This window comes from Homo sapiens, chromosome 1, assembly GCF_000001405.40.
Source record: "Homo sapiens chromosome 1, GRCh38.p14 Primary Assembly".
Classification (NCBI taxonomy): Eukaryota; Metazoa; Chordata; class Mammalia; order Primates; family Hominidae; genus Homo; species Homo sapiens.
The window spans coordinates 188,795,385-189,083,742 of NC_000001.11; the positions used below are offsets into that span (position 1 = coordinate 188,795,385).

The 288,358-nt window shown below is 33.9% G+C and overlaps 1 long non-coding RNA gene and 1 pseudogene across 1 annotated transcript, besides 2 other annotated features; one reads left to right on the top strand and one right to left on the bottom strand.

The window, feature by feature from the left end:
* Positions 39,131 to 39,331: a silencer, noted in NCBI's record as "peak536 fragment used in MPRA reporter construct". NCBI's record gives its function as "represses an SCP1 promoter by STARR-seq MPRAs in K562 erythroleukemia cells {active_cell/tissue: K562}" and the evidence as "EXISTENCE:reporter gene assay evidence [ECO:0000049][PMID:32103011]".
* Positions 47,941 to 48,141: a silencer, noted in NCBI's record as "peak538 fragment used in MPRA reporter construct". NCBI's record gives its function as "represses an SCP1 promoter by STARR-seq MPRAs in K562 erythroleukemia cells {active_cell/tissue: K562}" and the evidence as "EXISTENCE:reporter gene assay evidence [ECO:0000049][PMID:32103011]".
* Positions 110,288 to 242,431, top strand: LINC01035 (long intergenic non-protein coding RNA 1035). The gene is made up of 2 exons (NR_174955.1): positions 110,288 to 110,542; positions 241,334 to 242,431. It is a non-coding gene; the product is annotated as a long intergenic non-protein coding RNA 1035 (long non-coding RNA).
* On the bottom strand, positions 240,577 to 241,060 carry CLPTM1LP1 (CLPTM1L pseudogene 1; annotated as a pseudogene).
* Positions 242,432 to 288,358: the final 45,927 nt, after the last annotated feature.

Sequence of the window (288,358 nt, forward strand, 5' to 3'; positions counted from 1 at the left end):
TAAAATAGATTTACTCATATGCCAAAGTCATCTCCAATATCTCCAATTTTAAAGATTAAAAATGTAACATTACACTAAATAACACTGATACAAGTTTATCACTCTGAATTTAAAGGGCAAATATATATTTTATAATATTCACAAGTTTTTATTATTTATTCTATCAACTCCTTGCATAAATCCTCCATTGCACTATCAAAGAATAGGCCATTTTAATCTTTCTTGCTGTACTTTCTTGCTCATATCCTTGGGCAAAGGATATGAACAGACACTTCTGAAAAGAAGACATTTATGCAGCCAACAAACATGAAAAAAAAGCTCATCATCACTGGTCATTAGAGAAATGCAAATCCAAACCACAATGAGATACCATCTCATGCCAGTTAGAATGGTGATCATTAAAAAGTCAGAAAACAACAGATGCTGGAGAGGATCTGGAGAAATAGGAATGCTTTTACACTGTTGGTGGGAGTATAAATTAGTTCAACCATTGTGGAAGACAGTGTGGTGATTCCTCACATATCTAGAACCAGAAACCTAGTCATTTCTTTATTATTATTATTATATTTTAAGTTTTGGGATACATGTGCAGAAAATGCAGGTTTGTTACATAGGCATACAGGTGCCATGGTGGTTTGCTGCACCCATCAACCCATCATCTACATTAGGTATTTCTCCTAATGCTATCCCTCCCCTAGCCCCCCACCCCCCAACAAGCCACAGTGTATGATATTCCCATTTCTGTATCCATGTGCCCTTATTGTTCAACTCTCACTTATGAGTGAGAACCTGCAGTGTTTGGTTTTCTGTTCCTATTTTAGTTTGCTGAGAATTATGGTTTCCAGCTTTATCCATGTCCCTGCAAAGGACATGAACTCATCCTTCTGTATGGCTGCATAGTATTCCATGGTGTATATGTGCCATATTTTCATTATCCAATCTATCATTGATGGGCATTTGGGTTAGTTCCAAGTCTTTGCTATTGTGAACAGTGCTGCAATACGTGTGCATGTGTCTTTATAGTAGAATGATTTTTAATCCTTTGGGTATATACCCAGTAATGTGATTGCTGGATCAAATTGTTTTTCTGGTTCTAGATATGTGACGAATCACCACACTGTCTTCCACAATGGTTGAACTAATTTACACTCCCACCAACAGTGTAAATGCATTCCTATTTCTCCAGATCCTCTCCAGCATCTGTTGTTTTCTGACTTTTTAATGATCGCCATTCTAACTGGCATGAGATGGTATCTCATTGTGGTTTGGATTTGCATTTCTCTAATGACCAGTGATGATGAGCTTTTTTTTCATACATTTGTTGGCTGCATAAATGTCTTCTTTTCAGAAGTGTCTGTTCATATCCTTTGCCCACTTTTTGATGGGGTTCTTTTTTCTTGTAAATTTGTTTAAATTGTTTGTAGATTCTGGATATCAGCCCATTGTCAGATGGATAAATTGCAAAAATTTTCTCCCATTCCGTAGGTTGCCTGTTCACTCTGATGATAGTTTCTTTTGCTGTGCAGAAGCTCTTTAGTTTAATCAGATTCCATTTGACTACTTTGGCTTTTGTTGCCATTGCTTTTGGTGTTTTAGTCATGAAGTGTTTGTCCATGTCTATGTCCTGAATGGTACTGCCTAGGTTTTCTTCTAGGGTTTTTATAATTTTAGGTCTTACATTTAAGTCTTTAATCCATCTTGGTTGATTTTTGTATAAGTTGTAAGGAAGGGATCTAGTTTCAGCTTTCTGCATATGGCTAGCTAATTTTCCCAGCACCATTTATTAAATAGGGAATCCTTTCCCCATTGCTTGTTTTTGTCAGGTTTGTCAAAGATCAGATGGTTGTAGATGTGTGGCATTATTTCTGAGGCCTCTGTTCTGTTCCATTGGCTTTCATATCTGTTTTTGTACCAGTACCATGCTGTTTTTGTTACTGTAGGCCTTGTAGTATAGTTTGAATTCAGGTAGTGTGATGCCTCCAGCTTTGTTCTTTTTGCTTAGGATTGACTTGGCCATGCTGGCGCTTTTATGGTTCCATGTGAAATTAAAAGTAGTTTTTTCCAATTCTGTGAAGAAAGTAAATGGTAGCTTGATTGGGATAGCATTGAATCTATCAATTACTTTGGGCAGTATGGCCATTTTCATGATAATGATTCTTCCTATCCATGAGCATGGAATATTTTTCCATTTGCTTGTGTCCTCTCTTATTTCCTTGAGCAGTGTTTTGTAGTTCTCCTTGAAGAGGTCCTTCATTTCCCTTGTAAGTTGTATTCCTAGGTATTTACAAGAAAAAACAAAACAAAACAAAACAAAAAAATCAAAAAGTAGGTGAAGGATATGAACTGACATTTCTCAAAATAAGATATTTATGCAGCCAACAAACATATTAAAAAAAGCTCATCATCACTGGTCATTAGAGAATTGCATATCAAAACCACAATGAGATACCATCTCACGCCACTTAGAATGGCAATCATTAAAAAGTCAGGAAACAACAGATGCTGGAGACGATCTGGAGAAATAGGAATGCTTTTACACTGTTGTTGGGAGTGTAAATTAGCTCAAACATTGTGGAAGACAGTGTGGCGATTCCTCACGTATCTAGAACCAGAAAAACCATTTGATCCAGCAATCCCATTACTGGGTATAAACCCAAAGGATTAAAAATCATTCTACCATAAAGACACATGCACATGTATGTTTATTGCAGCACTATTCACAATAGCAAAGACTTGGAACCAACCCAAATGTCCATCAATGATAGACTGGATAAAGAAAATGTGGCACATATACACCACGGAATACTATGCAGCCATACAAAAGGATGAGTTAATGTCCTTTGCAGGGACATGGATGATACTGGAAACCATCATTCTCAGCAAACTAACACAAGAACACAAAACCAAACACCGCATGGTCTTACTCATAAGTGGGAGTTGAACAATGAGAACACATGGACACAGGGAGGGGAATATCATACACTGTGGCTTGTTGGGGGGTGGGGGGCTAGGGGAGGGATAGCATTAGGAGAAATACCTAATGTAGATGATGGGTTGATGGGTGCAGCAAACCACCATGGCAGGTGTATGCCTATGTAACAAACCTGCATGTTCTGCACATGTACGCCAGGACTTAAAGTATAACAATAAAAAATAAATAAGTAAATAAATAATAAATCAAGGTGCAGCAGATTCACAATTGGCAAAAACAACACAAAACAAGTATAAAATGCCAACTAGTTGCATTAATTGAGCATTAAGCACTGTATGCTCCAATTATAACAATTATGACTGTTTACAACATTTACGTACTTTTTACATTTGAGATGTTTGCGAGGAGATAAGCTATTTTCTTAATTCTTTTTGTTTGTTTGCTCATTTGTTGGCAGGTCACGTAACTGCGGGTCTAATTAAACATTTATGTATTTAGTTTACTTTTTTGTGAAATTCCATTCCATAAACAGTCTAAAGTATATCGACTCCTAATCTCTGCTTGTCCATTTTTGCAGGGGATTCTGTTATGCTTCTCCTCTAGTACCTTATATGCCAGGAATCCTTATCTCCAACAGAATAGCAGTGTTGGTTCTTACTGACCACTATGAGGCCCACATTTGATCTCTGGAAGCTGAAGGACAGTATACTCACTGCCTCAAATCCTGGAAGCTTCAGAGGCCGACATGGCCAAATAAAGCAGAAGATTGTTGGTGGTGTCACTCAAATATTAGTTTAAGTCACTTTTTAATTGTTTCCAGATTCCTGTTAAATATTACCCATCTCCAGCTTCACAGTAAACGGGCATTGATGGTCTCCATGCTGGATATCTCCCAGTATGTATATTGTTTTTTTCAAATATATCATCTGCAAGATCTACCCATACAGTCCCATTTGAAACTTCATCTCAGCCTCCCTCTTATTCTTCTTCTGATCAGCAGCAGCTCTTCCTCACGAGTTCAGGCTCAGCACCAATTAAATCCAGAGTTCAATGAGAAGAGTGAATTAGTTTTCCTCAATACCTGTATAATATTTTTCTATTACATGGAAATTCTAAAAGAGAAGTCTGCCTCCAAAACCCCACTAAGGAAGGCAAAGAATCATACAACAATCATACATTTCTTTAATGGTTTTAAAAATATTTTCTGGCCGGGTGCGGTGGCTTACGCTTGTAATGACAGCCCTTTGGGAGGCCGAGGCAGGTGGCTCATCTGAGGTCAGGAGTTCAAGACCAGCCTGGTCAACATGGTGAAACCCCGTCTGTACTAAAAATACAAAAAAATTTAGCTGGGTGTGGTGGCAGATGTCTGTAATTCCAGTTACTTGGGAGGCTGTGGCAGGAGAATCACTTGAACCCCGGAGGCAGAAATTGCAGTGAGCTATCGCGCCACTGCACTCCAGCCTGGGCAATAGAGCAAGACTCTGCCTCAAAAAAAAAAAAAATTCCACATTCTTTTTACTATTTTAAAATACAATATTCTTAATTATGAAATTCTTCTACGACACAGTTATATATTAAATTACTGTTTAACATTATTTTATTAAACTATGTCCCCTCAAAATTGACACTGGGCCTATACTCTCCTATTTTTGGTTCATGGTATGTTAATAGTGGCAAATCTGTGTGGGTCTGCGGCAACCTCAATTCTTGCCTCCTCAGAAGAAAGAATTTGACTAAGGTGCATAGGGCAGGAGAGTCCAAGGCAAGTTTTAGACCAGTAGTGAAAGTTTGCTAAAAATTTTAAAGCAGGAACAAAAGGAAGTATAGTACACTTGTAAGAGGGCCAAGTGGGTGACTTGCGAGATTCAGTGTGCGGCTTGACTTTTGACTTGGGGTTTTGTACACTGGCTCACTTCCAGGGGATTGGGTCTTTTCTGCCCTGATTCTTCCCTTTGGGTGTACTGTTCACATGCACAGTGGCCTGCAAGCACTTGGGAGGGGCGGCATGCCCAGTGTGTTCTCACTTGGGGCATTCTTCCCTTGCCCTTTGAGTGTTCTGTAACAATTATACTGATTACTCCAGGACTCTAGCATGTTCACTCCTCTTTATGCAGTAAGATGATAATTTTTGAAAGATCTTTACTCTTAAATATGGTTATTAAAATAACCTTTAACTGATGCCATATATTACCCTATTCCTGCTTTTAACCTACACTTTTTACTACTTCTAAGTACATCAAGATTTATAGATGCCAGTCATTATCACCATATTTTTTGGCTCCCTGCTGATCAGAAGAAAAATATCCTTATTTTGATATTTTACAGGCTTAACAAGTTATATGTGACATATAATATTTGACATATCCAACCATAAAACCACTATCATAATTGAGATAATGAACAAATTAGTCACCATCAAAAGTCCCTTTGTGCCTCCTTTTAACATTTTTCCTCTCACTCTCTTTGTTACCAGGCAACCACCAATCTGCTTTTTGTCAATGTAGCTTAGATTGAAATTTCTAGAAATTTATATCAGTGAAACCATACAATACATACTTTTTGTACAAATAGAAAAGAAAGATAAGGATAACATCAGATTTTTTTTATGAGAAAGAATGCATGCTATAAAAGAGTGGAATGATATCCTTGATGGAGTGAAAGGAATAGAAATCAAACAAGAATTATTTATACTATGATAATACTTCAAAAAAACAAAGAATAAATAAATAACTTTTCAAATACAAAAAAGCTAAAGAGTTCATTACCAAAGTATCTATATTAAAAAAATTAAAGGGGCCGGGCGTGGTGGCTCACACTTGTAATCCCAGTACTTTGGGAGGCCAAGGCGGGTGGATCACGAGGTCAGGAGATCAAGACCATCCAGGCTAACACGGTGAAAACCTGTCTGTACTAAAAATACAAAAAATTAGCTGGGGGTGGTGGCGGGCGCCTGTACTCCCAGCTACTCGGGAAGGCTGAGGCAGGTGAATGGCTGCCGTGAACCTGGGAGGCGGAGCTTGCAGTGAGCCCAGATAGCGCCACTGCACTCCAGCCTGGGTGATAGAGTGAGACTCTCGTCTAAAAAAAAAAAAAAAAAAAAAAAAATTAAGGAAGTTTTTCAAGCAGAAAGCAAAGAATACCGGATGGAACTCTTGACCTACACAAAAGAATGAGGAAAGCTGGCAAGGGTAACTTACATAACTCTTCTTAAAGGATTTACATAATTTACTCATCAAAAGACTTGGAGGAACCTTAAATGCAATGCATATTGCTAAGTGAAAGAAGATAACTTAAAAAGACTATGTACTGTATGATTCCAGCTATATGATATTCTAGAAAAAGAACCAAAATTATGGAGACAGTAAAAAACACAATGGTTGCCAGGATTCAGTGGAGAAGGAGACAGGCATGGATAAGAGGAACATAAGGGATCTTTAGGGAAGTAAAAATACTCTGTATGATATTCTAATTCTGGATACATATCATTCCGCATTTGTCAAAATCCATGAACTGGTATAACACAAAGAGTGAATCCTAATGTAAAATAGGACTTTAGTTAATAATAATGTAACCATACTAGTTTATGATTGTAAGGAATGTACCATATTAATGGAAGATGTTAATAAGAGGAGAAACTGGGAAGGGGGTGTTGCGGAGGTATTTGAAATACCCCGGCACTTTTCTACTCAATTTTTTTTCTGTAAACTGCTCTAGATTTTATGTTTAGTAAAGCTGCTCTAAAAACAGTGTCTACTAATGTACAAACAGCTAATTTATTTGAAGTAAAATAAGTAGAAATAATTCGTGTTATTATGACTTATATAGAAGTATGTGCCACAAATATTTGGGGAGGAGTAATAAGTATGTACTTTTAAAAGGTGCTTATACTAGTGAAGTTGTAAATTTGTCACTTGAAGTTCAATGGTGTATAAAATAATCCTTAACATAAAAACTAAAACAACCCAACAAACAGTTATAGCTAATAATTCAACAATGGAGATAAAAGGAAATTATAAAAATGCAGAATTTAAAAGAAAATATAAAAAAAGTAGAAAAAATCACACGAGAAAAGTTGAAAATGATCGATCCAAATGTGTTTAATCACATTAAATGTAAATTGTTTAAATATTCTTGCCCCCCAAAAAGACAGAAGTTTTCAAATGAAATAAAACAGCAAGGCCCAAATATTTGCTACCTACAAAACAAAAGGAAAAAAAAAAGAACAAACACAAAAAACTTTAAATACAAATATTCAAATAAAGTAATAGCAAAGAAAGTAAATTATGGAAAAGACCAACCCTGCCAGCCCAATTAAAAGCTTTAGAGTAATTAATATCAAAGAAACTAGATTTCAGAACAAAGAATATTACCAGGAATGCAAACAGTCATTTTACCACAATAAAGGAATAAATTCATAAAAAGTATGTAATAATCCTAAATGTGTATTCACCCAATATCAGAGCTTCAAAACACATATAGCAAAAAATGATAGAACTTGCATAAGAGACAGACAAATTCACAATTATATTACTCTCCCAATAATTGTTAGGAAAAGTAGAGAGAAATTAATAAGAATACCAAAGATGTAGGTAATGGTATTAACCAACTCGGTTAATTGATGTTTATAATGTTCTCCACACAAAACTAGCAAAATAGTTTCTGCTATATTGAAACACTTCTAAATAACAGCCCATGTGTTGAGCCATAAAGTAAGTCTCAAAAGATTTAAAATTATTCTAGCCATGACAAATATGTTTTCTTTATTTCTTTCACACCTCAAGAAATGTAATTTATTTATTTATTTTCTTTCTGAGACAGAGTCTCACTCTGTCACCCAGGATGGGGAGTGCACTGGTGCGATCTTGGCTAACTGCAACCTCTCCTGCCCCTGCTCCCCAGGCTCAAGTGATTTTCCTGCCTTGGCCTCCCCAGTAGCTGGGATTATAGGTGTATATTACCACGCCCAGCTAATTGTTCTATTTTTAGTAGAGACAGGGTTTCACCATGTTGGCCAGGCTGGCCTGAAACTCCTGACCTCAGGTGATCCACCCACCTTGGCCTCCCGAAGTGCTGGGATTATAAGTGTGAGCCACTGGGCCTAGCCAAGAAATTTATTTTATTTTATATATATATATATATATATATATATATATATATATATATATATTTATTATTATACTTTAAGTTCTAGGGTACATGTGCACAACGTGCAGGTTTGTTACGACAAATATGTTTTCTAACCACAATAGAATTAAATAAGAAATCAATATCTTGAAAATTCTCAGAGATGTGACAAACAATTGCCTCATGGTTCAAACAAGAAATCAAAAGGAAAATTAGAAAATATTTTGAACTGAGTGCATATGAAAACACAACTGTCTAGTTTGATTTTTAAAGTTTATTCTCTGAAGACAAATTCTTCTTCAAACCTCATATTCAATTACTCTAAAACATAGGTTTTTCATCACAATATATTTTACATCTTACAGTTCTTTTTCATTCTTGCTTTAAGGTTTGGCTCTTGCTCTGAATTCATGTCCATATATTTTAATTAGCATAGTATTAATAGGTAAGTCAGATACAGATATTTTTCTCACAGAAACTAGGTATATGACATTGTTTTTTAACAATACTAGAAATGCTTAGGCCTTAACTTGCCATATTTAATAAATGATGTTTTACAATCTATACAAGTCCTAAACATTTTTTACAATTATGATATGGCATTATCTATGTATTAGATATAATATTTTGCCTGAGATTTGTGAGTTTGATCATTTGTTTCCCTTACGTTTTGTGATTCTCTGATTATTTATGTAGCATTCCAAATTTGGATTTTTTTTTTCTGATGAGTAGGTCTTAGAATTAAATACTTGTTTATGTGTAAATGTGACTTAGACAGTATCATCTGACATTCTGTTCAGCTGCATGTATAAGTATCCAAATTATAATGACAAATGTCATCAACATTTACAAGTATGTTTTTTCATGGAAAAATACAGAAATAGGCAGTCCAACATATCAGAAGTTTTATCAATCCAGATCTTCTTTATCTCTTCTCTGATATTGGCTATATTAGCTGTATTATCAAAAAATAAAGGGCATGGATAAAAGGAAGCCTGTCAATTAAACATCACAAATTGTGGTTTCTTAGCCATCCAGTCAAAAGAAAGTTTAAATCTCATCACCAACTCACCAAACAATTGAAAATAATAATAAATTACATATTTTCTTCTATTTTGTTTTGCTTTAACTTAGCTTATTGCTAACAAGAACCATAGATTGTGTTAATAAATACAAAGAAAGAATGTAGACCATTAACTGTGTCTGCTGTGAAATTCTAAAAGGGAGCAATCCACTCTCCAAATAAAGGGTCATAGAGATATCACAAAAGAACTATGTCCTGCTCACATACTTATCCTGCTAATTTAGAGGATACATTGACAATTAAAGTAATTCAATGGCTGTCCTCAATTAGGGGAAACACCGTCTTCATTTTCCCATCTGCATTTAAGCCATGATGGATAATTATTACCACTTCATCAAATTAATATCTCTATTCATCTTAAAGGAGAACACCTGAATTATGAGAATATTCTTCTCTGTGGAAACAAAACTAGGGAATCTGGATGAGGTTGGTAAGTCATTGTTTTTTCACTATTTTTTTTTGTTCCAGAAACCAAATAAATGGGTAAATTTACTCATTATGGGAACCAAATAGTAACAATGATCAATTCAATCATGGGAGGTGTCTGTATCAGATTTAGAAAACTATCCATCCCTCCCTTTAATGCCATTGGTTAATTGAGATGCCAACTGAAAAAGAAAGCTTTCTATTTTGCATATAAAATGTTATAAACAAATATTACACTGATGTTAAATAAATTGTAAATATTTCTTAATTTTGAGCATGAATTAAATAGTGGCCATTGCAACAGGGATGATCAAGGCTTTTTTCTTTTCTTTCTTTCTTCCTTTCTTTTTTTTTTTTTTTTTTGAGATGGAGTTTCGCTCTTGTTGCACAGGCTGGAGTGCAATGGTGCAATCTCAGCTCACCGCAACCTCCGCCATCCAGGTTCAAGCAATAATCCTGCCTCAGTCTCCCAAGCAGCTGGGATTACAAGCATGCACCACCATGCCTGGCTAATTTTGTATTTTTAGTAGAGATGAGGTTTCTCCATGTTCGTCAGGTTGGTCTTGAACTCACAACCTCAGGTTATCCGCCCGCCTCAGTCTCCCAAATGGTATTACCGGCGTGAGCCAGATGTGGTGGCACACGCCTGTAATCCCAGCTACTTGGGAGGCTGAGGCAGGAGAATTGCTTGAACCTGGGAGGCGGAGGTTGCAGCGAGCCATGATTGCACCACTGCACCCAGCAATCAAGCCTTTTAAAAATATTATTGTAAAGATTGCATAAAGGCACTTTTTTGTTTGAGTGAAAATAAAACGAAATTTATCAGCAGATAATTGAAATATGTACCATGAAAGGGATTGCTTCCATACAGAAAATAATTATATACACAAAGAACATAACTACGTTTTCATATGATAGTGTATAAATGGATAAAAGCCAAAAAAATAGATTTCATCATAAAAAAGAAATTAAATCTGAGAATAACTTTCCACATCCTTTGAAGAGGGGATGAACACCTCTATTCAGATTTTTACAATTAATGCAATATCTTAGTACTAAGTTTTTGTTCCAGACAAAAGATACCCTTTGAAGAGTAGGTTAAATGTATTTCAGTAATTTTACAATTTTTGCGGAAACTATAGTTTCACAAAAGGAGTGGAAATAGAAATGTGCTTTATAGGGGCCATAATATCATAATGTGAGCTCCTAGCTTAAAATTATGATAGCTTACATAGGCTCTAATACAGCATCTCAGATCACATCAAATAATTTAGCAAAAGCACATTTTAATGTAAAAGGTTGTGAGGATGACATACAAAATGGGGCTCTTTTGGGATCTATATCCTGAATATTAAATGGCCATAATTATAATTATTTATGTAAAGTTATATAAAGAACATATGCATATATTAAACGTAGTACTTTATTTTTACAGAGAGAACGTTTCCCATGACCAAGAGTCTCTAATTAGTGAGTGACAGACATAGAAAAAGTCATACCTGAGACATTTTACTGTCACCAAAAATATACTTGACTTTTTCTTTCTTCACAAACTGTATGAAATCATGTCACCTTATTATTATGTTTCCTGTTCATAGATCTTTTATTATTCTATTAATAGTCAATAAGTCCATCCACTCACAGTCTTAGTTGATCTATGCTGTGTGTAATAGGCCATAACAACTTCTTCTACAGGCTAGCAAATTTTCTAAGTGTTCTTTTGTTTTAAACATTGTGGAGACATCACTTAAATTTTTTTAAAAAATATTTTCTATTATATATATTATATTCTGTCTTCTCATAAAAATTATGCTCTTTCTGGCTCCCTAATTTTGCTATATCTTCCAGGATCTCTACTGATTTTTTCTTTTAAGATTGAGACTAGAGTATTATCAGTTAAATCTACTGGTTTTCCTCTCTTGTAGACTATGATATCTACAAGTAACATATGTGTTGCTTCTTTTACTTTTAGAATTATTAGATGCATCCCTTGAATTTAATCCCTTGTAATCACATTGATCAGGGAACTGTGCTCTACTGGTAACTGTTGTGATGTGGGTGACAATGAAAATTCTAATTCGGTCATGGTAATAAGGCAAACATAGCCAAAGTTTTCTTACTAAGTAGATGCTATCTGTACCTTTTTGGTGTGCAATTTTATCATTAAAACAGTTCATTTTCAGTGATATTTTCTAAGAGTTTGTAGAAAACATAGATGTGGAATATTTCCAGATGCTTTTCTTTTTTAAGCTTAACTTACAAGATTTCTGTAAGTGTCCATCAACAGATGAAAGGATAAGGAAAATGTGGTACATATACTCAATGGAGTACTATTGATCCATAAAAGAGGATGAGATCCAGTCATTTGCAACAACACGGATGGAACTGGAGGTCAAAATATTGAAGGAAATAAGCCAGGCACAAAAAGGCAAACATTGCATGTTCTCACTTATTTGTGGGATCTAAAAATCAAAACAATTGAACTCATGGACATACAGAGTAGAGGGATGATTACCAGAGGCTGAGAAGGGTAGTAGGGGGCAGTCGGGAGGAGGTAGGGATGATTAATGGGTACAAAAAAAAAATAGAAAGAATGAATCAGACCTTCAATTTGATAGCAGAGTAGGGTGACTATAGTCAATAATAACTTAATTGTACATTCTAAAATAACTTAAAGATTGTAATTATTGAGGGTGGGAGGAGGGAGAGGATCAGCATAAATAAATAAATAGGCAGATAAATAAATAAAAAAGGCAAAAAAAGTGTAACTGGATTGTTTGTAACTCAAAGGATAAATGCTTGATGGGATGTGTTTCCCATTGCTCATGATGTGTTTATTTGACTTTGCATGCCTGTATCAAAATATCTCATGTACTCCATAAATATATACAACTACTATGTACCCACAAAAATTTGTTTAAAAAATAAAAACATATAAGGTCTCTCTCGGAGGCCACTGATGGGGTAAATCACATGGAAATTATGTAGTGTTTTTTCTTTTTTTCTTTTTTTTTTTTTTGCTTACTTTCCTTTTTGGTTAAATTATCCTAACATTCTTTGGGTAACCCCTAATAATATTATATTGTATAATATTTTTAGATTCATGAATGGAATTATATATATGTATATATATATATATTTTCATAAATGAACATGTATTAGTCTGTTAAAACTATAGATGCTATAGTTATACTGCTATAAAGAGCTGCCTGAGACTGGGTAACTTATGAAGGAAAGAAGTTTAATTGACTCGCAGTTCCTGTGCTCCCTATAGCTGGGAGGCCTCAAGAAACTTACAATTATGGCAAAAGGGGAAGGGGAAGCAAGCACCTTCTTCACAAGGCATCAGGAGAGAGAGAGAAAGAGAGTAGAGGAAACTACCCCTTTTAAACCATCATATCCTGTGAGAACTCCCTCAGTATTAGAAGAGCATGAGGGAAACCGCCTCCATAATCCAATCACCTCCCACCAGGACCATCCCTCAATACATGGGGATTACAATTCAAGATGAGGTTCGGGTGGGGATACAGATTTAAACCATATCAGAATGGTTAATGATATTGTTGTATTTTACCAACTATAATCTTCTTAGTGTTATAGTACAATAATGTAAAAAATTGAGTAAATTTGTTTTCTATATTATTCTGTTTTTGGAAAACATGTATATAGTCAGGGCTGTTTGTCTCAAGAAAATATGGTAAACTCTGCTGTTTTGGTCACTGGTGCCTAGAATTTGGGGATGTACATTGGTTTTGATTCACATGCACATTTCCTTCTAGTTCACAGTAACTATTTCTAACTATTTCCACGATACCTTGAAAATAATTATTTTTGTTTATTTAATCCACTGGGTCTGAGTTTTCAGATCTTTTTTCTATCTACTGCAATGGTTACAATTATTAATTGTTCCTAAAGTTGTACAAAGAGGATTGGGTTCTCAGACCTAGCTTGTGCCTTTTGGAAGAGAGGTAAGGAGGTAGGAGTAAGGGAGGTAAGAGACATCCATCCTCAATACAAAGAGCAAAGATGTATACCCTCACAAAATATGGACATTTTACAAAAACCTATTTTTATTACTCTGAGACATTTATTGTTTCTATTCACTTGCATTGACTGTTATCTATCTTCTGGCTCCCCCTTCACCAATACTTTGAGAAACCAATGAAGACAACTGAAAGTGGTTGGTTCTTACACATGAGGGAGAATTTTTTATGCATACTCATTATATCCTCATATTGTCCTGGACAGGTAACTCCTTACCCCATCACCACTTTCAGGCAGAAAATGAGAAGTTTGCCTAGCACTGACTAATAAGGCACTAGGCATCAGTGGCATAATCTCTAGTAAGTTCTCAAGTGACACTAAAATTGACAATAGATAACAAAGTGTGGAAACCCACTATTCATGAGCTTTATAATCTAATCAGCTGCATAGAACAAGGGCAAAGTGATCACAATGCACATGAATTGACGTGTTTTATATATTTCTTAAAACAAATACACATATTTGGAAATATTAAAAAGTAAAGACATTAGAGATAAAAATAATCATTTGATAAGGTACTACTCAGAGATGTTAAGTGCTAAGATTTTAAATATACTGGTAAATAAAATTACAGGATGTATCTGACACACATGTATCAACTAAAAAGTCGAATAATATTAATTTATATGATAGTGTATATGCCTACATGTGTATTTACATACGAATACATATATTTATATATACATACTTTTAGGTATTTTTTTTTTCTGTAAGGACTTGTTTTATTCTGTCTCATAATTGTGTGTTAGAACAATGTAATATTTTAAAAATGATGATAATCATGTATGTTACCTTAAAGCAATTGTTTCTAAATAAGTGTTTATTCAATTTCCTGAATTGTCTAATAATACTGTGTTCCCACCCCTCCTTCTCCACGCCAATATGGCACACAGTTATCAGAAGAGAGAACTCTCCTCTTCTGTGGAGTGGGAGGAGAAGTAAGTGGTGCTGATGAGGCTAGCCCTAGATATGGTCTATGTGTGTGGAAACTTCTTGATCTGAAAATTAGTCAAAAAAAAAAAAAAACACACACAGCTCCTGGATTTGTTTATTTATTTATTTATTTATTTTGAAGTTTTTTTCATGTCTCTATCTCCTTCAGTGCCACTCTGAGCTTGGTTATTTCTTGTCTTCTGCTAGCTCTTGTGTTTGTTTGCTGTTGGTTCTCTAGTTATTTTAGTTGTGATGTTAGGGTGTTGATTTGAGATCTTTCTAGCTTTTTGATGTGGGCATTTAGTGCTATAAATTTTCCTCTAAACACTGTCTTAGCTGCATCCCAGAGATTCTGGTACATTGTCTCTTTGTTCTCATTGGTTTCAAATAACTTCCTGATTTTTGCCTTAATTTCATTATTTACCCAGAAGTCATTCAGGAGCACGTTGTTCAATTTCCATGTAGTTGTGTGGTTTTAGCGGGCTTCTTAATCTTGAGTTTTAATTTGATTGCGTTGTGGTCTGAGAGACTGTTTGTTATGATTTCAGTTCTTTTTCATTTGCTGAGGAGTGTTTTCCTTCCAATTATGTGATCAATTTTAGAGTAAGTGCCATGTGACACTGAAAAAAGATGTATATTATGTTGCTTTTGGGTGGACAATTCTGTACACATTTATCAGGCTCACTTGGTCTAGAGCTGAGTTCAAGTCCTGAATATCTTTGTTAGTTTTCTGTCTCAATGATCGTTCTAATACTGACAGTGGGGTATCGAAGTCTCCCACTGTTATTGTCTGGGGTCTAAGTCTCTTTGTAGGTCTTTAAGAACTTGTTTTATGAATCTGGGTCCTCCTGTATTTGATGCATATACATATTTAGAATAGTTATCTCTTCTTGTTTAATTGAACCCTTTAACATTATATAGTGCCCTTCTTTGTCTTTTTTGAGCTTTGTTGGTTTAAAGTCTATTTTGTCAGAAACTGGAATTGCAACCCCTGCTTTTTTCTGCTTTCCATTTGCTTAGTACATTTTCCTCCATCCCTTTATTTTGAGTCTATGTGTGTCTGTGCACATGAGATGTGTGTCTTGAATACAGCACACTGACAGGTCTTGTCTTTGTATCCAGCTTGCCATTCTGTGTCTTTTAATTGGGGCATTTAGTTCATTTAAATGGCCATACTGCCCAAAGTAATTTATAGATTCAATGCTATTCCCATTAAAATACCATTGACATTCTCCACAAAATTAGGTAAAAACTATTTTAAAAATTTACATGGGTCCGGGCATGGTAGCTCACACCTCTAATCCCAACACATTGGGAGGCCAAGGCAGGTGGATCACTTGAGGTCAGGAGTTCAAGACCAGCCTGGCCAACATGGTGAAACCCTGTCTCTACTAAAAATACAAAAAATTAGCCAGATGTGGTGGCACACGCCTGTAATCCCAGCTACTTGTGGGGCTGAGGCAGGAGAATTGCTTGAACCTGGGAGGCGGAGGTTGCAGTGAGCCATGATTGCACCACTGCACTCCAGCCTAGGTGACAGAGCAAGAATCCATCTCAAAAAAAAAAAAAAAAAAAAAAAAGAAAAGAAAGAAAAAGAAATTTACTTGGAACCAAACAGAGCTTGCATAGCCAAGACACTCATACACAAAAAGCAAGCTGGAGGCATCATGTTACCCAACTTCAAACTACACTACAAGGCTAGAGTAACCAAAACCTCAGCATGGTACTGGTACAAAAACAGGCACATAGACCAATGGAACAGAATAGAGAACTCAGAAATAAACTATACGTTTACAACCATCTGATCTTCGACAAACCTGACAAAAACAACCAGTGGGGAAAGGATTCCCTATTTAATAAATGGTGCTGGAAGAACTGGCTAGCCATATGCAGAAAATTGAAACTAGACCCCTTCCTTACACCTTATACAAAATTAACTTAAGATGGATTAAAGACTTAAATGTAAAACCCAAAACTATAAAAACCCTAGAAGAATATCTAGGCAATACCACTTAGGACATACACATGGGCAAAGATTTTATGATGAAATTGTCAAAAGCAATTGCAACAAAAGCAGAAATTGACAAATTGGATCTAATTACACTAAAGAGCTTCTGCACAGCCAATGAAACTGTTATCAGAGCAAGCAGACAACCTACATAATGGGAGAAAAATCTATCCATCTGACAAAGGTGTAATATCCAGAATCTACAGGGAACTTAAGCAAATTTATAAGAAAAAACATTAACCCCATTAAAAAGTGGGCAAAGGATATGAACACACTTCTCAAAAAAAGACATACATGCTGCCAACAAACATGAAACAAAGCTCAACATCACTGATCATTAGAGAAATGCAATTCAAAACCACAATGAGATACCATCTCACACCAGTCAGAATGGCAATTATTAAAAAAGTCAAGAAAGAACAGATGCTGGTGAGGTTGTAGAGAAACAGGAGTGCTTTTACACTATTGATGGGAATGTAAATTAGTTCAACCATTGTGGAAGGCAATGTGGTGATTCCTCAAAGATTTAGAACGGATCCCATGACTGGGTATATATTCGAGGGACTATAAATCATTCTGTTAAAAAATACACACATGTGTATGTTCTTTGCAGCACTATTCACAATAGCAAACACATGGAATCAACCCAAATGCCCATCAATGATAGACTGGATAAAGAACATGTAGTACATATACACTGTGGAACACTATGCAGCCATTAAGAGAAACAAAATCATGTCCTTTGCAGGGACATGGATGAAGCTGGAAGCCATTATCGTCAGCAAACTAAAACAGGAACAGAAAAGCAAACACCGCATGTTCTCTCTTACAAGTGGGAGCTGAACAATGAGAATACATAGACACAGGTAGGGGAACAACACTTACTGGGGCCTGTCAGGGGAGGGCAGCTGGGGGGAAAGCATTAGGGAAAAGAGCTAATGCATGCTGGGCTGAATACCTAGGTGATGCTGAGAGGTGACAGCATGCTGGCAGCCCTTGGAGCCCTCGCTCGCTCTTGGCCCCTCCTCGGCCTCGCCGCCCACTCTGGCCGTGCTTGAGGGGCCCTTCAGCCCGCCGCTGCACTGTGGGAGCCCCTTCCTGGGATGGCCGAGGCTGGAGCTGGCTCCCTTAGCCTGCCGGGAGGCCTGGAGGGAGAGGCACGGGAGGGAAGCAGGGCTGTGCGCCGCGCTTGCGGGCCAGCTAGAGTTCCGGGTGGGCGTGGGCTTGGCGGGCCCGCACTCGGAGCTGCCGGCCGGCCGTCCCGGGCAGTGAGGGGCTTAGCACCCGGGCCAGCAGCTGCGGAGGGTGCACCGGGTCCCCTAGCAGTGCCAGCCCACGGGCGCCTCCCCCATCCCCACCCCCACCCCCGCCCCCACCATGGGCTCCTGCGCCGCAGAGCCTCCCCGGAGGAGCGTGGCCCCCTGCTCCAAGGTGCCCAGTCCCATCGACTGCCCAAGGGCTGAGGAGTGCGGGCGCTGTGGGACTGGCAGGCAGCTCTACCTGCGGCCCCAGTGCGGGATCCACTGGGTGAAGCCAGCTGGGCTCCTAAGTCTAGTGGGGACTTGGAGAACTTTTATGTCTAGCTAAGGGATTGTAAATACACCAATCAGCACTCTGTATCTAGCTCAAGGTTTGTAAACACACCAATCAGCACCCTGTGTCTAGCTCAGGGTTTGTGGATGCACCAGTCGTCACTCTTTATCTAGCTAATCTGGTGGGGACTTGGAGAATCTTTATGTCTGGCTAAGGGATTGTGAATACACCAATTGGCACTCTGCATCTAGCTAAAGGTTTGTAAATGCACCAATCAGCACTCTGTGTCTAGCTCAAAGTTTGTAAATGCACCAATCTGCACTCTGTGTCTAGCTGATCTGGTGGGGACTTGGAGAACCTTTATGTCTAGCTAAGGGATTGTGAATACACCAGTCAGCACTCTGTATCTAGCTCACAGTTTGTAAATGCACCAATCAGCACTCTGTATCTAGCTAATCTAGTGGGGAAGTGGAGAACTTTTGTGTCTAGCTCAGGGATTGTAAATGCACCAATCAGCACCCTGTCAAAACGGATCAATCAGCTCTCTGTAAAACAGACCAGTCGGCTCTCTGTAAAATGGACCAATCAGCAGGATGTGGGTGGGGCCAGATAAGAGAATAAAAGCAGGCTGCCAGAGCCAGCAGTGGCAACCTGCTCCAGTCCCCTTCTAGCTGTGGAAGCTTTGTTCTTTCGCTCTTTGCAGTAAATCTTGTTGCTGCTCACTCTTTGGGTCCACACTGCGTTTATGAGCTGTCATACTCACCGTGAAGGTCTGCAGCTTCACTCCTGAAGCAGCGAGACCACGAACCCACTGGGAGGAACGAACAACTCCAGACCTGCCGCCTTAAGAGCTGTAACACTCACCTCGAAGGTCTGCAGCTTCACTCCTGAGCCAGTGAGACCACGAACTCACCAGAAGGAAGAAACTCCGAACATATCCGAACATCAGAAGGAACAAACTCTGGACACACCGTCTTTAAGAACTGTAACACTCACCGGCAGGGTCTGCGGCTTCATTCTTGAAGTCAGTGAGACCAAAAAACCACCGATTCCAGAGACAATGGGTTGATAGGTGAAGCAAACCATCATAGCACACGTTTACCTATGTAACAAACCTGCACGTCTTGCACATGTACCCAGGAACTTGAAAAAAAAAAAAGGTAAAATAATGAAAACCGTAAAAAAGAAAATTAGTCATTAACATAATGCCTCCTTATGTTCATTTTTTTTTTTAATAGTCTCTCTCCCTGTGCCTGGCTATGACATGAGAAATTCTTAATCTGTTGAAAACCAAAACAACAATGAAGACACAGGGTAGACATCTCAGGCTTTCTCTGCTTAAATGTGTTACATAAAGAGGAAACTAAATTGCTCTCAGAGGTTTGTCTGAACAAAAAGACTCAGTTCTATCCTAGCCCACTAACTCGATACTGTACTCCAAACATGCTCTTTAGGAACCCAAGTGCCATCTGTTAATGTTATTATTTTTATTATCTTATTTCACATATGATAGTACCTTCTGAAAAGTGTTAAAATTTTTGCTTTCTCCACATTTACATTTTTTATCAACTTCAGATGATTTTCTCCATTATGTAGCACACACAGTAAATGCTCATCAGATACTCTTGTTGGAATCTATGTTTTCAAGTCATCTTGCATCTCCGGAAAGTTCATATACGATTGGAATTTTGTTTCCTAATACACTTTGTAGAAGCTTTTGGTAAAATCATTTGAAGTAGGAGTGTTTTGTTTGCTAATATTGGAAAACTTTTTGTTTCCTTAGTGGTTGTAGGATGTTATTTTTATGTATTTTAGCTTCAGGATTGTTGAGATTTCCTATCCTAATATTAGTCATTTTACTTAAAAGACTCATTTAATTGTCACAATGTACAGAATGTCTTCTTAATATTTCTAAGGGATTTATAGCAATGTAATTTTTACCTGTTTTTCATGACTACCATTGAGATTTGCTACCTTTTTCTTTTTTATCACTACCATGAATTATTGAAAACAGTAGAGCTCTTTTCAAAGAACAAACTTTTAGTTTTGTGGACCCTCTCTAGCACATATTTATTTAATGTTTTAATATTTGGCTTTATATTTAATTTCATCCTTATACATTCTTTGGCTTTGTTTTCTGTAATATTTCTCATTTCTGGAACAGATTTTTAACTACATTTTCAGTTTTAAAACTTCAATTGTATGCATCATTTTAAAATATGATCATATCATATGCAAATAAAGGCAGATTTACTTCTGCCTTTCTGTACTCTCTGCCTATTTTCTCCTTTTCTTCTTTCCTTCTTCCTCCCTTTCTTCCTCCCTCTTTCTCTTTTCCTCTTTCTTTCTTTCTTCTTTCCTTCTTTCTCCTTCCTTCCTTTTTTCTTTCTTCTCTTTCTTTCTCTTTCTTTCTCCTTTATCTTTCTCTATTTCTTTCCCTCTCTCTTTCTCTTTCCGTTTCTTTCTCCCCTCCCTCCCTCCCTCCCTTCCTTCTTTCCTTCCTTCCTTCTCTCTTTCTTTCTCCCTCTTTCTTTATTGTACTGCCCAGGTTCTCTAACATAATGGAGACTCGAGGTGGTAAAAATGTACATCTTAGCCTCTTTTCATTTAAAACAAAGTGAAATTTTACCAGAAATATTTTGCATATTTTAAGTATACAATTTGGTAAGTGTGACATATGTAAACACCTGTGAAACCATTCACACAATAAAGATAGTGAACATATCCATTGTCCCCAATAGTTTTCTCATAGCTCTTTGTAATCTCACTCTTCCGAACCCTAACCCCTCTGTCACCCGAACAAACCCCTCTGTCACCTGAACAAACCACTGATCTGCACTCTGTCATTATAACTTAGTTTGTATTTTACAAAATTTTGCATGAATAAAACCACACGGCATGTGTTATTTTATATCTTCCTCTTGTCACTCAATATAGTTATTTTGAGATACATTCCATATTGTGCATCAATAGTTCGATCTTTCTATTTTTTATTTCTGAGTACAATTCCATTTTATGGAAATATGATTGTTTGTTTATCCATGCACTTGTGGTTGAACATATGTTCTCTTTGTAGTTTTTGCCTATTAAAAATAAAGTCAAAACTAGTAATTTAACATGTCTTTGGATCAGCATGTGTTTTCAGTTATCTAGGAATTTAGTGGTAGACAGAAACGTTTTAATGAACTGTCAGACAGTTAAACTGTTCCTTTACATCCTCCACAATACATGACATATGTTATTGGGTATAAAGCTTAGTAGGCATTTGTTAAATGAAGATTAAGTGAAAGAAAGACAGATTGAATAAATGTTAGTGCGTATTAGTCTTCTCAAGCAAGTTTATGTACATATTTATTTATTTACTTTTTACTTTCTTTCTGCAAACGCTATGGTGACTTATCTGGCAAGTTTAGTGTACTGTAGCAGTGGTTTCTGAGCTTGCTCCTCCCTCCCTAAATAGCTTTAAAAAAATTATTCACATGATTATAAATGTCTCTTTTTAAAGGGTCACTGATAAAAGCAAATTCATACGTAAGTGATTGAGTTGAGAATTTCCAAACAAGTCTAATAAATAGAGTAATATACACAAAATCTCAATAGCAATTATAACTGGAGATGGGTAAGAATGGAAAAGAGAGAGGCAATGTTTCATCCAGAACTTGGCATTACAAAAATTGTGTTTAGATATATGTTGAAAGTAGTGCTGTTTCTCCATCCCTGATATTCCCTTCTGTTTAGAGGAAGCTTATTAATAAAAGAGTGAATATTCTGCTTGGTATATTTGGGAGACATAAATTTGGGGTATTCTCAGTTCAGCTTTTCCCTCTTTCTCTTTGAAAATAATGTTCCTTATAGTAAATATTCATTCTGCTTTGCTCCTTCCTATGAGAGGCAGGTTTATTTTGTGAAGTAACCCAGAATTCTAAGACACTTTGATTTTGAATATTCATATCGAGGGTATAGCTATAGGAAATCTAGTAGTGTCAAATTTATCAATATTAAAATTTGATATCTGTGTGGCACATCTGAATGTTCTCTTTCTGTTTTAGTATTATCTACAAGTGGCTTAGGATTGAGGTGGAACGCAAGAATGTCTTATATTGGAACTTTAATATATTCATTTTTTGTTCAAATTTTAGTATAAAAAAGGAAACATTAAGTGAATAAAACAACCTCTTTAGAAGATAAAAATCAACCATTCTGTTAGCTACATATCTGAATAATAGTGAGGTTATCTGGAATCAATTAGACCCCTTTAATTAACAAAACACCAGAACTGTTGATTATCACCTACAAAAACCTGGCTTTCTAATCAGATCTTGATTTAAATTGTAATTGTCTTTAAATATTACTACTTATTTTTCAGAGTTTTTGATCATTCATATATAGTGTAATTATTTCTTCCAGATAAAAGTGTTTCTGTAATACAGTTGTGCTCTTTGATTACAAACTTGATGGAGACTAAACAAAGAAGGAAATGTGGCAGTAGTAAAAATGCAGGGCAAATATATCAGCATGCCAGTTTTACATCTGGCTGATATTATGATGACAACAGATCTGTTAAGGCAAATGCTTTCCTGACAAGCTATTTAATTAGAATTACAATCATCTTCCCAGAAATGATCCTTAAAATAAATTGTCTACTGTAAATGGATGAAAGTAAATAGTTTGCTTCTCCTCAAATCTCCTGAAATAAAAGAGCCAAGACAAAAAGTCTTATAAATACCATAATTTTCAAAACGGAAATGTGGAAGAAGCAGTTAACATTAGATAACATTAAGTGCTACTGTGATCAAATTGTTTTTTCTTATGCCACTTTAAAAAATACTGTTGATAAAGTGATTGTTTCTGTCGCAAGCTGTCATTAGCTGGTGGTTTATTCACAATGCCTCTACATCAGTGAAAAATAAAGGTGCTTAGATTTTTTTAAATTAAATGTAATGTAGCACAATACAAGACTATGTGAGAATTCCTAAATGGTTTCAAATCTAAAAACCTGCATTTGCTATTAGGATAACACTGAAAAACTAATCTCTTTCAGGCCATTTTCTCATCTATAAATTGGAGAAATGTTTTTTCTTCCTAAGGTATTTGTGAGAATCATAAAAATGCAACACCACTTAAAATAATATCTACAATAATATGGAATGCAAATAGAGAAAAATATATTTTAATACACTGTGTTGCATTGCTTTTATTTTTATGGCAAAAATAATTTTACTTGTCTATGGCTTTAGAGTATGTGGGTAAAACTGATTTAATAATACCTATTAAATAAGAATATTTACAAAGTAGAGATTATGAAACTTCAAAATTGATAAGGATGCTATGTGTCATCTTGGCCCAAATTCCCCTATGACTATTATCGTTTTTATACTAAAGACTTTGTCATGAAAAGCAATGGCAAAAAACATACTTACTTTTGCACCAACCTAATATAACTGCCAAGAAAAATCTAATCATCCCTGCCAAAGTTTTTATATATTCACATAAACATATTTTGGAGAATTATATAATTTTAAATAGAAATAAATCTTTTTAATATATTTATCTACACTAGATGTTGTGCACATAATAAAAATTACAAAAATAGGAATGAAAAATTATAAGTGAAAAATAAAGAGATATGTATCGTGATACTCTTTCCCAAATGCTAATGGAACAATTTACAATGGATACTTCACTGTGGTAACTACTAAATGGTTTACATATATTCAACATATTTCTCTGGCCATAATAAGTAAGAGCTAAATTGAGTATAAAACATTAGAGTACTATGAGAATGGATGAAAATTACAATTTAAGTTTGGTTTTTTCCTTTATTATATATAATTTTTTCAAATTTTTACAATGTGCTAAACAAGGAGATGTGTTTAATTGATTCACCCAATATGTGCTATTGAATAGCTGAAAAGCATAATAATATTTTACGTATAGAGGGGTGTTTAAACATCAATTAACAGTGATAAATTTTAAGTGTCTAGTAGGATTTTAAACGTTACATCTCTTAGAATAGCCTCAATGCTCCTCCTGATGACGTTGTCAAGAACTAAATGCTATAAAATACATGAACATCAAAAATACAATTTTCTTTTTTATATTTTAGATTTGTGTGGAAAATTTTATGTGAACAATGTTATTTTTGCTAAAAGATATATTGAAAAAAGTCCTGTATGTGTTACAGATTTATTTACATCATACATTAAATAAAGAACTGAAAAAATCCCCATGAAAAACAAAATGTTATATATAACTATAGTATTAAAGTAATTAAATGATGTAAGTCTACACTATATATAACCTCAAAATTCATAAAATAAATATTTATAAAGAAAAATGACTAATAAAGTATTGTCTTTAAACTTGAAGACATTTTTAAAATTAGCCCTCTTTTTATTATATTATAATGTGAAAACCCAAAGGTTGAATTTCTAGGAATTTATTAATGATATTTTGTTCTGTTTCCCTTGCTGAGGCTTTGATAACTATAATTTAACTAATATTTCTTCTTTTTTACTCTACTCAAGTTTATCTCATCTGTAGCTGTCTCACCATGTAACCAATATTCTATCCAATGGGTGGAAAGAATCCTACTTCTACTGCCATTTTTTGTTCTGTCAGTCACATGAAACAACCACTTAGAGAAAGAAAATCTAGCAGACAAAATCTGATTTAGGAGTAGAGATGGTAATAAGCCAGATGCTGTTGGTCTTTCATCAGTTCATTCTTTTGAAATTTTGTCAATTATAAGCATTCAAACTAGAAAAAGATGGTATTGGAAAGTTGATTAAAAAAACAACAACAACAACCATATAAAGTGCCTGTTTCCACCAGCAAATTCTACCAGGAAAATTTGATACCTTGACTAACTCCTCTGTAAATCAATTTTTTAAAGTCAAAAGATATTTTAAATTGTATTGCTGAAATAGCCATGAAATAGACTATAAAAAGCTAAAATTGGAAGCAAAATAACAATTCTATGAGATAAATCCAACTAGTTTAAAAGCAGGTACATTCTGAACCTTGCTGAAATTTGGTTTATGTTTTAAAAATTGTGCAATGGTCTCAGGATAGTAAGCAAACCTATATACTTCCAAATGGACAATTAATAAGAATAAAAGTGAAATCTATAATAATATAGCAGTATTCAGGAGATAAATTCTAATGAAATAATGTAATTTTGCTAGGAGCAAGTATAAAAATATTTTATATATCAATAGTTTACTTTTTCTATATGTAATATTTAAAGAAAATATCTTCATAAGCAGAAAGAAGGGACCTCTATGAAAGATACAGCTGGCCTCCACTGCCATACATTTTCTAGGTTTTGAAGCTGTAAGAATGAAAACTAAGATTAAAAAAAAAGGTAAAGAGCTATGACAGAAATCTCCAAGGAGTAAAATTATATTCAAGATTTTCAGCACACAGAAGTAAATTGCCAAGGAACTTATCAAAAGATCAAGAGGGTCACGGCCAAGGACAAAAGACAAATCAAAAGTGAACTGAGTTTATTAAATTTGCAATTAACTAAGCATCTTCAAACCTAATCTCTAATTTAATTGAATGATTTAGAATCCCTATCTAGGTGCCAAAGACATACATATATTCACACACACACACACACACACACACACACACACTCACACACCCCATACAGATATTGCCTTTGTCCAAAATAGGCAAGAAGAAAACGAAGAATTAAAACTTATGAAAAAACAGAAAAGACATAAAATGGCACACTTAAACTAAATAATATTAATAATTATGTTAGCTATAAATAGCATATCTACCCTAAGTAAAAGGAAGAGGTTATCAGACTAGCTAAAAATATTTTCTTAAAATCAAGACCCACATATTTATAAAACTGTTTATTAAAATCCAATTTAAATATAAAGACTCAAAAAACTGAAAAGATACACCATGAAAGTTGATATGCTATGTTGTTTAAAATAAGGACCTAAATAAAATAAGAGATTTTATTAATAAAAGAGGGCATTTTGTAATGAGAGTCATGGTAAGTTCATTAAGATGACTAAACTATTTCAAATGTATTTATGAAACAAATAGCAAAGGCAAATTTTATATGAAACACAATTTACACAACCAAAGGAAGAAAAAGTAAAGGTCACAATTACAGTAAGAAATTTTAGCATTCCTTTGTAAGTAACTGATGAAGCAAATTGTAAGACTGTAGAACATTTTGACAATGCTATCAACAAATACATGACCTAGGTTACATTTTTCAAACACTCTAAAAAACAATTCAGGATATACCTTATTTTCATGTGAACACGGAACTTTCACCAAGATAGTCTATATCCTAGTTTATAAAACATATCAAAATAAAATCCAATGGACTGAATACATACATACTTTTTTTTTGCTCAAATGCTATTAAATTAGAAATCAATAGCAAAAAATTAAAATATCCCAAGATATTAAAACTAATGAAGTTTTGAAAGAACCAGTAAATTTTAACTTTGTAAATACAAGTAGTAATTTACAATTTTGAAATAAATGAAATACAAAATAATAGGAAAACGCAACAAGGAAATATTAACTTGTATTCTGAAAATAATAAAATTGGCAATTCCTTAAAAACACTGGAGAGAGAGAGACAGACAGCAGGGAGAGAGAGAGAGAAACACAAATTGTCAATATTAAGGAAAGAAAACATAGTAGAACGTCAAGATCGACTGGGTGAGGAGCTTACCTGTTCAATATGATCATTTAGTGGAAGAAAACTATAAGCAACATCATTTTAAAGTGAGTGAAATTTGACCTGGTGCAGACAGCAAGTCAAAAAGCATTTTTCCCCCCAGGAAATCTACTAAATCTTGGTAAGAACAGCTGCAGTCTATGAAATTTGAGCCAGACAAGCTCTCATTTCCCTCTGCCCAGCTTCCTGTGTTACAGAAGTTCTACTACAAGTGAATGTTACCATGAAAACAGGGGATCTCTTTCCCCCAATCTCAGCCATAGGACTATAATTCCATACTAGGAACTGCAGGCCAACGGTATCTTTCACCCCATCTGCAAGAATTCGTATTGTGGAAGCTGTATTCCTGGAATGCACAGCTAGAAGACTGGCTTCCTTCCCTCACCCAGCTTTCACTGATAAGCCTGATTCTCTAACCCAGGTGTATTGAGCTGAAAATGCTGGGGCTCCAATCACCAACCCTACAGCTCCCTCTTCTATGTATGATAGATGTTCCAGGCTCCGAAGTCAAAGCTGAGATTATGGGGTCTATGGCTCTACCCCTAGTTACTGTCATCACTCCAGGACTAATAGTTGGCCTTACCTTCCCACAGCTATGGCACCGTAGCACAGAGTTTCTGCTCAGGAAGCAGAAAACCAGAGGACTAGTATTTCTATAGCTCAATTGAAGAAGACTGACTTTATCTGGAACCCAGCAGAGAAAAATGCATGCCTTAAGATGTTGAAAAAATAGAGATATTAGTGGTGAGCAGTTAACACTACTGGCTCTGTGAAACATTAATTATCTATACCACTTCTCATTAGCACTTGAAAATCTGTTTTTAGCATTGTCTCAGCTGTGAAACACTAACAAGGACCTGAGAATACAGTTTTTGATGGTCTCCAGAATTGAAATACTTGGGGTACATTAAGACTTCTAAAAAATTCAAAATTTATAACATACAGTATATTCAGCAAATCAGGTTCCAGGACCATTTTCCCTTAATAAATAGGTACTCTCTGAGGAGACAAAGAAGATGTTCAGGAAGTCATACAAGCTAACTGATCTGAAGGCTGAGTACATTAGGCTTAGGGGCACATTTTTCTTTGTATAAAAATATGAATTTTTAAATTAAGTCTTCCTTTTTTTTTTTTTTTGAGACAGGGCCTTGCTCTGCCTTCAGGCTGGAGTACAGCAATGGTATAGTTCACTGCAACCTCAACCTCCTGTAATCAAGCAATCTTTCCCCCCTCAGCCTCTGGAGTAGCTGGGACTATACGTGCATGCCACTCTGCCACACTTGCTTAATTGTTCTTTTTTAAAGTTTTATGTAGAGATGAGGCCCTCACCATATTGCCCAGGCTGGTCTTGAACTTCTTGCCACCAGCCATTCTCCTGCTTTGCCCTCTGAAAGTGCTGGCATTACAGGCATGAGCTACTGCACCCAGACAGGTTTTCCTTTTATTAAATATGCGCTAAGAGCTGGAATACAGTGTCTACTGCAGAACAAGATTTTGAAATTTAGATTAATATTTAAATGAAATTTATTAAGTCTCAGCAAGCTTACATAATATATTTTTAGCTAAACATGGGAGTATTGTATATGCAAGTGATATGTCCATATAAATAGAGAAAAAAATGACTTTTAGATAAAATGTTTTCTAAATTTAAAATATGCTTCAGATAAACTAGCTGAAGTTTTGGAGAAAAGCATATGATAAAGGAAAATGCTTCACTCTACTTAACAGAGAAAACTACGGAAATATTTAATAACAAGTTTCATGTTTCTAATTTCAAAAAATATAAAAGTTTAATTTCTATATAATCTATGCATTATCTGTTATAACCAAGAGAGTGTGGGGTACAGTCTGTATTAATTATACCCACACCCCAATCTATACCTCAGAGCTGAGGGACCACCATTTTATATCTGAGGATGTCCAGTTCTGCAGTGGAGACGTTTGTTTTGTTGTTACTGTTTTTATTTTGTTTTTCAGAAAGTGACACATATAAGTGGTACCCATTATATATGTAAATGTAACCATTTACACTGCCCTTGGTATGGTAAGTGGTTACTGTGGCCCAGGAGATTCAAAAGCTGAGGATATAAAACGTTGATGCAGCAAGCAGAGGACAGGTTTCTTTGCAGTGGAAATGAGCCAAACATTGACAAATAAGCACTTTTAATACTTCAGAATTTTGAACATTAAAGAGACAAGAGCAGGAGTTGAAAACTTTGCAAAATGCAAAGCCCTAAACCTTCATTCTAGAAGTGTGTCAATTATAAGGAATTGAACAATTTCAAACTGGTTAACTGTTCTGCAAATCTGTTGAAGTACTTCCTGGGAATTTCTTTCCTCATCAATGGTAGAGCTATTTCCATAGTGAGTTAGAGTGATACAATTTTAAAATACATGCAGTTGTGAATGTGATTATGCATTGTCTAAATCAAATAAAATATTGAGACACAGAACATGCTTTATAAAACTGGTACAGCATGTGTGGCTTTCATATAGACATATATGTCACAAAGGTTACAACAAATTTTGAAAAAATAGTTGGAAAATATATGTATTTGGGCATTTTGATGGAAGCTTTTTACATAGAAAAAAAAGTACTTTTTCTCTCTATTCCTTAACATAAAAATCAATTTGCAGCAAGCTCACATACTTCAAGGAATAGCAATGATCCCTAAATATTTTAATGGGAATCAGCAGTAAATAAAAATGTTGAATATTATATTCATGAAGACTGGAGAGACTTTGAGCCAAATGAGAAATCATGTTTAATTTAGCACTGGGGTATCAGAATTAAGGGCCAGCTGATAAAATTACCTACATCATTAATCAGATTAAGGAGAATTGTCTGAACATATCAATTAATAGACAGATTATTGAAATAGTTGAGAAAAAAGAAAAAAAAAACCCTGAGAACCTGTTATATGTTGTCTACAAAACCAATGTAAATATAAAGATTTAGGCAGCTTAAAAATGAAGAGATGGAGAGAAACATACCATGTCAACCCTTGGTCACGATTTATAATTCTTTTCATGTGTTGCTCAATTAGATTTGCAGGTATTTTGGAAAGGAATCTTGTGTCCAATTAATAGCACACATTGGTTTGTAATTTTCTTTTTTCTTGTGATGTCTTATCTGGTTTTGGTATCCAGGTAATATTAGTTTAATAGAATGAACTGGAAAATGCTCCCCTCGCTCCTATTTTTCTGACGTTTGTGAAGAATTGATGTAGTTTGTCTTTAAGTACAATTACATGCTGCATAACAATGTTTTTATAATGACAGATCACTGATACAGCCCATGAGATTATAGTGGAGTGGAGGAATTCCTATCACCTAATGACTTTGTAGCTCTCTAACTGTTATAACACAATGATTTTTTTTAATAAATTTAATGTAGCCTAAGCATACAGTGTTTATAAAATCTACAGCAGCATGCAGTCATGTCCAAGGCCTTTACATTCACTTGCTATTTACTTGCTGACTCACCAGAGCAACTTCCAGTTGTGCAAGCTTTATTCATGGTAAGCGCCCTATACAGGTGTTTCATTTTTAATATTTTACTCTTTAATTTTACTCTACCTTTTTAATGTTTAGAAACGCAAATACCTACCTTTGTTTCACAATTGCCTAGAGTAGACTAACACACTGTACAGGTGTGTAGCCCAAGAGCAGTAAGCTATACAACATAGCTTAGGTGTGTAGTAGGCTATACCATTTATGTTGGTATAGATACTCTGAAATGTTTGCAGAACAATGACATTGTCTAGCAATACATTTCTCAAAATGTCTCCTTGTTAAATGATACATGATGATATTTGATAGAATTCTCTAATGAAATCTGGTGCTAAGCTTTGTTGGTATTTTTTGATAACTAATTTAATCTCTTTACTTGTAGGTCTATTCAGGTCATTTACTTCTTCTGTCAGTTCTGGTTGTTTACATATTTTTAAAAATTTGCCCATTTAAGTTGTCTAATTCATTGGAATACAGTTTTCAATAACATTTCTTTATAATCATTTTTATTGCCGTAAGATTAGGAGTAATTTCTCCTTTTTCATATCTGATTTTATTAATGGTGTTTATTATGATATGAATATTTCCATCCCCTCTAAATTCATGTATGAGAAGCTTAATCCCTAATCCAACAGTGTTGGGAGGTGGGACCAAATGTGAACTGTTTAGGTCATGAAAACTCTACCTTGAATGGATTAATGCGGCTATAAAAAAGGATTCCCTCTCTTCCATTCTTTTGCCTTGTGAGGAATACTGTTCCTGCCCTCCAGAAGACTCAGCATTCAAGGTATCATCTTCGAAGTGGAGACCAGGTTTCCACGAGACCACCTATTGGCACTTTGATCTTGGACATCTTCAATATGTCCTGTGAAAAATAAATGTCTGTTCTTTCAAATTACCCAGACTCAGTATTCTGTTATAGCAACACAAAATGGTCTAAGGCAGTGTTCAGAACATATTTTATACTATTTCTGTTCTTTTAAATTTAGAGATTTGCTTTATGTCCTAGCATTTGGTCTGTCCTGGTTAAAATTCTGCCATTTGATGGGGCATTCTATACATGTTATTACATATTTAAATGTTACAAACCCAACAATACATTGTTACAGTTATTATTTTCTGTAATTTTATATTTATTAAAGGATATAATTTAAGAAAGGAACTATACAATGACAGCTGTTGGTATGTTAATCTTATCATTCTGGCTCTTTTCATTTGTTTCTGGAGATTCAAGTTACCATGAGTATTAGATAATTTACCCCAATATAGCTTTGCTCCAATCCAATTTCTGTGTTGTTATTGTGCAATATATTACTTTTCTATATGTTATATGCTTAACAATATATCATATGCATATTATTCTACACAATAATGGCTCTTTAAATCAGTTAAAACAAGAAAAAATCTGCATTTATTTGTCTTCTGCAATTATATAATTACATTTACTGTTTCTTTTTCTTTTCTTGTATGAGTTAAAATTATTTTCCAGAGTCTCTTAATTTCAGCCTGAAGAACAACATTTAGTATTTCCTGTAAAGTCAGCATGCACCAACAGAATCCATTTATTCTTTCAGTTTTTGTTTTTCTGGGAATGTCTTTAATTTATCTTTTTTTTTTTCTTTTAAAGAAGCTTTTTTGAATGCAGAATTCTTTGTTGAGTCTCTTTTTTGACCCCGTTGAACATTTTAAATGTGTTATTCCTCCGCATTGTGTTCTTTGTTTTTGATGAAAGCTAGCTGTTAATCTTCCTTTGTGATTAGTCATTTTACTTATGCTTCTTTCAAGTTTTACTTCTTATCTTTGGCTTTCAGCATTTTTACTGTGATGTGTCTATTTGAGTTTCTTCCTTTCTTTCTCTTCTCTCCTGCTATTCTTATTATGCATGTTGGTACACTTAATGGTGTCCACATTTCTCTGATCATTTGTTCATTTATCTTCATTCTTTTGTGTGTGTGTGTTCCTTAGACTGTATAATCGATATCAATCTATCTTCCAGTTCATGAATTCTTTCTTCTGTCAGTTTAAATCTATTCATGAAGTCCCCAGTAAATTTTCATTCATTATTGTATTTATCAACTTGAGAATTTCTACTTATTCCTTTTTTGAAATTTATCTTTGTTGATCTTCTCAATTTGATAATACATTATAATTATACCTTTCTTTAACTGTGGTTTCTTTTGGCTCTTTGAATGTATTAACAATGGCTACATTGATGTCTTTGTCTTCTAAATTCAATATGCAGTTTCTCTAATAGGCAGTTCTATTGCCTGATGTTTTTATCTGTCATATGGTTCAAACTTTCCTTTTTCTCTTCTTTCTTTATTATTTTTTTGCATGTCTTGTAATTTCTGTTAAAAACTGGATATCTTAGAAAATATATTTTAGCAAATCTGAATATTGCTCTACACCCACTCCCAACCTGGGTCTTCGTATTGTTATCAGCTTGTTCACTTTTTATTGTCTGGCTGGGTTATTTTAGAGAAGTTCATTTTTCCAATGTATTGTGAAGCCTCTGATGTTTTTCCTCAATGGATATAGCTTCATGTGTAACTACAGTTACATTGGGACAACAGTGGTTTCAGGAGGATTATCTTTGATTCTATCCTCTCATTGACCATACCCAGCTGTTACATTCCATTACTTCCTGGCTGATTGTGCTATTGCTTTCCACAATATTCTTAGAGAATAAATTGCTTCACAGATGACTCTAATCAAATTAGAGTTATCTAATAAGAACAGAATCTCACCCATCTCCATGCTATAACTGTATAGATAAATTGTTATTAATATAAATTCTACTGTAAAAATCTCAAATACTATATAATTTACGGAAAGCCCCTCAATATCTGTCAGTCCCCTCATTATCCATAATATTACTTTAATTTCAGGAAAAAACTAATTTATTTTATAATTTCTGTGATATTTTTCTATATTTGCTCAAGTCTGCCATGCTACGCTTTGCATTGTCTAACAAAAATAGAAAACAAGAGAATAGTATTATTGGTCTTAATTTCAATTAAAATTGTCTTGGTTACTGCCTCAGTTTTTGAATTTGCATCTAGCCTATTCCAGGCTAGTAGTATTTAATTGGATACACATATCATTTTACCTATGGAATCAAAACAAAACAAAAACAAACAAAAATGGCAGATGTCTAGGTCATACCCCACACCTGCTGAATATCTATATCATTGTATATTCTTAGAATACACATGATATACTCTTTATATATTATATTTTATGTTCATGGACTGTTACATATATCAAGTTATTTTTCTCTCAGTTATGTTTATTCTTTTATTATAAGATATAACATTCAATTATTACTTTGAGAATAGATTCAATCATTCCTTGTAAATATTTTGTCTAATTATTTTTGAATTTATTTTATTTTATTTATTATTATTATTTAAGTTCTAGGGCACATGTGCACAATGTACAGGTTTGTTACATAGGTATACAATTGCCATTTACATTAGGTATTTCTCCTAACGCTATCCCTCCCCTACCCCCCACCCCCAACAGGCCCCGGTGTGTGATGTTCCCCTCCCTGTGACCATGTGTTCTCATTTTTCAACTCCCACTTATGAGTGAGAACATGTGGTGTTTGGTTTTCTGTCCTTGTGATAGTTTGCTGAGAATGATAGTCTCTAGCTTCATCCATGTCCCTGCAAAGGACATGAACTCATCCTTTTTTATGGCTGCAAAGTATTCCATGGTGTATATGTGCCACATTTTCTTTATTGGATTGATTTTATTATCTCTGTTTACTGTTCCAGGGATGTATCCATATTTTGTTTTTAATTGAATATTTGTAAGTTTCTGCCTTAAAAACCTGGAAAAAGCAAACTGTTTAAAATAAGCAAAATAATGAAAGTACATTATATCAAAAAAATTGCATAAATCAGTGTTTGTTTTTTAAAAAGATAAAAAATGGAAGTCTCTTTCTGGCAGAAAAAAATAAAGTAGAAAAGAATAAATGGAACTATATACCACTAATATCAGAAATGGTAAAGGAGATCTCACTACTGGCATTGCAGAAATTAAAAGATGTGTGAGAAAGTTTAATAAATAGCTAAGCAAATATAAAATATTAGTAGCAATAATAATGAGCAAATTTAAAAATTTAGAGAAAAAGAAATTTCCTAAAGATACAAGTCACCAAAAGTGGTTCTAAAACAAACAGAAAATAAACAAAGGCCTAAGTAAGAAGACTGAATTTGTAATTAAAAAATAAAAATAAAAATAAGCTGAATGCAGTGGCAGATGCCTGAAACCGAACATTTTTGGAGGCTGAGGTGAGAGGATTGCTGAGGCCAGGTGTTTAGAGACCAATCTGGACAACATAGCAAGTCCTGACTCTGCTAAAAGTAAAATTAAGCCAGATGTGATTTCGTGCACCTGTAGCCTTAGCTATTCAGAAAGTGGTGGTGGGAGGATCACTTGAGCCTAAGAGTTCAATGCTGCAGTGAGCTATGATCTTGCCACTGCACCCCAGCCTGGGGGAAAGAATTGAGACCCTTTCTCAAAAACAACAACAACAACAACAACACTTTCCACAAATAAAATCAAAGTCTTAGGTGGTATTATTCATGTTTTATTTCAGCTAGTTATATATACATATATATGTATTTATATATGTGTATATATATGTATGTATATGTGTATATATACATACATATATATACATACAAATTTTTACAAGAACTTTTAGCAAATAGAATACCTCAACTCCTTCTGTGAAACCACTGTTATCCCCAATACCAAAGCCATAAAAAGATACCTCATTTAAAGAAAAAACATTATGACCAATACGTCTCAGTAATACAGATACAAAAAGTCCTTAAAATATTAGCAAAAGATGAATTAGACTAATGTAGAAATACAAAATGTATTAGCATTCAAAATTCATTCAATGTTAAAAAAATTCATTCAATGTTGTATATAATAGTAAAAGACAAAAGAGCAAAAACCGCATGGTTAGTGCTATAGATGCATAAAAAGAATTTGCCAAAATCTAAAAGCCACTGATGATAAAACTTCTCAACAAACTACTATTAAATCGGGTCTTCTTCCACTTGACAAAATGTGTCTACCAAAACATATATCATGCTAAATGATGAAAGACTTATTTATTTTTCCTTAAAATTGGGACTAATTTAAGGTGCCCACTTTTGGCATTTTGTCAGTATAGAAAGTTTTACCTGTGATGTTTGAAGATAAGTTCAAGCACTTAAATTGAAACAAGGAAGAAAAACTATTAGGATTTCCAAACATGATACTCCAAGGAGTTTACAAAAGGAAAAATACCAGAAGGAATAAAATGCTTTAGGAAGGTCACAGGATACTAGATCAATATACATAAGGAAATTGCATTTTATAAACTAAAAACAAAACTCTGAAAAAGGAAATTAAGAGAAAATTTATCATTTATAATAACAGCAAAGAAAACAATAAAATAATATAAATAATAATGAATATTTAGAAATATACTTAGCAAAAATGTGCGGAAGATGTACACTAAAAACATTGTGAGGAAATCGAAGATCTGAATAAATGAAAATGTCAATTCTCCCAAACTGATCTAATTCCAACATATTTCCCATGAAATACCTAGCCTACTTTCTTTTCTAGAAACTTACTTGATGATACTAAAGTTTATAGGGGTAAGCAAAGAACCTACAACAGACAATACAATTTTTTAAAAGAAGAAGAGTGCTAGAGAACTTACATTTCTGTATTGTACAATTTACTATAAACCCATAGCAATCAAGAGTGTGGTATTGATGTCAAGATGTGATAGAATTGAGTCCAGAAATAAATCTTAACATTTATGGTCAATTGAATTTGACAAAGATACAGGATAATTCAACAGATCGAGAATAAGTCTTTATAACAAGTAGTTTTTAGACAACTGAATATCTAAAAGCAAATAAATGAAATAGTAGTTTTAATTCAAACCATGCATGAAAATATCTAAAAATCGATCATAGATTGATGTATAATAGTTAAAACCATAAAATTTCTAAAAGAAAACATTAAGACTTTTTTTAAATTTAGGGCTAGACAAAGATTTTTTAAATATAATACCAAGTGCATTATCTATTTAAAAAAACAGAAAATTGGAGTTTATCAAATTAAAAGTGTTTTCCACTGCAAAAAAGATACCATTAAGAAAATGAAAGGGCAAATTGCAAAATAAGAAAAATTAATTGCGAATTATACCAGATAAAGGATTTGTATCCAGAATTTATAAGGAAGAAGAGCAGATAGGTAAAATCTCAAATAAAATTTGAACACAAATTTGCAAAGACATTTCACTAAAGAAGGTATATTAGTGATAAATAGTCATACGACAAGATGTACAACAATATTATTCATATTTGAAATGTGCATTGAAACCACAATGAAATACTTTACACCTGTTAGAAGGACTATAAGGGGAGAAAAAGCTTTGGCTATCATAGGAAAGCAAAACCAAAAACCTTTTACTGGTGGAAATGCAAAATGGTAGTCATTTTGAAAACGTTTTACAACTATTTAAAAAGTTAAAAAAAAATATGACCCAGTCATTCTACATCTAGCAATCTTAGAAAATAAATTATATATATATTTATATATAGTTTATATTCATAGCATCATTATTTATAAAAGACAAAACATTGAAAGAATAAAATGATTTATGAACTGGTAAATTGATAAATACTATACGGCGTGTACTTGCAGAATACTATTCAGAAATAACAGGAATACACTACTGATATATGCTACAACAGGGATGTGCCTCCAAAGCATTATGCTAAATGAAACACACCAGACTCAACAGATTGAATATTGTATGATTCCATTCATATAAAATGTCCACAAAAGGCAAATTTGTGAAGACAAGAGTTCAGTGGTTGCCTAGGGCTCAGTGTGGGAGTAAGTATTAATTCCAGAAGGGTTCAGGGAACAATTTAGGGGTGATGAGAATATTCTAAAACTGCATTTTGGTGATAGATGCACAAAACTATACATTTACTAAAAATCATATATTAATGTATTTACAATGGGTAAAATGTATGTTATATAAATTATACCTCAATAATGTTGTCAAAAACTTAATTTTGCAATGTTGCAATATGATATAGCTGTAGATTTTATTTCATAAAACAAAATAATCCAAATTAGGAAAGTCACCGCTGGTAATAGTCTAAGTAGTTTTACGAAAAGGGTTTGGTAGTGTGCTTTTTCCATGTTGTTTAAGGTGAATTGAGAGACAGTAGACAAAAGAACTTTCATCCCCAAAATAAAATGTTAACATCACTGATATATTTTACTCTATAGTCTATATTAATGCTCTTTCATGTGTAAAATTTAATAAAACAAAATTTTCTAAGTCAATAGCAAACTTCAAATCCCCATTCTTAAAAGTTTACTTTCATTTAACTTTATTCACTATTTTCAAAATTCCCCAAATGACATTCAACTATAATAAAGTAAACACATATGTTAGCAAAATAATATTTAAACAATAATGTTGCAAGATAGTTGGAAATTTAATCAACATTCTTAAAATCGGATCAATGAATTGTACTTAAATATACTGTCTGATATTTATCTCATCTTGTGCATATGTGTGGCCTGTAACTATTCTATTGGAATAGAAAAATATTATTTATATCCTTATTAAATTAGAAAAGCTCACTGCTTTGGGGAATTCTGTATATATTAGTTTCTGAGCCTACTTGCTATCAATAGGTAGAATCTTCCTCGTTGATTTTTAATATTCATGTATAACTGCTAATCTGAATATTTTCTATCCAAATCAAAAGCATAACTAAGCCAGTTTACTACTTTAGGACTAATTAAGCTTTTCATTAAAAAAAATCGTGAAATTTCTAGATATGGAAGCTTGGACAATATATTATATCTAAGACTCTATTTTCACATCTTTAAAATCAATATTAATTCCTGTTGTGATAAAATAAGACAAAGTTAATATATGTTGCTCAATAACTGGGCATAATTATAATTGCTCAGTAACCAGTAAGCTTTTCTTGCTTTCTTTTTTGTCTGAGAGTTCTAGTTATATCTATTAAAATAACCCAAACTTTTAGAATATATTATTTTAATGATACATATGAGATTGGGTATTATAAAGTAGATGCACTTTTAAATGTGAGGATAGGCAAAATCTGTCCAGGGCACTGCTCTTATGAAAAAGGCAAAGGGAAAGACTCTTTACCCACATAATCAATCGGAAGTGTAGGGAATGGACTCAGGTAAAAATTAATTAATGAGAAAGACACATAAAGTTTTGCAGGACTTAAGAAATACACTATATGACTCTGTGGAAGTTTCATCTGTTATTTTCTGCTATGGCTTGAATGTTTGTGTCCCCTCCAAATTTCAGGCTAAACCTGAATCCCCAATGAAACAGTATTAAAAGATGGGGCCTTTAGGAGGTGATTAGGCCATGAGGGCTCCATCGTCATGAGTGAGATTAGTGGCTTTATAAGAGGGCTAGAGGAGGCCGGGCGCGGTGGCTCACGCCTGTAATCCCAGCACTTTGGGAGGCTGAGGTTGGCGGATCAAGAGGTCAGGAGAACCAGACCATCCTGGCTAACACGGTGAAACTCCATCTTTACTAAAAATACAAAAAAATTAGCTGGGCGTGGTGACGGGCGCCTGTAGTCCCAGCTACTCGGGAGGCTGAGGCAGGAGAATGGCGTGAACTCGGGAGGCAGAGCTTGCAGTGAGCCGAGATCACGCCACTGCACTCCAGCCTGGGCGATAGAGGGAGACTTTGTCTCAAAAAAAAAAAAAAAAAAAAAAAAAGGGCTAGAGGAAACTAGATAGTCCAGTTTCCTTTCCACCTTCTGCCTTGTGAGGATGCAGCAACAAGGTGCCTTTGGAAGCGGAGCCTGGGCCTTCACCAGACACCAAAGCTTCCAGTGCCTTATCTTAGACTTTCAGCCTCCATAAGTATGAGAAAAAAATTTATCTTCTTTGCACATTACCCAATCTCAGATATTTGTTATAGAAGCACAAATGCACTAATATACTCTTTTGCTTAACATGCCTTAAGGAATACTAAAAATTCCATTTATCTATTACTAAGTCCTCAAATGTTTACCAAAAGTGTCCAAAAGCCAACTTTACTTAGTTCAATATAAACTTTGTAAACTACAGTTCTTATCCATTTTAGATCCTTGATCAACTATTTAAATTACATTTAAACAATTCCTTATTTATCTTCAGAATACTCATGGTTATCCAATTTCTCATTTTTTGCTTCCCAAGACCTTTTTGTTTTTTTAACAGAAAACCTTTGGATGAAATTACTAATATGTTTACCACAAAGAGGGTGAAAATTTAATTTCTCAGAGGATGATTCCACTCCATCGACAAAACTCAATATTTATATTTGATTACACCGAATAAACTTTGAGGCTAATCATGACAAAAAGTAGCAGAACACTATGAACAATTCATTTCCCTCAGTCATATGTCTGCCTCTTCATTTCTAACAGATAGCAAGAACAATTAATGCGTTAATGAGACCTAGGCAATTTGGCATTAACTTTATTATTGCTAATGGGAATTATTTTTAATATACTGTATTATGCCATTTTAAATCTTCTGCATCTCTTTTCAAACCCAATTTAATTTTTTAAAGCAACCTAAAATAATAACATATAAGCAGAATTACCTTCATTCTATCCAATATATGTCACACTGCTTGCCTCCAATTGTCTTATTTTTACCGTTTTCCTTAATAAGATGATGATGATAATAAAAATGATAATCCTGGTGATGATGACAGTAATAATTACTAATTATTACTACTAATAAAGTTAATTGCCAAATGTCCTGGCATTTCCTCATGCCAGGAAATGTTTAACTTTGTTAAAATAGTAATTATTATAGTAACTAATTTGATCCTCTAACGCTCTGTGATAAATCCTCTTTTTTTGGATGAGGAAAATCAAGCAAAGCAGTGTTATTACTTGTAAAAGATCACACAGAGCAGAGATTCAGACACAGTTACTCTTGCTTTATATTTACCAATATTAGCAAAGAAATTCTAAAATCCACTCTATAGGTATCAATTTTTATCACCTTGTTATGAAATTGCTACCTGAGACATTCTGTCATCATGCCTTCCCTTAGTTAGATATGACTTCTTCCTTCAAACACCCATAAAATGTTATCTCTTTTGTAACACTTAATATAAAACATTTATGTGTTATTCATGATTTACATTATTATCCCCCTCATAATATTCCTAGCCCTTTAATATATGTACATGCATACATGAAATATATATTAAGTTCCTTTGGGTCAGTAACTATAAAAAGTCCCCTTGGGAGCTTACTCATGATTACAGATTTCAGAGCAATAAACAGCAGATGTGACAAGTAGAAAATTAAAGCAGGCACAGATGCTCCATTGTCTGGGAGTACATCATGGTTTCTAGAGCGGATGGTGATAGAAGAAAGGTTTCGCTCTGTATAGATAGGAAGAAGAAGGCATAGGAAGAGTTAAATATGTGGCTGTCAAGAGAGAAATGTGGGCTCTGTTATTTGCTGTAGGACAACAGACCTTGCAGTAACAAACAGACAAGCTCAGGTTTAACATTAAGGACATTTTTCAGGTAGGAGGACTTAAGTCAGCTGTCATTAGTTCAGAGTTCAGAGTCATTACTTAGAAATATAGTTCAGGTAGAACAAGGTCATGAACAGATTTTAAAAGTAGGAAAATAAATAAGGTATTCTCTTCTATAACTAAAGGACTGACAACAAAACAAGGCCTAAACCCAATTACTAGGATCAGAGTATAAGCAGTGTCCCAGTGTCTTTAAGAATGGCCTAGTATTTATTTTTTTCTTTTTTTAAATTATGCTTTAAGTTTTAGGGTATATGTGCACAACGTGCAGGTTTATTACATATGTATACATGTGCCATGTTGGTGTGCTGCACCTATTAACTCGTCATTTATATTAGGTATATCTCCTAATGCTATCCCTCCCTGCTCCCCCCACCCCACAACAGGCCCCGGTGTGTGATGTTCCCCTTCCTGTGTCCCAGTGTTCTCATTTTTCAATTCCCACCTGTGAGTGAGAACACGCAGTGTTTGTTTTTTTGTCCTTGCGAGAGTTTGCTGAGAATGCTGGTTTCCAGATTCACCCATGTCCCTACAAAGGACATGAACTCATCCTTTTTTATGGCTGCATAGTATTCCATGTGTATATGTGCCACATTTTCTCCATCCAGTCTATCACTGATGGACATTTGGGTTGGTTCCAAGTCTTTGCTATTGTGAATAGTGCCGCAATAAACATACATGTGCATGTGTCTTTGTAATCCTTTGGGTATATACCCAGTAATGGGATGGCTGGGTCAAATGGTATTTCTAGTTCTAGATCCTTGAGGAATTGCCACACTGTCTTCCACAATGGTTGAACTAGTTTACAGTCCCACCAACAGTGTAAAAGTGTTCCTATTTCTCCACATCCTCTCCAGCACCTGTTGTTTCCTGACTTTTTAATGATTGCCATTCTAACTGGTGTGAGATGGCATCTCATTGTGCTTTGGATTTGCATTAAGAATGACCTAGTAATTCAACCTGAGATAGTAACCTAGGATTTCTTAATTCCCTCTGAATGATTCAAGGCAACCTCTGGAACCTAGTAGATGGACTGATCCTAGAGCTCTGAATAAAGTCTCATTTGTTTCCCCATTTCTTGTTTTTGTCAGGTTTGTCAAAGATCAGATGGTTATAGATGTGTGGTATTATTTCTGAAGGCTCTGTTCTGTTCCATTGCTCTATATTTCTGTTTTGGTACCAGTACCATGCTGTTTTGGTTACTGTAGCCTTGTAGTATAGTTTGAAGTCAGGTAGCATGATGCCTCCAGCTTTGTTCTTTTGGCTTAGGATTGACTTGACAATGCGGGCTCTTTTTTGGATCCATATGAACTTTAAAGTAGTTTTTTCCAATTCTGTGAAGAAAGTCATTGGTAGCTTGATGGGTATGGCATTGAATCTATAAATAAATGGTGCTGGGAAAACTGGCTAGCCATATGTAGAAAGCTGAAACTGGATCCCTTCCTTACACCTTATACAAAAATTAATTCAACATGGATTAAAGACTTAAATGTTAGACCTAAAACCATAAAAACCCTAGAAGAAAACCTAGGCAATACCATTCAGGACATAGGCATGGGCAAGCAATTCATGTCTAAAACACCAAAAGCAATGGCAACAAAAGCCATAATTGACAACTGGAATCTAATTAAACTAAAGAGCTTCTGCACAGCAAAAGAAACTACCATCAGAGTGAACAGACAACCTACAGAATGGGAGAAAATTTTTGCTATCTACTCATCCAACAGAAGGCTAATATCCAGAATCTACAAAGAACTCAAACAAATTTACAAGAAATAAACAACCCCATCGACAAGTGGGTGAAGGATATGAACAGACACTTCTCAAAAGAAGACATTTAGGCAGCCAAAAGACACATGAAAAAATGCTCATCATCACTAGCCATCAGAGAAATGCAAATCAAAACCACAATGAGATACCATCTCACACCAGTTAGAATGGCAATCATTAAAAAGTCAGGAAACAACAGGTGCTAGAGAAGATGTGGAGAAATAGGAACACTTTTACCATGTTGGTGGGACTGTAAACTAGTTCAACCATTGTGGAAGACAGTGTGGTGATTACTCAGGGATCTAGAACTAGAAATACCATTTGACCCAGCCATCCCATTACTGGGTATATACCCAAAGGATTATAAATCATGCTTTTATAAAGACACATGCACACGTATGTTTATTGTGGCACTATTCACAACAGCAAAGACTTAGAACCAACCCAAATGTCCATCAGTGATAGACTGGATGAAGAAAATGTGGCACATATACACCATGGAGTACTATGCAGCCATAAAAAAGGATAGTTCGTGTCCTTTGTAGGGATATGGATGAAGCTGGAAACCATCATTCTCAGCAAACTATCAGAAAGACAAAAACCAAACACCGCATGTTCTCACTCATAGGTGGGAATTGAACAATGAGAACACTGGGACACAGGAAGGGGAACATCACACACTGGGGCCTGTTGTGAGGTGGGAGGAGGGGGGAGGCATAGCATTATGAGATATACCTAATGTGAATGACGAGTTAACGGGTGCAGCACACCAACATGGCACATGTATACAAATGTAACAAACCTGCACGTTGTGCACATGTACCCTAGAACTTAAAGTATAATTAAAAAAAAAAAACTTGGAAAAAAAAAAGAAAATCCTTAGGTGAAGTCCCCCAAGATGTCGCTGCCTAAGATCCCAGAGAAAATGCCTGCTTATGTTTATATTGGAAAGGCCTGTACCTATCACCCACAAGACCTTGGAGTGGTAAAAATAAGAGGTTGTTGAATTGTTGCAGAATTTTGTAAAACTTTTTAAATAATTTAAAGACAATATCAGCTGGTTGTAGAAAATATGGCAAAATTAGAAACACTTATTGAAAAAATTATTGTACATTATCAACATTAGAAGATGTAATTGGTTAATTTTCTTCCAGATTAATATATATATATATATATATTTTAAAAAGTCTCAATTGTTAGCACAGTAGAGCTTTGAGGAGTAGAGTTGGTCAGATTACTTCAAACAAATCTTATAAAGTTGTATTAAACATTCATTTCCTTAATACTTTAAAATAGCACCTAGGATAAAGCAGAGATTTTTTTTTTAAGGTTGAATTGCACCAACGTGAATTTAAAAAGTAAATATCACTGAGAATAAACTTGCAATTCCTTTCTAATGTATTTTTTATTTCACATTTTATAAATATGAGCTTGGAGTAAAATACTTTTTGATCTTCATGTCTTATGCTTTTGAACACCTCAATTCTATCTCATCTTGCCCCAAACGTTTCAGTCTCAATTTTTCTCACGTTTGGCCACATGAAATTGACATTAAAGCCAGGGAAACACATCTTGTATCATTTACACTTAGTATTTCTATAATAAGAAATCATACAGGCCGGGCGCGGTGGCTCACGCCTGTAATCCCAGCACTTTGGGAGGCCGAGGCGGGTGGATCACGAGGTCGGGAGGTCGAGACCATCCTGGCTAATATGGTGAAACCCCGTCTCTACTAAAAATACAAAAAAAAAATTAGCCGGGCATGGTGGCGGGTGCCTGTAGTCCCAGCTGCTCGGGAGGTTGAGGCAGGAGAATGGCGTGAACCCGGGAGGCGGAGCTTGCAGTAAGCCGAGATAGCGCCACTGCAGTCCAGCCTGGGCGAAAGAGCGAGACTCCGTCTCAAAAAAAAAAAAAAAAAAAAAAGAAATCATACTAAGTGTAATACTTTTTCTTAAGGTAAGGAAAAAATGTCCATGAATGAAATAATCTTCTTTTACTCTTTCCAATGCACCCAATAAAGTTATTGCAATATCTTTTTTAACAAACAAGCAAGCATATAAGACTATTTATTTCAAATTTTATTTCAATTTTTCTTAGTATTTTAAAATAGTATTGGTCTCACTGACTTCAAGAATGAAGACTTCTTGGTCTCACTGACTTCAAGAATGAAGCCACGGACCCTCGCAGTGAGTGTCACAGCTCTTAAGGTGGCGCGTCTGGAGTTTGTTTCTTCTGATGTTCGGATGTGTTCAGAGTTTCTTCCTTCTGGTGGGTTCACGGTCTCGCTGGCTCAGGAGTGAAGCTGCAGACCTTCGTGGTGAGTGTTACAGCTCTTAAGGTGGCGCGTCTGGAGTTGTTCGTTCCTCCCGGTGGGCTCGTGGCCTCGCTGCCTTCAGGAGTGACGCTGTAGACCTTCGCGGTGAGTGTTAAGCTCATAAAAGCGGTGTGGACCCAAAGAGTGAGCAGTAGCAAGGTTTATTGCAAAGAGTGAAAGAACAAAGCTTACACAGTGTGGAAGGGGACCCGAGCAGGTTGCCACTGCTGGCTCTGGCAGCCTGCTTTTATTCTCTTATCTGGCCCCACCCACATCCTGCTGATTGTTAGAGCCAAGTGCTCTGTTTTGACATGGCGCAGATTGGTGTGTTTACAATCCCTGAGCTAGACACAAAGGTTCTCCACGTCCCCACCAGATTAGCTAGATACAGAGTGTGGGTTGGTGCATTCACAAACCCTGAGCTAGACACAGGGTGGTGATTGGTGTGTTTACAAACCTTGAGCTAGATACAGAGTGCTGATTGGTATATTTACAATCCCTGAGCTAGACATAAAGGTTCTCCAAGGCCCCACCAGAGTAGCTAGATACAGAGTGTCGATTGGTGCATTCACAAACCCTGAGGTAGACACAGGGTGCTGATTGGTGTATTTACAATCCCTGAGCTAGACCTAAAGGTTCTCCATGTCCCCACCAGACTCAGGAGCCCAGCTGGCTTCACCCAGTGGATCCTGCACTGAGGCTGCAGGTGGAGCTGCCTGCCAGTCCCTCGCTGTGCGCGGGCACTCCTCAGCCCTTGGGTGGTCGATGGGACTGGGCGCTTTGGAGCAGGGGGCGGCGCTCATCTGGGAGGCTCGGGCCGCACGGGAGCCCATGGAGTGGGTGGGAGGCTCAGGCATGGCGGGCTGCAGGTCCAGAGCCCTGCCCCGTGGGAAGGCAGCTAAGGCCCGGTGAGAAATCGAGCGCAGCGCCGGTGAGCTGGCACTGCTGGGGGACCCAGTACACCCTCCGCAGCCGCTGGCCGGGTGCTAAGCCCCTCATTGCCGGGGGCCGGCAGGGCCTGCCGGCTGCTCCCAGTGCGGGACCCGCCAAGCCCACGCCCACCCGGAACTCCAGCTGGCCCGCAAGCGCCGCGCACAGCCCCGGTGCCCGCTGGCGCCTCTCCCTCCACACCTCCCTGCAAGCTGAGGGAGCAGGCTCCGGCCTTGGCCAGCCCAGAAAGGGGCTGCCACAGTGCAGCGGTGGACTGAAGGGCTCCTCAAGCGCCGCCAAAGTGGGAGCCCAGGCAGAGGAGGCGCCGAGAGCGAGCGAGGGCTGTGAGGACTGCTAGCACGCTGTCACCTCTCAGTATGCTTTCTCTTGTCTGAAGAATAAATCTTGTGAAAACTGTTACTTTTAAATGTATATTTTAATGATATAAAAATTATAAATTTTGTACTTTTAAATCAAGGGCAACAGTAAAGTGGGTGTAGAAGGAAGGTTAAAATTTTTTATTTTTATTTTTATTTTTAATAGAACACCAAATTAACACAAACAATTATCCATGGGATTAATACAGATTCATCTGTATATCAAACCACCCAAACATACGTACATGAGCATTTTAAATACAGTCATTTGAATAAGAAGCTAAAAATAACTAGTTTTAAGTTACTTTAACAATAAGAAGTAATAATTCTACGTGAACCTATGGACCTTGTTACATTATTCCCTTAGCAATATAATTTTTTTCAAAGTGAATCAAGATGACATATTTTGATAAGAGTTGATTATTTCAATAATTTGATTGGATTCTTTATTATTATTAAAATTCCCAATGATGTTTAAACTTATATTTAAATTGATCGAAAATGTGTATTTAATCTATAGTACACATTCATAAAAACAAACCTAAAAATCGGATCACTTTTGGCTACCTGTTGGCTAGCATAAAATCTGGAAATTTCATTTTATCTACTAAATATGAAACTTTAGGATCGTATAATCTTAGAGCTTACGGGTATCAGGTCTTAGTTTTACTTTTCACAGATCAAATCCATAATATTGAAGTATCAGGAAGGTCGAGAAAATATTTTCAAATCATTAATTACTTGTTGACATGAGGAATTGAAGTAATCATAAATTTGTTATTTAAGAAAGTCCTAAAAATCATTACATATTTTGCTCAATGTGTGAGAAGATGTGAAGCACCCCTTTACCGACATCTAAAACACTGTTCATGAGCCACCATGTAGAAAATCTATTTGTAAATTGTATGGTGGTTGAGTTGCTCTGAAAGTCAGATTTTAAAGAATTTGTGGAGTTTTAGGTTTTGTGGTTTTGATTTAACACTGTTGAAAAAAAGTGGAGTTAAAGCCATACAAGCAGACAAGGGGAGAAGAGCCAGAGAAATGGCATAAATTTGAAGCTTTTTAAATTGAAGGACAAGGGGAATGCTCTGTGTTGAAATGATAAGAAGACAATTTAAGAGCCTGGATATTAACTTCTAAATGTATCTTTCTGTAATTAACCTCCCCCACCATCCCCCCCGCACAGGTATACAATTATTTTATAAAATCTATTAGACTCAGGAAAGTGACAGATGGGTGGTGGTTTGTTGTTGTTTTTATCCAAGAGGCTAAGATAGTCAAGAGGTGTCTGTTTAAGGGCATAAGCTTTGGAATATAACTCCCTGAGTTCAAATTATTTTTTCTCTTACATGAGTTATTTAACCTCCAAAACTCAGTTTCCTCCTCTGCAAAAAGGGAAGAATTGTTATGAAATTAAAATAAGAGATTCCGCATGTAAAGTGGTTCATTATTTTCTAGAACTTGTTTAACACCGGATGAATGCCATTTTAAGTGTAGATTTCTCATGCAGACTCAATGTGGAATGGAACTTAAGTATTACTTACATAGCATGCATATAAACAACAGCAAAGCGTTAGAGGAAATTCAACCTTCACTTTCACTCCCATCTGGTCCTGGAAATTCAGTAAGTTGTTACAAAGGTAGTTGGCATATTTAACAATGTTCAACAAGGTTACCTTCTTTTCCCAAGGGCCAAAGTAAACTCTTCTGATGACTCATTCGCAAATTACTTTTAATATAAGAGAGATTGTTCATCAGGTATACCAATAGAGGATGAAAATATCTATTATAAAAATTAATATTAAATTTTCTGAAAATAGCATTATGATTTACTGATTTGGTAATCATTTTCTATGAAAGATATTGAAAAACTTGAAAAGTAAGATGAATTGTAATAATTTGATTTTACAATATTGATGGTACTGAAAATTAACTGAAGAATTATGATTGGACATTAATAACTGTGGCAGATGCTGTAATGTGCCACTTAATTTCTCCTTCAAAGAAGAATCTGTTGCCTCAGTACAGAGAGGGCTGTTAAAAGTTAGCCTTCAGCTATCAGCTCCTTCAGAAATTGCGTCAGCTGCACAGAGCTGCCTTCCCAACACCACTTCCCTCCGCAGGGTGTCCACATCAAATAATTGATCCACTCAGGAGATTAAAGGCCTGGACATTAAGGCCTGACTTGGGACAACCCTGAAGGGCCCTTTCGGCTCCAGAACTCGTAGTGGGGATGGCCAAAGCTGTCAGTAGGCCTGTATCACAGCTCAGCTTCTTTCTCTAGCCATTCCTGATCCCTTCCCTTCAGTTCCAGTTATGTTAAGCCTGAGAGCCCACCTAAATAAATTTATCCTGAGCTATAAACTCCTCAGTTGGCTTCCTGGGAAACCCAAACTGGAAAAAATAGCAATAGTATTAATAATAATATATTATTATATTTATTGAATGATTGTCATGTGCCATGTATCTTGCTATCTGCTGTGCATTGTCCTTCTAAATCAGTGTCTAGAGAAACCTTAAGTTAAGGTACATACTTTACTTATTTTACAGATGGAAACAAGGAGAATTAGAGAAATTAAGCAATTTGCCTAAAGTGAAACTAACGACTTGGATTAATAGGTAGGTAGTGTGCAATTAGTACAGATCTTCTTGAAGTATCAGTATTGTTTCCAAGTATTACTTTTTAAAACTAGTGAAACTTATTTTCCAAAAGTGTTTTGTTCATTTGTAGACAAAGTATTATATAACACATGTTACAGAATACTTGAATAATTTGGTATAATATCACCAATGGATGTGAACTTTTCAGATGTATATTATTTAAGTATGCAGAATATGATTCTATTCACTCTATGCAAATGTAAATGTACAGTGTTAAGAACATAATAAAAGCATATTTTAAATTTTTTTATAAATATTTTTAGCATGATATATATAACATTTTGTTCAGACCTAGGTTTGTAGTTTTACAAAACAATGTCAATATCTCTTGAAAACTGGCAAACTTCTATGTTAACAATGTTGGTAAATTATGGTTTTAAATGTTTGATATGAATACTCAAGACTTAAAAGTGGTAGATGGATTAGGCCCCGGTACTCCTGAAACTGTCTAATGGAAAAAAAATAAAAAGAATGAAAAAAAGAAAGAAACATAGCCCAAAGTTAATAAGAAAAAGTTATCTGCTTCTTGTGAAAATACAGTATTTCTTTCTCATCTTTTTCTTTCATAAACCGTCAGGATTGCAGTGAGGCTGATAGCAGCTCGTAAGATTGCTATCTTTACTAAGTAGTTCTATAGTAACTTGGGAATAACTTTAAATTTAATGACTACAAATAACGTTCTAAATTGGTTGGTTTGCTGAAAAATAAAATCATGGAGAACAAAGAATAAAACTACTATAATAAAGCACTTCCTGATTATAAAATTGAGCTAAATGGTTTTCTGTGCGGAATAAAAGAGAGTCATTTTCAATTATTCCAAAAATTACCTGATGATAAACTTAATATAAGATGCACTTGTGTTCTATAATTCATTGCTATTTTCAAATAAAAATATTTGAATAAAAGTGCTTTGCAATGATTTATTTCTGATTACTTTCTTAAAAGTGTTACATTTTCCAGTTTAGTATATTTCATTTTAATGCTTTATTACTTATCTATGCTTTCAAATTTATGTAAGTTTCTATTTTGTGTTCTCAAGAAGAATTCGGAGACAGGCTACTGGGAATTCATTTGCCTAAGTACAACCTAAATCCTTTTGAAGAAATTGGTGAGAGATTTCGGTCTGTCAGTCAAGCCTTTAAGGCACAGATATTAAATGGCTTTAAAAGAAGAGACAGATTGAAAACAAAACAAATGCACTAATAACTACTTGGATCCAGAATATTTTAAGAAGGCGTGAAAATTTTTTGGGTAGTATAAAACAAAGCACTGGATTTATGAGTCAAAAGAAAAAAGAAAAGTTAATATTCTTAGTAGGCCACTTTCTCTGGTTAACTTTAGTAAATACTTTCCTTTGTTTATTAATAAAGTATTCTTTATTCTATTTTATTTTATCATTTAGGTTGACTTCCACAATGATGAGGAAACTAATATTTAATTGTCTTAATATTTAATGAGACAATACTTGCTAATTACCAGTCGTAGTAGGTATTTTATATTTTTTAACTTGCTGAATAAGTACAGTTATCTTGACATGGTTATTAGTAGCCTCATCTTAGCTTACTAATGTTCCTCACAGACGATCAGGAACCTAGTTCATAGGTAACCTAGATGGGATTTGAATTTGTGTCTTCCTGACTTCAAAGTTTATTATATTTCCACTGTAGCACACCACACTCATATTTTGAGTTTGTTCTCAAAGTAATAAACAAGATGAAAAAAAAAGCAACTAAAAATTAAATGAGGTTCATAGTCTGGGATCTATAGTTACTGAACTAATCTTGTCACTATTTCATATTCTTTCTTTGAAAATTAATAGGCACACAGTTTGGACTGACTATAGTGACTTTTTTGTTTCCCATGAATTTTCTGAGTGAAAGCCGTAAAATCCAGGTAGCATGAGCTTGCATCGTATGTATATACTACTACATAACCCTAATCTTACACTTTTCTTTGCAAATGACAATATTTCACTAAAAGTGACTTAAAATTATATCGATCATTATGTTGAATTTATGACATGTCTTAATTAATACTAACAACGACTCTAGAAAACCACGAAGGCAAAAATACCAAACAATGACCAAATTCTTTTGATTTGAATGCGTGTGATTAAAAATGAAATTCATGCAGGATTTTTCTTGACCCCTTCATGGGACTTGCAGTGGGGGAGCCCTGTTCACTCAGCCCACAGCGCTCAGCCCCTCGTGTGAGGGAGCACGTGAGTGTGTGAGTGTGGGATATGGTCAGCCCCTTTGGGCACCAGCAGGAACAAGCTCCATTTGCACCCAGCGGCCAGACTAGGCCTGAGTGAATAAGCGCAGGATCTGGCCAACTATTTTAGGTACTGGCAGGAGCAAGGTCTATGCAGGCCCCATGGTGGTGTCCAGGTGGGGGTGTCTGTGACCCTGTTACAATGCTGTCTTAGCTCTGTTGTCCATGGTCAGAAGTGTGTTATCAGCTCAGTTGGCCGCATGCCTAGTCACATGGGGTGGCTGCCCTCTGCCAGCTAGAACAAAGGGCCAGTGTGACAACCTCTTTTTAGGTACCCACCCTTAGTGGATACCAGAGCTCTTGCCTAGCATCCAAGAAAAATGAGGTCACATGGACACTTGAAGGATTGTGGAGGCAGATAATTTTACTTAGCAATGGAAATGGCTGTCAGTGGAGAGAGGAGCTAGAGGGGACCGGAAGGACAGGTCATCTTCCCCTGAAGTCCAGCGGTCTCCAGTCAGCTCTTCCTTGAAGTCAAGCTATCTCTCCGAAGTCAAGCCATCTCTCCTCCTAAGTCCAGCCATCCCTCTAAAGTCAAGTCGCCTCTCTCTCTTCTACTGAGTCTGGGGCACAGGATGGGTTGAGTGGGTGGTTGTAGGTAGTTTTGGAAAAGGCAACATTCTATTGGTAAAAAGACATTATTCAGAAAAAAATGATTGGGAGAGTAGACAAACAGGGATAGAAATTTTCACTTTGGGCCATGGGTTTCAGGCTTTTCTGCATGAAGGTGGGGTAACACAAGGGACCCGCCCCTGTCTGCCTAGAATTTCTGTCTTCTGCCTCTACCAAAATAATCCAATATTATTTTATCCTTGAAACATTTTCTGTCACATATGATTCTACTTAAAGCCTTCTGAAACTAAACTTCCTGGAATATCTTCTCTCTTTTTCCTTTTCTCTGCATTTTTCTGTTTCTCTTCCTCTATTTCCTCTCTCTTTCTCTCTCTCACTCCCTCTGTCTCTAAACATATATTATATAAATATATATATTATATTATATAAATATATATTTATATTATATAAAATAAATATATATTATATAATATAATATATATATTTATATAATATAAATATATTTTATATTATATAATATATATTTATATCATATAAATATACTTATATAAATATATATATTTATATCATATAAAATATAATATATTTATATTATACAAAATATAATATATTGATATTATACAAAATATAATATATTGATATTATACAAAATATAATATATTGATATTATACAAAATATAATATATTGATATACAAAATATAATACATTTATATTATACAAAATATAATATATTGATATTATACAAAATATAATATATATTGATATTATACAAAATATAATATATATTGATATTATACAAAATATAATATATTGATATTATATAAAATATATATTTATACAAAATATAATATATTTATATTATATAAAATATATATTTATACAAAATATATTTATATTATATAAAATATATATTTATACAAATTATATTTATATTATATAAAATATATATTTATATTAGAATATATATAGTGTGTATATATATAAATATTTCAACTTTAACTTCTCCATATACTCATTTACTTTAAAAGTTTGTTTCTTTTGTTAAGAAACAAAACCTAAAACATGAACCAAATAAATTTGTCTTAAGCTTTTACATCTTTTTCATGTAAAAGAAACTCACATGGCACACAAACGTCTTAGAATTACTAATCCAGAAGGAATATCTTTAGAAGTTAAATCTAAATCCTGGGGTATAGAATGCAACTGAATTTTACAATCAAAAGATTTTCCTAAAGCACACACACACACACACACACACACACACACATACACACACAAAGATTAAAATCTGACACCAAAATTCAGGATTTAATAGAGGCTTATTGTCCTAGAGCAAGTTTAATACCAATTATTTGACTTTATTATTATTACTTCAGATGCAAAATGTATTTAAAGGAAACAAGGAAGAAAACAGTAAGACAGGATTCATGTAAACCAACTGTATTTATTTATTTTTAATAATCTTGATAGCACAAGAAACGTAAAAAATACATGGCATAAGAGCATTTTAAAGGTTTTTTATCTCAGAGTAAACAGGCTAAGATTCAAAGTCGCAATCAAAATACAGTGAAATCAATTTGAGATTTTAAAATTAGGCTTCAGGAAACTTTAACACAATATTCTGTGGTAGAAAAAACTAACAAGGTAAAGGGAGATTTGTACTGTTTTTTGAAAATGCATTCATACTTGAAATAGGAGATCTAGTCAGAAAAAAATAATAAATATTTTGGAAGGCAAATCATGTAATTAGAAACTCTCCTATATGTGCCTGAACATTTTCAAAGAGCCCTAGAAAAATAAATGTTACTACTAAAAGCCCAATAATGTCCCTTTACATAATGCCTTCTCCCCCTCAAAATGTTTACATATATCCTTTTATTCTAAGAATTGAGAAGGAACAAATGAAACACCCAGTACATATATATTGCAAACATGCTGCAAAGATACATTGAAACTCAATATTCCTCATCATAAACCTTACACCAGAATTTTAAGGATATGTACTTTCCTTGTGGGGTCATGCTAGTAATACATGAGAGAACTCTCTGATTCTTGTAGTACTTGTCTATTATTAGTTTCTGCTATAATAATTACCACAAACTTAGAGTTTTATATTTAAAAATAAGCAATATGTACAATTTGGGAAGTCAGGAGGTCAAAATAAGTCTCGCTGGTCTACAGCTAAGGTGTCAGCCGGGCTGGTTTATTCCGGAGGCTCCATGGGATAATTTATTTTCTTTCTTTTTTCAGCATCTGGAGCCACCTGCATTCCTTGACTCATGATCATCTTCCTTGTTCAAAGCACATTATTCCAACCACTGCTTCTGTCCTCACATCTCTTTTCTGTGACTGTGACCTGCTTGCCTCCCTGTTATGGGAACCCATATGATTCTGCTCGACCGTCCTTAGTAAAATTATACAGGTAATCTCTCTATTCCAAGGTCCTTAACTTAATCACATCTGCAAAATCTTTTTCTTTTTTTTGCTATGTAAGATAATATATTTGTAGGTTAGAAAAATTAGGGTGTGCTCATCTTTGAGATGACATTCTATCACAATTCTATACATTTATTTTCTAATCTGTCTGAATAGTAATAAAAACTTAGGTGAAGAAAGAATATTATCTAAGGGTACATCACAAATAATTCAAAGTTACTTAAGACAAACTACTAAAATAATCATACAAGGATTTCTGATAGTAACATATTTGTTGTGCAATTAGCATCTATATATATATATATATATATATATTTTTTGACATGGAATTTCACTCTTGTTGCCCAAGCTGGAGTGCAGTGGCATGATCTCCGATCACTGCAACCTCCACCTCCTGGGTTCAAGTGATTCTCCTGCCTCAGCCTCCTTAGTAGCTGGGATTACAGGCACGCACCACCACGCCCAGCTAATTTTTGTATTTTTTTTTAGCAGAGATGGGGTTTCACCATGTTGGCCAGGCTGGTCTTGAACTCCTGACCTCAGATGATCTGCCCGCCTCGGCTTCCCAAAGTGCTGGGATTACAGGCGTGAGCCACTGAGCCCAGCCCCCTAATTTTTTGAAATAGTAATGCTTCTATGTGTTTGACTAGGATATTGAAACTAACTCCATGAAATATAGAAACCAAGTCCTTCATACAATCTAAAAATACCTGTTCAACAATGTCATATCAAGATACACACATAAATATACAAATACACACATACAAGCATATATATATATACACATTACACGAAAAGTTAAGCCATGTTCTATAATTTTATCTCAACAATATGTTATATAACAAGATCCACTGTCTATTATAACCCATCATCTCTTAATTCAGTAGCCAAGCTTATCTTTGCTTCAGAACAATTTCAGTCTTCGTTAAATTAATCAACACATCTTTGTTGAACTATGATTACCATTAAATCTAATGTCACCAAGTGTAATCCAATCCTTATTGCTAAGGGAGAGTCCCTAACATCTTCCTGACAATTAATTAATCACAGTACTGTTTGTTTCTTATAATTCTATCTGCCAATGTAACACTGTGATTCAAGAAATACTATTATGCTGATCTATGAGTGAGAAACTCATGATAATATTATTGAATTTTGTTCATGTCTATGCCAAGAATAGATCTTTAGACACCGCTGTAGTTAAGTAAATACTGACAATGTCATTTTTCATATGTTTTATTAAAAAAAATGGAAAATTTTACAGTTTTAGCCTATTTTTGCAAGAACTACTCTAGACTTCTTTGAAGAATCAAAGCTATTATCAAATTCCAAATTGACTCAGTGGCCAAACTTATGGTCTGCCTGGGGCATTACAAATCACTAAACATGGAAGGCTAAAATGTACTCTAATATTCATGACACTTTTATGTATTTCCTGATTTTGAAATGCTTTAGAAACAAAATTGTGAGTTAACCTTCTCCGTAACATGTTAAAAAATGGACAAGAAATATGTGATTGAATTATTGTCTCAATGCATCTAACAAAAATATTGAACACACAAAAATGAATGGCACTAGCCCACAGTAAAAAATATATATATATACTATAAAAGTTAGAGAAAATGCTTTAGCAAATCGTTATGCTAAATAAAGTGTTCTGACTTAAGTTTTTTTGCAAAGACAAATCCATGGAGACATTTGTAGATTTTGCCGTAGATGCACAATCTCTGACTCCTGAGCCTGAAAATATACTAGGAAAAATCAGCTTGTCAGAACAAATGGAAAATAATTAGCAAAGCCAGGTGGCTGTGTATTGGGACCAGAAACCTCAAGTGGACATAATGAGACAACTCTCTAAATAGAGTCAAACACTGCTGGGAAAACCACTCTGAAATAGCAACTCATGATTCATCTGTAACCAACAACATGCTGAAAACGCTGTAAGGGTAGCACATACACGAGAACTGTATCCTATGGGAAGATACAAGCACCTCTAGATGAATTTTATGTTGCTGCTTCCCACGATAAGGTAAGAAAATACATTAATGAATATATGTTTTTTGTGTTGAAACTTTTGCCTATTTAAAAAGCAGCATACCTGTGCCTTAGCAAACTATGACAATACTTAGATTATACCAATTTACTTATTTAGTGATGAAGAAGTACATTTTCCCACAACAGTTATGTGTAAACAATACAAAAAAACATTGCCTTTTACTCAGGAGACTCATTGTACTTATTATGGCAAATAATATGAATAAGATAAAAAATTAAATGAAACATTAGCATAGAAATTAGTTGAACTAGCAAATAACCTTGAAATCCCATGGGTTAAAGTACTTTTCTTAGCTGTCATGACAGTGCATTCTTATCTTTGAGGGAGTCATAGCTTCAGTCTAAGAACTGATTCTGAATTCAATCCTTTACATTTTTATCTATCTAAATGTTGTGAGGAACTTAAGAAGTATAGTCTTTTCTATCAATAATAAGTACAGGATATTTTGACTCTCCAACTATCTAATTGTCTTCTATGTGACTATGATGTATCCTTAATCACTGCCAGATTGATATTGATATTCAATGTAAATTACCTTATGGTGCTCTCCCAATGAAGTTAAAAAACATTTCCCTTTGGGTGTACACTTAACTACTAACATAAGCCATCCTCAAATCATGATAATTAATAAAATAAAATAATTAATAAAGTACTAATAAAGTATTTTAATTAGAGAACCTCCAAAAGCAGTCATAGATGATCCAATAACAATGGAAAGCAAATAGCTTAATAAAGTAAACAATTTTCACATAAGACCACCAGAAAAATATTTTGTTTAAATATCTGGAAACAGTGATTGTTACTATCTCTTTCCCATACTTTGATTATATTTTTTTCTCTTTACTGATTTACTAAAAAAAATACATTTATGACTGGTTATAATTTTGTGTATTCTGTTACCATTATTAAAATTTCCCATTAATTTTTCCCTATTTTTTTTCCTCCTGAAACTTGTCCAGAATGCCACATCACATTAAATTGTCATGTATCCTTAGGCTGCTTTTGACTATGATAGTTTTTCGGACTTTCCTTGTTTTTGATAACCTTGATAATTTTGAGCAGTACTGGACAAGTAACTGTGAAATGTTCCTCCATATTTCACATCATTATTCAAATAGGAATTTGTCTAATGTTTTTTTTCATTACACTGGAATTATGCATTTTGGAAAAAGAAAATCGTAGTGATAACGTGCTATGTTCATCCTATCTTATCAAGTGTATGTATTATCAACCTGAGTTATCAATGTTGATGTTCATCTTGATCACCTAGGATGAGGTGATGTTTGCCAGGTTTTTTCTACATTAGAGTTACAATTTTTCCACTCTCCATTCGGCAAACTTTGGAAAGAAGTCACTCTATGCAGCCCACACTTACAGAGTGAGGATTTATGCTACATAACCTTAATGCCAGAATATCTACATAAATTATTTAAATTCCAGTGAATAGGACATGTTTTTATTCTCTGTCATTCATTACCTAATGTATTAATTCCTTATATTGTCCTGCAACATGGGTGTTAATTTTAAATTTTAGGTTATGTTCCAAAATAATTTTATTTATTTTATTGTTCAAGTTATTCTAGCTTTGGCCATTGGGTGCTCTTTCAGTTGGCTCCTATTTCCCATTGACCTATCCCTACCATTGTAGTGTTTTCTAAGCACTTCATTACTTTCAGACTTTACAAGTTGCTGTAGGCTAATCTTGTGTGTTTTCTTCTCCAGTTATAATGTCAACCATTTCTCCAATAATTCTTGGCTCCTGTATTGAAATGGTATTGGAAACCAAGATCTGGGTGCTAAGTGTGCTCACTTGGATGACATTGCTTCTAGGCCCACTCAGCTAACACAGCAAGGAAATGTATATGTGTGTACTAACCCATGTCCATGCAGATGTCTATAAATACTTATCCATGTAAACATCTGTGTCTATATTAAGATAAACATGAGTTCACACTGATGTTTATAACTCTAATCAGGTACCACATGAATTATTCTACCTTTCCCTTCTTACTTGTCTCTGATCTCCTACACTAACAGTGGGAAAACTAACTCATACCACCTGCCATCCATTTACTTAAAAGATTGATTTCATACAGGTATAGCATTCATGATTTTCAATCCACAACCCTGTGGGAACAACTGCACTACCTACAGTCAAGTGCTTATGTACAGATTTTGCCTTTAGTCTTACAGATTCCTCTTTTTTTCCAAAATTACTTAGGTCAATAACTTTTCCCTTGTTCCTTTCAGTGAGAATGTTCCCAACATTTGTAATACAGGTGTAATATTTTCTCATATTCTATTTTCTATGTTGAGACCTCACAACATATTAGATGATTTTACAAAATTTGCTTACATTAAGTTTCACTCTTTGTGCTATAAAGTTCTATGTATTCTGACAAATGATGATTGTTATTTATCCATCATTATAATATCACACAGAATAGTGTCAATGTCTTAAATTTGTGTAGTACTTCAGCTTTTCAACCCTACTTTTCCCTGAACCCCAGACAATTTCTGTGTATGGATGAACCATAGTATTTTTTTTAAATCTATGCATCTATGAAAAGATATTTTGGTTGGTTCCAGTTTGGGGCAATTATGAATAGAACAGATATAAAGATTTTCAAGCAAGTTTTTGCGTGAACATAAGTTTTCAAGTCAGTTGAGTAAATACCTAGGGTGTGATTCTTGAATCATATGGTAATACTGTTTAATAAAAGACTTCTAACTTGTATTCTGAAGTGACTGTACCAGCTTGAATTCTCAATAACAATTAATAAGGGTTTTTGTTTCTCCATATATTCTGAACAATTGGTACTGTCAGATGTTTAGATTTTAGCCATTCTAATAGGTGTGTAATAGTACACCATCATTTTTTAGAGTTGCATTTCTCTAATGACAAATAACGTTGAACATTATTTCATATACTTATTTGTTATTTATCTTCTTGCTGAAGTGTCGGTTTATATTTTTACCCATTTTTGTTTTTTTTTTTAATTTTCTATTACATTCAAGGGTAATTGTGCAGGTTTGCTATGTAGGTAAATTTTGTGTCCTGTTTTTTTTAAGTCTCTGATATATTTTGAGATTTTTTGTTGTTGTGAAAGGTGTAAGTTTCATGTTTAAGTTGACTTTTGGGTTTTCTTTTATTTTGTTTTGCATATGAATGTTGAGTTACTCTCGCTTTATTGTGGAAAGTCTCCATTTAATCATCCTTGTGTTTTGGTTGGAAAGCAGTTCATTCAGTTCAACAAATTCTTTTGAACGTAAACAAGCATAAAATAAGTTAGTATATCTTAAAACCACACACATATAAAAAATAGACAACAGCATATAAATACCTATGTAGGTCTAATTATAATGTTTTTTTTTAAAAAGTATGGATTGATGTTCATCACAAATATGCTCCTTTTTGTCTAACATTTTATTCCTTTTATGTCTCTTAAGGTTGAGAATGTAGTTTTCCTGAAAATCTCCAACAAATCTGATGCTTTCGCTGTGAAGTATGTTTCTTAGCAAGTCTGTCTTGCAGCTCCTTCTAGAAAGTGCTTCTTTGTTAAGTGGTCTCCATGTTACTTCTTAGCTAACATTGGGGAAGCTAGGCTGAACTGCTTCACCCTGTTCACTCTGCTAGGTGAACAGCCTTAAATCCTTGAAAGTGGGTATTATTAGGTAATATGAGGGTGCCTTGATGGCTTCGCTGGTGACACAAACATGCATGCACACATACATGGATATATATGTGTGTGTGTATGTGTGTGTGTATATATATATAAAACATAAAAATGATATAGGTGTACGCATATCTATATATACAAATATAGATATATGTATATATACATATATACAGATACATATCTGCACAAATATATAGATATATATACCTCTTTTAGTATTGACAAATACACGCACACATACACACACAAACACACACACACATATATACCTCCATGAACCCCCCACGCCAATCAAGATAGAAAATTTCCGTAACCCCAGAATCTTGTGACAGCTTGCATGCATCCACCCCACTTACCATGGGTAAATATTGATGTGGCTTATGTCCTCATAAATTAGTATTTCCTGTTCTAGAATTTTGCATACACATATTCATACAAGATGTATTTGGTTGGGTCTGGATTCCATTTCTACACACAATGTCTATGAGTTGTGTTGATGCCTTTGCATTTGTCAGCAGTTTGTTCACTTTTATTTGCTATATAAAAAAGTTAGTATGGGCATTTGAGTACATGTCTTTTCCTGACTTATATTTGTATTTCTTTATGCTATTTAAATACATAGGAGTATACTTTCTCATACAAGCATGTGTGCTGAGAACTTTGTAAAAAATTGCTAAACCATTTTGCCGTTTCGTTTTTACTTTTTAAAATTTCCACCTGAAATATATGAGATATTTCCAATTTCTCCACATTCTTGTCAGTAGTTTGATGTCTTAAAAAAATAACTCTTCTTTTTGGTATGAAATGACATCACATTGTGGATTTATCAATATTCCCTTGATTACTAAAACTACTAAAATATTTTAAAGTATTTATTAGCCATGCTTTTTTTTTTGGTGAATGGTTTATTCAACCTGGGTTAACCATTTTCTTCATTTACTTGTCTTCTTTTTGTTGAGATGTGAGAATTCTTGAATAGTGTATCTCTCTCTTACTGTCTCTCAGACACACACATATACCCAAACCCACCTGATTTTTTAAAACAAGTAACACTTCCTGATGTTAACATCTACATGTTGTATGCATATCAGTAACAGCTAAAATATTAATTTTGAAATTTATTACACTTTTGTTTTTGAAAATAGTAACTGCAAATAAACCAAGATGATAATACTCTTTCTAAGGTACTTAAATCTATGGAAGCCTAACAAACTTAAATCTATAGATGTCTATTTATTGAAGAGCACAAAATGGAAAAAGTTACTATTAGTACTAATATGAATAATGCTTGATATACTCATTTCATTCTCTAGAAAATTATTTCAGTGAGAAGATATTAGTTATTTACATTTGCTTTGTTTGACAAAGTGAAGAAAAAATCATTTTGAGGGGAAAAATACGGAGTCTATAGAGTTTCAAAAACAGATATTCTATGCTGTTTATTTTTACACTAATTCCTCAAGTCTTCTAGAAATAATGTTTTTAAAATATGCCATTAATTATTGGTATAAAGGAACACCTATTTTTCTTTTTTGTAATTCATAACCAGCTGTCATCACACAATCAAATTTTGTGGGAGAAGCTCACAGCCGAGCAAGCCAATGTTCATATAATGGATTGATTTGCAAACTGTTTTCCAGCTCAACACTATCCGCAATACACATTATTTCCTACTACTTGTGAACTTCTAGTATTTTGCATTCCTTCGTTGAAAACAGGAAAAGAGAAGGTCATCGTATTATCAACATTCTAGATGTAAGCTAAATAATTACAAGTTAAATAATAAGTTGACCAAATCCAAATTTTCAGGAGCATTGATTAATCATATGCAGTGACATATGATACAAATCATTTGCAAATCACTTTACAAAAAGATTATTAATAAAGTGTTCCTTGATAATAGGAAAGCTTGTTTACAAAAGCCACCTCAGTCTACATCCTTTCCACTAGGAATAATTAAACCTAAATTTTTTTTTGAAATAATTATGTCTTTACATAATTAAGCATTTAAATTAATCATCGTTTAGAGCACTACTAAGAGGTGACAGCTGCTGGCAGCCCTCACTCGCTCTTGGCGCCTCCTAGGCCTCCTCGCCCACTCTGGCCGCACTTGAGAAGCCTTCAGCCTGCAGCTGCACTGTGGGAGTCCCTCTCTGGGCTGGCTGAGGCTGTAGCCGGCTCCCTCTGCTTGCAGGGAGGTGTGGAGGGAGAGGCGCAGGCAGGAACTGGGGCTGCGAGTGCGGCGCAGCGTGGCGCTAGAGGGCCAGCGCGAGCTACGAGTGGGTGTGAGCTACGAGTGGGTGGGGGCTCAGCAGGCCCAGTACTCCGAGCAGCCCGGCGGGTGCCACCGCCCCCAGGCAGTGCGGGGCTTAGCACCCGGGCCAGCAGCTGCAGAGGGTGCACTGGGTCCCCCAGCAGTGTTGGCCCGCCAGTGCTGTGCTCGAATTCTCGCGGGGAGTCAGCTGACTCCCGCAGGGCAGGGCTCAGGACCTGCAGCCCGCCATGCCCGAGCCTCCCCGCAGCGTGGGCTCCTGCGCTGCCCGAGCCTCCCCAACAAGCACTGACCCCTGCTCCCAGGCACCCAGTCCCATCCACCGCCCAAGGGCTGAGGAGTGTGGGCACACCGCTAGGGACTAGCAGGCAGCTCTGCCTATGGCCCCTGCTGTGGGATCCACTAGGCGAAGCCAGCTGGGCTCCTGAGTTGGGTGAGGACTTGGACAACTTTTATGTCTAGCCAGAGGGTTGTATATGCACCAATCAGCACTCTGTGTCTAGCTTGAGGTTTGTGGATGCACCAATCAGCATTCTGTATCTAGCTAATCTGCTGGGGACTTGGAAAACCTTTATGTCTAGCTAAAGGATTGTAAATACACCAATCAGCACTCTGTGTCTAGCTCAAGGTTTGTAAACACACCAATCAGAACCGTGTGTCTAGTTCAAGGTTTGTAAACGCACCAATCAGTGCTCTGTGTCTAGCTCATCTAATGGGGGACTTGGAGAACTTTTGTGTCTAGCTAAAGGATTGTAAATGCACCAATCAGCACTCTGTGTCTAGCTCAAGGTTTGTAAATGCACCATTCAGTGCTCTGTGTCTAGCTAATCTAGTGGGGACTTGGAGAATTTTTGTGTCTAGCTAGAGGATTGTAAATACACCAATCAGCACTCTGTGTCTAGCTCAGGGATTGTAAATGCACCAATCAGCACCCTGTCAAAACGGGTCAGTTAGCTCTCTGTAAAATGGACCAATCAGCAGGATGTGGGTGGGGCCAGCTAAGGGAATAAAAGCAGGCTGCCCCAGCCAGCAGTGGCAACCCGCTTGGGTTCCTTTCCGGATTGTGGAAGCTTTGTTCTTTTGCTTTTTGCAATAAATTTTGCTGGTGCTCACTGTTTGGGTTCACACTGCCTTTATGAGCTGTAACACTCACCGTGAAGTTCTGCAGCTTCACTCCTGAGGCCAGCAAGACCACGAACCCACCAGGAGGAATGAACAACTCCAGATGCGCCGCCTTAAGAGCTGTAACACTGACCGCGAAAGTCTGCAGGTTCACTCCTGAAGCCAGTGAGACCACGAACCCACCAGAAGGAAGAAATTCCAAACATGTCTGACAATCAGAAGGAACAAACTCCAGACACACCATCTTTAAGAACTGTAACACTCACCGCGAGGGTCCACGGCTTCATTCTTGAAGTCAGCAAGACCAAGAACCCACCAATTCCAGACACGCTACCATATAGAGCAATGCATTATAAAATACTTTAGGCTTAAGCAAATAAAAAATATTTATATCAAAGAAAATGAGTTCAAAATGTGTTTAACAATATTTGTATTCTAAATTGTTAATGGCATATTTAAATATTTTCTTTATATAATGAATTAGGAAAACAGTAACGAATAATCACAGTAGATGTAAACGGAACTGTTCTTTGCAAAGTTAAGGTTTTAAAAAGCTTATGTGATGAATATGGGCAAATGAAAATCTATTACAAATAGTCCTATTTGTTTATTATAAATAAACTCTAAAGGTTAATTATTTTTATATGAAGTGTGTGTGTGTGTGTGTGTGTGTGTGTGTGTATGTGTTATGGTCTATTAAGATCAGGAAGCAAAAATTCAAAGTAAAAATGAGAAAGATGTGGGACTTTCTTCATTAAGCTGGGTTTTGAAATATTTTTACCTTTTCCTGAGTTTTGCATTTCTCATTTTCTTATTTCATTGAAAGAATATTTTCCTTTTTTCTTTAAAATAATTTATTGAGATATTGGTATATAAATTGCTGTAAATATTTAATGTATACATTTTGAGGAGTTTGGAGGATGTATCTATCCATGAAACCATCACCACCATCAAGGCTATATACATACGTGTATCACCTTCCAAAATTTTCTCCTCCTCTCTTTATTATTATTATTGCTTTTTCATGACAAGAAAATTTAATATTTCTTCTCTTAACAAAATTTAATACACAAGTTCAGTATTATTATATGTAGGCACTAATATGGTTTGAATGCTTGTCCCCTCCAAATCTCATGTTGAAATTTGATTCTCAGTGTTGGAAGTGGAGCCAAGTGGGAGGTGATAGGACCATGGGAGCATGGGAGCAGTTTTCTCATGAAGAGTTTAGCATGGTACCCTTGCTGGTAAGTGAATTCTCTTTTTTTTTTTTTAAGACGGAGTCTTGCTCTGTCGCCCAGGCTGGAGTGCAGTGGCATGATCTGGGCTCACTGAAAGCTCCACCTCTCGGGTTCATGCCATTCTCCTGCCTCAGCCTCCGAGTAGCTGGGACTACAGGCACCCACCACCATTCTCAGCTAACTTTTTTTTGTATTTTTAGCAGAGATGGGGTTTCACCGTGTTAGCCAGGATGGTCTTGATCTCCTGACCTCGTGATCCACCCACCTCGGCCTCCCAAAATGCTGGGATTACAGGCGTGAGCCACTGTACCCGGCCCCGTGAATTCTCACTGTTACTTCACTCATGATCTGGTTGTTTAATAGAGCCTCGGACCTCCCCGTTCTCTTTTCTGCTTCTTTTCTTGCCATGTAACATACAAGCTCCCACTTAACCTTCTTCCAACATTGACCAAAGAAATTAAAGTACACACACAAATAAATTGAAAGATATCCCGTTCATTAATTGAAAGTGATAATATTGTTAAAATGTCTGTTCTACCTATGAACTGAAAGAAAATATTTGCAAACCATATACCTGATAAAGGGTTAATATTCAAAATAGCCAAGGAACTTATACCACTGAATAACCAAACAAACAATCAAGTTAGGAAAGGGTATAAAGGGCCAGATACAGTGGCTCACACCTGTAATCTCAACAATTTGGGTACAAAGTTTTAGCTATGCAAATTTTGAAGCGTACAAAGTTTCAGCTATGCAAGACAAATACCCTCCAGAGATCTACAGTATTACAAAGTCTGGTTTTGCATTGCTATAAAGAACTACCTGAGACTGGGTAGTTCATAAAGACAAGAGTTTTAATTGACTCACAGTTCTGCAGGCTGTATAGAAAACCTGGTGTTGGCATTTGCTCAGCTTCTGGTGAGGCCTCAGGGAGACTTTCCTCAATTTTTAAGAGTTTTGAGTGTATAGGTTTTTCTCTTCCCTAGTTAACTATATACCCATGAATTTTATTTCTACTCATGGCCATTATTAATGCAATTTTTAAATTTTTTTGTGTAGTTTGTTTGTAGTGTATAAAATAGCAACTCGTTTTTGTATGGTGATTTTGTATTTGGCCAAGTTACTAAATTCAGTTTTTAGTTCTAACAGTATTTCTGCTGAAGTTTTTAAGGTTTTCTACATACAAGGTCATGACATCTGCAAATAGATAATGTTTTTATCTCTTCCTTTCCACTTTGAATGACTTTATTTCCTTTTTCTTTTTGCCTAATTGCTCTGAATAGAAATTCCAGTAGTATGTTAAATAAAAGTGGCAAAAGTGATTATTCTGGTCTTCTTTCTAATTATAGAAGAAATGCTTTCAGCTTTTCACCATTGAGTATGATGTTAGCTGTGAGCTTGATATATATCGCATTTATTATGTTAAAGTACATTCCTTCAATAACTTAGAATTTTTATCATTACAAATGTTAAATTTTGTCAAATAATTTTTCTGCATATAGTGAGATGATTGAGGTTTTCCTTTATTCTGCTAATGTAGTGTACTACATTTATTGATTTGCATATGTTTAACCATCCTTGCATTCCTTGGCTAAATCCAAATTGATCATAGGGTATAATTATTTTAATGCACTACTGAATTCATTTTGCTAGTATTTTGTTGAGAATGTTTGCATCAATATTCATCAGAAATCTTGACCTGTAATTTTATTTTCTTATAATGTCCCTGGCTTTTATATCAGGGACTGGTCTCATAAAATGAGTTTGGAAGTGTTCCTCACTTTTTTGGGGGGAAAAGGTGATTAGAATTGGCATTAATTCTTATTTAAATATTTATATAATTTATCTTTAATTCATCTTAGCCTGAAATAATCTGTATTTTAGAGGTTTTTTTAAATTGCATATTCAATTTCTTTACTTATAAAAGGTCTGTTCTGATTTTCTTTTTCTTTATGGTTCAAACATAGTACATTTTATGTTTCTAGAAGTTATTTTATTTTTTGAGTTCTTAAACTTTTTGGTGCGTAATTGTCCATAGGATTCTTTTATGATCCTTTGTATTTCAGTGATATCAATTTTGACGTCTTCTCTTTCATTTGTAATTTTCTTGATTTGATTCCTGCTCATTAATTTTCTTGACTATTCTAGCTAAAGTTTTGTCAATTTTATCTTTTTAAAAAACACTAATTTTGTTAATTTTTATGTTGTTTTCTGTTATTTACTTCATTAATCTCTCCTCTGTTTATTATTTCCTTTCTTCTCTTAACTGGGGACTCATTTTATTCTCTTATTCTAGTTCCTGTTGATGTGAAGTTAAGTTTTGGAGATCTTTTCATGCTCCTTAATGCAGGAATTTATCATTATAAACTTGTTGGCTGGGCGCTCACGCCTGTGAATACCAGCACTTTGGGAGGCTGAGGCAGGCAGATCACGAGGTCAGGAGATTGAGACCGTACTAGCTAACATGGTGAAACCCCGTCTCTACTAAAAATACAAGAAATTAGCCAGGCGTGGTGGCAGGCTCCTGTAGTCCTAGCTACTCCAGAGACTGAGGCAGGAGAATGGCATGAACCCAGGAGGTGGAGCTCGCCGTGAGCTGAGATTGTGCCACTGCAATCCAGCCTGGGTGACAGAGAGAGACTCCATCTAAAAAAATAAAAATAAAAAAAATTACAAACTTATCTCTTAGAATTACTTTAGCTGCATTTTGTGAGTTTTGATATGTTACATTTTCATTTTAGTTTGTCTCAAGACATAATTTGATTTCTCTTTTAATTTTTTTTGACCAATTGATTGTCCAAAAATGTGTTAATTTCCACATTTGGAATTTTTAAATTTTTCTACTATTATTGAGTTCTAATTTTCTATCTCTGCAATTAGAAAAAAAAAATGCTTGATGTTATTTTAATCTTCTTAAGTTGTTATGTCTTGTTTTGTGACCAAGTATACACTATGCCCCAGAGAATGTTCTTTTTACTCTACATAAGAATGTGGTATACTCTGCTGCATTTAGATAGAACGTTCTGTATGTCTGCTAGGCCCAGTTGGTCTACAGTGTTTTCAAGTGTAATGTCTTTTTATTGATATTCTGTCTGAATAATCTATTGATTATTAGGGTAATGAAGTATCCTACTATTGCTGTATTATTGTCTATTACTCTCTTCATTTCTGTTCATATTTGCTTTATTTATTATTTATTTATTTATTTTTGAGACAGGGTCTTGCTCTATTACCTAGGCTGGAGTGCAGTGCACGATCTAGGCTCACTGCAACCTCCGCCTCCTGGGTTCAAGTGATTCTCATGCCTCAGCCTCCCAAGTAGGTGGGATTACAGGTACATGCCACCACGCTGGCTCATTTTTTTGTAATTTTAGTGGAGATGGGTTTTTACCATGTTGACCAGGCTGGTCTTGAACTCCTGACCTCAAATGACCCATCTGCCTTGGCACCCCAAAATGCTGGGATTACAGGTGTGAGCCTCTGTGCCTGGCCCAATTTGCTTTATTTTTTTGAGTGCTATAATATTGGATGCATATATATTTATAGTTGTTTATACTGTTGATCAATTAACCTCCTTTTTATTTTATAATCTTCCTCATCTCTTCTGATAGTTTTTGACTACAGTCTATTTCATCTTCTGTAAATATAGACCACTCTTCTTTCTTGATTACCATTGGCATGGGATATCTTTTTGATATCCCTTCAATTTCAGCCTATGTCTGTCTTTAAATCTAAATGAGTCTCCTGTAGGGAGTATAGAGACATATCTTATTTTATTATTCATTGAGGCACTTTCTGTTTTCTAACTAATTTATTTCATTTATATTTAAAGTAATTATTGATAGGTAAGAACTTACTATTGTCAATTTACTAAATGTTTTCTAAGTGTTTTGTAAATCATTTGCTCCTTTCTTCCTCCCTTGTGGTCTTTCTTTGTGATTTGATGATTTTCTGTATGCTTTAATTCATTTATCTTTATCTTTTGTGTATATACTTTAAGTTTATGCTTTTTGATTACTATGAGCCTACATAAAATACCTTGTAACAGTCTAATTTAAATTAATAATTTAACTTAATTGCATACAAAAACTCTGCCCTTTTACTTCTCCCTCAACACATTTTACATTATTGATATGACAATTTACATCTTTATTATAGTGTGTATCCATTAACAAATTTTTGTAGTTATACTTACTTTAAATGTTTATCTTTTTATTTTTTATTTATGCTAGAGTTAAAAGTGATTTATGTACTACCATTACAGTATTGCAATATTTTAAATTTGACTACATATGTACCTTTATTAGTGAGTTTGATAAATTAACAATTTTTATATTCTAATTAGATTCCTTTCGTTTCAACTTAAAGGACTTGTAGAATTTCTTGTAAGGATGTCTAGAGGTGATGAATTTCAGTATTTGTTTGTCTGGGAAAGTATCTTTCCTTCATTCTGAAGAACAGTTTTGGATTGTATATTATTCTTTGTTGGCAGCTTTTTTAAATGTTGGCATTTTTAATGTAATGTCTCACTTTCTCCTGACCTACAAGGTTTCTGCTGATAAATCTTCTGATAACATTATGGAGGTTCCCTTTTATGTGATCAGTCTCTTTTGTCTTATGGCTTTTAATATTCTCTGTTTGTATTTGACTTTTGACATATTGATTACAACATGGCTTATAAGCACATTGAACTTTGATTATAACTTGCCTCATAATAACAATGAAAGAAGGTTGAACTTTTTTATGTTCAACATTATATGGAATTCTTTGGGCTTAAGGTATCTGGATGTTTATTTCCCTCTATATTGGTAAATTTTATGTAATTATTTCATTATAAGCGTCTGCCTTTTTCTCTTTCTCTGATGCTACTGAGGTTCCCTTTATGTGTATGTTCGTCTGTTTGATGATGTCCCATAAAGCCTTTAGGTGTTCTTCACTGTTTTTTATTCTTTCTCTTGTTTTTGTTTCTCTGACTGGATAGCTTCAAATAATCTACCTTCAACTTTTTCTGCTTGGTCAAGTCTGCTGTTAAAGGTTTTCCTTGATTTTTTTAAAAAATCAGGCACTCTTATTCTTCAATTCTAAAATTCGTTTTGTTTTTCTTGCTCTATGTTGAACATTTTAATATGTTCATTTCTTTTAAAAATTTTATTTTAATAGATTATCGGTCTTCCTTAGAAGTTCACTGATCCCCTTGAAGACAATTATTTTGAGTTTTTTGTCAGGAAATTTACAAATTTTTCTTTGGCGTCAGACACTGGAGCTTTTTTTTTTTGTCTTTTTTTTAACTTTTACTTAAGTTCAGGGGTACAAGTGCAGGTTTGTTACATAAAGGTAAACGTACCATGGGGGTTTCTTGTACAAGATTATTTAATCTCCCAGGTATTAAGCCTAGTACCCATTAGTTATTTTTCCTAATCCTCTCCGTTCTCCCATCCTCCACACTCCAGAAGGCCCCATGTGTTGTTGCCCTCTATGTGTTCATGTGTTCTCATCATTCAGCTCCCACTTATAAGTAAGAACATGCAATAAACCATGCACTCACTGCTGTCTTTAGAACTGATGAAACAGTCACCATCAGTCTTTACTGACAGGCACAGGTAGAGATTCTGAGGTTCTGTTAGACCTTTTATATGAATTTATCCACTTTACTCTCATATTCTTTTAGCATGAAAATCTTGGGATTGTATCACTGTCTTCTTCCAATCCCACAAAGCTGCACCTGGTGCTGAAAGCCCCCCATTAAGTTTTCCTAGGTTAGTGACCTGAAGTGTTAAAGATTATTTGCCTTATCACAAACCAGCAGAATTGAGCTGACTGTTAAGATCTGTACCAGCTATTGAGATCCACATCCTGTCTACAGAATTACATGAGGGCCTTGCACATAGTTTTGAGTGCCTCGCACATAGTTTTGAGTGCCTCCTTCATGAAAGAGTACGTAAGGTGTTGGGGAATTCTTGCCTGTTGGTTGGGACCTATAGGTGCTTAACCTGCAGGGTTCATGTGTGAGATTCCTGGATTTCACTAGATGGTTAGCAGGATACATAGCATGCCGTTAAGAACCACATGCCATTTGCTGTGCACTCCCACCTCTTTTCCTTGCCCCTAACAACTATCCGCAGATGACTCAGTCATGCATAATCCTTCAGTGTTCACAGTAGGGAGAGACAGAAATGGACCTACTAGGCAGTAGCCCACTAGACTGGGGAAGCTGGGCACCCATTTCTCTTTTACTTTTCCTTATGGTAGAAATTGTAGTCTAAAGGGGCTTATTTCCACACCAAACCTTGTCACCTTTGGTGAGATGTAACGTCATAAAGTGAAACTAGTTTTCTTACTCTTTTCAATATGTCCACTATGAGATTTTATGCTTCACTGGGATTTTGAAACCACTCCTTTAGATTTTAGAGCTCACACATAGGTGTTTTTGTCTGTGAGCAGTTGACAACAACTGTGTTTCTTGGGGGCATGAGGGCTGAAGTCTCCTATTTTGCCATCTTGATGGCATCACTCTCCCTTTATTTTTTAAAGTAGAATTATAATTCCTAGCCTACCTATAATATACACTTTAAATGGTTAAATTTTAAAATTTATTACATTTTATTTCATTTTAAGCTATCTTCATAATATATAGAAGTATTCTTTTAAATTTAAAATCACGTCAAGTTGATGCTTATCCTAATAGTGTCTTTACAAATTATGTTCCTGAAATTTACCATATTTTAGGTGTTGTTTTTCTGGTGTCATTATTTTATCGAGTTGTGACACACAATTTTACATTTACTTTATGTAAAAAATATGAATTTTAGTTGTATTATAATTTTAAACACAACTACATTCTAGATCATTTATGTTTCCTGGTTAAATTCAACAGTTCTTGACTCTGAAAAACCGGATTTTATGGAAATATATAAGGGAACCAGAGGTAGATGAGAATTTGGAGGTTTGGTTTTGAGATTAGGCAGGGAGTTTTGCTGTGTAGGGAACAAGAAATAGAACAGGTGAGTTTGTGAAAATACAATCTGGTCAGGTCAGATCACTTTTACTATGATGAATGACCTACATTTATTACTCATGTCCTGTGTCACATGCATATAATATAAAGTCACGGAGGAGAGAGTCTCTGCTTGTTCAAGCAAGCATAGATTAATACCACTCACCTTTATTGGGAATGCTATAGAGACAGAAAAAAAAAATACTTAGCCCAGAGTTATTTCTCAATAATATTGCATACAGCAGAGTAGAAAATGTAATCCAAAAAGAAATTCACAAATGTGTAGTATACAATGTGAAATGCCACAATTTAAAAAATTATACAATTGAATAAAATTCCATCACATTTACAAATGTGCACAATTCATAGAAAAATAAAATAAATATATTAAAGAATATTAATATATATTAATCATGGCAGTACAAGTGTTAACATATTAATTTTGAGTTAAGATATTAGTTAAATATAGTTTTTTAATAAAAAGAAGGAAATAAGTTAATATTTAGAAGAAAAATAAAATAATATTCTTCTTATATTTATTTGAAGCTGACTCTAAAACTGCAGCCACATTAGCTATATGAAAGCATTCCCTGAATATGAGTTTTAGTTCATATTGCAAGTAGATCAACTGCATGTGTAGAATTACTAGGTCCCTACTGAATAGTACTGTCATGTAGACAAGTGGCAAAATAAAAAGATTATTCTGCTCTATCCAATTTTGATGTTCTTCAATAGGTATAGTCTTCATTATAAAGATAAGATTGGGTTTGATAGATTAAGTGAAGTGGAGAGCTGAAATGTTATCTTGAAAATTTCTATGGAAACTGAATGCTAAATTAGATTAGAAACTAAAACCTAATTTAGAGCAGGAAAAATGGAATTGAAGATCTTTTTCATGTTTATCAGATACTTATAAATATTTTCTCTGCTTGAGGCTATGCTCATTTTTTCTTGATACCCTAACTTAATGGCAACAATATGATAGCAAAAAATGCAATTTTTAAAATGAAGCTTCTTAGCATCCTAGGCTGGTTACAAGCATTTATTGTTTATTGTGTAGAGAGCAATGTACACAGTGTAGGTACTGGCAGTGAATTTTCCAGTAAGGGAAGGTGTATAAGAAATAGATGTAATAATTGTTTCTTCATAATTAAAAGTCAAGTACTAGATTGTTCCTAAACAAAATATTAGATTGTTTTCATCTACTTTTATTTCAATATGACCTAAAGATATATTTGATAGAGTAAGAGACTACTAGGAAAAACACTTTTAGATAATATTGTCGACCTTATAACAGTACATACACTTTTTTATAGAGCCCTTACTGTGTTACAGCACACTATTAAATGATCTGTATTGTGAAGTGTGAGGCTATAAAGTGTAAGTGTGTTTCTGTTAAGGTTTACAGTATGTTAGGGACAAATTGTGCTAATGTGAAAATAAATATAAAAGATTTAAATATACTATCTATTGTATAATCATTTAAAAATCAACACAACACAAATATAAAAGCAACATTTAAAACAACTTCCTTTAATTATATATTATATATTAATTTATAAATTAATATATAATCAATATTTGTTAGAAAAGTTGAACTGTTTAGTCCACTTTTTAAAAAGAAGAAAAATGAATTAGGAAATAATAAATCTTAGGAATGTTTGTAGTTGTCGTTTTATTTAACAAATATATTCAGTTGTTTATAATTTTATTCCAAACTGTGGTGATTGTATGATGGAGAAACTAAAGGCAAATGATAAATGGCTTCAAAGACTCTGCATGGAAAAAAATTGATTTATCTCTCACTGTAAGTAACTTGTAAAAAATATTACAGATATTGTGAATTACACAATTACTATGTTTCTGTATTTTTCATTGGCTTCTACGAACCTGTAGTAAGAAAATTTGAAATAAAAAGGTCTATTGGTTGTCTCCAAAAAACACGGCACCTTTTTTAGAGTATTACAAGTGTTATCTGATTCTACTCCTTCAGGACATTTTTTGAAAATTTAGTTCGTAGATGAGAAGTACCTATTTAGCTTACTTTTCTCTCTTGATTTCCTCTCTCCTCTCTCTCTCTCTCTCTTTTGCTTACTCTCACTCTCTGCCTCTCTCTAGTTTTTCATACAGTTTCTGAAGAATGCCAGAATATCTGTTACTCTCTCTCTATATATATATATGTGTGTGTATATATATATATGTGTGTGTGTGTGTGTGTGTATATATATATTATCTCTTGGATTTAGCAATGAATCTGTAGATAGAACACCAGGGGCATAATCCACTGAATAAATACTGAGAAAATGTGAAATTTGGGGGAAAAATGATCTTGGATTTGATCTCTCTCTCTCTCTCTCTCTCTCTCTATATATATATATATATATATATATATATATATATTCTGTATAACAAATCACCTCAGAAGTTAGTAGCTTAAAATGAGATATATTTATTAGCCCATAATTTCCATGAATCAGGAATTCAGGCAGAAATTAGCTCAGTGTCTCTGGCTCAGGGCTGCTCATGAGGTTGCAGTCAAGCTCTCAGTTGGGACTGTAGTCATCACAAGGGGAAGATCCATTTCCAGTTTCACGGAAAGGGCTGCTGACAGGCCTCAGGATGTTCCTGGCTGCTTGGCAGAGATATCCTTTCTTCGCCATGCTTGTCTTTTTAAAATGCTACCAACAGCATGGCAGCTTGCTTTATCCAGAGGATCAAGGAGAGAATGGTGGGGGTTCAAACAAAAAGGAAGACAGAAACTTTTTAAACCTAATCTCAAAAACAACATTTAATTTTGCCATATTCCTTTCATGTGAGGCAAGTAAAGGTTGCCAAATAGCCCACAGTCAAAGAGAGACAATTTTATAAGGTCATAAATAACAGGAAGCATGGTTCATTGCAAGCCATTTTACAGGTAGCTGACCACACCATGGTAGCAGCAACAATAAAAATTTTGCACTTTTTAAAGTATTATGTCAGACAACATAGTATATTTAGATGAATTTTAATCATAAACATCTTATACCTAAATATACTGGCCCTAAACAAGAGTAGTTTAAATCACAACACATAGATAATAAAAAAAAATAGTAGCTTAGAAGTTAATAAATCATTACGTTGTATTCTCTTCTATGTGAAAAGTGTCTACAAATTACTATTGCTGATAAATGGGCTGGTATCATAGGCCTTAGGTCATTAGCTACTTTTTTCCCGCAAATTTCACATTTATCTCATTATTTATTCAATGGATTATGCCTTTGGTGTTGTATCTACAAACTCATTGCTAAATCCAAGATCATATAAATTTTCCTTGAGATTATCTTCTAGAAATTTTATTATTTTGAAATTTACATTTATGATCGATTTTGATTGAATATTTCAAAAGGTCTAAGGTCTATGTCTATATTCATCATTATTTCTTTGCATGTAGATGTCCAGTGATTCTGGTACCATTTGTTGTAAAAGCTATCTTTTCTCCATCGTATGCCCTTTGTCAAAGATAGGTTGACTATATTTGTACTTGTCTGTCTCTGGGCTCTCTATTCTGTTCCATGCATTTGTTTATTATTTTACCAATATTAACTTCCTTGGTAGCTGTAGTGTTACAGTCAGTGAGTGCGGTATTTTATGTAATAAATATTAACATGTAGAACTCTCTACAAATTATGTAATGATAAAGATAGGCCAACAATTATACATTTATGAAAAGGCTGTCTTCATTATTGTAGTAAATACGTTGAACCACTTGGAGTTGAATTGTGTGGGTCCACTTGTACACAGACTTTTTTTCAATAAATATATTTAAAAATTTTTAAGGGATTTGTAATAACTTGAAAAAACTTACAAACTACATAGCTTAGAAATATCAAAAAAATTAAATTACATATGTCATAATTGCATAAAATATATTTGGATACTAACCTATTTTATTATTTATTATTATAAAATTCAAAAAATCCCTTATGAAAATTAAAAATTTATCAAAATGCAAACACAGAGCATACCTAGCACCATTCACAAGGAAACATAAACAAACATAAAGATGCAGTATTAAATCTTAGCTGCATAAAATTAACTGTAATACATACCGTAATACTATAATAATTTTGAAGCCTGTTGTTGTGGTGGTGATCTCAAGTCTTGCAAATATCCACTTAAAATGTCATGTGCCAGTAATCCTTTCTGTGTTAGCGGTTTGTCTCTCCAGTAAATTGTTTATTACAGCAAAAAGTAATCTCTCATTGTTTTCATCATGTTTAGTGCAATATGTTAAAACCTCAAGTAACACCAGGGGACCCATACAAAATGCCATTAGCAATGCTGGAAGTCCTCCCAAAAAGCAGAGCAATGCCATCACAGTACAATAAAAAATTGAATTGCTTGACATGTACTATAGATTAAGGTCTGCACCTGCAGTTACCCACCATTATAAGATAAATGAATCCAATGTAAGAACCACTATGAAAAAAAGAAATGGGAAATTCATGAGGTTCTCACTGCAGCTATGCCAGCAGACATAAAAGCCTTGCACTTTTGTCAAAATACTCTCTTATCTCATATTGAAAATACAGTTTTTACATGGCTGAAGGGTTAGTATGAGAAAGGAATACCTGAATACTCTAACTGGATTCAAGAAGTGAAGTTATTTTATGGCAGCCTAAAGCAAAAAGAAGCTGAGGCCTCTAAAGCTGTATATTTTAATGCCAGCTAAGGATAGTTTGATGATTTTAGAAATAGATTTGGCTTAAAAATGGCAAGATAACAGGAGAAGCACCTTTTATTAACTTAGCATCCCAGATGTCATTAAGGAAATCATTGAGGAGAAAGAATGTCTGCCTGAACAGGTTTTTTGTTGTTTTTGTTTTTTGTTTTTTGTTTTGCATTTTGTAAGATTTATTAAATTTACAATAAAAAATATTGGATGTATTATTACTCATAAATTAGGTGCTACATATTCTTTTATCAGTAATATTTTCTAGCATACCTCTATATAAAACCCTGGAAACTGCATTTCAAATTAACATCTCAGATACTCTCATGCATACTAAATTTGGAGAACCACTGTTTGAGTCAATGAATGAAAAGATCAGGATCACTTAATTTGGTCTCCAAAGGTTCTTCCTGATTTTTACTGAAAGCAAGATAGAGAACAATTTCTTTCAAATGCAGAGGCCTGTTTTTAAATTTAAAAATTAATTTTAAAATAGTTGCAGAGAGGTATAATTAACATACAAAAAATTGGCACACTTTGGGGTATGCAATTTACTAAGCTTCGACATATGTATACCCCATTGAAACCATCACCACAATCAAGATTGTGAACATATCCATCCCCCCTAAAAGTTTTCCAGTACCCCTTGGTAATTCTTTCCTTCTACCCCTTCTCACATACCCCATACCCAGTAACCACTGATCTCCTTTCTGTCACTCTGTTAGTTTGCAGTTTTTTAGAATTCTTTATAAATGAAATCATACAATATGTGGCTTTTTTGATATGTTTCTTTTTCTCAGCGTAATGATTTTGTGACTCATCCATGTTGCTGAGTGTCTGTGTGGTTCATTCCATTTTTTGATTGAGTAGTATCCCATTTTATGAATATGACACAATTTCTTTCTTTATTTACCTGCTGAGGACATTTGTGTTGTTTACTGTTTTTGCCTATTACAAATAATACTACTCATGATGCAGGGCAGGCAAATCCCAACTCTGGGGCTTAGCCCGGGAAGGTTCTTGATTTGATGAGTTAATGGGTGCAGCACACCAACATGGCACATGTATACATATGTAACAAACCTGCACGTTGTGCACATGTACCCTAGAACTTAAAGTATAATAAAAAAAAAAGTTAAACTCATATCGACCACATGATTCAGCCATTCTACTCCCAGGTATTTACCAAAGAGAAAGGGAAATACATTTCAATATAAAAATTTAAACACAAATGTTCATCGTGAGGTAAGAGGAAGGACTTGACTCAGGAGTTGGGACTTGACTACAGAGATAGGGCTTGGACACTGGACTGAGTTGAGGACTAGCTAAAACACGGAATGAGGCAGAAACAGCTTTCCATTAGACACACCCACCAGTGTGTTATGTCAGTTTACCATTGTCATGGCAATGCCCAGAAGTTACCACCCCCTTCCATGGCAACAATCCAATGGCACAGAAGTTACCACCCATTTTCTAAAAATTGCTGCATAATCCGTCCTTCAACTTGCATGTCATTAAAAGTGGGTATAAATGTGCGTGCAGACCTGCCTCTGGGTTGCTACTCTGGTCACACTGCCTGTGGAGTATCTCTGCTCCACAAGGAGCTGTACTTTTGCCGCTGCCGTACACTGCCATTTCAATACAAGTTGCTGTTTAACACCACTGCCTTGCCCACTCTTGAATTCTTTCCTGGGTGAACAGGTTTTAAATGTAGATGAAAGTGTCCTATTCTGAGGGGGGAAAGTCAAAATGACATTTATTAGAAAAAAAAAAAAAAGAAGTGAGCACTAGGATTTAAGGCAGAAAGGCTAAATCTACAGTTCTGTACAAATACAAATGGCCTTGCACTTTATGGATAAGGACTGCCCTTACCTGTAAAGCTGTTTATCCCTGAGCCTTGAAGAAAAAGATAAACACCAGCTTTCAGTCTTTTGTTTGTACAATAAGAAGGCCTGGAAAATGAAAACCCATTTTCTGGATTGGTTAAACTGATGCTTTGCTCCTGAAATCAGAAAGATTTCTCTTACCTTATCAGTAAGAGGCTACCTTTAAACTGTTGTTTGATTTTGAACAAAGTCCCTGGCCACCAAGATCCTCATGAGTTCAACCCCAAACATGTTGAAGTGGTCTATTGTACTTGCCCCCCACACACCATGTGTCTGATTCAGTTTCTAGATCAGGGGGTTATAAAGACCTTTAGGTCTCATTACACAAATTACACTATGGAAAGGATTGTCAATGTTATGGTAGAGAACCCCTATAGAGAGACCATTTTGAAAGTCTGGAATAATTACACCATTGAAGATGTCATCATTATTATAGAACAAGCTCTGAAAGATATTAAGCCCAAAGCAATAAATTCCTGCGGAGAAAACAGTGTCTAAATGTTGTACGTCACTTTACAGGATTTACAACAAAGCCAGTCAAGGAAATCGTGGAAGATTATGGATTTCTCAAAAACAATGTGAAATAGGACAGTTCCCTGATCTCCCTCACAGGACATATAACAGGGGTGTGGCTAGCCTGTTAGGTTACTGCTGCTGCTCAAACCCCTGAGAGGAGAGGGAGCACACAGACAGACAGGTGCAGGAGCCCAAGCGGGTATGTGTTACAGTGTGCCCTTTTAGCCCTGCCATCCGCAGACAGCTTAAGTGTTAACCAGCTCAATGAACCCTCTGCCTTTTCACAAGGGCAGAGGCCCAGTGTGACAGCTTTCTGTATCCAAGCTCTTGCCTAGTGTCCCAGAAGAATTGGGTCACACAGGGGCTTGACAAATTCAGGGATTTATTAAATGGTAGAATTGGCTCTCAGCAGGATGGATGGGGAGCCGGAAGAGGGGGATGGAGTGGGAAGGTGATCTTCACCTGGAGTTTGGTGGTCCAGCGATCAAAGTCCTTTCTAACCACCTCTCTTAGAATTCAGACATTCCTCCTCTTCTCTCTTTCTCTGCCACCTTGTTTCACCCTTTGTCTGCTTGTCTCATCTCCCTGTCTGCTCATCTGCTTTCGGAGCCTGGGGTTCGGAGTTTGCATGGGTACAGGATAGGGGGCGTGGTAGGCCCGAAGACTGCTTCTGGGGCATGAAACCAGGAATGACTGTCCCCATTTAGGGTCTCGGGTATCCAGGCTTGAGGGTGCGGCCTTTGCCATGGAACCATCCTCTTCTACCTGGTACTCCCATTCTCCTATCCATATCAAATGGGCAGTGAAGGGTTTCAAAATATACATTTTGAAGAAATTCAAGAGCTATTATAAGAGACACTACACTAGAGGAATTAATAGAAAATGACTTGATGTAGATGCCTGCTTTTGAACATGTGCTGGACAGTGATGCTAACGTTTGTATTTTTTGTAGAGAAGGGGCTTTTGCCGTGTTGCCCAGGCTGGTCACGAACTCCTGGAATCAAGCAATCCTCCTGCCTTGGCCCCCCAAACTACTAAGATTACAGGTGTGAGCCACCATGCTCAGCCAGTATATTTAAAATCAGTCACCAAGTTGGATAGTTACTAACTTAATAAAGTAACCATATTATTTATAAAAACTCTAAAATAAAGTAAATTGTATCTAATCAGAATGTTTTAAAATTAATTTTATTTACATATTTAAAAAGACACTTTACTTTGCCTTGCATAATAAGTATTCTTAAATAATGGATGGATGAGAGTTCATGAACTTACATTTACTAAATCATAATTACACATTCAAATTCATGGATTAGTTACCAAAAAAAGCTTTTTATAGTAGAATGTGTTTTATGTAAATTTGGTGGATTTTTTCTATAAATAAGTGATATTATCTTTCACACAAAATAACTTTTTTTATGCTTTGGTGATAGTATATTTTGTTCTACTTATATAGAATGTCATCAGTGACAGTACCAGCAAGATAATGGCATTGAGAACTGTTTGCTACAATAAGAACATAATTCCACCAATGAAAATTCATGATTGAATGAAATGAAAATGGATAGTGCAAGAAACATGTTTAGGCAAAGTACGCTGTTCATGATAGAAATGTAATAGATAATAGAAAACTACCTTTAAACATTTTCTGGTCATTTATTTCATTCATCAGGTGCTTGTCATTGTTCAGAGGACACTGTATGTTGACCACATAAAATCCTCTGAATAAATATTTGGAAAGATTATTATTAAAATCAGTTAGTTTTTAAAACTGTGACGAACTTAGAGACAGGAAGTTAAGTAGGATGAGATAAATAATATACCAGAAATTATATAGCAAATTCAGAGAAAATTAATAATGATAAAAACATTTACCTAGAAGAAAGCTTTTATAAAAGAAATAATCTGTCTAGTAATTCTGTTATGATGCAATTTTGTTATAATAAGTCTTCAATATTTGTGTAGACTATTTTATTTTTCACTTATGCGATGAGAGAAAACCTTGACTCAAACAGTTAAAGGTTCACGGAACCTTTAGTTCAAATCTTCTCTTTGTCTTATTGCCAAACTCTCATTTATGTGACGTACTTGTCCAGAATGTTCAGAATTATGATCCAAAAATATTGACTTTTTAGACTCATAAATTAATCAGATAAAAGTTTAATAAGATTAATTTACGTGGTACACATTTACTGTATTTGTTTAAAAAATAAGAGTGTGTTTGTTGCTGTCTCACCTGTAATCCTCTACCTGATACATAAGCAAAAAAGAGAATTATAAATATGCCAACTATTATTCTGAATTCTGTTTCAATCCCTAACATGGAAACTTATGCAGTGTGGTTGACCAAAAATAATAATGATGATTGTTCAAAGGGAAAATTTAATAATTTTCTTGATATAAAATTAAATATAATTTTTTAGATGTTGACTAACCCAAAGAAAACTATTAGAACTTTGTATTTTTACTTCTAATCCATAGGTTTATTTTCTAAATTATTTTATTTTTTATTATGTTAACCTTTAAACCAGTAAATTCAAATGGCACTAGAGTCATTCATTATAACTAGTCCTTATATTTTTTAAATACTTATAGTAAATTGGGACATCTTGCCTTTAGTTTTCCCTTTTCCTGGTGTTCTATCTACAATATTCAAAATTTTGTAATACTATCATTTTCCATTTCACGGAAGATGAAGTTGAAAAATGGCTTATGATTCCAATTTAGTAAAACAGAAAACACACACACACAGAAGTGGGAAGTAAAATGCTAACATATGCTGCTCTCATCTTATGGGACTAATTTGTATATCAATTTTAATTAATTTTAACTAATTATATATCAATATTAAAAAGCATATTTGTGCCTGCACACACACACACACACACACACACACACACAAAACACACACACATATGTATATGCATATGAATATGTATACTTTCTAGGGCTATGGTTTCCAGGTATAAAAATGGTAATTTAAAAGACTATTTAGTTGACTGTCTAAAACCCAGTGAACTCTGTAGTCTTTTAAATTACCATTTATATATCGCTACTCGCACCACTACTGCATAAGCCAACATTCTATGTGCATCAAATCTCAATCTAGTATGAATGAAATCATGTTAATTAGAATAATACTCCATGCTAGGGGTTTCACCCACCCAACTTATAATTAACGATGGTTGTACAATGACTGAGTTTTCTCTGTTCAAACTTTTTATAGAATGCCATGATGAGAGTATACTTTCTATGGCCTATATTAGCTCAGTTGCCTTCAAAATCCTGACCCTAAGGAAGGAGTCAGGTATTTGTATTGTGATGTGATCCATGAAAACAAGAGAGCAGAAGCAGAAGAACAAAAGACAGAAGAAAGGAAGAAACAGTGAGTTATCAAGCTTTTCATCAGTAGGAGAAAGTAGGTGTCAAGCAAGAGACTCACTGAGAAGCCAGGTTGGATCTTTTCCAACTTTTCTCTCTGAGAAACAAAAATGTTTGTACACTAATGCCTCACCACCATTTTATTAAGTTTTGCTCCACAGGATGTTAAGATAGTTAAAATTTCCAAGTTTGTACATGTATATGAATATGTACATATATTATAGGCTTTCCCTCATGGTGGTGAAAGGGAGTTTTAGAAAATAAAGAGAGAAATATGCTAATCACAGCTAAAGTGAGATGTTGTCAAAATACATCTAGTCACCATAGCGACAAGTAAATAGTTGTCTTGAAAACAGTAGTTGAAGCACAAGAGATGTCCAATACCACTTCAGCTACCATAAAAGACATGGACTTTTATGAGACTGATAAAATAAATTGAATTTTGTAAGACAATTTCAATGAGTGCAGATGGCAATTAATAGTTTGGAAAGGGCGTGATGGTTAACAAAATTTTCACTGGCTTTGTCTGATTATATTATCATTATATTTTGGGAGAGACATATTGATGGTATTAAAATTTTATCATTGATTCAAAAGACAAAAACAGTTGAATGAGTGTTCTAAACTCTGCTGCTATTTAGCACAAAAGCTGCTGTCAGAGTCAAAGTCACAACAACATTGATGGCAAGGGTTTTAATGTGTGACACCTGATTACTTAGAGACTTACTATGCCATAGGATTCATGAATGTACACATAAAAAAGGTGAGGGAGATGGATCAAACTACCTGAAGGTAAACAAATTTTTACCAAGGACTTCTTTATAGTATTTCCTGTATTATAGAAACAAACGTGTTAAGTCCTTCCAGAAGCAAATGAGGAAAGTATCCTTGAAAGAAAACCTTCCAAGCATAACAATGACGTCTCATATTGAAGTAAAATGTATTTTTCGTTTGTTCTGAAAGACTTTATTGTATATAATAGAGAATGTTTTGTTTTAGAAACACTGATTATTCCATTGTGGGATGCAGTATTTTCAAAAGATAAAGGATTAGAAAAAAATATTTAAAGAAACTGAATTTAAATATATATGGTACCATAAAAAAATTCCATGTCATAAAATGCACAGAAAAACAGGGGTGAAATTGCTGTTTGCAGAAATAAAATAGTAGCATTTTATGGATTAGAGGAATTTTATGATGCTGCCTAATGATTTTCTTTGTTTGGCCAGTGTGCAAATGCTGCAGCATCCGTAGTTTTCCAGGTCTAAATTGAGAGTTTGCTCATACACATGGCTTTCCTCCAGTTATTTTATGAACCTCAAGCTTATTAGATTTCATGGTTGAAAATGCAGTTTCCTTAGATTTAAGGTGGCCCACATCACCTCAATGTGGATCATTTCTTTCATATTGTACCTGTATTTAATGACTGTGTCTATAGATCACAAAATAAAGTGGTGACTTGGCAAGTACATATTTTGTCTATTTTATTTATGGCTCAAGAAGGGATCGTGAATGTCTAACTCCACCACAACCAAAGCCACTTAAAGCAAAGGAAACTAAGAACCAGGAAATTTAAAGAGTTTCTGTAAGGTTTCTTTACCGTCTAGTAAATTTATTTTGCCTTATTCCAAGATATATTGAGTAACTGCAAAGCTAAAATTAATGTATGTAAGATGCCAAATCATCTATACTGATAAGATTAAACAAAAATATAAAAGTATATTAATTTCATTTTTAAAAAACAGAAAATTGAGGTGGAAAGAAAATGTGGAATCAGTCACTTTAAAAGTATTATTTCTTAGGTATAAAAACAGAGCTCCAGAATGTGACATGACAGACCTAGGATCACATAGTTCATAGGGAATTATAACCTTAAACTAGTCACGTAAGTTTATTATCCTTTGTATGACAACATAACAGTACGTTTTAGTTTAAAGCCCTGAATTTCTAAATGTTTCTAGTAGCATCTCTGTGATAATTAAACATCTAACTATAAAGTAGAAATAAAGAAATAACTTATTTTATAATAAATCTGTCATTTTTTTCAGAAGGAGAAAATAAGGCAATTATACTTTGATTACAGTAAGAAATCTTTTTAAAGATTATTTTTCAAATAGAAAATTAAGCAGTTGGGTAAGTTAGACATTCTAATAAATATTAACTTTAAAAATATTTTCCACAGTATAAATTATTAAATTTAAAAGTTTTTTATGTAAATTAACAGGATATCAAGTATGTAATGTATTTTAGAATATGGAAGTTGTGCTTTTTAAGCCTGGTGCCCCAAAAATGCACTAGCAATTTTCACAAGGTATAAAGGCGGTGATTTTGCTGTCACTATATTGAAAATCGCTCAACATATCTCTTGTCTTTACTGGAAAAGCACTGTGAAAATCTATACTCTAAGATCCCAAGTTGAGATCCAGACATACAAAAAATAATGTATAGGGAATCATGTCCCAAGCTCTTGCAAAAGAGGAAAATGGGATGATCCAAATAATGACACAGAGGAGAATCGTGGTGCAACAGGAAAAGACATTAATGGAAATAAAAAACAATAATGGCAAGAAGTATGGGAGGAAACTAAGAAGTATGAGTGTTGACATAGTTTATGAATGAGCCAAATCTCTTCAGGTTTATAATTTATGAAACATTTGCGGGCATCACGGGACTAAGAAACAACATTATTTCTAAGTGTAAACACTGGATGCATTTTAAATATTTATCTATCTACCCATCTGATTATTTAGCTATTTATTGTAACAGGGTCTACTCTGTTACTCGGGCTAGAATGCAGTGGCCTGAATATAGCCCACTGCAGCCTAGAACTCCTGGGCTCAAGTGATCCTCCATCTTGGGCTTTCCAAAGTGCTGAGGCTACAGGAGTGAGCTACTGTGCCTGGCCTTACTATTATTTTCAATGATACTCTTTATTTCATTTATCTCTTTCCCGTGTTTTGTCTCTTTTTTTTTCACTTTTTCCTTCTTCTTTGCTCTAGCTCTCCCTTCTTCCTTCCTTTTTTCCTCGTTTTGTTTCTTCCATCATTTCTTTTTTTCTCTTCATTTTGTACATGCTTACTTGAGAAGACCCAGTAAATTTTACCAGTGTAAAGGGCCTATTCAAATAATTTCAAGTCCTATACATTGACAACATTTAATAATGGATATTCACCAAATTCTGAGCGTGACTGTTCTTTGGCATTTTTTTAGGGTTGCCAAATACAATACAGGAAGACTAGTAACATTTGAATGTCAGATACACAAGTCAATTTTTAGTACAAGAATATCTCATGCAATATTAACTTGGTGTTAAATGTTTTGATTTGCTAAGCTGATGACCCTGTTTATTTAGTCTACTAATATCTTATATAAAATAATAACAGTAATAGTAATAATAATTCACATAGTAACTACTTTTTTTGGCCACACACATATGTGTTTTCTGATTTATGTAAGTTAAGAATCTGAGCTTTAAGAGCAGATACTTCTGAATTTTAATCAAATGGGTGATCTGATCAAATCACTTACATCTTTCAGTTCATTTTTCTCATTTCAAAAATAGTAATAACGTTAGTAAAAGCTCCAGAGTCTTATTGTGAAAAATAAATAATATTATATGTAAAGTAACACGGAGACTGTTCTTATTTGTAAGGTTATAATTTCAAAAATGAAATGAAATAAAATAAGATAAAGTTCTTCAATAAAGTATAACAACTTCCCCCCTTGTTATATCCATTAATTTCAAAGTCAGGGATAATAATTAGTTTGTTTATACATGAAGTGCCTTTGTCACTTAAAGAGGAAATTAGGAGTTCACATACTGAGCCTGCAAAATTAGAAATCAGAACTTGGAGAGTTAAGAGATATTTTGAAAATATACTCTAGCAAAACAGAACAATCTGAACTAAGAATAAGCTGGTCATTAAATCCTGTACTGTCAGTCAGACAAAATAGCAAATTTGAAAAAATATTCATAAATACTAATTGTCAAAGATTACAAGTTATTCATCCAGAGTATACTACAAATGAAAGGTTTTATTACAGTCAGATTAGGTAAAGGGATATACTGCAACCTGCTTTCAAGAAACCACAATACAGTCTTGGAGAAAAGAAACCTAAACAATCATTGTAAAACAATGTAGTAAATATGGAGCTATAAATAGCCCAAATTACAAGGAAAATTTTAGTGTAAGTCATGTCTGAGTTTAGATTTTAAAATTAGCAGAAATTAATGGGAATGAAGGAATAAAAAAGACATATTCCAATCATGGGGAGAGCATGAGTAAAGTGTCAATATTATGCACACATGTTACTATAAAGAAATAAATACCCATGATCTAAAATGAGAAGAAGAAATCATCAAGAGATAAGGATAAAGAGTGTAGCATGTCCAAAGCAAATTAATGATGGTATAATGTAATGTTTAAGAGCTCATTAACATTCAAATTTAAAGCATTATTTTGCCACTTGTTTCTGGGAAACTTTCTGCCATTGAAAGCTCCATGAAAAAAAAGGGAAAAGATGTGAATAAAAGGTATGTAAAGCAAGAAGCACTTTGTGCTTTAGGGGTGGGGATAAATGATACTGAACATATTAATGATGGCTTAAGAATCATAGTTTCTTACATTATGAAATTTTCCTGGGATCTCTAGATGGTTATGCAAAACTGATATTTAGACTTAAAATATGAAACTTAAGGACTTGTATTAGAGTTTTCCAGAGAAGCAGAACCAATAGGATACACAGATAGATATATAGTTAGATAAATATATAGAGAGATACATAGATACACAGAGATACATAGACAGATACATAGATAAATATATAGAAAGAGGTTTCTTATGAGAGATTAACTCATATGATTATGGAGACAAAGAAATCCCCAATCTGCCATCTGTAAATGGCAGGACTAAAAAAGCCAGTGTTGTAGTTCCAGTCCAAACCCAAGGGCCTGAGAACCAGGGGAGCCAGTAATGGAAGTTCTGGTCCAAGCCTGAAGACCAAAGGAACAGCAGTACTTATGGTTGATGCCCAAGGGTAGGAGAAAATAGATGTCCAAGATCAAACAAATTAAGAAAGTTCACCTTTCATCTACCTTTTTATTCTATTTGGACCCTTAGTGGATTGGATGATGGCCCCACACATTGCTGAGTACAATCTTCTTTACTCAGTTTATTGGTTCAAATGTTAATCTCTTCCAGAAACACCCTCACGATAACCCAGAAAAAATGTTTTTCAGGCTATCTGAGCATGACAGCCCAGTCAAACTGACATATGATATTAACCATCACAAGTCTGATGTGTTACCTAGCACTTTAATTTGAAGATAAATCAGTACATTGAGTAATTGTTGAAATACATTTCAGTTAAGAACCCATTTATTGCCTTATTCTAGCACAATGTGTAAAGGAGAAAGGATAAATTCAATAGATTGAAAAAGGACCTTTGGAGAACACGTATTTTAAATATTAGGCTAAGCTCTTTCTCTTTCTTTTTTCCTTCTCTTCTCTGCCTTGGAAGTTCCATCTTAAACACACTAAGTGGGGGGGAAAAACATGTAGGCATCTTGGGGAGGAGAGAAGGATCGACAAGGGTGGAGGACAGCTGGAGGCCTGAGAAGAATGTATAAGGTGTTTTCCCTAAGAGGCCTACGCTGGCACAGGGTGTCAGAGCCTGAGCAGTGAGAGAAGTGTTGGAGAGGGATGGTCCAATTGGGAGCAGAGGTGGAGGTGCACTGGAATCCAAGCCCAATCATGAGAAGCATCTCCACAGATGAGTGCCCTTGTTTGTTGCATCAGAGTATAATCAAGCTACAGGGCAAATCGGATGAAGTGGAGAAGCTCAGCATTGAATGTTGGAGTCTAGGTAGCTTGTGGAGAATATTCTTTCAGAGGAGAGTTTTAGAGTGAATGTTTGGAAACGGAGTGAGGTGAGAACACATATTGCAGGATGTCTCAATCCAGATGTACTAGGAAAGGTCTATTAAATAAGGGCACTCTGACACTGACTGTCAGAGTCTAAATGTGGGAAAGGGGACTCTCATGAAGAGAGGCAGCTTAGCAAGGTGTGTCAGAACCCACGCAGGCCAATCAAGGTGTGGTGGTGCTACAAAGGGATCAGGCATCCACATGCAGGAGAAATTGGCTGTGGTGATGGAAGATTAGTGCTATATGGGCAGGGGATTTTAACAAATAATTAAATATCCCAAGAATAATGAGAGCTACATTTCTCACCCTCAGAATAGGAAATTACTATTATGGAAAATAAGTAAGCTAAAGTGAATACTATAGATTTGGATGTGAATTGGAAGTACTGTTGCTAATGCTCATCATTGGTATAAAGAAATGGATGTAAGACCCCTGGAGATGTAAATGTGTATATTTTTGTATTATGTATAAATGTGTATATATTCATACACATGAACTGGTGCCATAAGCATCCAATTCGTAACTTCTAAATATCGTTCTCCAACAAAAGCAACTAGTGCTTCTTGGAGAAATGACTGATTCCAAGGCACAAGGCCTGGAAAGAACAAGAAATTCAGGGTGACCATATAGATAGAGATATAAACATAGATATCCCTCAACATAAGGAAGTTCTAAGAAAATGATGGGTCAAAAGGAAGGTGCTCTCAGTAAGCAAATCTGCGACAATTTGAGAATCCAATAATTTAAAATAGTAGCAAACAGCAAATTGTAACAACGCATTTGTCAAAACTTTCAAGAAAAAAATCCCAGAATTCTACAAATGCCTTCAATATAATAAATATAATCAATTAGTATTATATGGTTGTAGAGATATAGCAATGCTTGACAGTAACTGTATGAAAATATATTTTGTACACAAAAACGTGCAAAATATCATTACAGATTATCATTAACTGTACTTGCAATCAATCTTGAAGATAAGAAATATTAACTTTAAACCCAAATCAAGAGTATTTCTTTCTTTTCAGTGGATCTGTATTATAAAACAATTATTACATTTTGAATTCCAGCAACAAAAATTTGTGGCAATCTGTTTATATAAGTTCCTATGAATTATCTCCAATTCTACATCTGAGTCAACAATTCTTAAACAAATTATTATCTGTCCCTTTAGATAAAAATCTGCATACTTCTGTTTTGAATTAATTACATATTTTGGTAGGTATTGGTCATTTTACAAGATTAAATTTCAAATGTAGCAAATACATATTTCAGATGCTTTTCCTAATCCATAAAGGAAAAAAAGAAAGAAACTCTCAAAAGACACTGGAGTTTAATAGAAATCATTTTCTATCAACATACTGTACTGTAGTAATAATTTATCACTGTAGATATACTTGATCTATTGCAGCATAAGTACCAGTAAAATGATCTTCTAATGAGTATCAATATTTGTGCAGAGATGATGTAGAATGAGGCAGGAGAATAACCAAATGAAGATAGAGTTGCTGCTGCTTGAAATATATGAAGGACTTAAATGAACCAATCAAAATAACTACTGAGCAATCCAGCAATTGTGTTGGTATTCATCCAAATGTACTGGAAACTTATGTCTACACAAAAACCTGCATTTAGATGTTTATAGCAAATGTAATCATAAATATTTAAACTTGGAAGCAATCAAGATGTACTTTGGTAGGTGAATGGATAAATAAACTATGGTGCATTTAGACAATGGGATATAATATATTGCTAAAAAGAAATTAACTAAGCCATGAAAAGATATGGAGGAAACATAAATGCAAATTACTAAGTGGAAATAAGAGCATCTTAAAAGGCTACGTGGTATATGATTTCAACTACATGACATTCTGGGAAAGGAAAAGCTATGGAGACACTAAAAGGAGCTATGGTTGCCAGGGCTCATGGGAGAGGAAGGGAAGAATAGAGGAGAGATTATTTTTAGTAGAATGAAACTATTATGTGTGGTATGATAATCATATACACATATCATTATATATTGTCCAAAACCATAGAATGCGCAACACCAAGAGTGAACTCTAATGTAAAGTATGGAATTTGGGTGACAATACTGCATTAATATAGGTTCATTGAACATAACAAATATGCCGCTCTGGTGCAGGATAGGCTGTGCCCGTGTGGCAGCAGGAACTATATGAGAATTCTGTACTTGACACACAGTTTTGCTTAAAACTGCTCTGCAAAATAAAGTTTATTTAAAAATATCTACTGTGTGCCTTGCACAAGGATTGTAGTCAGAAGACACTTAATCATAATCATTCTTAATTATGTCTTAATTGTAGTCAGAAGGCACACAATCATAATGAATGTTTGATATCACATTGCATAATATCAGTTGTACTTACCATGCTAATCACTTGTTGCTGAATATAAAAGTAGAAGATTGTCAATACCATGTCTAATACTCATTCTCCTCATTACCCTGCTAACAATGTAGACCTAACTTGAAATTTTTTATAGCTAATTTATTACATAAGTTCATATTTAATTAACTCAAGTGAACTCAAAAAATATGGACCTACAAAATCGGAATAAAAGTTTCCTCTTTATAATACTGTACTTAAGATTAAATGGAATAATGTATTTTAAATAATCTAGCAAAACAATGATACTAATACTGCTCATATGTGACATTTTTGTGTGCTTTATTGCATCTTGTTCTTATTATAGTTATTTTTATTATAACTATTTTTAGCTAATAATAAAGAATTGTTCTATTATAACTATCATTATAACTATAAAATCACTTATGATTTAGTTATTTTTGTTCCCACTTCCCTTTGCTTTTTTCTTCCTGTGTCTCAATTTTTGTAAAACTCCTGTCTCTCTTTCTTTCTTTCTTTCTTTCTTTCTTTCTTTCTTTCTTTCTTTCTTTCTTTCTTTCTTTCTTTCTTTCTTCTTTCTTTCAATTAAATGATTTTCTGTTTACCTCTCTTAAAATTTTAGGTATATAGCTACTTCTTTACATTTGTGATACAAAGGAGATATTTTCTTGAAAGTCAAATATGTAACATGAGATATGAAATCCTGGAGGAAAATGTCTAAATGCTGCTTTTCACCTTATCTGATGAGAAAGTACAGTACGAAAAATTTACGATTGAAAATGAGAAGTTAATGACTAAATTGCCTGAGGACAAAGAAGAACTAATTTGACAGATAAGAAATTTATCGTGTTATCAAAAATAAAGCCCTTATAACAATCAATTATGCTTATACAAGTTCCTTGAATTTTGTGATTTGGAAAATGACATTGTATTGCTGTCATAAAATGTTAAACAGAATATAAAACACAGAAAACTGACATCTGAGTCAATACGGAGAGACCCCATGTCCCCCAGGAAACATCCTCTAACATTGAAGACAGCTTAAATTGGGAGCAGAAAGATGGGATGAGAAACAAGTTATCTATCATAATATAACTGATTATAATATATCTTAATAAATGTTTGAAATTATTATTATAAAATAAATTTAAAATAAATTATTACACTTAGAAATTTTTAAAATTTCCACTAAAATGGCAGAGTAAGAGAGTAGGAGATGCCAGTCTTATTTCACACACACACACACACACACACACACACACATATATATATGTATATATATATATGACATAATAGCACAGGTAGGGCTCAAGGGCCCATTAAGGAATCTGCAACAGCACAGTAGAGCAAAAGAATATAAAGGAGAATAACCACATAGAAGGAATTGCTGGAGAGAGTGGCATACCTGAGATGGCAGGAGATGCCTAGGAGCAAAAAAGAAAGGTGGAGGCATTGGTATCAGCCATGTAGTGGGGACCACCATAGTCACCAGTGAACTCCTCGGCAGAGGACACCAGAAACTCTTGCCTCTGCAGTAGCCAACCATCATTTCTGCTGGGAAAAAACTTAGAGAGGTAGATATGGCTGCACTATCATCCAACTCCCAAGAAGCTGCTGCTGTTGAGTTGCTTTGGGAAAGGTGCCACCACCCAATCCAATCACATGCATGAGCTGACCCTACAGCTGTGACTTCTCCATAAGTGCCCACACCCAGACCCAGGCCCTGCAGTTGCACTGAGCCTGCCCATATCTCAGATATAAAGGCCATTATCAGTGAGCTACTTTGCACTCTAGACCCCAGAGCAAAGCCTTCACTATGCATGCTCTCATTCCAGGTACTGTCTCAGCCACCATAGAAAGCCAGACTTGGCCCTAGCCCCAGAGGCGCACTCGGTTTGCATATGCCTATGCTCCCATTCTTGGTTTCCTGGCTACTTCACAAATATTCACACCTTTTATACTCTTACCAAGGTGGTAGTAGGGGTGTCTGTGCCCTGGGATCCAGTGCAATTATTGTTCTGGTCCCAGAGCTGTAGTGTCACCACCTGTGCCTGTGCTCCAAGCCTCATTTCCATAGCCACTCTGTGGGTATTACTCACAGACACCAATGACACTGCCACTGCAAGCAAGCTCACCAACCAGACACAGTGCCAAGAGGGATCCCCTATACCACAACCTCCCCAATGGAAGACAAAGAGATCAAGAAGACCTTAACAGTCATCTCCACTGAATACCTCAACCATCCTCACCACCATTCCTGAAATTTGTAATGTTGGCCACTAATGATACCAGCAGTTTTCATTAGCACTGTCCCAGGTGACAATGCTGCACAGAGAATAATAGCTGGAACACATTAATTAGTTGCCAGAACTACTGCAAGTAACCCAGAAAGCACCCTTACACAACCCTGTAGATAAGGGTCTTCTCACAATGAAATTACCCTGTAAAGTCTGCAAGATGTGACTATTCCACCAAGTCTCCAGACATCAACATAAGGCAATGAGAAACATGAAAGACCAGGAAGACATCAAACTACCAAAAGAATACAATGAACTCACAGTAGCTGATCCCAAAGAAATGGAGACATAGTAGCCCTGTCTTATCTGCGGTTTCACTTTCCATAGTTTCAGTTACTCATGGTAAGTGAAAAATTACACGATTAAGCAATTTTTGAGTCTTAAATTTTGCATGGTCCTGAGTAGAGTGATTAAATCTCATGCTGTTTCACTCTGTCTCATCCAGGAAATAAATAATCTCTTTGTCCTGTGTATCCATGCTATATACGTCACCTACCAGTTAGTCATCAACATCATCTTCTCCTAACAGATAACCATCAACATCATCATGGCTAGATGATCCAAGATTACTCAAAACAGATAGTCCTCCTTTTAACATATTGTAAGGAGTCAATAGTAGTCTAAGATTCATCACAATGCCTATGTAATCCCCCTACTTTATCTAATCATGCAGGCATATTTTTTTTATCTCACATCATCACAAGAAGGGTGAGTACAGTACAATCAGATTTTTTTTTCTGAGAGAGGGAGATAAAGAGTGAGAGAGAGAACATTCTCATAACTTACAGCATATTATTATAATCATTCTATTTTATTAAGAGTTATTGTCAATGTACTATTGTGCTTAATTTTTAAACAAAATTTTATCACAGGTGTTTATGTACGTTTTAAAATGCATAGTATATATATAGGATTTGGAACTATCCATGATTGTAAGAATCCACTGGGGGATCTTTGAATGTGTCCCCCATAAGTAAGGGGTGACTAATATATACAAACTGCCTGACAAGATATTCAAAATAATTATTGTAAGGAGCCCAGCAAACTTTGGGAAAATACACATAAACAATTCAATGAAATCAGATGAACAATAAAAGACCAAAACAATATTTTTTTTTTGAGACGGAGTTTAACTCTTGGGGCCCAGGCTGGAGTGCAATGGCACAATCTCTGCTCACAGCAACCTCCGCCTATCCGGTTCAAGTGATTCTCCTGCGTCAGCCTCCCGAGTATCTGGGGTTACAGGCATGTGCCACCACACCCAGCTAATTTTGTATTTTTAGTAGAGACGGGGTTTCTCCATGTTGGTAAGGCTAGTCTCTAACTCTTGACCTCAGGTGATTCATCTACCTCGGCCTCCCAAAGGGCTGGGATTACAGGCTTGAGCCACCAAGGCCAGCCCAAAGCAATATTTTTTACAGAGAGATTGAAATTATGAAATAAAATCAAGCAGAAATTATTGAGCTAAAATGCAATGAATTAAATAAAAAATGCACCAGAATGCATCAGCCGCAAAATTGATCAAGTAGAGGAAAGAATCTGTGAATTTGAAGACTGGTTATTTGAAAAACACAAAGGATAAAAATTTAAAAAAATAATTAAAAGAAACAAAGTTTATGGGATTTATGGAACAACATCAAAAGAGCACATTTTCAAGCTACAGCAATTTCAGAAGGGAAGAAAAGGAATACAGGGGTGAAAACTTACTGAAAAAAACTAATATCAGTAACTTTACAAATCTGGAGAAAGGTACAAATATCCAGGTACAACTACAGCAGGGTCAAAGTTCTTCAAGTAGATTCAATACAAACAAGAATACACAAGGACATTTTATAATCAAATAGTGAAAAAAAAAGAAAAAAGAAAAAAATGAAATCAAAGACAAAGAGAGAATCCTGAAAGCAGCAAAAGAAAAGAAGCATATCACACATGAGAGAGTTCTAGTAAGAATGGCAATAGACTTTTCAGCAGGAACCTTACAGGCCAGGAGACAGTGGGATGATATATTTAAAGTGCTGAAAGAAAAAAAAATCCTGACCACTAATATGTTCTATCACAAAGCAATCATTCAGAAATGGAGAGAAAAAGACTTTCCCAAACAAGCAAAACCTGAGGGAGGTTATTACAACCACACCTGTAATAAGAAATGTTCAAGTCATTCCTTCAAGCTGTGAAAAAAAAAAAAAAACACCAGTTAGTAACACAATACATGTGTGAATGTATAGAACTCACTTGTCAAGTTAAGTACACAATCATGTTTACACAGCCTACATTTTTAGTGTAAAGGTTGAAAACAAAAGTATTCAGTGTAATAACAGCTAAAACAATTTGTTGAGGAATATACAACATAAAATGATGGAAACTGTGACATCAAAAACATAAACTGGGAGGGGGGTGAAATAAAAGTGTAGAGCTATTTTGTGTAATCAAAGTTAAGTCTTTATCAGTTTAGAATTACCTGATACAATTGGGAGATATATGTAAGCCTCATGATAACTACAAAGCAAAAATGTAGCATAGATATACAAAATATAAAAAGTAAGGAGTCAAAGCTTACCCCTAGAGAAAATCATGTAGTCACTAAAGAAGGCAGGAAAGGGGAAAGAAAGGGACAAATAATTCACAAAACAATCAGTAAACAACTAATAAAATAGCAGTAATAAGTCCTTACCTATTAATAATTATTTTTAATGTAAATAGATTAAATTCCGCAATCAAAAGACATAGAGTGGCTGAATGGATAAAAAACAAGACTCCACTCTATGCTGTCTACTGATGACTCACTTCATCTTTAAAGACACATACAGATTAAAAGTTAAAAGAAATAAAAATATGTTTCATGAAAATGGAAACCAAAAGAGACCAGGGTAAGCTATACTTAATAACAGATAAAATAGATTCGATGCCCAAGACTGTAAAAACAAAGATGGTCATTATATAATAACAAATGGGTTAATTCATCAAGAGGATATAATAAATGCATATATGTACCCAACATTGTAGCACCTAAATATATAGAAAATATTAATAGATCCAAAAAGATAAAAATGATGCAATGCAATAATAGTAGGGGACTTCAATATCTCACTTTCAGCTATGGAAATATCATCTAGGCAGCAAATCAATAATGAAATACTGGACTTGAGTATATTTTAGACCAAAGAGACCTACAAGACATGTACAGATCATTCTATCCAACAGTAGAAGAATACATGTTCTTTTCAAGTGTACACAGATCATTCTACAGAATAGATCATATGTTAGACCAAAAAAACAAGTCTGAACTCATTTCGGAAGACTGAAATCATATCACATACCATTTTTGATCACAATCATATGAAACTAGAATCAACAATAGGAAAAATTTTGGAATATTTACAAATACATGGAAAGTAAAGATCATGTTTATAAACAATCAATGGACCAAAGAACATCAAAAAGAAAGTTAAAAATATCCTGAGGCAAATAAAAATAGAAACATAACACAATAAAACATATGGGATACAGCAAAAATGGTTCTAAGAGGAAAAAACACCCATGCCTCCCACAAAAAATAGGTATTCAAATAAACAATCTAATGTTACAATAAAGAAACTCAGAAAGAAGAACAAACTAGTCCCACAGTTAGCTGAAGAAAAAAAATAATAAAAATCAGAGCAGCAATAAATAAAATGATCCTAGAAAATCAATATAAAAGATCAATAATAATAAGAGTTGGGTTTTGAAAAGATGAAATGGGCAAACTTTTAGCTAGACTAAGAAAATAACAGAAGAATCAAATAAATATATCAGAAATGAAAAAGGAGATATAACAGATACCACAGAAACACAAATGACATAAGAGATTACTATAAACACTTATATGACAACAAACTGTATAAGAAGAAATGGATAAATGTCTAGAAACATACAACATACCGAGTCACGAAGAAACAGATAATCTGAACATACGAAAAATGGGTACATTCAACAGTACATTAAAATAATAGTTTTGCATAAACAGGTGGGGTTTATCCAGATAACTAGGATGCAAGTATGATGCAATGTATGCAAATAAATGTTTTATACCACATTACTAGATGAAAAACAAAAACAAAAGCCATATGATCCTCACACTCGGGTCAGAATAGGCTTTTCACAAAATTCAACACCCTTTAATGATAAAAACTCTCAACAAACTAGGTATGGAGGTAGTGTGCCTCAACACAGTAAAGTCCATATAGGACAAGCTCATAGCAGATTTCATATTGAATTGGGAAAAGTTGCAAGCTTTCCCTATAAGACTTGAAGAAAGGAAGAATGCTCACTCTCACCACTTCTATTTAACGTAGTACTGGAAGTCCTAGCCAGAACGATTAAGAAAGAGAATGAAATAAAAGATATATTCAAATAAAAAGAAATAATTTAAATTTTCTATGCTGAATATATATATATATATATATATATGAAACTGTAAAGACTTCAAAAAGCTGCTGACACTAATAAACAAATTCAAGTTATAGCATACAAAATCAACATACAAAAAGCAACAGCATTTCCATACACCAACAATAAATTATCCGAAAAAGGAATCAAGAAAATAATTCCATTTGTAATAGCTACAAAAAAGTAATAAAAAGTTAATACCTTTTACCAATGAAGTAAAAGAAATGTACATTGAAAACTGTAAAATACTGATAAAAGAAACTGAAGAGGACACAAAAAATCCAAAAAAAAAGGAAGATATTCTGTGTTCATGGATTGAAAAAATTAATATTGTTAAAACGTCAATACTGCCCAAAGTGTTCCACAGATTCAAGGTAATCCCTATCCAAATTCCAAGGACAGTTTTGTAGAAATAGAAAGACCAGCCCTAAAATTTGTGTAAAACCACAGCACATCCTGAAAAACAATAAATCTTGAGTAGTAAGAACAAAGCTGGAGGCCTCACACTTACCTGACTTCAAATTATACTACAAAGCTGTAGTTATAAACAGTATGATGACAGCATTACACACACACACACACACACACACACACACACACACACACATTAATGGAACAGAATGGAGAGTCCAAAAATAAATTCATGTTTGTAGTCAACTGATTTTAAACAAGTTGCCACAAAAATACAATGAGAAAAGGGAAATTTCTTCAATAAATTGAGCTGAAAAAATTGAAGATTCACGTGCAGACAAATAATCAGACCCATATTTCATATTACAAACAAAAATCAGCTCAAAATGGATTAGAGATTTAAACACAGATCAGAAACTGTAAAACTACTAGGAAAAAAATAGAGTAAATGCACCATGACATTGGATGAGTAATTATTCTTTGGATATGACCCCAAAAGCCCATGCAACAAAAGTAAAAATAAACAAGTGGTATTACATCAAACAAATAAGCTTCTGCACAGTCAAGGAAACAATCATCAGAGCAAAGAGACAATCTACAGAATGAGAGAATATATTTGCAAACCAAACTTATAATAAGAGGTTAATACCACAAATGTATAAGGAATGCAAACAAATCAATACCAAGAAAACAGAAAACCTAATTAAAAATGACCTGAATAGATAGAGCAAATGACCTGAATAGATAGATCTTAAAAGAAGACATACACATGGCCAAGAAGTATAAAAAAATGCTTAACTTCACTAATAATCAGGGAAATGCTAATTAATACCACAACAAGATACGTGCACCTGTTAGAATCATTATTTTCAAAAAGATAAAAACAAAACAAAACAAGTGTTTGTGTGGCGGTGGAAAAAAGAGAACTTTTTCCTTTTTTTGTAAAAATATAAATTACTGCAGCCATTAGGGAAACAGTTTAATGTTTCCTCAAAAAAATTAAAAATATAAGAACCATATGATCTAGTAAACTACTGAGTATATATCCAAAAAATATGAAGTCAGTTTGTTGAAGAGATACCTGAACTCCCCTAGTCATTGCAGAATAATTCATAATAGCCAAGATATTGAATCAATCTGAGTGTCCATTAATGGATGAATGGTTAAAAATATGTGATCTATCTATCATCTATCTATCTATCTATCTATCTATCTATCTATCTATCTATAATCTATCATTCTACACACACACACACACACACACACAGACACACACACACACAGATAGTATTTAAACTTAAAAATGAAGGAAGTCTTATCATTTGCAACCACATGGGTGAATGTGAAGGACATTATATTAAGCAAAATAAGCCAGTCACACTAAGACAAATATTGCATGCTGACTTGAATGTGGGGTGTAAAAAAGTCTAACTCACAAACAGAGAGTAATATAATAATTAACAGAGGCTAAACGATGGAGGAATAGAGGTTGTGTTAGTCAAAGAACAAAAAATTTTATTTAGAATACGTTCAAGAGATTATGGTGATTACAGTTAATAACAATATATTGTATATTTGAACACTGAAAAGAAAGTAGCTTTTGAGTATTCTCATCACACACAAAACTGGCATGTGAGATAATACATATATTAAATAGCTTCAGTTAAGCGTAGTAAAATGTACACATTATCAAAACATATATACTATACATATTTACACTTTTTACTTGTAAATTAAAATAACCATGAAAATAAACTATCCTTCCAAAAATATAATAAGTAAAAAAAGAAGCAATGATATATGGCAAGAAACAGTAAATTACATGGCTCAGTGTCCAAAATGCATTAAAAATTAATGACATTAATCATTAAAATTATAAAATATTGATAAAATATAGATATTTCACATTATTAAATCACTGTGAAGAGGAAGGCAAAGAAAAAGCAGAAGCAGCAAAAACAAAATCAGCTGCAGCCACAGAGACCATATGTAGTTTTCAAAGTCTGAAATATTTAGTATTTGATTCTTTATTGAAAAATTTTGCAAATCTGGATACATTGCATCCTTTAATTATAATTATATTTTTTTCCATTTCTGATTTGAATTTTATAAATAAGATCTTACAGTTCATTTTACTTTTGGTTTGGTGTGAGAAGAAGGGATAATTGCTTTACTATATTTAATACCATTTAAAAAATATTTTGATCAAAATAGGAGAGAATTGTTGATTTAAACTTGGGACAAAATAGTTCGATTAAAGGCAAGAACCCAGATGAGTTGACCTCAGGGCTATAAATAATGAAAGTCAAAATTGGGTGGAAGTGACAAAAGAAAAAGACAATGGGTTTCATTATGTTTTAGATATCAGGGCCAAAAAAACACAAAATTGCATATGCACACTAATGTATACACATACATACAAGCAGGATCAGGCAATCATCCTAAGTACTCAATAAATAGTACTTAAATATCATTTATATATTGCATTTTAGAATTATTGAAATATATTGTTTTAATCTCAAAATCAGTGCTATTTGTTACTTGCCATAATAAAACATATAATGATGTCCTATTAATGCTAACTCATATTTTTTATTTTTACCTATATTAGAGAATGAATTCTGAGTAATGAATTCTATAACATAAATTATTTGCAACTTAAGGGCCATGGCTAAATTGATGCTGGTTTTATTTGCTTAAAACCCAGCAACTTAAGGGTTTGGACTGAAACTCCTTCGGGTTGCAGTCTGATTTGTGATGACACTGGTGACAAGTGAGGGAACATGCCAGGCAAAGTTCAAGACTGTTTCCTATTCCCACAGTTTCCAGCACCACCACCACTACAACAAACAAACAAAACAACATCTACTGAGTGTTTATTACGCACTAAGAGAGTTCTAAGAGTTTTACATAGATTCATACGTAAGAGCTTTATGTAGGTCATCAGTGGTTCAACAGAAGATAGCTTATGTAGCAAAAGGTACAGACCATGACTGCAGAAAATGCTATATAGGAAGATTATTTTAGCCATATAACCAAATAGATTTATTGAAGTACTCTATTGCAGAATGATCCTTATTTTAGAGAATATTTATGGTTTAAGCTCATGTATCTTCCCTGAGTAATCCCAAATGACAATTTTCTTTTAAATCATTTTTTCTTAATAATATTGAGAAATGAGCTTTCAAAAAGTGAATTACTGTTAGCTTGTGGGCATTAACTTTCCAAATTATGTCACTCGTCTAACTTATTTGGAGCCCCTTATGCCAATGGCAAATGTAAAAGAAGTTTTACAAATATATGTCCCTATGCCAGTTATTATTGTAATGTTTGTTATAAACTGTTTATCCTAAAAAATAAAATATATAATATTTAGATTTTAGAAAGGTTAAATACAACTTATAGTAAAATATTTTATTAGAATAATTCATCCTTAATATATTTTGTCATCAAGTCAAATACATTACATAATGTCATAAATCCATAGGAAATTTTATATGATCACCTACGTCCTTATATCAGACAAAGGGAGGAATATATTATATGTTGAAATACTACTTCAATACAAATTTTAAATAGTTATTGCTCTGCAGAGCCTTGTTTGGAAGTCTGATGGCACAGAAAATTCCTTAGGACATACCTCTCAAAGAAACTCAGCCTATTTTATTTCAAATGATTCACCTTTTCAGTCACTCATGTATTGAAAATCAGATAGCGTTTGAAATAACGGCATATTTTTTGAAAAAGTATTAACAGATTAACTTTCTGCACCATTTAGTGTTATATCTCTTGGGTCTCAAAGGCACCCTTCTAAACTTTGCCCATGATGTTGGAGGTTCAGACTCTGCCAACTGCATTTTTCCTTTGCCAGTGAAGGAGGTGTCTGTACGAAGAGAATGTTCTGGAATTCTGAGAGAAGAGAGAAAGAGACTTGCCTTTTTCTGATGTAGCGCTGTTCCTGCCAGCATTAATTTAGCAATGGCCCTTTATCCTGGCAGAGGCACTGAGATCTCCATTATCCAGTTTTTCTTATGCTCATTCATAATCAGCTTCCCACATGCTCCCTTAAAGGTGGAACCACAAGCCCTGCAATGCTCCCTCTTCAATGGTATCAACATCAGAAAGCAGCACTCCCACACCTGATTCTGTGTCCGGAATTGGTTCCTTCCAATGGGTTCTTGGTCTTGCTGCCTTCAAGAATGAAGCTGCAGACCCTCGTGGTGAGTGTTACAGTTCTTAAAGATGGTGTGTCCAGAGTTTTTTCCTTCAGATTTTCAAATGTGTCCAGAGTTTCTTCCTTTTGGTGGGTTCATGGTCTTGCTGACTTCAGGAGTTAAACCACAGACCTTTGCAGTGAGTGTTACAGCTCTTAAAGGTGGCTTGTCCAGAGTTGTTCGTTCCTCCTGGTGGGTTCGTGGCCTCACTGGCTTCACGAGTGAAGCTGCGGACATTTGCTGTGAGTGTTACAGCCCATAAGGGTAGTGCGGACCCAAAGAGTGAGCAGCAGCAAGATTTATTGCAAAGAGCGAAAGAACAAAGCTTCTACAGGGTGGAATCGGGGTCCTGGAATCGGGGTGGTGGAATTGGACCCCAACAGGTTGCCTGCTGGCTAGGGCGGCCTGCTTTTATTCCCTTATATTGCCCCACCCACATCCTGCTGATTGGTCCATTTTACAGAGAGCTGACTGGTCCGTTTTACAGAATGCTGATTGGTCCGTTTTGACAGAGTGCTGATTGGTGCATTTACAAACCTTCAGCCAGACAGAAAAGTTCTCCAAGTCCCCTACCTGATTAGCTAGACACAGAGCACTGATTGGTGCATTTACAAATCTTTAGCTAGACACAGAGTGCTGACTGGTGCATTTACAATCCTTTAGCTAGGCAGAAAAGTTCTCCAAGTCCCCACCCCACCCAGAAGCCCAGCCTGCTTCACCTCTCAATTCTAGTCTCAGTTCCATAGAGCCTCTTCCCCAAACTTTTAGAATCCAATAAGCCAAATTCTTCTCTTTGTTTGCTAAATGATTTCTAGAATCTCTATCCATGTGTTATCCCAGATTCTTTCTTTAGCTGTTTAGTCATCTAACAACTGATTAATGATTTCTTTGTATTAATTTCCTTCTGTAAAAATAAGTGGCATAGCTTTTGTTTTCCTTACTAAATAGTGGTTTATTTTTAATTAAATACTTGCCTTATTAAATGTCCAAAAAAATCTGTCTTATTGTCAAATTAAAATTAAAGCAGAAGGAAAAGTAACTTATTTTTCTCACTCCTCTTTCCACTCTGTCCTCTAATAATTAGATTTAAAGGGAATCAGTGTTCGGACAACTCTTTTTAGAATGAAAATAATATATTCCAACATATGTATCCTCCATTATTGTCTCGGGTAAGTATTATATCTTCAACAGAAATGGATAGGGGAAGGAGGAGGTAAAAGAAAAGTATCTAATGTTTCTTATTTTTGATGATTGCATTTCTATGCTTTTGATTATGGACAAAATTTCCCTTTGATCAAACTCTTGCAATTAGGAAGCAAATAAAGTGTCTCAGCAGTTGCTGAGATTCTTAGTGATATTTTTATAATTTAGATCTACCCATGTTTATCAGTTACAATATCTGTAAATTTATCTCTATCTTGAAATCCATAATTATTTTTAACGTGAGGTAATTGGTTGTAGCCAAAATCATTCAGTCAATAATTAATCAAGACACTCTCTTACTATAGATTTATCCATTACATTTAATCACAAAACAGTTTATACTTGTACAATTTATTTGTATATTTGTTTAGAATTTTAACTTTGAATAAGGTATCTAAAACAAATATTCATTGTTAGCAAAAGGAGAGTTAAATTCTGCATTATTCTACTTGATCTTGCTTTTCAGATAGGAATCATGAAGTTCATGACTAAAAGTGAGCAATTTTGATTTGGGTACATTTTCTTCTAAAACATTTCCTATCTCCTTATATTTTAATTGAAAAAGGATTATCTAAACATGTATGGGTCAACTTGTTAAACCAACCCAAGTCATACGAAGCAGGAAGATGGTCCTATAAATATTTTCTTTAATTTAAAAAACTAAAAATCTTATTAAAATGTAATCATAATGTATTTAGAATTAATATTTAAAAATAAATACTTGTAGCATAAGAAACTACCATCAGCGTGAACAGGCAACCTACAAAATGGGAGAAAATTTTTGCAACCTACTCATCTGACAAAGGGCTAATATCCAGAATCTACAATGAACGCAAACAAATTTACAAGAAAAAAACAACCAACCCCATCAAAAAGTGGGCAAAGGATATGAACAGACACTTCTCAAAAGAAGACATTTATGCAGCCAAAAAACACATGAAAAAATGCTCATCATCACTGGCCATCAGAGAAATGCAAATCAAAAGCACAATGAGATACCATCTCACACCAGTTAGAATGGCGATCATTAAAAAGTCAGGAAACAACAGGTTCTGGAGAGGATGTGGAGAAATAGGAATGCTTTTACACTGTTGGTGGGAGTGTAAACTAGTTCAACCATTGTGAAAGTCAATGTGGTGATTCCTCAAGGATCTAGAACTAGAAATACCATTTGACCCAGCCATCCCATTACTGGGTATATACCCAGAGGATTATAAATCATGCTGCTATAAAGACACATGCACACGTATGTTTATAGCGGCACTATTCACAATAGCAAAGACTTGGAGCTAACCTAAATGTCCAACAACGATAGACTGGATGAAGAAAATGTGGCACATACACACCATGGAATACTACGCAGCCATAAAAATGATGAGTTCATGTCCTTTGTAGGGACATGGATGAAACTGGAAACTATCATTCTCAGCAAACTATCACAAGGACAAAAAACCAAACACTGAATGTTCTCACTCATAGGTGGGAATTGAACAATGAGAACACATGGACACAGGAAGGGGAACATCACACACCGGGGACTGTTGTGGGGTGGGGGGAGGGGGGAGGGATAGCATTAGGAGATATACCTAATGTGAATGACGAGTTACTGGGTGCAGCACATCAACGTGGCACATGTATACATATGTAACAAACCTGCACGTTGTGCACATGTACCCTAAAACTTAAAGTATAATAATAATACAATTAAAAAAAGATGAATCTGAATTTTTATATAACAAAGGTTTACAAAATTCTGAGTGCAGTAAATCAGAAGAGAGTATGTTTTTAAATTACTGAATAGAAAAAATATATAACCTTTGAAATTAAAGTGGAATTTTTCAAGTAGAGAATTTCCCATTTTAAACAAATTTTTGAAACTTATGTGATTGACCAGGCATAGTGGCTTACACCTGTAAGACTAGCACTTTAGGAGGCTGAGGTGGGAGAATCCCTGGTACTCAAGAGTTCAAGACCAGCCTAGGCAATATCATAGGAAGACTCTGTCTTTACAAGAAAAAAAAAAATTAAAAAGAAAATTAAGCCAGGTGCAGTGACTCACGCCTGTAATCTCAACACTTTGGAAGGCCAAAGTATGTGGATCACTTGAGGCCAGAAGTTCGAGACCAGCCTGGCCAAAACAATAAAACCCCATCTCTACTAAAAATACAAAAATAAGCTGGATATGGTGGCACATGTCTGTGATCCTGGCTACTCAGGAGGCTGAGGCATGAGAATCACTTGAACACGGGGGGCAGAGGTTGCAGTGAGCCAAGATCATGCCACCGCACTGCAGCCTGGGCAACAGAGCAAGACTGTGTCTCAAAAAAAGAAAGAAAAGGAAAAGAGAGAAGAGAAGAGAAGAAAAAGAAAAGAGAGAAGAGACAAGAGACAAGACGAGACAAAGAAAATTAGCCAGGCATGGTGGTGCATGCCTGTAGTCTCAGCTACTCAGGAGACTGAGGTGGGAGGATGACTTGAGCCCTGGAGGTCGAGGCTACAGTGAGCTGTGATATCATCACTGTAATCCAGCCTGAGTAACAGAATGAAACGCTGTCTCATTTAAAAAAAAAAAAAGACCATTATCTTAGCTCTGAAGAAAATTTAAATATTGAATAGTAAAGATTTTATTGGCTAAATTTTCTAATAAAAAATATAACAAAAAAACAACACTCGTAAATTTGCATAATTTTAAACTATTGCCCATAGTTTCCATTTTATTTTAATTTCAAATTGTCGTATACATTTTCAAGAAAAAAATTTACTCTGTTTTTTCCTAAAGCTTTGATACATGTTCTGAGTGCACCAGTTGCTTTCATTCTTTGGTACTTTAACATAGGTTTCCATGAAAAGTGCATAACATACATGGATGTGAAAAGAGTTTTAATGTACTACCAAGGAATAGGAATACTGATAGATTACTCCTTCAGTCTCATAAAATCCACTTATCCCATGTGGAATAAGCAGCAATTCCCCTTTATTTTGTTCCATGTAGCTTAAATTCACAGAGGATACTCTGATTTTTGCCCCCCGCTTTTTTGTTTTTTTTTTTTTTAGACAGAGTCTCACTCTGTCACCCAGGCTGGAGTGCAGTGGCACGACCTTGGCTCACTGCAAGCTCCACCTCAGCCTCCCAAGTAGCTGGGACTACAGGCACCTGCCACCACGCCCAGCTAATTTTTGGTATTTTTAGTAGAGACGGGGTTTCACTGTGTTAGCCAGGATGGTCTCTATCTCCTGACTTCGTGATCCGCCCGCCTCGGTCTCCGAAAGTGCTGGGGTTACAGATGTGAGCCACCTCGCCGGTCCGATTTTTGCCCTTTTAACATTGACAACCCACTTGACGGTCTCCACAACAAACTAGGCATGTGAAAATAACATAAAACTGACAAACGTGCATTTTCCCAGTTTCTATTTCCATTAATTCAACTTTCTTTCTGTTTATACTGCCCATGCTGTAAAATTACTGACCACTCATGTAGGGGTTCTGAATATTTTCATCTGCCCTGCTTTTCTTAGTGACCCAGTTGAACTTTGCTTCAGACACAAGGAAAAATATATGATAGAGACTCAGGAAGAGATAATGCTTTTGATGATTTCTTTACAGTTTGTTGATTGTCTTCAAATTGAGGGCTCCAATGAGAGCCAGACAATCAATGATTCTAACTATGCTGTTAACTCCAAGCTCTATAACCTTATAAAAACTCAATAAACTCTCTTGGCTTCTGGTTATTCATCTTTGGTAAAAGGCATTTATAATAAATGTTCTCAATTTTATAGGAATTCTAACTCTCCTGTATTTAAAACTAGTTATTTTTATAAATTAATATGTATCTAATTTTTTGAGGTGCACTCTGAATTGTCAGGATTTCTGCTTTTTCAATTTAAATAAATCTTTACCTTTTTATTTAACAGCAGTATAAAACAATTTGAGTAGAGCAGCTTTTCAATTAATATATACAGTGAAGATAATAAGATGTTTGTTTCTAACAATGTATTGGTGATAGATTAACTATTGCGTAGCATGAATTTAAGGCCTTGAAAAGCAACGTCAGAATATAAATGTGTTTTGGTGGGAAGTGACTATGTTGTTTAAATAGTTTGAAGAATATAAAGACTGGAAAACATACAGGACCAGCTGGTCAGTTGAAGATTATAGCAATAATCCTCCAGCAGATGATTAGACCCTGGACTGAGATGGAGAATGGAATTTATCATGGACTTATGCATCTGAACTATTGCAATGAAGCAGAGAGAAGCAATACAAAAATCTAATAGGATTTTCAGCTTCATATAGCAAATGGAAGAGGTGGGGAGTTGGTAAAAAAAAAAACTGTTTATAGAAAAAAAAGTAATGTGGTCATAGGTATAATCTAAAATGAAAATGAGAAAATCAAACAGGATAATTATTTTTAAAGTGCTAATTTAGACTTGTATATGTGTAGGTGCAGGCAGCTGTCATTCTGTAATTTCCTGCTAGATCTCCTTATACACTCAATTTTATATTATGATTGTCTCTTATAACATCTATAAATGTATCTTTATCTTAAAATCCTTAAAGATTAAAGAGAAAATGAGGTGACTGGCTGTGGTCAAAATCAATCAATTTATTAATCAACACACTTTCCTTTAGATTTGATTAGACTGCTTAGAAATAAAATGCTTTGTTTTTAAGGAGTAGATATTTGTTTTAATGCTAATGATACAACTGATATTTAGAGAAATTAATTCAAAATTTAAGAAAAATGCAAGTTATATATCTTATGCCTTTAAATGTTTTAATATTTAGTGTAAAGAAGGCAAGTTCTATACTTTATGCTACTCATATCTGAACCCTTAAACTTCATTTAAAAGTAACTACATGCCACAGAATTTCAAATGGCCTTTCTCATCACAGTATGGTTATTTTAAAAATTCAATTTGTGTTAACATTATAGTAACTGAATTTAAACTGTCAGGGCTTTATAAAATGTACATTTCTCAGAGTGTTAATTTTATCTGAGAAAGACAGAGTGTATCACCATTAAGTCAATGATCAGATATGGAATTAAATTCAATTACATTTCAAAACAAAATACCAACCAGATTTCAAGATAATTGAATTAAAGTGTTATGGCTTTAAATTTGAGAAATATGTTATTTAAAATGCTTTGCACAGTCAAGTATACTTGCATATAAATGCACAAACATCAGACAGGTTTTTTTTTTTTTTTTGCATCAAGTTCAGTCAGCCAAATGTGCAGTATAAACAGATATATCAATTCAAAATTAGGCAAGTATAGTCAGGCTAATTTTGTCATTTCTGATAAAATCAATCAGCCTAGTCAATCAAAATAATTTATTTTATTTGTAATCTGTATACACATAGACTCTGAAAATAACATAGCATATAATTTTAGACTTAATTATGAAAAATAGGTTAATTTATTATTTCTTGACAATTTTGAAATAGGGATGAGTAAATTTAATGATGTAAAGCATTATTAACATATTTTTCAAAAAATGTTTGAATAGGAAGTGGGCTTTTTCATTTAACAAACTGATTAAAATAATTTAGATTACAAAATTATTTGTGCTGTGATCCAGCTGTCTAGATCTCAGTAACTTGTTCTCTGTGCTGTGCATCTCAACAAGGGAAAGAAAAGAAGGAAGGAAGCAAGGAAGGAAGGAGAAAGAAAGAGGAAACAAAGAAAAGAAAGAAAGAAAAAAAAAAGAAAAAAAGAAAGAAACAAAGAAAGGGAAATAGAGAGGAAGGAAGGAAGGAAGGGAGGGAGGGAGGGAAGGAGGGAAAGAAAGGCTTGAATCAATCCTGAAAAGATGACATCTGATTATTGATTCTTTGAAGTCCTCAACTTACAACTTCACTCAAGGTAACTCTGGAGAGGCAGAGGCAATGTACGTAAACTGGAACTCTGTAGTCTGAGAAATGTACTCTGCTGAGAAATGGGGAAGAGGAGAATAGATAAAGTGTTTGACATGGTTGACTGTGGACTCAGATTTCTTATCTGAAAATACCTATGAGTCAGCTTCTGAAAGGCCTGTCCCAGCACACTTGTGGGATAATGAGAAGGCTTCCTTGCTCTCTGACCCTTAAGAACAAAGAAGCAATCTGCATTTGCAGGTGAAGTTGTTCCTAGACAGAATGGTAGGAAGAAGTCTCTTCTTGCATTGGAGTAACGTGGCTATCCAGAAGAGAGTTTTTTTCTGTGTATGTGTGTTTATAGAAATTCCTTAAGAGCAGAAACTACTATTCCATTTAATAGCATTTGCATGTAATAGTACCTCAAGCAAAAGTGATTTCTGGGATACAGGGAAGATATATGAAGGAAAAGGAAAATAATTTTAAGAAGTGAGTCAGGGTTCAAAAGCTGATGGCAGCATTGAAGCCTTGAACATATACCTCCTGTTGAAGTGACACTAAAAGACAAATCAGCTAAAAGAATGAGCAATAAAATAGCAAAACCCATTGGAAAATTCAGCTGGAGTATACACATATGTGCATACACACACATAAACAACAAAGATAGAAAAATTTTATAATGAAAACCACATTTCATATATAAAAATTTATTAGGTACATTGAAAAAAGTAATATTTACTTTTGAAAATAACTGCTTTTAAAATAAAGAAATATGTAATGATAATAAATGAAAATAAAACAAGATAAAAAAATGAAATAAAATATTAAGAGATATGAATGAAAGGTAGAAGAGACATAAGATGAATAATAAAAGTTCCAGAAAAAGAAACATGGAATGATATGAGGAAATAACAAAAGCCATAATAGAAACAAATTTCTTTCACCTGAAGAAAGATTTGAATGTGCCCATTGAAATGTTCATGGTAATCCAGTGAAAATAATTTAAAAGAAAAAATTAGACAAATACTGGTAAAATCCTTAACTTTCAAAGAGAAAGAAAAAAGTCACAAAGTTCAAGATATACAGAGACAATTTGTCATGAAACTTTACCTGATTTAGAAATTTGGCATTAACACTGCTAACACAGTACATAAGTCAAAAATTACAGTGTTAAAATTATCTTGAAGTTTACTATATTGGCTTATGTTTCATGGCTGTGATGGGTACTATTGAGTGTCAACTTGATTGGATTGAAGGATGCAAAGTATTATTCTTGGGTGTGTCTGAGAGGATGTTGCCAAAGGAGATTAACATTTGAGTCAGTGGGCTGGGAAAAGCAGATCCACCCTCAATCTGGGTGGGCACCATCTAATCAGCTGCCAGTGCAGCAAGGATGAAAGAGATAAGAATGAAAGATATGAATGAACGTATCTTTCAGAGAAATATTGAAGGAGTAAACTGGGTCTTCCAGCCTACATCTTTCTCCCATGCTGGATGCTTCCTAACCTCAACATTGGACTCCAAGTTCTTCAGCTTTGGGACTCCAGGACTCTTTGGGACTCTTCAACCACAGACTGAAGGCTGCACTGTCGGCTTCCCTATTTTTGAGGTTTTGGGACTCAAACTGGCTTTCTTGCTCCTCAGCTTGCAGACGGCCTATTGTGGGACTTCACCTTGTGATCATGTGAGTCAATACTCCTTAATAAACTCCCTTTTATATATACATTTATTCTATTAATTCTGTTCCACTAGAGAACCCTAGTATAATGACAATAGAAATATGCATATGCATATTTCTGTAGAAACTATGTATTTTTAATATAATTACACTTGGCTTAGCAAGATGCCCAAGTTAAGTTTGATGCATCTGGATGTTTCTGGAGGAAGCATATGATGCATTTTTATGTCTTCTAAATTTATATAATATGGTAATAATTCAGGTTTTAATTCATTTATGACAAACGTTTAAATTTGTGAGCTAAGAAAAATTTACAAGTAGCAAATTAAAAAAATACATTTTCATCTTTTGTATCTTTTCCATAATACTTTGAAAACATACCAATTAACTAATAAATCTTTTTATTATTTTACCACATTAAAAAAGAGTTATTGTCTTCAAATATTCCCATTCCAGCAAAATAAATCACGTATACTAAATAACCCATTGATTTTTCCACTCTAATGGTTATGCATAAATCTCACAATAGGCCAAACTGCTTGCAGTTCTGTATTGTTCAAGATACAGACATTTGTACTCTCTCTATCTAATTATTTTCCATAGCCAAAGTAACAGCCTCCTTACGTTTCCATGTAACACTCCAATAATGGTGGTCAATAATTTGATAAGAATGTGTTTTAAAGATTTTTACATTTTTTAATGTTTACATTTTGGTGGTGATTTTACGATTGTGATTGTCCTTGGGAGTCATAGACTTTCTTCAATCTACGGCTTTGTACTTTTTGTCAGATTTAGAAAAGTTTTAGCTACTCCTTTCCAATATTTATTCTTCTACCTTTTTCATCCTGGACATCTGCTTTAATATCCTTTTCCATTAGTTCCAGGATATCTCTGAAGGTTGAGTCTGTTTCCATGGGCTGGATCACATATCTCTGGTTATTTGCCTATGCAGTAATTTTAAAATCAGATATTCAGTATTGTGATACTATATTCTTATATTTCTATTTTTTCTTTTTTTTTTTTTTTGTCTCTAGAAGGTGGGAAGCTTTATTTTGACAAGCATTTACATTGCTTTGAAATTATTTTTAATCCTTTCGAGATTTCCTCTGAAACTTTGCTATTCTAGTTCTAGAGAAACCTTCACTACATGTATAGCTCATCTCTACCACTTAAGTGTCACAACTCTGGAGTCTAAATGTCTGAGTGACTGATTGATGACTATCAACTCTGCCTGATTGTAGCTTAAATGTGCCTTCTCTCCCTCCTTATTTGAACTCCAAGAATTATTGAGGTTGCCAGTTCTCCCCCACGACCCGCCATGTTTTAAACGTGGTTTGTGGAATTTCTGTCTGTACCTGCACATTCTAGTGATCAGCAAACACTCAAGGGGGTGCCTAAGCAGACATCTGTAGCTCATTCTCTATGTCCTTCTTCCTATAACCCTGGTTTACCATTCGAGGCATCTTAGCTTCGTATTCTGATCTCCGTGTCTATTTAGTGACGCCATTGTGCTCTGTGGCTCCCCTGACACTGATTGGAAATCGCCTCCAGACAAAAGATAATTGCACTGCTCAACTATTTTGTTCCTCTCAAGGATCTAATTCCTCTGCAGGCTTACTGTTAAGTGTGTGAAAGGACTTGTTTCCTATATTTTGTTGAGCTTTTAATTTTTATTGTTGGAGGTTAAAATCCAGTTTTTGTAACTTCGTCATGACTGAAAGTGGAACTCCAGGTATTATAATTTTTAAGTTTTCACAAATTTGAATGGAAAACAGTATTCTTTTATATTCCTAGTTACCATTTAAATTCCTTCATTTTTTATTGTCAGTTCATAGTATTTGTATTGAATTTTCTTACTGATTTATATGAAATTTTGTAGATATGTTTCAAGTTTTTGTCATATATGGAACATATTTTCCTTTGGTATTTCCTTAAATTTTGCTCAAGTTTTGGGTTGTTTTATATGCAAACCTTTAAAAATTTTATTACTCAAATTTATCAGTTTTTATTTTGGAGTTTACCTATTTAAAAGGCTAAATCCTAAAGTAACTAAATGTAAATACAATTGTATTCTAGTTCATATTTAAATATGTGACTTACTTATTATTTATTTTGGTGTACAGTGTAGGAAGTGATAGGTATAGCTATCCATCAACAATCCACGTCACAAATCCTCTATTTCCCTGCCAGTATTATAGCTGATTTGCATATGTGTTAGATTATATGACTACATTTCGCTGATGGAATTTAAGTGAAAATATTGTGTGTTACCTTCAATCCACAGTTTTGGTGGTTTGCCCTTTATCTCGCTGTTTTCTATTTTAACTGAGTATAGAACAGTTCAAATTCCTTGGGTATGGGAGAGGTTAAAATAGATAGAGTCTGAAAGAAAGCTGCTCTCTGATGAGGAAAAATTTTGTGGGTTATTACACAGGTCATTATACTTTCATAGTATGTGTACTATAGCAATTAGCATAGCTAATAATGAGATTAATAAAAATAGGATTATCATATTTTTTAAACAGTTACTTGTTTCAATACCATTTATTGAATGGTTCATTCACCTACTTAATCATAATGGTGTTATCAGTTTTCCAGGCAATTACTCTCTTGTAACATAATTTATTGAGTGATTAATCTGTCCCCTATTTTGAAATACTTTTTTCACAAAATAACTTTTCTTTCATAGTGAGATTTCATTAAATTTTTATGTACATTATTCCATTTATCCATCAGTTTTTCTTTCAGATATATACTATGTTTAGCATCGTGCTTACTTAATAGCCTTTAATATTTGTAAAGATAAGTTTGCTTTAACATTTAATTTTTTTCTTACCTGTAATATTTCTTTATTTTTCTAGATGATTTGGGAATTTAAAGCAATTAAAAAAACAGCATATCAGTTGAAATTGTGTTTAATTTATAAATTAATTGTGTGGAAACTTTTATGATTGAAACATATCTCTTTTCAGGAACATATTATCTTTGCCATTTATTTAGGTCTCCTTTTAATTTCTTTTGTGACATAGCCTCAATTATATAATTTTATGTAAAATAGTTGGAGATCACAATACTGAGGTTCAGAAAGAAAATGGCATAATATTAATGGCCATAAAAAAGTTTATTACAGTTTTTATTCGGATGAATGTAACTGAACACAGAACATCAAGGCCTCACATATCCGTGGGACAAATAGTGTATCATATTTGTACACTCCTGTTCTTTATGGAAGAAGACTGTAAACAATTCTTGGATCAGTGTGGACAATGTGCTTCACTCAGCATGCTTCCTATGATCAGAGAATAAGCAACATCATTTATTTCCATTTTGGAGGAAATATTATTCAGTGACCTACACCATAATCAAAGATCTAGGTATAAATTATAAGAATATCTGACTTCAATTATATTAACTTACTTACAGTACTCAATCCAAAAGCATCTTTGACTTTCCTTTGTTGTGCAACATTAAAAGTAAGCATTCCTTTATACTCATTACTTATTTATCCTCAAATTTTATGTTGTCTAAACATGTTCTCTAAGGCTGTCAAATACAAGTACAAGGCACATATATTTATTATTTGTGCCTTGTACTTGTACCTCAGTAGTTCTAGGTATGAATGTCCTAATTGCCTCAACTATATATACACCTTTGTGTCCTGCAAATCTTTCCAACTCCTTATTCCAAAGAGAACTCAACTTGACTCCCTGACACATACCTTTTGTCTCCTGGTTCTTTTCTAACAGAATCAACAGTATTTCATGGTATCAAATACAACATATAAAAATTGCTGTAACTCTGCTGCTTTTCTCATTCCCAGATTTCATGGCTAATATTTCAAATCAATTCCACTTCATTATCTTTCAAATTTATCTTCCTTTCATTGATTTTATTTCATCAGGTTAGATATTTATTGCCTTTTATTTGATCATCTCTAATAAGTTCTAAATGGTCTCAACGCTAAATGGTCTCAATGACTCCAGGCTTTCCCTGCAAACATTTTTTTCCCCTCTGAAACATCATTATATTCAAATACACTTTTAATTGCTCCCAAAGGCTCTCATTCATTGGCTCTAACGTCTTCTTCCTGTTGAATCCCATATCCTCATGTTAATCTATATTAATACACACTTTACCCCTTACATGGCTCAAATTTATAATACTGGTGATAATGCACAAGCTTTTCCTTTGGCCTGAAATATCTGATAATGTAAAATATTTTACTTTTACTTTTTCTCATAATTTGGGCTTAATAGTTTTAGTTATCTGATCTCCATTGATTACTAGGGTGTGTTCTTTCAGTTGCCAATTGCAAAATCATAATTTGATACTGGTAAAAAGAAATATTATTATAATATAAAAATTTATTTTCTTCTTCATGAGGATGCAAAAATCTATTTTCCTTTTCTCCTTTGCAGTTGAGCCAGATGTATGGTCTGGGTCAAAACAATCTAGGAATAAACTGAAAATATGTGCATCATTTCTAAGAGTGGTTTAAAAACAGATGGAAGTGCCAGGCGTGGTGGCTTATGCCTGTAATCCCAGCACTTTGGGAGGCCGAGGCAGGTGGATCATGAGATCAGGAGTTCGAGACCAGCCTGACCAATATGATGAAACCCCGTCTCTACTAAAAATACAAAAATTAGCCGGGTATGGTGGTGAGTGCCTGTAATCCCAGCTACTCAGGAGGCTGAGGCAGGAGAATTGCTTGGAGCCCGGGTGACAGAGCAAAAGCGAGACTCCGTCTCAAAAAAAAAAAAAAAACAACAGATGGAAGCAATCAAGTTTTCTTCTTATTTGTTATGTGATCATGAATGACACCTATTCAAGATGGCATTGCTACAAATGGAGGAGAGTAGCTTTACTCTCATCAGATATGTCAAGAAAAATGAACTTTCTTTGAGTAAAAAATATCATGTCCTTTTCCCTTTGCCATATTTAGGCTTCCCTCCCCCCATATCTCAAACTGCTAATTTACACAAAAATTCCATTTTCAGACATGTCTAAATTATCTACCTTATTATATACTTAACAAAAAAGTGTGACAAATTTTTAATAAGTTTTCTGTATAAAAATGTTTGAAAGTTGACAATCTGTAAAAACTGACTTACTGAAGTTTTAAGATTTTAGTGTACAACACTTGATATTTTAAAAATATGTTTTATTTCTCTAATTGAGGCTTCTGCAAAACTGTATTTAAAGAGATTTCTTAGTACAAGTGTTGAGTGAAGTAAATTTTAACAAATTTTTTGAACTAAAATTTTCTTTCATAAATTATATGTTTCTTTTCTCTTCCCTAAGTTAGCTTTTCACTTATCTATAAATATTTCTTTTTAGACAAAAGGTGTGAATTACGTTTTAGAAATTTGTTTTTAGTACTAGATATTTCATCTCATTAACTATGTGTTCCTCTTATCTCAAGTTTAACTCTGCACTTACCTACATATATTCCAAATTTAGACAAACTTTCCTGGTGGTAACATTCAGGTGAATCTTAATAACATTTTTCATGAACAACCTATTATACCAGATTTGACAAAAAACATTATAGCTTTAATTCTAGAAATCATAATCAAAGTTATTTCCATTTTGTTAGTAGTATTACTCATCATAGAGAGAAATCAAAGCTATTTTTGAATTTCTAATATTCTGGAATACTAATGCTTATGTTTAATTTTGTTTAGAGTGATCTATATAAGAGAACTTCAAGATATTACTTAATTATACTTGTGTGGGATTAGCTGTAATAATCATGTAAAATACCATTAACTTTCAAAATGTGTACAATGCATTTTTCCCCAGCTATGCCTGTTTATTTTTAAAATATGATTATATTTCTATAGAAAATAAAGTAGCATGGTAATCATTTTTGTTCAACTAAAACATGAAATTGCAATTATTTTAAATATTCTAATTTTTCTCATTGGTTCTAATCCAAATTTTCTTTATTTTTCTGAATACTCTAGAACTTGCAGTGTACGCTGTTATCATGATCTGCCTTGAATTAATATTATATCACTTTACATGTAAAAAGCTTAAAAACATGTTTGCATTTTTTTCTCCCATTTTATCCTGTTATTGCTACATATTTTACTTAAATATATAATATAAAAAATATTTTTTGAAGAAATAAAAAAAGACGTATTTTATCTCCATGTATACCATTTTCAGCAATCTCCATTCTTTTGTATGTATTCAAGTTTTCTTCTAGTATCATCTTTTTACATTTTAACAGACTTCATTTAGCATTTTTTTAATAAGGCTGACTTTGTGCTAACAAATACTTCCAGATTTTATCTAAAATTTTTTTTTCATCTTAAAGGATATTTTTAGTGGATTTATAGTTATGTCTGTCTGTCTATCTATCTTAGTACTCTAAAAAATAGCATTCTAATGTCTTAGGGTTTTTGTTTTTCTACCTTTTCTGATGAGAAGCCATTAGTTATTCTGAACATTAATTCTCATGTAGAGTGCAACCTCCCCTGCTGGTTGTTTTTAATAGTTTTTCGTTGTAATTTGATGCTAAAATGCCTTACTTGGGGGATTCGTGGGAATTCTTGAATCTGTGAATTTATAGTTTTCATTTTAAGTTTGAAAATAATCAGCCAGTATATCTCCATATATTTGCAATTCAATCTTCCCCTTATTTACTTCTGAGATTATATTTATGTATATATTAATATGAAATATTATACCAGAGGTTGCTAATGTTTAAACAAATTTTCTATGTTTTAAGTCATTTTTCTCTTTTTATGTTCACCTGTTCATTACCTCTATTTTCAACAATATCCAATATGATGTGAAACCATCTATTGGACACTTTGTTTCAGATATTGAATTTTCTATTCTAGAATTTTATGTTTGTTTTTATCTATAACCTTCATTTTTCTTGTAGAAGTTCTTATATGTTCACTCATTATGTATATATTTTTGTTTAAATCTCTAAACCTATGCATAGTAGATGTTTAAAAGTTCTGGCTTTGGAATTTTCAACATCTCAGTCACCTCAATGCTTGTTTCTACTGACTGTTTTGTCTCATCTCCCCCACCACATCTCATTCTTTATTGTTTGTTTTGGGTTTTATTTATTTGTTTTTGCCACTTAACATTCCTGCTTTTTTTGCATGTTTTAAAAATCTATATTATGTACATCATATTGTTATGACATTGAAAGTGAATTTTATCATCTTCCTTCAAAAAGTGTTGATTTTTTTGGGTGAGTGGGGGGAAGCTAACAGCCTTTTTAAAAGGGTGAAGACAATAACAAGATGAGATGGGGCAAGTAGAAAAAAAACATTATTGTAGACTTAATCCTAACATATTCATAATTATTGTAAAATAAAAATGTATTAAAAATCCTGGTGAAAAGGCATAGACTGTAGTACTTGGTTAAACAAAAAAAGCAAGATTGAACTATCTTAATTTTGTAAGATATGTAATTTAAATAAAAATACAAAGATACATTGGAAGACTGGAATGAAATACTAACAAACAGATACAATACTAGTAAAATAAATATTTAAAAACCTGAACATAAAAAGTTATCATGGATATAAAATGATGTGTTCTTTCATACACTGTATGTGGAATGTTAAAAAGGGAAACTACTTTGGAAAATTATTTGGTATTTAATTTATAGTTAAATAAGAACTTATTTGAATGAGCTATTCTACACTATGTATGCACATGATAGAAATTGAAAGAATTTACACAAAATTTATTTATAGCAGTTTCCAAATAGTAGCCTGAAGTGGAAACAATTTAATAATTGTCCATCAACAGGACAAGATAAACAAAATGTTATATATTCCTAGAATGTAATTCTACTTAATATATAAAGTAGTAAATTATTGATACAATAAATGAATAATTATCCCAACATTTTGCTTAGGAATTCTGCACACAAAGAAGTGAATACTGTATGATTACACTTAAATAAAATTTTTGGATAGTGAAAATAACCTATGGTTAAATATCAGAAGAGAGGTGATTACATTTTGACTGGGTACCTATTGGGAAGGGGCATGAAAATCCATTGTGGAAATATCAGGGGTCTGGAAACATTTCTGTAAATTGATAGGTAGTATATATTTTAACCTCTTGGGACCATAGGCTCTCTGTTGCAACCACTCTATATTTCATTACTCTGTAATACTCTTTATTACAAAAGTAGCCATAGAAAATGCATAAATAAATGGACTTAGTAGTGCTCCAATAATTTTTTAAAAAACAAATCAGCCAATGGCCTGACTTAGCCCATAGATTATAGTTTTTCAACCCTTGCTATTTATCATGATAGGGATATGGGTGTCATGACTGGATGCATTTGCAACAGTTTATAAAAATGTAACACATAATGTACATTTAAGTCTCTGTAAGTTATGCCATAAAAAGAGATGTGGGCTAAAATTTTATAACTTTTATAGTTCTCAAAACTCAGAAACTAAAAATTGGTATAAATTTGTTAGGTCTTTTGCCTCATAGTCTTATAATTATGGGCAGCAGTAACTGAAACTGACATGCAGACCTAAATTAAAGGACCAAAATAAATAACTAAATAAATAAAACAGAGAGACAGAGAGCACCACATATTTTAGCAGATAATAGACATAAATATAAATTTATCTTAATTTCTAATTGTTTTGTACAGAGCCTTATAGATGTTTTTGTTAAGGAAATATAAGTAAAAGTCTTCCAGCCCAGAAAAACTTACCACAAGGGTAGTAGAGAAAAGAAACAGTTGGCCAGGCGTGGTGGCTCATGCCTGTAATCCCAGCACTTTGGGAGGCAAAGGCAGGCAGATCACAAGTTCAGGAGTTCAAGACCAGCCTGACCAATATGTTGAAACCCCGTCTCTACTAAAAATACAAAAATCATCTGGGCGTGGTCATGGGCGCCTGTAGTCCCAGCTACTCTGAGATTGAGGCAGGAGAATTGCTTGATCCTGCAAGGCAGAGGTTGCAGTGAGCCAAGATCGCGCTACTACACACCAGCCTGGGAGACAGAGTGAGACTCCATCTCAAAAATGAAAAAGAAAGAAAGTAAACAGTTTTATTATTGTATAGGTGTTACATCAGAATGCAATCCACACCACAGGCAATCTACTAAGAGATTTCTGAGACAGAAAGAAATCTTACCCTCTTATATAGACAAAGCAGATACAACCCACTACATACCTGTTTTTAAGATAAACAACAGCTAGTCCTCAAGTAAGAGGACTTCACAAGCAACATTTGCCACACATAGTTTATTTAAACTTACCTAGCAGTTGAGGCGATCATCTATTTAGGTAACTGACTTTATCCACAGGACTAACAACTTCTCTGTATCTTTGTAACAGGAGATAGGTTTGCAGTTTGGAGCAAGGAACTCACAAAGTTAGACTTCTACCCTTTGACTGAAACTGGAAGGTAGGGGTGTTATCTTCCTTGATGTTTCCATTTCAAAGAGATGACTCCAAGGTCTTTGAAAAAGCTAGTCCTGAGTCACAAAGCTAGCAAAAGGTCTATGTAGTCTTCAGAAAGATTTATACACATTTCAAAGAGAGGAGAATATATTTAGAGTAAAAAGTTTTCTAAGATAAGTGCTCAGAGAAATAGGGAAGGGAAATATCTTTCTATATTTTCAAGAGAGAGAATTAAGCCTCTTATTTTAAATTTGTATTTCTGTTTACATTTTAAATGAAAAGAAAAAAATAATTGTGTCGTTTAAATGTGTAAATATTTAAAATATGATCAAACTAGCATATTAGCTCAGTAGGGAAGGATATATAATTCTAAAGAAAAGTTGGAAGAATTTTTATGCCTGTGAAAAAAATATAATTGGGATGATATACCATGTCTTTCAAAAAATATTGTAAAAACACATGAATATTTTTTCCTGGAAAGGACACAAAAATTATCATCAAACATATGAAAATATACTCAATTTTTCCAGTTATTATGAAAATAAAACTAAAGCCAATAAACAATGTTTTATAGCCACTAAAATAGTCAAAAGAAAACAAAAATCTGAAAATATCAAGCTGTAGCCAGAATGATTGGAATCAGAGCTCTCACACATCGTCACTGAGAGCTTAAATGATAACAAACTTGGATAAGCAACTTGGATAAAATTAAACATTATCTAATAATTTGAAGTTGTACATATGCTATGACATTAATTTTCTTCCTACTTATATGTTCTGATATAATCTTAACACTTTGCATTGTGATATAGGTATACAGTATTACACCATAAAATAGTATTACAGCATTATTTGTAAGAAAACAAAGGAAACTGGAAAGGATGCAAGCTACGTATTTAAAAGAAAGAATGAGTAAATAAACAATAATAAAGAGAAAAAAGGGGGAGTGAGAAATGTAGAAAAGGCAGGAGGGAGAAGAAAGAAACAAGGAAGGAAAGAGGGAAGGAAAGAAAGAAGGGAGGGAGAAAGAATCTTGTGGAATATTCATAAGATGAATTTTTGTAGACAGTAAAAATGAATGAGTTACCATCACAGTAATCACATGATAGCATGTGGGCAAAATGTAGCCAGTAACAGTTTCTTCCATCTCTGCTTTTGTATACCACTTATCCCATCAGGAGTTAGAGTTCATTCCTTCTTCCCCGTGACTCAGTTTTTCAAAAACATACAATAGAGGTGTCGTTGTATGTCCTTAAATCTAGCTCTTGATGCTTTTCATTTTATGCTTTTGGAAAATAGTCGACTTCAGTAATGAAGAGAGAGAAGTCAAATGGAAAAGAGGCATTAGAGGTTAAGAGAAAGGGAAGGCCATCAAATTCCAAACATCCCATCCATCCTGCTGGCACACTAGTTATGTTAGTAACAACATTTTAGATCCTCCACATTGATTAGATTCATTTTAATATTATCTTCATTTCTTTTGTTGTTTTGGTTTATTTACTTCATGTTGAGGTATAACTAAAAATACATTAAAGTACTTAAAATCTTAATGTATAGTCAAATATATTTTTTCTCTAAATCCTTTTAACCACTAGGTCAAGACAACATTTTCTGCTCTGCAAAATGCTTCATTAAAAATATCCCTACCAAAAATTATTCCTGGTACAAACATAAAACCCAGTAGTCCTGTATTGGATGTCCTGTAACTTGAACTATATTTATTCCTCTTTTTAGATTAATCTTTTGATAGAGCTCATACTCTAATAATCCTCTACAAATGGATTATATAAAGTAAAACAAAATCTTGAATACCTGAAATGTCATCTTAAATATACTCACGCATGATTTTTTAATTTGATTAGCCACATAAATCAAAACTATTTTGTTAGAATATTGATAGTATTGCTTCACTGACTTATAGACTTAATTGCTTCTTTTGAGAAGTCGAATGTCATCCTGATCATTTGCTTATGATTATCCTCAACTTTATTTTAATCATCTCATTTGAGTTTTTATTTCTGAGATTTTTCTATTAATATTTGTAACTGACAAATTATGTGTATACAGTTATGGGGTCCAATGTGATGTTTTGATATATGCATACAATGTGAAATATTAAAAAGTCTGACTCATAAAAGTAGAGAGTAAAATTATGTTTATCAGAGACTGGAGAGGTAGGGAGGAGAGGAATATGGAGCTGTGTGGTAAAGGGTATAAACTTTCAGATAAAAGAAATATGTTTTAAGATCTATTGCATAGTGGGGAGACTATAGTCAATAGCAATTTATTATATATTTTAAAATAACTATAAAAGCAATTTCAAATATCTCACCATAAAAAATGATAGGTAAGTGAGGAGATGGATATGTTAATTGGCTTGATTTAACCATATCTAGGATATTTACGTAGCTCTATAACTATCTACATTTATATCTATATTTTCAAATATACGTATTTATTGTTCCTTATTAAGGATTATTTTTCCACGTATGAAATATCCTCTCTGAGGCTATTATTCACAGACTTAAGATTGCATTATCTTTACTCCCTCTTGTCCCACACATTTCTTTCTGGTTTCTATGAATTCCCCCCTCCCTATTTTTGTCATTTGCTATTTGGCCTCTTTTTTCTTGTTATGGACTGTCCTCAAATATCTGTTGAAATTTAGCTATCCAATTATATTCAGGAGTGAGAAATAAAAAGCAGAATCAATATCAATGTTCTCTAGCTCTGTTAAAAACATGTCAACTAGTAGGCTTCCGTCTCAGCTGTGCCCTTGGGAAACATTGCCTAAGATGTGTAAGCTTTTCTTTTTATGTATTAATAATTTTCCCATAGAAGAGTTCTCCAGTGTTCCACTTTGGGGTATTGACGTCTGGCTGTCATTTTTATCAGAGCTGATTGAAGATGAGAAATGTTTTCCTCAGTTCAGGATAGTGCATTTCCTTGAGTATGCATTCCTTCTTCAGTATGGTATTCCTGCTATACTAATGTCGGAGTCCACAGCCTCCCTGGTATAAATGCTTCACAGCATAAATCTAGGTTTATGCCGTAGTAGAGGAAAGGCAGTTGCTTTGATCTGTGCTATGAAAGTAAAAACCTGGAAATCTAAGAACATTTACACAAACTTTAAGTTATTATTCTGATCTTAAGACCTATATTCATCTTCTACTTTCAAAGGTAGTTGGTGCCTTTAGCTTTCCTGGAGTTAACTAGAACTTTGTGGCATGGCTTTGCCTGTTTTAGTCTAACTACTACAGCAGTACATGGCCTTTTCATAAAAGATACTTCTTTCTGTTTTTTACATTTTGTAGCTACCATTCACACTTCCATTTCCATTGTCCTTGTGCATTAATTAAATATTTCCTTACATTTTTGGTGGAATTTTGTGAGATGGAGACTGAATATATTTTTGTTTAACTTTTTGTGTTTACCAGAAGTACATTAATTCCTAAATAATTAAGAAGATAAAGCTAAAGAGAATGTAATTGCTGGAGATATACTTAATATATAGTGAATTACCCCTTAATATTTGCATGATTGTATTTTCTTTTATTCCCTGGGTGTTACATATTTCTCTGTAGAATTGCTCTATCTAAGATATTAGGTATATTTCAAGGTTAAATGGTTGAATTGTCTAATTTGCATTGGGTATGTGCATATCACCCAAAATGATCTGTCAGAAAATGCAAATCTTTAGATGAACATGAATATTTTAGCACATAACACTTAGCAAGAAAAAAGAAAGAAAATAATTATCTTTTGTATGGTTGATCCACATATAACATTTTGGTTCAACCAAGCTTTAATATACTAAATACCAGAAAATACATATCAATCAAATGTAGGCATTTAAGTAAGTTACCACTGTCTATTTCTGCACCTCTGGAGTTAAATCTGTCGTTTTCATAGGAGGAATCCTGAGGATGATGGTGGGATGTCAAAAAAAGATAAATTTTAAAATGTGAGCCAGGTGTTGTGTAAATACAAACATTTATTCAAAAAGCACCTTAGTTTTTTTTTAATTATCACTCATTTAAAAATACAAATCTTCCTTCTATGCACATATTAATTGTAATTTGATTTTTTACTATTGAAAAAATACATATGTTAGATAGCTCATCTAATTTTTTTTTTAATGCATGGCTATTTGAAAGCTCTTTGATAAGTCTTTTAGAAATTAAATTTATTTGACTCTGAGCAGGACAGGTGATTTCTTGTGTAGTTAGGATAGCCAAACTATAGGTATACAGTAGTCCCCTTTTATCTGTGGTTTTGTTTTCCATGGTTTCAGTAACCCATAGTCATGTGCTCCAAAAATATTAAATAGAAAATTTCAGAAATGAACAATTAATAAGTTGCAAATTGCATACTACTTTGAGCGGCATCGTTAAATTTTCTGTCATCTCGCATGGGATGGGAATCATCCCTTTGTGCAGCGTATTTACACTGCACATGCTACTGCCTGTTAGTCACCAAGTTGGCATCTCAGTTATAAAATTGATTGTCACTATATCACAGTGCTTGTGTTAAAGTAATCCTTATTTTACTTATTAATGTCCTAAAATTACAAGATTCTGGCAATTTGGGTGTGCCAAAGAGAAGCCATAAAGTGCTTCTGTTAAGTGAATAGGTGAAAGTTCCTGACAATTAAAGAGAAAAAAATCATACACTGAGGTTGCTAAAATAGGTGGTTAGAATTAATCTTCTGTGAAATTGCGATGGAGGAATAGAAATTTGTGCAGAGTACATATAGGTTTTGGTACTACTCATGGATGTCTTAGAACATATCTCCTGAGGATAAGGAGAGACCATTGTGAATTTTTTTTGAACCAATTCGAAATGATAATAGTACTTTAGTAGTAAAAATAAAAGTTACTATTACTGCTAAACAATGACAAAATAAGTAAACTAATTTTTACATACCTGAAAGATCCCACATCATTCACTCATAACAGGATTAACACTCACAGTGGTTTTTAGTTGTGCATTTATAATTTCTTAGGTCTTTTCCTCTCTTCTTAGAGGGTCTGAAAGTGTATTTACAAATATTACTGACCTAAAGAAAAGTACTTAGTTTATATCTAGAGAACATAAAGTTGTTTTAAATTTAAAACACAATTTACTTCCAATTGCCTCAATTCTAGCCTTTTCAAGTTAATCAATTTAATATTTTCTAAAAGACTATCTCTCAAGTGATGGAGTATTTTAAGCTACTTTGATTGTAATTATTTAAATACTTTCACAAATCTTTATATTGTGTGGAGAACCAGAGGCTAGTGCTTAAACCAATAGGTGAGTCCAAGAAAATTGAGTATTTAGCCTGAAAAGTAGTATAGATTACCCACAGAACTCATTATTTTTGAGTGAAGATCTAGCTTCTGTAATTCATTGCACTTTTCTGAACAATAGCTCACTCATTCACCTTCCAAGTCCAAATAAAAAGTGCAGACAACATTCAATTAACTAAGAAATTTCATTCCACATACTAAACTTAATTTAAAAATTGTCTCATTAAACTGATGTTATAAATATGCCATTCTGATTACATGTTTAAAATGTTTTGTTCAAGTATAAGAATTAATGAATTTATAACCTTTTAGTGGGTTGGCAGTGGTGGTAAGAGTTGTACAGGGAAAATATTTTTAGTTTTAGAGAAAAAAAGGATTATGAATAAAAGCATAAAAAGTTAAATTTAAATAAAACACTGGTTCAAAATGACTTATAAAATTCTGTTTTGGAGTTGGTCATTGTAAATTAAGAGTTAATTTTCTCGTGGCTATAATATTTTAAATTATGTGTAGCAATTTATACATAAAGTTGGGTCAGAGAAGAAAAGAATTAAAGCTAGGTTTAGGTATATATGGTCTTATATCTGCCATATAAAATGTTTCATTTAATCTTCATAAAATTATTAAAAAATACTTCCTTTTTACAATTAAGGAAACTGAATCATAGAAAATTATCTAGATTGTTCTGTTTTGCAGCCACTATTAAGTCCTAAATGTAGTTGTTTCCAAAGCTTGCCTTCTGTACATTTCTCCAGGCTGCAAAGTACATGTTAGTGTATAAAAATGGCGACTAATAAAATACCCCAAATGCACTGAGAACCGAGTTCCTGTGTCAATTAACTAATTTTTTTCTTTTTTTTAACCAAAGATGTAGTTTTCTATTTTTTTTTAGTTATTTAACAGAATTATCGAGATTTTATTTTGTGCCCAGCATCTTTCTAGGTGATGTTTTTAGAATGTCACAAGATGGGAGGAGTGGATGAGGGTGTGATTTGTGTAATCAGGAACTGATACTTGAGCTAATACCTCAATAACATAAAGTTATATTTTACATATCCCCACTTTTATCTAGCTTGTTTGAAAACATGGTGGTAAGAATATCGGAAGAACGAATTGAAATATAAAGATATTAAAGTAGAACAAGTTTGGATACTGTGTGAGAGAAAAACAATAGAAGTCATTGTTGTTGGACTGTAGTAAATTTAGAGACTCTTAAAAGTTCATATTCTGCCATGATATTCTCCATTCCTTTAAATGATCTATTCTACAAATTCCTCACTTTCTTATTATAGGTAATCTCAGTTTCTATTTTCACAGAGAATTTAATATCACCTAAATGATTTGAATAAAGCAATTTGATTTAACCAAGTCAGGTTAACATGTGACTAGATTATAATGACTCATCTTTATAAGAACACTATATATTATAATAAAGATATTAATGAATTCAAATTTTACTATAATTCAAAAAATTTCAAGAAATTCAGAGATCAGAAAATTTAAATAATATAACAAAAATGTTTTGTAAGAGGAATACCTCTTAAATTTAGTATCCCTTTATCATTCTGCCTTTTACACTCTGTTTCTACTGGCACATTGGGATAAAGTTAGATTTTATTGCAATAGAGAAATAAAACTGTGTTAGTATTATACTTTGCTAAATATTGTATCACAAGAGTAATTTAAACTGTTAAAACATAGTTGCTTAATTAATTAAAAATGGATATTAGGATTCTCAAATCTACTCCTCTTATTAAGTAAAATATCTATTTTCCAAAGTAGGCACCTGGAATTGTCTTTCATTTCTTCCTCTTCTTCTGTACCTACCCAATACCAGCTTCCATTGTTTGTACGCTATCGGTATCTGCCTAAATTGTTTAAACTTTCCATGCATATAGCTACTGTCTTAATTATGTCATTTCTCTCTCTTCCTTTCATCTGGAATAGCATTGTATTTTACAAATTGAGACCCTTCTGGTCAACCTTTCTCTGCTTTCTACTTTAGTATCAATCCCACATTCATTTTTGTTTCCTAAGGAATAAATCTGATTTTATCACCACATTACTAAAAGTTCTGTACTTTTGATAAGTTCTAAACTTACTAGCATAATGTAAAATATTCAATTTTGATATTACGTGTATTTATATTTACTTTCATAATCTCAGATTTTAACATTTCCTCTCTGCCACCACTCATAATATTCCTAAGTTATAGATATTGCTTGAAATAACCCCCAAATAAGACACGATTCCTTCAATTTTGCATGAAATATAGGACATATCTCTGTGTTGCTCTTGCTCTCTATCATTTCTGACCTAGTTCACACTGAAACAATTACATAAAAAAAGGTCAAAAAGTATTCACTTTACTATCCATGATTGTACTTGGATAACTCACCTTGTGAGGATACAATTTATGTTTCCTTGCCATTATCCAGATCAACAGATTAGCAGTTTGTCCATTTATTAGCATTTTGAAGCTGATAAGTAAGTAAAACCTTTTCTTCCATTTAGCAGTATTAAATGAAAGAGTAATAGCACTGTTCTCATCAACACATAAAAATTCTTGAAACAAAAGGAAAATGGAAATATAACATATAAAAATCTATGAAATAAGGCAAAAGAAGTACTAAGAAGAATTTTATAGCAATAAATGACTATGACAAAGAAGTAGGAAGACTTCGAATAAACAAATTGAGACTAAAATACAATATAGAAGATCGACTAAAAAAGTTGGATCTTTGACTAGACAAATAAAATCAACAAACTTTTAGATAGACTATTTAAGAATAAAGAGAGAAGAACAAACACCACACAATTATTGCAATAAATACAAAAAAAGATGAAATTCAACATTTCTTTATGATTAATACCCTCATCAAAATGGGCATGAGAGAAACATATCTCAAAATAATGAAGATCATACATGACAAACTCATGGATGACATTATAATGAACAGAGAAAAATTGAAGGCCTTTACTTTGTAGATTGGAACAAGATAATGGTGCCAACTTTTACCAGTATTATTCAACATACTGCTGGAAGTTCTGGCTGGATTAATTAGGCGAGAGAAAGAAAGAAATGGCATCCAAATTGGAAAGAAAATACTCATATTAGCCTTGTTTGCAGATGACATAATCTTATATCTAGGAAATCCTAAATATTCCACCAATAACTGCTAAAATTGATAAATTTAGTAAAGTTGCAAGACACAAAATTTGAAGAATACAAAATTAGCATACAATGATTACTAGCATTTATATACACCAACAGCAAACAATGTGAAAAAGAAATTGAGAAAGAAATCTTGTTTACAATAACTCCAAAAAGTATAAAATACCTAGATTAATGCTTAGACTAATCTAATCAAAGAAGTAAAGATCCATAGACGGAAAATTACAAAAATGTGATGAAAAATAAAGAGGGTACAAAAAAATTGAAAAATATTGCATGTTCAAGGATGAGAATAATTAAGATTGTGAAAAAGACAATACTACCCAAAGCAACTTCCAGATTTAATGCAGTCCTTTTCCAAACACCACTGACATTCTCCATAGAAATAGAAAAATAAATCCTAAAATTCATAAGGAACCACAAAAGATCCCAAATAGCCAAAGCAGTCCTGAGCAAAAGAAAATCCGGGAGGCCTCATACAACCTGACTTCAAAATTTACTACAAAGTTATAGTAACTGAAAAGCATAGTATTGGTGTAAAAACAAATATATAAAGCAATGGAACAGAATATAGAACCTACATATAAATGCACACATTTACTACCAAGTCGTCTTCCAAAAAGATGCCAAGAACATATAATGGGGAAATGACAGTATTTTTAATAAATGGTATTTGGAAAACTGGATAACAATATGCAGAAGAATGAAACCAGACCCCTACCTCTCACCATACAAAAAAATCAAATCAAAATGGATTGAAGGCTTAAACCTAAGATCGGAAACTGGGGAATTATAATATGAAACGAAAACACTGGGGAAATCCTCTAGGAGACTGGTCTAGGCAGAGATTTTTTGTGTAACATCTGAAAACACAGACAACCAAAGCAAAAATAAATTGGGATTACATGAAGCTAAAAAGCTTTGGAACAACAAAGGAAACAATCCAAAAAGTGAAGAGACAATTCACAAGATGGGAGAAAATATTTCTAAACTACTCGTTTGTCAAGGAATTAATAACCAGAATAGAGAAGGAACTCAAACAACTCAATAGCAAAATAATAATAATAATAATCCAATTAAAAATGAGCAAAAGATCTAAACAGGCAGTCCTCAAAAGAAGACATACTAATGGCCAACAGCTATATGAGAAAAATGCTAAACATACTAATCATCATATAAATGTAAATCAAACCACAATGAGATATCATCTTACCTTCTTCAGAATGGCTTATATCCAAAAGGTAAGCAATAACATGCTGAAGAGGATGTGGAGAAAGGGAAACCCTCATACATCTTTGGTAGGAATTTAAACTAGTACAGCTGCGATGGAGAAGAGTATGAAGGTTCCTCAAAAAGACTAAAAATAGATCTACCATATGATCCAGCAGTTCCACTACTGGGTGTATACCTTAAAGAAAGAAAATATTCATCAAAGAGATATCTGTATCTTCACTCTCATGCTTATTGCACTATTCACAATAGCTGAACTGGAATCAATCTAAGTGTCCATCAGACAATAACTGAATAAAGAATGTGAATATATACACAATGGAATATTACTCAGCCATAAAATGAGATAAAATCCTGTCATTTACAGAAACATGAATGAAACTGGAAGCTATTATGTTAAGTGAAATAAGCCAAGCAGAGAAAGACAAATATAATCCTCATTCATATGTGGGAGCTAAACATGTGGATTACATGTTCCAGAATAGATTAGACATTGCCAGAGCCTGGGAATGGGAGGCAGTTGGGTGGAATGAAAGGGATAAAAAGGATATAAATATGATTATTACCACTGATAAGTATTGATAATCACTTAAAAGGATATAAATGTACTTATTATCACTTAAAATTGTAAAGATGGTAAATTACATATGTATTTTTACTCTAATAAAAATCTATTTAAAATAAAAACAAAAAATCAATAAAAATTTTAGCATATAAAACATTTTACTTAAAATATTCTAAACTGTGTATGGAAATTTAATAGTTCAATAATAGGACAAAAACGGTTAAAAAATAAGAACAAAGTTGGAAGACGTATTTCATACATGAACACTTTTTACAAATCTCCAGTAATTAAGAAACAAGTAATTATGAACACTTAGACACATTGATAAATGCAAAAGTATACAAAGTCTAGAAAAGTAGTCATGAGAATATAGTTGCCTAATAAATTTTAAGTCTGTCCTGCTATTAATGCAGTAGCATTAAAGAAAAGTGATAGTTTATAAGCAATAGTGGCACCTGACTGGATTATCCATCCAGGATAAAATAATTCCAGACCCTTCCATCACTTCATTTACATATATATATATATATATAATGTTATTGACATAACATAATATATATTAAAGTTATTGACACAAATTGATGTTCTAAGTATAAAAGGTAAACTCATTACACATCTAAAAGAAAGTTAAGTAAGAAATTAAGCTATTCTAAATTATCTTAGAATAAGTAGATGTTTCTTATACCAAATACAAAAGCACCCAGTATGAAGGACAAATTTATGAATTAGATTACATTAAAATTAACAGCTTCAGTTATCAATAGATACTATTATTGGAATGGCATTAGGGTAATTATAGAGTATGAGAAAATATTTGTCTCATATATATGCATACACACACACACACACACACACACACACATATATATATATATATATATATATATATGCAACCATGGACTTATATCAAAAATATGAAAACACATTTGACAAATCAATAAGAAAAATACAATACAAAATACTAGTTGCAAAGAATTGTGACACAATATTTTAAAAGTGGCTATCCTATGATAAGCAGATGGAAAGACAATGACTTTTCAATGTCATCAGTCACTAGGGAAATGTGAATTAAAATTATAATGAGATACCACGGCACACCTACTAGTGTAATTTAGATGTAAAATAAGGAATATGACAAGTGCTTCAGTCAGCTCAGGCTTCTATAATATATTTCATTTATATTAAATAATATGTATTTATAGGATAAAATACTATATGTAGATAGGGTAGCTTATAAACAACAAATTTTATTTCTCACAGTTCTGGCAGCCGACAAGTCCAAGATCAAGGCCCTGGAGCATTCCTTGTCTAGTAAGGCCCATTTTCTAGTTCATAGATGAATCTTCTCTCTATGTTCTCCTGTAGTGGAAGGGGCAAACAAGGTTCCTCTGGCTTCATTTATAGAGACTACAGTCTCATTCATAAGAGCTCTATCCTCATAATCTAATTATCGACTAAGGCCCCATCCCTTAACCCATTTATGCCTGAAGTTGCAAGTTTTTGAATTTTTGCAATCTGACCTTGGTGATGACCTTGAGCAGTAGGATATAAATAACGCCCACATACTTAGTGTTCCATTACTGGAACACTAGGCATAAATAGGTTTAATATCATAATCTTCAAGGCTAGGATTTCAACATATAAATTTTGAGAGGACACAAAATTCAGACCATAGCAACAGCCAAGGGTTGTTAAGGATGTTGAAAAATTAGAAAATAGACATAATATGCCCATGGAAGGATAAGCTGTTATAGCCACAATATATCTGTTTGGTAGTATCTAAAGCTGAACAAATGTATACCTTAATATTAATTAATACTAACATTAATAAGATAATACTTTCACTTCTCAACATATAATCAATGTGAGCATATCTCCTTCAAAATATAGATAATAAATTATTTAAAATGGCACTATTCAGGGTAGCTCTAAAAGGCAACCAAATGTGCATCAATAGTCAAATGAGAAATAAATTATCTACCACCGACTGGAACACTTTATAGCAATAAGAATCAATAATGCATGAATACTTGCAACTATATGAATGAAACACACACATGTAATACTAAGGACTCAAACACTATGCGACCCTGTTTATAAGTGGTACAAGAAAACACTAAACTATGCTATAAGAAGTTGAGATAGTGGGAGATTTACTGAAACAGATTTGAAAAGCAGCCATACAGGCATTTCTGGCATTCTGATAATGCTATATTTCATAATTTGAATGTTGGTTGCATAGATATGTCTACTTTGTGAAAATTCAGTGAGCTGTCCATTTATGACAAGAACCTCTTTTCTGCATGTACATTTTACTTTGGTGAAAAATAAGGAGAAATACAGATACATGTAGATGATATCTTCTGTTTACTTATGTGTGAAATGATATTGTGAACCTATATTACTTACTCTACTACAAATTTCAAATGTTCCATTATTTACCATAGTAGTTAAAAGACTAAACATTAATAAGAACAACCTAAAATAAACAAAGTATGATGAGAATGTATGTTACAAATTAACCATTAAGCTTTTCAAAGAAAATTGCTAATACAGGTCTATTTTTCACTAATGACAAGTGAATATTGTAATTAATAATAATTACAGCCAATAATAAATGTTTTAAAGGTTCACATGCACTATATTTGTCACAGTGATATAGATTGCATTCTCATGATGAAATGCAAATACTAAATGCTTTTATGGTATGTAAACCACCAGAGTGCCACAGTTCATTCAAGCATCATTTTATTCATTCAAAATGTATTTATTAGGACACATTATGGAACATAATTGAAAGTCATAAAAAACTAAACCAAAGTAAATTCTGAAAACTTAATTAATTGCACAGTTTGTCATAAATTTATTTAAACAAAAATTTACAACCACTAGATCATAGCTTGAAATTTACCTTGGAGAAAAAATGGTAAATATAATTAGCCACTGAGAAATGCTTGAGATGAAGATGACCTTTTGCACAGAGAATTATATAAATGTAATGACAATACTGATTGCTCTCCTGCTATGTGCCACAATGTTATGCTCTTTGCAGACATTCCCTAGAAGTCTCACAATACCAATTTAGAGTCCTACTATTGTTACTCCATTTTGTGGAGAAAGAGAGACACTCAGTGACTCAAAATTAGTTTTGATCCTAACATCTGTGTTCTCAAGTGAATAATTCTCAATACTGACTGTGCATCTGAATTTCACATGAAACTTTAAAATGTACAAAGTTGGGTCATTACAAAGACTCATTGAAACTAACACTTAAAGACTGACTCCTAGCCACCTGTATTTTCATAAAGTTCCTTAAATTGTAAATTTTATTTGACTTCCACTCATCTACACAATCGCCTGTATGAGTTTCTGAATAAGTTTATTACTTCTTATTCAGTGATGTCTTTGTTTTGTTATTATTCCTGCTGCTTGTTCATTCTTCAGAACTTGTCATTGCTTTGGCAGAGCTCTGTTGAAAAACTAGATTGCTGAGTATCAACTTGCATAGCTATGGTTCTTTCCTTACTTCAGGCTTACATATTCCTTCAATTCAACTACTTTTCCTTCTGGATTGAAGATTATGGTGTCATGCTTTGGCTATCTCATGTATTTTGCTCCTGCTGTGGTTGACAGCCAATGTTAATTAACTTAATGACAGTATTGACTGACTGTTTTCACTGTGACTAGCTATAGTCAATTTAAATTGTGATTCTGTATTGATCATCTCCTGGGCCCATTGATGATGAATTTATCAAAACCCTGTGTTGCCATTCCATCCTTAAGAAGAAAATAGCCTGTCTGTTACACAGCCATCTCACAGAGTTAGAAAGCTAGCTAAAGATTGAGAAGATTATTGAGTTGGCTGGCAAAGTTATATGTCCTTAACAAGGTATTTATTATAAGAAAGTTCAATTTATAACTGTTTATTAAGTTATATGTGGTTTAAATGTTTTTCTGTATCAATACTTTTATTTTGTATTTTAAAAATTTAATAATTAAAACAAAAGTAATAGATTAACACAGGGCAAAGGTAGAATCAAGGAGAAATTTGAGAAGATTATTGCAGTAACCTTTGTAAATGAAATTGGCACAGAAGAAAGTAGTAACAGTAAAAATAAGGAGAATTACCTGGATTCTGGATTAAAGGTTAGGGCCAGCAGAAAGTGCTCATTGATTGCATATGTGGTTTTAGAAAAAGAGTTGTCACTGGTGACTGGGATGTTTGGCCTGAGTAACTAGAAAATAGTGACTAATCTTTTCTGTCATGGTAAAAAGGCAGTATAAAAAAGGGTTTTGTTGTTGTTGTTAATTATTTTTTTCTTTTAGGGCAGGAAGATCAGGTAGTCAGTTTGAGCCATTTAAATTTTGAGATGCTTATTAAGCCATGATAATATGTATAACTGAAGGAATGAGAGTTAATATACATAGAAATAGAAGAGATTAAAAATAAGCAGAAGAGAAATTCCATATGTAGGGGTCAGAAAAATAGAAAAATAAACAAAGCAGTCTGAGTAGAATTAGAGTATAGTAAGCAAAAAACCTGTGGCATTGTGGTATAACTGGAATCAAGTGAATCAATAAAAAATGGATTGATCAACTGTATCAAATGCTGCTGATAAACCAAGTCAAATGGACTGAGAAATTCTCATTTCATTTAGTGTGAACATACTTAGAGCAATGTTGGTGGACTTTAGAGTGATAATAGAATGTTTTAAAACTAATAAAAACCCAAGAGCATAACAATTAATGGCATAGAGAAAGAGAGGAAAATTGTCAAAAATATTCTTTGGTAGAAAAAAGGGCACCTATACTTACATGAAAATAAAAGGGTCATATATCTAGAACCTCTGACAGTTATTCACAGTAATAATGAGAAAGCAAAATATGTGACTATAGATCCCCGTAGTATGCTAGATACATATAATGGATAGGTTCCACAGTAAAACAGGAAATAAGGTTATTAGCTTAGGGTAACTTGGGATTATGGATGTGACATATTAAGGATTTGAGAAGAAACAGTATGAAACAGAAAGCAGCCATTAAAAAGAATGAGATCATGTTCTCTGCAGGGACATGGATGGATCCGGAGGCCACTATCCTTAGCAAACTAACGCAGGAACAGAAAACCAAATACCAGTGTTCTTACTTATAAGTGGGAGCTAAATTATGAGAACACATGGGTACATAGAAGGGAACATGACACATTGAGGTCATTTGGAGGGTAGAGGGTGGAAGGAGGGAGAGAATCAGGAAAAATAACTAATGGGTACTAGGCTTAATACCTGGTTGATGAAATATGTGTACAATAAACCCCCATGACACAAGTTTGCCTATGTAACAAACCTGCACATGTACCCCTGGACTTAAAATAAAAGTTAAAAAAATGAATTTTAAAAAGAAAATAGTCATTTCAAAGAGAAGGACAATTCATTCATTGCCCTTCTCTTTGAAATAACTGATAGAGAAATTTGTAAGTCTTTCATTGACATTATGTTTTGTGAAAGCTAATCATCATATTTGTGTGTTTTTCTACAGCCATTTCAAGTTTGGTGGATAGGTAGGGTACAATTAGAACATTGCCAATGCTGTCATTTAGGGAATATAGTAAAAGGAGAAGCAAGCATAGGAGGTGAAGAGGTACACAAGAAAATGCTGGCAATAGAACATGGAATTTAATCAGGGAAAGAAGGAGATCAAGAAAATAATGAGAAATAGTGAGAAATTAGTATAATAAATATGTTTATGCACATTATTTCTGTTTATTTCAAATTTTGTCATTTGTTGACTTAATTCCTAAGTAAATAATTGAGTCATGGTAAAATTTTGCTGAATTAATAATATGACCATTTATAAAATATTTTAATAAAATATATGTAATTTAACAAATAATATTTATTTTAGATTATTAATAATATACCAATACAATTAAAATAAAATATAAACAAACTCATAAATAAAATTTTGAGGAATATTTAAAAATTCACATTTAGTAAGAATTAATCTAGCAATCTTAGAATATTTGTAGAAATCTAAAAATATCAGCAACACCAGACATATTGCATGTAGAAGACAACTTTGATTTGTTTGACAGATAGTTACGGTTGGAGCTCTTCCCAGAGTATTCTGATTTGTGCATGTGAATCCAATCTAAATTAGTGGAGGTCTGACATAATTGCAACTGAGTATGAATTAATGTTCACTGCTTCAGGGAAAGATTTGAAAATATGTGTATTAAAGGGTAACATATTGCTAATGATCATTATTTATTCAATGCCACTTATTTTATACAGGAAGAAATGAATAATACTGCTGAAAGACATAGATTATCCTAGGACTGGGCAAACCTTTATTGTCAGAAGTTTCCAGGAACTCATTCTGAAAGTCATAGAGTTAAAATAATTCTCAGATTTTTCTGAGAGGCAAGGGATATATTTGTCCCACAGTAATAATTTCTTAATGCTTCATCCCTCATTTTGTCTTCTTCCATTTTCTCCATACATATTCCAAACACTTAAAGGATAAGAAAAGCAACCTGATTCCTAAATAGAAAGTATAAATTAAAAATAAAATTTCAATATGATCCAATTTTAAACTGTAAAATCAAATAAATGCATTAAGCATAGGTAAAGTTTTATTAAAGTTCAAGGGTACCTACAAAGCCATTTGTAATCATAGTTTTTTCTACAATTTATATTAAATACGGTTGCATCTGAGTGTATCTGATTTGGAATACAATATACAGGAAGAAAAAGTCTTTCAAATAAAGTATATAATAAGAATCCCTATTGAAAGTATTAATTTGGTTTAATTACCAGCAGTTATTTTTTAAAGTCTAATGTCTAGAATTATTCGTATTTTATAAACATGCATTGATAATGTGTTACTTGAAAAGTAACAATCTGATGTTACCTTTAGATATAGTACAATAGATTCTAGGGCTAACCTTTCTACTTTGAGTATGTACTTCCTGAAGCTATAAAAATTAGATTACTTAAAAATAAAGACTAAAAAATTAGATAAGAAAGTGGGAATTGAGTTATTTGATAACTTACATGGCTATTCCTTCCACTGGAGAAATCTCTAAAGGGAAATAATGAGATCAGTTTGATTTCTGGCATTGAAATATCTTATACTTCACTACTTTTGTCCTAAAATTCTGTTTATAAAATTTAGATCCTTGTGCTTTTATTATATTGCACATATGCAGCTGAGAAAACATTTTAGTATTTTACAGTCCAATGATACAAATTTGGGGCTACATGCTTTGCAGACTTATAAAACAGGTGTCTTCTTTTGTTGAGGCTGTTATAACAAAATATCTTAGGAGTTATTTATAAACAACATAAATTTATTGGTCACAGTTCTAAAGGTTGGGAAGTCTAAGATCCAGGTACCAGCAGATTCAATCTAGTGAGAACTCACTCTGTGCTTCAAAGAATGCACCTTCTGTCTGTGTACTCACATGGCAGAAAGGGCAAACAAGCTCCCTCAAGCCTCTTGTTATCAGGGCACTAATCCCATTCATGAGGGAATTCAAATTCATATGAATTTCATATGAATATGAATCTCAGTGGGTTTCAACATGTGAATTTGAGTGGGACGTAAACATTCGAACCATAGCAATAGACACATTTAATTTCTATAAGTTTTATAAAGCTAGCAAAAATGCAAGAAACTATCAAAATATATGGATTTCTGTATAAGAATAAAATTAACTGATATGTCTATATATTTATAAATATATATATGACTACTATAGCGTTAGTTAATTTGACCATTTATGTAGAATTTTTGTGCTGAGAGTGGCTATCTCTTTGAAATTTAGTGTATTATAATAATTAAAAGTTATGTAAGTGCTACAGAATATATCTATTGGGCAGTATATTAATAAGTCATTTGTGAGATTAAAATTAGTATTGTAATGGATTCTTCTTTTTGGTAGAACTCACTGTAGATTAACTTGAGCACTTTATGGTGAATATTGGAATGATGAAAATATTCCAGAAATAATTTTTAGTATAAAATAAAAAATATTTCAAAAATCTATGATTGGGATATTTTCAAATGGCTAGTAGAACTGGAGCCAAACCCATTCCATTGACTAAGAATTTTTGTTTCCTTGGCTAAAATTTTATTATAATGTAGACCACCAGTCAATTATACCATAATTTCTAAATGTTTCCCCCTACCCAGCATCACAGACTTCAAATTAAATTACCAAATTACCCAAACTTTTTTTGACCTGCTAAAATTTTCACCTACATAAAAGCAAACTACCACTGGATATCTAAGTTTAAAAAAGTAGAACTATTCAGTACTAGTTTCATGCAGTTGTTATATTTTCTTTATAATTAATTATGCAACATATAATTCAAAACAGTTTAAAAGTATTAGCACAAAAACCAAGTTAGCAAAATATATCTGGATTTAAAGCTCTTAAAATTCGCACAATATTTTCTTGTCATGATACAATTTTTTTTAAATTACACGTGAAAAGATCAAAGAGCATGTGTGTATTTATAAACAACACAAAGTCTTAATATCACTCAGTAAGATGATTGGTCACCTTGTTCACAACCATGTAGTATTAGTGTAGCAATAGACCCAATTGAAATGCAAGGAAATAAATGCCCATGCAAAAAATAAATAATACAAAGTTCATCAAGATGTTGAAATCATTCATTACAAATGCACTGTAATAGGGGTATTTAAAGTGCATCGTATTTGTGACTAAGACTTTCTGGATACAGGAGACTTTGCCTCCAAATTATACTTACATCACTCATAATCTGATTTTGTCATTGGTGTAGTCCAAAAAATATTGTTAGAAATATGTGAAAGATCCATTGAGTACAATATTTATTTCCATAATAAGTCCTAATGGAATTACGAAGGACAACTCAGGATACAGAATATATTCAAGATAACTCAGTAGAAAAATAAGTATCTGAGTCTCATAGTTAGGAATAGAACTGATTTCTTTTTAATTTAGATATTCAGTGGTCATTTGCCGCTACTCATTAACAAATGTTAATTGTGGTATAATGAGACATAGGCACTTTTCATAAAAATATATCCAGATGTACTGAAATGACTGCTTTCAGCAATTTTTTCTTGAAAATGACACATTTTCTGTAACCAAACAGAAATCAAAAAATTGGAAACCATCCCCTACTAAAATTATGTATGTATTTTAAACATCATATACGTACATGAATAAGTTCAAGAGAAATTCGGGTATGTATTTTCCTATTCACTATACAATTTACAAAGGACTTTTTACATACATGATCTAATTAATCTTTGTGAGATAAACAATATTATTTATACTTTACAAGTGTGCTGAGAAAAACTGAATGAAAATAAATCACAAAATTATTAAATATTTGAATCATATAGTTGTTAGGTCATTTCATTCCATTGCTGCTGAAATAGTTAACTTTAATAATCACAAAATGATTTATGCTTCGAGACGAGGCTTTGAAACATAATGAGATCCTGTCTCTACAAAAAATAAAATATTAGGTGAGCATGGTGGCACATGCCTGTTGTCCTAGCTACTTGGGAGACTGAGGCAAGAGGATCAACTGAACCCAGGAGATTGAGGCTGCAGTGAGCTATAATCAACGACATTCTACTCCAGCCTTGATGACAAGGCGAGAATCTATCTCTAAACAAACATAATAAAAATAAATTTAAAAAGTAATAATAAAAAACAAGTGATATTAGTTAATATTGCTAATTACAATTCTATTTAGATATATTCACATTTCTAGACTTGGGGAAAATATTTGAAAGTCTGAGATAATTCCTCTCTTTTACTAGTTTTTACCTCTCATCTATTAGTCATTCTAATTCATTCATGCCAATACTTTTTACTCTTTCATTCAATAAATAGTTCTACAGTATATTCTAGAGATTGCCCTGGCTTTTAGGGCTATAGGAGTAAATAACCAGATATTGTTTTTGTCCTAGTATTATTAACTCTTAACAAGAATACAGGTACCAAATTACTCTGAGAAGAGACTGAATAATGGCCCTGAATGATGCACATCCTAATCCTTGGGACCTGTGAATACTGTATATAATCCTACATGGCCAAAGGGACTTTGTAGATGTGAGTAGGTTAAGGATCATGAGATACAAAACTTATCCTGAATCATTCTGGTGGGCCTGATGTAATACAAGGGTAATTATAATATAGAAGGTGATGTGATAATGGGGACAGAGAGAGAAAACATCATGTAATGCGGTATCGTGAGCCAAGGAATGAGTACAGTACCCATCATAGAAAAGTCAAGAAAACAGATTCTCCCCTGATATTCCAAAAGAAAACAGCCCTACACCCATTTTAATTTTAAGCCAGTGAAACTAGATTTCAACCTAACATTGGTCTAACATCAAAACAAAAAAGGTCAAGTGGCCTGCAAAATATTGTGAACTCTGATTTTATGTTGGAGAATTTAAGAAATGTACTTAAATTTTACAATTATTAATTAGAAAGACTTAAATAGAAACTTGATTTTTCTAAAACCAAGTCAATTGTTCTTACTTCTTTCCTGCACTTTTTATTTTGACAACTTAATGTGCATTCAACGTTGTCTAGCATTCTAAAATACATTAATTATGTCACTCTTGCAGATAAGGATGCACGGTAAAGTGTCTGAAATAAAACAAGCAATAAGTTTTAAAATTTATCCCGTGTTAGAATAGTATAAAATATGTTTACCTACTAATGGATGATCACTTCTATTTTTCTTCCTAACATTATCTTAGCCAGTGTTCACCTACTGAAAAATTATCTACTGTCCTTTATGTGTATTAAAAATCCATATGTGTACAATTGTCATACAATTGCTATGGTAGAAGTAGCAATGTTATTTAGTATACAAATAAAATGATTTTAAAAAGCACAAAATCGCCACAAAAACGTACGTCTTTATATAAATTCCAGAATGTCAGTTATCAATTTATTCCTTTATCATGATTTATACATAATTTTGGTCGTTACACTGCAGTGATTAAGCATAGAAACTTTGACTTCAGGATTTCCACAGTGGAATGTTGGCTTTCCTACTTACTGGGTTTGTTTTTCTATTACTGCTGTCACAAATTACAGCAAACTTAGTGGTTTGCAGGAATACAAATTTAATACCTTACAGTTCTGTAGCCTGACATGTGCCTCACTAGGCTAAAAAGGTGTTTACAGATCTCTGCTCTTTATAGGGGGTTGTAGGGAAGAATCTATTTTGTTGCGTTTGCTAGTTTCACATTTCTTGTTTGGTGTCTTTCTTTCTCCCTCTTCAAAGCCAGCAATGGCTGGTCCAGAGTTTCTCACACCGAATCACTCTGGCTCTCAATCTCTTACCTTTCTCTTCCACTTTTAAGGACCCTTGTAATTATATTGGGGCCAGGTAGATTATCCAAGATAATCTATATATTTTAATGCCAACTGATTAGCATGTTTATTTCCATCTGCATGCAGCCTTAATTTCCCTTTGCAATGTAAGGTGACATATTCTAACATGGACATTTTTTGAGTGTGTGTGTGTGGGGGGGAGGATTATTCTTTCTATAACAAAAAGTGACTTTTAAAGTTATTTACATCAGAGTTTAACTTGAAGATTTGACATGATATGTGGTACTTATAAATATCTCTGTAAATATTATTAGTCATAATCATTTTAAGTTTGATGTAGGAATACTTTTTGTAGAATTTTTTTATTATCATACTTTAAGTTCTGGGGTACATGTGCAGAACGTAAAGTTTTTTTGCATAGATATACACATGCAATGCTTAAATTGTAAAATTCCCTTTGCCATTACATGAAGTTTTCTGCTCAGTCTTAAGAAGTAGAACTATGCAAAATTTCATGATATGTGCATAAATACTCTTAATTTTATAAAAGTTATGTTTTCAGGTTTGTAAAATAATCATGGAACAAAACTGAATATTACAAATATAGTATTATATATACCATAAAGTCCCAATAAAATAGCTTTTCTTTACTTGATCAATTTTCTTTCGCCAACTTTTCCAAAAAATACCCCTAGGACCAAGTTCTAGGGTGACTATAGGTCTTCTTTACATCCTATACACATCGAAATACACACTTATGTATCTTAAATAATACTTATTTACCTAATTTAACATTAACATTATGAATTTGGGTGACAGCATATACATACAATTTTATATTTGTTTTTAGAAAGACAAATTATATAACATTTTATTTAACTTTTACAAATGGAGACTTTGTAATGTGTCTTACAGATGTTTATTTTTAAATACAAGTGGGATGTGATTAAACATTTTGGGAAAGTATTATCAGAATACATTTGGACAGTGTTCCATTCCCATTTCATAATTAGTAATGAAACAGTTATAAAAGCTGCTCCCCTCACCACTATGTCCCCACCTTAGTGAGAGATCTGTGACAATTTCATAACTTCCATTCTTACTAAGCTATTGTGGCACAAAGAACAACTTGTAACATTTCTTTCAGGAGAAAGGAATGCTTATCACAAAGTAAAGCACCTCCTGAGTCAGCCTATTCAGGCAGATTTGCTGCCACGTTTATTAAATTCCTGAGGGTTTTATTCCTCAAGTTATTACTCTCAAGTGTATGAGCAAGAAAAGGCCAGAACCTATAGGACCTTAATGTGTCTGTTCGTGTAAATGTTTACTAAAATTAAGAACAATACAGTAAGTCAAAGCAGGGTGTCTGGTGGCTTTCCATTTTTTTCTGTCTCCTCGGTGTCCCCTGGTGGCTAAGCAAGATTGGAGTTCAGATCCCGTTTTTGACACCAGTTTTTGACTTTGTGTCAATAACTTAATATTTCTGGAGATTTTTTACAGTGAAGGGGCTATAATAACACTGAAATGATAATCTTGTTGTGGGTTTAAATGAAATTATCTATCACATATTATTTTAGAGGGCCTGACCCAATGCAGGCTTTCAATGCATTGTAAGTTTATTAGCACTTTTTCCAATGGTTATTTTTCTGTTCTACTATTTTCCATTTAATCTTTCTATTTTGACACAGGATTTATCTAAATTTTATCAACCTCACTCAAAAACAGGACTCCCTATGTGATATTTATCACTGGTTGCAAGCTCAATTTTAAAAGTTAAAAAAAAAAAAAGATATTGTGGAAAAATGTAAGACAAATAAATGAAACAAATTTCCACATTTTTTCCTGTTTTCTTATGGTCTGTTAGACATAAGCCCTGTCTTAGTCACATTGAAAATTTGCTTCATCAAAGTATTACTTATAATTAAATAACTTCAATCTATCAACATAAATGAACCCAATATCAACTTAACTTGACTTAATTTTATATTATCACTGGAAGATCAAAGAATTTTGTACAAATCAGCAAATAGGAAGACCAAGTCAAATTTAGCTTATTTCCACACTAACACAAAACCTTTCCTGCAAAACTTTCTGTTGCTTAAAAAGGCCAGAGCTTTTTAAATGAACATGTGCATCCTAAACCATCCATTCCAGTGAGGAGGAGGAGGGCATAGTTCAGGGAGTAGGTTTTCAATTAACAAATTGATGCCAGATCTGGACCAAGAGAACAACACTTTTATATTAACATATTATGACATGAGACCTTCAATAATGAGTTGGCCAGGACCTCATTTTTATATCTCAATGAAATAGCTCACAGAATAGCGTGCTACTTCCATGATTATGATAAGCAATAATTATAGGATTGGGTTTTTAAAGTTTGTATGGTAAGAGCAATACATATACTGGGCTAGAGAGGAATAAGTGAAAAGGTCTCTTGAGAAAAGCTTCACTTTATTTTGAACTTCATTATGCACTTGCCACTGATGGGAAGTTAAAAAGATTTTTTTAGCTTGCAGTGCACCACAGGTTAACAGACGATGTGATATTGGCTCAATTATATATTTCATCATCAATCCTAATATTATGACACAGAAACAGGTGGGCGAGAATGTGGCAGCATTCATTTTTATTATACAATTTCTATGTTATTTATTGTAATATAGTGATTATTGCAAATGCCATTTCATATAGTTTAGCATTATCACTAAATATGTGACATTTTCTCAAAAACAGAGTAAGGGCACAGCTAGAATTTATTAATAGCATACTAAAATATTCATTTCTTCCTTTTTATTAAAGTATTTTTTGTCACTCACAATGATTTAATAAAATGAAAAAACTTTTCTTGAGTCATGGAAAAAGAGCAATAATTTTAGTTTTAATTCCACAACGAGCTATTGAGCAACCATTTGGTTCCAGTTGTATACAGGGAACTAAATTGGCAAAATAAACAGACAATATAGTCTCCAACTCACTGTACCATCAAATCAAATATTAGCTTTGTGACACAAGCCAAATTATTTAACAAATCTAAGCTTTAATTTTCCCACATGCTAAGTATTCAATTAAAATGTATGTTCAATAAGGTTTACTAATATGATAAAAGATAATGCTATATTATAAAACACTGTTTTTTTTATTCTATTCTCCCTCTGTTTTCTCATTCTATTATTTTGTGCAGTAATATTGATTTGGCACATGAAATGCCCAAAATGGCTATTAAGCTGTCTTCACTTCTGATTCACTGGGTCCATGGTTGAAGCATTTCACCCTTGGATCCCAGATATTTTAAATCCATTGTGCCCCAAAGCATGAGGACAAAAATTAACATTTTTGAAGTAGATAATGAGGTGTGTTGGTGAAATGAGCCACTTATATCTACATCTTTTGATTCTTGAACCAATGCATTTTTTTTTTTTACTGAAGGAAATCCTCCCCCAAATATTGACTGTTGTTTTCAGACACGCTGATACTGCATCCTGTAGATACCCCAACCCTTAGAATGTTGTCCCCATTCTAGGCATGAAATTGAGTCTTCATCAGACCATTCAACATTTCTATCAAGCTCACTGCTTCTGGGTGATGGGGCTCTCTGAAAGACCAGTGGATTCTACTTATATTGGCACATTTCTTCATAATAAAATAAAACTTTGTGTGTATTATCCAATAACAGAAAAGACATTTTCTAAGTCTACAATGATGATGTTAGCAAAGTCAGTAGGCAGAGAACACAAATCCATAACTGGAAGTGTGACTCTTGCTATGGGCACAACGCACTGCTCTTCCCATGACAGGAAGGATCAAATGTAATCAATGCACCAGCTAGTAACTTGCTGAGACACATTGTGTGCACTGGTATAAAAATAACTTCCTGAGATTGAGGGTAAAGAATCCTGATTTGTATTTTTCATTGATTCCATTCTCACCATGGTGAATTTCATGCTACCAACGTGATATCACTAAAAATAAAAATGAGAAGAGAAAGGTACAATTTGCTTTTGAGATCTGGCAGGAGCTAGTTACAGCACACCACTGCGCTTGGCAGTTTTGTAAGTTCAGTTGCAGCAGTAGCTATATCAAGTATAGTTAGGGGAAGACCTTTTAAAAAATATTTTTGGAGACTATCCCTGTGCTTCTCAAATAAATAAGCAACCAATTCCAGAATTCATCTTGAGTATCACTTTCCTGGGGCATGAAGAGCATGCAAAAGGGTAAATAGGGATGTATAGGGCAAATAGAAAACATCAGGAACATATAGAATGCCTAACTACATCTAGTAGTGAGTGATTTAGGATGGGACTCTGAGCAATATGACTCAAAAGTCCATCATCTAAAACCATACCTCATTTATTTCATCAAGGCCCTATAAAATATTAAATATAATTTAATAATCCCTGAGATGTATATGGATATAGATATACATGTAAATATATGTTTATAAAGGTGATGCAACTTATCTGGAGTAGTATAAAAATGTATGGTTCAATACATTCTAGCACACAGTGACTTCTATGCTATACAAAACGTAAGGTCCCATATCGTCAAAGTGTTCTGTTTGCTGTTATGGCTACTCTGAATGCCAGGTGGGTAGGGACAAATTTGTGGCACTAGTGATTATTCTGGTGTTGCTTGTTTAGAAACGTGAAACATAAATATACTGTGGATTAATAGAGGGGTCCAAGTTAGATTAGATAAATTTTAAAAAATAAAATATATTGACATTTATGAACTTCAAGAAAAACGATATATTCAGCAGTTTAAATTGGGCAAGTTTATATCTCTAAGATTGCTTGAAATATCTAGCTCTGGTAAAGACAAAATATTACCCAGTATCTACTAATAAAGTTTTAGTCTTGAGTATTAAACTTATCCTAAATAAATATAATTCCCTTTGGTTGTTTTAGATTCTTTACAAATTTGTGAAATGCTCCTTTAGTAAACCATGCTACATTATTATTCATCCCAACTCACAAAGCTAAAGGAAAAAAAAATTAGAACACCAAAGGACCAAAATTAGTCAAATAGCTTCACAGAGACTTTTATTCCATACTAAATACAATGTTCTAACACACCTTAAGAATTGGTCACCTTCCTTTCTGCCCTTTCTCCGCATTGTGAAATTTTAACTGTGTGATCTCTCTGTCTTTGTCTTGAGTTATTGGCTGTGAATTGTATCTTCATTTTAGTGACAATTGATAGACCAGGGGAGGGGCTGCAGCCAATAGTTGAACCTCTGTGGGGGAACTGCAAAGATGAGGGAGTGACCTGAGTTGTTAATTACATTCCTGAGAGCAGAGGACAGAGCTCCTGGTTGATGACAAAAGCTTTTCCCTGATTTTCTAGAAGTTAATCCAGTTAGATAAGACCTTGCCTTTGCAATATTATTAGACCTAGGAAGAAAGTACAGACAACTCTATTACAGAAGCCAACATGCGATACGGAAAGTCTGAAAATTATCAAAACAGTGACGTAAGATTTACATGCATTATTAATTTCCCTTAGGCTCAAACATTATTAATTTGTAAGTAGTCTTGAAGTTCATCACTTAATAATATAAATAAGACATTATTGTCAATTCTGAGCATTAGAGGAAAAAATGGCAACATCATAGGATACTGCTTGTAAAGCTGGGATACTACTTACAAGCTTTAGCTTCTCCACAATATAAAGTAAAATACACTTTTAATTAAAATCATTTTAACATAGGAAAATGCACTTCTTTCATGTTTTAAGAATAGAAACAAAAGATACCCTCAAAAATATTATTGATTTTTTTCTACTATGTGATTTCTTGATTATAATTTTGATTTATTCATGTAATTTTATGTCATTGTATTACATGTCAAAATTTCAAATGTGGGTCACTTTTACTACAGGAATAAAGTTGACTTGATTAATATTATTTTTACTGAAGAAGTAGGAATGTAAAAGCAGGCACTGCAATTGTTGACATGTAATCAATGTTGTTTCAGAAACAGCTTATGTTTGGAAAAAAAGAACGCAATAATTTTGTACTAAAATTTAGAAAAGTGGTGAGAATAAGTTATGTATTTTATTTTAGATAGTTTTTCAAGAATGGAAAATGTTTTTCACAATTCTCCTATTTCGCTTTGTAATTGATACTGGGATATAAGCAACATGATAACTTTAGCCATGAAAAGGGTATGAATAAACATGCCTATTTACATATGTATATTTATTTGTATATGTGTGTTTGTTATATGTGTTTACTTTTATTATTATTTTAGCATAATTTCAGAGCAAAAATAATTGTCAAATGCATAGTACAAATATCCCAATTTGATTTCTAACAGTAAATATTCTGTGATTTAAGAAATATATGATGTTATTTCTAAAACTATAAGCTGCTTAGGAAATGAGAATCAAATGAAACAAACAAATCATTATTACTTTGGGCTTTCAGGGTAGCTGTGCTAATAAATCATTATTTTATTTGTATTATGTGTTCCAATTTCTTTTTATTTTCATGTTCTCTATGTTCATTGACATTCTTCTGCATCAAGGAAGAAATTAAACTAAAATACTCAACAAATATTTATTACACTTGCTTCTAATCATCCACTTTACTTTCTTTCCTCTTTTCTCCTGCAATTCTTAGGTTCAAAAATCTGCCTTAAATATGCTGACTATATATGATAATAAGTGAATATTTTCTTCCTCATATCTTTGACTCAATATTTTTGCATCATATTTATCTAGTCATTTGAAGTTATAACTCTAAATGTTGAACAACTTCCATAAACATAAAATCTTACTGGAAAATAGAATGAACCAGTCATCTGGTTAAATTAGGTCTGTCTTCATTGTTCCCAAGAATGACATTATAGTCTTTATTTCTTTTTTATTTTGCCAACACTGTCATAGTTTCCTTCCTTATTTACATTTGTACAAATCTCAAGTCCTGCTGTCTCTATGAGGTTTCACTAACATGAGTTCAAACTATTTTCTTTCATTTTGCATGAATAAAATATATGGAGCAGTTTGACATTTGCTTATATACCTTTATACAGTTCTTTTTCTCCTATGCATTCATTGTTACTGGATTAATGCTCAATTAGCTCTGGTTTCTCATGGAATAACTTCAATGTTAAGATTTAGTTATTCAGATAACATTTATTCTGCACCAAATAATGAATCCCATAGCGAACTAAACATATAGATAAGGTACAGTTTCTGAGCTCAAGAAGTTTATAATCTAATAAAATACCATTTTAAATATCTTCTTATTATCAGATAGAAACTAAATGAGTATATAGAAAGAAGTAAGTAAATCAGTTGATGTTTGCAAGAGTTTAAAAAATGTGTATTAAGGTTAATGTCTAAATATAATGTATCATAAAAACATACAAACATAGGGATAAAATATTTTGGATCTTGCATGGAGATGAATTTATTCATCAAAGAGCATACATGTATTCATCTTTTATTTCTGAAATAAGTGTATATACCTTAAGTTTTCTGAAACCTTTAGATGGGAGTTTTGCTTGACTTACAACGTCAACTGTGAGACATCTCAGAAATTGTGTTAGAAAAGACACTTTTGATAAAATTAGGACTTTTTCTGGGTGACTTCGGGGAGGATCCAAGGAATCAAGAGCTTGTATTAAGTTGAATGATGTCAGGGTATCTCAGTAAATGTTCCCTCTGTAGAGGGCAGACTAGGGTCAAGGTAAACTATAATTAGTAAATAGGCATCAGTCAACCATTCATATTATCCCTGAGAGATGTTTATTGTTTTGTGTCTTAGAAAATGTTTACATTTTTTATTGTTGCTCAGACAGGATCACAGAGTGCTCCTGTTATCTTTTCCTGTCCCGGTCACAGAGTGATCTTTTCTGATTGGATGCTCTGTAGATCTAACTTCAATAGGAGAACACCGAAGTCTAGCTGAAGTATTAGGCCAGCTCCTGAATGTCAGGGGCTGCTTTTCTCATTCTCAGTAATGGAGCTTAAGGGAGTAAAATTACTTTTATTTTGATTGCTAGAAGCTGTACATGGATCACACTGCATATGAAACATCAGGATGCTCAAAAGTGAATCAGGGGCCGGGCGCGGTGGCTCATACCTGTAATCCCAGAGCTTTGGGAGGCCGAGGCGGGCAGATCACTTGAGGTGGGGAGTTCGAGACCAGCCTGGCCAACATGTTGAAACCCCATCTCTACTAAAAATACAAAAATTAGCCAGATATGATGGTGAACGCCTGTAATCCCAGCTACTCGGGAGGCAGAGGCATGAGAATCACTTGAACCTGGGAGGCGGGGATTGCAGTGTACCGAGATTGTACCACTGCACTCCAGCCTGGGTGACAGAGCGAGACTCAGTCTCAAAAGTAAATAAATAAATAAATAAAATAAGAAATAAAAATAAAAGACATAGTGAATCAGACTTTATCTTGGAGATACAGGTAGAAGATTATTTTGGCGGTGGTTAAAAAAAGGCATTCATTTAAAAATATATTAGAAATAGATATAATTCATGAGTAATTGGTTGTACTAATGTTGTTGCTGTAATTTTATTTAATTTTTGTTTAATACAGGGTAAAAGTCAGAGATTCATTATAATTTTAAGCCTTCATAACATAATTGTATATTTACAAATCTTTCTTCTTACAGACTTTTATACAAACTCATTCAAGATGTGGAAACAACTGGCAATGGATTCAACAGCTCAGATTTAATATGTTTTTTGTTTTGGTATATTATAACATAGAGTTAGCCATTGAAAATGAATTTCTTCCTAAAGGCAAATTGCTGTTTTGATGCTTGAAATCAAATCTGGCATTGCATTTATGTAGTGTGGCTTATTATTCTAACATTTGGAATGAGAAAACTGAGGCAGCAGGCTGTTATATGTTTTGCCTGAAGACTTGATGAACTGCAAAAACCTATTACTGTTATGTTTTATATGCTGAGCCCTGTTTCACAATTTCAGTTATTAAAAGAAAAGATTTTCAAAACTATTACTATTTTTTAATGACAACTAGTTGAATTAGTAAAATGAACAAATAGTCTGTGACTGTACAACCATAAGTAAATATTTTCCTGTGCTCAATTTGTTTGTATGTACAGAAGCAGCTTAATGAGAAAGCATATTTAAAATCATGCACATTATTTATTTTCTTTGATAGGATATATATAACTTTACAATTTAATATTTTTCACCATCCATTAAGTATCTTGTGTTGAAAATCTTAGAACAAGTGATCACATTTTGCTAGATACCATGATTTGAAGATGAATATTTTCACATTTTACCTTTTTTCAGTGTATGTGCACCTGTATTTTTCCAGTGGCTGTCATGCAGTGATCTCTAACCTGTGTCTTCAAAAGCCTTGAGATTAGAATCAATACTGCATTGTTTTCAAATTGAGCCATCTTAGAATTTTTTTTCATGTCATGTTAACTATAAAAATATTTTTAAAAGTTCTCCTTTGTGCTCTACCATTTGTTTGTATGTTTTCTAATTACCACAAAAAAATTGATAAAATACCCAAAGTCCAAAATTTGCCAATAACTTAAATGTTTTACACATGCTGTCTGACCCAGAATATTTAATTAAAGCACAATTTTCATTTTTAAGTTGTATTTTTAATTTTGTTTTTGTTTGTTTGTTACAGGCATGTAGTTATATTATGCCACTGCGCTACATTCATTTCAGCCTTTATTTCTTTGGTGATAAGTTTCCTAGTTTCTGACCTCCCAATGTTTTTGCTACAGGCTTTGGAAATACATAAAAATGTATCATAGATTTCTGCTTTATTTTAATATGTTTAGAAGAATCGGCTCTCACAAACAATTTCAATCATTGTATCCGGCAGAAGCTGTTAGTTCTTTAAGGCAAAGATTGTCTTCACATTCCTAAGACTTATTACAATGCCTACCTTATTGCAGATGTTCTTTCTATAATGTATTTAAAAGATCAATGAATGAAACAAAAAATTGATAATTTTCAATGTTATCTCTGATACTTAATTTACATATAAACAATTTAAATGTAAAATTACATTTCAAGATAATTGACAATGTGTTTGATTTTTTAAAAAGTCAGTAGATTTAATTACAGTTAATTAATATTAATACTAATTTTGTGCTAAAGGTACAATATTTGACTCATACTAATGAAAACTCCAGTAGAAAATAAGGTAAAGGAATATTGAACACCCACAAGCATGAAGCATACAAACATAGATTAAATCATCTACATGAGAATAAATTACTTTGCTTTTCCTCTAACCCCATTTGCAATCCAGTCTCTTTTCTTAGTCAGTAAATGTAATCATTATTCATCATATTTTTAATCCAGTAAACTGAAAAATATTTTATTAATTTATCCCTACATACATCTAAACATATTAGCATGTTTTAATATTATATTTCCAAAATGTATCAAATACATCTTCTTCATTACACATCACTACCATCATTTAATTCAGGTTAGTGTTTACATATTTGAAAAATATTTGAAAAATCATATTGGAACTATTTTCCTTACTGTCATTTTATCCACCTGTACTCCTTCCTAAGAAACACAAATGGTCTATTAAGATGCAAATTAAGAAATGCAAGTTTTTCATTTAAAAATTCATCAATAAATTTCCATTAAATTTATAGTAAAATTTAGATCCCTAACCATAATCAACACAGACCCTCTGCCTCTTTCTAAAATCTCATCTTATTTCACTCATCCTTTTCACTAAGGCTCAAGTATAGGAGTGTTGCTAGTTTCTTTAATAAACCAATTTCATACACATTTTCACAGAAATGAAAGCAGATCCCAATGCAATTTATTATTTTTATTTTCAATTTTTGTGGGTACATAGTAGGTATACATATCTATGGGTTGCATGAGATATTTTGATACAGGCATGCAATGAATTATAATCACATCAGGCTTAATGGTGTATTCATTATCTCAAACATTTATCTTTGTGTTACACAAACAATTCAATTGTACACTTCATTATTTTAAAATATATAAATTATTTTTTAACATATAACGTTTAAATATTTTAAAAATAATTAAATTATTTTTTATTATAGTCACCCAGATGTACTAGCAAATACTAAGTGTTATTCATTCTTTCTATTTTTTGGACCCATTAGCCATCCCTAACTTTTAAAACCCTCACACTTCCCTTCCCAGCCCCTGATAACCATCTTTCTACAGTCTATCTCCATAAGTTAAATTGTTTTTTTAGCTCCCACAAATGAGTAAGAACATAAGTTTGTATTTCCGTGCCTTCCTTATTTCACTTAAATGTGATGACCAGTGTGCCCAGCTAATTTTGTTTTTTGTAGACACAGCGTCTGTTTATGGTGCCCAGGCTGGTCTTGAACTTCTAGACTCAAGCAACCCTCCTACATTGACCTCCCAAAGTGCTGGGATTATAGGTGTGAATCACCATGCCTGGACAGTGCTTTAATTTTTACTTTTCTTTTTCACATGGCCTTTTGCAAAACAAAACAAAACCAAACAAAATTCAATTTGATGAGATCCAATTTATCAAAATTTTCTTTCAATAATCATAAATTTGATGTGAAGTCTAAGAATTTTTTGCCTCATTCTAAATTCCCAATGTGATCTATATTTCTTCGCTTACATTTTATATTTTTAAGTTTTATTTTAAGTCCATCATCCATTTTTAAGTTAATTATTGTATAACTTGTGATACTTAGATTGAGGTTCTTCTCCACCACCCCATGCCAGCTATAGATGTCCAAATTGCTCCTATCCCACTCTCTGAAAATGGAATTTTATGCTAATAATTGCATCTGTTTGAAAAATTACTTAAGCACATCCGTGCCAGTTTATTTCACTGTCCTCTATTTTGTTACATATGTATACCCGCCTATCTCTCTTTCAATGCCACACTGTATAGATTATTATAGGCATGTATTATAGTAAGCCTTAATAACTGGTGTTGTTATTCCTTCTATTTTATTAATCTTTGTTAAGATTGTTCTGGCTGTGCTAGAACCTGTAATTTCCCATATGCATTTTAAAATAAGCTTGTCTATGTCTAACAAAAGATTATGCTGGAATTTTGCTAAGACTTATGTTGTGTGTATATGTCTGTGTGTGTATACATATATATATATATACATATATATGATATTTATGGAGAATTGGCTTTATTACTATAATATACTGAGTCTTTAAATCCATGAACACAGTACATTTCTCCATTTATTTACTTAATTTTAAAATTTCTTACATGAACATTTTGTAAATATAAATATATAGATCCTGTACTCATTTTAAGTTTATGCTTAAGAATTGCCTTCACTTTGTAGCAATAGTATTTTTTTTCAAATTTTGTTTTTTGGCATGTTCACTCAGTATATAGATCTGGAATATCTATAAGTATAGTAGTTTTTTTGGGGGGGGGATCCTTGTGATTTTCTATTTAGACAATCATGTAATCTACAAACTTGGACAGTTTTATTTCTTCTTTTCTGAGCTCTATGTATTTTATTACTTTTTAATACCTTATTACAGTGAATAAAATTTACAGTAAGACATTGAATAAGAGTGGTGAAAGCAGGCATCCCTGTCTTTCTTTAATTTTCTGAGAAAGGCATGCAGTCCTTAACCATTAAGAATGATGTTACCACCCCAAAAAACAAACAAAAACAAAGCAAAACAAAAAACACAGATTGTTACCACCACCATCCCCCACTCCCCGCCCCCAGAAAAAATGATGTTAGCTGCAGGCATTTTGTACGAACTATTTATCAAGATAATTTTCCTCTATTGTTATTTTACTGATACATTTTAATATAAATTGCTGTTAGATTTTGCCAGATACTTTTCTGCCTCAATTGATATGATTGTATGACTTTTCTGTAGACTACTTATGTGGAAGGGCAGAGTAATACTCTTTACTCTTACCACATGGTCACTGAAGATGTCTATGACCTAATGCCTGAAAACTGTGATATGTATACATGGCAAAGGGGAATTACAGTTTCAGATGCAACTAAGATTGCTCATCAGTTGATCTTAAAATACAGAGTATCCTGGATTATAATTATCAATCTACTATAATCACAAGGGTCATTAAATATGGAAGAAGGAGGTACAAGGAGAACCAGAGAACACTGGATTACATTGATTGATTTTCTACAGTTGAACCAAATTTGTATAGCTAAAATATATTCCAGTTGTTCATGATATTAATATTATTTTCTTTACACAATGCTAGATACTGGCTTGCTAAAAGTTTATTGTGTTTTTTTGAATCAAACTTCATGAGAAATATTGTACTGCAGTTTCCTTTTTTTTGGTACTGTTGTCATTTGATTTTGGTATTAGATTAATTCTGTCTTCATAAAGTAAGTTTGGGACTATGTATCATCTGTTTTATGAAAACATTTGGAAAATTAGTTATATTTAATTAAATATTTTACATAATTTTTCAAAAGATCTAAAAATTTATTTGGGGAGAAGTTACTTAATCACAAGTTAAAGTTCTAGCAGAGTAATAATATGATTTACACTATTTCATCATAGCTGAGTTTTGCTACTTTGTATTTTTTGAGGAATGTATCTATTTCTTCTAAATTATTGAAGTTATAAGCATAAATTTATTCATGGATTCTCTGATGATTCCTTTAATTGCTGCAGGTTCTAGAGTGATATCCTCTATTTTATCACTGATATTCATGATTTGTTCCCTCTCTCTTTTTATTTGTGTCAATGTTGCCTGAGGTTTATCATTTTTATTAATTTTATTCCAGAGACAACTTTTCATTTTATTAATTTTCTCCATTGTTTTTAGTTTTCAATTTATTGGATATCTGCTTTTATATTAATTATTTTTTTCTTCTTCTCATGTTCAGTTTATTTTTCTCTTCCTTTCCTAGTTTGTGAAGTTGGACATAACTTATTATCTTAGGTCTTATTTCCAATGTAAACATTTAGGTGCTTTAAAGTTTCCTCTCTGCACTGCTAAAGCTACATCCCATGTATCCTCATACAGTTTTTTTCCTTTATTTCAGTTCTATTTCCTTTTTATTTTCCTTGAGATTTTTTTTTTTTTTACTATCCATGGATTATTTAGAAGTGAGCTATTTATTTTCCATGTTTGTTGTGTTTATGTGATTGGTTTCTATTTAGAATACATTATGATCAGGGAACTCATTACATTTTATTTCCATTCTTTTACATGTGTTGAGAGTTTTTTGTGGACCAAAATATAGTTTATTTTGATGAACAATCCATAAAGTTTTACAAAAAATTGTATTCTGCCATTGGTGGGTGGATTGTCTTATATATGTCAACACATCTTGTTGATTGATTATCTGGTTCTGATGGCCTATATACTTGCTAATTTTCTGTGAAGTAATTAGTAATTATATCAATTGCCGAGAGAGTTACTAACGTAACCAACTATAATTGTGCATGTGTTTTTATATTTCTCCATTTAGCTCTGTCAGATTTTGCTTCATGCAATTTGAGGCTGTTTGGATGCATACTGTAGTGTTGTTATGTTTTTTTAATGTTTTGATTATTTAATCATTATGTAATTTCCTTCTCGTTTCTATTAAATTTATTTGCTTTGAAGTTTACTTAATTGAATATCACCATAGTCTTTATCCATGGTTTTGCTTTCCATAGATTCAGTTACCTGCAGCAAATACAAATTCTAGAACTAAACAGTGTGTAAGTTTTAAAGTGCGTGCAATTCTATGTAGTAGAGTGAAGTCTCATGTTGTCTCATTTTCTCCCACCCAGGACATGAATCATTCCTTTGTCCAGAATGTCTATGCTTTATATGCTACCTGCCCATTAGTCACCAACACTGATGCCTCTGACATCTAACCAGCATAATCAGAACTCATTGACCCAGGATTATTTAAGGCAAATGATCCTCCTTCTAATATATTGTCAGAAGGCAATAGTAGTCTAACTCTCCATCATAATGCCTATGTCATTCACATTACTTCATCTCACCACTAGGCATTTTATCATCTCATATCATCACAAGAAGGGTAAAAACAATATAGTAAGGTATTTTGAGAGAGAGGAAGAAAGAGAGAAAGACTACATTCACGTAACTTCTATTATGACATATCGTTAAAATTGTTATGTTTTATTACTATTTTTACCAATATCTTACTATGCCTAATTTATAAATTATACTTTATCATAGGCATGTACATGTTTAGAAAAAGAGGCAGTATATGCAGGGTTCAATATTACATGGTGTTTCAGCCATCCACTTGAGTCATTGAAATGTATCACCCATAAAGTAGACTACTGTAATAAAGACACTCCTGTATTTTTATTAATGATTGTATTTTTCCCATCCTCTTTTTCTCAACCTATGTAATTAAATTTGAAATAGATTTCTAGTAAACAGCATTTAGTTACATCACATTTTAAAACAAACTCTGTCAATGTCTGCCTTTTTGTTGATGTATTAAAACATTTACTTTTAAGGAAATTATTCATATAATATAGCCTAAATATGCCAATATTTTTCTTTATTTAAATTTCTCTTTTTCTCTTTTCTTATCTCATACTATGTTACTTGGATATATTTTAGAATTTCCCCTTATTTATAGGGCTGTCAGTGTATCTTTTTGTACACTTTAATAGTTATTGTTCTACGTATGAAAGTAAATATACTTGACATCTATTGCTATCAACATTTTTCTTCCTTAGGTAGCCTATGGAAAAATTATTTTCATATGTCTCATTGCTTTGCCTGCTTTTAATTATCATTGTTTTGATTATTTGATAGTGTTATAATTTTTGTTTAAATCATCAAATATTTTTTCAATTCATGAGGAAAAGGACATTCTACTGTATGTTTCTATATTTTCTCACTTTCCATTAGTCTGTTGCCGTTCCTTAGGTTCCAAGATTTCTTCTTCGATCATTTATCATGTTTGAAAATCTCCCTTTAGATTTTTTTTTAAGAGTACATCTGGTAGAAGATGGCCAACTGGATACAGCCAGGAAGTGCTGTTCCTACAGAGACCATGATTTCAAATACACCAACGAAATTTGAACAGACCTTTGTAGAGAAAATGCTGAATGTGAATGGAGAAAAAAAGACACAGATGCTGAAGCTGAAGAGGGAGGAAGCTGGGATATCTGTGTGAGGAGTCTGAATGCTAAGGCTGTTCTGACCCTGAAGGGCACCTGTGGATGGGGTGAGTGAAGGGACTGGGGCACTGCCTACTATTGCCGAGGGCCTCTGAGACTCTAGCTAGAGGAGACTCCACATACTCATGAACATGTGAGGTGGCAGGGGGATCGCCTCAGAGATTAGACAGAGAGGGGGCTGCAGCAGGCATGGAGCTGGGGACCTTTAGGAGGAGTCAGTTCCAGTGGAGCCTGACCATAAGCACCTACCCTCCATGGCTGCCTGTTTCTCATGTCTCCTGCCTCTGAGACACTCTGATTGCAAGCTAACCACCAGGGAGAAATCAGGGCCTGCTTCTCCATGGGACTGGGACATGTCTGTCCTGCAGGCCTGCCTGCTTGCCAGTCTCAGGGCTCCTGCCTGGCCACCCCACAGAAGTGTGAATTGTACACTGCAGCTTCTCTTGCCCAGCCTAGGTACTTTGCTCTGTGTTAGTGTTTTCTGGCAGTCTGGGAGCCCTTTGGCTCCTCCAGCACACCCCAAACCCAATCCCAAGAGTCAGGAGGAGAGAGCCACAAGCAGGTGCTGGTGCTGCTGGGCTGTGGCCCACAGCTCAGGAATGCCAAGCCTGGGTCTGCCTGGCATTTGAATAGGAAAGGACCCTAAAAACTCAGAATACTGACAGGAAGGATTTGCACAAGTTCACAAGCTGTTATGGGACCTAGTCATGCCTGCTTCTGTAGGGCTGGTCTGGAAAGGGTGTGGCCTGTTTCCTTACTGGACCTCTCCCCAAGGGAGCCCTGCAACCTGTAAAGTTGAACAAGAACAACAACAACAAAAAAAATTATAGTCACAGTGTCAGACATCAGAGGTGGCTCTGGCAAGGCCTAGTAATAGACCTGATGAAGGAATCACTTCTCTCCAATTCACACTGCAGAACATAGCTGCCAACATGGTGATACACAAAGGAGCCAAGCAGCTGAGTAATAGTGTATCTACTGCTCATTGATCTCACGCACCATCCACTGGATTGTAGCCCAAACTACAACACCAAAAAAACACTGCTAATTCTCCCCCTGTAAAACCAAGGGCAAGAATTCAACAACAAACAAAGAACTATACAGAGCCTTAACCCTCTGAAAACTTCCAGAAACAAAGCCAAGTAACTATATTCAATTTACACCACTATTAAAGGAATACTAACCTTCCCAGATTTGAAATGATTATCATACGAATTCTTGCAATTCAAAAGGCCAGAGTGTGCCCTTACCTCCAAAGGAGCCCATTAGCTCTCCCGCAAGGGTTCTTAACATGTCTGAATTGTCTGAAAGAATAGACATAGAATTCAGAATCTGATGGCAAAGAAGCTCATTGAGATTCATGAAGAAGTTGAAACTCAATACAAAGAAGTCAAGCAATGTAGTAAAATAATTCAATAACTGAAAGATTAAATAGTCATTTTAACAAAGACCCAAACCGAACTAGAGCTAAATAATTCACTACAAAAATTTCATAATATAATCAGAAGTATTAGTAGCAGAATAGACCAAGCTGAGGAAAGAATCTCAAAGCTCAAAGACAAGTTCTTGGAATGAATTCAGTCAGACAAAAAGGAAGAAAAATAAATTAAGAAAAGTGAACAAAACCTCCAAGAAGTGTAGGATTATATAAAGAGACCAAATGTATGTTGCATTGGCATTCTTGATAGAGAAGGAGACAGAAAAAAAAACAAACTGAAAAATACACTGGGGACATAGTCCACAAAAATGTCCCTAATCATCCTAGAAAGGTTGTCATGCAATCCAAGAAATACAGAGAACCCCAGCCAGATACTAAAAAAGATGACCATACCCCAGGTACATAGTCATCAGATTCAGCAAGATCAATGCAGAAGAAATAATGTTAAGGCAGCTAGAGTGAAGGTCAACTACAAAGGGAACCTCAGCGGGCTAGAGTCAAACCTCTCCACAGAAACCTTATATGCTAAAAGAGACTTGGAGCCTATTTTCAGCATTCTTGAAAAACTAAATTATTACCAAGAATTCCTAACCTGAGAAACTAAGCTTCACAAATGAAGGAGAAATAAAAACCTTAAACAAACAAATGCTGAGGTAATACATGTCAACACTTCAAATGGCTGCTGAACAGCACCACAACCAAGTAGGCTTTATTCCTGGGATACAAGGCTGGTTTGACATACATGAATCGATAAAACTAATTCAACACATAAACAGAATTAAAATCAAAACCCATATTATCTTCTCAATAGATGCAGACAAAGCTTTTGATAAAATCCAACATTCCTTCATAATAAATGCCCTCAACCAACTAGGCATCAAAGGTACATACCTGAAAATAATGAGTTATCTATGAAAAACCCACAGCCAGCATAATCCTGAATGGACAAAAGCCCGAACAACTCCCCTTGAGAATTGGAACAAGACAAGGATGCCCACTCATATTCATCATATATTCTACTTACATTCCACTTACATATATCTATATCTATATCTATATCTATATCTATATCTACATATATTCCACTTATATTCAACACAGTAATGGAAATCTTAGCCAGAGCAATCAGGCAATAGAAACAAACATTAAAAAAAGGCACTGGAGAAGTCACTGATGATAGGATTCTACAACTAGAAAATCCTAAAAACTCAGACAAAAGGCTTCTAGAAATGATATACAACTTTAGTAAACTTTCAGGATAGAAAAATCAATGTGCAAAAATCCATAGCACTTCTATACTCAAACAAAATCCAGGCTGAGAGTGAAATCAAGAAAACCATCAGACTTAAAATAGACACAAAGAAAATGAAATACCCAGTGTCTTAGTAAGTTTTCACACTGCCATCAAGAAATACCCAAGACTGGGTAATTAATAAAGAAAAGAAGTTAAATTGGCTCACCATTCCACAGATTGTTCAGGAAGCATGGTGGCAACTGCTTCTAGGGAAGCCTCAGTGAGCTTTTACTATTGGCAGAAAGAAAAATGGGAGCAGGCATCTTACATGACAGAAGCAGGACCAAGAGAAAAGAGCAAGGAGGGAGTGCTGCACACTTTTAAACAAACAGATCTCCTGAGAACTCACTCACTCACTCACTATCATGAGAACAGCACCAGGAGAAGGTGCTAAACCATTTATGAAGGTCCACCCACATGATCCAATCACCTCCCTCCAGGCTCCACCTGCAAGACTGGGGACATCTTGACATGAGATTTGGTGGGGACACAGATCCAAACCATATCACTTAGAAATACAGCTAACCAAGGAGGTGAAAAATCTCTACAAGGAGAACTGCAAAACACTGCTGAAAAAAAATCAGAGATGACAAAAATAAATGGATTAGAAGAATCAATATTATCAAAATGGCCATACTGCCCAAATCAACTACAGATTCAACACTATTTCTATCAAACTATCAACATCTTTCTTCACAGCATTAGAAAAAAAAGATTCTAAAATCTGAATAGCCAAAGCAATCCTAAACAAAAAGAACAAAGCCAGAGGCATCACACTATCTGACTTCCAAATATGCTATTAAGACACAGTAACCAAAACAGCTTGGTACTGGTTAAAAGAACAATAGAATGAAATACAAAACTCAGAAATAATAAATAGAGCTGCATACTTACAATCATTTGATATTTGATAAGACTGACAAAAACAAGAAGTGAGAAAGAACTCCCTATCGGATAAATGGTTCTGGGATAACTGGCTAACCATATGCTAAAAATTGAAGCTGGATTTCTACCTTTCACAATATACAAAAATTTACTGAAAATAGATCAAAGATTTAAATGTAAGACCTCAAACAATATAAATCTTGGAAAACAACCTAAGAAATATTCTTCTCAACATCAAACTTTACAAATTATTTTTGGCTAAATCCTCAAAAACAATTGCAACCAAAACAAAAATAGGCAAGTGGGAACTAATTAAAGAGCTTCTGTATAGCAAAATAAACTGTCATTAGAAAAACAGAAAACCTACAAAATGGGAGAAGATATTTGCAAACTATGCATCTGACAAAAGCCTAATATCCAGAATCTATAAGTAACTTAAAAAAATAAACTAGCAAAAATAAATAACCCATTAAAAAATAGACAAAAACATGACTGACGCTTCTCAAAATAAGACATACGAGCAGCCAACAAACATGAAAAAATGTTCAGCATCACTAATCATGAGAGAAACGGCAATCAAAACCACAATGGGATACCATCTCACATCAGTCAGAATGTCTACAATTTAAAAATCAAAAAACAACCAATGAGGCTGCAGAGAAAAGGAAATGCTTATTAACTGTTGGTGGGAATGTAAATTAATCCAGTCACTGTGGAAAGCAGTCTGGAGATTTCCCAAATAACTTACAACACAGCTACCATTTCTCCTAGCAATCCTATTACTGGGTATATGCCTGAAGGAAAATAAATTATTATACCAAAAAGACACATGCACTCATACATTCACTGTTGCTCTGTTTGCAATAGCAAACAACAAGAAATCAACTAAGGTGCCCACCAATTAGAAATTGGATTTAAAAATGTGGTACATAGGTACCATGGAATGCTATGTAGCCATAAAAAAGAATGAAACTATATCTTTTACAGCAACATGGATGGAGCTGGAGGTCGTCATCCTACATGCATTAATTCAGGAACAGAAAACCAAATACCACATGCTCTTACTTATAAGTGGGAGCTAAATACTGACCACACATAGACACACATAGACAGAATATAGGAAAAACAGACACTGCAGAATACTAAAGGGTGGAGTTAGGGTGGAAGGGGGCTTGAAAAACTACCTATTGGGGTACCATGCTCACTGCCTTGGTGGTGGGACCCATACTCCATAGCTCAACATCATACAATATTCCCATGTAAAAAACCTCCACATGTAGCCCTTGTATCTGTAATAAAAATTAAAATTAAAAGAATTCAAATTGAAAAGTGCATCTGCTAATAACAAATTCCTTTTATTTTCCTTTATCTGAAAAAATTTCAATGTCCCTTTTACTTCTGAAGGACATTTTTACAGATTATGTGGTTGACATTGCTTTACTTTCAACATTTGAAAATTGTTGCTGGACTGCCTTCTGACTCATTAATTAATCTTTTGTCTGTCAGTTCTTTGCCAAGATATTTTTCAGTTCTTTTAAAATAATTTATAATTGATTGTTGAAACATTTAGATGATAGCAGCTTTAAAATTCTTACCACATAATTCCAACATAAGATTTACCTTGATGTTGTCAGTTGAATATCTTTTCTCCTTCAAGTTGGGATTTTCGGATTCATGGTATATTGATGATGTTTTTATTGCATCCTAAACATTTTACCTATTATGTTAACAGACTGTAGGTCCTATTCAAATATTGTAAACAGGCTGTCATCTATTTCAGTTTAGCAGACAAATCTTGATTTGCTGTGTGTCCAATGACAGTGTAATATTCAGAACATTTGTAGTATTAATTTGGCTTGCCTGGTTATCTGATGCTTCCTCGGTTCCCATTGGTTTCTGCTGGTCCTGTTTGATGTGTGGAAATGGTTGTCTGGGTGAAACCACTAGGTGTCTCTTGGTGAGGGAGGTGAGTGTCAGACCAGATAGTATATATACATGTCCCTGGCCAGGCACTTATTATGGTGGGTTGCTCTGTGCCTGTGGGGAAACAAAGAGCACACATTGGGTAGGTGCTTGTTGTGGTGGAATTCCCCTTACTGCTCCCCAGGACACCTTGATGTCCCTGAATGTGGGAAGGGAGGTCCCAGGCACCCAAAGACTCAGAGACTCACAGGAATGAGGCACTTGTGGTGAGGTTGGAACAGGAATTAAAAGAAGTTAAAGAATGTGTAAGCAAAAACTCAGTTGTATGTAAGAAAAACCAATTCCCCCGAGGAAGAGAAAGAGCTGAAGTCTGTTTTCCTGTGGCTAGTGAGCCTTATCTCTCCCTTTCTCGGGCATTGTGAAGACTCTGTTTCTCTAGCTGTGCAGCTGCAAGGCCACTAGACAGATAATCTCAAGTCATAAAACATGTTGTTCCTTGAGAAGTAAGAAATGATGTGATGCATGTCTTAATTGAATAACAGTCTTTTTTTCTCGCTTCTATAATATGCTTCCCCCTGCACAAATCTCCCCCTGCCCCACAAAATGCTTAAAAGGTAGCTTGACTCTTTTTTCGGGGCTCAGTCCTCTGGATGTTAATCTGACTGGGTTGGTGCACCTAAATAATTAAATAATTCCTCCTCAACCCCTCGGTCCCTCTGATTCCTTAATTATCCCACTGACAGGTCCCTTTAGAAGTTGTTATCCAGCTACCTTGGTGTTTCCTAGAGGGAAAAGAGAAGCTCAGCCCCACAGGAGCAAAGAGGCTTCATGGATAAACTTTCTTGTCATGGTATGATGCCCTTTGCCATTGCCAGTTGGTTAATCTGCTGTCTCTGGATAGAGAGGGAGTTTCATATCTATAGGGACAAAGAAAGTACTCTGGTTAAGCATTTTGTTGTGGCAGAGTCCACCTCGCTAACTACCATGGCATCTGTTGAAGCAGAAGAAGAGTTTCACACCTGGTTGGGATAAAGAACACTTCCCCTGCTTAGTTATTGTTAGTGGGACTTCAGGTCCATCCCTCTTGCTGGTAGTTCCCTCTTGTCAGTGGAACTCCTGTCCTATTCAGGCTCCTGGGGGAGGAAGAGGTTGAGCCTACCTTGGCTGCCCCTGTTACTAGGTTGCTATTTAGGGAAAAAAGGTGTCTTGAATATTGATATGGTTTGGCTCTGTCCCCACCCAAATTTCATCTTGAATTCCCAGTGTTGCAGGAGGGACCTGGTTGGAGATAATTGAATCATGGAGGTGGTTTCCCCCAAACTGTTCTCATGGTAGTAAATAAATCTTACAAGATCTGATGGTTTGATAAGGGAAAATCCGCTTTACTTGGCTCTCATTCTCTCTCCTGCCACTGCCATGTGAGCTGTGTCTTTCACCTTCCACCATGATTGCGAGGCCTCCTCCCCAGCTATGTGGAACTGTAAGTCCAATAAACCTAAACCTCTTTCTTGTGTAAATTGCCCAGTCTTGGGTATGTCTTTATCAGCAGCATGAAAGTGAACTAATACAGTAAATAGGTACCAGGAGTGGTGTGTTGCTGAAAAGATACCCGAAAATGTGGAAATGACTTTGGAACTGGGTAACAGGCAGAGGTCGGAACAGTTTGGAGGGCTCAGAAGATGACAGGAAAATGTGAAAAAGTTTGAAACTTCCTAGAAACTTGTTGAATGACTTTGCCCAAAATGCTAATAGTGATATGGACAATAAACTCCAGGCTGAGGTGGTCCCAGATGGATATGAGAAACTCGTGGGGAACTGGAGCAAGAATGACTCTTGTTATGTTTCAGCAAAGACTGGTGGGATTTTGCCCCTGCCCTAGAGATTTGTGGAACTTTGAACTTGAGAGAGATGATTCAGGGTATCTGGCCGAAGAAATTTCAAAGCTGCAAAGCATTCAAGATATGACTCGGGTGCTGTTAAAGGCATTCAGTATTATAAGGGAAGCAGAGCATAAAAGTTTAGAAAATTTGCAGCCTGACAATGCGATAGAAAAGAAAAATCCCATTTTCTGAGGAGAAATTCAAGGGGGCTGCAGAAATTTGCATAAGTAACAAGCAGTCGAACGTTAATCCTCAAGACAATTGGGAAAACGTCTCCAGGGCATGTCACAGGTCTTCATGGCAACCCCTCCCATGACAGGCCCGGAGGCCTAAGAGGAAAAAGGTGGTTTTGTGGGCTGGCCCCAAGGTCACCTTGCTGTATGCAGCCTAGGGCCTTGTTGCCCTGTGTTCCAGCCACCCCAGCTGTGGCTGAAAGGGGCCAACATAGAGCTTGGGTCATAGCTTCAGAGGGTGTAAGCCTCAAGCCTTGGCAGCTTCCATGTTGTGTTAAGCCTGTAAGTTCACAGAAGTCAAGAATTGAAGTTTGGGAACCTCTGCCTAAATTTCAGAGGATGTATGAGAATGTCTGGATGCTCAGGCAAAAGTTTGCTGCAGGGGCAGGGCCCTCATGGAGAACCTCTGCTAGGGCACTGTAGAAGGAATATGTGGAATTGGAGCCCCCACACAGAAGTCCTACTGGGGCACCTATTAGTGGAGCTATGAGAAGAGGGCCACCATCCTCCAGGCCCCAGAACAGTAGATCCACTTACAGCTTGCACCCTGTGCCTGGAAAAGCCACAGACACTCATGAGTGCAGCATGGAAAAGCCAGCCCATGAGTGCAGCCAGGGAGGAGGCTGTACCCTGTAAAGCCACAGGGTCATAGCTGCCCAAGACTATGGGAACCCACCCCTTGCATCAGTGTGACCTGGAAGTGAGACATCGAGTCAAAGGAGATCATTTTGGAACTTTAAGATTCGACTGCCCTGATGGATTTTGTTTTAGCCAATTTCTCTCATTTGGAATGGGTGTATCTACCCAATACCTGTACCTCCATTGTATCTAAGAAGTAAGTAACCAGCTTTTGATTTTACAGGCTCATCGGTGGAATCGACTTGCCTTGTTTCAAATGAGACTTTGGACTGTGGACTTTTAAGTTAATGCTGAAATGAGTTAAGACTTTGGGGGACTGTTGGAAAGGCATGATTGGTTTTGAAATGCAAGGACAAGGACTTGAGATTTGGGAGGGGCCGGGGTGGAATGATATGGTTTGGCTATGTCCCCACCCAAATCTCATCTTGAATTCCCATGAGTTGTGGGAGGGACCCAGTGGGAGATAATCAAATCATAGGGGCAGTTTCCCCCATACTGTTCTCATGGTAGTGAGTAAGTCTCACGAGATCTGATGGTTTGATAAGGAGAAACTCCTTTTGCTTGGCTCTCATTCTCTCTCTTGCTGCTGCTATGTGAGAAGTGCCTTTCACCTTTCACCTTCCACCATGATTTTGAGGCCTCCACAGCCACGTGGAACTGTAAGTCCAATAAACCTCTTTCTACTGTAAATTGCCCATTTTCCATTATGTCTTTATCAGAAGCATGAAAACAGGCTAATATAATTGTCTTCTCTATTGAATGGAGACAAATAGAACAGCCTGCTACTGTGCTGTTCCTTCAGTCATGGGACCCCAAATCCATTCAGCTTCTTCTTGCCACCTTTTGGACTTCTTTGGTGGCCTCTCAATGTTCTTCATTTGCAATTGTACTAAAGATTTAATAGAATCTTGTTCTGACCTGAATCCATTTTCCCTTTGACACAGTTACTTAGCATTTTTTTTTCCTCTTCAGCTTAGAATACATTTTGCATCAGTGTTAGAGACCATTTTGTTCAGCTTACTGTATACTGATGTCAGTGTTCTCTGGGCTTCTAGAACATTGTTTAAAAACTAGTGTTCTTGATCATTTCACTCAAAAGCACTGCCTGATTGAAGTTAATATAATTGTGCTTATAATATTTAGTAGTTTTGCATTTATATTATGTAAATAATTGTCAGTTTTAAACCTTCACCTATTTGCAGTGACAAGAATCACTTAGAAGTGGATTGTAAATATAACTGAAGAACAAAAAAAATCTGTGATTAAACAGAGCTTTAATAAAAAAGCTTGATTTTAGAGACAGAATATTACGTATACTCTAAGCAAAAATCAAAACTTATTAACAGGCTGGGGTGGTGGCTCATGCCTGTAATTCCAACACTTTGGGAGCCCAAGGTGGGCGGATCACTTGAAGTCAGGATTTCGAGATCTGCCTGGCCAATATAGTGAGACCCCATGTCTACAAAAAATACAAAAATTAGCCGGGTGTGTTGGCAGGTGCCTGTAGTATCAACTACTCGGGAGACTGAGGCATGATAATTGCTTGAACTCGGGAGGCAGAGGTTACAGTGAGCAGAGATCATGCCACTGTGACAAAGCCGGACTCCATCTCAAAAAATAAAAATTAAAAAATTTAAAAAAACCTTATTAACAAGCATACAGTTTATGGTTATTAATTGGCTATATAAACATTATTTGTAACTTAGTGTGTTAAAATATCCTCGCAAAAATACTATTGCTTTCTTAGAGTTCTAGGAAACATATATCAACAACCTTTAAATGCAACAACCATTTTATGGGTTATTCAGCTAGACTAGTTGTGGGCTTTGTTCATTTAGATGAATACAGCAAAGTTCTGGAATGATCCTATTCTCAATATACTACGTATCGTTCATAGGTCTAATGCCATCTCTCTGGGGGTAAATGAATAACATGGATGAAACTTTAGGCATTCTTTATTTCTTCCAAATATTTTAGTGTTTGCCCCTCAACCTTTAAACTCGGAAGAGGAACAACTGAAATCATTTTCATTGATCATCAAGACTAAATGGCCTGTTCCACCCTGTGGACCTTACTTGGCCTTTAGAAGCATGCTGTGTCCTCTTGATGAGAGTTTTGCCATTGAGAAAGAGTTACTAACACCCTCACTACCAACACCCCCTCAATATTCTGTCTGTTATTGGTTTCTTCTCTCTACATTGTCTCTTCTCTGGTTATCGCTTCACATTTCAATTTGGATTTCTAATTGGCAACGCAAAGTTGACATCCTGAAATGAACTCTCTATTTCCTAGCACCTCTAAACCTTTTCTTTCTCAGAATGTTTTATGGCATTAAATGGTGTCACCGTCCTCCGATTGGTTAAGCCTCAAACCTATGATTTTTATCTTTCATCCATTCATTTATTTATTCAAATAATAAATATTATTGACCACTTACTCTATGCCACATCTCTTTTTCTCCTCCTGTCTCCAGGCACCTTGTCCAACTTAACCTTCCATATACACAAAAAATATATTTGTCTTTTCCTCACAGCAGATCAGGCTGGGTCTGATGGAACTAGCGTTCATTCCTCTACTCTTACTCTCCTTGCAATCTGTCTTCAGTAGTCAGTGTGAGCTTTTGGAAGCATCTATCAGAATAAATTATTTTTGTGTTTAAAACCTTACTGATTAAACAGAATGGGATCTACATGTTAGTCTTTTACTCTGACTACAAAGCTTTATATGATCTGGCCCCTGTGTCCTATATCTTAACTTTACCTTACCTATTTATCTTGGTTACTTTCACCATGTCAGACTTGAAGTTCCACAAACAACTCCAGATTGTTTTAGACCTAATACTAAAGTGCTTTTCTACAGATTTTTACAAAGCTGTATCCTTGTGGTCATTTAGATGATGGCCTAAGTGTATCCCTCTCCAGAGAGGTTTTACCAAGACCATTCACCACACTTTTCATACTGGCTCATCATATTTTCATTATAACATTTTTCAAAAAATGATATTTATATATGTTTATTTGTTTAGTGGCTTTCTACTAAAATGCAAATTGGATCAAAACAGGAAACCCTTTTTTTTTGTACTGCTATATGTCCACTTCCTACAAGTATTACTGACATCAAATAAATACTCAGAAAATGTATATGGAATAAAACAATACATTAATAATATACCACTTATAGAGATAGCTAGCAAAATGCTACCTAAGAAAATACATTGCCATTTAATTATTGAAAATAATATACAACCCAAAGCTTTTCTCAAACCTTTGAGGAACTGTAGGCAAAACAGGAAAAATACTTACCTTGAACTGTGGACTCTGCAGACACTAACAGTGTCTTAGTCAGCTCAGGCTGCCATAACAAAATACCATAGACTGGATGGTTTGAACAATGGGCATTTCTTTCTCACAGCTCTGAAGGCTGGGAAGTTTAAGATTAATGTGCTGGCTGATTCAGTTTCTGGTGAGGGCCCTCTTCTTGGCCTGCAGTAGCCACCTCCTTTCTGTGTCCTCACAAAGCTTAGCGACTGCTCTCTTTGCCTCTCCTTCCACTTCTTATAAGGACACTAATCCCATCATGGGGGCCCTACCCTCTTGACTTCATCTAAACCTAATTCCCTCCTATATTAGTCAAAATAATTGACTCACATGATTATGGAGACTGAGAAATACCATGATAGCCCATCTAAACCTGAAGAACTGAGAAAGCTGACAGTAGCTCAGTCCCAGTCTGAAAGCCTCAGAATCAGGGAAGTCAATGTTGTAACAGGCAAGTTGACATCTAAAGTTAACCATCACATTTCCCAAAGTTCCCATCTCCTAATACTGTCAGATTGGGGGTTGGGGCTTCAAAACATGAACTTGGGAGTGGGAAGACTGAAGCTTTCAGTCCATAACAGTTCCTCTATATATGACAATTTTGACCATATCTAATTGGGTCTCTGAATATGGTGAGAAATATTTTCACTGATTTAAGAGGCAGAATAGATAAACTAGTTGGTTCAAGAGAAGGGATATTTTTCTTTATCATGAGTTAAAAAATAGACCTCTGGCTTGTGTTTACAAATAAGTTATATTTATTTCAGATTTTGTTTATTTTATGAATCAGTATTGAATCAGAAATACTAGGCTGAAAGCTGTTTAATATTAATATTCCTAATATTTTTCCACAAGTTAATAGAATCTATGAAGATTTTGCAATAGTATTATTTATAAAAAACTAACAAATATTCCACACTTAGTGTGTGCTAGGCACTGTATTATTTTACATTGATCATCTCAATTTCTATGAAGTATGAACTACGATTTCAGAAGTTTTTTTCAATCCCATTTACAGAGGAAAAGTAATGTTCAGAATGATTGATGAACTTGACCAAGGTTTCTCAGGGAGTAAACAGTGAACTCAGATTTAACCACGAAGAAACAATGTTTGCAACCATTACTCTTTTTGAATTTTACCAAATTAATTCATAAGAGACAATCAAAATTCAGTATTATTATATGAGAAGATTTATTTTATGATACTCTACTATTTCTCACATAATATTAATGAGAGTTTTATTTGATACATGTTGAAAATTTAGCAATAGGATAACTTGGAATGTGAATATTATTTACTTTTCTTTCTCCCTCTTAGAGGCAGATGTGCCATAATAATAAAGTGTCTATTGATAATGCTTTATGTTTTCCCCCACTTCTGTCTGTACACTAATGTTATAAATTATGTCTAGTCATTATTTTCAGTAGTTTTTTTTTTTTGCAGTTTATTTAAATTTAGCAAGAACAAAACTGAAGTTACACCTTTGGCCCAAACCACTGTTTCAAAGATTCTTTATTTAAAGTAATAATTTTGCAATCCACTCAGTTGTGCAAACAGAAACCTCTAGCTCTTCAAATAGATTTGTTAATAACATATGACTATCTTATTTAGTGGAAGTTATTCTTAATGCCTTTGCCATTTATTTTTAGGAAATCAATCAATCTCTGACCAAATTCTATATATGAAATTTGTCTTATGTCTGTCTTTCTTCCCTGTGCCTAGTCATATTTTAAGAATATTATATATTCCTAAAATTCAATCCTTTATTTAAAATTGTCATAATTTTGTATAACAGCATTCCTCCCATATAGTTATGTACTTATATTGTGTTTTTTATTTTTTATTAAATAAATATATTTTATTAAATAGAGTATTTAGAATGTAAATGTTATAATACATTGTTATAAGTAATGGACATTCATCTCAAATGATATAAAGGATGGAGAAATTGTGAAGTTTTTACTACTTTCAACTTAAAGAATAATATTCATCCTGTATACTTCCAACCTCTGTCTCCACTCCTAACCAAGACAAATAAATACTCATTTCTTTCCAGGGAAGATGGATTCCTGAGGTTTTTAGGTACAGGAACACAGCAAAAATATTTAGTTCCTTTATTTTTCTCTTCTGCATAGAGATAAGATAGTTCTTCTCTATTCTCAATATACCATAAGAGTCACAGGAGAACAATCTCATTTGGAGGAAGATTCCACAGAGTTTTGAGTAGTATATTCAAATCAAATGGACATTAAGGATGTGGTTCATTAGCCAGAAACCTTGAAAAAGAGACTAGGAGTGGACTAGCTGAAATAAGAACTAAAACATTAATGGTTTGGGAATAAACATGATAAATTGGTATTGGCCATGTCAAATTTAAGTCACCTGTAAAATTCAGATGGATATATTTGGGATGATGTTTCATATCTAGATTAAAAAGTTGAATCTTCCAAATTAGGTAAGTTTGGACAAAAGTATTAGGTAGAATATTGCAGAAAAAGTCAGAAAATGTTATCTCAGGGGTTACTACAGGGTAAATAGTTTGTTTTAGGTGAAGGAGAAACTGATTCCTAGAAACTGATTCCTATTGTGCTCCACACAATAGGGCATTAGTTAGACATAATTATGCATGGAACTGAGTGAAGTTCTGGCCACATGGTCTCTGGCAATTAACCTTGAGCCAAAGGAGTCTGTAAAATATAAATTGATGCACCTTGACCTTAAACTTTAGATGCACAACTTAATATTGTAAGAAAGAGTGAGGTGAGATCTATGTAAGTGTACAGTAAATATACTGTTTTCTAACCCCAGTCTGTAGGAAGATTCTTTAGAGTAAAGCTCTCATACAGATTACTCATGTGTGGTTTGCTCATTTTCAGCAGTTTCTGAACAGTCAACAGGCACCAGGTAAGCTGCCTCTAAATCTGTAATATACACGTACATATCTATTACAAGACCCAGGTAGCTTGATTCTCTAGCATGAATAAATTCTCTAGTATCAATAAAATAAAAAATGGAATTAAAAAGTTTACTGAACATTACTTAAGGCTGAAGTGATTAAAGATATGCTTTTAAAATGCCTCCTTTTAAATCAATGGATTGGATACAGTTCGCGGAATTGTAATACAAATTGCAATTTATCTTCCTTAAGTTACTCAGAATGAGAAATCATATGTACACACACTTAAGCTTCAGTGTAGTTCAACCCATGTTTTCTTAGTGTATGGGGCTATATTTTGTAATATTTTGTGATCAGCACTATTAGAAGATCAGGCAAATTTATTAAAAATTATTTATCAGAGGTAGATATGGGAAATTATATTATAGCTAATTATATAAAGAAAATATATGTTTTGAACTGTTTTCAGTCCAAAATGATTTCTTTATATGTCTTCTTAATTTTCAAATTAAATACATCTGGAGAAAAGCTAAAATATTTATTTCATGAATAAGCATATTATTTGCATAAAATAAAATAATTGCTAAATTGATGTGTCTAATTAAAGCTCAATTAACTTTACTGGTAAAATATAAAGCTATTTGTAAATAGTATAGAATACAACCCTTACAATGAAGAAAAAATATTTCTCAAAAAATAATGTATCCACTTACACAGTAATAACATTTATTTTCTATAATTAGCTTCTATTTAAAGATCCAACTACTATATAAGAAATAAAGTAGGTTCCAACATAGCACCATGCAATCATCGTAACTTTAAAGTGAATGGTTGCTACTGAGATAATGGAATATCATCTGGGATAAGCACATTTGGCTTTAACGAAATGAAGTAAACATAGCAAGCAATAGCTCTGAAGTCACAGCATTAATGAAAGATGTACGCTTTAATTATCAGCGTGATTATTAGTAAAACATCCTCAATAGGAATAAGCAAATATAATTACAATATCTGTGTGATTTAAGAGGGTGAAAAGGCAAGCAACAGACTGGAAGAAAATCTTTACAAAACACATATCCAATAAAGGACTGCTATCCCTAACATACAAAGAATTCCTCATGCTCAACAATAAGAAAACAAAAAACAAGAAGTGTGCTAAACATCTGAACAGACACTTCACCAAAGCAGATATACAGGTGGCAAATAAGCATATGAAAAATTGTTCAGCATCACAGGCATCAGGGTATTGCACATAAAGATAACCATGTTACCACAACATATCCATCAGAATGATGAAAATTAAAAAAAAAAAAAAACACTGAATGATGGGAAGAATATGGAGCAAAAAATTAGTGGCTCTAAGGAAAAATATTTCCTTGACTTTTCTAGATTCTGGTAGCTCAAGAATTTCCTTGGCTTTTGGCAGTAAAACTCCCATTTCTGCCTCCATATTCTCATCACCTTTCTTCTTGTATGTGAAGAAGATTTGTGTGTCAAAGCTCCCTGTGCTTTTTTTGTTTGTTTGTTTCTGTTTTTTTAAGATGGAGTTTCGCTCTTGTTGCCCAGGCTGGAGCGCAACGGCACATTCTCTGCTTACTGCAACCTCCGCCTTCCGGGTTCAAGCGATTTCTCCCGCCTCAGCCTCCGGAGCAGCGGGGATTACAGGCGCACGCCAGGACGCTCCGCTACTTTTTTGTATTTTTAGTAGAGATGGGGTTTCACCATGTTTGCCAGGCTGCTTTCACTCTCCTGACCTCAGGTGATCCGCCTGCCTTGGCCTTCCAAAGTGCTGGCATTACAGGGGTGAGCCACCGCGCCAGGCTGCTTTTTCTTTATTAATGCACTTACCATTGTATTTAAGGCCCATTCAAGTAATCCAAGATAATCTCTACAAGAACCTTACATTAATTATCTTCAAGAATCCTAAATTAATTATATCTAAAAAGACACTTTTCCAGAGGAGTTCATGGGGTTTCAAGTAATAGAGAATGGTTACATCTTTTGGGGGATACTTTTTTTCTTTCTTTCTTTCTTTTTTTTTTTGAGATGGCATCTGCCTCTGTGGCCCAGGCTGGAGTGCAGTGGCGTGATCTTGGCTCGTTGCAACCTCTGCCTCCCAGATTCAAATGATTCTCTTTCCTCAGCCTCCTGAGTAGCTGGTATTACAGGCACGTGTCACCACACACGGCTAATTTTTGTATTTTTGGTAGAGATGGGGTTTCCCCATGTTGGCCAGGTTGGTCTCAAACTCGTGACCTCAGGTGATCCGCCTGCCTCGGCCTCCCAAATTGCTGGAGTTACAGGTGTGAGCCACCGCGCCTGGCCTAAGGCATACTTTTTAACCCACTGCTTACAATCAAATCCTTTAATATAGTTGGAAATTTTATTATCTCTTTCTCAAACCTGTTAGAACAATTATATAGAAAGTCAATAAGGTATATAATAACTTACCCATCATCCAACTTGAGCTAACTGAAATTTATAGAAAAATAATCAATCTAACAGTAGCAGAATATTAAGCCCACATGCAACATTAACCAAGACCTTATTCTGGGCCATAAACCAAGTTTCAATAAATTGATATTTTAAAGTTTTGAATTATACATGTAATGTTCTCTGACCACATGAAAGTGAATTTTAAATCAATAAAAGAAAGATACCTGGAAATTTCCCAAATAATTAGAAACTAACACTTTTCAGAATAAATAATGTATCAAAGGACATATTAAAAGGATGCTTAGAAATAATTTTGAATCAAATAAAAATAAAAGCATTAAATTTCAAAATTTGTCCAAAGTGGCTAACATATTTATTTGAGGGAAATGTACATTTAATGCCTATATTAGAAAAGAATATAGGTTGCATGCATTTTGTGTGTATATGATGTGTGTGTGTGTGTGTGTGATGATATAGACACAGAGGCAAAAAACAAGGTAGATGTCTTCAAGTGATAGAAGCAAAATACAAAAACAAAGCTATAAACAGGACCACATTTATATGCCTACCGAATTCAGTGACAGTCTGTGTGACTATTTAATATTTCAATTCACATAGAGTAAAACAGGCTAAAGTGATGATTACCACTCTTGGAGGGGAGTTTGGCTTACTGTATAAAAACTGGGATTGGCATAAGTCTTTTCCTTTCATTAAGTGATTGCATTTTCTGAGGTTTTTATTGAATTTTATTACTGAAATGTAGATATAGGGAGCAAAGCAGCCTCACATGTAAGAACTGTGTAAAATTACTTGCTGGCTAACTACACCGAATCTGAGATATATTTTTCTAATTCCAAAAGACAAGAGCAATAAAGCATAAAGAAATTTTGGTGTTGTCTTCAGTGATCTGTGGGCCCGAATGAGCACACCTTTCAAACCACGAAATAAATTGACAGAAGTACAGTGATAGAAAAATGCAAAATAAATAATATACCAAGTAAAATGTAAAAATAAGCCTCACTGAAATGAATTTTTAAATGCAAAACTCACTGCCAGTTAAATAATTTAATGTCATAGAAAAAAGATCTCAAGAAAAAACAGTATATCTTTTCCCTCAAGGAAACAGATATAATAAATTCCAAAAATAGCTTAAAATGTGGTGGTGAAAATATAAAAGAAAATGTAAACATCTGTAGTTATTTGTCTAGACAATTAAAATAACTTAAAAATGGAAGACTATTAATGAATAATTTATCTAGAATATATATCGGGGCTAAATAAATTTAACTATATCCAAGAGGATCTAAATAAAAGAGAAGTTTGACTGAAAAGCAAGCCTGTCTAAGAGGAATCCTGGAAGTAAAACATACAAGGATAATGGAATATTTAGTGTCAAGTTTATAAAGGAATGTTACAGAATTGAAAAATGATGTGCCTCATGAAAAAGTGTAGATCAATGGGTAAAGAGAGTGTGAGAAGTCATAGCTATATCTAATTACGTAATACCTTATTAGATATAAAGAGAAAAGCCCTGTACAATGCATCAGAAATAGAAATGAGGGAAGATTTCTTAAGTGATGGAAAAGGATGTTATAAACCATAATCTATATATTAGGAGTGGATGACCTGACTTGTTAAGTGCCATAATCATTACTAGTGTAGCAATTTGTTTTTCCCATTTGGCAATCACGTGGATGATGATATTAAAACCAAACAGGAAAAAAAAAGGAACACTAACTGTCAATTCTATGTTCCTCTTCTTGTCTGTGTGTCCACATAAGCTACAACTTAACTTTGGATATGTTTGCAAAAGAAACAAGGGAAGTGATGAATAGCAGAATCTGCCTGTTGCACAAAAATGGACAAAAGTAAAGGCAACCCTGTTCCAGGGTGAAGTATTTATATTTCCAATTCTGAAAGTAGAGCCAAACTAGCTGTCAAAGATGAACAAAGCTGGGTGCTAAAGTGTTATGAACATATTTCCATCATTAATATACTACTCCAATGGGGAAAAGGGACCAGAATGAACTGAACTCAACCTTAATTTGTGTAGAAGTGGCTGACTGAGGATTTTAAAGGGAGAATGAGGCATTGAGGAAGGGATGGTGCATGTGAACTCGTAAGAGCTGGAAAGTAAAACATTACAAAAAAGCCCGAAAGGAGACTGTTGTCCTTATAAAGCCCATCTGGGTTTGTTAACTGACACTTATCAAATTTAGGCTCCTGTTTTCCTGCAGAGACTTCATGTGGGAGCTGGAATGAACAGTGAATTCTTTTGGCAGGATGTATTTTCTTGGATAGTCAATTTAATCAGAGCTCAGGTATCCCTAGGAAGGCAGCCTTGAGCTATTCAAAGCTACGTTGGTGTGTTTTTCAAGTCTTTATGGGCCAAGGTTGAGGTGCAGTAGAGAAAATAACTCATAGTGGACTGGATAGAGTTTGGTCAAGAATCTTTGTCTCAGGGTAAACATAAAAGAAATATTGGCCTATACATATTGGAGAAAACTAAACATTCAGCAAAGATAAAGAGAAAAATTATGAAAGACAAAAATGATATTTTAAAAGATTCACCAAAACAAAAATTAGGCTAACAGTAGAATGTTCATCAGCCACAAAATTCTAGATAACACTGAGGCTAAACTCACACATATACATACATGCATATACACAACTATCACAACTGAACTGCATAACTATATAATACATTATTATTTTAGTTATTTTATTCCAGGGATACATAGCTATATAAACATAACTATACACACATACTCCAGTGCATATACACCTTCACCCACTAATAATAATAATCCATTGTGTCAAGAAATGTAGACAAACACAGAGGAGTAGCCTGTACAAAATAAAGGTACTTAATATTAAATAACAGAATATTAAGACGTTAACTGATCATTGTGTCTAGGTTGAAGCCCTTATGCATGTAAACACATAAAAGTTAAAGATTGGCATACTGAGAATTATCCACTAATAAAGTCGTCCCGCCCCCAAAGTTCCCTGAATGTAACTTTAATCTCTGTCTTCAGCATGTGAACCAAGAGCAACACATATAATAGAACACCTGAGATCCCTATTTACCATTTGTCTTTAGGAGGTTTTTAGGAATTTTTGCATCCTATTTTTTTCTTCCACGGGTAGTCATCATCTCTCCATTGACATGGATGGATACGAACCCCAAGTATCTTATATTTCATAATGAAATTTCTCTTGATCATAACACTAGTTAATACACTGCCATTGCCATTTTTCTCCAATGCTGAAATATTCACACTTACAGATAATATAGTTTTCAGTGATGAAAAAATGACTAATGTCTAAAAAATAGTATTTAGCATCTAACTACATTTAATTTGATCCATATTGGATGAGTAAATATAGACCACACAATGTGTCGATAGTTACAAAATTATTTTAGTATTGAAATCATTAGATTAAATTAAGTGAGTAAATCTGACATGAAGCTGATGATTATAAATACTTGTGTCGATTAGTATGAGATTAAAAAGAATAAGAGTTGAATACATATGACTCGTTTTTCTCATTTAGCTTTATAAGAAAAGTACATACAATTTACTAATTTTAAATATATAAATGAGGTAAAACAAACACATTAAAATATAAAATGAGACAACTTTTTATTCACTTTTGAATTAATAATTATATTAACTTATTGGCAGACAACATATTGTGTAAACTGTGTGAGCTTTTTTTTTTTCTTTTTTTTTTTTTGAGACGGAGTCTCGCTCTGTCGCCTAGGCTGGAGTGCACTGGCGAGATCTCGGCTCACTGCAAGCTCCGCCTCCCGGGTTCACACCATTCTCCTGCCTCAGCCTCCCGAGTAGCTGGGACTACAGGTGCCCGCCACCACGCCCGGCTAATTTTTCGTATTTTTCAAAGAGACGGAGTTTAACCGTGTTAGCCAGGATTGTCTTGATCTCCTGACCTCGTGATCTGCCCGCCTTGGCCTCCCAAAGTGCTGGGATTACAGGCGTGATCCACAGCGCCCTGCCGTGAGCTCCCTTCTGTTGCAAGAAGTAATTGCATGATTTATAGCTCTGTTAAGTGACAAAAACAATAAATATATATTTCCAAAAGGTTTTCCACTCCGTGCATATTTTATATGTACTTTTGAAAACAAAATATTGGGATATTTGGATTATCATAACTATGTGTACATAATGTCCTAGTAATATAAAATCATTAACTCATATTTTTAACTGTGAAATTCTAATAGTCATGGAGTACTTGAAATAACATTGTTAACGCTACATTTCTGCTCTTATTTAAACCAAACCATCATGTATTAAGTAGATGTTTTCAGTCTGACCTAAGCAGTTCTTAAATGTGGAACTATAATTCACCATGGATCTTTTTGTCAATATTTAAAATATTTAAATAATAATTTAATATTTTTTACAATATAATAATTAGTTAATAATTTGTGTTTGAAAACTAGTGAAGAATGTTCTCTATGAAACCTTATTAAAAACATTTTTACATAGTAAATGGAGTTGTGGCTGGGCAAATAACCCTTTTAATTCATCAGATAAATAAATGCCTGTCGTAATAAAACATTTCTTTGATAATGATACACAGTTTGTCAAACAATACTATCGGTTTTCACCATTGAAAGTAAAGACTATTGGGCCGGGCGCAGTGGCTCACGCCTGTAATCCCAGCACTTCGGGAGGCCGAGGTGGGTGGATCACGAGGTCAGGAGATCGAGACCATCCTGGCTAACACGGTGAAACCCCGTCTCTACTAAAAATACAAAAAATTAGCTGGGTGTGGTGGCGGGCGCCTGTAGTCACAGCTACTTGGGAGACTGAGGCAGGAGAATGGCATGAACCCGGGAGGTGCAGCTTGCAGTGAGCAGAGATCTCGCCACTGCACTCCAGCCTGGGCGACAGAGCGAGACTTCATCTCAAAAAAAAAAAGAAAGAAAGTAATAATGGCGATTAGTTTTTGCAATTACTTTTGCACTCACTTGCAAAATTATCATATCACCTTTAAATATGTGATCACGATTCAGTTGCATGTCAGAAATAAGGGTATTCCAACTAAAATATTTAGTTGAATTTTCAATGCTCTAAATTAAAAAATGAAAACTTTATACTGTAAAGACAGAGTGGTAGGGACTCATTTGTCAAGTACTAATAGTTTTTCTATCTTTGATATTAGAACAACTGAGCCCCAAAATTCTTCTGTGTTGTCTCTAGAAAAAGTGTACTGAAGCACAAAATTAATACTCAGCACTGCAGTTTTATTTGTATGTCATATATCACATTAAATTTATTTTATAGTTTTCTACTCTTTTAAAATCATATTCATACTATCCATCCTGTTAAATCTTTTTTACCAATCACATAAATATTGTTTTATGGGAAGAAGAATTTCTGAGATTCCAGTAATGCTTGAGGGTGACTAAATAATGAGGATATCTAAGTCATAATTTTCAGTACTCTGAAATAAAAATATATATATTTAATATTGGCTTTATTATTGTTTTGAATCTTCTCAAAATATTTTAATATTTTCCACTCATTTAAACAAAATAATATGTATCTGAAAATAAGTTATGTTTAGACAAGTTTCTTCAAATGTTGCCGCTGAACTCAATAAACTTAGAGATGCCAATGATTGTTAGTGAAAATTATCAGTGATGGTTTAGTGGATGGTGAAGGCTTTATTTTAAAAAAAAATACATGTTGAATATCAATATTTCCTTTGAAGGTACCCCTTTTATATATTTCTGAGAAATATTGCAATTCACATGTACCTGCAAATTGATTTGTTTATCAGAATTTAAAAAGGACAATTTTTTTTTCTTTTGAGATGGAGTTTTGCTCTTGTTGCCCAGGCTGGAGTGCAGTGGAGTGGCATGATCTCGGCTCACTGCCACCTCCACCTCCCGGGTTCAAGCAATTCTCCCTTCTCAGCCTCCTGAGTAGCTGGGATTACAGGCACCCACCATGATGCCCAGCAAATTTTTTGTATGTTTAGTAGAGATGGGGTTTCACCATGTTGGCCAGGCTGGTCTTGAACTCCTTACTTCAGGTGATCCACCCTCCTTGGCCTTCCAAAGTGGTGAGATTACAGGTGTGGGCCACCACACCGGACCAAGAATGACAATTTTTATTTTAACATATGGAACTATTTAAAGAAATCCATAAATTTTTTCTTACTCTTCAAAACTTTTCTGTTATATAGGATATTGTGTAAATATATCGTATTTTTCCTAAGTATATATCAGAATGTCCTGTAGTTTTGAATACAACTAGTTAGAATCAATTTATAATCCACACTCAAAGATTTTCTCAAATGCAACTTAGATTGCTGAGTTATTTATCAGGATAGAAGCTTGCTTAGAAGTGCTCAGATGCAGAGGCAATTGACATGCATGCAGATATCTCTTTAAATGAGAAAATATTGTTCCCTATAGAAACATATTGAGAAATGCATTTTAACAACTGTGATGAAACTACTGAGGACAAAAGTTATAATATCTTTCCAGGCAAGGTAAAATGAGTTGGAAAAATAGGTGAAACATAAGTAGAATGCTAAAATGTAGATATAATTGTGATCTGGACTTGGGTAAAATAGCACAGTATTATGTGGAGTGAAACTGGTATCTGAGAGCCCATAGCTATACATTGGCTAAACATCATAACCTAGGACTCAAGTTTGATTAATGGGATGGATGTTAAAAATAAATAGGGTAAATTTCACATAAGCATCATTCTTTCATATATAGGAAAACCCTTGTTAAACTCTTCCTCAAAGCTAAATATAGAATAAAAATTCAGCTATATGTCAATTTGTAGCTGGCTGACATTGTTTGAGCCAAGGAGTTGTATATCAAATTGAACGGTGTCAAAAATTGCATAACATAGTTTTTGTTAAAAAAAAAAAGTGCTGTTTTCACAATATATTGCAATTCATGACCATAAATGTTGATTTTTCCAAGATACATTATTACACCTCAGGAAATGTGATGTTTCTATTCACAATTATCAGAAGTACAAAGGGAGAAAACTAAGCCTTAAATTGCAACATATGATTTTTAAATGTGCTGATCAGTTTCAATGTGGGCATGTAAATCTGTATGATTTTCTCACATTAGAAATGAACAGATGTACTTTCACAAAAAGTACAGTAAATCAGCTTTGTAACTTTGACAAAAGTTTTGGGCTGTTACTGTTCTGCACATAGTAGTTTAGCAAATCAATTTTCTAAAAGAAATTATTTTTACAATAAAAGCATTGGCATTTTGAATAAGACAATCATTGGCTGTATGGTAGTGTCTTTCTCTTCAAGATCTTCAAAAATAGTCCTACTACAAGATCCAGCAGTCATGCTCCTAAGTATTTACTTAACTGATTTGAAATAATATGTACATATAAAGTCTGACAATAAATGGTTACAGCAGCTTTATTCATAATTGCCAAAAATAATTCATTGTTGCGACAAAGATGTCATTTGACAGGAGAGGAGAATGGGTAAAAACCTGTGATATCTTTATGCAATTGAATACTATTCAGTGATAAAAAAGAATGAGTTTAAGCTGCCTAAAGACATGGATGGAAGGGTGAAGAAAAAGACGCATATTTAATTAACTTAGGAGATAAATGGAAACTCAGTCAAAAGACAGAAGGCACTGTACTGTAGTTGGTAAATGCATTTTTCCATGGGAGTACAAGCTCACAACTCTGAAAATGTGAAATATAAATTGAACAATTAAGTAATAGATGGTATACGGTGGGAAACTGGTTTCTCATCATTAGAGAAGGATGCATGTGGTACTGTAATTGTTGAGAGACCTAAGTATGAACTTACGCAGGGCTTAATATAGATACAGATATATACATATATAAATATTTACAAACATGTAAATATACAGACATATATTTCCTTTCTTTGTCAGCCAAGAGGACCCGTGCAATTTTTGTACCACTGAACACAACTAGCACTTAGATCTTATTTTCTCATCCACTTGCCAATAAAACAAAGGACTCCTGGAAGAAATTGGTAATTCAAGGGCTGGGACAGGAAATATACAAGATGAACCTGAAACATCTCATAGTGCCAGAAAGTGAGGAAGTTTTTAAAATCCACGATGATTACATGTGACAAAAGGTCATAACTCGCAACTGATTTAGCTCCCAATGACCAAAGTAGAAATGATTTGAAGAAAAACTAAGTTAGCATAGCATTGGGCTATAGCTCAAAGTATAAATTAAATATTCACAAATCCATAACAAAACACATGCACAAAAGAAGGAAGGAAAGAAGGAAGGAAGGAAGGAAGGAAGGAAGGGAGGGAGGGAGGGAGGGAGGGAGGGAGGGAGGGAGGGAGGGAAAGAGGGAGGGAGGGACGGAGGGAAGGAAGGAAGGAAGGAAGGAAGGGAGGGAGGGAGGGAGGGAAAGAGGGAGGGAGGGACGGAGGGAAGGAAGGAAGGAAGAAAGGAAGGAAGGAAGGAAGGAAAATGAAAGGAAAGGAAAGGAAGAGGATCAAGGAGACAATCAACCAGGTAATCAAGGAGGGAAGGAGGGAAAAAAAGAAGGAAGGGAGGGAACAGACAACAGATGTGAAGAATTCCAAATACTTTATGTAGATACTCTGCCTCCAACAAAACTTTCTACCTCATAAATGATGGACTGTGCATAGCGAATTCTTTCCAAAGAGTACAGTATGGAAAATAAGAAAAAAATGATAACTTTATGCTTGAGACATCTCACAAACACTAGCTCAACTAGCTGATCAAGTCAATGTACACAGTAATAGCTCATGTTGATACTATCTACCCTTGATAAATTGTGATGGTAATGGCAATTTATGTCAGTGATCTTCCTCTACAAGACCCATAAACTCTAGTCTAATAATGAGAAACCACCCTAAATAAACCCTAATTGAAAGATATTCTTCAAAGTACAACATCCGTATCCTTCAAAGCGTTAAGGTTATCAAAACTTTTAATAGACCGAAAAATTTTTACATTTGCAGGAAGCCCAAGTAACATTTGAATTTTGTGAGTGTTATAGGTTGGCATAACAGAGAAGCTTGGATTCAGAAAGATAAAAATATACAGTGTAGCTGAGTCTATCGGCTTAGATAATGTCTGCACCAAAACCTGCATGCTTACAGCAAATAGATTTAGAGGATTTCGGATAGGCAATGTTTCTTAGGCAAAATGGAGGCTTAAATTTTACTTCTAATAACTTGATGCGTGGCTTTCTTCTTCAATTTCTCTTAAACAGTGTTGAAAATGACTTTTTCTTTATTCAAAGGTCATTACATAAACCAAGTAATGAGTAAAATAATGCATTGGAGGCTTTAAACTGCTACACCAATAGTGTATACTTTTTGAGCTCTTATTATTTATTATTATTATACAATATTTATTGAAAATTTTGGCTGCCATCATCCTGATATCTTTTATATTTTTTCCAAGATAGTTCTGACTTCAGCCTAGCTGTTTCTCTAGGGATAAAATACAGTATATCGGCAGGCATCTAGAAGACTATTGAAGAAGTTATCCCTCAATGGATGCCTTTCTTCACTAACTTAATTATATTTCTATAAGTATAAAGTTCTGGTATAAAATAAATGGCTTATTAATTTTATTTTGAAAACTTTCTGCAATTTTACAAAATCCTTAATAATAAAAGTACTTTTTTAAAAATCATGAGTATGCATGGGCCCACACTTTGTATGACACTTACTATAAATACAGTTCAAGCTCTTGACAGTTACAAAGATTATATTTGATAGGCTATGATATATACCAGAATAGCATTGATATGCATTAAAAATGTGGCTTAACAGGAAATTATATTTAGTATTTCAAAAATCTGGGAAAGAGCCTGGGGCCCTCAGCAATTCCCAGGTGATAACACTCTGAATATATGAATAAGAAATATTAAAATCCCCAAATAAAGGGAGAGGTTTGCAGGTGAGTAAATCTATATAGAGGCAGAAGTAAGGAAAATCGAGATCTTTAAGCAAAAAACAAAACAAAACAAAACACAACCTTGGTAAAATTTTAGCGCATATAATACAATGCAAAGGCAGTATGTTCTGAGGTTTTGTTATCATTCCCATTACCTGTTTCACTTAGAAATTGTTGCAAATTCAGTGTCCAAAGAATTGTAAACCTTCTCATCTATTACAGGATATTTTCACATTATCTGTGATAAGATGACAACAAATATTTTACCTCACAGAGGTTTGAGCCTTTGCTGGGGTTTCTATTAAAATATAATACATTCTATATTTGTGGAAACTATGGTAAAGCAGTTAAATAACAAACAGAATCAAGATAATACGTTTATACTGTCTCTTCTTACCAGGGACTAAAAATTTTCCAAATATGAAAAACGTTGAGCATAAAATAGATGAATTAATGCAAGGGACTCATTCAACAAATATAAATATAAAAATTTAATTAAAATTTGAAATAAATTATGTCCCAATATATCTTTGTGCAAACCCCAACATAGACCCTTCTCTCTGTTTTCCTATTTATGCTCTTCTTTATGAAGAGATACAGCAGCAGAATGTTTCTTTCCTTATTTCTTCTAAAGAAAAAAAAAAACTGGGATACATGTGCAGAACGTGCAGGTTTGTTACATAGGTATACGTGTGCCATGGTAGTTTTCTGCAACTACTGGCCTGTCCTCTAAGCTCCCTCCCCTCATCCCCCATCCCCCAATAGGCCCTGGTGTGATGTGTTGCCCTTTCGGTGCCCATGTGTTCTCAGTGTTCAATTCCCACTTATGAGTGAGAACATGCGGTATTTGGTTTTCTGCTCCTGTGTTAGTTTGCTTAGAATGATGGTTTCCAGCTTCAGCCATGTCCCTGCAAAGGACGTGAGCTCATTCCTTATTATGGCTGCATAGTATTCCATGGTGTATATGTACCACATTTTCTTTATCCAGTCTATCATTGATGGGCATTTGGGTTGGTTCCATGTCTTTGCTATTGTAAATAGTGCTGCAATAAACAGACATGTGCATGTGTCTTTATAGTAGAATAATTTATATTAGTTTGGATATATACACAGTACTGGGATTGCTGGGTCAAATGGTATTTCTGGCTCTAGATCCTTAAGGAGTTGCCATACCGTCTTCCACAATGGTTGAACTAATGTATATTCCTATGAACAGTGTAAAAGCATCCCTATTTCTCCACAGCCTTACCTACACAGATTGTATCCTGACTTTTTAATAATTGCCATTCTGACTGGCGTGGGATGGTATCACATTGTGGTTTTGATTAGCATTCTTCTGATGATCAGTGTTCAGCTTTTTTTCATGTGTTTGTTGGCCATGTAAATGTCTTCTTTTGAAAAGTGTCTGTTCATATCCTTTGCTCATTTTTGATGGGGTTGTTTGTTTTATCTTGTAAATATGTTAAGTTCCTTGTAAATTCTGAATATTAGATCTTTGTCAGATGGGTAGACTGCAACAATTTTCTCCCAATCTGTAGGTTGCCTGTACACACTGATGATAGTTTCTTTTGCTGTGCAGAAGCTCTTAAGTAAAATTAGATCCCATTTGTTAATTTTGGCTTTTGTTGTGATTGCTTTTGGCATTTTTGTCATAAAGTCTTTGCCTGTGCCTATGACCTGAATGGTATTGCCTTGGTTTTCCTCTGGGTTTTTATGATTTTGGGTTTCACATTTAAGTCTTTAATCCATCTTGAGTTAATTTTTGTACAAGGTTTAAGGAAGGGGTCCAGTTTCAGTTTTCTGCCAATAGCTAGCCAGTTTTCCCAGCACCATTTACTGAATAGGAGATCCTGTCCCCCTTGTTTGTTTTTGTCATGTTTGTCGAAGATCAGATGGTTGTAGATGTGTGGTGTTACTTCTGAGGCCTCTGTTCTGCTCCATTGGTCTATATGGCTGTTTTGGTACCAGTACCATGCTGTTTTGGTTACTGTAGCCTTGTAGTATAGTGTGAAGTCAGGTAGCGTGATGCCTCCATCTTTGTTCCTTTTGCTTAGAATTGTCTTGGCTGTGTGGGCTCTTCTTTTATTTCATATAAAATTTAAAATAGTTTTTTCTAATTCTGTGAAGAATGTCAATGGTAGTTTCATGGGAATAGCATTGAATCTATAAATTACTTTTGGCAGTATGGCCATTTTCATGATATTGATTCTTTCTATCCATGAGGATGAAATGTTTTTTGATTTGTTTGTGTCCTCTCATTTCCTTGAGCAGTGGTTTGTAGTTCTCTTGAAGAGTTCCTTCACATTCCTTGTTAGCTGTACTCCTAGTTATTTTATTCTCTTTGTAGAAATTGTGAATGGGAGTTCATTCATGATTTGGCTCTCTGCTTGCCTATTGTTGGTGTAAGGGAATGCTTGTGATTCTTGCACATTGATTTGGTATCCTGAGACTTTGCTGAAGTTGCTTATCAGTTCAAGAAGTTTTTGGGCTGAGATGATGAGGTTTTCTAAATATAAAATCATGTGATCTGAAAACAGAGACAACTTGACTTCCTCTCTTCTTATTTGAATACCTTTATTTGTTTCTCTTGCCTGATTGCTCTGGCGAGAACTTCCAATACTATGTTGAATAGAAGTGGTGAGAGAGGGCATCCTTGTCTTGTACTGGTTTTCAAAGGGAATGCTTCCAGCTTTTGCCCATTTAATATGATATTGACTGTGGGTTTGTAACAAATAGCTCTTATTATTTTAATATATGTTTCATCAATACTTAGTTCATTGAGAGTTTTTAACATGAAGGGATGTTGAATTTTATTGAAGGCTTTTTCTGCATCTATTGAGATAATCATGTGGTTTTTTCATTGGTTCTGTTTAAGTGATTTTATTGATTTGCGTATGTTGAATTAGTCTTGCATCCCAGGAATGAAGCCGACTTGGTGATGATGGATAAACTTTTTGATGTGCTGCTGGATTCAGTTTGCCAGTACTTTAATGAAGATTTTCACATAGATGTTCATCAGGGATATTGGTTGAGGTTTTCTTTTTCTGTTGTGTCTCTTCTGGGTTTTGGTATCAGGATGATGCTGGCTTCATAAAATGAGTTAGGAAGGAGTCCTTCCTTTTCAATTGTTTGGGATAGTTTCAGAAGGAATGGTACCAGCTTCTCTTTGTATTTCTGGTAGAATTCAGCTGTGAATCCATCTGTTCCTGGGCTTTTTTTGATTGATAGGCTATTAATTACTGCCTCAATTTCAAAGCTTGTTATTGGTCTAGTCAGGGACTCAACCTCTTTCTGGCTTAGTCTTGGGAGAATGTATGAGTCCAGGAATTTCTCCATTTCTTCTAGAATTTCTAGATTACTTGCATAGAAGTGCTTTTAGTATTCTCTGATAGTAGTTTGAATTTCTGTGGGGTCAGTGGTGATATTCCCTTTATCATTTTTTGTTGTGTTTGACTCTTCTCTCCCTTCTTTATTAGTCTAGCCAGCAGTCTATCTTCTTTTTTAAATTTTTTCAAAAAAACAGCTCCTGGATTCATTGATTTTTTTTTTTGAGGGCTTTTTGTGTCTTTATCTCCTTCAATTCCTCTCTGATTTTATTGTAATTTATCACATTCTGCTAGCTTTTGGATTAGTTTGTGCTTGCCTCTCTAGCTCTTTTAATTATGATGTTAGAGTGTCAATTTCAGATACTTCTAGCTTTCTGATGTGGGCATTTAGTGCTATAAATTTCTCTCTTAACACTGCTTTAGCTGTGTCCCAGAGATTCTGATACGTTGTCTCCTTGTTCTCATTGGTTTCAAAGAATTTTTATTTCTGCCTTAATTTCGTTATTTACCCAGGAGTCATTCAGGAGGAGATTGTTTAATTTTCATGAAATTGTGTGGTTTTGAGTAAGTTTCTTAATCCTGAATTCTAATTTGATTGCACTGTGGTCTGAGAGACTGTTATTATTTCAGTTCTTTTGCATTTGCTGAGGAGTGTTTTATTTCCAATACTGTGGTCAGTTTTAGAATAAGTGCCATGTGGCACTGAGAAGAATATATATTCTGTTGATTTGGGGTAGAGAGTTCTGCAGACATCTACTAGGTCTACTTGATCTAGAGCTGAGTTCAAGTCCTGGATATCCTAGTTAATTTTCTGTCTCATTGATCTGTCTAATACTGACAATGGAGTGTTAAAGTCTCCCACTATTGCTGTATGGAAGTCTAAGTCTCTTTGTAGGTCACTAAGAACTTGTTTTATAAATCTGAGTGCTCCTGTATTGGGTGCATATATATTTAAAATAGTTAGCTCTTCTTGTTGAATTGTGTCCTTTACCATTATGTAATGCCCTTCTTTGTCTTTTTTGATCTTTGTTGGTTTAAAGTCTGTGTTTTGTCAGAGACTAGCATTACAACCTCTGCTTTTTTTTTTTTTCTTTCCCTTTCCTTGCTAAATTTTCCTCCATCCCTTTATTTTGAGCCTGGGTGTGTCTTTGCACATAAGACGGGTCTCCTGAATACAGCACACAGATGGGCCTTGACTCCTTATTCGAATTGCCAGTCTGTTTTTTTTTTTTTTTTGACGAAGTTCTAAAGCTAATTTAATGAGGAAGAGACAATCTTTTCAACATATGGTGCTGTAACAACTGTATATCCAGAGGCAAAATAATAAACTTCTACCCATACCTTACCGCATACGTAAAAATCAACCCAAATGGACTAGAGGCCTAATATGAAAGCTAAAACTATAAAGCCTCTAGAATAAACAGGCAAATATAACCTTGGAGTAAGCAAAGATTTCCTTCCTTCCTTCCTTCCTTCCTTCCTCCCTCTCTCCCACCCTTCCTCCCTTCTTTCCTTTCTTCTTTCAGACAAAGTCTCACTCTGTCACCCAGGCTGGAGGGCAGTGGTGTGAGGCAGGGGAGTTTCTCGAACCCAGGAGGCAGAGGCTGCCATGAGAAGTCTGTGTTTTTTAATTAGGGCTTTTAGCCCATTTATATTTAAGGTTAGTATTGTTATGTGAGAATTTGATCCTGTCATCATGAAGCTATTCGGTTATTTTGCGCACTAGTTGATGCAGTTTCTTCATCATATCATTGGTCTTTATATTTTGGTGTGGTTTTGCAGTGGCTGGTACAGGTTTTTCCTTTCCATATTTAATGCTTCCTTCAGGAGCTCTTGCAGGGCAAGCCTGGTGGTAGCAAAATCCCTCAGCATTTGCTTGTCTGGAAAGGATTTTATTTCTCCTTCACCGATGAAGCTTAGTTTGACTGGATATGAATTTCTGATTTGAAAAAAACTCTTCTTTAAGAATGTTGAATATTGGTCTCCAATCTCTTCTGGCTTGTAGAGTTTCTGCTGAGAGGCTCACTGTTAGTCTGATGGGCTTCCCTTTGTAGGTGACTTGGCCTTTCTCTCTGGCTGTCCTTAATAGTTTTTCCTTCATTTTGTCTTGAAGAATCTGATGATTATGTGTCTTGGGGTTGATAGTCTCGTGGAGTATCTTAATGGTGTTCTCTGTATTTCCTAAATTTGCATGTTGGCCTGTCTTGCTAGGTTGGGGAAGTTCTCCTGGATAATATCCTGAAGGGTGTTTTCCAGCTTGTTTCCATTCTCCCCATCTCCTTCTAGTATTCCAATCAAATGTAGGTTCAGTCTTTTCATGAAATCCCATATTTCTTGGAGGCTTTGTTCATTCCTTTTCATCACTTTTACTGTATTCTTGTCTGCATATCTTACCTCAGTAAGGTGGTCTTCAAACTCTGACATACTTTCTTCCACATGGTCAATTTAGCTACTGATACTTGCATATGGTTTAGGAAGTCCTCGTGCTGTGTTTTTCAGCTCCATCAGGGCATTTATGTTCCTCTCTAAACTGGTTAATTCTAGTTAGCAATTCCTCTATCATTTTATCAAGGTTCTTAGCTTATTTGCATTGGGTTAGAACATGATCCTTTAGCACATTGTAGATTTTTATTACCCATCTTCTGAAGCCTACTTCTGTCAATTCGCCCATCCGATCCTCCTGCAGCTCTGTGCCCTTGATGGAGAGACGTTGCAATCATTTGGAGAAGAAGAGGCACTCTGGCTTTTGGGTTTTCAGCATTTTTTCATTGATTCTCTCTCATCTTCCTGAGATTGTCTAGTTTTCATCTTTGAGGCTGCTGTCCCTTGGATGGGGCTTTTGTGGGGCCCTTTTTTTTGGTTGTTGTTGTTGTTTATGCTATTGTTGCTTTCTGCTTGTTTGTTTTCCTTTCAGTAGTCTGGTTCCTCTTCTGTAGGGCTGCTGCAGTATTCTGGAGGTTCACTTCAGGCCCTATTCATCTGATTTGCTCCTGTGCCTGAAGATGTCATTCAAGGAGGCTGAAGAGCAGCAAAGATGTGTGCCTCCTCCTCCTTCTGGGACCTCTGACTTTGAGGGGCACCAACTGATGCCAGCAGGCTAGCTCCCGTATAGGGTATCTGACAACACCTGTTGGAGGATCTCACCCCGTTGGGTGGCACGGGGAGCAGAACCTGTTTAACAAAGCACCTTGTCCCTTGGTAAAGATGGTGTGTTTTGCTGGGGAGAAAACCACTTGTCTGGGCTGTCCGTATTCCTCAGAACTACCAGGAGGGAAGACTAAGTCTGTTGGTCTGCAAAGACTGCGGCTACCCCTTCCCCTAGGGGCTCAGGCCCAGGAGATCCGAATTCTGTCCCTGAGCCTCAGGCTGGAGTTATTGGAGATCCTGCAGGGAGGCCCTGCTCACTGAGGAAGGACGGGTCATGGTTAGGCCTGAAGAGGCACTCTGGCCGCAGACTGCCACAGCCAGTGTGTTGGGCTGTGAGGACAAGTCTTGGGACCAAGCCATCCAGCCTCCCTGGCTCCAGCAGGGGAAAAGTATGGCCTGGAGCTATAGGAATGGGTGCGGCCCTTTCCCATATCAGAGAGCTTAGCATGTTAGGCAGTTGCAGGTCCCAGTGCTGGCTGCTGCCCCTCCCCCAAGGAGCTCAAAGGGCTTAGACAGCAGGCAGCTGCAGCCAGTGCTGGTCATCCCTCCCCTAGGGAGTTTAGTAGGCTTAAGCAGATTCTAGCTGAGTAGCTGTACAAATCTGCACAATCCAGGGTTGTGATGCTAGGCCCAGTGGCATGGATTCACAAGTTGGATCTTCCAATCCGTGAGTTGCACAGTTCCATGAAAAAAGCAGTTTCCTGGCTCGGTAGCATGCTCACTCACTACCTCCCTTGGCTGTCAGGAGGGTGTTCCCCTTCCCCACGTGGCTCTCAGGGGATCCCCACACCACAATGCTTTTCCTTCTCTCTGTGGGTCATGCCAGCCTTCGAGTCAATTTTGGTGAGAGAACCTGGATACCTTGATTGCCGGTGAAGGATTTGCATGCTTATTATGCTCATTTTTGATGAGAGCCTCCAAACACCACGGCTTCTAGTCGGCTGTCTTGGCCTGGCCCCTAGCAGCAGAAATTAATACTCACCTATGTATGCAACCAAATGCAGGTCCAGATGCTCACCAGTTGCAGAGTCTAATTAACAACAGTGAGACATGGTAGAATGAAAGTGATTTTATTAACCGAAACTAGTAAAGAAGTGGCCAGATTCCCATCCAAAGCAACCACTTGAATTTTGGGGAAGAAGACAGGAGTTTAAAAGGCAAAAACTTGATAAGGACAACTTGCAAGAATTGCGCTGAGTTGTCTATGTGTCTTGTTTTGGTGGCTCTCTTGAGTCCCAGTCCACCTCGATCATGGGCCAGCATAATCTCACCAATGGCCAGGTTGTTAATCAGCCACCTTGAAGTGATCTCTGGAATTTTGCAGCTGGGACTCCAGGCTTGGTTTGTCTGTCTCAAGATTAGTCCCTAGAACTTTTAAAAAGGCAAATAAGTAGATACTAGTGTGCGGTTAGATAAATGTGAAGGGAATATATATGGTGAGAAATAAAGAGACATGGAGTCTATTTTAAGGCTAAGAAAAAAGGCTTCTGAGGTTTGCTTCAAGGTTATATCTTGAAACCTAGTGGAAAGAAAAAAAGAAAGTTTTAAAATGAATTTTGAAGTTAAGCTGCCCAGTTACATGTATACAATTAAAAATTATGACAATTTTTAAACAAAAAAACAAATTTCTGGATAAAATATGTAATAAATGAATATTGTTTAAAGCCTTTTTATTGTGGTAATTTGTTTTTATATAAAGCATAGGTGTACATATATCTATATATAAGAATATATGATAAATATGCTTTATATTTCGGTACTAAATGATAAAGAAAATTCATAAAATATATTCTTAGTAAGGCATCACATTCTGGTCCCATTTCAGCCTGAATGATTTCATTATTTCTTTTAAGACAGATCTGATAGCACCAATTTTCCTCTCTCTCTCCATCTCTCTCTCTCTCTGTCTCTTTCTCTCTCCCAAATAGGAAAAATCTTCATTCATCTTGTCTTTTGAAGGATACTATTGGTACTTATAGAATGTATGTCTTCTGTGTTTAGCTAATGTCTAAAATGAATTCTTTTATTAACTTCTTTAAAAGAGTGTGAATAGTTCTATTTTCTGAATATTCAATTATTACTTCCTCAGAGCGTTAGAATTGCAATGTACTTCATTTTTACTCTGGCCAAGGTTCCATTGCCTCTTCAATCAATGTCTTGGACATCACCGTCTCCATCTTAAGTATTGTCTTTTTTCCACCTCATAGAAAATTCCCAGGCATTTTTTACCCATAATTGCTTTCTTAGAAACAGTCTTGGGTTGCATAGTGCCTTACTGCCACTAGTTGATTCATACAGATGCTGTTTCTTTTGATGACTCAGGTATCAGTTCACTGAATCCCTCAAACTGCAGAATCATGTTATATTCTCGAGATGGTTTCATTAAAGTCCTATCTGTTTTAAGTGAAAATTGCATCAGAAAATATAAATTTGACTGACACATTCTCTGATGTTTCCCAGGTTCATTTTCTGCCATTCATTAAAAACATGTGTTTCACATATGCTCTGTAGAATGCCGTGTCATCTAAATATAAAATTAAGACACAGCCATGATCTGACATCACCCCTGACCTTGTCAATTTATGCTTATTTTGTGTTTTGTGTCTATTATAATAAATGTGACATAAAAGTCTAGCATTAAAAAAATTCTCTTTGTACGTTTATGGAGCTATATGGTAAAATAGTGGTAGTTTTTATTTCAAAATATGTATTTTTTCCCTATCTACTTGGCCAAGTTATTATTGTAATAATGACATAATTTATGCAAATCTTAGCTGACAAATTTAAGATGTTAGAGCATCCTTATTTTCTGGCACATCTATTATTAATGCTCAAGGTAATTTTGTAGTAGAAAGATAGTTAATCTGTTTTTTTGAAAGTAACTATGAGGAACGTACTGTATTTGGAAGTTTCTGTTCTAAATTCTTTTTAAAGTTTATGCTTTTCTTTTCGTTTACAAATTAGATATAAAAATAGAACTATTTTTCTAATTTCTGAATAACTTAACTTATAAACAATTTATAAACATTTAAAATAAGGATCATAGAGGCAAGGTTGTATCTGGCATCATTGCTAACTAATTATGGCACAAATTGATTTGAAAATGAGATTCAAACTAAAATTAGAATTTGTCATGGTAGCCTTCATTTCTGCAGAGTTTTAGCCAGCAATTCCCTTATTTAACAAAATAGACTTGGTCAGGCTCTGTGAATGATGAAAGAAGGATGAAGAGGAAAATCAGTACAGGAGGGAGGGGAAGAGGAGGAATGTGATAAAGAGGAGAAAGAGAAGAATGTGGTCTTTTACTAATGAGCTTAAAATCTGACATATATGAAACAGAATGGGAGCTACATAATAAATAGAAATCAGCTACAATTTTTCAATGTTATTAAGTAAAATTTCTCTTTTCATTGACTTCTAAATTAGTCAATTCACTTAAATAACCACTAATTAATTATTACTAGTGATTCATTTGTGATTTGATTTACTGGAGTGCTATTTTATTTCAGATGTTTTGTCAATTGTTTTAACAATGACTGATTTTACATTTGCAGGCAATATTACAGATAATTAAAACGCAAATAATTTAAACTACCAACTCTTAACAATAGCAATGCAATAAAATAGTACATTTGGGGACAATGATCCAAATAAAGTGCTAAATTTGCCTTTAATTGATATTTGCAAACTTAAATGGGTATTAGTGTTGTAAACCAAAAATAAAATTCTAAGGCTCCCATTTGACTGAATGGAACCCTCTTGGCCAATGGCATCCCAAAGAAATCTGAAAAACTAGTTCAGGCCATGACATGGAGATCAGACATGCCTTATAACAATCTCTTCCCTTTGGAATTGAGGCACAACTGACCAGCAAAACATTAAACTAAATATTTTTAAACTGAAAAAACAGACTGTTTGTAGCAGTAAAATGCCGAACTCCAACCTGACTCTGGTATACCATCACAACACAGATAGCAGGCCTCAAGAAAATCAAAGCATTTTATCTCAAAATATATTTTCTTTAACATACTTGGAAATGGCCCTGCAAAGCTGTCCCCTCTGTGGGGAATTTACATTCTGCAGAGAATCTCCATTTCTTTCTATGTTGTTTTTTTCTTTTTTTTTCCCAATCTAGGAAAGATTTAAGAGTCTTGACACCTTTTAAGATCTGATAAAATACATTTATCATCTATTCTGTCTGAAGCCAGCTACCAGCAGGCTTCATCTATAGAACAAGAACCTTGGCTTCCACAATCCCCCTTAAGCGAAGCATTTCTTTATGTTGACTTCAAGTCTTCAAGTAAAGTTTAACTCTTTCAAGCACTTGCTAATCAGGAGATCTTTAAATCCACCTGTGACCTGGAAGTACCCCTGCTTCAAGGTGTCACACTTATCTGGGCTGAATCAATGTGTTCCTTATATGTATTGATTTAAATATTTGCCTTTAACTTCTGCTCCTTAAAATGTATAAAACCAAGCTGTAACTCAACTCTTGCGGCTGTGTCACAGGGCTTGGTAACTCATATATGGCTCAGAATAAACCTCTTGAAATATTGTACAGTTTGGCTTTTTTCATGAACAATGTTTAAGATTTAAACATATACCTGCATTTGCAAAATAATTACCCATAGATCAGAATCAGCAACAAAGATTGAAGCAAGAGTTCTGAGAAAACTATTATGCCATGTCCTTTTATTCAAAGGAGTGAATTCAGTATTTCACCTTTTTGTCATATTTATCAAAAAAAGACAATTGGTCAATTAAAAAATGTATGTGAGACTGTTTTTTAAATTTTATACACACCCATACAATATCTGTACTGACTTTTTCTCTGTGGCTCTGCTTGGAATCCTAAGACCACCACTGGAATATGGTTAAAGTTAAATAAGGACCTTGCTGGGGAAATTGGAGAGATACAGCCAGCAACCAGCCAACCATCAGATGCAAAGTGAGGCCCATGCTGTATCATCCAACCACCAGCTGGTCTTCCAGATTTTCATAGACAAGTGAGAAAGCCTATTAAAAATCAATGAAGGTATTCAAGAACGGAATATATTCACATAGGAAAAAAATCAAACAATTATGTAGAAAATGTGTCCAATACATTGCAAATTATATTAAATAGGAAAATCACAGATAAGCATATCAAATAAATAAGAAAATATGCATACACTCACTAGTAAATTGACTTCAAATTGCTACTGATACATAGTGGTGTTTTCTTTTTATCTTTACTAGGGTTAAATTAAAAACATGTGATATCACAAATGTTTCTTTGGATGGGAAAGTGAACACACACGAAACTGATAGAAATGCAAATGAATCTTTTTGGATAGCATTCTACCAAAATGAACTGAAAATTTACTTATACTGCAAGGGTGTGCATTGGAAGAAAAATTATTAGTTTGTGCTTTGTCAGACTTTGTGACACCCTATTTATTTTTTCCAATAAGTTTTATATTCCCTTTAATTATGAAAACTCAGCATATAAAAGAATTTTAATTTTCTAAAGAAATGCTTATAGATGAAGGTCTAAGTCTGTGACAACGGTCATTCATTGTACTGATTTTTGGAATTTTATTATAATTAATTTTTTATTTATAAGTAGTTTATTCACTGATGTAGCCATTCATTTTACTTTCAGCTAAGTTTTTAAGAATATAGTTGTACAATACAAAGTAAAGTATAATATATGCTTTCTACCTCTACAAAATCAATAGGATAGTAGAAGGGAGAGAAAACAAACATTAGTGGACAAATGCTCTTTTATGGAAAATATAATATGATATGGAGACACATATGAGTATCATATAAATTAGCTTGGGAGGGTTCCCTAGGGATAGGGAACATTTCCTAAGAAAACCATCTCTAAATAAGTCCAGAAATTGACAACATTGGTAGAAAGAAAGAGGTTCAGAAAGAGGAGAAAATAGAAACTATTTCAAGCAAAAAGGGAAGCATTTCAATGATATGGATGTGTGAGAGAGACATAATGTATTCAAAAGTGTATAAAGTGTCAGGATGAGTGCAGAGGTCTAACATGAGAAGAGCGGAATCTAGATGAACGAAAGACTTTGTAAGTTATGTGAAGCAGTTTAGACTGAATTCTAAGGGTACTTAAATACTGGGTTTGTGTAATAGGTAATTCTAATTGAAACGTATTTAGGGATAGAAGGTTGGAAGTTTTATTGAAAATATAGATAGTATGCAAAGAATAGCCATTATGGAAGTAAAGAGACATCAAAAGCCACTTGAAGTGTGGTTATTGGCACCAAGATGTTATATATTTCTTAACAGAACCACTGCAAGTAATATGTAGAGCATTTCTAGATGCTTTTCATTTAATTGATACTGTCACATTATTGTATGTCAGTAGAATCATTTTAATGAATTCTTAATTTCCATTTTAAATATTTTAAATATGTTATTTTGAAAAGTATTTTGACATTATTTTTTCTTTATATATTATGTATTTTATTTACATTGGGTTAAATATTAATTTTGGAGTGTTTATAACAATATTTTCTCCTGTAGTTTGACAATTCGGGTACACAATGGGAGTTAAAATTGCCATTTGTCCTAAGCCTTATACACTGAAACTACTATATGATAGTATTCAACATATTTGTTCCTAGATTGTTTTTTCTAAATATGAAATCAGAGAATGGTTATAGAAGACTCAAAATATCCAAAACTAAAATTTTAAATAAAAAAGGACAGTAGAAAATAAATCTGGGGAATTTCCATTATATGAAGAAAGGTTTGAAAATGAAATGAACGCAGGGAAAACAGAGAAAAAAATTGAGAGATACAGAAACAGCAAGACAAGTGAAGAGATTTAGAGCCATCCCACTTAATTTGAGCCGCTTGGTTAAGCTACATATCAAGCAGATAATGCTCATTTTCATCATGGTAATGTAAACCAAAGCTGCCTTTCATTCTGAAGTAATTTGCATGACACTACATTCATCACCAGTTCAATGTGTATGAATGAAATCCTTCTACATGCATATATTCTAACATTCTTCTTATATAGTTTATCTTAACTTATTCAGACTATTATATGCATATTTCTTGAGCTTCTCTTATAATTAGTAATTGTAAGCTGAACAATTTTATTATTTTAACAAATTTCAAAAAAAACCAATTGCATATTTATTTAAATTATTTTTTAACTTAAGAGATAGTTAAATATATAAGGCTCATTCAGAAGGGAAAATCAGAAATAAATTATTTTAGTGTGTAAAAAAGGTAAATCATTATTAAAACTTTTCCTTAGTAATGTGAACTTGATGCAGTTGTTATGCAACAGGGCCCCCTTTTCAAGTGCAATAAGAGGACAAAGTATTATCTATTGTGATTAACACATTTTACCAGAGAACCAAATCATTAGGATCACTTAAGAAAAAACATCAGTGAGATATGGCAGGCAGGATGTTGACAAATAATGTTAATATTTCTCACATGCTGTTATTAACTAAAAGTAGAAAGTGATTTCAACTTGAAAAATTTTATTGAAAATAACCTTAAGCTATAATATAGCTTAATTCTTAATTAGTACGTTGATTCTTAATATTAGTACGTTGATAACTGATACAAATTACTTAAAAGATAGAAGTAAAATTATCACATCTGGATTTTAAATCAATTTTCTAAAATTAAAATACATGCAAAAATATTGTGCTAAATATTGTAATGGAATTCTTCATATGTGTAAAATTTTAAAAAAAGTAGACTAAATGTTGATACCCTTAGATATCTTTGTCTGATAGTATTTTAGAGTCAAATTTTCTTTACTTCAATAAAATTAGCATTTAGTACCTACTATATATGAGACTTTAGATTAGGCACTCAGGATAGAAAATGCTTACAGAAATTCCCTTAGCTTCTAGGAATTTACATAAAATTAGCAGGTGCAGTACATGTATTTTGAAAGATGATTTTTATAAGCCCATCAATAATAAAGGTAAAAGAAGGGCTCTTCATATGGAGAGATCAGTATGAGACAAGAAAGAAAGTTTTATTTTGGAACCAAAAGCATTGAATACAGATGTCACTAAAAATGTGAGGTGAGATGTGACTGGAGAAGAGGCCGCAGAGTTAGCTGAAGAGTGAGCCAAGAAGGCTCCTTTATTTTCACTAAGGGTTTTGAGGTTTATTCCACAAACAATGAATTTTTACAGAATAGTTACATTGTCCTTCTAAACGACAGTATGGAGGATGACTTGAGCAGTGTGTGCAACCCTGGCTGAAAATGTGTATCTGGTGGACGCTGTCAAAGATGGTTCCTGGTTTTAATCCTCAAAGTGAGCTCAGTTTATAGTGTAGGGATGTGCCACATGTTTGATAAATTCTAGAGTTACAATTTGTTGAAATCTAACAGATGACCCTATGCCTGAAGGCATCACTCTATAGCTTAGATAGTGCACTTGGCCTAAAATAATTGTATAGCATGTAAGGAGGAAGAACAAAATGCACATGTACACAATTCTGAATGAGCCTTCAACCCATCCATGGTGCATGATCCTCCTTTGCAGGCTCAGCAAACTTCTGTCTTTCTAGTGGTTTTCTACAGTGTTTATGTTAGGCTCTGAGATTCCTGTACTTTTCTCTCACTTCTTGATATATTTAGTGGATTCAAAAGACAAAGTTAGCATCCCACATTAGTTTACTATTTTACCAGAACTTTACTTTTTACATGAAGATTATTTAATAATTCTAAAAAACAGATTTTAGGGTCTTCTGTTGTTGATATTTAGTTTTACTTCAGTGTAAGCAGAGAGTATAGCCTATGGATATGTTTATTTATTTGTATATTTTCCAACTTTCAAAGTCTATTGATATTTTCTCAGGAAAATGAAGTTAAATTTGCAAATGTCAGTAAATGTGATGTGGATATAAAATAATTTGTTTAAGTACAGTATTTCATGCATTTCTATGTGAATATATTATTTCTTACTTTCATAGATTTTGGGTTTTAGAAATTCATTCCTGTTAGTTTTGCTATTCAGTTATTCTATACTTCACTTGTATTAGCTTGTCTTTTTTTTAAAAAAAAGTTTCAATGTATATGGACTTAAAAAGAAATCAGATCTATTCTTCATTGTTTTTCTTTACAATCTGATAGCATGACTTAAAATATTTAAATAAATTATAAAGCAGAAACAAAAAACATATATCTCCATGAGATCCAGACTGGGAAGTAAAGGGAAGGAGGAAGAGATGTAAAGAGATCAGTTAATGGATAGAAAAATACAGTTGGATGGAAGGAATACGTTCTAGTGTTTGATAGCACAGCAGGGTAATGAAATTAAGAGGGATTGATAGGATATTTCAAAATAACTAGAAGAGAAGATTTGAAATGTCTCAACATATGTTTGTAATGATGGGTAACCCAGTCACCCTAATTTGATCGTTACACATTGCATTCATGTATAAAAATATAACCTGTACCCCACAAATATGTACAACTATTATATATCAATAAAATAAAATATAAGAGTACAGAAAAAAAGATGCATAATTTTCACAAATAGTATAGGTTTCTCTACCGTGTCATTGGAAAATATTGTATGGATGTAGAGTGTTCCCTTTGCCAGCACATATACTAAAATTTGATGTAAAATATTTGAGTCGGATCTAATGAATGAGTAGTAATTAAGTAGGAAAAGATGTTACATAGGCCTCCTAGGCAGAATAAATGAGGACTAGAGAAGAAAGGAGAAAATTGGAAGATACATGGTGTCGTTATCATGTTTGGTGACATTATTAACAGAAATTGAAACCAAACTGGCTTATACAATAAGGAAAGCCATTAATTCTTACATACCAAAGTTAATTGCTATGGTGGGTTTCAGTGGCAATTAATTTAGTGTCTTTTTTTTTTTACAAATTCATATTTTCTCTCTATGTTAAAGACAGTTCTTCTCATAGACATGAGAAGCAAAGGGAACTCTTTGGAGGACAGAAAAGTAATTTTGCTTCTTAGTTGTCTCTCATAAGCATGAGGGAAACCTTTCTGATGAGATTTCCAGTAAACCTGTCCTTGAAATCATCAGCACAGGTTGAGTCATGTGGGCATTCTTAAACAAATCATGGCATTGCTGGTTTTCATGGTCATTGGAACAATAAATCCTTGCTTTTGATGTAAGGTCAGTTCTTCAAATCACAACTTGCTTTGCCCAGTGGTATAAAGTGAATGGACTTAGGAAAGGTAACCACAGTGCCCAACATAGTGTATTCTGATAATTTTATGTAGGTGGTTTTGACTAGAGCAACATAAATATAAGTATATTATCTCACTGAATTGCCCTTTTAGATGTAGTAAGTAAGCTCCTGTTATTACATTTTCTATTCTTAATGATTTAATACATGTAACTTAAAAAAAGGGCCATTTAATTGGCAAAATGTCATCTTGTCATGCTTAAAAAAGACTCATAAAAATATTCAGTAAATTGATTTATCTAAAAAATGATATAATAAACTGAGTCTTAAAGGTCTGGAAGGTTTCATTGTGGTCCACTTCTTGGGAGTTCAATGATTGGTACTTCTGATTTCTGTTTGTTCACAGAATCACATGTACACATGTATGTTAACTGGTTGAAGAAGTTACTGTGCATTTTTTTTTGTTGTGGGGTGGGGGGAGGGGGGAGGGATAGCATTGGGAGATATACCTAATGTTAAATAAGGAGTTAATGGGTGCAGCACACCAACATGGCACATGTATACATATGTAACTAACCTGCACGTTATGCACATGTACCCTAAAACTTAAAGTACAATAAAAAAAAAAAAAAGACAGAGTCTTGCTCTGTCACCCAGGCTGCAGTGCAGTGGTGTGATCTTGGCTCACTGCAACCTCCACCTCCTGCGTTCAAGAAAAATTCTCCTGCCTCAGCCTCTCGAGTAGCTGGGATTACAGGCATGTGCCACCACGCCTGGCTAATTGTTTTCTATTTTTAGTAGAGATGGGGTTTTGCCATGTTGGCCAGAATGGTCTCCAACTCCTGGCCTCAAGTGATCTGCCCGCCTCAGTCTCCCAAAATGCTGGGATTACAGGCATAAGGCACCGCACCCCGCCCTTTTTGTGCACTTTTTAAAGTTATAGCAGAAATAACTTGTCTCAAATAATGATTAATACCATGGATAAACTCCACTAATTTTTATCTTAAATGTAGATTATATTTATAAAAAAGGACGTGTGAGGCCGTATTTTGCATGCCTGTATTTATTATCAAACTGATTAGGCAATTACGTTCCTTAAATGGACATTGTCCAATCCCTGAAGACAATGTTGACTAATCTTTGCTGCCTGTAACCCTAAGTAATAGCCATTTGGCTATTGAATACTTGCAATGTGATCGGCATAATTAAAAATCAGAATACTTAATTTTATTTAAATGTAAGTAATTTAAATATAGACAGCCACAAGTACGTAGTTGCTGCTATATTAAGCCAGCACCGTCTTAGACTGGCAAAGAGTTTGAACGCATGCCAAGTAAGGTACACTGAAGAACATCTAAATACCAATATGTTGTAAATCATGCATATCATAATATTAATAATCTACTTATCATGGGAAGAAACTGTAGGAATAATATGAATGAGAAAGCATTATAGTATGCCTTTCACTTTGCACCACATTTTCTGAAAATATCATAAACCTAAAGTCAATAAATTATATGTTATGATAGTAATATATATCCAGAAACAATAATTGAAAGCACGGTGCTTGCTACAAGTACAATAAAATGCCATCTGCATCATTTTTAACAATACAGTTATTCCTTTTAAAATATATTCTCTTGCTCTTTGTACGCATTATGCATTTCATGTCATTGAATTGACAGTTATTACACACATAAGAAGGCGTTAACCCGTATGACATCTCCTTATTTTAAATCCACTTGGTTAGTAACCTTAACTGCGTCTGCAAATTCTTTTACAGCAATATATAGATTAATGTTTTATTGAATAAGCATTGGAAGGGAATATTGAGAGGATACCTTTAGTTGCTAACAACGTGTAATATTTATTTTTAAGGGACAAGAAAGGGACTATTATGCAATAAGTACTTACCATGGAGTAGAGTTTATTGCTTTGTACCTTAGAAGAAAAACATCTAATAATGTCTATATAAAAAGTGGTATTTATAAATATAGTACAGACAACTAATTAGTATGTCATATGACAGAATCCTTGACGTGAATGGAAAAAGTACTATTTTATTCTCATTTGGATCTTCATTATTTTATTGCAGAGTAGAATTTAATAACCTGATTAATTATACATATAAAATTGATTCTGTTATTGATCTGTGATTTTGAGGATGAGTCTGAGTATGACAGTCTTCTAGGCTCCAGAAACAAATCATACACATCATTTTCTCTCTAGGCAAAGAAAAATGAACTTATGTGTACTTTTAAATGGACATGTTTTATCCAATTCAGGAACACTGATTTGTTGGGGATGGCTTTAAACCTGCATTCCATTTATCAGTGGTTTAAGATATGCGACTAGTTTCCTGCTTTCCTCAAAGCATATCTAACTGTCCACATATGGCAAAATTGTCCTTCACCATATGGTCAAATTATGCATTCTTCCAGATTTAAATAAATGACATCTAACAAACCATTAGCTTATCTGTGTGCATGTCCACGAAATTTAGATTGTGATTTTTAAAAATGGCACATGGTTAACTATAGTTAATAATACCATGTTGTATATTTGAAATTTACTAAGATGGTAGATTTTAAGTGTTCTCATCACATACATACGCGAAAATGGTAACTAGTTATATGATGAAGGTGTTAAAAAATGGCACAGTGAGTTTTTAGACTCTTGAATCTTTAAGAATGAGTAACCAGTTATGTGCAAAAATTGTAAAGTATGCACACATAATTTACATACATGAGATTGTACTTTCATGGCTTCTTGCTGTTTTCAATTTTCTATGAGGTACTTGGGTAGAAACCAAGAAAAAGATAACTATTAGATTTAACATGGACTAAAAAATACTTTATTGTAACGCACATTAAGAAACATCAAATTCAGCTGGCCACAGTGGCTCATGCCTGTAATCCCAGCACTTTGGCAGGCTGAGGCAGGTAGATCACTTGGGATCGGGAAACAGAAACCAGCCTGGCCAACGCGGTGAAACCCTGTCTCTACTAAAAATACAAAAATTAGCCAGGCGTGATGGGACGTGCCTGTAACCCCAGCTACGTGGGAGACTAAGGTTGGAGAATCACTTGAACCCAGTGGGCAGCGGTTGCAGTGAGCGGAGATCTCACCACTGCACTCCTGACTGGGCAACAGAGCGAGACTCCGTCTCAAAAAAAAAAAAAGAAAAAAGAAACATTAATTTCTAGATAATATGAATATTACTTGAGTTGGTTTGATAAAAATGTGGAAAGCAATTTTTTTTTTTTTTTTTAGACGGAGTCTCGCACTGTTGCCCTGGCTGGGGTGCAATGGTGCCATCTCGCCTCACTGCAACCTCCACCTCTGGAGTTCAAGTGATTCTCCTGCCTCAGCCTTCCACGTAGTTGGGATTACAGGCACGTGCCACCACCCCCGGCTGGGGGTATATTTTTAGTAGAGACGGGTTTTCACTATATTGGTCAGGCTGGACTCGAACTCGTGACCTCGTGATTTGCCTGCCTCAGCTTCCCAAAGTGCTGGGATGACAGGCGTGTGCCACCACGCCCAGCTGAAAAGTGATTTTACACAGTAGACTTCACTGTTAATTTTGTATTTTTTTTCTACTAACGAAATTGAAATACTGAGTGTTTAACTCCAAGGGAATCATAATGTTTTAATAAAATACATTGCCATTTATTACTCTTACTGTATGTTGGTAAGCATCTGATTTTAAGCAGAGTAGACTTTAAACCTTTAGCACTATATGATGCAATACTAATTTTTTTTTTTTTTTTTTGAGACGGAGTCTCGCTCTGTCGCCCAGGCTGGAGTGCAGTGGCGGGATCTCGGCTCACTGCAAGCTCCGCCTCCCGGGTTCACGCCATTCTCCTGCCTCAGCCTCCCAAGTAGCTGGGACTACAGGCGCCCGCCACTACGCCCGGCTAATTTTTTGTATTTTTAGTAGAGACGGGGTTTCACCGTTTTAGCCGGATGGTCTCGATCTCCTGACCTCGTGATCCGCCCGCCTCGGCCTCCCGAAGTGCTGGGATTACAGGCGTGAGCCACCGCGCCCGGCCTAATTTTTTCTAAGTATTATAAAATCAAATCTGTGTAATATGGAATTAAGAACACTATTTTAACAATGATTCTGAAATTAGTATCAATTAGATACATTCTATAAGAATCTTTGAATTTATAAAGGGTATTGGAGAAATAGCCTTTATAAAGAAGAAGAAAATGTAAAGCAGACTAGTGGGTTTTATTTCCCAACCTAGTATTCTCATTTCTTAAATTTTTATTAATGTAGGCTATATAATATTGTTTATGATCAGTGAAGATTGTACATTCTGAGTGCTAAAATTTTCAAAGTCCTCTAAGCATGCCTCACAGATATTTAGTAATAAATTGATCTTCTCACTTATTATTGATCCCATGTAAAATTTTTATTGATGAGAGTAATTTTTTTAGGTATTCTACTTTTGATTACCTCATAGTAATGAAAGAACAAAAATCAATGGGACATAGCAAATGCCACAATTTGTTGCTAACATAGAAGTCTTAATGATAAGTGGACAATATCCTTATCCTCTTAGTGCCAGATAAGAAAGGAACATTTTCTTGAAGTGAGAGCAAAGAAAAATGAGGAAAAAATTGAAATAGTCTTTAAATATCACTAACAGAAATTATATGTCACCTGTGAGACATCAAGAGTTTGAAAGACATCAGTAGGTCAAAATATATAATGAAGAATGAGTGAGAACTCAAAGCAAAGGTATTTTCAAAACTTAATTTAATCATTACGTTGTTTCTTTGATTATATCTCTTTTGGCTGATAGATTTTGGAAAATTAAGCTTGTTTTAGATTGCTTGCAATCTATTGATCACTTCGATGTGATTTTAAATTAAAATTTGTATCCACAAAGTAGTCATTGGCTGATGATTGATATTTTACTTTCTTTGTTCTACCGAGTGTTTCTAAAGATTGAAAAAAGTTCCTTCATGTGGCTTCAAAGATTATGCCAGATTATCATTCAATTCATGTTCAAGTATATTAATATCAATTTTTGATTATTGAATACAATAGAGTTAGCAAAACAGAAAATACAGAAATGTAAATCAGAGAAAATAACCTGAAAAATTCTTCAAATTTTCATGCAAAGCTGCAATTCAATGACCAGATAGTGGTATTTCTAGAGACACATTACAGAATGAGTACTTGATATAGTAGATTCATGTGGATGAAAAAAGTAGTAGCAGGCATGCAGCAGTGAGAAGCCCTAGGCAATGCTACCCTTTTGGAATAGAAATAAGGCTATAATTTTGAACCATTTTGAAGCTAGCTTCATCAACTGTGTAAAGGATAGAAGATCCTCAAGACGATGATAACAGACTTGCTGCATCTGGTCATTAGTGGCAGAGTCCGTTGTAATTTAATTTAAATAATAAAAAATATGATTAGTGTTGGTCTGAGAGTCCTGCAGGAACAGTTCATACAAGATACATATGTAAGAAATGATTGTGGTACATTATAGCCTAGAAACTGAAAATTACTCTATATCTTACAGGTATATTTGCTTTGTTTTCTCTTGAATAAGGTGTCTATATCATATAGTGAGTGGGTTGTAATGCTATCTGTACAATTTCTGACAATTATTTTACCTCTCTGAACCTTATTTTTCTGAAAGAAAATAGGGTTTGGAGCTGAATATATCAGAATTTCAAATGAAGGTGTTAACTTTACTTGTCTAATAGACTTACAGAAGTCCTGTAAAATCTCTAGGTACAATTTCCCTCATCTGAAAAAAAAAAAATAGGACTATAGCATCTAGCTTCTGAGTATTTCAAATATGCAGATCATAGATATATATATTATATTTGAATCTGTGAGTTCTTGATCCCATACAGTTGAATCAGAGTTGGCTTCCAATTGCTTTAAACAATGGGTCATGGTGTAGTGTTGCTCAATGGCTTCTGAGGCTCTCACAAATGGCATGTAGCTTTCACCTGGTTGTCTTGATATTCTCACTATCTCCAGGCTCCTTTGCTGGCTATGCCATTTTAAAACTCAGAACGCATGTTGTGCGACATCCAACCTAAATGGATTGGCTACATGTTCCTTTCAGTCTAGGAGTCCCAGATAAACCAATTTTCCAGCCTTCTCAGCCCAGATGACAGACACATAATTGAAAGACCTGTGTTTAAAGTGGATCCTCTAGTATCAATGATTTCAGCCCGGAGCCATTCATTTCTTCCTAAGTGACCCACAGATTTCACGAACAAAATAAAATGGTCATTGTTTTGTGCCACTAAGATGTTACTATATTAATAATTCATAGAGTTATTGTGAAATAGCAAATTTATAGAGAATATTTGAACAAATGAAAAACACATTATGAATATTATAAAAATAAGTTATATAAAATTATATGATTTCATAAGCATAGTGGACAAATAAATATGTCTAAAAATATCTGAATTCTGTTTATTAATGACGAATTGGATCAAAGAGGCTATCTTTAAAGTTAGGAGACTTCAGACTATGTCCTGTTATTCTGAGTTTGATATTATATTAGACATGTAACATTCTCTTGTTCCAAGTTCTCATTAATGCCATTATCAGAAACAAATGCTAGACAAACTGTAGAATTAAACCATATGAAATATGTAGTAACTGTGAACTGGATTTCTCTTTTTATTCTGAATGTCATTTATTTACATCCTTAGATGGGGGGTAGGGATAGAACTTAGCCCTGGTATTGAAAGCATGCCAATATGTTGAAAATAAAATCCAAGAACTAATGCTCAGGAACAAATTGCATTCCACACTGAAAGTAAAGCTGTAAGATATTCCAAGAGAGAGCTGAGATGCATGTTATTCAAGTGTGCAAAATGACTTCTTCATGAGGATTTTGTAAGAGTTGAATACTAAATTGGCCAGACTACAACAGGCAAATCGTATGTTAGATCAGAAGTAGACACTTTAGTTTCATGACTCATTGACTCAGAAACCTGTCTTAAAGGTATTAAGGAAGGAAAAGAAAAAGAAGCAAAAGCACAACAAAAAATAGGATATCTATCACAAACTATGTCAGTAAGGGTGAAAAAATAGTGTGATTCATGGAATTGTAGAAATAGAGAATCCAATTTATCAGGAAAAACTTCTAACACCTGGCATTTTTTGACACTCAAAAAATTGCAATAACATTTTCTCCCTGAGTTAAGATCTCAGCATCTATGAAGGATAACACAGTGATCAAATATTAGACATAAAAGAGTTCTGTGTTTAATATTTTAAAGATGTTATAGCTTTCTCACATAATTATATAATAAAGTTGATATGTAAACCACAGCATGTCAGAGAAACACGCAAATATAAATAACTCAAATTTGATAATAAAGTATATAGTTTAGAGTATGATTTTATAAATTTGGTATAGAGTGTTTTCTGGCTCAGATAAAAAAGTATATCCAAATTACTTATCCTAATAACATATTGCACTTCTCATAATATTACAAATATATGCCAAATACAAAATATATATATATCATGTATATATAGAAAACAAAATCTTTGTAATATATTTATAGTTATATAAATGTAATATTTTATAATACATATATATTATATATAAAAATATGGAGAATTTATATAGTGTTTATATATATTTTAAAATGTTACATCTGGTTATTAGTGGCATTGGTGGTCACTAGTGGCAAATTAGGAGACTATTATATGTATATATACACTATGTATATTCTATATATGTAGTATATACATATACAAAAATATTTTATGTATATATATACACAAATTCAATATATATATAATACACATTCTCATCAACACAGTTATAGTGCTTTACAAATTATTTTTAGACACAGGAACACTGAGGAAAAAATAAAAACAAACAAGATTGCATAGTTCTGTGACAAGAAGAAAGCCTTGAGCTGTAAATTCAGAATAAGCACATAAAATGGAAAACATTGAGTCAGCCCTATTTTTATTGATATTTTGTTACTTGTATCTTGATAAAAGAATAAGAAATTTTTCAGGCCAGTTCAGACAAGACTGAATGTAGTACAGTAACAAGTTCTAATACACATCAAGAAATTCTCTGATGAAATTATTTTTTTCTTAGTGAAACTGAAACATAATTATGCTAAGAGAGGGTCGAGATAATAGTAAAATAACTCTGTATCTGTGTTTATGTGTGTTGGAAAAAGGCCACATAAAACTATGCAAAGAGAGGTCATATTTTCAACTAATATGTAGGTGATTCAAAAAGGATTAGGCATTCAAAATTATAATTCATTTATTTATTAAATATGGACATATAGTTAAGCAGATGTTTAAAGGGAATGATACTGACTTTACTGTAGTTTTATAAACTATGATATGTACTTCTTGTGCCAAGGGTAAACCTCAATCTGATAATCTAATGCAGTGCTCCTAAAAATTATTGTATGCAATTTGAGAAAGATAATTAAAAAATAAGTTTGCTAGTTTTTATAATTTACTCTCAATATTTTTCTTGTTATACATAAGATAAGAGTTAACAATTCTAAACACTGAGAATTAGATTAGGAAAATTATCATCCTCTTAATTATTAGGACACTATAATTTTCTAAGAATGAATACAAAACATAAATACATGTGGAATGGAGAGACATTTACATTTGTTGAAAAACAGATATGTTTTAGGCACTTTGTTAAAAGGTAGGAGATAAGATATAGTAGATCAGTTACTAAATTTCAATGTGAAAGTGTTGTTACAGATGTTCCAGAGAGCCAAAAAGGCAAAGCATGAACATTGCACTCATATCCAGCTATCATGGAATGTCTCCTAGAAGAATGTAGATGCTTGAACAGTTCACTAAATGTGAGAAGTAGCTAGGTGAAATAAGTCTTGGGTCAGGAAGAGTTATTGGAAGAGCAAAGGGCATATAAAGATACATAGAAGTATAAGAGTTTTTGGGGAAACTGCAAGGAACTTGGTATGTGAAAAGATTTAGAGATACACTTTAGAAAGGTCAGTAGAAACAAGATGAAAAAAATATATATACATATATATATATATATATTCTGCCAATGTTCTATGATGCCTTGTTAAATCAATGATCTTCCTATCCTTCAATTCTTCAACTACTCCTTCCATACTAGAGTTTATCTTTCATAATTCCAGCATATTTAAATAACTTCTCTTAAAAAGAAAACAAACTCATATATATATACACACACACATATATATACATACATATATACACACATATATATACATACATATATATACACATACATACATATATATATATATATATATACACACACACACACACACACACACATATATATATGGCCATATGGTTGGCATCTTTATTTGCCAAGCTAAAGAGATTAACTATATTGCCCAAACAATTTGGAAATTCTTAAGCTATTTAAAAATCTTAAAATAGTATGCTGAGACTTAAGTTTACCAAACACCATGACAGCGTTTAGAGCATGTCTTCCCTCAGCAGATATGCAAAGAAACCCACTGAGTAGGGAAGGAATGTAACAAGACTACTGTTTACCTATAAAAAATAAGTGTGTAATTGTATTTATCAATATTTAATATTTAGCCCATTCTAACCCTCCAATGTGGTTTCTGTGGGTTTTGTTTAAACAAAATATTTACAATATTATTTTTTAACTGAAACGAGATAGGAAAGTGGAGAAAACATTTCATTGCTCAGAGGCTTTCTAATTATCTTGTGGAATGTTATAAAGTATTTTTAAGCTTAAAAATGCCATCTATTTTTATCTTTCACACAAATATCAACCATTTCAAATGTGTGGACCATTACTTTCCTATGAAAATCTTATTAGTATTACAGTAACTTGCAGGGATTTTTGGAAAGAGAAATATGTCTAATATGTCTCTTTAATTTAATTTTTAAAATAAAATTTAAATAATGGATGATAAAATATTTACCTAAAATTTTGTTCTGTGGAGAGAACATTTTTAAAATAATTATTTGTGGATGTTATCATAAATGATTTCTTTTCTTTTTTTTGCTAAAAAGGAATAGCTGACATTTCACTAAATTTATCAAAGCTGATAAAAAAATTTTCACGAGGTTGAAAATGCTCAAGTGAGCAGTCTCTGCTGTTAACAGTCTTATTACAATATTCAAAACAACTTCAAATATAGTTTTAAGAACAAATGACTGATATCAGGGAAGATTACAATTTACTACCTTAAAATAAATACAATTTGTCTAATAAGGTGTAGTCAATAATGCATTTTTAACTGTTTAATATCCTAATCTACTTACTTTTTATGATTGGGATGGGATTTGGGGATAAGAATATTTTGGTTTGGACAGCACTGCCATCCCATAGATGATTGCTTCGCACTTAGTAAATTGTCAATAAATGAATAAAATGAAGGAAAAAATTTCAAGGGGGACTTGAAGATAATAAACAATATGATGAATCAGACAATTAAGAAATGGCATAAGGAGATTTAAAAGCTAAAAATGAATGTCTGAGTGACATCAATTTAAGGGACAATTAAGTAAAAATACACAGCAGAGTAATAAAAAAACAATACTTCATTGAAAAATAGAAATATCCCCAAATGGTGCAATAGAAGTAATAGTGGTGTGAAATTTTAAAGACGGTTTAGTCAATGTAAAAGATAGAGCAAATAAGATAAAAACCAGAAATTGTCCACTTGTTTTGATAAAATGTGACCCACAGGTAAACTTACCAGAGAAGTATCAATGTTACCGCACTAAGTCTGTGTTAGAAAAAGAAACTGGCTTTCATAATATGTTATCAGTAAGAAATTAATGGCAGAAAATATAGATACATTTTTATCAAGGAAATAAAATCAGAGATGCTACAGAAGATAGAGTTTGCTTTCCTTTTAAGAGAAGTTATTTAAATATGCTGGCATTATGAAAGATGAACTCTAGTATGGAAGGAGTAGTTGAAGAATTGAAGAATAAGATCATTGATTTAACAAAGCATCGTAGAACATGGGCAGAAGTAGAGAGTTAACTCTGGTTATGAGGACACATGTCTCTGTAGCGAAACAGGAGGAAAATGTAGGAAAAGACAGATACAGATAGTAGATGATAAGAAATAATGAGTAATTGCTGGGTATTTACATTTTCTAAGTAGTAGGAGTTATAATATCCTTTATGAAAGTAAAGAGACAAAAATTAGTCTCAACACAAGAGAAATGTTGGAATAACCAATTAATAGAATATGAGAGAGAACTGAATTTTATCGTGGAGTAGGATTCCTGGGGCATTACTGAAGATTACTTGTGCTTTTTCTAAAGGTTCTCAGCAATTTAGGTATGATAATAGACGGGCCAGATAGTAGTACCTATTGAGGTTGTTTAAAAGAAGGTAACCGAGTAGGTGAGTCAGAAGCAATTCTGCATTCCAAGAAGCACTTGCCTATGTAATGAGGATCTCTGAGGACTCAGGGTTACCTACTCATGGTCTATTTACAAAAGTAATAATATACTTATTGAAGATTTTCTTGCAATTTAAAAAAGTAGTCAATAAACTGAGTCTTTTAAGTATGATTTCTGCACCATTAAGCAAATGATATGAACAGTCTAGAAATATTCTAATATTCAACCACATGCCTTCATTGATTTAGAGGTATCAGAATCACATCTTAAGATGGTTAAATTAATTAAGATCTGTCTTTAATTATAATATAGTTGTTAATAAAACATCATTGTAATTTTGGCTTCCTGCAGAAAAGAACAAGCATTAACATAATTAATTGAGTATTCTGGGATGTTTACCATTTATAATATCCACTACAAATTAATAAATTCACCTTTGGTTTACTAATTGCTCCATTGCATGAATAAGCAAATTGATGCTGTTTCTCAACAATTTGAATTGGTTTGTGTGAATACATAAAGTGGAGTTTTCAAACTTACAAATATGGAGACAACATTATTTTATGTGTTTTATGTGTTTCTTTCTGTTAATAATAAAATATAACATCTTAAAATGTGGAATTCTAAAATTAAAGTACTATTAATAATAGTTATTGAAGGTAAAAATATAAAATAAAATTGGAGGATAGCCAACAGTAGTTCTTTCTTCATAATATTTAAGAATTTATTTAACCAAAAATATAACTATAACAGTGTAGTATAATTTGAGGATATTTAACAGTTTAAAATATTTCATAATCATAATAACAGAACAGGCTTCCAAATGATTCATAGGCAATGCAGGCTTAATTCAATTGTTAGTTAGCTATAATATGGCAAAATCCCAGTGGCTTGGCATAATACAAATGTATTTACTGTTCACACATAATTCACTAAATTTTCAGTTACTAGTTCCTCTCCAGGGAACTGCCCGCAGGTAGTCACTCTACAGTCTAGTTATTTTCTGCTTTTCCAATTTCACCATCCTCACATTAAAACCACATTTATAATCACTACTGCTCAAGCAGAGAAAACCTACAGAATTACCCACCAGGTATCAAGTGTTTCTACCTATAAGTGACATTGATTAAAACAAGTTATGTACACCTAAGTTCAATAAAGTGAAGAGTTGAAACTCTCCTATGTGTCCACAGGAAAGAGAACCAGAAATATAGTGTGCAACAATAATGTTCATCACACACATATTATTAACATACATTAATTTGTCTGCTAATATTTTCATCTGTCTCAAGATGATATTTAATTTTTTAAAAATTAATTTTCACTGACCATCTTTTCTACAATGTTCAAGTTAAAATCAAAAGGTTATTGAACTTTACTTCCTTGTAGCCTTTGTAACTCTTTCTCCTTATCCCCAACTGTTTATTGGTCTCTCTTTTCTGTCCCAACCTCACTGTTTTGCTTTTCCCTTTTCCCAGAAAGTCACTCCTTTTATTTCCTAATTACCTTACTTCTTTCTGAGCTATTTTTGCCTCACTCTTTTATTTTCCCTACTTTATTTTTCTTAGATAGCCTAATAACTTTTAATAACCATTAGGGTTTTAATAATTATTTTGATAACCTACTTATTATACATGCTTAATAATGGTTCATTGAGCTCTAGAATTTATAGAATGTGTTATAAAATATCATAAATAAAATAGTGCCATTTTGGCAAAAGAATATATATATGTAAGCAAAGAGAAACTATTTTTAAATTTATTGTAAGAAGTTATCTTTCAAAGCAGAAGTAAGAATGTCAGTCTATTACAAAATATCAGAAATATTGGCAACCTTTGTTAAGTATAGTTTCTCCCTTACAACATACAATAAATAAATTCCAAATGCATCAAAGATTTACAGTATACCTAGAATCATAAATTATCTTTAGAATATCATCATGGAATATACAAATGTGTGTGTACACACAAGAATAGGTGTTTTTCTGTGTCTACAAAGATATTTACATTAGTGTTTATGATGTCAAACATTAGAGATTATATATTGTTAAATTTGGGAGATTTTCAAATAAATGTGATATACCAATTCTATACAAAGGAAAGTACACTAGTTTGTATATGTAAATAATATATTATTAGGTTAACAAAATAGATTAGTTAAAATGTTAAAACCATATTTTAAAATTATACATCTTCATATGTAACTAAATAGATGTATTAGGCAAATATAGAAATACATATGCATATTTTCTGTACATTTCATAGTGATTATCACTGATTTACAAAGTTAACCATCATTTTCATTTTCTAGTGAGTGTTGTTCTATACTTTCCAAACTGATAACAGGTTATTATAAGAACAGTTCAGTGAATACAATTAATGTTCAATAAGGGCAAGTTCGTTAGTAGGAAATTTGTTTTATAAGATATAAAGTATGTGATGTCAGAGAGAAATCTGATGCCTTTTTGATATTGATCAATGAAATACACATATAGTCATAATCTACTGGTTTCTTTTAAAGCTTGGAAAAAAAAGAATCTAATAAAAATAAAATCTGAATGTAGTAAAAAACCTAAATGTAGTATTACATTTGAAAATGCATTTTAAATGTATAAAATGACTAATTAACACAGCTCATACACTTATACATATGTTTAGGTCAATGATAGTTTAATTTTAGACTCATCTATTCTTTTTTTCTGAAAGAATAATAATAGTGAAAAATGAGAAATATCTATAAATCCAATATTAGTGTTATTTCTGTAAAAATAATCTTATTTCCAGTTTAATCAATTAGAAAAATGTGTCTACTTCTAACGTATGACAGCTTTTATCAAATAAATTCTATTGCAGAGAAAAAATAAAAAGTCAAGGTGAAACTCAAACAATTGATATTTAAAGACATTGGAAAGAACCAAAGCAGCAGAGATTTAAGGGCTCAAGTTAATGGACACAGGGGCACTGAATTTAGGCAAATTGTCCTTTTTCCATTAAATTTTTCATTGACAAATTTCCACATTCTTAAACAGATTGGAGTTATGAGTTCCAGAATAAAGTGGTCCCTCAGAACATTCTGCTGTATGTTGGAGCTGGTGACATATTTTTGGAGTTCTAGAATTTCCAATGCTATCAGAGCTTGAGATGCCAATCAGTATCTTGAAGAAAATATAACTAAAGAAAAGTCAGTCCAATTTTTCCCTGAATGTATATATCCTTTTCCTAACTTGTGAAGCACCAGAATGTTAAAAATAGAGCAGAAAGTATGTGGAAGGAAGCTAAAACAAATGAGTTTATTATTCACTATTGTTTATCAATACTGAATAATGTGGGGTTTGGGAAAAAAAATGTAGTTTATGTTTGGCGACGAGAAAAGACAAAATAAATGCTGTAGCCTTTCAGCATAAATTGCTGGTGAGCTATACTCTAAGGTATAGTTCTCACTTAAGAGTGAAGAAAACATAAACCCCTTAGAAAAATTGAAACTGGACTGTTTCTTTACATCTTTCTGTATCCTTACTTTCAAGGTGTGCTTCATGTAGGCAGTTCATACATCAATTGTGTGTCATATTTCAGTCTGACTCTTTTAGTTTTTTTCAGTGTAAGTACTTAGAAATTTTGGAATCATCTCAGTGCCAGATTGGATCAAGATAACCTGCCCCTACTCTAACTGCTTGGTAAAAGAATAGCGAATGGCCTCTGGAATCAATCAACCAATTAACCAATTCATTAATCAATACAACATAGAAACAAAACAATAAAGGCAAAATTTCCTCTTTTAAAAAAAGACAAAAATTTTCATAATCCCATAGAAAATTGAATCAGCAAAAAGGATATAGAGTACACAGGCTAGTATCAGACATGATAAAAGGAGATCAAAAAGGCATTATAAAGATAAATACGAGAACAACGAGAAGTAAATTGGATAAATTTAGATAAAATGTGTACCTTCTTTATAAAACACAAATTTTAAATTATTATACAGAAGTCATAGAAAATTAGAAATGTCTTGTGCATATTAACAATACAAGAAATTAAATACATCAGGGAAGGATGGTTCATTGAAATTTGTTTCACATATTTCTAGTATAAATAATAATCACTTAAATTTCTCTCAGAAAGAGACATAAACTTTTCAAATTATATCCAGTTTATTCTTGATGATGAAAACCTAATAGCAACATTATATTTAGGGGAAATTGCAGACAAATATATCTCATAAATATTGGTATAATGATTATAACCAAAATTTAAGCAAATTAAATCCGGCAGTAGTTTAAAATAATAATAAAGTCATGAACAAAATTATTTATTGTATTAAAAAATGTTGAATTTGGAAACCAGAAAAGGTAGTCTATTGTGTTAATAATATAATGAAGAAAAATAGTACAGTGATTTCAATAAATGCTTAACAAATTGATAAAATCAAGAATTCATATATAATGAAAATGTCAGCGATTTAACTATGGATCAATAGGATCTATATCATCAGCAGTTATAGTATTAGAAATAATATCAGCCGTGGTGACAATAATACAAGCAGAAACAGTTCTAATTAAAGCATCATGGTAGTCACAACAGCACTAATAGTTTAAAACATTATTTATATACATATATACACATTGCTTCATTTATTTTTTCAAAAATGTTATAAGAAGTGTACAAAATATTCATATGTCCATAAAATAAATATTTTAATCCTGAAATAGCCCAGAAAATAAAAAGTAGGAGTACAATCAATATATTGACAATAATGTGAGAAGCTCCTAGTTTTTAAAGTTGGCTTGTCATTGAATTTTGATCCAAAGAAAAATTAAATTAAATCTTATAACTGAACAATTACAGAAAATGTATTACATATCATTCTATCTGTTGTTTCAAAGACACAAATGTCTTGTTGGAATTATATATGAGAGAAATATTCTGTAATAGTCTTCTTTCAGCAAAAATTTGGTAACCAAGAGGACAATGAATAACAGCATCTGTAGAATAAATTAAGTGAGCATTTTCACAGAGTTCTTCTTATGGTTTGCTTAATGTAATTAGAAGAAAATGCCCATTCATTAATTCTGAGATATTGCTGAAATAGAAAAATCATTAATCTCTTCTTTTTCTCCCTTGAAGAAATTAAAGAGGCTCTGTTTCTAAATCTGACCTGGCTGAATTACCAAGGGGGTGGAAATCAATGAATTCAAAGCTACTTTTCAGTTTTTGTAGTTTTTATGGTTGACAGTATGTTAATTCATGAGATAATTTTGTTACAATGAAAATTTCATTTCTATTTCTAACATCCTGATATGTAGTAGTTCCTTGAGATTGTCAGTCTTCCTCACATACTCAGCTGAAATAAATTTACTAAATATTTTCTGTAAAATTATTCCTGAATGTCATGTATTTGCTTTGCATTGTGTGGTGTCTTGTTTTATTTTGCTAGCTTTGTTAATCTCCTTATTGTATAATTTCTTTATAAACTACCCAGTCTCAGGTATGTCTTAATTAGCAGCATGAAAATGGACTAATACAAGGGTGTAGTATTGGCCGGGAGAGAAAAAATGAATGACACCAGAAAATTCATTTTGAGCCTTTTTCTGCAAACACTTACATCGAGAAGAAATGTGAAAATGCGTAGATACATGCAAATCAAAGAATATGCATCAAAGCAGTCAAAATAATAAGAAAAAACTTGAAAAAGTAAAAATATTCAATAAGATGAACTATTTTTAAAATAATGATAAAATAATTTTGGTAATAAAAAATGTTAAATGGCATTGGCATATTCAAATAAGAAATTTCTCCATAATAATTCAGTTTAAAATATTATATTGCATAAATATTCAGTAAATTTGTTAAAATACGCTTTAGTTACTATCTATCAACACATATATTGGGGGAGAAAGTGTTTATTGATTCATTTGTTTGCAACTGTTCATCCTTCTTGAACTCTTTGGCTTAGACAAGAGTAAGTTTTTATAAAAATTTGAAAACAAAAAAACCTCAAAAGAGATTACAAAATTAATGGGCTCCTTTTTTCTCCAACATACACCACATATCAAGTGTATTTTTACTCTCTCTTTGGTTACTAAGGTGATAAAAATCAACTAAATGTTTAAAAAATAGATTTTATGTGGTTTAGATGAGGGGAATGAATTCTCAAACCTGGATGGATTATATCAAACTTTAATAAAGAACTTACTGTCTCCTAGACTCATGGAAATTGAATAAAATTTTAGAATTTAAATGAGAGATAGTCAACTCATAAAGAAGTGAGATACACGAGAAATAAGTGGGTAAAACCAAGAGTTGAAAGGGCAATGTTTGCTTCAAAGTAGCTGGTAAGTTGCCAGCTTTAGTGTACATATTATAGTAGAAAGAAATGAGGATAAAGAAAGTTTAATAAAACAACCAGTTTAATCTATAATAAACTAAAAAGGTCATTTTATCTTCCAGTGGTAAAAGTGTAGCGAATATTCATTGCTTTTGTCTACCTAATACCCATTTTCACTTTTTCTGTTAACAGTGACCTGATTTTCCTTACAAAAATATTTTCTAGACCTCAGTCTCAAAAGACATAATCCACCTTGATCACTGTGATTCACTGAAGTGTAAACTTCACCAAGTTGCTCATTTGGAGATAGGAATTTTGCTCAAGCTAAATGCCATTATATAATAAATACACATTTCGAAATACCATGCTATACATGACAAATATAGACAACGTTTATTTGTAAATTAAAAAATAAAATTAAGAACCTAAAAGAAACATGTCTCCCTTATGGTTACCAGAGATCAATATTAAGGAAGTACCTCTCTGACAATATGGTAAGAAATAGAAATATGGGGGTTGAGACACACAGAGGCATAAGAAACAGAAAGAGCGAGAGAGAGAGAGAGAGAGAGAGACAGAGAAAGAAAAACTGAGCTTAAATAAATCAGCTGTATCTAAAATAAAAGATAAAAAATCCCTTGGGTCAGTATAAGCCTTGATATAAGAGATGCTGATAAAATAGATTTTTTTTTAATATTAAGGCAGTCTGAATTGATTTTATGTAACTAGAAACCCAGAGAGTTCTGACTAAAAAAAAAGGGGATAAATTCATTTAAATTCCGAAAGGATTTAGAAAGAAAGCAGCACATTTGAGTTAGAGGCGGTGGAACATAAAAATATCAGCAGTGCAGATGAAGAGACAAAGAAGGTCATAAAGATATATAACCTTCCTTCTGATTTTAACTGACTTCATCATGGTTTCGGTCTCCAGTGTATACTCAGTTGACAGACATGGATGACAGAAATAATAAAGTTTTTGACTCTAGAGAATTTAACTGTGTTTCATATTACTTACTCATTTTTCATGCCATGATTGCACTACCAGTATTATGCTATAATATTAAATAAAATGCTGACCTTCTGAACAAGAAAACTATTTTTATTTGTATATATTTTTTCACTTTTATTTTAGGTTCAGGGATACATGTGCTGGTTTTTTATACAGGTAAATTGCCTGTCATGGAGGTTTGGTGTACAGATTATTGCATCACCCATGTAATAAGCATAGTAATCAATAGGTAGTTTTTTGATGCTCACCTCCTTCTACCCTGTACCCTCAAGTGGGCCCCAGTGCCTGTTGCTCCCTTTTTTGTGTCCATGTGTAGTCAGTTTAGCTACCACTTATAAGTGAAAACATGCAGTAATTGGTTTTCTATTCCTGTGTTATTTCCCTTGGGATAATGGCCTCCGGCTCCATCCATGTTGCTGAAAAGGGTATAATATCATTCTTTTTTATGGCTGCATAGTATTATTCCACAGTATATATGTCCCTCATTTGCTTTATTCAGTCCAGTGTTGATGGTCATTTAGTTTGATTCTATCTTTTCTGTTGTTTGTAGAACTGCAGTAAACATACACGTGCATGTGTCTTTATGACTGATTTATATTCCTTTGGGTATATACCCAGTAATGGGATTTCTGGGTGAAATGGTAGTTCTGTTTTAAGTGCTTTGAGAAATCATCACATTGCTTTCCACAATGGATTAACTAATTTACATTTTCACCAGCAATGTATAAGTATTCCCTTCTCTCCACAACTTTTTTATCAGAATGATGCTGGCTTCATAAGATTAGTGAGGGAGGAGTCCCTTCTATTTTTGGAGTAGTTTCAGAAGGAATGGTACCAGCTCCTTGTTGTACCTCTGGTATAATTCCGCTGTGAATGCGTCTGGTCCTGTGTTTTTTTGTTTGTTTGTTTGTTTGTTTATTTTGTTTGTTTGTTTGATAGGCTAGTAATTACTGCCTCAATTTCAGATCATGTTACTGGCCTATTCAGGGATTCGACTTCTTCCTGGTTTAGTCTTGGGAGGGTGCATGTGTCCAGGAATGTATCCATTTCTTCTAGATTTTCTAGTTTATTTATGTAGAGGTATTTATACTCTTCTTTGATGGGAGTTTGTATTTTTGTGGGATCAGTAGTGATATCCCCTTTATCATTTTTTATTTTGTCTATTTGATTCTTCTCTCTTTTATTCTTCATTAGTCTATCTAGTGGGCTGCCTATTTTGTTAATCTTTTCAAAAAACCATCTTCCGGATTCATTGATTTTTTGAAGGGTTTTTCATGTCTCTTATCCCCTTCAGTTCTGGTTTGATCTTAGTTTTTCCTGCCTTCTGATAGCTTTTGAATTTCTTTGCTCTTGCTTCTCTAGTTCTTTTAATGTGATGTTCGGGTGTCAGTTTCAGATCTTTTCAGCTTTCTGATGTAGGCATTTAGTGCTATAAATTTCCCTCTTAACACTACTTTAGCTGTTTCCCAGAGATTCTGGAACATTGTCACTTTGTTCTCACTGGTTTCAAAGAACTTCTTTTTTTCTGCCTTAATTTTGTTATTTACCCAGGAGTCATTCAGGAGAAGTTTTTTTGATTTCCATGTAGTTGTGCAGTTTTGAGTGTGTTGCTTAATCCTAAGTTCTAATTTGATTGTACTGTGGTCTGAGAGACTGTTATGATTTCTGTTCATTTGCATTTGCTGATGAGTGTTTTACCCTCAATTTTGTGGTCGATTTTAGAATAAGTGCTATGTGGTGCTGTGAAGAATGCACATTATGTTGATTTGGGGTGGAGAGTTCTGTAGATGTCTATTAGATCCTCTTGGTCCAGAGCTGAGTTCAAGTCGTGATTGTCCTTCTTAATTTTCTGCCTCATTGATCTGCCTAATACTGACAATGGGGATTTAAATGTACCACTAATATTGTTCAGGAGTCTAAAACTCTGCAGGTCTCTAAGAACTTGTTTTATGAATCTGTGTGCTCCTGTATTGGGTGCATATGTATTTAGGATAGTTAGCTCTTCTATTTCATTGATCCCTTTACCATTGTGTAATGCCCTTCTTTGTCTTTTTTGTTCTTTGTTTGTTTAAAGTCTGTTTTATCAGAGACTAAGATTGCAACCCCTGCTTTTTTTTTCTTTTTTTTTCTTTCCATTTGCTTGGTAAATATTCCTCCATCCCTTTCTTTTGAGCCTATGTGTGTCTCTGCACATGAGATGGGTCTGCTGAATACAGCACACTGATGGGTCTTGACTCTTTTTCCAGTTTGCCAGTCTGTCTTTTTATTGGGGCATTTAGCCTGTTTACCACTAAGGTTAATATTGTTATGTCTGAATTTGATCCTGTCATCAGGATGCTAGCTGCTTATTTTGTACATTAGTTGATGCAGTTTCTTCGTAGTGTCATTGGTCTTTATATTTTGGTGTGTTTTTATAGTGGCTGGTACCAGTTTTTCCTTTCCATATTTAGTGCTTCCTTTAGGAGCTCTTATAAAGCAGGCCTGGTGGTGACAAAATCCCTCAGCATTTGCTTGTATGGAAAGGATTTTATTTCTCTTTTGCTTATGAATCTTTGTTTGGCTGGATATGAAATTCTGGTTTGAAAAGTCTTTACAATGTTTAATGAGCATCTATTTTATGCTGGTGACTCTTCTAGGAACTACCATGGGTAAACACACATACTCTCTCTCTCATACACACACACACTCACACACGCACACACACACATGCAAAAAAAATAAGAAAAGATTCTTGTTTGTTTGTTTGTTTGTTTATTTGTTTTTGAGAGAGCCTCGCTCTGTCACTCAGGCTGGAGTGCAGTGGCGTGATCTCGGCTCACTGCAAGCTCCGCCTCCCAGGTTCACACCATTCTCTTGCCTCAACCTCCCAAGCAGCTGGGACTACAGGCGCCCGCCACCACACCCGGCTAATTTTTTTTTTTTTTTTGTATTTTTAGTAGAGATGGGGTTTCACCTTGTTAGCCAGGATGGTCTCAATCTCCTGACCTCGTGATCCGCCCACCTTGGCCTCCGGAAGTGCTGGGGTTACAGGTGTGAGCCACCGTGCCCAACCAGAAAAGATTCTTAACATTGTTTCTCATTAGGGAATTGAAAGTTTAAACAATTATGAGATACTGTTAAACATTATTAGAATGTCTATTCTGCTAGATTGGCTAACTTTCCCTAACTCAAAAAAAAAAAAAAAAAAAAGATAATACTAACTGCTAAAGAGGATGCAGTATAAGAGTAACTCATTCATTGCTGGAGCAAATTAAAAATAGCAAAGCCACTCTGGAACACAGTTTGTCAGTTTCTTACATAGACAGACATACATGGTCTTCTTATATAATTAAGTGATTGTGTTCCTAGTTAGGTATTTACTCAAATTATTTAAAAACTTATCTATACACAAAATCCTTCACACTCATTTATAATTGCCACAACTTGAAAGCAATCAAGGTAACTTCCAGCAGATGAATGAGTGAACAAAATATGGTACATCCACAGGATGTATTTTTATTCAGAAATAAAAGTAATAAGCTGTCAAGTCATGAAAAGATGTGGATGAACCTTGTGATGGTTAATATTAGGTGTCAACTTTATTGGATCGAAGGATACCTACATAGCTAGTAAAGCATTGTTTCTGGGTATTTCTGTGAGGGTGTTGCCAGAGGAGACTGACAGTTGAGTCAGTGGACTGGGAGGGGAAGAACCATCCTCAATGTAGGTGGGCACCATTCAGTTGGCTCCAAGGGCAGCTAGAAAAAACAGGCAGAAGACGGTGTGATAAACTGGCTTTCTGAGTCTTCTGGCTATTGTCTTTTCCTGCGCCGGATGCTTCCTTCCATTCTTCCTGCTCTTGGACATCAGACGGCAGTTTCTTTTGCCTTTGAACTCTTGGACTTATACCATTGGCTTGCCAGGGATTTTTGGGCCTTCGGCCACAGACTGAAGCTTGCACCGTCAGCTTCCCTACTTTTGAGGTTTTTAGACTCAGATTGAGCCACTACTAGCTTCTTTCTTTCCCAGCCTGCAGATGGCCTATTGTGAGACTTCACCTTGTGATCATATGAGCCCATTCTCCCTGATAAAGTTCCTTCATATATACATATGTCCTACTAGTTCTGTCCCTCTGGAGAACCCTGACAAATACAAACTTTAAATGCATTTCCCAAAGAAACAAGCACTCTGAGAATGCTACATACTGTATGTTTGCAATTATATGATTTTTGGAAAAATTAAAACTCTAGTGACAGCAAATAGATTAGTGATTGCCAGGGGAAAGTGGACAGGATTTTAATGGTGTCAACACAACAGAACTCTTTAGAGAATGTATTCTGTATGATACTGCAATGGTGGGTACATTATATAAACATTATACATTTGTGAAAACTTGTGGAATTTTACAATGCAAAGAGTAAACCTTAATGTACACAAATTAAAATAAAACAATTTTGGAGGTTGGAGGGTCCAGAAAAGAATAAAAAACATAACAAAACGATCTAACTATATTATGTATATGTAAGACAATCTCACTGAATGGGATGAGGAAAATGCTAATTCAAGTAACTTTGAAAATAAATAGAGACTGAAAGATTAAGAGCAAAAGGAACTATACATAAGCACCGTACTCTATAAAGTTGCTTTTAATGGGGATATGAGTTAATGATTATGATACTGCTGTACATGTATGTAGATACTACTATACTTCTATAATAGAAACACATAATTAAGTAATGTGTGACAGATGGTGGGAGTCAGACCTCTCAATGTTGGAGTAAAAATTTACATATAATCAAGAGTAGGTGACTAGAAATAACCATTTTAATGAAATAATATAATCGTCTTGGGTGTATCCATATACATTCATATTTATTTTAATATATATAGGTGATGACATATAGAAATATTTTATATAGGTGTATATAAACACAGGTTAGTATACACATGTGTATTTCCTTGCTCTGTTACCTAAGCATTTACAAAGATGATAACACCCCAGTAAGGCATAGCCCATCTAGGGCCCAGATCTTATTTTCTAATACAATTTTTCAGTAAAAGAATCCAGAGTTGTTTTGAGAAATGGGTAATTCGGGAATAAGAGGAAGAATATGCAAAACAAGCTTAAAGATTATATTATAAAAGATAAACATACAAAAGTTCAGGATGTCCTTAAAAACAACCCGCAAATGATGGGGTTACATCAAGGGAACACAGAAGCCTATCAAAAACAATTCCAAAAGCCAAAACAGGAATAAAATAAATAATGTAGTGCTAGATTATTTTCAAAAGGATAAAACAAATACCTGTGTGTTTATACTGATATAAACAAATGATTGAATAAACACATAAATGTGGAAGAGAATAATTTTAAATAATGTATGAAGATACCTCATCTTCTAGCATAACTCCTTACTATTTAAATGAAAATTAATGCTTCATATAGTGACTTCTGTCCAAAGAATATGGAGTGGCAATGAAAAAAATGATAGATTTACGGTAGTTAAATTTAACAAACACTGTCAGCTGGGTGATCATGGTCAACATCAACAGTGAAAAGTCAAGTTAACAGATAGTACGTACCCTTGATGTGATGGGATGACAATGGCGCTTTACTTCTATGGTGTTTCTCCCCAGAACATATAACCCCAGTCCAATCATGAGAAAAAAAAATCAAGGCAAATACTAGTTGAGGGACATTCTACAAAACACCTGGCAAGTGGTCTTCATAACTGTCATCAAAACAAGGAAAGTCTAAGAAATGTGTCACAGTCACAAGGAGCTTAAGGAGACATAACTACCAAATGTAATGTGGTATCTTGTATATAATTCTGGAGCAGAAAAATGATGTTAAGTTAAAAACTAAGATAATCTGCATAAAGTATGTTCTTTAGTTAATGATAATGTATCAGTGTTTGTTCATTAATTGTAGCACATGTGTCATATTAATATAAAATGTTAATAATTGAGGAAACTAGTTTTGCAGTATATAGGACTTTTTTATTATTTTTGCAGTTTTTCTATAAATCTAAAACTGTACTAAAACCAAAATTTTTTCTAAACACACACACACAGCCCAATAAAACCAAAAAATAAAAATAAAATCCCATTTCTGGTGAATTTAGATTATCTTATGCAATATATTATGCTTATATATTTGTGCAAATATAAGTATTCTTATTGAAAATAAATTATAAGGACTAGAAGAGAATGGCAAGGATGCTACTTTAGAGAAGTTGGTTACAGCAGGTCATTTTACCGAGGTAGAATCCAAATGAATTGAGTTTAAAATATTATCTCAGAAACAAAGTGGAAAAGAATGTCACTGTGCAAATAATACATTCTGCCAAATGCCATCGAGAAATTGAGAAAGGTGAAAACTTAGCACCAACTTTTGATTCTTGACATTCTTGGGAAAGGCAGTCATACATCTTGGCAGCTTGCTGACACTCGCATTGTGTCACAAACGTGTGTCTCCAGCCTTGAGCATTTTCTTATACGGTGGTAAAGAGAGCTCACATATTGTGGCTGGGCTTACCACTTTGTTTGTTAGTATCTTTCTCTGTTCCAGGTTTGAAAAGTAGTACTTTGGTCTGCTGAAGGGTGTGCATCAGGGTTACCTGGTCAACCCCACTACTGTTTGTTTCTGGTAAAGAGGGAATGGGATGTATTGTCTGCAGGACAAGAAGGTGCCTGTAGACCATCTCTTTGGTGGACTGCTGGGTGAGAATCACTGGCTGTGGACTGATACTCACTATCCATGGTGTTTTGCTTTCTTTTCTATGTGATGAACCTCCTCCAGTGTTTATGAGAGTCATGTCTTTCTTGTTGACCCTGACACAGGCAAACCATGCACTCGGTTGATATCCCAGAACGGCTGCTCCTAGTGGTGGGCATTATCATGCTCTTTACTATCTTCCACGCAGTGGGACCTCTCCCTTGGATATCATTTGCTTTACAGACACCATGTAAGCTATGACTCTGGAAAGAGAAGTTAATGTGATGTATTGGAAATAGTGAACTGATCGGCAAGTGTTCCAAAGAGAGTTAGAGGTGAAATGAAGGATACAGTGAGCATAGAAAACTCTTGGAATTTTATCTTAAAAGATAATACTATTTAAGCTGAGATGTCAAGGGTAAGTATACATTTACTAGGTGAACTGGGATGGATTTTCAAAATGATTTCTTGCAAATTAAGCAGAAAAAAATATATGTAAGGAAAGGCATAAGTCATTTAGAATATATGTGTGGAAAACAATGATGTGATAAGTAGGATCATGAAAGGCCTAATCAATTATATCCATGTTTTTTACACATTAGGGTATTAAACATCCTTACAGGTATCTGTTTACAATGCTGATTTCCAGATGCTAATGTGAATGTGTTGAAGCAATGCTTCTCTGGATTGTGTAAGGAATTGAGGTGTTTTCTATGTGCACTAGTAAGCCTTTTGCATTTTTGTTTTTCTTTTTCTGTTTGAGAATAAAATTTATGATACAATAACCCCAGAATATGGAGAATGCTTTATATGAGAAAAAAATGGGCCAGGTGCGGTGGCTCACGCCTGTAATGCCAGCACTTTGGGAGGCCAAGGCAGGCGGATCACCTGACGTCAGGAGTTCGAGAACTGCCTGGCCAACATGGTGAAACCCCGTGTCCACTAAAATACAAAAATTAGCCGGGCGTGGTGGCGGGCGCCTGTAATCTCAGCTACTTGAAAAGCTGAGTTGCTAGGATCACTGGAACCTGGGAGGCGGAGGTTGCAGTGAGCCAAGCTTGTGCCACTGCACTCCGGCATGGGCAACAGAGCGAGACTCCGTCTCACAAAAAAAAAAAAAAAAAAGAAAGAAAGATGCCACTGAAATACTGGGAAACAATTAAATCATTGGTCAGAGACTTTGTTAGCTCAGGTTATTGTGATGTTAGCTAGAATACAGAAATGTGAGTGGACATAGATATTTGGAAGCTAGAATGGCTGATAAATGAAAACTGTCAGAATAATAAATAATACCTCCTTCATGGCTAGAGGTAAAATTATTGTTTTTTACCTAGAGTATAAAATTGTGTACTTGCGGTGGCTCACGCCTGTAATCCTAGCACTTTGGGAGGCCGAGGTGGGGCGGATCACGAGGTCAGGAGATCGAGACCATCATGGCTAACACGGTGAAACCCCGTCTCTACTAAAAATGCAAACAATTAGCCGGGCGTGGTGGCGGGCGCCTGTAGTCCCAGCTACTCCGGAGGCTGAGGCAGGAGAATGGCGTAAACCCGGGAGGCGGAGCTGGCAGTGAGCCGAGATTGCATCACTGCACTCCAGCCTGGGCAATAGAGCAAGACTCAGTCTCAAAAAAATAAAAATAAAAATAAAAAAAATAGTGTACTCTAGAGTTTTATTAGCTATAGAGGGGAAATTCCTGTGTCACGTTTCAAGCATGTTTACTTTAAGGTTCCTTAGTAACTTCTAAGTGGAAAAGCAAAGTAGGCAGCTAAATATACAGTTTTGAAATTCAGAGAGGTCTAAACGGAGATGTTGATTTTGTAATTAGGTATATTTAAGTTAGTAACAACATGCTGGGAAAGTAATGGGTTTCCTTTATGAGTAGGGAACAGTGAGAAGAGAAGGATAGTGTAATACAGGGGCCCCCAAGAAGGCCTAGCCAAATACACGGGGAGAAGTCCAAAATTATCGAGGTCACGGAGACAGAATATGAGAGAAAGCAAAAAGAGGACCATCATGAAAAATACTTTTGAAAGATAGAGTCAGTGCTATAAACAGACTCTGTGACTTAGAAATTTAGATGTATAATTTTTTTTTTTTTTTTTGAGACGGAGTCTCGCTCTGTCGCCCAGGCTGGAGTTCAGTGGCGCGATCTCGGCTCACTGCAAGCTCCGCCTCCCGGGTTCACGCCATTCTCCTGCCTCAGCCTCCCGAGTAGCTGGGACTACAGGCGCCCGCCACTACGCCCGGCTAATTTTTTTGTATTTTTAGTAGAGACAGGGTTTCACCATGTTAGCCAGGATGGTCTCGATCTCCTGACCTTGTGATCCACCCGTCTCGGCCTCCCAAAGTGCTGGGATTACAGGCGTGAGCCACCGCGCCCAGCCAAGATGTATGTTTTTAATGTCTTCAGTGAGAATTTGAAGTGTGCTGTGAAGTGAATTTACTCTGTCATCTCTCTGTCTATGTATCTATCTATCGAGTGGGTGCAAAAGTATTTGTGGTTTTTACCATGCTTTTCATGGCGAAAACCGCAGTCTGTCTATTATCTATCTATCTATCTATCTATCTATCTATCTATCTATCTATCTATCTATCATCCATCTATCTATCTATCTATCTATCTATCTATCTATCTATCATCTATCTAATCTGTCTATATCTGTCATTTTTATGCTTGGGTTATAGCCTGAACTGCAGGTAAGACTGGCTTTCTCAGGGATCCAAATTGTTAGCTCTCTAGAAGCATTTACCTATTTCTATCTTACTTCACCAGTTGGATTAAAGTCTCCTCAAGAGTGAACACTGTAGAACATTGTATCTCTACTGTGTCATTATCTGTCCCCTGCACACAGGATCCTAGATAGAACTGACGTCCAAGGTGTGGCCAACTTTCATTACTATGTACAGAAAGGTTAAAGGAACTACAAAGTGAAGCCATAATATTGTAATTAATAGTTTAGTTGCATTCATTGTATTCTATGATTTATATATCATTTATATTAACCAAATGACCTCAATAACTCCACATGTACTCATACACACACACACATATGTATATTCATATTTATTTGTATGCTACAAATATATATTTTTTTAGTTAACCTCTGCATTGGAAAAGAAAATAAAATTATTTATGTAAAACGTATGTATTCCAAATGCAGAAAAATTTAGCTTGGCAACAAGAAAATCAGTAAGCACTAACTTATTATTTACTCTTTATTTTCATTTTAGTATATCTATTGAATATTTTCTATGCACTTTTAATGTTAATTTAGGGTTTTTATTTTAATCATATTATTTAATTCAGTTATCGTGTAAACCCTGTGATGTAGCTACAGTTATTGCCACCATCTGACCAAAAAAAAAAAACAAAAAAAATGTGGAATAAATTTAAACCAAATGCCACTTACTCATTCGCCTTTGTTGCCCCCCTTACACAAACAATTCAATTTATTTGAAAATGACATTCTTCTGACCACGCATCTAACTTTCAATCCTTATATTGCAATGCCAATCCTCATGCAGTTGAATATTTGGCTTTTTACAAATATGCAGATAATTTGCAAAGATAACATGCTAATCGTAAGAGTGTATCTATACTCTAAAACTGTGATCAAACTGAAAGATTTTATAAAGTGTTACTAATAACTTTAAATGTATATTATTTAAGCAATCTTCTATATGATAGTTGGAGTTAATACTTTTATACATCTATCTCATTATTTAAAATCATAACAACCTGCTATAATCCTGAATAGACAATTTGTCTCAATTCTATTTCTTTTTTTTTTTTTTTTTTTTTTTTTTTTTTTTTTTTGAGACGGAGTCTCGCTCTGTCGCCCAGGCCGGACTGCGGACTGCAGTGGCGCAATCTCGGCTCACTGCAAGCTCCGCTTCCCGGGTTCACGCCATTCTCCTGCCTCAGCCTCCCGAGTAGCTGGGACTACAGGCGCCCGCCACCGCGCCCGGCTAATTTTTTGTATTTTTAGTAGAGACGGGGTTTCACCTTGTTAGCCAGGATGGTCTCGATCTCTTGACCTCATGATCCACCCGCCTCGGCCTCCCAAAGTGCTGGGATTACAGGCGTGAGCCACCGCGCCCGGCCAATTCTATTTCTTTTATATTCAGTTGCAGAAAAGTAGTTCTAAGACAGATGGCTGCTCAAAGAAAGTGACAACTTGCATTCTATTTTGTGTTCTCTTTTGAAAACAGCTTTACTTTTTGGCTTATAAAGCATATTGCAGACTTTCAGGCAATGGATAATTGCAGATTACTGGTGGCAGGTGCACAGACTACCAGTTTTATAATATACAAATACATTAAGAAAAATTGTCAATTTTTAATCATTCCATTATTTCTTTATGTGAGTACATTAATATGACATTTTTAGAGAGATGAAGGCTTGTTTTTTAACATGTCATTCATTTAATAAACCAAAATAACCATGATGATTTCCAAGAATAAAAGAGATTTAAATACATATATAAGAGATTACATTAATACTATATATAGCATTGTGCCTGACATAAAGTCTCTAATAAATGCAAGATGTTATAATTATGTTTACTATTCAGATTAACAAATGAGTATTTATAAAACAGTAAACACATATAGTATATTTTAAATACTTACTTTTTATTCATTTCACCTCCTCCTGCCATTACCAAAATCAAGTACAAATTTTCATGTCTTTTAAGACATGAAAATAAATGTGAACAAATCACAAAGATTGAAATAAAAATAGTATTGTTTAGAAATGCAAATAATAGACTAAAGCAAATTCTCAATGATTTCGTTACAATACTCAAAGTGAAATATCTATTCCAATTGGTATATCTAGATTAATTGTGACTGCTACTATCCTACCTATAAATTAATTTATTTTGTTCCAACTTAATGAAGCATATCAAAATGCAAATAGGAGAAATAATATTAGAGAGATAGCCAGGAATTTAATGTATTTTAACATATCAGGTATTTTATTCAATGTCAACATTTTATTGTATTTGTTCTAATTTTGTAGCAAAATAAAATATAATACTGCATGAAAATATATGCATATTTAAAGCCATATTATAATGAGAACCTTTCTAATAAAAGATGATCCAAAACCTTCTTGATAGGTTACACCTATCACCCATTCTATTAGGCTAAATTTTATATCATCTAGCATTAATTTACTACTTTAATTTAGTACGTCTTCAAAATCATTATTGATAGTAGACATGACAGGAACTTACCCTGTTCTGCTTCTCAAACACTTGCTGTTTTTTGTACTTTTTTCCCTCATAATAATAATCATAATCGCTCTGCTGGGTTCTACAAAAACGTGTTGGTGCTTTAATTGGAATTATATTGAGGATGTAAATTAGTTACTACTAACACCACAGGTCATCATCATCTCTCACCAGGGATATTTTAATAGACTTTTCACTATTGCTTTGTTTTATGTCCCCCCTTCCACAAAATGGCTCTCTTCTCACTCTGAAACAAAAAGAAAAATAAAGAAATAGTTGATAGTGTCCTACAACATAAGGTGAACATCCAGTTCTGACTTTATTTCCAATTTTTCTCTCTTGTTTACTCTGTTCCCGCCAAAGAGTCTCTTCGATGTAACGTTAACCTGTTACATGTCTGGAAAGTTACTTCTCACTCCTCTCCTCTGATCTTAAGGGTGTTTCCTTTGATAGTCTTGCGCAACAATTTGGTTAAAATTTCACCTATCTCTAACAGTATCTTTTTTACCTTTTGACTTTAGTTTGGGCCAAGTAACTTTTACTTATTAACGTGCTTATTACTCCTCTCTTCTCACTAGAACAAAACTACATGAGGGCAGCAATTTTCATCTATTTTATTCACTGCCACATTTTCAGTTCTTAGAACTGTATCTGACAGATAGTAGGCACTTTAAAATTGATTGCTAAGTGGATGCATAAATGAATTAATATGATTTACTTTGTATAAGAGGATCTATATATGATGATCTATGAAAGTGCTTTTGAAAGATTACTATTAAAATGTTTTTCTAAATTAAATTTATCAATTATCTGTAATATAGCAAATATGAATGGATCTGAATTATATTGTCATCATGATGTAATAATACTTTAAACAGTTTATATTAAATACACAAACATGAATTAGATCTAGAATATTAGTGTATTTTTTTACATTAGTAGTGCCCTGATATTCTGTGACCAAGAGACATAAAAAGCTCTCTCTATCTCTGCCTGTCTGTCTCTTTCTTTCTCTGTCTCTCTTTCTCTTTATATATATATGAAATTGAATGCAATTTTAGAACTATACATTAATAAAGCATCATTTGTACATCAGCAGTAAATACAGATTATTATAAAAATTATGATATTTAGTTGTTTGACTTTTTTCTGAGTGAATGACAAAACTACCCCAATATACTACATGAAATCTTTACAGAACATATCATAAATCTACTCAGAACATATTTCTTTTAACTCTAAATTTTTTATTCTGTATGGTAGATATGCTTTGTAGACATTTCTGTTCTCACCTGAGCATAAGGTTTCTAGCTGAACTATTGAAAAGGTTGTTGAACAAAATCTATATTTGATATCCACCCTCCAAGGCATCCCCCATTGATCCTGGTGTTGTTTATGTTCAAATTCTTTTGTAGGCTCCTCCCATATGATAATATGTTCAGTCTGTGTAACCAAAAGAAGGTAACAATAATGATATGTCACTCGTGATGTTAGGTTATGCAAGGCATGTATATATTTTGTCTCTCTTGCTCTCTTATCACCTGCTTAATGATAGTCACCATGTCCTCCATGGAGAGTCCCTGTTGGGGAATCAGAATCCACCTACCAAGAGCCGAGAGGAATCAAGATCTTCAGCTAACAACCAAGTGAGTGAGTGGAAGGTAATTCTCCAGTTTCATTCAGGCCTTGAGATGACTTATCAAATAACTTGAGCAAGAACCATTCTGCTAAACTACTAACTTAAAGACTGTATAGGATAATATTTTTAAGCTACTAAATTTCAGTGATTTTTATACAACTATTGATGTATGATTAATATACTGTATTAGAGATCTAACATGGTATAAAGTTTCTTTCTATAATATGTTAGTCTTGAAAATAATAGCTTTCTAATGTTGCATTTCACTGAAATCAAGATCTATTTACATAGATTTTAAGTTTTTTACTGGTGAAAAGGAATTATATTTATTTTTCTTCTATTAATATTTAAAATAAATATTTATTAGTAGAATTATAAACCCTGAGAGATGATTATTATAGTATTCTTCATAGACCTGGGAGGAAAAGATGACAAAATTAAATCAGAAATACAGTTGATACAGTATGCATGGATTCTATATTTGTGAATTCACCTGCAGGCTGACAATTATTTTTATCCTCCAAATTTTTACTCATGTCACTTTTGTGGTCATTGAAGGTACAGAGTGATGAAACATTTATGTCACCCTATGCACACATTACCACATAAGTAGAACAAGGGAATACTCTGCCTTTTTGGTTCAACTCTCATAGGAAATGCAGTGTACTTTTGGTGGTATATTTAGTGTCATTCTTTGTGTAATTTTCTGTTTTGCTTTAGTAATTTCACTGTTTAAAATTGCCCCTACATGTAGCGCTGAAGTAATGTCTAGTGTTTTAATCACAAGAGGACTGCAATATTACAGAGAAAATATGTGTCTTTAAATATAGGTGTCTTCAAATAGAAACACGCACAAAACAAAGCTATGTAATAACCAGTTAATAAAAATATTGTGACCAAAGGCTCACAATAAATTACTTCTCTGATATAAAATTGTAAAACCTTAAGAATTTTAGTAAGAAATAAGTGGTCTTCCGTAATAATTACGGGATTTTTTTTCATATTATCTCTTCTTTTTCCTTAGCACATTTCACTGGTGCTGTTATTTTGTTTTTGTTTTCCACAATCATCATAATCCCCTAATCCTTTCCTCAGATAGCAATATAGAAAGGACTTTGGCTCCTTTATCTTTTCATCATGACAGATCTTCAGGAAGTCAGGAAGTATTGCTTGTCCTTATATTCTAAGTCTTTTTTTCCTTTTAATTTTTCCCCTCCTTATCATATTTTCATGTAATGTTCTAGATCTGATCATCTTAGGCTTTTTCTTCCCCTTGTAGATTTCAAGTTAAATGAGTAATAAAAATTAAACAGGTGCTTAATACTAGAAAATCCAAATTAGGGCTTTTTGTAGAACCTATTTAGTAATTATGAAAATCTACAAATCATCTTTGTTTAGTTGTGTGCATGTCAGGCAGGAGAATGAATATGTGTGCCTGTGTCCCCTAAGATAATTGCTTTTTTAAAAAGTTAATGTATTCAGTTGGTCAGCCAGTCAGTCATTGATTTGTTCATTCGCAAATGTTCACTGTTAAAGATTTTACTAGACACATGTTCCCAACAAGTATAGTTTTAAAATTCTACCATTTTGCAAGTCAAGCAACAAAAGTGTGTTGCTTTATTATGTCTATAATAAACTTACACAGAATGGTTGTGGTAAACACAAGAATGCTCAAGGCTAACATTTAAAAATATATCTGTCCTCTATTTGGCATCACCTAGGTATGACTTTTTTTCATCCTAGGCACGACTTTTTTTCATCCTAGGCACTAAACAAGTTCTCATTACCTCTTAAATATCTAGGAGAATATATTTAAAGATGTCTTCAGAAGGTTTGTTTATTTGTGCTTAATGTAATGGACAGAAATTCTAAATCAGCCACTCATGATCTCTGCCTCCCAGTGCTCATGCTATTATAGGAGCAGGACCTGTGATTTGCTTTCAACCAATAGAATAAAGAAAAAGTGATGAATGTCTCCTCCATGATTATGTTCTGCTATGTACGGCTCCATCTTGCTAGTGGACATGTAAGAGAGGCTATCCTTGCTGAAGTGGTGAAGTAGCCACGTTGGGAGGGCCCATAGGGCAAGGAACCACAAGCAGCCCCCATGAGCTTAGGCAGGTCTGAAACCCCAGTTGCAAGAAGCTGGGCCCTTCAGACATACAGTTAAAGAAAATGACTTCTTTCAATATACTGAGCGAGCATAGAGGTCAATTATTTCCTCCCAGAGCCTCCAGATGAGAATGCAACCTGACTGACACCTTTGATTGAAGTCTTATGGGATGCTAAGTAGAGGAACCAGCTATGCCATGCTTAGACATTTTACCACATAAACTATAAGATAATGAACAATTGCTATTTTAAGTTGCTATTTTTGTGGTAATTTGTTAGCAATTGAAACAGCTTAAACTAAACACATGTAAGCTTGAAATAAAATTAGGAAAAGTTATTGAGGAAAGGCTTTAGTTGTCATACTTCTTGAAAAGCAGAAAAAAATATGATGGGATAAGGAATTGATTAGTTAGAGATTTTATCATTAAAATGTCTTCATGAAAGAAAGGGAGCACTCAGAATATTTTCAAGCTCTTAACCATGTTTAATTGAGAAAGATTCAAAAACACGCCTACGCAAACTCAGTTATTATTTTTCACTTCAAAAAATAAAAGAACTTTTAAAAACCCTGAATATATCTTAAAAGTTTATATATATATATATATATATATATTTTATATATATATATATAATACTTTAAGTTCTGGGGTATGTGTGCACAATGTGCAGGTTTGTTACATATATATACATGTGCCATGTTGGTGTGCTGCACCCATTAACTTGTCATTTACATTAGGTATATCTCGTAATGCTATCCCTCCCCCCTCCCCCCACCCCACAATAGGCCCTGGTGTGTGATGTTCCCCTTCCTGTGTCTAAGTGTTCTCATTGTTCAATTGCCACCTGTGAGTGAGAACATGCGGTGTTTGGTTTTTTGTCCTTGCGATAGTTTGCTGAAAATAATGGTTTCCAGCTTCATCCATGTCCCTACAAAGGACATGAACTCATCATTTTTTATGGCTGCATAGTATTCCATGGTGTATATGTGCCACATTTTCTTAATCCAATCTATCATTGATGGACATTTGGGTTGGTTCAAAGTCTTTGCTATTGTGAGTAGTGCCGCAATAAACATATGTGTGCATGTGTCTTTATAGCAGCATGACTTATAATCCTTTGGGTATATACCCAGTAATGGGATGGCTGGGTCAAATGGCATTTCTAGTTCTAGATCCCTGAGGAATCGCCACACTGTCTTCCACAGTGGTTGAACTAGTTTACAGTCCCACCAACAGTGTAAAAGTGTTCCTATTTCTCCACATCCTTTCCAGCACCTGTTGTTTATAATACCACACATCTACAACTATGCGATCTTTGACAAACCTGACAAAAACAAGAAATGGGGAAAGGATTTCCTATTTAACAAATGGTGCTGGAAAAACTGGCTAGCCATATGGAGAAAGCTGAAACTGGATCCCTTCCTTACACCTTACACAAAAATTAATTCAAGATGGATTAAAGACTTAAATGTTAGACCTAAAACTATAAAAACCCTAGAAGAAAACCTGGGCAATACCATTCAGGACATAGGCATGTGCAAGGACTTCATGTCTAGAACACCGAAAGCAATGGCAACAGAAGCCTAAATTGACAAATGGGATATAACTAAACTACAGAGCTTCTGCACAGCAAAAGAAACTACCATCAAAATGAACAGGCAACTTACAGAATGGGAGAAAATTTTTGCAATCTACTCATCTGACAAAGGGCTAATATCCAGAATCTACAAAGAACTCAAACAAATTTACAAGAAAAAAACAACCCCATCAAAAAGTGGGCCAAGGATATGAACAGACACTTCTCAAAAGAAGACATTTATGCAGCCAACAGACACATGAAAAAATGCTAATCATCACTGGCCATCAGAGAAATGCAAATCAAAACCACAATGAGATATCATCTCACAGCAGTTAGAATGGCAATCATTAAAAGTTTAAATGAAAGAAACTAAAAACAAATAACTGTAGGCTTGTATTAAGATGATAATTTTACGATACTTTTAAAAACATAATTCCCTTTGGATGAAATCACTATTTTCTGCATAAGCTTTTAGATATATTTTACAAATAAATTATATCAAAATAATGGTTTTTAACTGAATATATATATTTTTAATGAAAAACATGTACTTAGTTTTCTGCTCAGTTTTCCTAATGAATAATTAGAGACTGTTTTCAAACATTGTTTTCAAAGATAGTTTCAAGAACATAATATATTTATTCTTTGAAAAACATATTTTTTATTTTTACATTAACAACAGACAGGCCAATAGGCATGGATTACAGGGGGCATAATCTCTCTGTAGAATCAAATTGATAATTAAATTGCTGTGTAAGCAAAATTAGCCAGGAGGTAAAAACAGAGATTTAAATGTATGTCTTTAGTTGACATGTACCTCTTTTTAATATTCCAGCACAAGACTGTACCAATAATTTTTACTAGGAAGTAGTATAATATAGTTTTTAAGAGCAAGTGCTACAATATGATAATTGAGTTTGGATTTTAAGTCTCCTAATGCTCTTGTGAAATATTGGATATTTTGCTTTACTTCTAGTAGACTCAGTTTTCTGAACAGCAAGTTGGGGTAATATCTTAAGCACAGATTTGCAGAATATTAAATTAGACTTATGCATATAAAGTACTTGGCATAATTCCTGACACATAATTCAATAAGTTAGTGTTATGATTGTTATAACTGTTGATAATGTAATTATAACCTTCAGAAAACGTATGCTCTCTCTAAGACTCTGGGCTATTCTAAATGCCAACTAATTTTCCAAGTAAACTATTCATTATTTTGTTATGTTTAAACAAACAAACAAAAATTAGATTTGGGAGGCCGAGGCAGGCAGATCACTTGAGGTCAGCAGTTCGAGACCAGTCTGGCCAACATGGTAAAACCTCGTCTCTACTAAAAATACAAAAATTAGAGGGTGGGGGCAGGTGCCTGTAATCCCAGCTACTGGGGAGGCTGAGGCAGAAGAATCACTTGAACACAAGAGGCAGAAGTTGCAGCAAGCTGAGATTGCACCACCACACTCCAGCCTGAGTGACAGAGCGAGACTCTATATCACAAAACAAAACAAAAACAAACCAGTCAGAGTCTTCATTCTCTTTCCCAAGTAAAATCTACATTCCTCCTGCTTTTCAAAACATTCCAACATGTATTTAATGATTCTCAGAGAGAAAAAAAATACATTTGGAGGAAAATTAAGGGAGCTTTTATACTGTTATTTACATTGATACCTCACAAATGAAGATATATTTATATATCTACCAAAGCCCCTGAATCTTCTACATTGCAAAATACATATAATTTTTCATGGAATGAACTGACTACTTTGCAGTTTTATTTTCAGTTATTGATACTACCTGGTGAACAAATTATTTTAACAAAGAAAATAAGGAAAACCATGTAGAATTATGAATCATGGGGTTATAGGTTTAAAAGGCAAAAAGGAACTTAGAATTTTACTGATGAATGGAAATCAGACGATATGTTGGCATTTCTTCAAACTAACCCCATGCTTTAAGTTGAAGCACCTTCATATTTCAAAGCACATTCTGCCAGAGTTTCATATAAAGGCATTTCAATTTAATTTAAATTGGCTAAAACAATTAGATAGCTTTTTCTCTCCTAAATGACTTGCTTTTGCAATGGATATAAAAGGCATTAGCTTTTAAAAAAAATTAGAGCAGGTATGAGGATTTGTCTCTTGAGATACACACTGATTATTAATAAAGAGGTTGTGAAAATTGAACATGACTTTCAGCCAACTCAGTAACATGAACTCTAAGTGACAAGTGACATTAAGAGCCCTTGAGAAGCAGGTCACTGTCAGAAGAAGGAGATACATGTAAGTATAAAAAAAATAAAATATTACCTTTGTAAAGAAGTTTAACTTCATTTTTTAACTTGAGGATCACAGTGAGCTAAAGAAAACTTGTTCAAGAGATTGTTACATCGGATTTTTTTTTAAAAGTCTTGTCTACTTGTCAGTATTCTAAAGAACTTCATGATATTATTCAATTTTCTTCAAATTCTTCAAAAGCTTCCCTTACTCTTAAGCTGTAGTCTATGCCTTGTAATAATGACACACACGCACGCGCGCACACACACACACACACACACACACACACATATATATCTCCGTGATTAATTTCTTTAATTTATGGTTGGCTAAATCCTTAAACCCCATAACTTGGTTGCACTTCTGTTGTCACGCCTTGGGTATTGCTGTTGTTCAAAATTGCTGCACCTCTCAAACCTCATCTTTAATCACACACTTTGTCTTTCTTATAACAATTCATTTTCCCTTTATCAAATACCTACCATTTCTGTCCTTCACAGTAGTTTCTGTAATTATATAATCAAACTCAATCAATATAACAGAAGACATAAGACACTTGTGTTTTGAATTCTTTAATTCACTACAAATGCTCTGCTATTTTTGCATTCATAATTTTAAACTGTAAATAACAATAACTACTATTGTCAGTTAGAATTTGGGGAGAAAGAAGAAGCAGGCTAGTGGGTTGTACTAACATACAAATGTTTTGTGAATCCATTCCTTTCAGGCTTCTGCATAATACCTTTTTTTTCCTCTTTAATGGAGAGAGCTGCTACAAAGCAGAGTAACCCCAAATGCCCAACAGCTCTGTGACTCAGACAGATGTTTAAATGTTGGGAATAGGATGGCTATGCAAGTGCTAACAGTTCTTTCCATATGAAATATAAAGGAAAACCAGGAGATCTATAGGAAACATTAAGATTTTGGTAATGCAAAAAAAAAATAAATAAAATTAAATGTCCAAGGAAATCACCAAAAGTTTCCCAAAATAGTCGGATAATTTCAGCTTTGTTCTGAAAGTGGTAGTCCCAAGAATTTCCTCTCAGAATTTCTCCTCTAATGTGGAGGAAAGTTTAGTCTGTGTCAGGGTTTCACATGGCCTTTTCCTCAGTAAGGCTTCTCAAATATGTTTATTCTACTTTTATCCACAGGACAAAGCCATCTTTGGTGAAGATAAATAAGAAACACCTGTTCTTTATACTATGTCAGCCAGTATGATGTTGGTGTGGGGATAAGAAAAGCAGACATTGTTAATGAAACTATTACAAGCTTTTTACGTAAATGTCTTCCAAGGTAGATGTGCAGCTGACTTCAATGTGTAATTAACAAATAACCGGGGTGACATCGATAGAAAGCCAAAAGTATATACTTCATTGATAAAACTATTGATTAACCAAGAGTATCAACTGATATTCTCGATTTTCAGGAGTAAATAAATGACATCTCAATATAGACAAGGTAGAGTAAAACAGGCAAATATTTCATGACCTTAGAATCTTATCCTTTGGTTTTCTTTTCAGAATCACTAAAACTGCCAAACTAAAATTCAGGTTGTAGGCAGTTAATCTTCTTGACTATCCCTTTCAAATGGTGTATATTGTTTCTTGCATATTTTCAAGGTTTTCTCCTTGGCTTTAGCTTTCAGTATTTTACCTTGATGTGCATGCTTATGAGTATCTTATTTTTATCTACATGGAATTTGTAGAATTTCCTAAATGTTTATTTTGTTTCTTCAGGTTCACACTTTTTTTTTCCTTTACCTGTTATATATTTTGTTGAGCTTCTTTAGTGAATTTTTTTTTATTTTTACTATTGTTCTTTCAACCCCAGAATTGCCCCCCTGGGGTCCTCTTGGCTTCTCTCTCCTGTCGTGGAACCATGCCTCACAAAGCAAGGGCTGTTGGCCCAGAGTACTCTCTGCTTACTGCATGAAAGAAGAACCTCTGATTCATGCATGAGGCTGGATGAATGAAAGGAGCCCATAGCTCTCCATCATACTCCCCTGAAACATAGCCTCAGCAACAAGCTTCTAAGGGCAGAACGAGAAATGATGAAGCCCCGCTCCTCCTGGGAAGCAGAAAACTACAGCTGAAAGATGGGGAGGAGTTTTGGAATTTTCACCACTTACCAGTTATTTTGGAGAGCTGATCAGTAGAACGCCTCATGCTGTCATCATAGAAGTTGATCAAAGTATTGTTTTCTTTCAGTCCACTAATTATATTTTGTCCTCAAATTATATTCTACCAAAATTCTGTTTCACCATAGTCCAAGTATTTTAAAAAGTTTTCTTGCCCTGTTCTTATTATGCAAAACGTAAGAACTATCCTTTTCCACCATCTCTTTGAAAAATCAAATATAAAACTGAAACACAATTCTGTTCCTTTCATGGTAATCTTTTCTATAGTACTCTATTTTCTGCTCATTGCTGACAGTAATGACCACATATTACATTTCAAATATGTATCTAGTTTTCCTAATCCCTTATCAAATATATATTTATGAATTGCAGTGGCAGTATAAACACTTCCATCTATATCTTCATATGTAGAAAGCACAGTTTCTTGCACAGGAGAGACGCAATAAGTATAGTGTCTATTATGACCACATTTATAAGTCAAAAAGGAGTTTGAAATGTTTCTACTTAAAAAGTCCTCCTTTTTCAAAAATTCTGTGAGACTTTGTGTAGAACAGGAATTATTACTTTCTTAAAGTGTGTAGTAGAATTCACCAGTGATAGCCTCTATTCCTGGAGTTTCTTTTGTGCAATGATTTTAAACTATAAAACCAGTTTAGTTGACAGCCTTGAGGCTATTAAATTGTATCCTAATTACATCTATTTCTTTTAAATGTCTTTCTTAAATTGACAAATAAATTGTATGTTTTTATGTATAATATGATGTTTTAAAGTAAAATTAGCTAATTAACAAATGTATAACCTCATATTTATTCTTGAATACGTTTTATTTTTATGTTTTTCTGATAATTTTTCTAATTCATCTAAGTTGGTGACTTTATTGGAATGAAGTTGTTGTTAATATTATCACAACTAACCTGTTAATACTTTAAATATTGAAGTGGTGCCAACTCTCTCATTTCTTATATTGCAGACTTTCTTGATAGTCAACAACTTTATGAATCTATTCAAAATCCCAGCTTTATTTTAATTGCCACATTGATTATTTTTATTTTTATTTTCAAAACATGGCTTTCCTCTCTGGTCTTTATTATTATTTTTCTTTTCAATCATATATGATTCTTTTCTTTGTTTCTAAAATTGGAAGCTAAAATTATGGACCTCATATTTTTATTCATATTATAGTTGTTTAGTGTTATAAATTTTCCTCTTAGAAGTGCTTTAGTTCCATCATCTAATAAATTTTGATAAAATGTTGCTTGTTTATATTGGTGAACCACTACCAAGAGATAAAAGTTTTATTAACTTTCTCTCAATATAACATTTTCCCCTGCTAATGCTTATCTGTACTACTTGCTTGGTATCCAATGAAATTCTATCCCACTTTTTGAATAGTTTCATCTGGTAATTAATCACATACAATTTTATGTATACATTTACTGTTTTAGTAGTTTTAATGCATATGCCCTTAATATTTGAAGTGATATCATCTATTAAAGAGTGAAGTCTGTGGTGGTTTTTTCTCTTAATTTACACACTGAACATCTAAACTCATGGTTATCAATGAAAATCGATTGAATTACATTGATGTAATTAACTGAGATTGAAACATGGTCTGATTTTATAGTGAAATACGTGGGAATCTGGAAACAAGTTTTTCTTTTATATAAGATTTCCTCTGAGTATGTTAGAAAAATATAATATTCTTCTACATCCCATGACACTGACCATCCAAGATAGCATCAGCAGCTCAGATCCCAAATCTTCACGGCATTGAAATATAGATGCTTTTTGTTTGTTTGTTTTAATGCCAAAAGGTTAAAAATGTGGAGAAACTTTACAATGAGACCCAAATAGTTACAGTATTCAATGTTGCTAGCACTGACCACATTTATAAGTGACAAAGGAGCCTATGTATCCTTGAATAAATGTCTCTGTGTGATGTATGACTCTAAAGCTGAAATGACACTTGCTGTATCAATTTCCTCAGCTGTAAACTGAGGATAATAGTGATATACATTGCCTAGGAATGTGTGAGTATAAAACTTACAATGTTTGTGACATTTGGATCGAACTGTATGATACTTGGTACATTAATGATAATTATTCACTTTCTCAAAACTTCAGGGATTTTAAATACATATACATACAAACACATATGCTATTTGTAATACAAAATAATCTTGTGAAAATGAGTTAATCTATTTAATGTGGAGATCAGATTTTGGCAACCTATAGTTTATGGACCAAATCCAGCCTGTTATCTGTTTTGTAAATAAAAATTTATTGGAGCACAATCCTACTCTTTGATTTATTAATTGTCCAGGGAAGTTTTCACACTACAGCAGCAGAACTGAGGAGTTGTGCCAAAGATCATGTGGCCACAAATTGTGACACTTACTCTATGGAACCTAAGGTCTTTGCTACACACACACACACAGGCACACAGACTCACACACGTTTGTCACCAACTCCTGGTATAGAATATAGCTTATATTCAGTATCAAATTGCCAGTCTCCCTTATCAGCCTAATAAGTATTTTAATTTGTAGTTATAAAATGAATTGTATTTTTGTTATTTATATATATGTATAGATTTACAGTGTTCTTATACTGGAAAATAAAATTATCTCACTTAAAAGTTAGAAATATGTTGCAAGAGATTATAAATATTTTCTAGAATTGTATAAGTTGTGTGTGCTGGAATTCAAGGCTTTGTTTGATAATAAATAACATTATAATGTTTTTTAACTATATTATTTTAGAGAAGGAAAATTTTTTCTAAAATATTAATAAGTGAAATCATTATGTATTCCAGTTAAATAATGTTGAAATAAATAACCATTATTTTTTGCCATTATTAGTATGCATAAGATGTAAATTTAAATAAAATAATATTTATGAAAACATTTTGATTTTCTCCATCAAAGACAGGACTTCATCAAGGAAATTGTTTCTTTCAATGAGAACACACTCTTTTTAAATTTTTGTCTTAGATAAAAAGAGAAAGCTAAAAAAAATATTTAGAAAGTCTGCAAACCTATGAAAGCCTGGAGTTATCATGTAGCTCTTAATTTAAACCCTTTTGACCTCATATAATATATTTTATCTAATAGATTAACTTTTTTTTGCCCTGAAATAGCTTCATTTTGTTTTGTTTTGAAATTCTCATTCACTTTTAAACTTTTAAACAATTTTCCAATAGTATTTTAAAAACTAAACAAATGTGTAGATATTTCTTCAGTCATCAAAGATGTAATTAGCATTAACAGTATGTAATTACTTCCTATAAATCACATTTGTGAATCAAATTGTGTGAATTTTATAATGGTATATGTATTTCAAAATCTTAAATCTATGTTTAGATAATATAGAAAATTACAAAAGTTATATTTCTTGGTTTTAGCCATTATTTTTCATTATGGGAAAATATCCATTTAATAAGTGCATTTCTAGAGCAACTTCAAATAATTTAGGAAATGTAAAATGACTTAAAATGCACAATATTTGTAAATATTGTGAATAGCAATTTTAGTATTGCTAAAACTAATTCAGAGTTAACAAGAGCCTAAAATGATGGTATTTTTCTGGCTTTTTCTCATGTTGGGAATATAAATTTCTGCTTGTTCTGTAAAATAACACGCTGTTGATTTTTTGGGAAGAAAGATGCTGCTAGTCATCATGTGTCTTTCTTCTTGTAAGTACTTGCATTATGATATTCAGATATGGTAGTATTAATATTGTAACAGATAGGAGTAAATAACTCTATTTAACAGATTAGCAAAGAATAAGGAAGACATTTAAACACTGTGACTAAGCCTGGTATCAACCATTCTTAGCTGTACATTTATTTCTACCACAGCACTTAGTGTTAAAATTTCTTGTAGCAGCCAAGCATTCCAAATGTTCTCCATTATTTTTCCCCCACTGCAGTAAAGAGAAAGTATAGAAGATAAATAAGAAACAAGTTTAATCCAGGTTGTTTATGGCATTTGGATCAATAACTTGCACTCAAGATAGAAAAAGCAACTTTATAAAGCAGTCTTTCTGACAAGATTGCATGTTGCCCCTGAAAAATATTGTTTCTGATACATTAGGGATGTAATTAATAATAGCTGAAGATTTAGTATTTCAGAAAACCCCTACAGAATAACAACAAAATTCTACGTCTTATGTGTTTCTAAGAGTGTAGGTGAATTTGAGAATGGCTATCAATAGGTTGTGATTTATCCTAGTAACTTTGGATAACATTGCAGCTATCTTTATCTAAGGCAGACACTGTTGTCAGCGTTTTTATCGATATAACTAGATAAGGTTTAAAAAGTGTATATGATTCCAGTAGTCACAGTAAGAGACTGAGGTAAAAACCAAAAATAACAATCAGCCAAAAAAGAAAAAAAAAACACCAACTAATGTTGTTAAATAAATAACTTTTTTTTGATGCTTACAGTTTTCTTTGTTCTGCCTGCTTTAAACAAGTTTGGGAAATGAATGCAATTTTCCATGTCCAATGCCCTAAATCAAAAAGGGTATTCTATCAGTCATTTCATATAATGGACTAAATGCAAGTCAATGGTCTCAGGTGTTATTTTTCTCAGAAATATTTGATAGGGTTAACATTTCCTTGAGAAATAACTAACTTTTCTCCTGTTAACAAATATTAGCCTAAAATGCAAGAAATTAGAATTTTTATGGACAATCATTATTGACAGTACGGCTGAAACTATACCTACAAGGAAGCTACCCCAAAGAGTCATGAGTGGAATACAACAATGACAAAAAAAAAATTCCACAGCATTTTAAAATGTAATTTTAAGGCATACAAGTGAAGTTTGTTACATGAATATAATGTACCGTGGTGAAGTCTAGGCACTTACTGTAACCACAACCTGAATAGAATGGAACCTTACATTGAATCATTAAGTAATTTCTCATACCTTACTTCCTTCCCACTCTTCCAGCCTTCTGAGTATCCAATGTCTACTATTCCACACTCTGTATCCAGGTGTAAACATTATTTAGCTTACAAGTGAAAACATGTGATATTAGATTTTCTGTTTATGAGTTATTCCACTTAAGACAGCATCTTACGATTTCATCCATGTTGCTATAAACGACACTATTTCATTTTGTATAGCTGAATAATGTTCATATATATCTATATATTTCATTATTCAATGATCTGTTAATGGACACTTAGGTTGATGCCATATCTTTGCTATTGTGAATATTGCTGCAATAAACATACTAGTTCAGTTATCATTTTGATAAAATGATTTCTTTTTCTTTGGTTGATACTCAGTAGTGGAGTTTATGGATCAAATGGGATAGTTCTATTTTTAGCTGTCTAAGAAGTCTCCATAGTGTTTTCCATAGAGTTTGTACTAATTTACATTCTCACCAACATTGTATACACATTCCCTTTTCTCTGCATTCTCACAAATATTTGTTATATTATTGTATACTTAATAATAGCCACTCGTAATGATGTACAACGATATCTTATTGCGGTTTTAATTGTAATTTCTCTGACGATTTGTAACATTGAGCATTTCTTTTTGGTCTGTTGGCCATTGTATGTCTTCTTTTGAGAAATGTCTATTCATGTCCTTTGTCTACTTGTTAATGGAGTTTTTTGTGGTTTGTGGTTGTTGTTTTGTTGTTGAGTTATTTAAGCTTCTTATAAAACCTGAATGTCAGTTCTCTTTTGGGTGCATAGTTTGCAAATATTTTCTCCCATTCTGTATGTTGTCTCTTCACTCAGTTCATCACTTCTGGAAATAAAATAATCACTGAAGGAATTACAAAATAAAATTGAAAGGTTTAACCATAGAATAGACCAGGCAGAAGAGACTCTATGACCTTGAAGACAAGTCTTTTGAATTAAGCTAGTCAGAAAAAAATAAAGAGAATAAGAAAAAAGCATTCTAGAAATATGAGAATACATAAAGCAACTAAATTTATAAATAATTGATATTTCTTAGGGAGAAGAAAAAGCAAAAATTTAGGAAACATATTTAAGGAAATAATTGATGAGAATTTCTTTAGGCAAAAGATTTATGCATCCAGATACAAGAGGCCCATACTTTGCAAGATGATCATCACTATGACATATAATTTTCAGACTATCTAAAGTCAACATGAAGAAAAAGAATACAAAATCAACAAGAGAAAAGTGCTACTCACCAATAAAGAAAACCACGTGAGACTAACAGCACACTTCTCAGCAGAAACCTTATAAGCCAGAATCGACTGGGATATTATTTTCAGGTTGCTTAAAGAGAAAAAAAAATCAACCACAAATTTTATATTCTGTCATAATAAGCTTCATAAGTAAAGAAGAAATAAAGTCTTTTCCACACAAGCAAACATTGAGAGGGTTCTTCACCACTAGATAGTTTCTACCAGAAATTCTCAAAGGAGATCTAAACATAAAAATGAAAGATCAATAGTTGTCATCATAAAAACATGATAGTACAAAGTTCACAGGTCTTAAAACAATTTCATAAAAGATGAAGATAATTATAATGTCAACATGACAGAACTCCGCCAAACTATGCAGATAAACAGAAAAATTTTAAAAAATACATGAAATAATTAATGTAATGACAGGAACAAGACTTCCCATATCAAGATTGCATAGCATCTTAAAGGGAAAACAACTAACTCGTTGACTAAGTTACCTTGAATAATTGGGATGTGAATCTAAAGTACTTTCTGTACTTTCAAAGTTATGTTGCATAGTCATTCTTTCCTGTCCACAATGACATTTCAAGGAGAGCTTATCACCTTTGAGTTGATTTCCATTTCTAAAAATTTAGTTGGGCAAAGATTGAATTTTAAACTCAGTTCAAAATATTTTTCTCTCCATTAAATGGCTCAAAACCTTAGAATCGGGAGGAATCAGTTCCAGTTCTTTCACAGCCCCTCCTTCTTCAGGACAAAACTCTTCGGTAGTTAAGTGACAGCAGAATAGAGCAAGGTTTTGGTATTTTTTGTTTTTTTGTTTGTTTTGTTTTATTTTTAATAATCCCATTAACAGAGATTCTTATCAAAAGTGTTATCTATTAACACCAATTTTATATTTTTTATTTCCATAAATAAATCCATTCCATTAGACTACTCTCTTAACACTTTCTCATTAATGTATCTAAAATGAAGTTGCTTTACTGGCCAATATCTCATCTATACCTTCCATATTCTATTTCCACATAAGTAATGGCCCCATCATCCACCCAGTTGATCAAGCTAGACATCTCAGAATCTTCTTTGATTACTTCTTCACCATTAACATCCATCTAATCTAATGTTTTATTGGTTCCTTCACTTTTATATAAAAATGTATTTAACTCATTCTTGCATATCCTCATTCTCACTGTCAAAATTCTACCCTAAACCAACATTAAATATTATCTTATTTAACTATAGTAGTAGAATCCTATGCCTTCCAACCTCTCTTTTCTAACTGAAAAAAAAAGTGTTTTTTGTAAAAAGTGATACACACACACACACACATCATGATGTCACTTCTATGTTTAAACTATTTCAATCACATCCCATTTACTCAGCATAAAAAATCTCTGTCTTGTCTACCTGGATCAGGACTTGGCCTTTATTTTTTTCTTTCCTTTTAAAATTCTCTTATAATTTAAATAGTTAGAACTATGTATCAGGGCAAGATGTTTGTTTTTATATGCCTTGCTTTTTTATCTTCTGCATTTTATCTTAATTGTGAAAGTTGCAATGTTGGTATCCAATCAAAGTGTTTAGTTAGAGTTACCAAGTATTATTCTGTATTCCAGATTGAGATTGTCTTCATTCATTTAAAATTTTTGATCTTAAATTTTGTATTTATTTGTCATTTTTAAATCTTCTTTACCCAATGGCTGGTGACTTTCACAATAAAAGTAGCAATGTGTGTTAAAGTCATGTATACATTAGTTATGAGTAACTAGGGATGATCTTCCATATTAGTTATTAAGGTATAACACATAAACCACCATATATGTGTGTGTGTGTGTGTGTATGATATGTGTTTATGTATGTGTATATATGTATACATATTTGTGTTTGTGTGTGTATGTACAACGTGATCAATGTGGTTCCACAACTAATTGAGAAAAGTGTTCAGAATACGCAGGTGAAAAAAATGTATCTCTCCATTAAATTATTAAGTTGCTATCTTAAACTAGTAGGACAAAATGCAGAAAAAATGTTCTTGTAGCTTAGGAAGGGGATAATACCTTTGAAGCAATGCTGAAAGAATCAGTGCAACAAACATTAATTAGTATAATTACATCAAAGTAAGGGTTTAAATGAAGAACAAAATAGACAAAGTTTTTAGCCAGAAAAATATATTAGGAAATGATACTGGAGTATCTAAAATCATCAAGATAATAATTTTGAAAAGTCAATAACAAAATAATTTTATATTTTAATCTAATCTGACAAATTATAAAGCTGAATATTCATGTACTGGTAAGATTATAAGGAGAAATGACAATTGTGGTATTATTGGTCTTTTTAAATTTCATTAGGTGTAACTATATTTTTTAAAAGTCTAGAAATGTCCAATGTTACAGTTACACACAACAATGAATACATTATTATGATGGAAAATTAAGCATTCACATAATCTGTAATTTTATACCTGAGTAGGAATATGCATCCAAAAATACCTTAACATTCTTTTGGTGCTAGGTGTTAATACAAAGATATTGATATCAATGTTATTGACTATATCAAAAAGTCATCAGTTATCTGTATTTCCATCACTATAGGAGTTAAGTAGAATATACATGCAGAATGATGCAGCAGCAAGAACTAACATTTTATGATAAAGGAATATGGTTAGGTGTAAGTATAGATTAAAAAAACTAAATTATACATCTACTGATGAATAGATAAAAAATCTTCTTTGTTCACACAGTAGAACACTACACAAAAATAAAATAGAATAAGTGCTGATACACATCACAATGAAAGCCTATGATAAGTGAAAAATCCAGACACATATGACTCCCATTTTACAATTTCGTGGGCTATATTGAAATGATATGGAATTGTGGGTGACAAAAGAGAAGTGCATGATAATCTGACCACTCCTGAGAGAGCTGATCATTCTTGCTTGCTATAAGATCTTATCTCTGGGGAGGCTAGGAAGAAGTAAAGTATTTGTGATTTGTCTCTGATGTTTTCTTAATAGTACTCACTGACAATTTCTATATTTCAAGTAAAACGTTATTGCACAATTGCTGATGCAAACATAAATATCTGCAGAGTTGCAGCATTTTGGCTCATTTTGGTTTTAGGAAATGAGATATAATTTATTCTCAATCTGGTACATTTTGGGTGCCTTCCATCTATTTCCAGAAGATAAGATATGCACAGTGAATGTGTACTGGTATCAATTACTGTCTTAAATAAATTAGAGAACGTGATATCACCTCTTTGTACCTGCCCCAAAAAACTGTTCATTTTAGCTCTACAAAATTTTGAGGGTGGGGGGTGATAGAGAAAACGTAATGTGAGATACAGGTTATGTATTGGCTTATTTGTTCAGGATTCTGTTAGTTTTATCTCGGTAGTTAAGTACCAACTTCATCTAATTGAGCCAACTTATAAGGAAAGCTGTTCTTCATATACAGATGTATAAATGCCACACTTCTGAGCAAGCTGTATTGAGGAGAGTGGTTGAACATATTCTGGATTGTAAAGCATGTTTACTTAAAAGAAATCCTTACAATTACCTGTGTTATTTATACTTATTTATATAAGTTGCTTAACTGTTATACACCATTGTACCTTTCAATTTAATGCACATCTTTGGAGAAAATAGACATGATATATAGAATACATCCATTCAAATTTAAATTAATATTAATGAAATTAATAATATTTTTCAAAATGAAGGTGTTCATGTATATGTCAGAGCATTTTTTTGCTAGAGTACATAATTTTATAGTCACATTTTATCATTCTGAATATAAACATGATTAAATCTATAACTTAATAAAGATTGGTTTAATAGAGTGCACTTCTAGAGCTTCAAAAATGGTGTGCTCTGACTTTGCTTTTGCTTGATATTTTACAAATTTATTATTATCAATCTTTGGAAATTTCTGACCCTATGATAACATTCATTATTTCTACAAAATTCTTTGTAAATTTGCTTTTTCTTTCAGGAATTTGATGTAGTGAAATTTGCTATTTCAATGATCTGTTCCTTCCAGAAGAAAAAAGGTTACTTAAAATTAATACCTAATATCAAATGAAGACCAGAACATTACAAGAAAATAAAACTGCAAAGCCATATCCTTCATGAAAATTGATGTGAAAATCTTTGACAAAATATTGGTAAATTGAAGACAACAATATACACAGAAAGCCTCATCACTAAGTAGATTTATCTCAAAAAATAAATGGTTCATTTGTCATTTAAAAAGAAAATAAAGTCATTATCTCAACAGATACAGAAAAACAATTTGAAAAAGTTTAACATCCATCTATGTTGCATGAAAAACTTAAAGCTAACATCTCTGTTTTATTATGTACAGTAACTTTATTTACTTTCTAATGATCTCAACTTCAAGATTCAGGGGGTACATGTACACATTTGTTATATGATTATATTGAGGGATGCTGAGGTTTGGAGTGTGGTTCGTCACTCAGGGAGTGAACACGGTACCCAATAGGTAGTTTTTCAACCCAGGCCTTACTTCCTCACTACCACCTCTAGTAGTCCACAGGACCTATTGTTCCCATGTTTACGTCCCTGAGTACTCAGTGTTTTACTCCCAGTTATAACTGAGAACATGTTGTGTTTGGTGTTGTCTTCCTGCATTACTTCACTTAGGATTTATGGCCTCCAGCTCCATCCATGTTGTTGCAAAGAACATGATTCCTCCTTCTTTTTTTTTTTTTTTTTTTTTTGAGGTGGAGTCTCGCTCTGTCTGGAGTACAGTGGCGCGATCTTGGCTCAGTGCAAGCTCCGCCTCCCGGGGGTCACGCCATTGGCCTGCCTCAGCCTCCCAAGTAGCTGGGACTACAGGCACCCACCTCCACGCCTGGCTAATTTTTTGTAGGGACGGGGTTTCACCGTATTAGCCAGGATGGTCTCGATTTCCTGACCTCGTGATCCGCCCGCCTCGGCCTCCCAAAGTGCTGGGATTACAGGCGTGAGCCACCGCGCCAGGCCCATGATTCCATTTTTTAATAACTGCATAGTATTCCATGATATAAATGTACAACATTTTCTTCATCCAACCCACTATTGAGGGGCACATATGTTGACTTCATGTCTTTGCTATTGTGAATAGCATTGCCATGAACATACCAGTGCATGTGTCTTTTTGATAGAATAACTTATTTTATTTTGGGTATATACTCAGTAATAGGATTTCTGGGTTGAATAGTGTCTCTGTTTTAAGTTCTTAGAGAAATTGCAAAACTGATTTCCACTGTAGCTGAACTAATTTACATTTCTTTCAATAGTATATATAAGTGTTCCTTTTTTCTACAGCCTCACCAGCATCTGTTATTTTATGGTTTTTAATAGTAACCATTCTGACTAGTGTGAGATGGTATCTTGTGGATTTTACTTGCATTTCTCTGATGATTAATGATGCAGAGTATTTTTTCATGTTTAGTACCTGCTTGTACGTCTTCTTTTTAGAAGCATCTGTTCATGTCCTTTGCCCATTTTTTAATTTGGTTATTTGGTTTTTGCTTGTTGATTTCTTTAAGTCCCTTATAGATTATGGATATTAGAATTGTGTCAGATGCATATTTTACAGAATTTTTCCCCAATTCTCTAGGTTGTCTGTTTACTGTACTGATAATTCCCTTTGCTTTGCAGAAGCTCTTTAGTTTAATTAGGTCTTCCTTGTCCATTTTTGTTTTTGTTGCAATTGCTTCTGGGGACTTAGCAAAAAATTATTTGCTAAGGTCCATGTCCACAATGATGTGTTCTAGGTTTTCTTCTAGGATTTTTTATAGTTTGAGATCTTATATTTACATAAGATTACTTAATCCATGTTGAGTTAATTTTTGTACATGGTGAAAGGTAGGTATTTAGTTTCATTATTCTGCACGTGGCTACTCAGTTATCCACACATCATTTATTGAATAGCAAGTTTCTCCCCCTTTAATTGGTTTTGTTGGCTTTGTCAAAGATTCTATGGTTGTAGGTGTACAGCGTTATTTCTGGGTTTCCCATTGTGTTCCATTGGTCCATGTATCTGTTTTTGTACCAGTATGATGGTGTTTTTGTTTACTATATCCTTTCAGTACACTTTGAGGTCAGATAATGTGATGCCTCTGGCTTTGTTCTTATTGCTTAGTATGAATTTGACTATCCTGACTCTTTTTCAACTTCATATTTTAAAATAGTTTGTTGTAATTCTGTGAAAAATAATCTTGGTAGTTTGACAGAAATAGCGTTGGTTGCTTTGGGCAATATGGCCATTTTAGCAATATTGATTCTTCTATTCCATGAGCATGGACTGTTTTTCAGTTGATTGACATCGTCTCTGATTTCTTTCAGCAATGCTCTGTAGTTCCTATAGAGATCTTTCCCTTTCACTTCCTTGTTTAGATATAGTCTTAGGCCCTATGTATTTCAGGGTTTTTTTTTTCCATGTTAAATAAAATTGTGTTCCTGATATGACTCTCAGCTTGAATGTCGTTGCATAGAAATGCTACTAATTTTGTATATTAACTTTGTATCCTGAAACTTTACCAAAGCCATTTACCAGTTCCAGGAGCATTTTAGTGGAGTCTTAGGGTTTTTTGGGTATAAAATCATATAATCAGGTAAAGAGTTTAATTTCATCTTTTCCTAATGGATGTCTTTTATTTTTTTCTTTTGTCTGATTGCTCTGGCTAGGATGTCCAATAGCATGTTCAATAGAAGTGGTGAGAGTAGGCATTCTTGTCTAGTTCCATTTCAGACAAGAAATGGTTCCAGCTTTTGCCTGTTCAGTATGATGTTGGCTACGTGTTTGTAATAGATGGCTACCATTGTATTGAAGTATGTTATTTTAGTGTGTAGTCTGTTGAGGGCTTTTATCATGAATGGATGTTAAATTTTATCAAAAGCATTTTCTGAGTCTATTGAGATGATCACATGATTTTTATTTAAGTCTGTTTATGTGGTGAATCACTTTTACTGATTTGCATATGTAAAGCCAGCCTTCATTCCCAGGAGCAAAGCCTACTTGATCATGGCGTATTAACTTTTGGATGTGCCGCTGATTCAGTTTGCTAGTAACTTGTTGAGAAAATCTGTGTATATGTTCATCAGGAATATTGGCCCTAAGTTTTGTTTTGTTTTTTTCATTGTGCCTGTGCCAGATTTTTGCATCAGGCTGTTGCTGAGTTTATAAATGAGCCAGGTAGGGCCTCTCTGCTATAATTTTTTGAGAATAGTTTAAGTAGGATTGGTACCAGGTTTTCTTTGTATGTCTAATAGAATTGGCTATAAATTCATTCGGTTCAAGACTTTCTTTGGTTGGCAGTTTTGTATTACTGACTCAATTTCAAAAGTTGTTCTTGGTCTGTTGACTTTTTCACTTTCTTCCTGGTTTAGTCATAGGAAGTTTTGTGTTTTTCCAGGAATTTATCCATTTTTTCTAGACTTTCCAATTTGTGTACATAGAGTTGTTCAAAATAATCTCTGAGTATCTTCTGCATTTCTATGGGATTGAGTGTAATGTCATTGTTGTTCTTTTGATTGTGTTTAATAGGATCTTCTCTCCTTTTTTCCTTTGATAATTTAGCCAGCAGTCTATCAATTTTGTTTATTCTTTTGAAAAACCAATGTTTTGTTTCATTTATCTTTTGTATGGATTTTTACATCCCAATTTTGTTCAGCTTTTCTGTAATTTTATTTATTTTCTTTTTTTGGGGGGAGCTTTTTAAAATTTTGTTCTAGTTTCTTTGACTATATAGTTCTATTGTTAATTTGAGATCTTCCTAACTTCTTGATGAAGGTGTTTAGCACTACCAAGTTTCCTCCTACCACTGATATTGTTGCATCCCAGAGACTTTAGTAAGTTGTGTCCCTATTAAATATTTTTTTTCTTATTTTCTTCTGAATTTCATTGTTGATCCAGGGGTTATTCAAGAGCAAGTTGTTTAATTTCCATGTATTATTTAGTTTTGAGAGATATTTTTGAGATTCATTTCTGTTTTTACTCAACTATGATCTGAGAGTATGCTTGGTATATTTTCTATTTATTTTTAATTTATTGAGACTTTATGACCAAGCATGTGGTCTATATTAGAATACATTCCCTGTGCAGATGAGAAGAATGTATATTCTGTAATATTTGGGTGGAATATTCTGCAGATGTGTATTACATCCAATTGTTTGAGTGTTGAGTTTAATTCCTGAATTTCTTTGTTAGTTTTCTTCCTCAATAATCTGTCTAACCCTGTCAGTAGGGTGCCGAAGTCTCCCATTTTTATTGTGTGTCTGTCTAAATATTTTCATAGTTCAAGTGCATTTCTTTTACTGGTGTGTGTCTCAGTGTTAAGTGCATATATATTTAGGATAGTTAAGTGTTCTTGGTGAATTGTACCCTTTATCATTATGTAAAGCCCTTCTTTGTCCTTAATTGTTTTTTTCATGTAAAGTCTGTTTTATCTGATACAAGAATAATGACTCCTGCTCTTTTTTCTTTTCAGTTTGCATGATAGATCTTTCTCCATCACTTTACTTTGAGTTTATGTGTGTTATTAAATGTGGGATGTGTCTCTTGAAGAAAGCAGATGGTTTGACTTGTCTTTTTATCCAGCTTTTTTTTTTTTTTTGCTTTTTTTTTTTTTGAGATGGGGTTTCGCTCTTGTCTCCCAGGCTGGAGTGCAATGGCGTGATCTCTCCTCGCTGCAACCTCAGCCTCCGGGTTCAATCGATTCTCCTGACTCAGCCTCTTGAGTAGCTGGGATTACAAGTGCGTGCCACCATGTCCGGGTAATTTTTGTATTTTTAGTAGAGATGGGGTTTTACCAGGTTGGCCAGGCTAGTCTCGAACTACTGACCTCAAGTGACCCACTCGCCTCGGCCTCCCAGAGTGCTGGGATTACAGGTGTGAGCCACCGCAGCTGGCCCTTTTTACCCAGCTTTCTACTCTATGTCTTTTAGGTAAAGTGTTAGACTATTTACATTCAGAGTTAGTCATTATTTTGATTTTTTGTTATCGTGTTGTTAACTTGTTGTTTTGTAAACTTGATTGGGTAGTTGCTTTATAGTGTCCGTGATCTGTGTTCTTAAGTGGAATTTTGTGGTAGGAGGTGTTATTCTTTTGTTTCCATGTTTACCATTCCCTTAAGATTTTACTTTTTTATTTTTATCTTTTAAATTTTTGATACAGGGTCTGGCTGTATTACCTGGCTGGAGTGCAGTGGCACGAACACAGCTGACTGTAGCCTTGATCTCCCAGGCTCAGTCTACCTGCCTCAACCTCCCAAGTAGCTGGGACTATAGGTGCACACCACCATGCCCAGCTAATTTTTATATTTTTATAGAGATGAGGTCTCACTATGTTCCTCAGAATACTCTTGAACTGTCCTGAATACATTATTCAGTTGGATGTGGTGATTACCTTTTAACAAAGCATGTAAATGTTGCATGTTTTATGGCCAAACTATAAATTGTTACAGTTATTTTAGTGGATCAGTTTAATGATGTTAAAAATAAGTCCATCATATTGTATCTCACTGCGAGGGAAAACAATTCCTGAAGTAGAATTTTCATGCTTTATAGCTCCTTCTATCTCTATATTATTGGCAAGTTTTGAGTTGATCCTCTTACAAAGTCAATATTCTGTCTAAAGTCTGTAATCTGAATAAAACTTAGTTGATAATGTTACTGAATGCCATAGTAAACTCCACCTGCAATAATTAATAAAAACATACTGTTTGAAGTAACATGCAAAAGTTTCTGAACATGTAGTATGTTTTACTTTTTCTACCTTGAATAAAATACATTAATTGAACATCAAATCAGCATAATTTATAGAAAAAAATCAACCAACATGAATAGTGAATCAAATAAATAGATTACCCCAATAGGAAATATGATTTGTTTTATTTTTAAAAATAAATTTGTTTTTTCTTGTATCAGTCACATTCATGCTTCATAGATATTCCTGGTTCATGAAATAATTACTCAATTCACCTTTAATGGATGAGATAATCTGAATGTATACTTGTTGTTATTGCTCATGCATATTGTAGCTTGACTGAACCTCGTTCATATAAAATAATGTATAATTAAAAGATAAAATGACACCTTTGTCCAATAAAATAATATAGAAAGTAGAAATGTGATTTTTAAAAAACATTATTTCAGAAAGAAAAAAAATTGCGACAAGTAGTGAAATATTATGTCAGGAAGATAAGGGGAGATGTCAGTCATGGAAAGTCTTGTATGTCATATTAAAGGCTTTGATTGCGTAAACTAGAATGACATTGGAATGTTATACCTATAGAAGTGAGAAGGTAAGACTTAACATCATCGCAAGACCATTCTGGATGCTGTGTAGTAACAATAAGAAGTAGAAGAATAAAAAGCAGAAAGACAATTGGCTGGCTTTTGCTGAAATTCAAGGAGATGATAATGGCATGGGAAATAATAATGGCCATAAAATACAGTATCACAAAAATTTTTTGCCAAGGCCTACATTCTGAGCATATGGCAGAATAGAGCTATCATTAACTATAATTACAAAGCCTGTATGAGAAATTATATTATTGTTTATATTTTGGTTTGGTTGTTTCATTTTTGGCAATGGCAAAACAAGCATATTTGGATCTCACACTTGAACATGTACCTTGGAGTTGCCTTTTAAAAATTCAAGTAGATTTGCCTAGTACATAGTTAGATAAATGAGACTGGATTCAGGCAAAGTCTCAAGGCTGAATATAGATTTTCAGAATCATGAAAATAAGATGGAATTATATTTCTAGTCATGTAACTGAATGAAATCACCTAAGGTATCAGTGTAGATTAACAAGTTGTTCAAGGAATAAACTCTGAAACACTTCAACATGAGAACATGAAAGATAAAATGAGACTATGAAGAAAAGACCAAAAAGTTTAAGGAAAAACAAGTGAATTTGTTGTCCTAAAACCTTTAACATAATTAAATATTATGTATAACTACATTTCAAATTGTTAAACATATTTTTTGCTATAAATTTATTGTAATTAAAAAATTATTACAGTAAAATGTACATAATATAAATTTACCATCTTAACCATTTTAACTATACAGTTCAGTAGTATTAAATATAGATATACTGGGTGCAATCATCATTACCATTTATGTCCATAACAATTTTCATCTTGTAAAAATGAAATAATAACTACTCACTCCCCTCTTCTCCTCTTCCCTGGCAATCACCGTTCTCCTTTCTATTGTTATGATTTTTCCACTCTAAGTACCTCATATAAGTGGAATTACACAGTATTTGTATTTTTATGATCAGCTTATTTCACTTAGAATAATGTCCTTAAGGTCCATCCATATTGTAGCATATGTTGAGATTTTTTCGTATGCCTGAATAATATTCTGTTGTGTATATATAACACATTTTTCTTATTAATTCATCTATCAGTGAACATAGTTGCTTCCATGTTTTAGCTATTGTGAGTAATGCTGCTATGAATATTGGTGTACAAACATCACTTTGAGACTCTGTTTTCAATTCTTCTGAGTGTAAACCCAGTAGTGGTATTACTGGACGATATGGTAATTCTGTATTTAATTTTGAGGAACTGTCATACTGTTTTCCATAGCAGCTGTATGATGTTTTACAATCTCATCTACAGTGCACAAGGGTTTCAAATTCTCCACATCCTTCCCAACACCTTTTTTTATAGCAGCCTACCAATGTGAGGTGGTCTCTCATTGTACATTTAACTTACATTTTTCTAATGATCAGTGATGTTGATGTAATGCATAATATTAACAGAATAAAAAAATACACATGATCATCTCACTTAATGCATAAAAATCATGTGAAGAAATTTAAAATCCTTTCATGATAAAAAAACATTAAAAAGTCTAGGAATACAAGGAAACTACCTCAGAATAAAAAAAATACATACATGAAAAGCTCACAGCAAGATCATAATCATTGGTGAAAAACTGAAGCATTTTCCTCTAAGATCAGGAGAAAGGCAAGGATATCAGTTTTTTCACTCGTATGTTTTGGCTCTATGTCCCCACCCAAATCTCATTCCTAATTATAATCCCCATGTGTCTTGGGAGGGACCTGCAATCCCCATGTGTTGATGAAAGGGGGTGATTGAATCATGGGGGTGGTTTCCCCCATGCTGTTCTTTTGACAGTGAGTGAGTTCTCATGTGATCTGATGGCTTTATAAGCCTATGGCATTTCTCCAGCTTGCACTTGTCTCTCCTGCCACCATGTGAAGAAGGTCCTTGCTTTCCTGTGGCCTTCCATCATGACTGTAATTTTCTTGAGGCCTCCCCAGCTATGTGGAATTGTGAGCCCATTATACCTCTTTCCTTTGTAAACTACCCAGTCGGCCAGGCGCGGTGGCTCACGCCTGTAATCCTAGCACTTTGGGAGGCCCAGGCGGGTGGATCACGAGGTCAGGGGTTCGAGACCAGCCTTGCCAACATGGTGAAACCCCATCTCTACTAAAAATACAAAAAATTAGATGGATGCGGTGGTGCCCACCTGTAATCCCAGCTACTCAGGAGGCTAAGGCAGGAGAATTGCTTGAACCCAGGAAGCGGAGGTTGCAGTGAGCCGAGATCACATCATTGCACTCCAGCCTGGGCGACAGAGCAAGAACCCATCTCGAGAAAAATAAATACATAAATAATAAATAAATAAATTACCCAGTCAAAGGTAGTATTTTCATAACAGTGTCAGAGCAGAATGATACAACCACTTCTCTTCAACATAGTACTAGAATTTCTAGCCAGAGCCATTCAACAAGTAAAAGAAATTGAAAAGCAGTCAAACTGAAAAGTAAGGACTAAGATTATCTTTGCTCAGTGATGATATGATTTTTTATTTTATGAAAGCTTAAGTATTCCACAAAAAAACTGTTATAACTAATGAACTAAACAAAGCAGCAGGATACAAATTCAATACACAAAACTTACTTACATTTCTTCAAAAAAGAACAATCTGAAAAATACATTGCAAACAACTCTTGTTTACGATGGCACGAAAAAAATAAAAATTTAGGAATTAACTAAGAAGATGATAGACTTGCACAATGAAAGCAAAACAATGCTAAAAGAAGTGAAAGAAGATATAAATAAATAACAATATGTCCAATGTTCATAGACTGGCCAAGTTAATATTGTTAAGATGTCAATACTACTTAAAAAAAAGCTGCTGATTCAGTGAATTCTCTTTAATATTCCAATGACTTTTTTTTTCCAGAAGCAGAAAAACTTTCTCTAAAAATCACATGGATTTTCACAGCACCTTAAATAGGCAAAACAGAACTGAAAAAGAAACACAAAGCTGGGAATTCTCACTCCCTGATTTCAAAATTTATCCCAAATCTACAGTAATTAAAATATTTAGTGCTTCTATAAATATAGATATACAGATTAATGGAAGAAAATAGAGAGCCCAGAAATAAACCCTCATATATACTGTAAAATTATTTTTGACAAAGTTGACAAGACCATTCAATATGGAAAAAACAGTCTTCTCATTTAGTCATCATTTAAGTTAGACCCTTACAAACATTATATACAAAAATTAGTGCAAAATGAATCAAATATCTATATGTAAGATCTAAAACTACAAAATATGTAGAAGACCTCATAGGGAAAAATCATCATGATATTGGATTTTGCAGTGATTTATTGAATATGACATAAAATGCTCAGTTAACAAAAGAATAAACAGACAAGTTAGACTTTATAATTTTTTAATTGTTCATTGAAAGACAATATAAAGAATAAAAAGACAACTTACGAAAGGGAGAATATATTTGTAAGTCATATATGTAATAAGAAATATTCAGAGTATGCAGAGAACTCCTAAACTCAACAACAGCAGTAAAACAAACAACCCGATTCAAAAATGAGCAGAATAAACATATCTCCAAAGAAGATATACAAATAACTAGTAAATAAGCACTTGAAAAGAATTTCAACATCATTAATTTTTGATAAAACTTTTTAAATCTAAACTCAAGTATTTCATTTAGTAAAGAATATGTCACCATTCTTCCTTTTCTTGCTTTAAGATTTTATTTTTTAGTCATAATAATATATTTTTTTCTAAAAGCTGAAAAAACCCTGAAAAAGTCTCATGCATCTCTGAGTAATAAACCTGCCTGATAAATTATGCTTTTATAATGTTAAAGTCCATTGTTGCACATAATATTGTTAAATTGGTGTCTAATAATATATCATTCTTTAATTACCTAATTCTATAATTGTCAATGTTCCATCAATCTAGTATACATTTTGAAAGTAATAATGATGAAAAGTGTGCCAATAATTTTAAAATGTATGCTACTGAATTCTCTAAAGTAAAAGAGACTCCATCATTTATTTTTAATATTTTCCTTTTTTGTATAAATAACAATCCTTAAATGGTTTGGATTCTTAAAAACTTTCCTGCCAATAAAATATTACAGATTTAGTTTGTAATGAATGTAATAATGATTTGTATTCTTTTCCCATTCCTGGCATTAATTGAAGTGTTGCCAACTCTGAATAGAGGTCATTTTAGTTCTGGTATAACATATTGTAACATGTTGTACAATTGATATCTGTAGGCATTTTTTAATTAAGTGATATACAAAAAAGAATATTTTGTGATAGGGTAGGTATATTTTTTCTTGCTTGTAACAAAATTTAACTAACTGAAATTAGTATGCCACTCCCTTTTGAAAAGCTTAAGAAAATTTTAAAAATTTCAACATAATTCTGTCGTTCATCTATTCCCGTAACTGTAGAGCACTTACAGTTTTATGGATAATTAATTTATGATAGTAATAAAACTTTTATAGCAAATCCTAATTTTAGTAGAAATAAATGCAAGATCAATAATCTTCAATGTAAGGAGTCTAACCTTGAGCAGGATACAGTATCAGCTTTCTAAACTTTTACTCAGATATAGCTAGCCTCCTTTTAGCAAATTTTAATGTTTCATTTAGCAGTAAATATTGTCAAATTGAATATTTATATTCATTTTATTAATGTTTTAAGTACCTATGTATCAGGTGTGACCAATAGTTACACAAACTTTGCATATGATATTTCATATTTTGGCATAGGTTTTTCAGTGATTATGAGGTTGTGATTTCTTTTGTTTTATATATGTTAAGCCCTACTGGGGAAATGAATACTTTTTAAGTACATGTTGATATTTTATAAACTATACTTAAGTACAATAATTTTCCATATATCAGCAAGCAGATATTTTGCTAGTGATGCAATTGTATAATAAAATTCAGAAATATAAGTTGCTTTTTATTTCTATTTATTTTCTCTCTGTTCGACCTATAAAAATATTGTTTTGGATACAGTAAGAAGAAAACCAGGTAGAATATAACCATTTGTTGTGCAACTGTGAGCACTTTTTATTTACTTTAATGTAACATAGATATCACAAAGCAAGACACATGGAAGACAAAAATAGCAGAAAGCTATATTCTAAGAACAATGGCTCATATTAGTCTTTTTCACAGACTCAAATATGGACAATAGCTGTGTATCCCACAAGGTGATGCCTTTCATTTACTCCATGAAAGCAGAAATATTTGCAAGAAATGAGAAGGTATGTCATACACAAAGAGATTTGGAGTTTCTTTTATCTGATGGGGTATTTTGTGGCAAATAGATTATTAGAAAATACAATTATTTTAAAACTGCAAATAAAATTTTTACAAGTTAAAATCTGTTATTTCTCCATTTGGAAAAAGTGCCTTTGGAATAAAGACTGGAAGAGGTTGAAGAACTAAGTGGTGTGGATATTGGGTGGAGGAGCACTTCGCTCACAGATAACATAAAATGCAAATTCTGGCCGGGCGCGGTGGCTCACGCCTGTAATCCCAGCACTTTGGGAGGCCGAGGCGGGCGGATCACGAGGTCAGGAGATCGAGACCATCCTGGCTAACACGGTGAAACCCCGTCTCTACTAAAAATACAAAAAAAAAAAAAATTAGCCGGTCGTGATGGCGGGTGCCTGTATTCCCAGCTGCTCCGGAGGCTGAGGCAGGAGAATGGCGTGAGCCCAGGGGGCGGAGCTTGCTGTGAACCGAGATCACGCCACTGCACTCCAGCCTGGGCGACAGAGCCAGACTCCATCTCAAAAAAAAAAAAAAAGAAAAAAGAAAAAAAGAAATGCAAATTCTATGAAGTAGGTAATTAATATTGACATCCTTAAAGTATTTGTTCATCAACAAATGTGATAAACAACACTGGCTCTAAGAAATAGTGATTTCTCATGCAAGAGCATTGTAAAATCAGGTGGAAAAGATGATGACTGTAACAGAGAGGTAATAGTTTGCAGAATTTGTTCTTTTTGCCATGATCAGATTCTATCTTAGTGAACAGAGATCATAGACATTGATTCCATCTTAGTAAACAGAGGTCATAGTCATTGATTCCGTCTTTGTAAATAGATATTGTACACGTTGATCATAGCCATTGATTTCATTGCAATAAATAGAGATCATAGATCATTTTGGGTACCTAAATAGGAGGTTTTTGATTGAGATAAATACATACATGTAGTGAAACAACCTCCCACATGAAACCAAATGGGGGTGAAGTTTTCCTTAATAAAACTATTTTGCATTTATTTTTAAGACTTCTTACAAGGCAATACTCTCTCTCATTTTCTTCAACTAAAGAGAAAGGGTTATTGACAAGTAGAGTTTAAAAAGCATTTGGAAGCTGAGTTTTGTTAAAATGGGGAGTATGATTTGAATGGATTCTTTGGTGAGTAAGAAAGTCATCAACAAAACCTCCTGCACATTCCTTGAACATGCTGGAGGGTAAAACAAAATCCCCTAGTAGATGAAAACTTTCCAAAATAGCTGCTTCTCTGAAAATGGTATAGGGCTTAGATGTGGGACTGTCAACTTACAAGTATCAAAGCAAATGAAATTTCTTCTGTGAAGACATATCCACTTGACCATTGTATTGTGTCTTTGTTTCAGGAGCACTTTGGCTTCTTTGATGCCATTTTTAATATTTTAAAATTTCCTTTCTTGAATATGTGTGATTTATGTCTCCTCTTCACTTGTGTGATGTAACATACTTTAGAGCAGGAACCAGTCTGCTTGTTTTTGTGTTTTGCTTAGGACCCAGCAAAATGTTTGCTTCATTTAAAATCCATTAAATATTATTAATTGGCTTAGATATAATTTATAATAATAATAATTATTATTATTATTATACTTTAAGTTCTGGGATACATGTGCAGAAAGTACAGGTTTGTTACATAGGTATACACGTGCCATGGTGGTTTGCTGCACCCATCAACCCATCATCTACATTAGGTATTTCTCCTAATGCTATCCCTCACCTAGTCCCCAACCCTCTGACAGGCCCCGGTGTGTGATGTTCCCCTCCCTGTGACCATGTGTTCTCATTGTTCAATTCCCACTTATGAGTGAGAACATGCGGTGTTTGGTTTTCTGCTCCTGTGTTAGTTTGCTGAGAATGATGGTTTCCAGCTTCATCCATGTCCCAGCAAAAGACATGAACTCATCCTTTTGCAGCCAACAAACATGAAAAAAGCTCATCATCACTGGTCGGTAGAGAAAGGCAAATCAAAACCACAATGAGATCCCATCTCATGCCAGTTACAATGGCGATCATTAAAAAGTCAGGAAATAACAGATGATGGACAGGATGTGGAGAAATAGGAACGTTTTTACATTGTTGGTGGGAGTGTAAATTAGTTCAACCATTGTGGAAGACAGTGTGACAATTCCTCAAGGATCTAGAACCAGAAATACTATTTGACCTTAGGAATCCCATTACTGGGTATATACCCAAAGGATTATAAATTATTCTACTATAAAGACCCATGCACACGTATGTTTATTGCAGCACTGTTCACAATAGCAAAAACTTGGAACCAACCCAAATGCCCATCAATAATAGACTGGATAAAGAAAATGTGGCACATATACACACTGGAATACCATGCAGCGATATAATTTGTTTTTAAATGTGTTAAAGTCATTACATACTTAAAACTTTTCTCTATTTATAATTAATCAGCAAATCACTCTGTAGTGTGTGTATGTGTGCGCACATGCTTGCACATGCCAATTTGTTTTTCAGATTTCATATTTGCCTAAAAAGAATCCTTGCACTTGTGTGTAGAAAATTCTCTGACAGGAATGTTAATATGAGCAAGAAAATATAATCTCCTCTTTTTTAGTATCTAAAATTTGAGAAAGGCATTTATGTTTCCACATTACTAAAGTATATTACTCAATAGGAAAAAACCATTACAAAACTCAGATACAACATTATAATACGTTACAACATTCACAGATATTTTTAGAATTGCCTAGCAGACAGTAGGTCTCAGGAATAAAGATGTAGCAGTTAGCAGAGAAAGTAGAGATATTAATGACTAAATTCACTACCATGGTCTAATTTGAACATAAGACTGTATGTATGTTGGAAAATATTTGATAACTGCTGCTTTGTTAGGATGCTCAATGAGTAACCTACAGCAGCAATAAGAATTGTGTTTTCCCTGCCGGGCGTGGTGGCACACGCCTGTAATCCCAGCACTTTGGGAGGCTGAGGCGGGAGGATCACGAGGTCAGCAGATCGAGACCATCCTGGCTAACACGGTGAAAACCTGTCTCTACTAAAAATACAAAAAATTAGTCGGCGTGGTGGCGGGCGCCTGTAGTCCCAGCTACTCGGGAGGCTGACACAGGAGAATGGTGTGAACCCATGAGGTGGAGCTTGCAGTGAGCCGAGATAGCGCCACTGCACTCCAGCCTGGGTGATAGAGCGAGACTCCCTCTCGAAAAAAAAAAAAAAAAGCTGTGTTTTCCCTTTATTACTACCTTACCTTTTAGTCTGTTGCCAAGCATATACTTGGCTAAGAAGTTGTGCGTTTAATATTCAATAAATAAAGAACAACTGCTTACTCTCATTGTGTAGAAGAAAGTAGTGCCTATGTCTTTGATGCCGTGTTTTAAAAATCCAGAAACAGTTTAAGGTGCATAATCTGTATTGCAAATAACCTAAATAATCTGTAGGTGTTGAATGCATTTATTTTAATAAATAATAATAAGCCATTCTGATAAAAATATCCAATGATATCACATTGTGCTCCTATTATGTAATGATGTGGCGAATTTTATGTATAATGTAATTTCCTATATATTATATACATAATATAAAATACTTAATTTCATATGGTAAACTTTGCAGAAAACACTCATATTAGGTTCAGAAAGAACCTTGCCATCTTACACGTATTTCTTTAACAAGGTTATATATCAAGATCTATTTACTTATAAAGACATTTATTATATATCATGTACAATGTTGCTTGCAAATATTTATATTATATCTAGTCTAGAAATAAAAATTCAGTTGCCCTTGCTTCTCCTAGTAAAGCATTGTTTCTTAACCAAGTTGCAGCATGTGAGAATCAACTAGGAAGATTTTTTTCATAACATACTGAATATAATGCCCACTCCCATTTTCCTATCTGGATGTTGATAACCTTTCAGTTACAGCTGTATGCATTAAAACATCTGAAAGGTGACTAATGATATTCCTGATCTCCTTACACATTGTCTCCCTTCCCATCTGAGAAGCACTGCTGTAGGTTTTGATTCAACAATATCAGTATGTGCTTATAAATATAGTTAGAAATAGTCCTCCACTTACCCTCCCAGGTGCCCTGTATTCACATAGGTATCTTGTGAAAAAAAATGGCTAATGTAGAAATGGTCCTCTTATGTCATATTCTCTCTTGCTTATGCATTGCTGAACAGTTAAGAATCAGGGATTCAACCTCCTGGAAATAATTATCTCAGCTCTTAGGGCTATCACAAGTAGATATTCAAGAGCTTTTCAAATTGAAGAAAGACATTGAAATATTAGTATGCATTTTGAAAGGTGAGCTAGTAATATTTAGGAGACTAGTACATATATTATTTTAGAGTACAGCCAAGAAGTCTGAGTAACGTATCTGCTTATATACAAGCCAGAGTGTCCTATTAAATGATATTAAATTATTCAATAAACTTCTGAAAATTTCTCCTGTATCATATCAATAGTTTCCAGAGGATTAAATAATTTTTCAAAAGGTTTTTCTGGAATTGAGATTTAATGCAGATATAAATACTGTAACTTCTCTGCCTTAATTTAGATAAGGAGTCCTAAAAACACAAATATATACCATCTTAACTAATATAGCAATCAATTTTGAGAATTAAATGATATAATGGTCTATAACCGTAGTTTAAGTAAAATAATTGATTATTAATCTTACCTATCAATTTCTGTCAATGCTTTGTTGTAAATGTCTGTCAAATTCATAGGCAGAGTGAGTCATTAAATCGAGGCTGTTTAGTAGAGATATATATTAAAACATTAATATATGCCTCTGTGTCCTGGGAGACAATGGTAAAATTTTTAGTTTATAATCTACAGCAACATACTAGAGATTATGTGAAAAACATAAAATACAAACATTTATTACAATACAATATATAGTTGAGTAAAAACTGAGGACTAGGTATTGTAAGAATAACTCAGTTACATGGGTTCCAAATACGATAAATTTTAGAAAATTCTTACCAATTGATTGATCATACTATTTTAAGGGCATGCCAAATAGCCTAACATATAATGGTTAGTAAATATGATTGATCATACTATTTTAAGGGCATGCCAAATAGCCTAACATATAATGGTTAGTAAATATGCATTGACACGTTTCTTAAGATGACGTATTTCATGTATTTTTATGTGCTTTTATGTATATAAGTGTGTGCATATTTTTGTGGACAAAGAGCATGGAAATATGTCTGTTCTTAATATTTAGGAAAAGAAATAGGTATTCTAATTGTGAAGGGTGCTGGAAGTTCAGAGTAAGTATGGGTTGCCTATCTAATGTTTTCTTAATCTTAGGTGTAAAAATATTCAAATTTCTCTAAAGATATTTGATGAAATCTTGAAATGAGATGAGTCAATAAAATTCTATTAGAATAATGGATTTGTGTGACAATTATTTTTCTCCTAAAAATAGATATAGCTGCTAATTACACTTCAATATATGGCAGGAAAGATTTTTTTTACTGTCTCTTGGATAACAATTGTTTATTGTCTCTTGGGTAACAATTCGGAAATCAGACTAAATATTAAAACTGACGAACCATTTGATTGCATCAGATTGGTGACAATGAAATGAGGATTTGCCTTGTCAAGATTGAAGAAGAGTAAGAAAGGCTAGAAAATGTGGAATGCCCTGTGGTTTGGCCTGTTCCCTGAAGACAATGACTAAATCTTAAACTAGTTTATAGGAAATCCAATAGTTGGACAAATACGTTAGTAGTAGACTCAAAAAAAAAAATTGGAAGAGGAAAAAAAGGGAATCAGAGCATACCAAAGAGAAGTACCTTTTAACCAATTTATTTTTTAGTATAAAACCTCAAAGCTCTATTCTATGAGGGTGATACAGAAAAAGGTCAACCCTCAAAAGTATAAAGCCCAGTTTAGAAGCTTCTTGATTTTTGCCTCTAAGGCAGAAGTCTACAAAACTATGATCCGTTAATCAAATTGGGCCCACCACATTTGTGGTGGTAAGATAAAAATGATTTTTTGATTTTTATTTATTTTTAATTTTTTTGTAAAAACTTTATATTTTATCTTTTCACATTTCATTTTGTTTTTAATTGAGATACAGTTATATATATGTATACATGTGTATGGGGTACAGTGTGATATTCCTATACAGGTACACATTGTGTAATTATTCAGTCACAATTACTAGCATATCCATCACTTCAAACACTTGTCATTTCTTTGTGATGAGAATATTCAAGACTCTTCTAGCTATTCTGACACATACTTTATGGTTAGGTATAGTCACTCGACTTCGTAATAGAACATCAGAACTTAATCCTCCCGTCTAACTATAACTTTGTACCCATTAACCAACCTCTCCCCATCCCTGTTACACCGTACTCTCCCTAGTCTCTAGCAACCACTGTTCTCTACTTCTATGAGACGAACTTTTTTTAGATTTCATGGATTAGTGAGATCATGTGGTATTTGTTTATTTATTTTTTTTTTACTTGGCTTATTTCACTCGGTACAACTTCCTCTAGGTTCATCCCTGTTGTTACAAATGACAGAATTTCATTTTTTTTTTTTTGACTGTATCTCACTCTGTTGCCCACGCTCGAGTGCAGTGGTAAGATCCTGGCTCAGTCACTACAATCTCCTCCTCCTGAGTTCAAGTGATTCTCCTGCCTGCCTCAGCCTCCCCGAGTAGTCTTAATTAGAGGTGCCCACCACTACACCCAGTTAATTTTTGTATTTTTGGTAGAGACAGGGTTTGGGCCATGTTGGCCAGGGTAGTCTCAAACTCCTGACTTCAGGTTATTCGGCCACCTTGGCCTCCCAAAATGCTGAGATTATAGGCCTCAACCACCGTGCCTGGATAGAATTTTATGCCTTTTTATTGGTTGGATAGTATTCCATTGTGTATACATATCACTTATAAAATTTAGTGTCAGCTCACACCTGTAATCTCATTACTTTGGGAGGCAGAGATGTGCTGATCATGTGAGGCCAGGAGTTCAAGAAAAAACATCCCCCCCACCTGCAAAACAAAATTAGCCAAGCATGGTGGCACATGCCTGTAATCCCAGCTACTTGGGAGGCTGAGGCAGAGATCGCTTGAACCCAGGAGACAGAGGTTGCAGTGATCTGGCATCATATCACTGCACTCAGTATGGGTGACAGAGTGAGACACTGCCTCAAAAAAATAAAAATAAAAATAAATAAATAAATAAGAATAAAATAAAATTCTTTCATCCACTGATGGATGTTGATTTCACATCTTGGGTAATTGGGAATAGTGCTGCATTCAACATGGGGATGCAGATATCTCTTTGACATATTGATAAATTTTCTGTGTATACATACCTAGTTGTGGGACTGCTGAATCATATAGTGGTTATAATTTTATTTTTTGAGGAATCTCCTTTTTTTGTCCATCATGGCTGTACTAGTTTACATTCCCATCAAAAGCGTATAAGAATTTCTTTTTCTCCACATCCTCACCAGCATTCATTATTTTTGTGTATTTTTCATAACAGCCATTTTAACTGGAGTAAGATGATATAACACTGCGGTTTTGATTCACATTTCCTTCATGATCAGTGATGTTGATCATATTTTCAGATACCTGTTGGTTGTTTGTATGTCTTATTTTAATAAAAAATAAGATTTACAGATATTTTACCCATTTTTAATTAGATCATTTGCTTTCTTGTCTTTTTTGTTGTTGTTACTGACTTCTGAATATTGGCTCCTTTTCAGATGCATAGTTTTTGAATATTTTCTCCTGTTCTGCCGATTATCTCTTTACTCTGTTGATTGTTTCCTTTGCTGTGTAGAAGGTTTTTTGGTTTGACATAGTCCCATGTGTCTATTTTTGCTTCTGTTACCTGTGTATTTGAAGTCTTATCCAAAGAAGCCCTTGCCCAGACCAATGCCATAAAGTTCTTTTCCTATATTTTCAAAATTTTAAAAACGAGTATTAGATTTTTGGCAAAAACATTTGCTTACATAGTTCAGGAATTGTCTCTTTGCCCACAAATCCTAAAATGTTTACTCTCTCACTCTTCACATAAAAGATTGCTGATCTGTTTTATAATGTTCTGAGATTACAAATGCCCCTAGCTTAGATACATACCAGCAACAAACATTAATTTTGTATGCATTGGACTGGCTATCATTGGACAAATTTTGGCACAGATGGCAATTTCAAACCTGTTTTTGACGACATTTACCGTAAGCCATGCCTTTGTGTCCAATCAAATGCTTAGTTCAGTTTCATCTCAGAATTAAGGGAATGTATCCAACCCTTGATTAATGACAATTGACCATTGATCAAAATCCAGAAACGTCAACTTGGAAAAGCACTATCTCTGCGAAACTTTAGTCTTCATGGGGTTTTAATATTGTGCTTCTTTGAGGCCAGTCACTTGCTCCCTTCATGTTTTCTCACTAAAATGCTAAATTGTATGCTTATTTATCTAAATGATATAATTTCAATAAGAATGATATTTAGTCATCAACAGGGGGTTAGTTTTGAAGTATGTTTGAGAAATAACTTGGGGAAAAATGAAGAAATTCTCTTGAAAAGATCATTTATGTTTATATCTAAAAAATCATTTGTAGGAAATGTTCCCTCCTTTGTTTCCAAACATCAGAACTTAATAAATTATGACCTTTAAATCATACAGCTTGATAAAATTTTCAAGGACCCAGGTTATTTTCTAAATAGCTACCTTGTATATATGTCAACATCTGTTTATTTCACATCTAAGTTTTTTTCTCTTTCCTTGCAGAGGGAATGTAACTAACCTTTTATAATGAAAATTTTATATTTGGCTGCATACAGCTGGTTCTCTCTTTTTGAAATGATCCTCGACCTCTCTCTTTCCATCTGTTAAAAAATGTCAAAGATTTAATGATCAAAAAACAATTTAGTCATAGCATTGGGAGATATACCTAATGCTAAATGACAAGTTAATGGGTGCAGCACACCAGCATGGCACATGTATACATATGTAACTAACCTGCACATTATGCACATGTACCCTAAAACTTAAAGTATAATAATAATAAAATAAAATAAAAAAAATTTTGCGTGCAGAAAATGGAATGATGAAAAAATATTAACGACTGTTGCCATTGCTTCCTACATGTTAATCAACAAAGTCAAATCACGAGACACAATGTCTAAATGCTTTGTATTTTTATAGCTTCTTTTTATAATTCTGGATTTTGTTCAATATTTAAGTTATTCACTAGCATTCTCTGCTTGGGTTTTAAATTGCCCTTTAATTGTAAACTGATTATTGATGTTCACTGTGGCAGATATATTTTTAGCCTGTTCATAGACTCCCAATTAATAATTCTTTTTCCACTCCATGTAACAACAATGCGATTGTTTTAAAAATCAACTAATTCTGGTTTCTGGTCTAAGTTGGAGGAACTTAACAACTCTTAAGTAATGATACTGTATTTCTAAATAAAGTTTTCTTTATAAAAATTAAATAATAATTTAGTCATTGTATGTGCACACTCTAGCAATGTCTACTTCAGATAAACAGTCAAAAATATCTACCTGTAAAACATATATTAACTTCTGCTTCTTTTTTACATGTATGGAAATGTACATTTATACAATAAGCTTTAGGAAATATGATACAGGAATTATTTTTTAAGTAAAGTTTATTTTAGCCCCTTTAACAATTTATTTGCCCATTTCCTCTTGTGAAGCATACTTTACAAATATAAAGAAAAGTTTCCCGATGTATTAAAAATGGATACCCAAGATTGGAATCTGCTATATTCCAACATCAACCTTTGCAGCTCTGTCAGCAAAATCATTGCTGGTAGAAATTTTGCCATTCTGTCCTGTGTGAGTTCTACATGAATTGTTAGTATTTGAATAGACAGTTGTAAAGCCTCTAATGAATCAGCTATCAATTTTCAATGAAATGTTTTAGTACCCAACAAAGTAAAAAAACTCCCACATTTTTCCAAATTTGCCTTTTTGTGTGAGACACCAAACACATATGTATTTTCTGTCTATCTAGCTAGCTAGCTAGCTATCTATTATCTATCTATCCAGCTAGCTAGCTATCTATTATCTATCTATCCATCTATTTAACCTATTTACTTTAAGTTCAGGACCAAAATTTCCAATTCTAGTAATTGCTATTAACTCAGCAACTTTTGCTATTTAATTCTAGAGAAAACACAAGTTTTCAAAATTTGATGAGATGTCTCTACATCATAAGACAATTTAATTTAGCCATTTTTATCCTGACATGTGACCCATCGGTAATTATTATTAAATCAGGATTTTGAACTGGAAAGTCAGATAAATTAACCTGGGTCCTAGTGACTTCTTCTATTACCATTGTGCAATCATTATCATCTATTCGATCAGGATCGGGTAAGAGAAGAGCAGTGTTTAGGCCTTCACATTTCTCAGACACAATATTAGGAATGGATAATGCTGTTAAAAGCCAATCTGATGGGTAACTGAAGAATGCTGGGTTTCATGCACTTGCAAAATAGCGCTTGCAGCAAGTGGGTCATGGAAACAAATAAAGTGACCCAAAGTAAGAGCTTGAGCCTTTCAGTAAGTGTGGCGGCTGCTGCCACAGCTTAGAGGCCTCCAGGCATTCCCTGTGCCAGAGCACCTGGAATAAATAACAAATATGCTTTTTGTCCATAGCCTAATTCCAGCTTCTGAGTTAATATTCCACTACCAGCCCTTTATTTTCATGACAAAAGAAGCTAAAAAGGTTTTTCAAAATGTAAAATCCTCAACGCTGAGGGAAAAGCTATTACCAGTTTTATTTCTTCAAATCCTTTTCAGATTCTAATGATCAAATGAGAGGATCTGAAGAATTCTCATGCATTTTCCCCATCAGAGGATTTTTCTGATGTCCAGCAAAAGCTGGACTTCACTATATGCAATAATCTACTGGTCTCCCAAATTATTGATGTTCGTTGTTGTTGTTTTGGGCTTTTTTTAATGTGTTTGTTAGTTTTGTAATAGACCATTTTATTGGCAAAAGCAGCTTACCCCTATGTGTAACGTATTGGGTCTTCAGCTGAAAACAGACATCTAAATATTTTACTTCAGTTTGGCAATTGCATTTTGTCTAGTGAAGCCTTATTACCCTGCAAAGCAAGGAATTGAAATAAACCCAAAGTGGACTTCAGTCTCTGAGGCTACCAGAAAGTAATTTATATATGGAATTATTATAAATCACTCTAGTAAAACCAACTTCTTTATGTTTTCCAGTAAATCACTGAAGAAAATAGTTTGGGAATCCTAAAACTTTTGAGCAATCCCTTGCCACAAACAGAACACTCCTTCATAATTAATGCAAATAAAAATTTGGAAATTTAGATTCATCTGCTAGAGACAGGTAGGCAAAGAAGGAAGGAAGGAAGAAAGGGAGGGAGGGAGGGAGGGAAGGACGGAGACAGGGAGGGCAAGGAAAAATAGTTTTATAAAGCAAAACTTTGCAGACCACAAGGAAAGCAAGAGTTCAGAATATTTGCAGGATTAAGAGATACAGGAGTTAATAGAACAACAAATTTATTTTTCTATGATCTGTGAATCTACATAGTGATCAAACATCCTTATTAATTTTAACTTTACTGGATATATGAGAGTATTACAGTGTGAGTGCACTTTAAAAAATTCTTGGTTTTCTTATTAGAATTGGCTTTGTTTCTTCTAATTGAGATCTTTTCAAAGGATATTGTTTAACAAATGGCCACGGCTACTACTTTTGATAAGCTATTTTTATTGGTTCTGTATCTTGGACTAAACCAGTATCATTATTCTGTAGGGTAAAACCAACACAGGTTATTTCAGCCAGGTGTGCCTTTTCAGTATGGTGTAAACTTCCATTCCCTATCCTGCCTATTTTCTTCCATAAGGCGCAATGCAACTTAGTAAGATGCCTCTTATTATATAGTAACCAAATTAGGTGATTTTTTTTCTGAAAGAGTTCCATAGACACTCCCTTTGGAGTATAGAATACGGTAACTTTAAATTGCCCAGCAGTTCTCACTTCAATGAGTTTAAAGGAGAATCTAAATGAAGTAAGAAAACATGTTTCTCAGTCAAAGAACTGATCTTTATGGAATCTGCAGAGGAGACATATTAGGTAGGATAAAAATAAAAAGGCTGACCCAAAATGCCAATATCCTGTATTTCTCTATCATGACATGAAAAGTGCAAAATTACCAAGGAAATTTCAGAGTAAGTAGCACAAGTATCACCGGTTTCCACTTCCAAAATTCCCTTAGTTTGTTCATTTTAAACCATTTTACAATTGCTCCTTAGCCTTCTGGGTTTTCAGATTCCCTTGTTCCAGCAATTCCTGTATCCTCTTTACCAGCTAACAATGTTGTGCTCTCATTCCTCTTTGCAGAGAAATACACTAATGAAGCGTCCTGTACATCTAAAAGCATCACCTTCTCCTTCTCAGGAGTCGTTTTGAGCCAAGAGATGCAGGGGAAGCAAAGGGAGTAGGGACAGAAAGAAGAATGGTTCAGTGAGAGAGAAGCTACCTTTAATTCTTGCATTTCTTCTTTCATTTTCAAAAATCTTTCCTTCCTTCTGGCTGTACACATCATTTTCATTCTTTTCTTCTTAGAATGATACTTATCCCATAAATACTAGTAATTCATTTGATTTGAATTAATCCTGATTAAGAAACCTAGAGAATATGCTAATTAATCCAAATCAAAAGAACCATCTTTGACCACTGCAAGAGTGGATTTTCATATACCCATTCCAATGTGACAGACTAATATTAGCTTTTTTTGAGAAAGATCTACCACCAATATTGCTGTCTTCCCACATTTTTCCATCAAAGCCAACAGTCATCCTGATAAAATTTTAGAACCTCAATTACCTATGCTTATTTGATTGTAAAAATCCTGCATTTGGGGAGGGTGGTTCTTCTGCTCAGTATTGCAAAAGAGTGACAAGCTAGAAGGGAGATGCTGTGTAATTCAGGGTCTCCTACCTGACTGCTGTGTCTAAAGAGGTTCACTCAATTCAGAAACTATCCGACCTCCTGTCTTCATCGTCAGACGTTTTGAGGAAATATAATTTTAAAAAGATTCTCCTCTCAGCCCAGAAAACCTCTCCACAGAAGTGGAAAAGAAAGAAAACATTTCGTGAATAAGCTTTAAACTAGAATTTGAAGTGCATCACAGGCAATTTGCTAAAGAGATTGTAAAGAACGATAACGACAAAAACTTGCCATTTTATATAGCAAAATATATACAATTTATTCTTACTTCATACATGTTCTCAATATAAATAACAACTAGTGCTCAAGGAACAGGACTTAATAACACAATTTGTCAGAAATATTTCATCCTAAATACACCTGGAAATTGGAATAGCTACGTGTGTTTGCTAATTGCCTTTATCAAAGGAAAATGAGGCCAGCTGCATTGGCTCACGCCTGTAATCCCAGCACTTTGGGAGGCCAAGGCAGGTGGATCACTTGAATTGGAGTTGGAGACCAGCCTGGGCAACATGGCGAAACCCGGTCTTAACAAAAATTAAAAAATCAAAAATCAAAAGATAATAAGCCGGGTGTGGTGGTGCATGCCTGTGCTACTCAGCCTCAGCTACTCAGGAGGCTGAGGTGGGAGTACCACCTAAGCCCGCGAGGCAGAGGTTGTGATGAGCCAAGATCATACCACTGCACTCCAGCAGCCTGGGCTACAGAGAGACTGTCGCAAAAAAAAAAAAAAAAAAAAAAAAAAAAAAAAAAAAAAAAGGGAAAACGAAAGTTCTGATAACCTCATGAGAGGAGATAGGTTTGCAACTTGAAGTTGGATGATAGCTGAAATTAGGCGCCTCATCTCCCATGGAAAGTGAGATACAAAAGTTCTATATTCCTTTATTGCAATTCAATAGGAAGACTCTTAGGCCCCTGAGAAAAAGATTCCTGTGCTGTAAACTGACAAGAAGCTTATTTTGCTTTTTAAAAAGTTCACTTAGATCTCAAAAGGTCAGAGAAAAAAAATAAAAACGTATCTAAAAGAAATATTTTAAAGAAAAGGAGGTAGGGGAAAGTCGCTCCTTCTAGAGCCAAGGACATTAATTAATTTTTTTTTTTAGATTTTTATTTACCCTTTTAGTGTCTTTGGGTAATTATATACATCCAACCCTGTATACTCATACACATTTGCCCATGAACAAAGAAAATAATTAAATAATTATTGATATTCACAAGTTTTATCTTTGTTCTGCAGGAAAAAAGGTTATTTGGTTAGTGGTGAAAATTAATAAAGATGGCTTGTTATACTAGGTATAATAATTAAAGAGAAACACTAATACATACATTGTTTATAGGGTAATAGGTGTAAAATTATATTTGAAAGTATTATAGTTCCTTCAAACAGTAAATTTAATATGAAATATACATTGTTTCATATATGTTAAAGCTATAATTAAAATTTTCTAATTACCTATTTGAATACTCTTATGTTTGTGTATGTCTAAACGCATACATATGAAAGTATAATAACAAATAATTTTATGTTGATATATGCATAAAGTAGGAAAGGAGTGAAATTAAAATTTTTCTCTATTTTGATTTTAAAATTATTTTAAATTTAAGTAATTTATAAAATTATTTTATTCCCAGATTAGGAGCGGTTCCTTTTGACATAGAATTCTTCTGTTAACTCTCCACGTTTTTTGGCGTGCTATCAAATAACTTTGAAAAGATTGCTTACTTTTGGAAAAAAAATTCTGATAATCATTGCTGCGTATTACTATGTGCTTTTGCAATGTTGCATATAGTTATATCTTATTTTAAATATTACTGTATTGTATTGTATTGTATATGCTTTTTCATTAGTAATTGCAACTTTAGCCTGGTTCACTCCTCTCACCTTCTAGCCGACATTTATTAAGGTGCTTATTCACAGATTTACCCTGGCTTTTTCACAGTTGCAAGCCAGAGTAGAAGACTACTTCCTCCACAAAGCCACTTTACACAAGTCTAAATGCTTTAAGTTTTGTCTAACGCCCTCTGACTACAAAGCCTCACAGTTCCTCATGGTGCATGTTCTTCTTCATTGAAACAAATAGTAAATCCAATTTTCATCATCTATGGGTGTATTCCTGGTAGTCTTTGGCTAGATGACTTTGACAGAAATCAGAAGAAAATGGAAGACTATCGAGAAAGTGTGGACATCAAAGAAATGATCATTGAAGTTATACAGTCAAGGAAGATATCCTGCAAAACCAAGGCAAAATCAAATGTTTTCAGAAAAAATACACCAATTCTCTTGGTGTATTCCAAGAGAATACACCGCTATCTGACTCCACTAAAGAAATTATTAAAAGGATCCGGTAAAGAGAGTAATCACATGATGCTAAGATAAAGAGTAACATTCAAAGTATTTAATAAAGTTCCCAGTTTAAATCAATAATAATTATATTATTGTTAAATTAATGTTATATTATTAATGATAAAATTATTGGTTTTAAAATTATTGTAATCTCCAAGGCATTTTCACACTCTGATTAGAAATGTAGTAATTGAATATGACATTCTTTGAAAAGATTATATAATTTATGAGAAGTACAGGCAATAGAGTTTACAGTTAAGGAAATGAATTTTTTGCAGGCAGCATTTATGGTAAATGTTTACACTTCTACACTATTCTGAGCTATCTAAAGATTCCTTCCTACTAAAGCTACAACTTATATTGCATTATTTTAAGACCTTTTTGGCCTTATTATGCATTTTCTTGCTTAGATTTAATTTAACTTAGATTTCTACTTTGTGCACAATAGCTACTTAGTTCCAGGCATTCTTTACAGCTATGTAATTTGGACCAATTTATTTGGCTTCCTTAAATTAAGATTTGAGATAATAATACTTTCCTCAGAACACAACAAAGATTTAATGAAAAATTTGCACAAATAATTTACAACAGTGTCTGAAACACAATTGGTGTGTTGTGAGTATGAGTTCTTTTACTTCCCTTTCCCGTGACTTGACTCCCTATTTCTACATATCACATGGAAAAACTTCTTTATGTAGTGGTCCATAGAGTATATAACTGTATCCCAAAATTCTAGCTTGTATAGCTGCTAAGGAAGAGGTTCAAAACTTCAGTTTTTATACATGGGTCTGAAATTTAAGAAATAATAACTCAGGGTTGCATGATTTCATATAAGGCATTTTTTCTTAGACTCTGGTGGCAGTTTATACCACCAGTAAAAACAAAACATTTGCACTATACTCAGGGACAGAGTGGCATTGTTAAAATAAGAAGCCCCAGGATGGTCCTTTCTTCATTATTTTTCTACTTGTCTAGAAATGCAAAAGTTTTGCAAACCAGAAACCTGGGGATTTGTACCTCCATGCACAAATCAACATTCTTAGGATGGTGATTCCTTTTTTCCTACTCCTCACTGCAAACCCACCCTACATCTGCCACATTGCTATCTTTTCTCTTTCTAGCAGAAGAGGGTAGCTTTCAGCAATCAACTGAAAAGAGACATGAATGGCAGAGAACAGAATGGAATGTATTCTTGAGCTTCAGGATTTTAGAAAAGTTTGTTGTTAAGACTCATAAAATAATTGTCAAGGATTGTTTTCTATCTGCTCAGAAAGAGAAACAGAAAATGAGCCAGGATAAGAAACTGTCATTCCTCAGTCCGTTAGAGATATTCTACCAGAAAGCCACTTAGCACAGGAATTAGGCTAATAATTATACAACAATTCAACCCTTTTGATAGACCTTACGTGGTCACAACTTCAATATTCAGAAAGAATAACAAGTGTATTAACAATAGGATACATTTTTAGAAAAGCTTGAATTTTGATACATCTCCATACATTGAATATCAATAGAAAGAAAAAAATGAACTATCAAAAATACTGCAGAACAGGAAGACAGCATCAGCCTAATTATATGAGGGAAGCATAAAATGTCAGCAAGTTATTTAGCTATGTGAATGTAAATTGTCACATTCATTGCTTCATTTAAAGCTGAAAATCACCCCACAGACTAGGTGCTTTTATTATCCCAGTTTTACATATTAAGTACAATGATTAAATAACTTACCCAGAATTTCACGGGAAGTATGCACAGGGTCTAGTATTAAAATCCAGAGAACATAAATTCGAAGTTAGTCCCGCATATAGTTAGATTTTGAAGAATTTTTACCATTATTTGCCTCAACATTTTTTACTGGAAGCTATTGCATTCTTATAATTACATTCACAGAGAACTGTGTGAAAGAAATCAGCAAAAGAACTGCTAACCTTGGCTAATTCACCATATATTTATTAGGCAGCTGTTATATGCCAGTACAGCAAATCCTCATCCCTGTATGAGAGATGTATCTTCATAGTTAGAGTAATAGGTAATTGCTATCAACAAAATTACTACATTCTAGTAGTGTATGTTAAGAGTTATACCTAATATTAGATCATTAGCACCTTAAGAGCTTCATGTCACGGTCAGTATAAGTAGGAGAGAATAGAGTGAATGTCTAGAATGGGCCCAAATTTTGTCAAGACTAGATCTTCCATCAGTAGAGATGCCTTATTTAAGAATACATTATTGTGCATAAAAAATTAAGTTCTAAAGCGTGTATTTGTTTCCAATTAGAACAAAAACTCACAATAAATTTTAAATTTGGCAAATATTGAAATTATTACCACAAGCAAAAACAACTTTAATCTTTCATCTTCTTGAAATACATATTTAATATATATCCTTCATTTTTTTGCTAATTATTGTTTGATTGTCTTTCCTATAAAAATGCTTTTGTAAGACAATTTCTATACAGACAATATTGTCAGTCTTCTATATGTCCATTATATATTTTTATTAGTCACATGAATAATAATTTGTTGACTTTCACAAATAGTTTTTGTTGATGTCATGTAAGTTTTCAATATTATTGCTAAAATTAGAAAAATTTATATCAACTTATTTTTGCTTTTTAATTTTCAGCTGTTACAGATAAAGTCAGTGTATTTTCTCTAAAAGTTCTGTGCCTTAAACACACAGGAATTCTGATAAAGTTTTTTTTTTAATTTCCTAGCAAAAAAGAACAAAATATATACTATTTATATTTATAATTATATACACTGCATAATTTAGATTTTTCTGTTTTGGTTTCAATTCTGGCTAAACATTGATTAGAAGTGAATATGGCCAGGTGCTGTGGCTCACACCTGTAATACCAACACTTTGGGAGGCCGAGGCAGGTTGATCACAAGGTCAGGAATTCGAGACCAGCCTGGCCAACATGGTGAAACCTCGTCTCTACTAAAAATACAAAAATTAGCTGGACATGGTGGTATGCACCTGTAGTCCCAGCTATTCAGGAGGCTGAGACAGGAGAATCGTTTGAACCCAGGAGGCGGAGGCTGTGGTTAGCCGAGATTGCACCACTGCGCTCCAGCCTGGGGAACAGAGCCAGACTCCGTCTCAAACAAACAAACAAAAAAAGACTGAAGATTGGGAGAATTTTCCACATACCGCTTTCTCATAACCAAACACTTTGTATCAAGTTTTTTCTCTATCATTTCCGTATTTCCAGTGCTAAGTACCATACGGCATATATATATGTGTGTACCATATGGTACCATATATAAATACCATATGGCATATACATATATATATATATATATATATATATATATATTCCCCATATTTCCAGTGCTAAGTACCATACAGCACATGTATACTGTGCTACAACCTTTGATGCTACACACAAATAAAATAACACCAAATGAAACAACACACTAGGTGTTATGAGGTATTATGAGAGAGATTTAAGCCCAGGAGGTTTAGCATAGAAAGGTTTTCATAGAAATACTACAAAATATATTAAAACATAGTAAATACATATGTACATTTATGGATAAATATACAGAGGTATATGTATAAAGTGTGTGTGTGTGTGAGAGTGTGTGTGTGTGTAGAGAGATAGACATCCTGACATTCAAATTTACCTGAACTGACTCCAAACTTTCCTAAGGACATTTCTATAAAGAGCACCATAGAGGTGAAGGTGATTTAGAAAATAAAGAAGTTTTAATCAATTTTAGTAAAAATATATTATTTTTATAGATTGTACAAAAACCTGTAAGCATATGAACATTTTGCTAAGGCCCCTCCAGTAGGATGAGCTCTGTGTGAGTGTGCAAAATTAGGAAACAGTCCCCACAAGACCACCTTCACTTCTGACAAGTGCAGTTTGTTGGTCCCAAAGGCTACCATCACTTGTGAATCCAATAAGAAGTGTATGGGTCTTCAAGAAAACCCTTAGTTTCAGTAATTCAGTAGAAAGACTCACAAAACTCACTGAAAGCTGTTATACTCACAGTTATAGTTTTTTACAATGAGAGTACACACACTAAAATCTGTGAAGGGAAGAAACAGCTGGGGCAGAGTTCAGGAAAGCTCTATATTTGGAGCTTCCAGTTGTTCTCTCCCTGTGGAGTGGTACACAGCAGTAACTTTCCTGGCAACAACATGTGACAATGTTCAGGCCAACCAGTGGAGGTTACCTGAGGCTTGGTTCCAGATTCATTAGTGGAGCTCTGTCATATAGAAGTGCCTGACTCTCCACATGGCTGTCCCAAGTCTCCAGCTCTTCCCCAGATTGATTTAATCCCAGGTGACCCAAAGAATCACAAGTCACATTGTTAGACTCTCTGTCTTGGCCGAAGACTCTCAGTTTAAAGATACTTTTAACAGGCAGATATTACAAAGGCTTAGAGATTGCCTCCCAGGAGCCAAGGACAAAGACTAGACCTCTCTTTGGGCAAAGTTAAATTCCTTATTACATAAAGTGATAGAATCTGAAGCTGAAGTTCTATTGGTTTCACATTAAATCTGCTACTGCTGGGAACATTCTAAGTGATTAATAATATCTATTGAATAAATGGATCTTTTCTGTGCTTGCCTATACCTTTTAATCCTTAGAAAATCTAGGTTGAAAATAAAAACCTACATTATCTGTGATATAGAATAGCATAACTCTTTATACAAAATAAGTGAATTGAAGATACAGTGGGATATCTTAGTCATTAAAAAAGCTTCACGTAAATCCATGAATATTCTGGCACCCATGTATAAAAACAGCATTAAGTGAATCATAGTCAATGTTCATTTTACTGTATCAAATTTATTATTTATGAATGGTACCAAAGTAGGTGGTCAAATATTCATAATTATAATTCAATTGTAAATTCTCTCATATATAGTATTTCAATTATTTTTTACAAAATAGTTTATGAAAACAAATTTTAAGTGGTTTTGGTGCATTAAATAAATTTTTGATTACCATGAATGTTGCACACTGTCGAGAATAGTTCTGATGTTTAATAAGTATTAATAGCAAGAACCTAAAAATGATGAATGAAAGTCACATAATAAATGACTCTGAACTGAAGGGTCCAATAGAGTAAATGATCTAGATATAGTCAACCAGATAAGACAAAATAAATTGTATCTGTAGCAGTTTTTAATTGAAAGCTATGGAGAATAAAATTGATCATCTTGGCCGGGCGCGGTGGCTCACGCCTGTAATCCCAGCACTTTGGGAGGCCAAGGTGGGAGGATCACGAGGTCAGGAGATCGAGACCATCCTGGCTAACACAGTGAAACCCCGTCTCTACCAAAAATACAAAAAATTATCCGGGTATTGTGGCAGGCGCCTGTAGTCCCAGCTACTCGAGAGGCTGAGGCAGGAGAATGGCGTGATCCCGAGAGGCGGAGCTTGGAGTGAGCCGAGGTCGTGCCACTGCACTCTGTTACCAGCCTGGGTAACAGAGCAAGACTCCATCTAAAAAAAAAAAAAAAAAATCATCTTATGTAGAAATATGATTTATTGAAAGAACATGAATTTCTATGAAGTCTGGAGATCTTTGTTTGGAAAATGGGTAGTGACATATGGAGGCTACTCATCCACAGTCATTGCCAAATCCTATATGTAGTATCAACATGCCATTAGAGAAAATGTCTATATGGAAGGAATATCCCATAATGAGTAAATAAGTGATTTAATCTAATTAAAAGGGACACTTACTATACCATAAAACTCCTCAACGTCCATATAATAACCATTGTAGAGTTTATGAACTCAAAGTTGATGACTTCAGGAAAATTTCCTACATTGTGGTGCTATTACACAGAACAGCATAGGTGAAATGATAGGACTGTTGTAGAACTGATGCATAGTCTCCATTTCATCTACCTTGGTCAAAATGTTCATGAATCTATTGTTTATTATGGAGACAGCTGGAGACGGCAATCTTCTTCTCCAACAGATAATTGAAAGAGTCCCCTACATTCAGCAACATTTACTGAGCATTTACAAAGTATATTGAAATACTCATATTTTAAACGTTTAATCTCTGTGAATTTTTTCTCTACTTCTCTAAAAATTCTGGACATTAATCCACTAATCTTGCTTATTCCAAAAACCTTAAACATAAAAATAATCTATTTGACAATGACTCTAAATTTATGTTGAATTTATTTCAGAGCATTTTTCCTTCAATAAGAAATGGGCAATGAATTATGGCACCTAATTTTCTCCACTGAAAGGATTTCCCTCTCCACTGTCTTTCAGATATATCCAGGAGTAGATCTAGCTTACTTTAGGAAAACAGTCAATTTCCAGTTGTTGATAATTTATGCAGAGTAACCCTACTCCAATTAACTGTCATTAGGAACACCACAAACAATAGGAGTTGAGGAGGTATTCTCAACTGCCCCTACAACCTGCCAGTAGGGCATGGCTTTGTTCTACAAGACCATAAGCCACTTCTATGTTTCTACATTTAGGCATGACATAGTTTCAGTAAAACCTCCAAGTATATCTTAGTAAATGTCAAAAACCTTGTGTATACAAGTCATAAAATCCAAAGGATAGAAATTTTAGTCTGGACTCCTCTTGGATTTATCTCCTCTTTTGTGCCACAAAGTTGCTGTTTATTGAATTATATAACAAATGGATCAAAACAGCATGAAATTATCTGATATGGGTATGTATCATATTCGGAGAGCCATGAAGTTACCTGCCTTAACCTTGTATTAGAGGTTGCAAGGTAGAGCAACATGCCTCTCCATAATCTTCTCTAAGGTTATAGGTTCTGACATTTTGGCTTTATCTCACATATCTTAATATTCATGTACCTGTAAAGAAACATATTAATCATCTATTAATTCCTGCCATCCACATCTTCGCAGAATGATGTTATCAAAACAGTGACCTGTAATGTACTTTGGAATGGTGGAATCACTAAGTTTTATTGCATTTAAATTGTATCACAGGGTAATAGAATGAATGTAATCTTTTGACAAGACTTTCATGAAAATTGTGATCTCTGAAAGGCAGAAGAAAACTCAATGTAACTTTGTGCTATGGGATAAAAGAAGTTGATGTGGAGGTGGGGGGCTGAATGGAGTAGACACACTTTCGATTCAATCGGTGTGTGCCAGATACACTTTTCTTTACAATGATTCAATCGGAAATGTGCTAAGATCGCAATCCCTGAATGTCTCAAGTTATCTAAACAAAAGGAAAAAAGAGTAGATGTGCACCAAGTAAGTATGAGTGACAAAATTACAATCAGGTGTAAGTTTTAATGAATATATTTAGTTTGTTAAATATAAAACATATTTAAAACCATAAGAGAGCTTAGTTTTATGGAAACAAAATTTACTTAAAAAATTATTGTGGACAAAATGACATTTGAAAAAAATGATACTATACCTTATAAAGACAAAGTAATTTAAAAGGCATAGGAGAAATAAACGAAGCTTTATTAAATCTGAGCAAAACTGTACTGGAAGACAGAATTGAGGAAATAAGTCAAAATGAAGTATAGGGAAAATAGAGACGAATAATATAAAACACATATTAAGAGGCATAAAAAAGATTGAGAAAGGGAAATGGAAAAAATAGAAGATATTTCAGACAAAAATTACCTGAGACTCCTATAACTGATTGACTTCATGAACTCACAACACAAATTATACAAGGAAATAAAAATGAAGCCATTCATGCTAATACCTTATGAAACTGGAGAAAATAAAAGAATACAAGGATGCCTTAAACCAATATACAGAAAAAGAAAAACACTTTTAAGAATGGCAATTAATGTGTGAGCAGATATCTCAAAAATGAAAAAGAAGTCAATACAATGAAAATTTTTTTTCATATATTGAGAAAAGTTTTATTTTAAATAACATAACCATTTTCAATAGCTTTCCACAAATGATTAAAAATTTAATTACAGACAGAAGCACATGAAACAATATTAATGTCAGGCTAAATATTATTAAGTAATGAACAGCATATATAAAAAGCAAATAAGTAATATATACATTGTATGTAATAATTTATGTATAATAATGAAATCATTGATTCAGAGAATACTCTGAGATGTAATCATGTATCATATAAACACAAAGAGCAATATTATATTAGTAATAAAATAATAAATTATCATTAAAAAGAGCAAGAACATAGAAGAAATAAATATTATTTTGTAACAGAAAGCAAAATCTACACCAAGGAATTAATATAAATTACTTTCATCAGTTATATATTTATCACTATTTTTCCTGTATTAATCCAGAAGAAATACCTAAACAAATACTAAAAACATCATCTAAATTCTAAATAGTAGTATAATTAGAAGCAAATAATGAGAAATCCAGAAAATATTTCTATATTTGAAAGGAAAACATGCATAACTTATGGATTTGAACACAAATACAGATATTTCTGAACGCATCAAATTGAAAAGTGGGAAAAATTTAGAATTTAATGAAAACAAAACATCACATATGAAATATAGTTTAAAGAATTATTTAGAAAGAAATTCATCATCTTAAAAGGATAGAGTAAAAGAAGACTGAAAAATTAATGATCTAAACATCTTAATTTATAAAATTAGAAAAAGAAAAATGGTACAAACCTAAAGAACTTGATGAACAGATATAATATATATGATAATATTTATTGATATAGAGAAAATCAGGAAAACGTAAAGAAGATTAAGAAAGCTAGAATTTTTCTTGGAAAATATTATTAAAACAGCATTTTTTTCTCAAGCATGCTATACACATTAGAATCATGTGGGTAGCTTTTCAAAACATCTTATGTCAAGGTCATATTCCACAGCAATCAAATCAGAATCTCTGAAAGATAAACCCAGCCCTCAGAATTCTTTGCATCTTCCCAAGTGATTCCAATAAGCAGTCAAATTTGAAAAACGTGGAAATGGACACAATTCTAGTTTGGTATTAAAAGAAAAAGAGAAATGACAATGAGAGAGAGAGATGATGGAATGATGGAATGTAAAGAAAGAAAAAGCAGTGTTCCAGAGATATGGCACTAAGGTATTATTTAAAATTATAAGCTGCCTTTTGAATAAGGTGATAGAATCTCTGAATTTATTAATTAGTATAAATAATGATAAAACAATTTAAATATTCATGTACCAAAACCTGGATGATTCTTAAGTTGTCTTCTACAATGTCTTCAAAAAATAGGAAACCCACAGAAAAAAAGAAGGGAGGGGGGCAGAATAAAAGTGAGAGGCGGGGAAAAGAAATGTCTACAACCTATTTTGTTTTCAGATATAGATGTTAATAAGAACATCAGTTAAGGATAGCACAAGAAAGAAAAATAAATTACATTTATTTAACTTAACATTAATTGAATAGCACAAAATAAAATATCAGCAAACCAAATAATAATTATGACTTTTTTCAAAAGGCAAAAGAGGATCAAGGTAAAATTTATTAATATGGTACAACATATGGCAGGAATTGAAAGCTATTATCTAGTATCCATCTGCCAGTTCTTCCATGTGACTAAACACAACCTACTAAACTATTTGACCTA